A 262,783-nucleotide genomic window follows, 5' to 3' on the forward strand; every position below is an offset into this window, starting at 1 on the left:
CAATAGTGTTGAATCTCAACCTTTAACCCCAGCTCTGCAGCATAGCCAACCCAATCCTTGTCCGTTTGATCATGATGATATATTAAATCAGATTCTAAACATAAGTCATCAGCCTGAAAACTCGGCGAATCACATTAGCGATGATAACATTTCACAAAACTACCAAGCCTTGATTGACGAGATAAAAGCTTTGTCAGGCTCATTTGTTCCTGCGACAGCTCAGAGACCTGCCACACAAACCGAGCCTCCTTTAGTCGAACTTGACGAAACAATAAATCAAATACTAAATATTTCTAGACAGATTCAGAACAATGCAACAGACCTGAGTAACGCTCCTGAAAATTTAGGGAACCATCCACCCCCCACAGCAAACAGGAGGAGGAGTCAATGCTTCAACAAACTCCGGTAAACAACTTTCAGCAAGTAGTTGTATTCCTCAAGCCTCAGGGGTTTCTAATCCGGGTCCATCCACCACTTGTAGTCAGCCTTCAACCAGCAGGTGTACCCAGCCTACCACGTAGCGTAGTGACAAAGCGAACCCTGAAGATGGCGCTCATGACCGTCCAATTCAAAATAGTTGTGATGAGGGGGGTGGTAGCAGCCTTAGGCGGCCTCAGTTCAATAATATTGAGATTAGACGGCCATTAAACCTCCGGCGTAGCGGCAGTGCGGGTGATTTTGTAGCGGCGTATGTTCACATTATGGACGCTGTCCATCAGTTGGTTGATGAAATCCAGGCCCATGCCTCCGGTAATGACGATGTTATTCAGCTGGAGTTACGCGGTGATTTATTGCAAAACAGCGCCGCAGCCGTTGTATCAACGGATGACGGTATTGATCTGAGTTTATTTCAAGAGGTGCTCGATCACATCGCTCAATCCAATCAGTCTGTTTTGAGTGATGATAGTTTAGAAATAGTCGGTCAGCTTGTACGTAATGAGAGAGGCGGGGGTAAAAGGAGGGCTGACAAAACTCTGAACTGTGAGATTCTAAGCAAGAAGCGCAAGTGTTTGTACATAGTGAATAATCTAACCAATCAGCTCTGCTTTGCCATCAATCTAGCGCATCTCCTCAACCCTGGGTGTAGTGATGACGATGCTGTGAAATTTGGTAGAATTATTCAGGAGCAAAGCGGTCTAACAGATCAGACCCCTGTCTCCTTTTCACACATTGATAAATTTGAAACGGTTGTGCAGAGTAAAATAGTTGTGTTTTACAGAAACCAAGGAAGTGGGCCTATGTCGAAATTTGAAACACAGACCCCTCGGAGTGCAAAAACTCTATTTTTATTCTTATTCCAGGGTCACTATTAGGGGATCAAAGATGTCGAGATGTTTCTTGGTGTGAAGTACTTTTGCACATTTTGTCATACGGGTTGCGCCTCTGAGTCCTATCACCTCTGCCCCGGCCACTGTGGGGTATGTCTTGACCAAGCCTGCAACACAAAGCCGAAGCATCTCACCCGCTGTGAGGATTGCGGACGTATGTGTCAATCGCTCTACTGTATGGAGAAACACAGAAAGAAAAAATGGCGACCTAAAGCTGGGAAATATGCGAGTCAATGCGATATACATAAATATTGCCCTGATTGTAGTCTCCCCTATTACACTGCGGTATCGCACCAGCTTCAAAGACATAGATGCCCGGCGTTTCATTGTCTTATTTGTGGAAAAGAATATGCTGAGAAAGAGACATATGAAACTCATAAATGTTACATTCAACCTCTAGAGGTGTTTGAGAAAAAGAAAAAGAAAAACAATAAAAGTAATAAAAAGCAAAAGTCTACACCCAATGTCAAAAGTAACACGAAGCCAAAACCAGTAAAGGTTAGTGATGATGATGATGATGATGACTATGATGATGTAGATAGTGATGATGATGAGGAAAAGTTAAGAGTTATCTACTATGATTTTGAGACATTTCCCACAGCCACCGGCGTCCACGTACCGTTTTATGTCTCGGCTATAAGCAATCATGGTGCTGAGTGGTGTTTTGAAGGAGTTGAATGCTCCAAAGAATTTATCTTGTTTTTCAGGAGACCAGAGTTCAGTAAAATGGTTTTTGTGGCTCATAATTCTCGGGGGTTTGACGGCTACATCATTATCAGAGCTCTGGTTGAATTAGGTATCGACCCAGATGTAGTGATGCAAGGTGCCAAAATTGTATTAATCTGTGAAAATCACTATGATCAGAGATTCATAGATTCAGCCTCCTTCCTTCCCTTTCCTCTGGCGCAGCTGCCCAAATGTTTGGGCTTTGAGGACGAGGAGAAAGGCCATTTCCCTCATCGTTTCAGCTCGGCTGAAAACCTGAATTATGTGGGGCCCTATCCAGCGCCGGAATTTTACGGGGTAGATCAGATGACTCCAAAAAAGAGGGAAGAGTTTCTCTGTTGGTATAATTCGGTCTGTCACGGTACATTTGACTTTCAGAAAGAGGCCCGACTCTATTGTCGGAATGACACAGCCATTCTTAGGAAGGCGTGTCGCTTATTTCGAGATAGCTATATAAGCGAAACGACTGTGGATCCGTTTTTCTCCGCTACGATCGCTGCAGCTTGCATGAATGTTTTCCGCAAAAATCATCTTCCGGCGGATACTGTCGCTATTCCGTGCCCTGAAAATTACCGTCGACAATGCAAACGATATTCCGACGCTGCCATCCAGTGGCTGGAATACACAAGGCTTCAGAAAAACATTTTCATTCAGCATGCCCTGAATCGAGGCGAGAAGCAGTTTGGGCGGTTCTATGTTGACGGCTACGCCGTGGTTGATGGTGTTGAGACTGTTTTTGAGTTTCTAGGATGTTTTTACCACGGGTGTGCGCAGTGTTTCAAGCCCACAGACAGAAATCCTCTGACAGGGGAGAGCTTTGAATGTGCATACAGACGTACTGAGGAACGTCTCAGGTTGTTGGAGAGTGAGTTTGGTGTAAAACTTGTTGTTATCTGGGAGCATCAATGGAGCAGGATGAAAAAAACTGACGTGGGTGTGTGTAACTTTCTCAAAGAATACCACGCCCCCCAACCCCTGATACCACGTGACGCCCTGTACGGCGGCCGTACGTGTCCAACGTGCCTGCGCTATTCTGTCGGTGACGACGAGAAGTGTTTTTACGTGGATTTTACTTCGTTGTACCCTGATGTTCTTTGCAGGTTTCCGATATCCGATCGGCCATCCCGAAATTATCGTTAGAGACTTTCAGGACCCGAGTCACTATTTTGGACTCATTCAAGCTAAAGTCTACACGCCGAGAGGGTTGTTTCACCCTGTGTTACCGTACAGGACATCTCGCGGGAAGTTGGTCTTCACGCTCTGCCGCACATGCGCGGAGGAGAATTATCAGGCCGGGTCTTGTAGCCATAGCGACGAAGAGCGAGCTCTGATTGGTGTGTGGGTTTCCCCGGAAATAAACAAGGCTGTTGCTAAGGGATACCGCGTTGAATTGAAAGAGGTTTGGCACTTCCCTAAAGTAAGCGATACCTTATTCACAGGGTATATTAAAGGTTTCCTTAAAGGGAAACAGGAGGCTAGCGGTTATCCGCCTGAGGCTGTTGATGCAGCAAGCAGAAAGAGGTATGTAAAGGATTATGCCAAGAGACAAGGAATCAAATTAGATCCAGCTAAAATCGCCCTCAATCCGGCTAAAAGACAGGTTGCAAAACTCTGCCTTAACAGCCTGTGGGGTAAGTTTGCCCAGCGTAGCAACATGACACAGACTGAGATAATAAATAACCCTCAAGACTTCCTCACAGCCATGTTCTCAGGGGAATACAGGATAAAATACTTTACCTTTGTCAGCGATAAAGTGGCTATAGTTCAGAAATGTTACAGTGATAAATGTGTAGCACCGCCTAATAGGACTGATAACATCTTTATAGCTGCATTCACAACAGGATATGCCCGTCTCAGGCTGTATGAATATCTGGATGAGCTACAGGACCGAGCCCTTTATTACGATACAGACAGCATAATTTACGTAAGTAAACCAGGTGAGAATGTTCTCCCCTTAGGTAATCTGCTCGGGGAGCTCACGGATGAACTGTCAGGTGACACGATTAAAGAGTACGCGGTGGCGGGACCAAAGAGCTATACCTATCAGACAAGAAGCGGTAAAGTGTGTCTGCGTGTGAAAGGGATCACTCAGACATATGAGTGCTGCGAGTCAATTAATTTTGACAGTGTCAAGGATCTGGTTGAAGGGTACATAGCTGACTCGTCAGAGGAGCGTTTCCTTAAAGCGCCACAGCACAAGATTCTGCGTGACAAGAGCAGATTTCAGCTGAAAAACTCCTCGATTGAAAAAAAGTTTCGAGTGGTTTTTGATAAACGCCGTCTGCTGCCTGGTGGTAAGAGCGTTCCATTCGGATACTAAAAGACAAACTATTATGGAGGAAACAGATTCAGATTTCAGACTGAAAGCTCCATTCTCTTGCCTGATTGTAGGTCCAAGCGGTTCGGGTAAAACTGTTTTTGTAAAAAATGTATTGGAGAACTGTAATTATGTAATGGATGCTGTACCTGACAATATTGTATGGATTTACACGTGTTTTCAACCTCTGTATTGTGAATTGCAAAAAATGTGTATAAAAGTCAAGTTTGTGGAAGGTCTGCCTGCTTCTTTTGAAGATGAAAAACTTTTCCCTCCTGGTGAAAAACATTTGGTTATTTTAGACGATGTAATATGTGAAGCCAATGATAATCCAGAAGTGGTAAAAATTTTCACACAATATAGACATCATAAAAATATGTCTGTAATGTTTCTCACGCAAAATATCTTTCATAAGGGAAAATATAGTCGTACTCTCAACTTGAATTGTACGCACCTTATACTTTTCAAAAACCCACGTGACAAACTACAAATGTCTATCTTGGCGCAACAAATATTTCCTAGAAAAAAATCATACTTTTTAGAAAGTTATGAAGATGCCACAAAAAAACCCCACAGTTATTTATTGGTCGACCTCACGCCATCCTGCCCAGACGACTTCAGACTGAGAGCGGGTCTGCTGCCTTCCGAGCTCCCATGCGTCTACCTGCCTGGAAAAAAGTAAATAAATAATAATAATAATGTCGACCCGTATGAAAAGAAACATGCCTCTGCTGACGGCGTTATTGAACAGCACACCGCGCCTGCGTAAAGCTATACTGTCAAACTGCTCCTCAGATCTGATTCAGGCGGTGTGTGAACTAGCTTTAAACCTCTTAAAGGGCTTGATCCCCGTCACAGATACACAATATAAAAAACTCAGACGGGAAAAGAATCACCTTAGACTGATTGCTGACAAAAGGACGAGTCTATCCAAGAAACGTAAAACTCTACAAACAGGTGGATTTCTGCTCCCATTACTCAGCGTCGCTCTGCCATTCCTCGGTCAGCTGATATCAAACGCTGCTTCAAGATAATCGATGTAAGATATGGCATCACGAAAAATGTACCTGCTATCCCCCGACCAGCTAAAACGTCTAAACGATAGAGTTAACCAGCCTGAAAATATTCGAGATCGGGTTGAAACTGATTTAGATGAAAAGATGCGAGAGATCCTGGAAGAAAAAGGTCTGATGCCCGATGAGAAAATAAAAAAATACAACGCTTTGCTGCAGCGATATTTGAATCTTCAGAGAACAAAACAAGCTGAGACCCGTGAAATTGTACTGAGTGTATCGAAGGAGGAGGCTCAAAAAGACACTCCACAGCATAAAGACAATGAAGACAGTGTCGTCAAAGAGGTTCTTGCAAACATTAACCCTCGTTTTCAAAAGAATGCTCAATACATTTTACAGAAGATATCTGACGCTGATGGTTTAGCCCGATGGAACCATGAGGGGGAATTTATCTACAATGAAAAAACTATACGCGGATCGCACATATTGGATTTAATGAAACATTTGGCGGTCACACATCAATCGAAGCAGCAACCTCCCAGGTGGTCTGAATTCTTACACGCCTTGGCAGACTTGAACATACCTCTGTCCACGATTCCTAATAATAGAACCCGTTTGGAAATACGTCAAATCAAAGACAACCCCCCTCTAACATATTCTACTCCCCCTCAAATGAGAAGTTATGATTCGTATGAGGCACCTGTTACGCGTGCTTTTACATCCAAACGTAAGAGGAAGAAAAAGAAAAACATCACTCTATCACCCCGTTGGCTCACTTTGTCATGATTTTGTATGCATTGTTTTGTTTCATAATAATAATAAAGAAGCTTTTAAAAAAGTAATTAGGGTTTACTCGTCGTCTTTATTTTCATTATACATTACAAGTTATGACATTGTAGAAACATTTCCATTGAACATACCATATGATTATAGTAATCTATGTTAGGATTAGCTACACAATTTTGATATTTTTCCACAAATTCAGAAACCATAGAATCATTTAGATCCCAGTCAGCGTCATAGAGCGAGAGAACGTTTTGATACGATAAACCGCATGCGCGATGACACAGATAGTAGATACAGTGCTGACCGCAAGCAGTAGATAAGGGGCTCTGTAAGGTCATGTTGTGATATTTAATCCTCTTCGTTCCTACCTGGTTTTTTCCAGAAACTGCAGAATGGTCTGCGGGTAATAAATAAAATCAGGCGGAAAACCGTAAGAATCAAAGAACGTAGCGTCGCCATTTTGTTCCAGAGTGAGGGCCAACCAGTGTTGGCCGGGTCGGTCACGTGGATCTGTATTTACCACAAAGTAGGCCGGTCTCTCCATTTTGTTTTGCAGCAGCTGTAGCTCGTCAGAGGCCAAAACTCCGCAGAAAACATCCCCCAGTAAATGATGTAAAAGGTTTTGAATCTGCTGATTGTTCATTATGAGCGGCTCAGTAATAATCGACCAGGATGTTTCTTTTTGAATCAATTTCAAGAATTGAATTATAACACGCGTAGACAATAAGCGTAGTTGTTTGGGGTAGTGGCTGTCTAAACCTCATTTCTAATCTAAGGGTACCCGTGGTTACTGGAGCCAGTGCATCTATGTCATCATCCCCGCTCAGATTGAAGACAAACAAGGCGTAACCTTCTGAAAAATCATTTCTGTCAATGCATAGAGGTAAATCTTTTAGATGTCTGCCTGTCGCTGTGTACAGGGAATAGAACTCACGCACGGCTTGATTCTCGGGGAAGTTAGGTTGGAAGGCCTTAGCAGGGATTTGTTTTCCGTTTTGACACAGAGCCAAGTATTCTATATCATTATGCATAAAGTTGAATGGGGATAGGTTTGATCGGCCTGTAAACGCTTCGTGGTTCACCAAACCGATCGCTAGATAGCGAGGCATATTACCTAGAAACAGGTTTTCTTGTGTGCACACACGGGAATTCTCAGGAATAGAATATGTCTTTACATTAATGCGCGAGAGTGGGTATAAAGCATTCCCTCTCATTAATGCGGCCGAATGTCCGAGGCGCACCGCCGGTGAAACTGTCACTTTCTTCACATACATAGATGCACCCAGTACGTTTAACCTATAATCGGCATTTGCTGCATGCATTAAGCAGAACGCGTTACTCGCTCTGGTCAGCTTAATTCTCAAATCCACAGAGTTCAAAAGGAGCCTCTCGCAGAAAAAAATGTCTGCATGCAGAGGACCAATCACGTGGAACTCTGCAGATTGCTCACTGAATGTTGCTCTCTTCACTAAACCTCTGTTCGGTCCGTTATTAACGACGAAGGAATCCATGGCCCTGGCTGTATCTTTATAAAAAAGACCTGCGCTGAACTGAGACTTTAGGGTGTCCTCAGAGAAATTGAGTAACGTTTCAATTATTGCTCTGTATGGATGAGTCGCACTCGATTGGGAGATGAGACGATCCCCCAGCGTCACATCGCATTGGGAGAAGATAGTATTTATAGGATAATTAATAACTGAAACTGCAGCGTCTTGAGCTAGATTAGATCCGTCAGCGTTTGTAATTTTTAACCGTAAAAATAACAAGGTGTCGTTTAAATCCAGATATTTTTCACCATCTCCAGGGATAAAAAACTCGATCTGTCCTTGATCGGTGATTGCAGATATTGGTCTGATTTCACAATATTGCTTATCTTCTACACTCAGCTGTGAGAGGGGACAGCTGAACAAATCCAGCTCCGACATGGTGCATTCAGACGATTTCTCATGTAAAAGAGCCATGTTAATTCTAAAAAAATATCACTCTTACTCCAATCAGACTTCCTTCTTTTTGAGCTGCTGGGCTCAACTGACTTTATTTTGGAGGAGCGCTTCTCCTTTTTACTCTACCGTCTCACGCGCTCACCGGGGGGGTGTTTTCTAGGTCTCCTGGAAAGAACCATGATTCCTGAGCCCTCCTGGCGGTTGTCCCCATTATTGGTTCCGATTCGCTGTACTGCGTTAGTTAACAAATCAGACGCAATGTTTTTTGCCGCAGAAGTGAGATGTGGTTTAACGACGGAAACACCTTTCTTTAAGAACGGTACAACAAAACGGAACAATTTAGAAAAAATTGATCCAATTCCTCGTCCGTACATCACAGGCGCCCCGTGAAATCCAGCTAGACCTCCGCCGACCTGATTTTCATAATAACTCACAAAGCGTTGGGGGTCGGGCTGGTAACTTACTGGAGCCATGTTGTTTTATTCGGCCTGAAATGTAGCTTAACTATCGTCTTGCCGTATTTGAAGTTTACCGGAATATTCTGATCCGTTTTAATTTCTATATGAATGTTTTCTATATGGTTTTTAGCCACAGGAATGTACTGCGGTGGATTAAATGAGTGACTGATGATTTCACCATACTTGCTGTCTATTTTAAACGACCGTAGTAGGGGGGCGTAGGCGTCTCCCACAATCTGATGCTTCACGATGTCGCTGTAAAAGTACATATGATCGAACCCTGCTTTGATATCCCCCGGGTAGGGGGACAGGAGCGGCCCCGGCCCAACCTGAAACATCTCACCCTCTTTTAAGCCGAGCACATAACACAATGGTGGAAAGAAACACACGGCGTAACGCCCGCTCCCCACCCACTTAAATTTTCTTTTGATTTCATCATAAGACAATCGAATATCCGTGGCTTGTGCTTTAAAGCGATCATTTAATTGTTGTAGAATCGTAAATTTATCCTCGTACACGCCATCTTGAAAAGTCACAGTGGTTTGTTTTAAATTTGCATACACGGTTAGGGGTTTATTCACCCCCACTGCTGGGGCACCGTTTTGCCACGAGTCGACATAGTGGAAAAATGCCTGTTCCTTATTCACAGTGTACCAACTATGAGGGTAAGTGATATCAGTGACGGCCACCTCCCACGCTCCTTCCAGGTCGATGTGATGTGCTAAATCCACTCGGAAATTTGAACTCGTGTTGTTTTTAAAAATATCACAGCTGGCATTGGACGGCAGTGTGATGTAAAACCCTTCAGCCATGGCGAGGGCGAAACTGGAGGCTGCTGGGAGTTGTAGTACTTTCTTATACATCCACAACAGTGCTGGCTCGGACGTAGGAGTTAAACTTTTCTGGCCAGTTTTTCCATTTGACCAGATACTGTTTGACCCCTCTAATTTTACGCTCACCCAATGTTTTCTCTATGTGGAAGACTTTATCTCCTGTTACATTAACTTTCTGTATCTCAGCTTCGTAAAAACTCCCCTCAATCGGCTCCCTTTGATAATCCTTCAGCTTGTAAACCGGTGGAATGCGTGGAATGCATGCGTCTACAATAAAAAGCTCATTCGTGAAACTTTGTGTATATTTCTTCTCAAACACACCGCGTAGTTTAGAGATTCGGACGACATCACCCTTACGAAAGTTCATTTTAAATTTGTCTTTATAACGTATGGGGAATGATCCGTAAAGGTTTTGAAATACTTGTAACGTATTCTCAGGCGTCACATCCACGGGCTTCATTTTTATACTGCTATGATGAGCGTTGTTGTAGCTTGAAACCACATCCTGAATGACGTCAACGTACCTCAGACTGTTTTCGGCAGTAAAATACCTATAGAGTCTCGTTTTCAGCGTTCGATTGAACCTTTCTACTACGCAAGCTTTCGTATCGCTGGCTGTGCTAAATAAGCTGATATTGTGTTTTTCCAAAAGTGATTTAAAAGTCTTATTGTGGAACTCTCTCCCCTTATCCGTTTGCAGAAAACGCGGAAGCCCGCTGTCTTTCAAAATGGAGGCAAAAGCCTTTGTCACATCAGCCGCCGTTTTTCTCTTTAAAGGACGTACATAGGCCTTTTTGGAAAACACGTCGATAACCGTCAGTAGATAATTATAGCCGTCATTGTAAGATGAAACTGCTTGCATATCACAAAGGTCTGCTTGAAATTGTACGAGGGGTCCTGAGACAAACACCCTGTTTCTTGGGAAACTTATTCTAGCTGGCTTGTGTAATGTATACGTGTCTTCAGAAGAGAGGAAATCTCTGATTACAGCGATGTTTACTTTTTTACCAGTTTCTTCTTCTACCGCTTTCTGTAGTCGTCTCACTCCACCGAAACTCGCTGGATGCCGTGGGTCCAGATATATTTTTCTCATTAAGGATTTGAGTTTACGAGACATCTTTACACTTACGTTTTAATTTTACAAACTAAAGCTAAAGTGAGACTTTCATGGTTTATAATTCATAAAAAAAAAAACAAAAAAAAAAAAAACAGAAGACTCATGTTAGTATAAGCATAAAGTTTTTATTGTGTATCATGATACAAGCATAATGGTTCACATGACATCATGGTATTTGATCACTTTCAAAGCATGAGTAAGCACACCACAACCGTTCTTACATAAGATGCTGGAATGCAGTTTTTTCAACTCAAGCAACACATCAAGTATGCATATTTTTTACAAGGCAAGTCATTGTGTCAACAAATAAGGCGTATAGGGTAAACAGATGAAACAAAGTGATTTCATTCTCAGGAAATTCATCCACAACTTTACAAAATGCAAGTCCAGCGTTTTCACCAGCTGACTCAACTAGGTTATTCCAAGGCTGGTTTTTAGAACTTTCTCTCACTAGGTCCATTACTTTTTCAAACACACATACTTCATTCTCACACACTGTACTACTACTTTTATACAGGGCTACATCAGCAACACGTCTTTCAATAACATTATCCAACAAATTTGATAGCTCAGCGACAACTATGTACTCGCCGACAACCACAAATAATTTTCTAAAACAATTCCCCATTTTTTAACCTTGCCAGATAGCCACAGCTTCATCAATTCTGGTTTGTTTCTCCAGATCGTCACCCACTAACCCTTCATTTATTTCAGCGATCTCATTGATTATATTCGGTTTTTGTTTCCACTCATACAAGAAAGTTTCAATCACCCCTTGAATTTTACTCTCTGACGCATGTAGGCCGTAGGAATCCAGAAGTCGGAGCACAGCGGGGATTAATTTCACGTTCCAGAGCCTTTTCTTCACCTCGTCAAAGTGGGTCCAAAGGAAATGTTCCGGGATCCCCCAGAGACACTCGTGTTGAGTCTGACTCGGGTGGTCTATGACACAGCCGTAGCAGATATCTTTCTGGTGTGTGTATAGAGTTATTTGCAGCAAACGACTGACCAATGCCTTTACGACGTCCAGCAATAAACTCGATAATAATCCATCTGTGACGTCAGAGCCACTCTCCTCAGCCGGCGTGGCCTCGGGTGGGGGCGGGGAATGCTGGGCTGATTCAGGCGCATCTGAAGGAGCAGGAAATAACGTTGAGTTAAGTAACTCTTTGTAGGTACCGCAGTGTCTGCAGTGTGTGGAAGTACAGGCGGTCCAATCCACGGGCCATGAATTCGGGTAGTAGCTGACATTCGCCGGCAGCTCCGGTAAGGGGGCGCACCCGGTACACTCCCCACAATCACACACCGGGGACGGTAGTGGTGACGGCGTTGCTGACGACGTAGGTGACAAACTCACAGTTGAGGGGTCCTCATCTTCTATCTCAAAGACTTGAGTTGGCTCTATGGGTGAGTAGTTGAACAATGTTGGCATGCTTTCTTCCCAGGTCATGTTTTTTTCTTTGGGGGAAAATAACACAATAGGGATACAACAACTCAGCCCTCAACGTTAAAATCACATCTCTACAAGCAGTTTTGTTAAGTTTTAATAAATAATTACAATTTAGCTTAAGTTTTATACAACAAATTAGCTTTATTTTAGCACAAAGTAAAGAAACTTACCGTTTTTCAGAGTCAACGCTGTCTTAAAATGGCGATACTTGCTGAGGCACGACCGGTCTGTAATGGCGATGGCGGCCTCTCGAACACTGTGCAACTTAAATGCTAGTTTTTCCGCGGGGTGGGTGGTGACATTTTCTGATTGGCTAAGAGGGTGGTTGTACCGCCCCTCGTGTGATCAGATCCACCAATTGCGAGACCCAGTGGGCGTAACGCTTGATGCAAATGTGTGTGTGTGTGGCACCGTTCTCACGGATTACCAGACAATCTTGAACTTCTAAGTTATTCCTTTGTATATTATCCCTGTCTTAGACGGGTCTGACGGCTGTCTGGAAGTCAATAAAAGGTCATCTAGACGTAGTGAAAGGTCATCTAGACGCCATTACAGCGACATCATCATACCCTTATTGGAAAGGGGGGTCCGTGGGAAAGCAAGTTCACAGTGACCTTTGACCTTAAGATCATCAATCATAATTAAACAATTAATCCTGACAGGAAGTGGTCATGAGTATCTCTTGTGTAAATCATAACTTGCCTCGCCATACATTACTCCGACTGCCATGGTTAGAGGGGGGATAAAAAGGATGCTCCTCATTGTTGTCTTTACAACTCAGTGCGTCAAAACCATAATCAAAATTGGTACCTGACATTTCTCTCTTGTCCTGTCTGGTTGCCATCAGTCATATGCGAGTACATGTGAGATTCTTTATGAAGAAACTGCACTTTGCTGACCCTTGAAAGTAACACTGCTGAGCTCAACAATAGTAAATTCAAGAGAAAGCAGAAGTGGAAGGATTATTAATAACACCCTGGATGTAGCATTGAGTTTCCGGAACTTGCTCCGAAGGCTTATGCTTCGTCATCTTAAATAATTCAGAGCAAGCACATGATGACAGAATTGAAACAGATTACTCTTTTCAAAACCTTTGTTATTTTAACTCACATGATGGATAATCCTAAATTATATTCTGTTACAGCTAAAAGAACTCACATTATAAAGTGAATGACTTCTAGTAAACTATGTTTAGGTTTTACTTCATCCAACTTACAAAGCATCATGTGACTATACTTGCTAACTCTCTCTCATATCGCTAGAGAAAAGACATGTATGAATCCATCGAAATCCCACACATGACTTTATCACAGCATCTGCATTTACACGGACCCTTATATTTCACCAATAGGTGGAATTCTGAAGATAAGTCTTATCTGATCTTATCTTCAGAATAAAAACTCATCACATGACCATCTCTATCTGTAAAAACCTCAGAGAGGAAATCAGAATGAGAGTGGCGGCGGAAACTTTTGATGAACTGTTAAATGGAAAAAATGAGGATGTGGCGGTAACATGAAGTAATGAGAACTCTCCCCCTACATAAAAAAGTACTCAAACAATAAACCACACAAATAGTATTTCTATGACACAATGTGAGTTGATCCTATTTCCTTTTTCTACTGAATGAAATAAATCTGGCTTATTCTTATTCTGACTCATATATTAAGTTTTTTAACACCTCTAATTGGAATCAACGTTATCATAGTCTTCATCATTCATGGAGCCATGTACGGCAGTATATTGAGTTAATCAATGTGAATGTGAACCTGCAGTTCTGAGTAATAAATTGTCTCCAATCTGATTAACTAACACAGTTTTTGCGTCTGTGTATGAAACCTCACTGAGTGTTTTACTGCCAAAGTGTTTTTGCTCTCCTGTAGAATAACAGGCAGCAGTGTGTTCAGAAGTTTCATTTTATTTCATTCAGATGTCTTATAGATAACTTTCAGTAATTATGTATTGAGGTGCAGTTGATTTTGAAAAATGCCCCAAAAGACAACACACTTTTCAAAGGGATTTTATTTCAGACATTTATCACACACATGCTGGAGTTTTCTGCTTTGTAGTGGTCGTGCTTCAAGGGGTTATCTTGAATCCATTTTACACACCCAGTGATAAGGATAATTACACGGCCCATCGAACATGGTCTTCCAGGGACTAATGGAGCTATAAAGTATAACTCCGCAATCCTCTCCACGTCCGTAGTTGTTTGGTTCTCTGTCCATCCAGTACCTTAGAGAAATTCAAAAAACACATTAAGTTCTGTTTCTCTGCTAATGTTAGTGTGATATCTCTTATTTTTCCAAAGTAATGCAACGAGTCTCACCTTCGATCCAACCCAGTGACATTATTAATCCAGGTCCATGTCCCCTCTGATTGCATGTCAGTGATACCAATCCAGAATCCATTATCCCAGATCTTAGTGCTAGTCTTCATATTTTGAATGGAGTCACTCACAAATTTCTGCATAAGCAAACAGATGTATATGTATATGTAATATACATTTAATTCATTATTATTGAGATATATCTGGTCCCTAACGATAGCCCACCTGCTCCTCCGGGGTATCGATCACTACCAGGTCGGCTCCGCGTCTGACACAGTCAGCTCTGCTGTCTGCCCAGTTCTTTTTGACAGTGGACGACTCCAAGTAAGAAAAGAAGTAGCAGGAGGAGTTGAGAAGGTTCCATCCGGGAAGACATTTGCCACAAGTTCCCTCTGTGAGAAACAAAATATTTCTTGTGAAGCTAGTTGTTTTCCGCTATTTTCACTTAATAGAATAAATTAAATCTGGAGCTATGAACTCTAATAAAACCCTGTCTCACCCAGAGCTGATATGTTAGCCTGCAGATTGGTCTTCTCTGTTCGCAGTGTCTCGACCTGTCTCTGATTCTCGTCGTTGATGCTCTTCTTCTGTTCAATTTGCTCCTTTAGTAGTGTATGGTTTTTGATGGCTGTCTCTAAGGTCTTCTTGAGCTTCTCTCCAGCTTCGATCACATCGCTGTGGTTGTCGTGAAGATGTTTCAGCTCATTAATGAGCTGTGTTGCAGATGAGTGGGTAACATGGATGGAGCTCTCTTTGACTTTAGCACCTGAAGTGGTGAAACACACAGAGTGTCAGTAATGTTCGAAGTGGTTTATTCAAAGAACAATTTGTGTTGTAATGGATCATTAAGTTGCAAAGTGCAAAAATGTAAAGGGTTTTGATTTATACTGATGTTGCATCATCTGTACATAGCTCACTTGTGAGCTATGTACAGATGATGCATTTCTGCTGCTCTGTTGAAGCCGCCAGCCTAATCTCTGTTCTCCAAAGATTGCATCGTGGAGCAGAGGGTGCACTATTTTTACTAGCAACATTAATGATTCCTGCAAAAATAAATACTGCCCTTTCACAACAACGTTTTCACTTGACTTTAACAAAAGTAAGTAACCAAACGTATTTATGGTTCCTGGCATGTCCCTGTTTCTTCATCCAGCCTTAGGTAGAATTCTCTAGAGGTACATCTCCTTGTCCATTAAAAGAAGAAGTGTTACTCAATTTAGTGTTACACAACATTTCCTCATTTTTGTACACCCACCCAGCCACCCACACACACACACACACACACACACACAGTGACACCCCCACACATGTTATTTACAACAGAAATGTTTTTTATTGTTAAAATTGAAGATACTCGCAAACTGAAGGTTCCTGGTAAATTAGAATTTAAAAATGTATGTCGCAGAATGAAGACCCTGTCTGCTCTATGTGTTACATACAGTGACATTGTACAAATGAGAGAAGAGGAAATTTCACATTGAACTCACATTTAACTCCAAGAGAAACAGCAGCTATCAGCAGAACAACGTTCAGCAGTCCCAGACAGAGTAAAACGCATCGGTTAGATCCATAAACATCTGTAATATTGGAATTCATCAGGGTTAAAGAATCAGTTACACAAAATCACAAAAGATATGTTTTCCTTTTGGTCTTAAGCTATTTACTGGTTAGTAAATGACATTAATGACATTTTTGGCTGATTATTACTTCAAGGGCACAGTAATTCACCAATTAATCAACTGCAGTAATTAAGCATATCTGAAAGTTTGTTTTCAACAGTACTCTTCATTCAATAACTTCTAAATAGGAGATTAATTAGAATCACTGCTTAATTTAGCCTAAAAAAGGAGAAATGAAAGAAAGTACAGTGAAAATGTAAAAAAAAATGTCACTTTTAGAATCATACCTTTTCCAAAGATTTTATACCGTGACTGGGAATGTCCAGCACGGTTGAAGAAAACTTGAGGAGCATTTCTCATAAATGATACTTTCTCCATTGCGGTGCTGCAGTTACTGCCCACTGGTTGGTTTGCCTCCTCTTGTACTTTCCCACTGAAGCTGGTCACCAGATTGAAAATCCAACCCTAATTCATTTTCACGTTGAGTGCAGTAATGCAGCGTAAAAAGGAACTGTGTGAAACCATTTTCTCTTCTTAACTTGATTTAATTACTGTTTGTAGTTTTACTTCATTTTAATTCAGCTTTGAGTGTTTTCAAGGCAGCAGGGGAACCTACAGTACAATTTAAATGTAATTTTATTTTATTTATATAGCACCAAATCACAACAGAAGGCATCTCAAGGCACTTTACAGTGTTTAAGGTTTAAAACCTTTCTAGATATTACTGATTATATAGAAAAGCCAACAACCCCATTTGAGCAGCACTAAGCAACAGTGGAGAGGACAAACTCCCTTTAGAGGAAGAAACCTCCAGCAGAACCAGGCTCGAGGTGGTAGCAGCACCTGTAGCAGCAACTAGTTTTTCATCACCACTTTGAGACAGGATGCTCCTAATTTTAGCAATACTCCTCAGATGGAAGAAGGTAGAAGTAGAAAATGTATTTTATATATGAAGTAAAGGATACTCTGCTCAATTTGCACCTTTAGTTGTTTATGTCTTTTGATCGCTGTCTCTAAGTCCTTTTTGAGCTCCTCTCCAGCTTCAGTCACATTGCTGTAGTTGCTGCGAAGATACTTTAGCTCAGTGACGATCTGTGTTGCAGATGAGTGGGAAACACTGAGGGAACCCTCTTTGATTTTGACACCTGAAAAAGGTGAAACACAGTCGAGGACAATGAAAAGAATGACTGAACATATGAATGAATGTTCACATTTTTGTGATGGTCAAAGACAAAGAGGATAAACAGAATGAATCAGACCAGAAATATTTGCTCATCAGTCGTGACACTGAGTGCATAAGAGATGTGTCTTAAGAGAATCAAGTGAGAGGATCAGAACAGGGTGCAGTGCAGTGATTTATTAGCCCCATATAAAGCCTTTTAATTTTGCACACGTGTTTCCTGCTTGGATCTAACAAGGCCAACATTAATATTCTGGTTTTGATTGTGTGTAAGAGTTGCACCCACATGCCTGTGTTTCAGCTTGAGCATCATTTCTTGAATCTTCTTCTTCTCTTTTGGCTTTTGCCACCAGGGGTCGCCACAGCGAATCATCCTTTTCCACCTCACTCTATCATGAGCATCTTCTACCCTAACACTAGCCAACCTCATGTCCTCTGTTAACACATTCATATATCTCCTCTTTGGTCGTCCTCTTGCCCTCCTGCCTGGCAGCTCCATCTCCAACATCCTTCTACCAATATAATCACTATCCCTCCTCTGCACATGTCCAAACCATCTCAGTCTGGCCTCTCTGACCTTGTCGCTAACACAGGCAACGTGAGCCGTCCCTCTGATGTACTCGTTCCTTATTCTGTCTAACCTGGTCACTCCTAAGGAGAACCTCAACATCTTCATCTCTGCTACCTCCATCTCAGCCTCTTGTCTCTTTCTCACTGCTACCGTCTCTAACCCATAGAGCAGAGCTGGTCTCACCACTGTCTTGTACACCTTTCCTTTGAGTCTTGCTGACACTCTTCTGTCACACAACACTCCTGACACTTTCCTCCACCTGCTCCAACCTGCTTGCACTCGCCTCTTCACCTCTTTTCCACACTCCCCATCACACTGAACTGTTGACCCCAAGTACTTAAACTCCTGCACCTTCTTCACCTCAGCCCCCTGTAACCTAACGCTTCTACCTTGATCCCTCTTGTTTAGACACATGTATTCTGTCTTACTACGACTGACCTTCATGCCTCTTCTTTCCAGAGCAAACCTCCACCTCTCTAGCTGTTCCTCTACCTGCTCTCTACTCTCATTGCAAATCACAATGTCATCCGCAAACATCATTGTCCAGGGTGATTCCTGTCTGACCTCATCTGTCAGCCTGTCCATCAGCATAGCAAACAAGAAGGGACTCAAAGCTGATCCTTGGTGTAGTCCCACCTCCACCTTGAACTCCTCTGTCTGACCTACAGCACATCTCACCACCGTCATACTTCTCTCATACATGTCCTGAACTAGTCTGACCACTCCCGACGACCTCATACAGCACGACAGCTCCTCCCTCGGCACCCTGTCATACGCCTTCTCTAAATCTACAAAGACACAATGCAGCTCCTTCTGACCATCTCTGAACTTTTCCATCATGCTCTTACGGGGCATGAAACCATACTGCTGCTCACAAATCTCCACCTTCTTTCTAAGCCTGGCTTCCACTACTCTTTCCCACAGCTTCATTGTGTGGCTCATCAACTTTATTCCTCTATAGTTGCTGCAGTTCTGCGTGTCACCCTTGTTCTTAAAGATCAGAACCAGAACGCTTCTCCTCCATTCCTCAGGCATCTTCTCACTCTCTAGAATCCTATTGAACAAACTGGTTAGAAACTCCACTGCTGTCTCTCCTAAGCACTTCCACACCTCCACAGGTACGTCATCAGGACCAACAGCCTTTCCACTCTTCATCCTTTTCAGAGCCTTCCTAACCTCATCCTTTCCAATCTCTGCTATTTCCTGCTCCACAACATCCACATCTTCCTCCCTTCTTTCCCTGTCATTTTCCTCGTTCAGCTCCTCAAAATACTCTTTCCATCTTTGCTGCACCCTCTCCTGGGTTGTTAGCACCTTTCCATCTCTGTCCTTAATCACCCTTATCTGTTGCACATCCTTCCCATCTCTATCTCTCTGTCTGGCTAGCCTGTACAAGTCCTTCTCTCCTTCCTTTGTGTCTAACCTGTCACACAGCTCATCGTAAGCTTTCTGTTTGGCCTTTGTCACCTCCCTCTTCAATCTACGCTGCGCTTCCTTGTACTCCTGTCTACTTTCCTCAGTCCTTTCTACATCCCACTTCCTTCTAGCTAACCTCTTCCTCTGGACGCATTCCTGTACTTCCTCATTCCACCACCAAGTGTCTTTACCTTCTTTCCTCTTTCCAGATGACACACCTAACACCTTCCTACCTGTTTCCCTGATAACCTCTGCTGTAGTTTCCCAGTCATCTGGAAGCTCATCCTGACCACCCAGAACCTGTCTCAACTACGGCCTGAATTTTCTTCATTCTTTTGCTTCCACCACTTGGTCTTGTTCTCTGTTTTCCCTCTCTTCTTCTTCCTGACCTCCAGAGTCATCTTACACACCACCATGCGGTGCTGTCTGCATACACTCTCTCCTACCACCACTTTGCAGTCGTAGTCCACCTGCGTACTACTACCTCCACTTCTGTATGTCACTCTGTGTTCCTCTCTCTTCTGGAAGTAAGTGTTGACTACAACCATTTCCATCCTCCTAGCAAAGTCCACCACCATCTGTCCTTCCAGATTCCTTTCCTTCGCACCAAACCTGCCCATCACCTCCTCACCACCTCTGTTGCCCTCACCAAAATGCCCATTGAAGTCTGCTCTAACAACAACTCTCTCTCCTCTGGGGATACTCTCTATGACCTCATCAAACTCACTCCAGAATCTCTCCTTCTCTTCAGTCATGAAAGCGATAAAAAGCAGCGCAGTTCCCGCTCTGAGGTCCCGAACGGTTTGGCTGTCCATGTCTCCAGTACCTAGGATAATTCAAAATCATTCAGAGAAAAACTTAGTTCCACTGTACAATTAAAATTTAGACAGCAGCAATCAATAGTTAAACGACAGTCTGTGTGATGCTTACATAGTTTCTGTTTCTGTGACATTGTTAACCCAAATCCATGTTCCCTCTGTCACAACATCAGTGAGGCCAATCCAGAATCCATTATTCCACCATGCACTGCTGCCACTTTGACTTGGAAAGTTGTCACATATAAGTTGCTGTAGAGAATCACAAACATGAACTCATGACCTTATTATACTGATAAATCAAATAGACGTATATAAACAGGTAGATTTCCAAACAGCAGCAGCAATCAGGTGAACAGCATTCATAAGGGCCAGACCACCACCTTTTGTAAACAGACCTAAAAAATGTTACAGAGTTGAGGTCAGAATAATTTATATCATCACAGAGAAACTGTTTCCAACACATGTACATTCTGAGTCTCATTCTGCGACTTACATTTCATATGTGTGTAAACACTCACATCCTCAGAGTAAAGGAAGTAATGAGTACAATGAATCAGAGAATAGGTCAAAGGATTTTAATAAAGGTAGTTTTACCTTGTCCAAGTGTTTGAGAGCGAGAGTGTGAACGGCCATCTCCCCGGATATTTCGAGAAATCTCATTTCTTCAAATGACATTTCGTCGTCGGGTTCTGACCGGGACTGTGAATCCTCCATCATGCTGGTGCGAGTGGTGCCTATTGATTTGTTTGTGCTCTGCTCATACTGGTGATAAGATACATGTGGTTTTGGACCCTGATCTGGACATTTTTGTGTTGTGTGGGTAGTCACACAGATATCCTCATAGTTTAAACTAGAACTAGCATGTTCAGTCGGAGATTAATCACACAATTATGACATTTGTCTCATACAAACATAATACTGAAGTGAAACAGCTCTGTTTTTCTTCTGTGGTTGAAATGTGATTCCCCATTTGCTCACTTCCACTTGCTCTGTTGTTTATCTGCTTTCTCGGCTGTGACTTTCCAATCTTTTTTCCCCTGCATGCATATAGTCATGTTATTTTCCCTGTCTGCCAACTTCAACCAACACCATATCCCTTTTTATCTGGCCACATCTGCAATAAAACGAACACATTTAGAAAGCATTTATAAATGATTTTACTAATAATCACAGCCATCATCATCTGTGCACACACCAGTCATCACAATGTGGAAAGCTTGGCACAATAGGCAGTTAATTAAATGGTAATCACAGAGATTTATGTAGTAAATACAGTATGTGTGTACTCAAACACTGCTTGGGTAAAGATGATATTGTTCATTACAGAAAATTCCAGTTTGAACAGAGTTAACAGAGTTGTATGTTTGTACATAAACATTCATTTTTAACTTGTGGACGTCGGTGCTTTTTCACAAATCCACTTCATCGTGGCTCCACATCTGACATCGTTCCAGGCCTTGAAGAAGTTTTCTCTGGCATACACCGCTGCACAGTCCTCATCGTTGACATCATTGGGTTCTCCATCATTCCAGTACCTGCAAATAATGGTTTTACGGACAGAGACACAGTTTTTGCTTTGGCTCGCTCAGACTGTTCCATTCAAAGCATGCTTATTTTAATGTACAATAAAAGTGAATGAATGCTCAAAAATAAAAAGCAATGAGTGATAAAGCTGCATCAAGTCATACCCTTCGACCAGGACTGTTCCATCCAACCATTTCCAAGTCCCTTCCTCGTGAAAATCTCTCAGTCCAATCCAGAAGCCATTCAAGGGTTTTGATAAATCTTCATTATTCAGCAAGATCTTTACTGTGGCATTCTAACAAATAGGAGTATAGAATATTTTAAAAGATTCATCACTTGTCATTTAAAAAAGGTTGCAAACACTGTAAACTAACCTCTTTGTCTTTGCTGTCAATGACTGCAAGGTCACCTCCATGCATCTTGCAGAAGTCTCTGGCTTTTTTCCAGGTTTTAAACCCAGCACTTTCCGAGAAAGAGAAGTAATAGCACACTGAGTTCATCAAAATCCATCCCGGTGGACAGTGTCTGCAGCCGCCAACTGTTGCCAAAGAAAGTGACAGTGAAAACACGAACAAATTAAGCTAACCCCCAATATGATATGACATTGACTGCAAAGATACTGAAAGAGGTCTCACCAATCATCGGTAAGTGTGTCCTCATTGATGCAATGTCCTTTTTCATTTTATCAATCTGCACTTTGTAATCAGTTTGTCTTTTGTTCTGATGCTCAAGCTCCCAGTTTGTTTCTTTCTGACTGCTCATCTCACTGTCCAGCTGCTTCTGGGCTTCCTGCATGGTGGTCGTTACATTCTTGGAAGAATCCTCGAGAAAGGTCGGCTCACTTCTGATCTGTTCTACATCTTCTGCTGTGAGGTGTGTATCTGTGAGGTTATTGTCTGTGAATGGTGAAGACAAACTGTTACTGTGGCTGGTTATGTTTCTCAATTTCGATTTCTTTATTTCCTGCTTTCTCTTGTCTGACATTGACGCTTGTATCTTGCAGCAACATTTTCCAGATCAAGCAATAAATCAATGAAGTGCGAAAAAAGGATGACTTACAGTGGGCCCCCAGGCTAATATCAACTATTAGGAGAACAACAGCAAGTACTGCCAGGACCACTGCAGACAGGTTTCCACGTGCCACATTGAGCATGGACACTAGACAGAGAGATAATGAATATCATACATTCAGAAAGTGACAATGCATTAACCATCCTCACATTATCTGGTCCTTTATCAGGATTTTATTGCTGATATTTACATTTGTAGTTTAAAAAGAGTCTGCCTCAGGCTCGATCTATGAACATATCAGAGTTAACACTTAATAGTAACCTGTGTAAATCATAACTTACCTCGCCATACATTACTCCGACTGCCATGGTTAGAGGGGGGGTAAGGAGGATGCTCCTCATTGTCGTCTTCACAAGTCAGTATGTCAAAACCACCATCAAAGTTAGGACCTGACATTTCTCTCTTGTCCTGTCTTGTAGCTAACAGTCATATGCGAGTACCTGTGAGATTCTTTGTCAAGCAACTGCACTTTGCTGACACTTGAAAGTAACACTGCTGAGCTCAACAATAGTAAATTCAAGAGAAAGCAGAAGTGGAAGGATTATTAATAACATCCTGGATGTAGCATTGATTGTCCTGGATTGAGTTTCCACGACTTGCTCCAAGTGCTTATACTCTTAAATCTTAAATAATTCAGAACAAGCACCCAGGTAGAGGCCTAGTACAGTTATTATATATAATACTGGAATATGTTTTAATAAGGACATGGCACATGATGACAGATTTAACACATATTCCTCTATCAAAACCTCTTTTTAAGACCTTTGTTGTTTCAACTTATATGATGGATAATCCTAAATTATTTTCTGTTGCATCTAAAAGAACTCACATTTTAAAGTGAATGACTGCTAGTAAACAATGTCTTAGTTTCACATGTAAAACTTAATATAAAGCATGATGTGACTATACCTGCTAACTCTCTCTCATATCCCTTTGAGAGAGAAGGGCCGTGTAAATTCATTGAAATCCCACACATGACTTTATCACAGCATCTACATTTACATGGACCCCTATATTTCACCAATAGTTGGAATAATAACCCATTCAGAATAAAAACTCATCACATGACCACCTGTATCGGTAAAAACCTCAGAGAGGAAATCAGAATGAGGGTGGCGGCGGAAACTTTTGATAAACTGCTAAACAGAAAAAATTAGCATGTGTGCATGTGGCGGTAACAAATAGTGTAATGCAAATAGTATTTCTATGACACAATGTGAGTTGATTTTATTTATTTTTTCTACTGAATGAAATAAATCTTCTAAAAGTTGGAAAAACTGGCTTATTCTTAATACATTAATATAATACTATAATATTAATATTATTTAACACCTCTAATTGGAATCAACATTATCATGGTCTTTATCATTCACTTGTTACTGTTAGGTGGAGCCATGTACGGCAGTATATTGAGTTAATCAATGTGAATGTGAACCTGCAGTTCTGAGTAATAAATTGTCTCCAATCTGACTCACTAACACAGTGTTGTGAAACCTCACTGAGTGTTTTACTGCCGAAGTGTTTTTGCAGCTCAGTTTTTGCTCTCCTGCAGAATAGCAGGCAGCAGTGTATTCAGAAGTTTCATTTTATTTCATTCAGATGTCTTATAGATAACTTTCAGTAATCATGTATTGAGGTGCAGTTGATTTTGAAAAATGCCCCAAAAGACAACAAACTTTTCAAAGTGATTTTATTTCAGACATTTATCACACATGCTGGAGTTTTCTGCTTTGTAGTGGTCGTGCTTCGAGGGGTTATCTTGATTCCATTTTACATACCCAGTATATGGGATTGTGACACGGCCCATCGTACATGGTCTTCCAGGGACTAATGGAGCTATAAACTATAACTCCACAATCCTCTTTTTGTCCATGGTTGTTTGGTTCTCCATCCATCCAGTACCTTAGAGAAATTCATTCAAAAAACACATTAAGTTCTGTTTCTCTGATAATGGTGGTGTGATAGCTCTTATGTTTCCAAATTAATACAACATTAACTATTAAATGTTATAAAGTCTCACCTTGGATTCAGCCCAGTGACATTATTAATCCAGGTCCATGTCCCCTCTGAATGCACATCAGTGATACCAATCCAGAATCCATTTTCCCACAACCTATTACTGGTTTTCATATTTTGAATGGAGTCACTCACATATTTCTGCATAAGCAAACAGATGTATATGTATCTGTAATATACATTTAATTCATTATTATTTAGATATTTCTGGTCCCTAACGATAGCCCACCTGCTCCTCCGGGGTATCGATCACTACCAGGTCGGCTCCACGTCTGACACAGTCTGCTCTGCTGTCTGCCCAGTTCTTTTTGACAGCAGACGACTCCAAGTAGGAAAAGAAGTAGCAGGAGGAGTTGAGAATGTTCCATCCGGGAAGACATTTGCCACAAGTTCCCTCTGTGAGAAACAAAATATTTCTTGTAAAGCTAGTTGCTTTCCACTATTTTTACTTAATAATTCTAATAAAACCCTGTCTCACCCAGAGCTGATATGTTAGCCTGCAGATTGGTCTTCTCTGTTCGCAGTGTCTCGACCTGTCTCTGATTCTCGTCGTTGATGCTCTTCTTCTGTTCAATTTGCTCCTTTAGTAGTGTATGGTTTTTGATGGCTGTCTCTAAGGTCTTCTTGAGCTTCTCTCCAGCTTCGATCACATCGCTGTGGTTGTCGTGAAGGTACTCACTGGTGGGCTGTGTTGCAGATGAGTGGGTAACGTTGATGGAGCTCTCTTTGACTTTAGCACCTGAAGTGGTGAAACACACAGAGTGTCAGTAATGTTCGAAGTGGTTTATTCAAAGAACAGTTTGTGTTGTAATGGATCATTAAGTTGCAAAGTGCAAAAATGTAAAGGGTTTTGATTTATACTGATGTTGTTACATAGCTCACATTAAAGTGGCAAACAGACTAGGGTGAGATGATTTGATGGTCCTCCCAGCTCTGTTTCCACATGCACATGCAGGGCCTGATTTTACAAATGGTGCAAATAACAATTGCTATTTCTAAATAGCTTCTAATAATTGCTAATAATCTTTGGCAGCTAAGCAAGCGTTCATGTCTGAGTTCAGACCAAATGGTGAGCTTGCGCCTCTGGAACTGCCTCAGTCACACGTAAGCTCTGACTTCAACTACAGGTTACTGGTTCAAGCTGCTCTGTTCAAGCCGCCTGCACTATTTCATTAGCAACATTAATGATTCCTGCAGAAATAAATGCTGCAGACTTTGTTGGTGCTAATTTTTCAGTTTCACAACAAGAATGTTTTCACTTGACTTTATTTTTAGTTTCTGGCATGTCCCTGTTTCTTCATCCAGCCATAAGTAGAATTCTCTGGAGGTACTTCTCCTTGTCCATTAAAAGAAGAAGTGCTACTCAATTTAGTGTTACTTAGCATTTCCTCATTTTTATTTACTACACAAACTGTACACCCACACACATGTTTGCCTTTGCATAAGATTTATAATAAAGCCCTAAATAATCTGAGTTTGTGTGTTTTCAAAGCATCAGTGGTTCTTAATCACACAAGAACTTTGAAATAATGGCCATACAGGACAACACACAATGTTATAGACAGCTAATATTCTTAATATCAACATTAGTTAACACTATCAGTCAGTTAGATGATTGTTTATAAACTATTATTTAAAATGCTCACATGCCATGTTAGAATTTATAAATGTATGTTGTAGAATGAAGACCCAGTCAGCTTTATGTGTTACATACAGTGAAATTGTACAAATGAGAGAAGAGGAAATGTCACATTGAACTCACAATTAATTCCAAGAGAAACAGCAGCTATCAGCAGAACAACGTTCAGCAGTCCCAGACAGAGTACAACCCATCGGTTAGATCCATAAACATCTGTAATATTGGAATTCATCAGGGTTAAAGAATCAGTTACACAAAATCACAAAAGATATGTTTTCCTTTTGGTCTTGAGCTATTTACTGGTTAGTAAATGACATTAATGACATTTTTGGCTGATTAATACTTCAAGGGCACAGTAATTCACCAATTAATCAACTGCAGTAATTAAGCATATCTGAAAGTTTGTTTTCAACAGTGCTCTTCATTCAATAACTTCTGAATAGGAGATTAATTAGAATCACTGCTTAATTTAGCCTAAAAAAGGAGAAATGAAAGAAAGTACAGTGAAAATGTAAAAAAAAAATGTCACTTTTAGAATCATACCTTTTCCAAAGGTTTTATACCGAGACTGGAAATATCCAGCACGGTTGAAGAAAACTTGAGAAACATTTCTCACAAATGATACTTTCTCCATTGCGGTGCTGCGGTTACTGCCCACTGGTTGGTTTGCCTCCTCTTGTACTTTCCCACTGAAGCTGGTCATCAGATTGAAAATCCAACCCTAATTCATTTTCAGGTTGAGCCACACGTTAGAAAATAATCTTTACAGTGTTTAATTTGTTCCAATTAAAATTAGCAGAAAGAGGATTTTTCAAATGTCTGATTTCTCCATCGACTGGAAAGAAATTACTAGCTGAAAAAGAGATACAATTCACAAACAATAAAAAAAAACAAAAAACAAAACCCCCATTATACTTAATGTAATTTGAGTCATGTTGTGCATTACACATAATTTGACACATTAAGTAAAGTATGCTGACATGATACATTTTACACAAGTTCTTGAAAAGCTTATGTCAGATATGTGAAATACCTCAGAAAAGGGAAATGAAACTTACTGTTAACTGTCACATTTTAATTGAATCCATCAAAATCCCACACATGACTTTATCACAGCATCTACATTTACATGGACCCTTATATTTCACCAATAGTTGGAATAATAACCCATTCAGAATAAAAACTCAACACATAACCACCTCTATCGGTAAAAACCTCAGAGACGAAATCAGAATGAGGGTGGCGGCGGAAACTTTTGACAAACTGCTAAACAGAAAAAATGAGCATGTGTGCATGTGGCGGTAACAAATAGTGCAATGCAAATAGTATTTCTATGACACAATGTGAGTTGATTCTATTTCTTTTTTACTCTTTTACTCTGAGTTTTTAACTGAATTCTCAGACTTTCTATCTGATTTAGTTCTTAGTGCAGATAAAGTCATCATAGTGGTTGACTATATCCATGTAGATGTTGATGATAACTGCCTCAACACTGCATTTAAGTCACTATTAGAGTCCATTGATTTTACCCAAAATGTAAATAAACCCACTCACTGTTTTAATCTCACCCTTGATCTTATTCTGACATACGGTGTTGAAATTGATCATTTAATAGTTTTTCCCCAAAACCCTCTTTTTTTTCTGACCATTTTTTAATAACATTTGAATTTACAGTACCAAACTTTACTACAGATTACTAAAGATTAACTACAGTAGATGTTTATGTGAAAATACTGTCGACAAATTTAAGGAACTGATTCCATCTTTTATTTCAGAGCCATGTACCAAGACAGAGGAGAGCAGTCCTCCTAACATTACTCCAGCACAAGGGAGCTATCTTGTTGATAGTCATGGTGCTTCACTCGGAACAATACTTAATACTGTTGCTCCTCTTAAAAAGAAGCTAGTGAATCATAGGAAGTTAGCTCCATGGTACAATTCACAAATCCGTTGCTTAAAGCAGAAGTCACGTAAGCTGGAAAGGAGGTGGCGTCCCACAAATTTAGATGAATATTGCCTAGCCTGGAAAGATAGTTTAATAATATATAAAAAAGCCCTCCGTAAAGCTAGAACCTCATATTACTCCTCATTAATAGAGTCAAATAAGAACAACCCCAGGTTTCTTTTCAGCACTGTAGCCAGGCTGACAACGTGTCGTAGCTCTGTTGAGCCTAGTATTCCCTAAACTCTAAGCATCATTGATTTAATGAATTTCTTTCCAAATAAAATCATAACTATTAGAGAAAAAATTGATCACATCCTCCCCGAATACGGCATTGATGGTCTCATTTGTACAACAACTCTAGATTCATTAGTAAAACAACGCTTGTACTTAGACTGCTTCCTCCCTGTAGATCATTCTGAATTAATTTCAGTAATTAATTCCTCTAAACCATCAACATGTCTCTTAGACCCCATCCCGACTAGACTCCTCAAAGATGTCTTTCCTTTGATCAGCATGTCCATACTAGATCAGATTAATCTATTCTTACAAATAGGCTACATACCACAGGCTTTTAAGGTTGCTGTAGTCAAGCCCCTACTCAAAAAGCCTACTCTGGACTTAGGGGTTTTAGTGACATGTAGACCAATATCCAATCTACCCTTTGTCTCTAAAATTCTGGAAGAGGTAGTTTTTAAGCAATTATGTGACCACCTGCACAGTAATAACTTGTTTGAAGATTTCCAATCAGGATTTAGAGTGCATCATAGTACAGAAACAGCACTGATAAAGGTCACTAATGATCGTTTTATTAGCATCAGACAATGGACTACTCTCTATACTCATCTTGTTAGATCTTAGTACTGCATTTGATACTATAGATCACAACATTTTATTACACAAACTGGAACATGTCATTGGGATCAAAGGAACAGCACTAGAGTGGTTTAAATTGTATCTATCAGATAGATTTCAGTTTGTGCATGTTAATGATGAGTCTTCGATGCACAGTAAAGTCAGCTACGGAGTTCCACATGGTTCTGTGCTTGGACCGATGCTTTTTACTTTATATATATATGTCCCCCTTAGGCAATGTTATTAGGAAGCCCTCTATAAATTCCCATTGTTATGCAGTTAATACCCAGCTATACCTATCTATGAAACCAGGAGAAACTTATCAATTAGTCAAACTTCAAGCATGCTTAAAAGACATAAAGGCCTTGATGTCCTCCAATTTCCTTCTCCTAAATCCAAACAAGACAGAGGTTATTTTATTTGGACCTAAAAATCTCAGAGACACTATGTCTAATCACAATCTCACCCTTGATGACTCAGTATTGTCCTCAAGTAATGCTGTATCTTTGACCAGGATATCGCCTTCACTTCATACATCAAAGAAATCTTCAGAACTGCCTTTCTTCACTTGAGAAACATTGCTAAAATTAGGAGCATCCTGTCCCAAAGTGATGCTGAAACACTAGTCCATGCATTTGTTACTTCCAGACTGGACTATTGTAATTCATTATTAATAGGATGTCCCAATAACTCATTAAAGAGCCTCCAGTTAATCCAAAATGCTGCAGCCAGAGTTCTGACTGGACTTAGTAAGAGAGATCATATTTCTCCAGCGTTAGCTTCTCTCCATTGGCTCCCTGTAAAATCCAGAATTTAATTTAAAATTCTTCTCCTCACTTATAAATCACTTAATAATCAGGCTCCATCTTATCTCAAAGAACTCATTATTCCATATTTTCCCAGCAGAACTCTCCGTTCACAGACTGCAGGTTTACTCATGGTTCCTAGAGTTTCCAAATGTAGAATGGGAGGCCAGAGTTCAGGTTCGGGAGGCAGACACCCTCTCTACATTTAAGACTAAACTTAAAACTTTCCTTTTTTTATAAAGCTTGTAGTTAGAAATGGATCAAGTGACTCTGAACCATCTCTTAGTTATGCTGATATAGGTTAGTCTGCTGGGGTACCTCTAATGATAAACTGAGCTCCTCTCCTCTCTCCTTTCTCCTATATCAATGCAAATGCCACCATTGCATGTCATTAACTTTGTGTCTTCTCTCTCCTGTAGTTGTGTTTCCTCCTCTCTGTCTCCCTCTCTCTGTACTTTTCTGCAGGTATCCTCGGCCTGGAACTGTACATCTCCAGAATCCAGTTGACCTGCCTAATGTTCTTGCTGCTTGTTGTTGTTTTTGTGCCTGCTGTTCTTTTCTCTCTTCTCTATCCACTCACCCCAACCGGTTGAGGCAGATGGCCGCCCACTATGAGCCTGGTTCTGCTGGAGGTTTCTTCCTCTAAAGGGAGTTTTTCCTCTCCGCTTTTGCCTAAGCTTGCTCAAATGGGATTGTTGTGTTTTCCATCTCATTTTTTGTATAATCTCAAGTGCCTTGAGATAACTTCTGTTGTGAATTGGCACCATACAAATAAAACTGAATTGAATTGAATGAAAATAATTGGAGTCAACATTATCATGGTCTTCATCATTCACTTGTTACTGTTAGGTGGAGCCATGTACGGCAGTATATTGAGTTAATCAATGTGAATGTGAACCTGCAGTTCTGAGTAATAAATTGTCTCCAATCTGATTAACTAACACAGTTTTTTGCGTCTGTGTATGAAACCTCACTGAGTGTTTTACTGCCAAAGTGTTTTTGCAGCTCAGCTTTTGCTCTCCTGCAGAATAACAGGCAGCAGTGTATTCAGAAGTTTCATTTTATTTCATTCAGATGTCTTATAGATAACTGTCAGTAATTATGTGTTGAGGTGCAGTTGATTTTGACAACACACTTTTCAAAGAGATTTTATTTCAGACATTTTCACACACATGCTGGAGTTTTCTGCTTTGTAGTGGTCGTGCTTGGAGGGGTTATCTTGATTTCATTTCACATACCCAGTGATATGGGATTGTGACACGGCCCATCGAACATGGTCTTCCAGGGACTAATGGAGCTATAAACTATAACTCCACAATCCTCTCCTTGTCCGTGGTTGTTTGGTTCTCCATCCATCCAGTACCTTAGAGAAATTCATTCAAAAAACACATTAAGTTCTGTTTATCTGATCATGGTGGTGTGATAGCTCTTATGTTTTAACATTAACTGTTAAATGTTATAAACAAGTCTCACCTTCGATCCAACCCAGTGACATTATTAATCCAGGTCCATGTCCCCTCTGATTGCATGTCAGTGATACCAATCCAGAATCCATTATCCCAGATGTTATTGCTAGTTTTCATATTTTGAATGGAGTCACTCACATATTTCTGCATAAGCAAACAGATGTATATGTATATATAATATACATTTAATTCATTATTATTGAGATATTTCTGGTCCCTAACGATAGCCCACCTGCTCCTCCTGGTTATCGATCACTACCAGGTCGGCTCCACGTCTGACACAGTCTGCTCTGCTGTCTGCCCAGTTGTTTTTGACAGCAGACGACTCCAAGTAGGAAAAGAAGTAGCAGGAGGAGTTGAGAATGTTCCATATGGGAAGGCATTTGCCACAAGTTCCCTCTGTGAGAAACAAAATATTTCTTGTAAAGCTAGTTGTTTTCCACAATTTTAACTTAATAGATTAAATAAAAACTGATATAAACTCTAATAAAACCCTGTCTCACCCAGAGCTGATATGTTAGCCTGCAGATTGGTCTTCTCTGTTCGCAGTGTCTCGACCTGTCTCTGATTCTCGTCGTTGATGCTCTTCTTTTGTTCAATTTGCTCCTTTAGTAGTGTATGGTTTTTGATGGCTGTCTCTAAGGTCTTCTTGAGATTCTCTCCAGCTTCGATCACATTGCTGTGGTTGTCGTGAAGGTACTCACTGGTGGGCTGGGTTGCAGATGAGTGGGTAACATGGATGGAGCTCTCTTTGACTTTAGCACCTGAAGTGGTGAAACACACAGAGTGTCAGTAATGTTCGAAGTGGTTTAGTCAAAGAACAGTTTGTGTTGTAATGGATCATTAAGTTGCAAAGTGCAAAAATGTAAAGGGTTTTGATTTATACTGATGTTGTTACATAGCTCACATTAAAGTGGCAAACAGACTAGGGTGAGATGATTTGATGGTCCTCCCAGCTCTGTTTCCACGTGCACATGCAGGGCCTGATTTTACAGATTATGCAAATAACAATTGCTATTTCTAAATAGCTTCTAATAATTGCTTAAAAGCTTTGGCAACTAAGGAAGCGTTCATGTCTGAGTTCAGACCAAATGGTGAGCTGACACCTCTGGAATTGCCTCAGTCACACGTAAGCTCTGACTTCAACTACAGGTTACTGGTTCAAGCTGCTCTGTTCAAGCCGCCTGCACTATTTCATTAGCAACATTAATGATTCCTGCAGAAATAAATGCTGCAGACTTTGTTGGTGCTAATTTTTCAGTTTCACAACAAGAATGTTTTCACTTGACTTTATTTTTAGTTTCTGGCATGTCCCTGTTTCTTCATCCAGCCATAAGTAGAATTCTCTGGAGGTACTTCTCCTTGTCCATTAAAAGAAGAAGTGCTACTCAATTTAATGTTACTTAGCATTTCCTCATTTTTATTTACTACACAAACAGTACACACGCGTTATTCACAACAGAATGTTTTTCTTGTTAAAATATGAGATATTCTCAAACTGAAGGTTCCTGGTAAACATAGTGTTATGAGCCAACTGACTGTACCACCGCCTTTATATAAGATTTCTAATAAAGCCCTAAATAATCTGAGTTTGTATGTTTTCAAAGCATCAGTGGTTCTTAATCACACAAGAACTTTGAAATAATGGCCATACAGGACAACACACAATGTTATAGACAGCTAATATTCTTAATATCAACATTAGTTAACACTATCAGTCAGTTAGATGATTGTTTATAAACTATTATTTAAAATGCTCACGTGCCATGTTAGAATTTATAAATGTATGTTGTAGAATGAAGACCCAGTCAGCTTTATGTGTTACATACAGTGAAATTGTACAAATGAGAGAAGAGGAAATGTCACATTGAACTCACATTTAATTCCAAGAGAAACAGCAACTATCAGCAGAACAACGTTCAGCAGTCCCAGACAGAGTAAAACCCATCGGTTAGATCCATAAACAGCTGTAATATTGGAATTCATCAGGGTTAAAGAATCAGTTACACAAAATCACAAAAGATATGTTTTCCTTTTGGTCTTGAGCTATTTACTGGTTAGTAAATGACATTAATGACATTTTTGGCTGATTATTACTTCAAGGGCACAGTAATTCACCAATTAACCAACTGCAGTAATTAAGCATATCTGAAAGTTTGTTTTCAACAGTACTCTTCATACAATAACGTCTGAATAGGAGATTAATTAGAATCACTACTTAATTTAGCCTAAAAAAGGAGAAATGAAAGAAAGTACAGTGAAAATGTAAAAAAAATGTCACTTTTAGAATCATACCTTTTCCAAAGGTTTTATATCGAGACTTGAAATATCCAGCACTGTTGAAGAAAACTTGAGGAGCATTTCTCACAAATGATACTTTCTCCATTGCGGCGCTGCAGTTACTGCCCACTGGTTGGTTTGCCTCCTCTTGTACTTTCCCACTGAAGCTGGTCACCAGATTGAAAATCCAACCCTAATTCATTTTCACGTTGAGTGCAGTAATGCAGCGTAAAAAGGAACTGTGTGAAACCATCTTTTTTTCTTGTTAACTTGATTTAATTACTGTTTGTAGAGTTTGTTCATTTTAATTCAGCTTTGAGTGTTTTCAAGGCAGCAGGGGAACCTACAGTACAATTTTAATTTTATTAAATTTTATTTATATAGCACCAAATCACAACAGAAGGCATCTCAAGGCACTTTACAGTGTTTAAGGTTAAAAACCTTTCTAGATATTACTGTTTATATAGAAAAGCCAACAACCCCATTTGAGCAGCACTAGGCAACAGTGGAGAGGACAAACTCCCTTTAGAGGAAGAAACCTCCAGCAGAACCAGGCTCGAGGTGGTAGCAGCACCTGTAGCAGCAACTTGTTTTTTATCACCACTTTGAGACAGGATGCTCCTAATTTTAGCAATACTCCTCAGATGGAAGAAGGTAGAAGTAGAAAATGTATTTTTTATATGAAGTAAAGGATACTCTGCTCAATTTGCACCTTTAGTTGTTTATGTCTTTTGATCGCTGTCTCTAAGTCCTTTTTGAGCTCCTCTCCAGCTTCTGTCACATTGCTGTAGTTGCTGCGAAGATACTTTAGCTCAGTGACGATCTGTGTTGCAGATGAGTGGGAAACACTGAGGGAACCCTCTTTGATTTTGACACCTGAAAAAGGTGAAACACAGTCGAAGACAATGAAAAGAATGACTGAACATAGGAATGAATGTTCACAATTTTGTGATGGTCAAAGACAAAGAGGATAAACAGAATGAATCAGACCAGAAATATTTGCTCATCAGTCGTGACACTGAGTGCGTAAGAGATGTTTCTTAAGAGAATCAAGTGAGAGGATCAGAACAGGGTGCAGTGCAGTGATTTATTAGCCCCATATAAAGCCTTTTAATTTTGCACATGTGTTTTCTCATTGGATCTAACAAGGCCAACATTAGTATTCTGGTTTTAATTGTGTGTAAGAGTTGCACCCATATGCCTGTGTGTCAGCTTGAGCATCATTTCTTAAATCTACTTGATGGTATTTCACACATCCACGTTGGCAACTGGGGTGATAACTGGAGACTAGACATAACATGACACATTATGTAAAGCATAGTGAAAAAAATATTTTTTCACAAGCTCTTGAAGTTTTTTTTTGTGAAAAGTGTCTGTTCAGCAATCAGATACTGCAGAAGAGGGAAATGAAACTTACTTGTGTTTTTTGTGCATTTTTTTTTTTTTTATTTTTGTGCAATTCAATCAGTAAAGTGATTGAGTAAAGTGAGTGAAGTGATTTTTATGTGGTCTATTTAGATTGCACTTGGTTCTGTTTTACATTTTCCACTGTGGGAAGCGTTTGAATTTCTGAACACATCTGTGACAGAGGCATTATACGCTTACAGCATGTGCACCCTTGTGGTTGCTGGTGGTTGTTTCTGATTCTACTTGGTTTAATTAACTGTTTCTGTATATCCACACAGGGTGCTTTCAAATCTGTACTAAGCAGTATTTTTAACTTCTCAAATGCGCCAAAGGTCTGCAGCTCCACAAATCAAACATTGTCCTAACCCTATCTGCCTTTATCTTGCCCTAACCACAGAGACTCTGACATGATTTCTGTAGCCTGTGTCACACTGACACTTTGTGGAGACTTTTCAAAAAACGAATGGTGTACATGAAAATATTAAAATATACATCTACTGATGCTTTCTCGACTAGACATTCTCCTCCTAGTTATAAAACACACCTAATAATTATGAAGACAGTTTGAAGACAAAAGCCTGCCTTTGCTTTTTATGTGCATGTGTATGGTGTGCGTATGGGTGTGAAGGCTTGCATTCCCACCAACTGTCTCTTTCTCTCTGTCGTGTAAAAATGTCTCCTGGTAATTTATATCACTCTGTTAATTCAGGTTGTGGAATTTTATGAGGACAGATTCATGACAATATTATACTTTTGTGTAATGTGTGTTTCAGTCTAATCCAGTGGTTTCCCAATGTGTCACATTAAATTTAGTGGATCAGACACAAACACTCCTTTTAATCAACGGCAGAAGAAATACAAAATACCTGATGTTAGTCTCTGTGTATAATGATGTAAGATTATACTGTGACAGGATTTGACCAACTTTGTGTCCAGTATATGTAGAGTTGGTGTCTTACTGCGTGGCATTAGTGATCATAATTTGGTATGAGATGAACTAAAACAAACAAATAGATGTGGACACCTTTGATATTTGTGACTTTTGTAAGCGTCCTTTTTGTTATGTAGCCTCCAGTTTCCGGGTTTGATCGCACGGAAAGGATGGACTTACTTGTAATGGTTAGTCAAGTTAAACAATACCGGAAATACTCTCTCCAGACTTTCATCGTAAAATACGCCGCGACGCGCCACAGGATAGGTAGTTTTATTGTGAAAATCCCCAAAAGTTGTCCGACCGTCGTCATTTTTGTTTCGTCATGCTTGACACTGGTGCAACTACTGTAGTTGCACGCAGTTTGCTACGTTGTATTTTTATACATGGTGTATTTTAAGTCGCTCCGAGGTGTCCGGATGTACTCGTACTTTGACAGCTCGATTTAGAGGCCGACACGCGTAACATGGTGGACGTGTGCGCGGTTTTGTAGTCTTTCACAAAGAGCCGTCGTTGGGCCTGTTCGCGTTATTTCCATCACTGCCGCTGGCTAATGTTCAGAAATGTCACTGGAGGACTATGAAAGACACTTCGACTCGCTGAACTCCGAGCTGGGCGGCGGGTCCGTGGTCAGTGAGCGATCAGCGTCGGGCACATTTAATGGCGAAGAAGAGAAGTTGCACTACATTCCTATCCGGATCCTCGGGAGGGGGGCGTTTGGTGAAGCGACTCTGTACAGAAGAACGGAGGTACGTGTGCTGTCAGTCCCTGCACAGTTTCTGACTGTAAAACCCGAGCACCAGTCTCACTGAAGACTCGTTTGGAGAGCAGCTTAGGGAAAACAGGACTTATTCAAGTTGAGCTCCTGGACAGACTTTCATTGCATTGATAAATGAAGACAATCCTGATCACATACATCAGCATTAATAGTGCTATTGAGGCTAACAGTGCATCTTGTTTTGCAGCCTAAGTGCATTAGGCTGTTGGTTTCCTGCACATGTGTCTGCACAACTCAATTGCTCACTGTTCCTCTGTTTCCATACCCCTGTGAGAAATTCTTGAGGGAGATGAAGATAAATGACTTTCCCATGCCTTGCTTGTTCGTTGTGGGATATAACTGTCTGCACATAAAGCAGTATATGGTTTTCAGACTGAAAAGCATCTTTGAACTGCTCATATAAGCTGTCATTGCTTATTCAACATATCAGAAAACCTCCTTCCTCTGTTTATATAGTATGTAGCTAGATATAGCAGAGAAACATAATTTGGTCAGCTCGAGACATATTTGGGACCCTGTTTTGGAGCAGTACTAATATAAATGTCCCCTGGCTTCCCTAGGACAACTCTCTGGTGGTATGGAAGGAGGTGGACCTGAACTCGCTCTCGGAAAAGGAGCGCAGAGATGTCATGAACGAAATAAGCATCCTCTCCATTCTGGAGCACAACAACATCATAGCCTACTTCAATCACTTCATGGATAAAAACACGCTGCTCATTGAGTTGGAGTACTGCAATGGTAAGGAAAGACGGTGTTTGATCTGAAGATTGGGTTGACATTAGTTTGAATGCTGTGGAGTTGTGGCAGAATGCTTAATGGCCTTGTCATCACAGGAGGAAATCTGTATGATAAAATCAACCAACAAAGGGGGAAACTTTTCACTGAAGAGGTATGAGTGCAACAACTCCGACTGTTCAACTTACACAGTACAGTCTGTTATAGTATGTTTATGTGTAACATGTCTCTGTAGGTGGTCATATGGTACCTCTACCAAATTGCCTCAGCAGTGGCTCACATTCATAAGGCTGGGATATTACACAGGTTAGATGTTCAGCCCATTTTCTCACCTTTCTTAAACGCATCTGGAAGATCACATTACTGTATTATTTGTAACATTTCGTAATCATTTTTTCCTGCAGAGACATCAAAACGCTGAATATTTTCCTCACAAAGACTGACCTCATTAAGTTGGGTGACTATGGACTCGCCAAGAAACTTGACTCTGAGTTTTCAATGGCAGAGACGGTAAGTTGTCATCATTTAACCCTGAAGACCATGATAGTAAATATTAAATGAATGGTACACCTGGTGAAATGCTCTCTCCACTCTTTTGATTCAGTAGCTGTGATGGTAATGTGGGTCCTGAGTTTTTGGATGTTCTATTTTTTGGTGTTGCCCTGTTATTTGACACTTAGTAAATGGGATGTAGGTATCTTTTAGTTCATCACAGCAAAGACAGTGAGGTGAAAACACTGTAACCGTGACTGTTCAGTTAATTCTGTCAGTCACTGCAGATGTTTGATGAAAATCCAGTTGGCAGAGTTGATCTGACTGCTGCTTGAAATACTTTTAATAATAAATTTAAATTTATTTCTGTTTCCATGATTTCTTCCTCTGTCAATCCAGTGTGTGGGAACTCCATACTACATGTCACCTGAATTGTGCCAGGGATCGAAGTACAACTTCAAATCAGACATCTGGGCCATGGGTTGTGTACTATTTGAAGTCTTGACTCTCACAAGAACATTTGATGCAACGGTACACCTGCTAGAAATTACTTGAAGAATTAGCAATAATCAGGAAATTATACTATTTTTCTCCCTTAATGAATTAATTTTGTTTGTCTCCACACAGAACCCACTGAATCTCTGTGTAAAAATAGTCCAGGGAAATTGGACAATGGAAGTGAACTCAGATGTCTATTCGTCTGAATTGATAAAAATGGTGTATGAGTGCCTCGATCAAGTGAGTGAGGGGAATAATCTGACGAGGATGCTGTTTCTTATCATTGTAAAGCAAAAGATTTGATGCTAGAAAGCGATAGGCTGTGAGGGTCAACAATATTAATGTGTTGTTTTTGTGATGCAGGATCCTGCAAAGAGGCCTACAGCTGATCAGTTGCTGGACCGGCCATGTATATCCTGCTATCGACAGTAAGAAAAAAAATAGGTTTACAAAAGGTGTTAATGTGAAGAATAGTTTAGAGAGGTGAGAAATGACAACTCTGTTCTCTGTTAGGGAGCTTGAAGAGCGAGTTGCCCTGCTGAACTCTGCAATGAAGAGACCAAAGTACGTATTCACCACGTAATTTGTATTGGGAATTTTAAAAGTGTAAAAGTTTATAAGTGTTTTGTTGTCCTGGCTGTTGCATAGATTAAGTACAGTGACTGAGACCCCTGTTGCTGTGGTGACCACACGCTCAAGAGAGGTGTACTTCTGGGGGGGAGGGAAGTTCACCCCCCAGAAACTGGACACATTCAAAGGAGGCAGCAGTGCCCAACATGTGTGTGCAGGAGAGAGCCACTTTGCGGTTGTTACAGTGGAGAAAGAGCTTTACACTTGGGCTGTGAGTATTTCATCCTCTGTCACACACATTCAAGCTGTTCTTGTGCTTCGCTGAAGCTGGCTCAACTCTCCATTCAGAATGTTCAAGGTGGAGCCAAGATGGTGGGCCAGCTGGGGCATGGCGACCAGGCCTCGTACCGGCAGCCAAAGAAGGTGGAGAAGCTTCAGGGGAAGGCAATCCGACAGGTGGCATGTGGGGCTGACTTCACTGCCTGTGTCAGCGGTGAGTGAAGAAAGCTTCCTGTGAAAACAGGAACTTAAGAGTAAGAAGCTCTGCAAAGGCACCGCTTTTTAATTAAACCTCCTACTGCTGCTTTTTCAGATGAGGACCTGATGTACATGTTTGGTTCAGACTATTATGGCTGCATAGGAGTGGAGGGCGAGTTTGGCATGGAGATTTTGGAGCCCGTCCTTCTAGAGTTTTTTGAAGAAAGGCCTGTTCGTCAGGTTTCGTGTGGCGACAACCATGTGGTGGTCCTGACTCAGAGTGGGGAGATCTTTTCCTGGGGCTGTGGAGAGTATGGTACATAGAGATATTGTGTTTCTGTCTTAGCCTCCTATGTGTTTTGCTGTACAACGGTCGCCAGTAGGTGGAGACAGTCGACTTTTGTAATACACTGCCATAATAGGTGTTAGGAGTCAATATTGCTCTATTTTCGTACTGCAGGGCGCCTTGGCCTGGAATGTGAGGATGACTTCTCTTCTCCTATGCAAGTAAGATTGTGTTCCTTGTTCTGCTGTGTCCTTTACTGTCCTAAAACCATAAAGGAGCCAATTATATAAAAAAGTGTTGTATGATAAAATCCTCTTATATTTTTTACTATTTAGCCCTGTTTTAACTGTTTTCCATTTTTTTTCCAGGTGGAGATCCCTAAAGGTGCCACCATCTCCTCAGTTACATGTGGCAGCGATGGAACCTTCTTTTTAACAGACACTGGCAAAGTCTTGGCGTGTGGAAATAATGAATTCAACAAGCTGGGTCTGAACCAGGGAATCTCTGGACTCAAAAACCACACAGGAGAGGTACTAGATTATACTGAAAGGGCTGTAATAAGAGAGACGTTACATAATGCAGCTATGTTAGTTCTTTTTGCTATACACCACACCAGGGTTACCAGGGGATCCCATACATCACCACATTGACCTTGGTAAAGCAGCTGTCCCGGTTCAAGATCCAGGTCATAGCTCCAGGGAAGACGCACACAGCTGCAATTGATGGTATTGCAAAAAGAGGCTTCTGTTTCTCTTGTGAGTGAATTTTGTCAAAGAAACATTATTTCATATGATCTTTGGTTTTGCAGAACGCGGCCGTCTGATCACCTTTGGCTGCAACAAGTATGGACAGCTCGGTGTGAAGGACTTCAAGAAGCACCAAGGTGTCCAAGTCCTTGTTGGACCTTTTGGAGGGAAGATAGTGACCAAAGTCTCTTGTGGAGATGACTTCACCATTGCAGCCACAGAGGGTAGGAACATGTGCACAGTACTGTGGTTCATACATGGAAATGATATATATGCTTGTGTGATTTTATACCAAGCATTGCAGCAGTTTTATTGTGCGCTTTTTTATTTTGTAGATAATCAGATCTTCGCATGGGGAAATGCAGGAAATGGGAGACTTGGGATGCCTGCTGATAAGGGTTTTGGCTCTGAGGTTTGCCCTGCCATGCCAAGGCCCATCTTTGGTTCCCTTCACCATGTACCGGACCTCTCTTGCCGAGGCTGGCACACCATTATCATAATGGGTTAGCAATGGTTACCATACATTTCGGCAGTATTCTAGTCCAAGAAGCTGGATGTCAAATAAACAAAATTTCTTCTCTGCAGAAAAGGTACTCAACTCTAAGACTATCCGCTCTAACAGCAGTGGAGTATCAGTTGGTAGTGGTAAGTATTTTACTTTGGTCATTGATACTTTGTAAGATGATTAATTGTCTTTGAGTCAAGAACAAATCTAGTGTTGTATTGTTTGTATCGCTGTCTATGTGTGTGTATATGTATGTAATTATAGGACTGGGCCAAGAGGCATCCACATCTACCGTGGATATGGACATAGGGCCTGGTTCTGAGACGGAGTGTCGTGATAGAGGTCTTGGGGGTACATTGGAGGTTAATACAGAGGACTGCTTCATGGAGACCCCAATGATGTCAATGGCAAATCAGACTGGGGACAGCTCCTGCCCTTTCTGGCTCAGAAAGGTCAGTTTAAAAGAAAGCACTAAGCAAAAAAACTTTGTTTGAATTCTGGAAACCTCTGAAACATTATTCTAATATAGGAAGGTTCTCATTCAACAGGAGCTTGAGGATGCAGAGTTCATCCCAATGCCACCAAACTCGGAGCCACTGACTCCCGATCAGCTGTCTTCTTACTCCGACAGCGTGACTCTACCTTATGAGGAGCTGAAAGAACTGAAGGCTGCAGCAGAAGCAGTCAGCACTGAGAAAGGCCTATCGGTATGCTAACATCAGTGTTGTTTATACTGATCAAAAATTAAATGCTCCAAATAATCACATTTCGGTACTTGACTTCTCTGTTTGGCTCCATAGACTAAAAGAATGAGTTGTGATACTTTTAATGGGCTGGAGCAGACTGGCATCTACAAAAAAGGAGAATCGGAAGTATGCTGTAGTGCAAGTAGCGAGGTCGCACAGGTATCAAATCTACATGGTGCAACTTGTAAACTAATGAGACCATCACATTTTCATAGTTTTAACCTAATTGTTTATTTTCTAGCTGCAAGAGACTGTCACTCGTCAAGAGATGAGAATCCAGATGCTCGAGAAGCAGGTGAGGCATTTTTCCATCCGGCTGCCTTCAAACCAGCTTTGCTCTTTGTACACATCACAGTTTGTATTCTTGTCATTCTTAGGTCATTGAACAGCAGAAGGAGAATGAGAGACTCTGGGCAGCAATTAATCGATCTGCACTACAGAAAGCAGGGTGTGACAATAACAGAAACTCTGATTGTATGTCCGGGGATGGTGGAGGAAGAAGTGGGGGATTCACAAACCATGGGAGCAGATCTGCAGGGGCAAGTGTGTGAGCCTCAGCTTGCAGAGTTATGGGAAAAGTGTCACAAGTCACACCACATATTGAATTCAAAAAGCTGGTTAGGTGGGAAGTGGAATCTCGGTTAGAGTGGAGGTGAGGGAGGTGCAGTAAAGAGAGCATCCTCATGCTGACAATGGTTAACCATGGTTACGTTACATTATACATGTTTTACAGAGTTTGTCTTTGACTTAAGTTGCATGAGGACATTTTACTGCCTATATAATACTGAAAAATAACTTGCACACCATAAACATGCTTGTGTTCACCTGGGTGGGGTAGCTAGTTTCTCCACAGATGGAAATGTTGGCTGGATTCAACATGAAGCATTGGACCTTGACACCTTCAAGAGACAGTCTGCTCATTGTCCTACTCTGCGATGTGAATGTCCATGTGTTGGTGGTAATATTCAGACGCTGTGGTGATGTTAGCAGTGAGGCTCCTGTCCTTAGTGCTTCAGATACAAGTATTTATCACATAAGAGGCAACACCAGCTTATGCAAACAGGAAACAGTTTGCTAAAGCATCCAGAGTTCATTTTCTTTTCTGTTGAGAGGTGAAAATCAGCAGTCAGTATGTAATCCATACTCATTTTGGTATCATTATCCCAACGTGAAAACTTAGCTTTATTATGTTTTATTTAGAAATATTTTCCTCTCATCTGATATTCTTACAAAAGTTAAATGCCAAAGAAGTGTCATATACAATAAAGCCCCTAAAAGCTTTTTTTTTAACTATAATTTATTAGATATGTTGCCTGTTATAAACGTACTCTAGTTAATTAATGCAAATATATACTTTGAAATGTGCATGTTGTATTGTCACATGAAAGTATTTCAGTGAAACACAAAACTACTGATTCATTTTTTTAACAAGTGGGTTACTTTATCTTATTGCATTCTTCTTGGTTCTGGTTGGTTTAGCACATGTGTTGTGGTGTATGAACCACAGTAGTTTTTTAGTGTTGAGAGTGGAGAATATGGTCTTTAAAGAATTTATATTATAGCTGATCTTGCAGCTATAATGTTAATATTGTTTTGCTGCATTTTCTAAACAATTGTAACTCTTATTGGTACTTTCTTAAAAGTTATACCATAACATAAATTGTTAACTTGTTGTTAATTGCTAGTGTTACACTGGCAGTATTTTTCCTGCAGTAAAATGAAACAAACACAGTCAAAGTGCCTTAACATGATATGGAAACCAAAAAAAAATGCAAATAGGACAATGCCAAAGATTATTTTTTTATACAGTATGTTGATAGGATTTAACCTACATTTCTCAGAGGTTTACCAAATATTTACGGGATGTAATATAATATGAACAAATGCTTCTCTCAGTCACACTTTTGCTTCCTTCTTTGTGTAAGAGCCATAAATAAAACAAGCATCTGCCTTTTGTCATGTATGCATATTCACTGTTTCCTACAATGCAAGCTATCTTGTCAATATTGATATAAACCGTGCTTGAAAAGAGCCAAAACATTATTCAAATGTTTTAATCTAATAGACAATATACTTAAATTATGTGGAGAAATACTCTAGCAAAGTTTTAATGAGATGACCACTAACTTTTGAGAGACTAAAGGCAATGGTGACTTGATATGCTGACACCTGAGGATCTGTTGACAGCTGTGGATCCATTGGCCTCACTCACTTGGAGGTGGCAGCTGGAAGTCGACCCGGATTCTTTGTGTAGGCATTGTGGTTTAGTCGTTGGTTCTTTTTCTCTAAAACCTGAATAAAAAGGCATCAAAGCACTATGTCAAACAGAAAAGACTTAAAGTAATAAGAAGTATTACTTAAGTAATAAGTAAAAGACCAAAACATTTAGAGTTTAGTTACTGTTGGAGCTGGAGCTAGTGACATCACTACCCATGGCAGTGATGACATTTAAGTTATATATATTAACAGTGATAAGTCTAGTATTAGTTGAGTCTGAGTGTCACTCCCTCCATAAAGGATTACTCAGTAAAGGTTAAAAAAAAAAAAAAAAAGGTATTTGGGACCCAACAACAACAAACACTACTCAGTGTGGTACCTATCACATAAAACTGCTAACATAGTCCTTTAAATTAAATTAAAGTTTCTGTCATACCTCTGGAGTTTTGTTTCTGCCGTGGTTTCTCTGGAATTCCTCTATGACAGACCCCTTTGTCCTATTAATGTAGGAGTTGAAGACTTTACGATGAGACCGGTTCACCTTTTTACAAATCTGGAGATGCTTCTCCAATCTTCCACTTGCAAATTTTCTGTTGCAGATGCGGCAGGGAAGAAGGTGGAAGCTGGGGTCTGTGCTCTCTGTGACTCCCACCTCCTCCTGCATCGGTCTGCTTGAATGAGAAGAATTCGAAACTGGTGGGAAAGATGATTCTTCAAATATTGTACATTCTGCACCTCTGGGATTTTCTGTTGCCAGTCTATGAGCGGTTTTGTGTTGACCCATTCGAGGCATGTCTTGTTCATTATCTGAACCGTACATCTCTTTAAATGTTCTTTCCCTGTATTTGTTTTCTCTTGTCCGACCTGTATTTCTCATAGGTGCCTTATGTAAGTCTCTTTCATTTGGTTTCTCTATTTTTTTCTGTGACCTTACACCTGCTTCTCCACCATCGCAATGATCTTTTTCATACCATTGTATTTTTGTATGCTCTTTCACATTCTGCTGTCTCAATTTGTCCAGCTCTCCACCTACTTTTTGCTTATTTAATGTGATGTCATTACCTTTTACTTTTGACTGAGGAATCCCTACAAATTCCATTTCCCTATTTTTCCACCTGGCCCTCTCTTCTTCACATGTTTTCCTCATTCTGTCTTCATCCCTATGACTTTGCTTTTTTCTTAGTTCTTTAACGTCCTCCTGTATTCTTTCCTGCATCAGATCTTCTCTGCTTTTCACAGGCTCTCTCCAGTGATGCTCAGACAGCCTGGTTTGTGTATGAGCTTTTTCCCTCACTGGTGGTCTCCTGTTGTAGCTGTCCTCAGTTTTTCGTTCATCACCTGCAGCAATGTCAACACCCCTTTGGATCTTGTGTCTTATTTTTTCCTCAACCCTCCATAGTTTTTCTTGTAGCATTAGCTCTTTTGCATGAATTGCTCTGGCCATCTGCATTTCTCCCCTGGGCGGCTTAGGTGAGTGTTGTCTCAGATGATGGGATCCAGGAATGTCTGTGACTCCATTTGAATGAGGTTCTGGTGACTCAGGGCCTCGGATATGTTTTGAAATAGTGATTTTTTCAAAATCATACAGCTGAAGTGAGTCTCGTGCCCTGGGGTCGTGAGGTCTTCTGTGGCTAACAGGCTTGCTTGGAAACGGCCAATCTGCTCCATCTACTCTTATGCCAGGTGTATCAACATGTTTTGTTCTTTTTGTGTATATATTCATGACTTCATCTGTTATTCAAGGTTATGTCTTACAGGTAGTAGTCACAAATGATGTCCGATCCCTCTGCAACGGTTTTTGACAGTTTTTCCTGTGTAATTAAATTAAAATAAAGCAAGATTAAAATGGAAAGAGGTGTAGCATAGTGGTAAATGAGTGTAATCTAACGACTTTGGTGGCATCAATTAGGAGCCCAAGTGGGACCAAATCCATTTTGCTTCAGTCTAAAATTATACAAGCAAGTCAAAGTCTATTTAATCAGCCTACATCCATAAAAACACATTACACTACACAGCTCATTTGTCTGACGAGGTTTGAGAGATGAAGCTTGGTCATGTGATAACATGTAGTCAGCAGCGGTGTATGTTGTTTAAAAGTCTAAAAATGTTTCTTTCAAAAAACAAACAAATAAACAAGAAATACAGCAAACGAATGATTAATTAATAACTATTCAATACTATAGCTAATCTAACAAAACGGACTTGGTATTTCCGTATAATATTTGTTAGCCAAATGAAAAAGTCAGTGTCCCAAAACGTAGCATGCTGATGCCTATTTACTGTGTAATTGTAAGTAAGAAATCTGCCTAATATTGCATTTAAATATTCACTTACTGGCTCTTTTTTCTACATAAATGTACAAACTCGCAGTAGCTGTAACAGCATCTCCTCCACCCAACGTTGACACTTGTTGCCTAGAAACCAAGTGTTCTCTGATTGGTCCGTTAAAACCTCACTTCCTGTGTCAGAGCCCCGTATGTTTTAAACCGAGATCCTCAGGAGCCGGATGGTTGTTTTGACGCTTCCTAATAATATTAAGGTGAATTATAATGCTGACAGTGAGTTTCTGTGTATTCATTATGTCTGAATATGACACTAAATCTGCTATTATTGCAACTTGCGCTGATTGAGTGGTGCAGTTTGTGTTAGCATAGCTTGTAGCTGAATCGCAGCATGTCCTACCCATAACGCCTAATAAACAAAACACAGCTGCCCTAAGTACCTTATGTCTTATTTGTCCTTTTTTTAGGTCCACTATGTCAAACGAAGACCTACTTTCAGTGGACTATGAAATTTTTGGCAGAGTGCAAGGTGTATTCTTTCGGAAATACACTCAAGTAAGTTTGACATTGATGATGCATCCCTTGAAGGAAACACAGTCTGATAATTTAGACATGAACAAATAAATACATATATTTTAAGATCCCCTTAATTAGTTTTCGTCTGCGAATTACGCATTGGAGTTAGTTAATTTGTGATCAATGACAAAAAGCTCCGTCAGTCAATTAGGAAACCTTTAATTGCTGAAGAACAAAAGGTTTTAATGTAATGGATTATTGCTTAGCTATAGCATAATAGCATTATAATGTAACTAAAAGGGGCTACTTCTTAATAGTTTGATAACCCCTCAGTGACTATAAACATGCATTTCTAGAGCCTTTGTAATGTTAATAATAACAAATAACAAATGGTTATTGTGTCTACTCATAGCAGGAGATAATACAGCATGAAAAGCGTTTTCATGTGCTCTATTAGATAATCTAACATAAAATCAATATGTTTTTCAACTACTTTCAGTACTTAAAACAATCTCTAGTTTAGGGCGTATCCATACTTTGAGGGAGGATACACCTATACCTATTGGAACAACAATGAGCAGTGTTTAGTGCTTCAGAGCTGACTCTCCAAATATCTATCCCAGTCCAGACATATTCCCCATCATAACAATCTGTTTAATTTTCTAGGCAGAAGGGAAGAAGCTCGGCCTTGTTGGTTGGGTCCAAAATACAGGGGCAGGAACTGTTCGAGGGCAGCTACAGGGCCCACGCATCAAGGTGAAAGAAATGCAAGAATGGCTGAAATCCACTGGGAGTCCCAAGTCGCACATCACCAAGGCGGAGTTCAAGAACGAGAAAACAGTTGACAGCCTAGAACACTCTTCTTTTAACATAGTAAAATAAACTCATGCACTTTACCTGTAATATTAACTTTGAAGCAAATGTTTTATTTATTGGTTGGAATGCAACTCATTCAATGCATTTTAAATGTGAATATGATAGGGTGCCTTGACATCCAAAGCATGGACAAATAAATGAAAAATGACACATACCAGGCCTTGTTTTCAGTAGTTACCAAAGTGAGCATATATTTGATATGTTTAATTATCAAAAGGTGAACTTTTTCAGTTAGAGTACAAAAAAAGCTGGGTACAAGGAAATTACTTGGAAACAAGAGTGATCATATTATTTACCAAACTGCAAATCTATTAGAAGGGAACATTTTGTACCAAGCATTATACTTCGGAAATCAAAAAATGGTAAATCTACCACAACTCTCTTTACTAGCCTCCATCAAAAACTGATTGGAGGAGTCTGAATGGAATAATATTCATCAGAATACTGTTGACCTGCTTTGGCCAAGACTGAAGTCTGCAATAACATAAATGGTAGAATCAGTTTGTCCTTAATTTTATTGATTTGATCAATTAGGGAAAGGACTAGGTATCCTGAATTTAAAAAGCTCTATTAGTCCTAATAGGTCTTCACTTCGGGTTGAGCATTTAATTATCCAATTAAAATGCAAAGACAACCATTTTTTTTATAGATTAACCATTTTATCACATGATGGTTTAGTCTCATTTATATCACTAGACTTATAAAAGCTAAGTTACACTGGAACTGAGAAACTATTTCCCTCTGGGATTAATAAAGTGTTTGAATAGAGGTGTATTTGTTGTTATATCCAAGCATTTGTGTTCATTTGTAACTATTATAAGTAGTTACAAATAAACACCTGCCCAAAGACTTTTTGACATGTACAGTAACGATAGTAGTAATAAAAACAATGATCCCGGTCTTTAGCTGGGTTCGGTTCAATGTCCCAGTGTTGTGTCTGCTGTCAGTAAGGAGTAACACCTGTTCTCTGAGGTTATGGGGCACATTTAATGTAAACATGTCATTGAAATGTAGGTATTTGACTTTGTAGTTGTAGGAAAGGAAAATGATGCCTATTTACCAAAGGAAGGGCCGTGAACTGATTCAGAAGACATGAAGGGATACACTCTGTGCTGTAGGTGGCGCTGTGCGCATTAAAGGCTGCTTGCTAGCTGTTGGTCCTTCACACCACAAGATGGCACCGTTAGCTTCGCCTGCTAACAGCTAAGTTCTCCTCTTTAAATCACGTTGACTGTAAACAGCAGCTCAGTTTGTTTCAGCATAGGTTCGTATTGTGTGGATGATCTATTTAATTCAAAAACATGTGAAGCCCTGTTTTTTAATGCATTGTGGTGGAAAAGTTGTCTTTGGAGTTTACCGAGTTAGCCAAAATTAACTGGTTAGCGTTAAGCTAATGTTACCAGGCAACAGTGGCTAACGTTACACCTCAGTTGGTCTGGAAAGGTAAGAGACGAACTAGATATACCAAGAAAACTCAACACCATGATTAAGTGTTTGCCAAAAGAGGTCCAGGGGAAGCTTCGCTCCGGTGTTTCCATCCCCTCGCTTCAACAGTGCGTAGAGGAGCTCATCCTGAACAGCATCGACGCCGGGGCGACCTGCGTGGGAGTCAGGATGGACATGGAGGCATTGAAAGTTCAGGTGATCGACAACGGTGCCGGGATGAGCGCTGACGACATGAAGTGCGTGGGAAACAGGTACTGCACAAGCAAGTGCAGCGCTGTGGACGACCTGGACAACCTGAAGTGGTACGGCTTCAGAGGAGAAGCCTTGGCGAGTATTGTGTCTCTGGCCACACTTGTTGAAATCTCATCCCGAACCCGATCATCAGTGAAAACGCATGTTAAAATCTTCAAGGATGGCAAGGCCTTGGAGACGTTTGAAGGAGATGATGCTCGACCGTCTGCAGGGACAACTGTAGTCATTTGCAACTTCTTCCACAACATGCCAGTCCGGAGGAAGAGGGTGGACACTGTTTTGGAAGGTGAGAGGATCAGACATCGAGTGGAGGCAATTTCTCTGATGCATCCCTCTGTTTCTTTCACCTTGAAGAATGACTGTACAGGAGCCATGATGGTGCAGCTTCCTAAAGCCAGAAACACCTACCACAGGTTTGTGCAGATTCACAGCCTCGGACGAGCACAGAAATTAGGAGAGATCAGCTACTCACACGGACAGTTTGAAGTGAGTGGTTACATTGGTAAAGAGGGCCACTACAACAGCAGCTTACAGTTCCTGTATGTGAATGACAGACTGCTGCTGAAAACACGGATACACAAGCTGCTGAACCTTCTCCTACGCAGACTGAGCAATTCATATCAGAGAAATGAAAGTCCAGATGGGCAGTCTGCCATCAGGAGTCCAAAGCACAAACGAAGCCAAGAGCTTCATGGAGTGTTCGTCATCAATATCAAATGCTCCTACTCAGAGTACGACATTTGTCTTGAGCCTGCCAAAACCCTAATAGAATTCAAAGATTGGGATGGCATTTTGCTCTGCATAGAAGAGGCAGTGAAAGCATTTCTGAGCAGGGAGAACCTGGTAGCAATGCTTTCTCTTGATGACTTGGACTATGCATCTCCAAAATTGTTTGGCACTGACAGTGCAGGACAAGAGGGGGGCATATGTGACAAAGCAGATTGCAGTGCTTCTACACAAGATTGCAGTGTTAGAATAAAACTGGCGTCGGAATCTGTCCATCGTAAGCGCAAAGGTGACTGCGTATCTGAGAGCAGCGTTTGTCCAGAGTCAGATCTGATGGAGTACGACAAAGAATCAACTCAACAACTAGAGCCAAAAAAATTAACTGCAATTCAGGTGGAAAAGATAAAAAGTGAAGGACACATAAACAAAGGAGGTAAAGATGAGCAACACTGTGGTCTGACACAACCTGCAACTGATAATAACATTACTGAAGAAGAGAAGTCAACAGAGAGTGAAGCTGGGGAAGGCCATATGTCAAGTTCAGTCAGACAAATAGAAAGTGAAAAACTGGAACTTTCAAAAGAAACAGAGACGCAATCAACCAGTATTAGACCAGCTAGCATCACTCAACACATTCAGTCTGATTTAAACAATACTGAGCAAACATTACCTGAATGTGCAGGTACAGGAGGACATGGACAGACTTTAGTAAATAATAGAAAGATCAGCCTGCCAGATCCATACTTTCATGAATGTCTAGAAACTAGGGAATTTAAATCAGCCTTTCATCAGAAAAATTCAATACAGAAATGTGAGAAGATAACATTGGCTTCGAAACGCAAAATCTCACTGGAAGCAGGCCATGAGAGCCCTTTTCAGAAGAAGTGCAATAACTTTGCTTCTAATATTCCCAGAATTGTATCTTGTCAAAAGCTGTCTCTATGTAATGAGTCTGGATCTCTTGACAAGTTTAGAAGAGCATTTGGTAAACCGAACGAAGTGAAATCGGGTAGCTTTAATTTGAATCCCCAGAATATGTCACTTTGCCAGAAAGATCAGCAAGATAGTGAAATTACTAAGACACATACCATCCTCCAAAGTCCAACATCTCTCTCTGCTTTCACCAGGCTACAACAAATTTCAGGTCAGACTAGATGCAAAAAATCTTTGGCAGCTAAACTTTGTCATTTGAAACAAGACAGAACAGAGGATTCAACTGTGTTACCACATCTGTCCAGGACTATGTTAAAGGACAGTACTTGCCTGAGTACTACTAATCATGGGATCCAGGACAGTAATAACAACGAGAATCCTCGAGACACAGCACTGCTCCCTGAGCCAGTCTCAGGTTGCAGTACAAATAGTGAGCTGGTTGATGTGGGACAGGACACAGAATCAGGTGACTGGCTTCATTACTATGATACATCTGTGGGAAAGACGGTTTACATCAACAAAGTGACAGGACTCAGCAGCTATGAAGACCCACCTGCTGAAGACACACAAGTGCACTGTATATCTGATGTCACCAACATGGCAGTTAGTGTTGTCACCGAAATGGGTGAGTTCTTAGACGTAATAATAAATAACTGGAACATATCTCAATAATAAGCACTAATACCGTACCTTCATTGTCATTGAGTTCTCCACCCAGAAAATGAATCTACAGTTTGTTCTCTTTTGGATCAAGTGTTATCTCATAGTTATTTCGATGTTCCTGTTCCTTGAACTGCAGGAATGGAACACAGGTGTTACCCATTTCAGGTGGATCTAGTGTTGCCATTCCTGTCTAAATCCAGGACAGAAAGAGTGATTAGTTCAGGGCCTGATGATAGAGGTATCTAACAGACAGATCAGATTGTAGAACGTAAGGGCTTAACTATTCTTATAAAAAATGATTAACTTTTTGTTTTGATGTGTAATCTTGCACAGACAATAGTGACGAGAGCGCCAACTCACTTTCCTCTTTGTACTCAAAATGGAATAATCCAGTGTTTGTCCGACCTCCCACGGTAAACAAACCTTATTTATGACTTTGGGACGTTAAACCTTGGTTAGAAATAATCTCAGATTGATTTAATTTTGCTTTTCTGTTTTAAATGCTTACAAATTCAATATAAATTTCAGTTATGTCTGTGCTTTTTAATGATTATGATTTTTGATGATAACGTGAACACTACTATGCCTACAGGTTGGTGTGGACATATCAAGTGGGCAAGGTGATGGACTGTCTGTAGAAATCCACAACATCCTGTTTCCATATCGCTTTTCTAAGGCCATGATTCACTCAATGAAGGTATTTCTCATTTGATTTTCATCATTTCTCTTTATATCACTGCTACTAAATGTTCTTTGTAATTCTTTAACAGTTTTACTATTGCTGCTCAATTATCATAGGTTATTCATCAAGTGGATAAGAAGTTTCTTGCATGTCTTATAAATACCAGAGATGACAAAACTGGGGCACACACTGAAACAGAAGGTATGGGTAAAGACAGTAATGTATTTTCATTTTTTGTTTTCCTGGATTCTTGTGTTTTTCAATCTTGTGCGTTTATTTTTATTGAAATGTCAGGAAACCTTCTAGTTTTGGTGGATCAACATGCTGCACATGAGAGAGTTCGACTTGAAAATCTAGTTGCAGGTAAAACAACAACAAAGATCCAATCAATAGTATTAATGGTAAAAAAAACGTAATGTAAAATAAAAAATGCTCTTGTTGGTGTTAGGACCATGTTGTGGTAGTTCAGTTGTAACTGTGTGTGCTGTTACAGATTCCTATGAGGAAGACCCAGATGCACCAGGAGAGAGACGTTTGTGTTCATCAACCATTTTACCACCTCTCGTCATCAGTGTAACGGAAGAGGAACTGAGGCTGCTTAGGTGTGTTTTTGCACACATACAGTACAACAAGCTAAAGGGACTAGATTTCACTCACAACGAACTGTACATTAGACTTGGTGATATGTTGTTTTGTGCATTTCATGTCCTCAAGCCCTCTTTGGTACATTTGACATAATGTCATTTCAGATTAACCAAATTATTTACTCCATAGCTTCTGTGTGTCTGTTGTTCAACATGCAGTGTAAAATCTGCAACACAGTGACACATGAATATTTTATGAACCAATGTATAGCTCTAAGTGAGTATCTTATGCTTAGTTGAGAATGCTGCCAGTGTCAGGAAAATATTCATTTATTTACAGTAAATCTACAGTAAAGATGACAAAACGGTTGGGTGCAAGTCTCATTTTAATTGCACAACTATGGCTTACAAGAAATCATTCAGTAGACTCAGTACACCAGTGTTCTTGTTATTGCAGCCTGTATTAACAGTGTAAGGCAGATTTCCTCTAAGACACTGTGTAAAAGGCCTTAGTTAAGTCTTTTCTCAGTTCTCAAGCACACAGATTGCTTTTATTGACTGTTCTATTACTCATTGTGTGGTCAAAAGATTCAAGTCAGCATCGTCTCTGGAAGGACACATGTAAGCACTTTTCCTGATTTGGAAAAGTGGTGGTTCCTTAACAGCTTCACTCTACCTTGTTTCCTTGAAAATGGTTACAGTAAAGATATCCTGGGGCTCTGAGGTGATAGTGTCTTCAATGATACAAAGCATCACAGATGTATTACACAGTTAATGAACTCAGAAATCTATTACATCCTCTAAACTAAACTACTCTCCAGTCAACAACTAAACTAACTAGTTAGACTTTTTCAACTAAACTAAATATATTTAACCACTTCTATGTGCTCTTGCCTTGTACTGTTGTGATGGGGAGATATTACTTCACCCCCAAACCTTTTTATTTTGTATCACAGACATTGTCATTAATATTGTCTTGCCTTGCTAATGGGCTATCATCCTAAAGATCTTGCCAGGGACATTTGAGGAGTTTGGGCCTGGAGGTGAACTTCTCACATACAGCAGATCCACAAATATTTGTTGGGAAAGTGCCACTGTGCTTCATGGAAAAAGAGAGCAATGAGCTCAGGCGAGGCAGACCATCTATAATCAAGTCTGTTGTTGAGGTAAGACTTATACAGAGCCTCGTTAATAAGACCATATATTGTATCACTCATTTAGCCAACTGATGGTTTTAAAATAGCTTATGTTTAACACTTTGCTATGTGTCACATTAGGAATATCTTCAAGAGCAGATTGAGGTAAGCTAAGTGTTTTCGTACCAAACCTCATACAAAAATACCTTTGCTGCTGTTCAATAAATGGGAAAATGAATAATCTTCTAATATTTGATTCAGTTACTCCGCTCAGCTGGTAGAGTGAGAGGAACTTTGCCTCTCACTGTGCTGAAAGTGCTAGCCTCCCTAGCATGTCATGGTAAGTTTCTTTTTGTGCAGTTATTTAATAAACGAGTTAAAATGAGTAGCAAAGTAATTTCCTGAAAAGGATCAATAAAGTATTATTCTATTTTGTTCTAGTTTGAAACTGAACAGAGTGTACTAATCACTTTATTCTATGTACCCATTAAACAGGTGCAATCAAATTCAATGACGACCTGAGCAGAAATGAATGCTTCAGCTTAGTAGCGTCTCTGTCTTCCTGCCAGCTGCCTTTTCAGTGTGCCCATGGCCGCCCTTCTATCGCTCCCCTAGTAGACATCCTCCATTTAGACAAAGACCAGAAGGTACCAGAAGCAGCACCCTGAACAAATTATAGCATTCAATGCATTCTACGACACAGCAGTCTGGTGGTGACTAAGCATTCTTGTGTCCACAGGAATTTCCGAAACCCAACCTCCAAAAGCTGAGAAGAATGTATAAAGCATGGCAACTATATGGAAATAGATAAGTGTGTGTGTACTTTATTTTAAGTGTGAAGTTTGTTGTGACCAAAGTTAATTGTAACTTATAAAATGTATTTTATTAAATGACACCAATAGTTAACCCCCCTCCCCAAAGTCCTGCAGCTGATATATTTTGTCATATACTAAGTCTACTGTAAATTCATAGCAAGATTTTGGGATTTATATAAATAATATGACATTAAGCCCAGTGCACAAAAAGTGGAATTACTAAAATATATGGATCAAATGTGAAATATAGTGAGAAAAATGTGGTGACCATTTGATGTGGCAAAATTTGGAGTCTACTTCTCGATTAAGTGATAGTTCAGTTTAAGCCAGTAAAGATCCATTTACCACGTGTCCTGCATCTATTCCCCTCATTTACTGGACGGTGAGGTGAGAGGTTCTGAAAATATCATAAATTCACATCAAGTTTGTCCATTTTATGCTTTGTTTTATTTCCTGATCTCAAAGGCTCTAAAACAAAGTGCTACTATAAAATAAAACGACTCAGTATTCTTAACATATGGTATTAGACTGTTCCTCCACTTTTTGGTGCATTACTTTTTTTTTTTTCTTACAGCATTCACCCATAGTATAAAATGAATAGATATTGCACACTCTACATAATAACAAGGGGTATTGCAGTATTATTGCAGTAATATCTTTTTATTTATTACAGTTATTGCCAGAATTCAACTTGATTTTTTTATTTTTTTTATTATTTTATTATATAGAAGCTTTCCAAGAAGGCAATCAAATACAGCCAAATCATGTTGATGATGCGTTCACTTACTTTCAAATGAGTTGTAGTTTTGGGCTGTTAGCGGACTCTGTCCTCGCATGTCTCCAGTATTTGTGGATGTGGACTTCTTGTAGATCTTTTGTGAAGCTGATCGGCAGATGGATTGTAAAAGAAAACACCAGGTCAAACAGGACAAACATTGGGAGGATGCCGCTCCTTTCAGAAGCCCCCCCTTCCTCACGTCACGTGTATTCTCTTCCCCCACCTGTTCACCCCCTCCTCTTCACCTCCTCCACCTCCTCCTCCTCCTCCTCCTCAAGTAAACAATTCAGCCTCGTTTCATTGGTGCCTTACAGGTCGCGGTTTGTTCCGGAAAACCGAGCTCTGTATCATTTGGACTGCAGACTTTTTGCACGTTCGCTCTTATTTTAGCAATAATTATAAAAAAATCACGTGATAATGCTCGACTGTCTTATAATCAGATTTTTACATTGTGCATTTATAAATATAAAAGCTCACGTTTCTCACGCACATTGAATATGTCCAATATTCAGAGAGAGGGAGAAAGGTGCAGCGATGGAGTCATAATCACTTCTACAAAAATGGTTCACATTAATGTGGAAGACAGGCAGCAGAGGATACATGTGAGAATAATGCTCTTTTACCTCAGACTGTGGGCCTGTGTGGTTGGCAGCCTGACCCCCCCCCTCCCCTCTCCGCGGATGGTACAGTCTTGGTTCATTCATAAAATTGTAGCACAGCATAAAAGGAGGGGCTTCATTCAAGTCGTCCAGTTACCAGGTATATACCTGGAGAAAAGAGCCGAGCCGCGCTGCCCAGCGGAAGGCCACAGTCAGATTTGTCATTGATAAGGACTTGTGTGTGTGTGTGTGTGTGTGTGTGTGTGTGTATGTGTGTTTTTTTTTCTTGTGATGTATCTCAACAACCTGACGCCTGACATGGATTCAGCCTCTTCCACCTGCCGGACAGAGTCTCCTGTCGGGACACTCTGCCAGAAGACGCCAGAAGAAGAGGCGAGCTCTCCAGCTTCCTCTTCAGAGAGCAGTGCAAAGGTATGAATGGCTTTGTTGATCACATATTCACCCCCCCCCCCCCCCCCCCCCCCCTGGGGCTGATTAAACAGCTCTTTTGATGTGATCCCAAGTGCCCTGATGCTTTTTTATTTTTTAATCTTGCGCGGTGGGGGGGGAGGGGGAGGTGGAACTGATTGATAAGATTTTAATTAACTGGAGTCTCTTATTATTTTAACACCACGTTTGACGTGTGCGACCAAAGATCAGTGCGGATGGAAATGTGATAATATACCACCGTGGCTTGGGTTGTTGTGGTTCCGACGTCCTGGGACCAAATGTGAGCGTGTCGATGCAGCGGTTCATTGAGAAAAATAAATCCATTCAGGAGACTCCACAGTATCTCTGCGTCAGTGTTGACGTCAGAAACAATGATAAAGTCAAATATTGATCTGAAGGAGGCTATTTCTGGTTGGATGCATTTCAAGAAAATATAATCAATGCAGGCAACCCTCTATTTTAGACTGATTTGTATTGTCATTAATTTGCTGTTTACTGTCATCACAGTGAGATTCCCCTAAAACCGTTATAGCAAGTAAATAAATCATTTTAAAAATCTCTATTGTTATCCTCATTGATGACTATTTCCATGTTTCAGGAGGTCTGCCAAGACATGAGCGTTCAAGAGGCTCCATTTGTTCCGACAGTCACTGCAATTTCCTCTACCCCAGATTTTCAGTGGATGGTCCAGCCTACAATTATTACATCTGTCTCCCCATCTCTGGGTAGCAAGCAAACCAATGAACCTCAAAGCTCTCACCAGGCAACACCCAAAGCGGGCGGGAATAAGGGAAAAAATGCTGCCAGGAAAGGGAAAACAGAACAGGTAGGTTAGCTCAGATGAAGTCTACCTGCTATTGGACAGAATAGTCAACAGTGTAAATTTACATATGCCAATCTGAATTCCTTGTGTGCAACGGTGCTATTGTGCATGCTTCTCTGGTGCCGTGTGCTGGCTGTGTGCCTTCCTTAGGCAGTGAATTTATATTCAGGTCACAGCTAGTCTGCAACAATGGCCTATTTTTAGACGCATTGCAGCGAAACATGCTTTCTCCAGCAGGTGAATTGACAACGGATGTAGTGGATTAGGACATAAAATGGCTGGCTTCCTCGAAGCATTAACTATATTATTTTTGTTACAACCCAGCTGTCTCCAGAGGAGGAGGAGAAGAAGAGGATAAGGAGGGAGAGGAATAAAATGGCTGCAGCAAAATGTCGCAACAGACGGAGGGAACTCACAGATACGCTGCAAGCTGTAAGTAAACAGTGATGCATTTACTCAGCTGTCATTTGCACCTGATGTGTGTTTTCCCATGTGGATGATTTTGGATGTCGATCTATCTGAAGGAGACGGACAAGCTGGAGGAGGAAAAAGCAGCCCTGGAGACGGAAATAGCCAACCTCCTCAAAGAGAAAGAGCGGCTAGAATTTATCCTTGCTACACATAAACCAGCATGCCAAATGTCAGAAGAGCTGGAGTCTATTTTCCAGGAGTCCACAGGGTCCCCAGAGCTACCACCCAGTCCAGATGAGGACCGACTTCCAGAGGATGGCATCCAGGAGGCTTCTTCGCTCCAGGACATGGACATCCCCAGTGATCCGTCCGAAGCCATCTCTGGGAACTCCAACATCTTGCTCTGTGCCAGCGCTGAAGTCAACATCTGCGATCTCGAGCCCACTCTGGACATTAAGGAGGGGCTGCTGGACAATATGTTGCCCAGTTTAGAGGAGAAAACCCCCATGGAGACCGCTCGATCCGTGCCAGACATCGATCTGAGCAGCTCTCTTGGGGTCTCGGACTGGGAGACCCTGTACAAATCTGTTTCCAGCGACATGGAGCCTCTCAGCACTCCTGTGGTGACCTCCACCCCAACCTGCAGCAGCTACCTGTCTGTGTTCACGTTTGCATGTCCCGAGATGGACTCTCTCACAGAGGGACTAGATGGCCATAAGGGCGGAGGAGGCAAAGCAGAATCTGTTGATATTCTCAACTCACCAACTCTCCTAGCCTTATAATGTACAGCGGGAAATCACCTGTCTTATGTCTCTGGGTTTCTGTTTGCAGGTTTCTGACTTTGAAACAACATATGCCACAGTACGCTGTAACACAGGAACACATTCACAAAACGTCTGGTGACTAAGCAGACATGTAGAATTCTTCAGATCTCCAGATACATAGCCAAAAGAGTGATGTAGCTAAAAGCATGGCTTTTACTTTAACACGAGGGACTAAAGTGAGTATTGACGCTAAAACGCATGCTGAGAAATTCCTAATAATTTTGAGCTCATATATATTTGATCTGTTACTAGATCTAAAAATTAATGTGGAATTCAATGTGACAGTATGGTTTAGTGTTTTGGTGTCAATAGTGTATTGATTGCAGTAAATGTTGTATTTACATATTCATCCATGTTAAGTACACACATATTAATACAATGTCATCAACTGTGGTTTGACCTCATTGTTAAAATGTTGAAGGTTTTCCATGAAAACATCCAGTGCTATATACTATATATATATATATATATATATAAATATATCTTATCAAGATGTAACTTATGGTTTATTTTTTTACCTTTCAGATTTTGACTTCTTTGTTAAAATTATAAGTAAGTTATCTATGCTGCTGAATAAGAACAATAAATCTACATTTGCAGTGGTGTTTGCAGTCTGTGTAGAATGAATGAAAATGCAAATGTTACTGTGTGAATCCGCTGATTAATGATGATCTATTAATTCACTGTACATGCAAAGCATGGACGTGTTTTTTAAAACCATCTTTCCATGGAGTCCCTTCCTTCAGCATGACTTCATTATTTCATTTAACCGAGTAGACCTGACCGAGCTGTTTGGCCTCAGCCTCGGCTTCACTGTGGAACAATAGGTGCACAGTGCTTCAGTGTCTCTGCAGCGGTTTGCAGCCTCGGTGTTTCTTTATGGGAGGAGCGGTGCGACTTCCCCACTTCTGCCCTCACTATGTACTTTTTTACATCCCTGCTTACGTTTGGCTGGCATAGCCTAATTTCCGCATTCCCAAATCCTCCCAGATTGGGATCACGTTTAAAATCGGGCTGATGCAACGATTCCCACTTTTTAAAATCTACTCTCGACCTTCGGCTGATCAGAAGAAAGGACATTTGTTGCACCTGGGATCAAAGTCAGGTCGGTATGCAGAACTTCACGAGTCTTTAGCTGACTACATTTTTACATGCTGACGAGCTCCTTGGCGCGTCGGTCACAGCGAGCGGAGTTAGTCAAGAGGCTGTAATGTTGTCGCATTTCAGCGCATACTCTGGACTTTTACGTGTGCTTTGGTGCTCACATGAACCCTGGCTTTGTTTGTTTTTTACTCAGCATGCTACACAAAGATGCTTTTCTTTTGTTTGCATGCTCCTCTTCCAGCGAACCGCGGCGTGCACAGTTCAGAACAAACTGTCCTTATTGTGTCGAGTCTGGCTGATCGCCTTAATGCTGCGAGGTGGTTCCGACAAAAAAAAAAAAAAAAAAGCACACGATCTACACAGAAATCCGCTATGAACAACATAGCTGTACGATTTTTATCAGGCAGCTCTCTGATGGAAAGACAAAGTTACGTAAGATAAATGCCGCACTGATGAAAAACTTCCGCTTTCAAGTTGACCAGTGGCTCCAGTGTGCATGCTGCAACACAGATGACTACACATTTAGAAACCAGCCACTGAGAATTCATATTAATCTACGTGTCTGGGCTGCTGTAGAGGTGCAAAGAGTTTAAGCCTATTCTAATATTCCTTGCAGCTTCAAGGATGTAGGTCTGGTGCATGGAGAGAGGATAATCCAAATGCTCTCATGGGTCCATGTTGTGTAAGGGAGTCATCTTTATGGAGAGTGTTAAAATACATATGGTGACAACATGGTTTAGTCTTTCAAACTAACATTGACATGAGTGTGTATATTTAAAATAAACTGCTTGTTGTGAACCCGTGTTGCTTATGGTCATCATGTTGCAACACCAGTTCCACTTTGTCTCGTTTGACCTGCCATTTGGTGGAAGTGTAAAAAATGGAAAAAGTTATTCCCTGAGCTGTCTTCGCGCGTGATGAATACCCAGGTGGTGGCTTTATATGGTGATATTTGTGTCAGATAGTGTGTTTATTCCTGTAATGTGGCCAAAAGGAGTCTGAGTAATTGACCTTAGATAGCAGTTCTGGCTGCATCATGTGGCTTTGGAAATCCGCTGAGCTGTTGTGGTCATTTCCTGTTTCTTTGCCTCGCTTTTGTCACACACCTCTAGATTTTATTTTTGGCTAAACAAAAAGTTAAACTTTGCTTAAAATTTTTACCATGTTGTGCTTCATTTTGGCAACTGTGGTCCCCCTCCCATAACTTTAGTCTCACAAGCAAGAAACCACACGCACATGGCATTTGTCTTCCATGTCTAGCTTGAAATAGCCCCCAAATAAAGGGGGGTTTGTCTGGGTCTCCTTTGTACACTGTTCATCTCTCTTTTGGCCTCTGGAGATTAAATTAAGTAAATTCTTGCCAAGATCACTGTAAATGGTGGTTTATTCAGATGAAGAAGCACAATAATAGAATAGCGTAATGAGAGCAGACTCAGCATCCAGCTCCTATAACAGACCAGCAATTCATCACCATAAGGCGAGTGTGGCTGCTAGAAAGGAGCAGTGCACCTTGGGCAGTTGTCTTTGTTTTTCTATAGTTTTACAAAAGCTCTTTTCTACCCTCATACTATAAATATGCCCAGTAGGTTCAGAACCAGCGAAGTGGAGTTTTTCTGTGCTTTTCATTGATCTGCTTTACTCGCCGTCTTGAGTATCTCTCCCGTTTTTCTCCCTCTGGCCCCTAGCTGTGGTCACGACCGAGTCTGACACGATGCCAGGACAAATCCCAGATCCCTCTGTGACAGCAGGCTCCCTGCCCAGTCTGGGCCCACTGGCTGGGATCTCGGCCACAACGCTGACTGACAAGCTCAAATTTGGCGACCTCCAGGAGTTTGGGACAATGCTGTCACCTCTGCACCTCCTGGACAGCTTGGGGAAAAGACCCCTAGTCATCAAAACAGAGGTGTAGGACACTTTTACATCTTTATACACGTGTTAAAGATGTTAGTTTTTACTCATCATGCTTTTAGAATAATGTGTGTGTTGTTTTTATAGACTGTAAACCAGTTTGCTTGTAGCAAAAGTGTTCACAACATGGTGTCATAGCTTCATCAAGAGGACCACCTAGTGGACATAGTTGGTCATGCTGTTCTTCTCCAATGTAGCATAAAAGTACCACGAGTGTCCAGAAAAACCAAACAAACAACAACAAAAACAATGTTAGAAAGTCTATTTATGTGTATTTTGATCATGATATTAAAGAAAGTTCTGAATAAATGAAATAAAGTAGTATTAACCAAGTGAGAAATGCTTTTCCTAAACTCACAATGTGCAATAGATCCATACAGTAACCCTTAAAACTTTTCTTGTGCTGTTCTTTAGAGAGATGAAGAAGAAGAGAGGAGGAAACGAAGGCGAGAGAAAAACAAAGTGGCTGCAGCTCGGTGTCGAAACAAAAAGAAAGAGAGAACAGATTATCTACAAAAGGTGAGACATGCTTTTGTTGCTCTAACGCACTCACACAGGTTTATCTTGTGGTTTAATCAACATTTTATCTCAGTCTTTGGCAATCTCTTATTACTTCCTGTTCCCGTCACTCTCTCACAGGAATCGGAGAGACTAGAGATGTTAAACTCTGACCTCAAGGCCCAGATTGAGGAGCTGAAGCTCGAACGGCAACAGCTGATCCTCATGCTTAACCGCCATCGCCCCACATGTATCGTCAGGACGGACAGTGTCAAAACCCCGGAGAGCGAGGCGAACCCTCTGCTTCAGCAGTTGGAGGCCAAGTGAAGGTGTGAGTTTCTGTAGTTTACAGGTGAGAAGAAGCAGACAACTAGCAGCACTTAGCTTTGGGCCTCAGACATGCAGGAGAACCAGCCCAGCCCTTAAGTCACAGAGTGTTACGCCACAGAAATGTGGATCTAATAGGACTGAACACTGTTTGGATTATCAGATTCCTCTACGTTGCTTTTCCCACTTCACTCTGGTCATCAGAATTTCAGCGACTGTCAGGACGAATTTATAGGACAACTTTAGTCGTTGCCATCGTGGCATCACTTCACCGCAGCAGCTAAAATGACGTTAGGTTGCAGAAACATTCTCCACTATTGAAAGCATTAATGCTTAATATTCATTTGGTGATTTCCAAATGAACGATTTAACATTTCATTTAGGTTTTTTAAAGTCCAAGCTAAAACTCGGCTATATTTGATTATACAAAGTTTTATACATTTCGACATCATTTAAATTCATGTTTTGAAATACTTTTCCTTCTGTATTTGCCAAAATGACTTTTGCTTGTCTGTGAAAATCAATTCTGTGAATCATGTGAGTTGTAACTGAAATAACTCTAGAAGAGGGCATGTACAGTGGGGAGGATGAATAGATATATTGTGTAAAATGAATAACTACTGGAATGCATTAAGCATCACATACTGATGGTATGTGTTTGTTTTCATTTTCTCACTGAGTTAAAAATTCCCTATTTTTATGAAGCAAGTAGTTACAATTCCAGGCACAGAGGCATTTTTACTACACAAATACATTCATTACATTGATTTTCATTTTTTTCCTTCATATATTTGTTACAGTCGGTGCAGAGCGATTGTTTTTTTTCTTTAATCCTATGTTTTGGCGCAGGCGTCATGTATGCACACACACACACACACACACACACACACATATATATATGGACTGTTTACATTGTACTTTATTTTCTATTACCATATTGTTACTACCAATTATGTTTTTATACTTTTGTATATGATGTTATATAAGAATATAAGCTATCACAAAATCCCTTTTTGTATTCCCTTAAGAAATAAATGTGTAGTTTCTTTCTTTATTGCAATTTATTGTCCTCCAGGATTGAAAACCTTTCAGTGTGATGTTGCGTTTTTGTGGTTAATGGTGCCATCTGGTGATCATAAGGAGGAAAACCTGATTAACCCTCTATACAAAGGCAAAAACAAGTCTTTATATGCTATCTATGGATTAACCCTGTGCACACATTTAGATCTGCACATCTGTTGTAGTTTTATACAGAGGCTAGTTTTCTTTACTATCATCCATCCCAGCATATTTACCATTAACGGCAGCACACGTACCTCACTTCCTCCTCACAAGAAGTGAGGAAACCTTTTATGTGTGAGATTTTCAGCAGGTATTAAAGAGGGTGAAGACAAGGCAGTCTTTGTTCCTGCAGCAGGGGTTTAACTTGGTAATGAACAAGGCAGTGACTGGAGAAAGCAAAGTCTGGTAGAGAAGTCCTAACAACTTTATCATAAATGAAAAGAAAATGATTGAGCACAGAAAAGTCTTTTTGGCACAGTGTTGTAATTTGGGAGGTGAAGACGAACCAGACCACCATAAGGACAAACTGAAGTCTCACTTTGTGTACACTGTGCTCTGCCTGCATTGACTAACCGGCTTCTTTCCAAACACACTATAGCTTCCAGATAAGTCAGGTTCACTTCTTATCTCAGCAGCTGGGTGGAGTAAAACTCGGGTCTGCTGCTCTGCGCCCTGGTGTCTGCAATAAAAGGAGATTTCTCACACAGCTCAAGTATTGAATGAACTTGTAAAGAGCAAGTCTGCATTAGATAAGTCTGACGTTATCTCAGTCCAGGTGGATGGGCTTTATTTCCTCTGCATGGATAAAGCACAGTGATAGAGATCATTCATTCATTTTTTTTTTGGACATTTGAACTTTTGAATCTTCCGAGTGCGCTCGTTTTGATTGAAGCGCAACATGGGAGATAACGCTCGGGTCTCACAGGACACGAGAGCAGGGGACACGGAGGAGAAGGGTCCACATTTGAGAGAGAAGAGTCCAGATGGCACGGAGCAAATAGAGTGCAGCAGCAGCAGCAGCAGCATCCCAAACGGAGGCAGCGACTCCGCGCTCCCTACGCGTCTGTACAAGAGACGCTGGCTGATTGTGTTTCTGTTCAGCTCCTACTCCCTGAGCAACGCGTACCAATGGATCCAGTACGGCATCATCAGCAACATCATTATGAAGTTCTACAACGTGGACGGCTTCGCTGTAGATTGGCTCTCCATGGTCTTCATGCTCACCTACATCCCCTTCATCTTCCCAGTCACCTGGCTCCTGGACAAGAAGGGACTGAGACTCACGGCGCTTGTGGCCAATGCGCTCAACTGCGCCGGGACATGGATAAAGGTGGCCAGCGCCAAACCCGACCTGTTCGCCGTGACCATGCTGGGACAGTTTGCAAGCTCCCTGGCCCAGGTCTTTATCCTCGGGATGCCCTCCCGCCTGGCTTCTGTCTGGTTCGGAGCGGATGAGGTTTCCACCGCCTGCTCCATTGGAGTTTTTGGAAATCAGGTGAGTTGATCACTGGAATAGAATAAAGTTAAAATAAAATAAAGTGGCAAATAATGAAATCCTCAACCCACATTAACCTGGGGCCTTGAGGGTTAATGTGAATGTGTGGAACTGTATTTATTTACCTGTTGGCAGTCAGTCCAGTCTTTTATGCTTCAGCTGAGTGAACAAATATTTGGGACTTTATTTTTATAATTTAAACTGAAATGATCACTGGAGGTTTCCTGGATGTCACTTTGAGAACCAAAACTCTTCAATAAAAAAAAATCACCAACCAATCATCATCAATAATAGTCGAAACTGATATTTGCTACATGAGCATAATTGCTGTCTAAAGTTTTTATTTATGTAATTCAAGTCCAGCCTAACTGCTCCTAACACCACAAACAGAGCTAAGAATCATCCTGACAATTTCATTACCAGTAGCCCAGGATAAAACATTCACAGGAAGTGTGTGGTAAAGTTTATCTGCATGAAGTGATTATGGATTTTTCTTATTTGATAATTTGAACCTTATGGAGTATCAGTTCATTTTAAAGGCAAACCTAGACTCAGGTATTTTTGTCAATGGGATGATAATCAGGTGTGAGTCTTGGAGGGGCTGCATTACTGATAGAACAGAAATCTGGGACTTCACTATCAATCTGATCTTGACAACACAGAAGTGTGTCATGGCCCAAACAAAGGAGATTTGTTGAACTGACACTCAACAGAATGTGGATCATGCAGCGAGGCAGCACTCCTAAGCACACAAGTCTCTTCTGCCAACGAGTGGTTAAAAAATAAAACATGTTGAATGTCTTTGAGTGGCCGGGTCAAAGTTCTGACCTTCATCCTATACAATGCTGCGGAGGGAACAGAAGCAGGCAGTTCACCAACATCCCTGAGGTGAAGCTGTTTGAAACGAGGAATGAACTAATAAAGTGCACGGCTCATTAATAGTTAGCGGAAACGTTTAGTATTGCTGCAAATGTGGGTCACAGCAGCTACTGAATGCACAGGTTCACATACCACACATACATATTTAAGAGTGAGGGATTTTCTAAAATAAATGTGTCTCTTTTGTTTCATATCTCTCTTTATTTAGTTTTAGAACCTGTGTGAAAACCACATCCTAATCAGATTTTAGGTGCACAGATAGAGAAAGCACCACAGAATCTAGAACAAGTCAGTGATTAACAATGACTGAGGAAATTATTTAGAGACTGAGTTAATACATGACCAGAAAATGACTTTTTGAGTACTTTTGAAACTGTGTCAGCGTGTGTGTGGAGACACACACAGCATTTTTATTTCATTATTAAAGCTGGATTAAAAAATGAACTCCCATCCTGGGTTCATATAGTTTATACAGAGAGGCATGGTGGTAAACTGCTGACATGATCCCGTCTTGAACAGCTTGAATAAACATCAACAGCTTTTATAAGCATCAAGAGCATTTTGGGTAGTAGTTTGAGAGTTTTGATTCTCCTTTTCACTCGTGCCTTTCATTCATGCCCACACAAGAAGACACACACAATAGTGTAGTTTCAGGCTTGAAGCCTGGATGTCACAGTACTGACACTGGACGTCGAAGTTTGTTCAAGCTGCTAAAGACACAACCGACTGTTAATTATCACAAGAAGAATAAACAATACTGGGACTACAAATCATGTAGCATCTCTCATTTTGAGGATTGGAGGCCTTTGAATTACGTTATTATAGATTAAATGGCATCATAGTGATCATATCAGTATCTTTATATGTAAAAGTTAACATAGTTAAACAGTTAATCAACTAGTTATTGCACCTCTAATGCCCATGCAAATGTAGCTGTGGTGTGATCATCTCTGAGACACAGACACGTCACACCCTTAGGCAAAATTAAATAAATAAGTAGATCAATTGGGATGCCACCTGAAAAGGCCAAATCATTAATTACACAGCCCGACCGTCCCTCCTGATCTTTTCTGGATCTAACCAAGTCATATTTCACAGTGACAATATGATGTATTTTTAATACTACAACAAGTTCAGGTGATTACAAGTGTGGGTAATCTGCATTGTGAGGATACCACATGGATTTCATGCTGAAGAGGCACATCATTCCCTCTGGTTTGGGATTCACCTCAATAATAACACTTGGAAAAGCAACTTCAATTTGACTGGTGTAAATAGTGTTCAAGTTAAAGCTAAAACTCAGCATTTTTACTTTATTTAATATCCAATGATATGCAAGCAAGTACAACAAAATGTAGCCCTGTGTTTACAACCAACCTATTCAATCAAACAGCTTCAGTGTGATAATGCCCAAGAAAAAATATATAATAAAAACTGATCAAGTTATAATCACCTTTTGTTTGTCATGTAAAACATGTTTAATGAATGTATTACAGAATGGAATTACAGGAATTAAAGACTGATAATCTTATTTCCCATGTGTTGGTGGGACAGCATTTTAAATGTATTCTTGTCACTACAGGTTTAGCTTTAGGTTTTTTAGGTGTCTGCAACCAACATTTGAAGCAGTAGTGTCATGTTTCAGAAATAACTAAACAGATCTATTACCCTTGACCTCTCTGCACTTATTAGTCAATTTTCTGATGAACTTGCAGCCTCTGTTTAGCACCATGCTCGGTGGACTTTAGTTGTTATGTACATGTGTATATTATATGTCTATATGTAACTTTAGCAATAAAACTGAGTTCTCCTGGACCCTATAGTGCTTACTGGGGCTATAAGAAACAGGAAGGAGGAGTCTGAAATGAAAGGTTAAGCTTAAAAAACAGTGATCACATGACCTAACACCGGCACAGTCAGGCAAACCTTGACACTGACACAGTCTGTCAGGTATGTAAATGTCCGCAGGGGATTTCCAACACCACTTCTTCTATTTAAGCTAGAGGTTTACCTGTGCTAAATCAGCTGCACTAATACTCCACTTTAGTCACAGCACATGAACTTGTTTATGATCAGAATGCAGGAAATACCTGCTGAATGGGAGGAGCGGGTCAGGTGATCTGCCATCGTGTTCCTCTTCCCCATCAGCTGTTGAATTCTGCACAGACTCAAAGGAAACAGAGAAGATTTCACTGGAGGCAACATGAGCGCTCAGGATTATTTCTGTCACGGGAGTATGGATGGCATTTGGAAGGCCGGGGACAATGGTGTCTGTCCAGCAGAAGACGAGAAAGCCAGTTTGCTTGAAAACAACCACCACCTTCCTCTGGGTGAGAGCAGCGACACCTTGTTGCCTTCAGCTGTGGACACAGCACCCCTCATCCCATTCATGGAGACAAAGTTATACAAGCGACGGTGGGTCATGCTGTTCATATTCAGTGCCTACTCCATGAGCAATGGGTTCATGTGGCTACAGTATGGCATCATCAGCAACATCTTCACACGCTTCTACAATACTGACACCGTGGCCATTGACTGGCTCTCCATGATCTATTTCCTCACCTACATCCCTCTCATTCTTCCTGTCATGTGGGTGTTGGACAAACGGGGTATGAGGGACGTTGTAGTGGTGGGATCGGCCTTAAACTGCATCGGAGCATGGATCAAAACGAGCACGGCAAACCCCAGTATGTTCTCCATGGCCTTGTTGGGCCAATTTGTGTGTTCAGTGGCCACGGTTTATATCCTGAGCATCCCATCCAAGCTGGCATCTTTGTGGTTTGGACTGCAGGAGGTGTCCACCGCCTGTTCCATAGGTGTTCTGGGTAATCAGGTGTGTCTTTTCTCACGTTGGAAATTGATTTAATTTCTAATCTGGACATTGAAGTACCTGGAAATATTTCCCAAAAACGTCATAATCCAATTTAGCTTAGATTTTTTCTTTCTGTACAGTCAGTTCTAATTTATTAGATTACATGAGGACACCTTGTGATCTCACCATGCTCCTTATGCTATAAGTAAATGTAGACCATCAAAAGATGTCTGACTCCTCTCATGCTCTTTAACCTCGGAAGCCAACCTGTTTTTCTTTTTTTTTTTTTGTCTATTTGTCTATTTATGTCCTCTATGTGTCCTTCCTCTGTGTTAGACCAAACACTGCATACCAGTCATTGTCATGCATGTTCTTGTTTTGTGCTTGAGCCCCGCTCCCCACTGCTGAATATAAAAGGACACATTGTTTTTCGTGTTGACTTTCTCACCACGACTTTATTTGTTGGCATAGGTCCCTAAACCTGAGGCTTCCATGTGTTCAGGCTGAAGTAGTTTACATATCCCCTTGGATGGTTAGAAATAGTTCACATTAACAAATAAGTAGGTAGGATTTCCTCAAAGGCCACGATGCTTTGAAGATCAAACAGATCAAGTTTGTGTGCCAAAAGTAATTTCATAAGTCAGGTCAACCTTCATTTGGAGCAACTATGAATGAACCTATTTTAATTATTTACACAGCTGTACTCATCAAAAATGCCCAAAAAGTAGGAATACTTTTTTTTCTGTGGATACCTGCCAGTGGTTTACCAAAAATGGCCTCTTTTAGGGATCTTTTAGGGCCTTGTGTGTCCTACAAAGCTTTCCCTATCAAAACCTTATTTACTCAAGCAGTAGTGATGGTCTGGGTAAGTCTCTGGATGTTAACAAGTCAGTATTATGTCCTCTGTATGTAGTTATCAGCTGAAGTTGCAGAGTCATTTATTTACTATTGCCTCTCACCTACAGATGGGTATTGCCATTGGGTTCCTCATTCCGCCCATCCTTGTGCCTAATGTGGACGATATCAATGAGCTGGCTTACCACATCAGGATCATGTTCTACATCAGCGCTGGCGTTGCCACCCTCATATTCATCCTTGTCATCATTGGTAAGTCTTAAAGGGAAGCTGATGGTTTCCATCCAGAGGCTCATAGTGTGGATAAGAGCTATTACGCATTGGGGCAATAAGAGCCCACTGCAGGTTTGTTACAATGCCATGAAACACCTAGTTAGTGTTTTCTGGTGGTAGAGACTGACAAAGCTGTTGTCTCACCTCATCTCTCTTTTCCCTTACAGTTAAATGCCAATGGGATTTAATGATTTTAGTTGACAGTGTAATTATATCTTTTAGATTAGGACAGCAACAACTCTGTGGACGGATTCAAGTTTGACATACACTTTTATTCTTTTTGGTGTTGAGGCTCTTTATCTGCTTGTTGGGCTCTTAAGGCTGCTGGAAAGCTGAGTCTCCCTGAGATGTGCTTTCTACCGAAAACTCAGCAGCGTCACAGTCCACTGGATGAGCAGCTGCAGTAATTGCTGTAATTGTCTACCATTTGAGATGAGATGTGTCTGGACATGGTGACATAGAAGTGTTTTATGAAATCATCTTCCCCCTCAGCTCCATTAAATTCCAGTTTTACCTCCACAGAGGACTTGCTTAAAGTCAGAGAAACATGGTGTAGCATCTCTGTGTAATTCTGGAAGATACTAAGTGGCTCAGAAAAAAAGGTCCTTGTTTCACAATTGCAAATTTACAGTGTTTGTGGTTGAACTTTGGTGAGTTCAGGTCCCGTTAACGGATATTATGTTATTAATATTCATGTAATATAGCCTATATATAAGACCAAATACTATACGTGGGTAGATGACAGTATATCAGTGCAGGTTATCTGCCTCTACGTTTATGTAAAGAATCAAAAGAGAAGTAATAATAGTTTGTTCTTGATCCAGTCTGGGGCAGTCTGGCCTCACTGACGGGGTATTGATATTATTGAGAACCAAGGGTATGATTAAAATAATATGAGCCAATATAAGGACAAGTATAAAAACTAATGTGTACTGTGTGGTAATAATCTGTTCAGTTGTCATGCAACAGATAACAAAAAACTAGTCATCACCTATAATAACCGTAAAGAGGCTGATCCTTGTCAGTATGATCTCCAGGAACCTTAACCCTCATCAATAACTGCACTGACACCTTAAGTCATAAACTCTCAACTAACCTGCTGAAACACTGTTTGTTTCCAGTGTTCCAGGAAAAACCAGAGCTTCCTCCCACCCAAGCCCAGGCCCAGGCCAGGGACATCCCCCCCGAACAGTACTCCTACACGGCTTCTATCTTAAGGCTGCTGTGCAACAAGCCCTTTATGCTCCTGGTGGTCAGCTATGGTGAGTCTCCATAAATATAAACATAGTTATTATAGCATTGTCAAAAGAACAAATCTAACGGTTTCAAAACACTTTTGCACAGTACTGTAGGTTCATAGAAAAGTCCTTTGAGAGGATGCCATACTGATGTCAGACCTGCGGTATTATCACATCGTTATGATATGAAGGTCACAAACTTACGTCACACTATCTGGGATAAGATGATGTGGGAATATTGAAGTGAAAGGTAACCAACATGTAAACACCACCAAATAAACGTGCAGTTGATGCTGTCATAAGCATATTTGTGTAAACTCATAGGCTTAATCAGCCGGTGTGCAAACACGAGGATGTGTCATCACACGTGGACTTCCAGTAAACTGCCTATGTGTAGCATTGATCTAAAGGTCTGTTGAGGTGTTTTTGCTCAAAGGTCATTATTTATTAATATCAGTATTGATGATTGACTGTTTGAACAAATTTAAAGTTTGGAAAGCTGTAAAAATATTGATTTCATTTGTATTTTAATTAAAAATTAATTTGTTTTTGTATTTTGTTTTTGTAATAAGTATTTTTTTGTTGTTGTAATTTTACTAAGAGACACTTACGTTTTTTTGGGAATGTCCTGATCGCATTAACACAGTTTAGACCAGTGACCTGCTAATTCACCTGTCCCAACAACCAGAATCAGTCCATCAGGTGACAATCTCACCTCCCTAACCATTAGGCCACCGCTGTCTCTGTAAATGTAAAACCTGAACATGTCTCAATGTCCCATCTGCAACTTCTGCAGATCAGTTTAGAATAAACAGCCTGTTTTCTGTTTGATGTCTGCAGGGCTGAACGTCGGCTGCTTCTATGCTGTATCTACACTGTTGAACCGGATGATCATTGAACACTATCCTGTAAGTGCCAACGTGTGCCACCCAAAGCATGCTCCTGCCTTATGTGCTTCCAAACGTTTTTGTTTCTAATTGTCTTTCTGTGCATCTTCCTTCTTAACAATCAGCGACTGATTGTTAACGCCTACAGTTACTAGGGCGAGATAACTGCAGGGTGCAGAATGCTGCAGATATCTCATGATGTGTGGAATCAGAAATCTGAGTGTTTTCTTTTCAGGGTGAAGAGGTGAATGCTGGGAGGATTGGTTTAACAATTGTCATTGCTGGCATGGTGGGCTCCCTGATATGTGGCATTTGGCTGGACAAAACCAAAACCTACAAGTAAGCTTCTTTTATCAACACTTGACAGGGACCAACACTCAGTCCAAGTGTCCCAGTAGTTTTTCTTATATGATTTAGTCTCTTGATAAGGAGATAGGGCTCCTATCTTGCTATTGCACTTTTCAGTCAAATAAAATCGATTGACTCCTCACGGATGCAAAGGTTATCTGAACATAGTTGTTTTTATTTCTTTTTACCAGTGTAGTAGACCAGCTTAATTTAAACAGAACCATTTAGATAATGGTCCAATGCCAACGTCATCATATCAGGTTTAGCAGGTACAATATTTTTCATGTTGACCATGTTAATTTATTCTGTTAGCTTTACTTCTAGCACTATTAACACTAAACATGAATAAATGAAAACTATCCAGTTATACTTTCACATTTTCAGTCTTCAGCTTGCTCATCTTAGTTCTACGCACAGACTCTTTGCTTGAATGTCTTTGAAATCATCCATTCACAGGGAAATGTCCAAGTGAATTAACGCTTTTGTTCCTAAGTGGACATGAATGAGAATTCAGTTGTATATGTGCTCTTCCCCTCTGCTTATCTAAAGTGACAGGCTATACTCTGTTGGTCCTCCCAAGTCGTTTGCTGCTGTATCTAAGGTGGAAAACAGCAGCAATAAACCTTAAAATAAAAATGAAACTGTACCTCCGAGCCGTGTAGAACAGAGAGAGGCAGACAGAGGAGAGGAAGCGCAACTAGTTTTATGCACGCACAGCAAATGACACATGTTAAATAACAAGGAGAGTCACTACTGTAGCTCATCTGGGGCCACTGAGTGTACATGAAAAACCTCTTGTTAAACCATGCAAGTGGATTTGTCTGCTCTGATCAGCTTTAACAGGCATGTCGCAAACGTGTCACAAGGTTCAGATTGTTAACATTAATGTTAATGTCAAATCCGATTGAAACTGGACTTCATCTTTAGAGTTCAAACAGTCTATACCTACAGACTTACAAAGAGTGTGCTGCGTATTATGTATGCTGTGTGTAATTGATTGTATTCTTCCTCAGACAGACCACCCTGGTGGTGTATCTGCTGTCTCTGATTGGGATGCTGGTCTACGCCTTCACTCTCAACCTGGGTCATCTGTGGGTGGTATTTATCACAGGTGGAATCTTAGGGTAGGTAATCATAAAACAATGGCGACCACCATGGTCATAAACATCACAGGCAGGGCTTGAAATTAACATTAACTGACAAATGTGGGTAGGAATTTACTATGGCAGGCAATGTTTTCAGGTGGCACGTGCCCCTCCTTACAATTATTGCTATTTATGATAAGCTGATTATGGCCATAACTGGTTTCCATAGCAATTTCTTTTGTCTGCTTTTTTTTCTGAGATCGAGACAGAGTATTATACAGCATTATACCCTTGCCCTACTTATTTCTAAAGTACACCACACGCTGTAGATCTACTCTATAGTCTGACCTTTCATCTATGTCTGTCTGCAGTTTTTTCATGACAGGATATCTGCCTCTGGGCTTTGAATATGCCGTTGAGCTCACTTATCCAGAGTCAGAGGGGACATCATCTGGACTGCTCAACTGTTCAGCACAGGTCAATAAAGGAGACACTGGACAAACATATTAGACAGAATGTAAATGTGTCATGTTGGTTTCAGTCTACAATCATCGAATTTCATTTCAGATCTTTGGAATCATCTTCACCATCGCCCAAGGAAAGATTATAGATGCATGGGGGACTTTAGCGGGAAACATCTTTCTCAGTGTCTTTCTGTTAATAGGAACAATAATGACAGGTAAGGTACTAAACTCTCCTCTACTTCCTTAGAATACCTCTCCTGGAAAACGTTCACTGTTTGCAACACAAAAAAAAAAACAAAAAACATTTGAAAGTCACAGAGAACATTAAACTTGTGAGAACTATTTTGGACAAGCACGCACGTGACATTAAAGGGAACATTAACACACTTTTTGTTGTAGTGGTATAGCATGACTGATTCTAATCGAAACCACCTGGACTTATATGTTTCAAAGGATAATGTGGGCCTCTAGTGGATGAATGAATAATCACATTCACATCACATTAAAAACAAACAGTTTAATTCAAATTTCTGACATTTCTTGTTGTGTATTTAATTTAGTAACTTTTAAATTATTTTTGTTTTTATATATTTCATTAAAATTCATATGAATATCAAAATGTTCAAATATTCTGAGACATAAAACTGCACGAGTTAATATGTTTTAACTTTCCGTCCTGTGCTACATGCTAAGGCCATAACTCCCATGGTCTAAACCTTTCTCTCTCCTCTGTGTTCATCACAGGGTTCATCAAGTCTGAGCTCCGACGACAGAAGGCCAACCTACAGGCTGAGGTGCAGACACAGAGTGTAAGTACTTCTGTGTGCGCTACATGGAGTCAGAGGTGGGATCTTCAAAACAATGTAAAGAGGGAGTGCGTTAGGTCCCGGCCTGAGTTTCCTTCCTGTTTGCTTCTCTGCAATTCTCACTACTCTGCTGCAGGCATATGAGTGAAAGCAGGAACTGCACAGCTGCACTGGTGGAAACTTAGTCCCCAAACTCACTAAAAACATCCTTTGCACTCAAATACAGGAAGAAAAAGAAAAACTCTGCCTTTGTCTCTCCAACATTATTTGTTTAGCTTTCACTGATATAAAATATAATGCCAAACTATTTTAAAATAACTAAATTGATTTACTACAAATATGAATTTACCTCAGTAAAGGCTGTGCTGGTTCACTGTTGAGCTAGAACACAGGGAAGAGGTGTCTTTAATACTGAGTGTGCAGAGGTTTGGTGGAGGCAGAGTGGTGGTGATGCTTTAGAGGTGATCGTGGATCATGTGGTGGCCCCTCAGAGGTGTGACACCTAAGCTATCATTGCAGCCGAGCCCTGCGTCGCCAGTGCACAGCTACGGGGCCACAGCGTGCAGTGGCCCCATTCAACAGGAGTCTTGAAATTCACACCACACTAAATCCAAAACACACACCTGTCAAGGTAGGAGCACACACTTTGAAACACACACACAAATACTCAGGACAATAATAGCATTTAAAAGCAAAGAAAAAGTTGTTATGAAGATTAAATTAATATTTCTGTATGATGTGTTTTTGTCTTGAACATTTTTTGCTTTAATCAAACCGATCAAAATCTAAACGTGAAGTGATCATTTCACCTTTGTGATCCACTGGTACTAAATTGATAATTAGTGGCAGATTTTGTAGTTTTTGCTGAAGTATGTCACAGTTGTGTTCACTTCTCTTCATTTGTTGTATGAGTGAATTGTTTCGCGTTCTTGTGTTTGCATTTGCAGAAGGCAACAGCTGACCTGGAGCAAGGCGAACCTGAAATCCTTAAAGTGGGAAAGTTGTAAAGAGGTTAACGTTCCTTCTGCCGCAGACACTATACATGGATTAAAAACAAACGTTGACTCATTGACATGCACAAACATGCACGCGTGGCCACAGAGTGAGACAGCCGCTGTGAAGAGTGAACACATAGAGACTGACGCACACTGAGCAGCCCAGCTCTTTGTCAGCCATTTATGGACTAAGAACCTGCAGAACTGCTGTACTACACGATGCACAGGTTCATGGTATGCAGAGTGCAACTTAGAGTATCCCAATACAAAGCACAAGTCAACCATGTACACAAGGAACATACTTGAAACCATAAAAGCTTTTATAACCCTATAAAAAAACACATTTTATTTTATCCGGCATTGTCTTGTCAGTGCAATCCTTCTGCCACTTTAGTTACTCCAACATTACTACACTGAAAATGCTCCTTCCTGCTTGATTAATGTACTGTTCCGTGTTTCCTAATATTGTGTGTAACTGAACTCAGTCTTCACTTTGCTGTAAGTATTAATTCTGTTTTTTGAAAATGCAAGTTAAATGCAGACTAGGGGCTGTGAAGCGTTTTCCTGTCATGGCAGTCAGGTTACCAGTTGCCTCAACAAGTCACTCATATCATCTCTGCCTGCCATTCAGGATCACATGGAAGTATTACTTCTGAATACTGCTAATTACTGTATAACTATGACTGATGCTGTGCATCTGAGTACACTTTGGAAAGTCAGTTTTGACCTTGTTTTTCCTGAAAGTGATCTCGACATTTGGTGATGCATATCTGGCTCAACATCCAAGAGCATCTGGAACATTAGGAATGTCAGCATAGCACAAACATGAAGGAAGAATAAATTTGTCTATTGCCCTTTTCATTTTGCACACAATGTATTATATTCTTACCATGTGCATTTGTTACTGAGAAATGTAGTTCACACTGTGTAATGAGTATTTGTATTAATATGTTGTACTCTGGGAATTGACCTATTTTTTGATTGTTATGTGAGGTGCTGGTTATTAATTCAGTGACATTTTAAGGACATTTCACAGTGCTGTGAAGCGTTTCTACACATGTAGAATTTGTTGTCTCTGCAAATGAATTAATTTTAATACAATCTATTGGATTTTCTTAGAGTGAGTACAAAGTGTAGTGTTTTCATTATAATAATTATAAGATTATAATAAAATAAGTAAACTAAGTAAAAGTCAGTATATTGAAAACAAGAATCTGTGTGCTGTAGTGAAACATCTCGTTTGTTTACCTTTTAATTTAATGAGGAGAATCTGAAGAACCAGACACACCACCTATGACACCCTACATCACAGTACAAAAGTCACTTAAGTGTCACTTAAGCCCACATATAAAATCGGAGCAGCACAGGATATTAAAAGTTTATCAAAATTATGCATAAAACAAAATCATATGCATGCTTTTTACAACTTATTTTTCATCTGTCATTTTAAAAAACACACACACTATATGTATATATTATTACTATATATATTATTAGAAAACTTTAAACTCCAAATGATGCAATTTCTGAAGACAATCAAATCTAAATTTATGGGTATACAAACTTTTCTCAGCACAGAACAAACACTAAGAATAATTGCTGGTAGCTGTTAACAGTTCTATATGATGCTGTATATTCTGTAGCCATCTGATTTCTTTGGTAAATTACACATAAAAAATGATTAGGAATGGGTTGTCTGGAGAAATAGAGTAATTCTAGTTTGAAAAGTCGTACATTTATGGACATCTGGATGAATGTCATTCAGCACTGACGATCTGACATTTCGCTGTGATCACTGTTATAAAATGAACAAAACCATCGATTGCTCACTTGATCTCAACGTAATTACAGATCAGCATGTACTAGTTGTTGTAGTGTGGTGACTGTCAAACCTTTAAATGTCCACATTAGAAACACTAAAATACATCAGCATGCATACGTGAGTGCATAGATACATGTGAAGACATGCATCTTTAGAAAGTTTCACAAATAGGAACCATTGCACATCCAGATCTTATGTTCTTCTTGGCAAGAAGGAGCACGCTTGGACCTGTCCACGACTTCAGTTGCGTTTCTTCTGCCGCGCGCCAACTTCTTCTTGCGTCTCTGGAAAACACTGGAAGCCGATGAGCATTCCTATGACAGAGAAACCTAGAAAACACAGAGAGATGCAAACAGGATTCTCCAAGTACACGCTGAGTCACTTTTACTGAGACACTAGAAGTGAGATACTACTTACTTGCAACAATCAGTGGTGCCATTACTCCAATAGTCAGAGGCGCAGTTTTGTATATGAAGGCCTCAGACAGAAAGTGGCCCAACGCCAGCACAAATGTCCATAAAGTGATGTGATACAGTCTGCGGGAGCAGCAATAACACACTGTAACAACATAATATGCACAGTATACTGCCAACACAAACGAGATGCAGGAAGTGAACAACCGGCCTCACGTTCTGTTGTGGATATCAATGGCACAGGCACAGCGAATGATTGATGACAGCAATGTCCAAATACCAAATGTTCGAGCTTGGAGACCGTTCACTGTGGAAATGGCAAGAAAATCAGAAATGAGAGTAGAAATATTAAAGGTTGCCTATAATATCATATTATTTGTACATTAAATGTTATTTACAAGATTTTGGTGGAAGCCTGATCAATAAATGAACTACATATAAATGTATCTCTATGGATCCAGTCTGTCAGCTGAAAGGCAGCGAAACTCCCCATTCATCAAGGCCGGTTAGCTCAGTTGGTTAGAGCGTGGTGCTAATAACGCCAAGGTCGCGGGTTCGATCCCCGTACGGGCCATTGACTGTTTTTTGTGGCCTACAAATCAGTGGACCCAGTTAACTGATGTTGTTTTTTTACATAAATATAATATAGTAAGTTTCTATATAATATATATGTAATTAATCAATAATAACATTAGATATTTGGTGAAACATCATGTGATCAATAGCATGCCCAGTTAAATTAAATCTATGGTGACATGATATTTGGTTTTGTCAGTAAAAACTACGGTTTGCTCACCAAACTCTGGCGTCCCCGTGTAGAGCTTCTCTGACAGGAAGCTGTGATCTCTGAAACTCTGCACCGTGTTTCCCATCGCGATGACCGACACCATCACCAACCAGCTCCGCAGGACGTTCAGAAAGCGACTCATCGCTGCTCGGAGAAGTCTGCCTGTCCCGCCAGAGAAGAACAACCTCATAAATAAAGCTTTAACTAGTTCTTAAATTATGTGCAACTGGCTGGGAGCTACAGTAACACATCACAGCAAGCCGGGGAGCATGCAGACGATGACGTTATACTTCAGTAAGGAGCGTTGATGTGACATAGCAGGCTAGTGCTGCTACAACCTGGTAACTACAATTAGAAACCCTGTTATATTCAAGAGAGTGTGGCTGCTGTGTGTATTTACCTGGCTCTCCTACCAAACTAATTTCAACATGTTAAATAAAGAAGGCCTATGTGTAAAACAAAAAACTGGGGCTGAAGCCAAATGAATAATAATCATTGTGTTGTGTTCTTTATGGTAAGTCGGTCAACCTTGGCTTGTGGGGTCAACCAATACCAGAGCTCAAAAATGGCTCCATCTAATCGTACCACTAATATGATTGGCCCTTGTAGGCTTTAAGGTTCTGCCCACTTTTTTCGTCAACCAATAGTAATCACCAATCCGCCACCCGCGCTAGGCTGCACGGAAACAAAGAGTAGATGCGGAACAAGAGAAAGCTCTGTAATAGCTTGTGTTTTCGTTAAAAAGGGGTTCGTGAAAACGAGTAGATTTAAGTCTTTCAAGTAATACAGCGACATTGAGTGATATGTGTATTCTTACATTGCTTTACTTTAGTAATTACACTTTATAATGAATTCAATAACTGATCTTCTGTTGCTGCTTAAACACTCACACTCTCTGAGCTGTCGACAACCACACATATACAGCAATGGCAGATGTAACGCATTAACAGGTAATATTAGCGAGTCAAGATATTAAACTGGTAAATTCATTAATTAGTTATAGGCCCAAATTTAACGTTATGTCCACGTTCGAGCTTGTCTTCCACCTGAATATGCTGTTTATTAAGTTTTCTATTTAAAAAATGTCTTTGATGCTGTGAGTTATTTGGTAAAGTGGACAAACATCCATGGCGATTGCGCATGCTCCGTGCTCTGTTGCTAGTCAGTTGTTGTAGTTACCAGGAGATTAACCGCGCTGATCAACGGGCTCTGGTGACACCAGCTAGCTAGCTAGCTGTTAGCAGGCTCCATGTAAATAAAAGGCAAGTTTATGGGGCTCCGTATTTGTATGGCTTTGTGAAAAGCGCACTAAAGCGGCGTAAAACTGTGTTTACCTTGTTAGCTTCTGAAACAAAAGTAGTATGTAACGTTAGCTAGCTAACGGTTGGACTGTCTGGTTGGGTTTACTCTTGACGTCTTCTGTTAACGTTAATATAGATAATTGCACTAACACTGTGTGTAGCTACAGCTAGAAAGCAGCCATTGTTTACTAACTGTGTGCTAATTAAAACGCACGACTAATAGGTAGTGTCACGGCGTTTGTAACAGTTAATGTGTGTGTTATAGCGTTAGTATCTGATATGAATGGACTGTCGTTACTTCCAGCTGAGGTGAGCAGTGCCTCCTGCTTTTGCAGGTGCAGGTGGTAGATGCCATGATTAAATCTACACCCTTGATGGCAGGAGGATTTCACCGGACAGCTCGTCGCCTTTTGCTGTGAAGATGCCAGCTGTGATCCGGGATAAAGAGGACTCTGAATCCTCCTCCGATGACGAGCAAGAGTACGTACCAGTTGTTCACCTCCAGAAAGTGCCTGTCGAAACACAGTAGTTTAAACAGTTACTCTGCATAACTCACAAGATTTACATCTAAATATAGTATTGATGGTACACTATGCTGATGAAAAGCATTTTTCATATCTCCCTCTATTACTTAGGCATTTGTCATTACAACTTACTATTGTTTATTATACGTGTAATGTAATATATGCAGGATTACAGATAGTGCATTGAACCCTGTTTAATAATTTATGTTAAGATGCACAAAAAGAAAGCTCCAGGTATCTTTCATTTTGCATAATTAATGTTCAACTGCATGAGAGAGAACAGCATCTAGCTGTAGACGATATTTGCAACAGTTGGTCTTTGTCTTCTTATCAATACTAACTAATTCCCACTTAAGCTATACTTAGTCAAACCTTACTGAGAGACGCTGTTCCTCCTATCAAGCTAATTTCCATCTCCTTAATTAGTGTCCTAATGTCCACTGCTTCTACTGACGAGGTTATTATACTTTCAAAGAGTATTAATGTATCTGCTCATTATACTAAATATTTCTAGCCTAAAAAATTTTTCTCAAATTGCGCATGCCCCGTGCTCTGTTGCTCATTTTGTTTAAGTTAGTGTCTGAATAACTGTAATGTGAGTTTATGTTAAAATTGATCTGCTATTCTCCATCACACTCTGCCCAGTGCCTCAGGTAGTTGTCATTATGAAATTACAATAAATGAGAGTGCTTCAGAAGTTACTAATTAAGCAGAAATAATTGAAATTCTCTCTCAGATTATAATTGCAACCCTTGCTCCAAAACAATTAGAAGCAAATATTTCTTTACAAGTAGTACTGTTCAATCATTCTGAATCACAGAAGCCTTTTAATAGCAGCACTTCATATTAAGATAGTAAAAATATTCAATAATGTTACATAGTGTACTATTAAATGCTATTAAAATACCTTGTTTAATGCTGTGCAACAAAGCCATCCCAGCAGAAAAGATGTCTGCGGTATTGTCTAACATAGTTAAGCTATGCCCCTTATCAAGACCATCCATGCCCTGATTTAAGTTCCACTCTATCATCACGGTACTTATCTTATTTTTACCCACTGATAAGCAGACTGTGTCTGGTATTATCAGATAGTCTGCAGTTTTACAAGGATGTTTGTTAGTACAGTACACAGTTTTGTTATTGTCCAGCACCTCCTGAAACTGTGTGTGGTTCTGTCTCTATCTGGCTGACTGAAATAAACACCATGGTAGGTTACATTCCCTCAGCATTAGGTAAGCTACCCGTACAGTTCACATTATCAGGTAATGAAGACCAGAGATTCTGTGCAGTGAAATTAACCCTAGAGTGCATCTCCATGACAGTGTTAATTGTGGGGTTCTTTGTGAATGTGTTTATTTCTACAGATAACTTTAAAATTCTATTATGGTGTTTGGAAGGTCTCTGCTTTGAAAACATTTAGGAAAACCATTATGACATTATTACTCTGTGTCTCATCTAATTATTTATTCACTAGAGACCATCCATGCATCACCTGGAGCGGCCTTAGCAAGACAATCCCAATTCTCTTGTTTGTCCCTGAAGCCGCTGTTTCAAAAGATGGGACTATCTGCTGTGTTGGAGGTACACACGGCTTGTTGAAGCTACAAAATGTCTGACTATGAATATGATTTTCAATAAAGAATATATATTTTGGAGCTTTTAATCAATTAGACAAACAATATTGTATTTTTCTGTATGTCTCATTTACTTAGAGCGATACAGTCTGGCCTTCAAGATTGTGCGCACAGAGAGCCGCCTGGTACGAAGAATACTCACCAATCATGGATTCCATGAGGTAATGTTCTCCAGTAGAAGTTTATCTGAAATCATGAAAGTTTGAATTGTTTTTTTTATACACACAGTATTTATGCACATGCTCTGCTGTATGGGATAAGGACAGAAAGGCTGCTTTTTTTCTTTCTTTTGACTAATAATGCAGATGTCAAAGCCGGGGACTGCACACTAGAAAAAAATAATTAAAAAAACAGCTTTAACCCTGTTTCATGAGGGCGCAGACCCCTATTATTACTCTTTTCAAGCAGTTACAATTAATTCCCTTTTTTATTTTATTTCACTACTTTGACTCCCGCTTACCCATCATCAAAGGCAGACAAGTGTCTACTACAGAGCCAAACTTTAATAAGCTTTTATTGCTAACATCTGCCTCTCCATTAGACACCGAAAGATTGGTCATGCAAATTCTGCCTTGTGACGAATTGTTGGACTACAACGAAACAAAACAAATATAATTATATGATGTTGATCAAAATCTTTTAGTTGGCCTTGTTTTTAGATAAGTTCTAAAAAAAAATCCGACTGAAGTTCACAAGGTCAGTGTCAGTTTCTTCTAAGATTTAATCAGACTGAAATGTCATGTGTAATAGACATCAGAACATGATGCTGTTGTTGCTGACTGGAACCTGAACAGAGCTCAATTAGTATGAACAACAGTTGTTATACTTGGTTTACACTTATATAATATCTACTGTAGATTTTCTAGGTTTTGTAAATGATCACTTGATAAAGACTATTTCTGTTCTGTCAGTCTTCCATTTAAGAAATGCATCTGTCTTTCAGGTTCACCCAAACAGTAATGACTTTAACCTTATGTGGACAGGATCTCACCTCAAGCCTTACATACTACGCAGCCTTCAAGACTTCCAGAAGGTGAACCACTTTCCCAGGTACAGTATAGTAGTAATAGAGTGCTTCAGTATATGAGCGTATTGCCACGGTTTTCTGTGTTATAAATATCACACCCAAGCTGTTCTAAGCCCTTCGGAGCTGGCAGTGTGTTTGCTGGCATGCGCTGCAAAGCCCATTTTGTTCTCTGAAACATGAAATGAATCACACTGTCAGGCAGAGGGCGTTCTGTAACTGTTATGTATTCATATGTTTTTAAAAGTGGAGTTTGTGCTCATTTCCAGGTCATATGAACTGACGCGCAAAGACCGTCTCTATAAAAATATCCAGCGGATGCAACAAACTCATGGCTTCAAAAACTTCCATATTGTTCCTCAGACCTTTGTGCTTCCCTCTGAGTACCAGGAATTCTGCAGTAAGATACCTCTCATCTAATTTTGTTGGCCTCAGCAGAGCTTTGTTTATGTTATGTTTTCAGAAGTTGCCTGTTTAAAATATACACCATAAATCTTTTCTTATCTCAACATTTCTTTCTGCCTCTATCTTAAGATTGTTTTGCCAAGGACAAGGGTCCATGGATTATTAAACCAGTAGCATCTTCAAGAGGACGCGGCATCTACCTGGTCAGCAATGTGAGTGATTTTTACCCACTGGACTTTTCTCTCCGTAATACAGTGGTTTTATCTTTTTTTGGCTTTTGATTCCTTAAAATGAAGCAATGTCTGCCTGTGACCCTTGTCACTAGTTGTCATGTCCTCAGTAAAACAAACTTTGTGGATGATGACACATTAGTGGAAGCTTAAACCACATTCTGCTGCTATTTTGCATGTGAAATCTGTTTGAGTACCGCTGTGTATTAGTTTTGGGAACTAAACTTATTTGCAGTTTTGCCAAAAATGACTTTGGATGATCGATACCGGCCACATGTCTGTAGGATAACTATGAAGCTACAGCCAGCAGATAGTTATCTTAAGTTAGCAGACTGGAAACAGGATACAGCTACTCCTTACACTAAGCTAAGCTAGTCAAACATTACAGACAGTGTCAATCATCTTTCCCGTTTGTGTGTGAAAGATTGCTTCTAATTCACATGTAAGCATAGATTCACATTAATAACAAAGCTGGGGGGAGTTACCTCTAAGCACTTTTGCTTGAAAAATACACTGTGAACAGACAGTCAGTTGGCCAGATGTATGTGTGGGAGTGTACAGATACAGCTGTCTTCGAAATAAGTATCAACCAGTGTTTCAGGCATTAATAAGCTTTATGGAGTAAATCACACACTTTCAAGGTTCTCACTCTTGGAAAACATATGCACAATTCTTCTTCTTCTCCGGCATTTTTATGAAACAGTGGAAAGAATGTAAGAGCGATATTTGGAGAGAAGAAAGAAATACGTTCATTTTTTTTGGTTTGGGTTTCTCTGAACTGCAGCCAGCACTGAGGTTACACCACCCCCTGTTCCCTGCTCCTCTCAACTTCACCACCTGCAACACATTTCAACCTCATAAATGACCCATCTCCCACCACCAGATTATGTTTTTATAGGCTGTTATTGAAGGTTGACCTGCTATGACCAGTATCTTTGTAGTCTCTAACATTTCTTGATCTGATTATTCTTTGATGTTTATTGGTAACTGCAGCGTCACGTCAGCTCTAAAGTATTCACTAATGCTGTTTTACATGAATTAACATGTAGCATTGTATCTTTAAACTTGCTAAGATGATTATGATAAAGCACTTTCTGCAACTTTTTCTTTGTTTATTTTTTTATCTTTTCTCTTTCTGTCATCTACAGCCAAATCAGATTTCAATGGATGAAAACATATTAGTGTCTCGCTACATTAATAACCCACTACTAATTGATGGTGAGTTTTCCTTGATTGATTTAAGAGATGACCTGTGAAGGATTGAACTGAAAAATTTGCGTGACTTATCTTAATATGTTTTGTTAACAGAGTTCAAGTTTGATGTGCGGTTGTATGTGTTGGTGACATCATATGATCCACTCCTCATCTATGTGTATGAGGAGGGCCTGGCTAGGTGAGTATATACTAATGTACTTACTAGTCAAAGGAGTATTTGATGACAGTGGTCACTGATCTTCTTAGTGACTGAAACTCAAAAATGTACAAATTTAATTACAGATTACTTCTATCTATTACAAGTCCTAAAGCATTTTTTGTATCAACCCCTGACAAAGTACAACTGAAATGCTGTTATTTAAATTTAATATTTTTGTTTTATTCCGTGTTCTGAATGTGTTCTATATTTTTAATGTATTTAAGCAACTTCATAAACAGTGTGCAGCAGAGCTTGTTTCTTAATGGAAAGTTGGATGTAGGTATTGGAGATATTGTGTTATTCTCTAAGTGCCCAGAAGAGGGCAGCCTTAATGCTGTATGGAGCATGTACTGTAGTGGTGCTGGAAAAAAAAGGACTTTTTGTTACAAACAAGAGATTTTCACCACAAGGGGACCCAATCAAGCAGGACACAAAGAGGTTAAACAAAAAAAGGTTTTTATAAAATGAAAAAAGCAACAAAAGATGTGGCAGAAGACAAGGTAACAACCAAAACCAGAGATGCAAAACCCAGAACAAAGATACAACCAAAAACGCAGTGGAAACCAGGGCGAAGTAACAATATAAAATCACTGCTTTAGTGCAGGCACAAAACTAACAAGAAAAACGCATGGGCGCAAAGGTCCATGGTCTAAGGGGAAAACAAGTTTCAAAAATATGAGGGCAAGTCCAGGAACAAACGAGGTTAGGCAAACGGTTACAAATGAGCAGGAAGAGAAAAAAACAACAAACTAGCAACCGATGTAGTGAGAAGGAGACTTATAAAAGGAGGCTGGTAAACAGATGAAACTGAATTGGTGATTAAAGGTAAGTGAACAGAGGAAGAACGCAGGTAAAACTAATGAGGTGAAAATGAGAGGGAGGCAGACAGAGAGAGCAGGGACAAAAAAATAAACGAACAAGGCAGGGATCGTAACAGTAGTCGACTTCAGTAGACTTCAGTTGTAGTCTGAAGTCTGTTTAACCAGTGTAAAAACTGTACTTATTGCTCTTATTACAATCACTGCAATAACAAAACTAATCTACACAGAAAGATAAAATGTAATATTTAAGAATCCAGTTCCTTGAAATCGTGTTAATAATTTTTATTGAATTATGATTTAGGGACTAATTCCTTAGTCAGGCTTGAAACTGAAAAAATATCTTGCATGCAGTGTTGGTTACTTTTCTGTTCGACTGTTTCCAACTTGTTCTGATGTTATGCAGATACAGGCAATGGTATCATCAGGAAATCAAGGCAGCTAATGAGCTGACTGGTTTAAATTACTGGGTTAGCAACGTGACATTTGAAAGAAATTTTTTTTTTTTGTAGATATAATACAATAAGACATTCAGCTTATATGACAGATGATGTTAGTTGTCTGTCTGCAGAAAATCTAGGATTGTTCTTACAGCATAATACTGATTTAATTCTTACAATACTAAGCTATATAAAAAAAAACTTAAATAGGATGGACAGTTTAGCATCTTCCATCCTTCCATGTTAAGTTATGGTGAGACGTAGCATAGCAGGGTAGGTGTTTAGATCAAGTTTAGGAATATTGTTAGCTTCAGGCTCAGGTAAAGGGAAACACAGACATACTAGGAAACAGACTTTTAACACAACACCAGTTATCAGAACTCATCCCTACATCAGAGTCAGCAAGTTGAGAGAGGGTGGATGATTTATAGCATGACTGGCCCTTCGCTTTACTCTGATAGAGGTACGTGCTGGATTCAGAGTGTCACCACCCTCTTGTTTTCTGGCTTCATTATCAACTGAGATTGAAATAAATCATGGCCAAAGTCAGAATCCCACTTTTATCTCCTGACATTCCTTTGGGTTATGTTGGTATTCAGGTGCTGGGAGCGTGCCAAGGAATTCTCATTACTGCACATGTGGCATCCACTCCTCTCAAACGTTGCCTGAAACTATTCTCTGCCCATATTACCCTTATTATTTAGTCAAGTGTCAGTCTTATCCTTATCAATGTGGTCATTGTGGAAGATAAATACATAGTGAAATTGTTGGGTGATTTTTTTTTTCTCTTGTTCAAATAAACACTGCCTGTCCACAGATTTGCTACAGTCAAGTATGATCGGACATCAAAGAACATTAAGAACACATTCATGCACCTCACCAACTACAGTGTGAACAAAAAGAGCAGCGATTATGTCAGGTAAAGTCTCATCTGTCATCCACATACACTGCATGTGGAGCTGTTATGCCCAGTCGACTAATCTATTTATTAGAACTTGACCATTTGAAGTGCATTTCTTCTTTTTCAGTTGCGATGACCCTGAAGTTGAGGATTATGGGAACAAGTGGAGCATGAGTGCATTATTGAGGTATTTGAAGCAGGAGGGGAAGGACACCACAAGTGAGTCAAACATTCACCTTTCACCTTTGATTTTAATATACATGCTAAGATGTTAGAAGTAAAATTTTGACAGTTTGCAGTTCACTTCTTAATTTATCAGTCATAGTCTAATAAAACTGTCATTAATCAAAAGATTAAAATTCTATCAAGACAGTACTGCACGACATCAAAGGCCCACTCATATTTATTTGTGTGTTTCAGTGTTAATGAGACAGGTGGAGGACCTCATCATCAAAACTCTCTTGAGTGCTGAGCTCCAAATAGCCGCTGCCTGCAAGATGTTTGTTCCCCACAAGACAAATTGCTTTGGTGATCATTTCATATTCTTCTTAAAAGGTTTTTTACAATAACAAAACAAATCTATTAAAAGCAGAGTAGCAGTAAGTATAAGCCAGCTTTGGTTATGGAAAACATGCAATGTAGGAAAACAAAGTACAACTTAGCGATTGCAGCTTCATCTGACCTCTGTACAAGTCAACATTTTTTTCCTCAAAGCGCAGATACACTGAGACACACATGGACACTACTACACGCATCATATCCCCTAATTTCAGATTCATTGTCCAGCAGTTCCTCCATACTATTTCTCCGCCGAGCCATGCTGAGGTGGCAGACAGGCATTCCTCAGTGTGGAGCCTTCCTGCCTGTTGCTGCCCTCTGCCTGACTGCTGGGTTGTGGAGGGTCTGTTGACTGAGACAAGAATTCACTTCCTCCAATCTGTTGCCATTCAGATCTGCCTGATTTAGGCTGACTGTTTTCTTGGCTGCTCCTGCCTAGCAGCCGGCTTGTGTGAACTCCATTTTGGAGCCATTACCCATGTTAGTGTTGGCACTAATTGTCTGTGCTCTTTCTCTGTGTCTGGCAGTCTCTCTGAGATTTGGGGTTTGAAAGCGAGCACGTTGGCCGAGCCTCCATCAGCACCGCTGTCTCTTTTTTGCTCTCTTTTTCCTTTTCTCTCACTGTTTCTGTTTGTTCTTCTCCTGCGTACACTCTCTTTCACCTCTGAGATGTTAGGAAAATACAGGGCTGTGCAGTTGTGACAAGCTTCTGTAGACATAATACCCCCCGGTTGTTGGCTGCTTGGGCTTTATTGGCATGTAGCAGCACTCACACCATCAGACAGTACCTGCATAAAGATGCTATCTGCACCCTGAGCATCACTGCTATGTTGAAAAACCACTTTAACGCAGGGTGTGAATGTTGACCATACAGGTATTGACAGGAAAATGTGGCTTACCACGTCTCAATGTGCATCTCATAGAACATGTGAGACATGAATAAACAACCAGAAGACATGTCTTGTGTGAGAGTGAAAAACAGGAATGGATAAACAAGTTTGCTGCTATTCAAATTAATCCTCTCACTTATTTATTTGAATACAGTATATACAGTACATGGAAATATACACATTGTATCGCACCATACTTAGGATAATTTTTTTTGCCTTAGCATATGTCAACATGTCTCAGCTTTTGTATAAACAAAATCATGTTATAGCCCTTCAAGATTGCTAATGACAATATACTACTGCCTAAATCTTTTTATGTTGTACATGCAATGTAAGCCAACATTGTGCAGATATGTAGGCAGCATCAATGTGTATGACACAATGACTGAGTCATGAAATATTACTTACTATTATATACTTTGTCATTGAAATTAAATCAAAATATCTAAATATTTACATGCAGCCTGAAGCGTTCTTACACCTGTTTTTAGTGACAAGTGAAGAAGTTAAAATCCTTTTTACATGTAAACCTACACAGACCTATAAAGACTTACAGCAATGCATAGTAAAAATCAATTAGGGCCTACATCTTTTGCTAAGATACATAATACTATGTTGTCTGCTGTGAGCATGCACATTAACTTACTTCAACCATATCAGTTTACTGTTGAATTTAGTGTAATTTTGTTGTCTTCATATGGCCTCAAGCAAGTTAATTACAGCATTCACAATCTGTCTACAGGATTAAGTTTCCAAAGACAGACTGATGCAGAGGACTAACCTTATCCTCTCTGTTGATGATGTCCCTGTGTGTGTGTTTGTGTGCGTGCGTGTGTGGACAGTGTGAGTGCAGAGACATGTAGGAACCAGTGTAAAGCATGACTATGAGTAACACACAGGACTGCTTTAAGGAGTCCAATGTAATATGATCTTTTTCTTGTCTTAAATGAAATCCACCCAAACCACCAAGGAGTCACATTCACTCAGCTGCTGTACTGTCTTGCACTTATCGTACCTTATTACTTTTCCACTCGTTCTGCACCCTACAATACTCCCAGCATTCAGTTTAGGCCTTAACAGCTTCCTGTAATAGTAAACAGGTAGCGAGTCAGAGAGCATGGCAGCAAACACATGTGCGTTAGAGCAGCGAATGTGTCGATAAAAGCAGCCATTGTTTTGAGTTTTTACACAGTCTCTAGCTTGTCTGGAAGGAAGCCATACAAGACCATAAAGCACATTATAATCTTAATTTACTGCAAATTGTTCCCTGCAATTTTAATGTCTATTAATGGCTTTAATACAATGTTTATTGTTTTCAAATGGGATTTCTTCCCTTTGCTCAAATTGGGCTGCATATCTAAATGGGCATACTGCAGCAAAATCTTTTTATAGCTCTGTAATGTCTCATGTGGAAAGGAATAGAAACAGGTTTTTTTATTTTACATTGGGAAGAAGTCTGTGTGTGTGTATGTCTATGGAGAGAAAATGCCACCCATGCAGCTCCTTACCGCTGCTGTGTGATTAATGGACAGGCTTTTTGCTGAGGGATGCTGATTACGAGATGTTTTGACTAAGATCTGATTAGCCAAGCCAAAGGCCTATTTTATTACACACAAAACATTCCACTTACTGGTCCTGTGTTCCACTGAATGTCCCTCATTAAGTGCTGAGTGTGGTTGGATCCCCTGTCTGTGAACCACTCTCCCTGTTTCACATTTGTCAGATACTCCCACATTTCACTGCAGCACAATGTTTGTTCCCTATGATGACAGTGTGGCTGCTGTATAATTGAGTCTTTTTAAGAATGATTAATGGGTTGGGTCCCGCTATCATAATAAAGCTTTTGAGTGTTAACTGTATTCATTTAATTTGTTGTCTTCTGAGTGTTTTTGTGATTGTGGCTCCAAGCTGCTTCACTGTCCTCCCTGGAACGAAAGAGAAATTCAGCAGCAATAATTTATCTTAGATTGATGCAAGAGTTATTCAATTCTCCTTGCCTATGAAGAAAACACACATGATGGAAATACTTTACGTTGCTGTTATTGTGGGCCAACAGGCTGCACGGTCAGGGTGGGGAGATTATTGTGTTTGGGCGTTTGTCTCTTGTGGTGAAGTTTCCAGCAGCGCCCATCCAGTAATAAAAAAACAAAACAAATGTTCTTCATCATCCCCCTTTTCTGTCTCATGTTTTCTCTCCTTTCCCCTTTGATGGGTGTGATGTTGATGTTCACTGCCTCTCCTCTCCTTGTCTGTGATGCTTGTTGTGGGTTCTCTGTGGGCGCATTTACCAGCGCTCCCCCGGCAGTGGTCGAGCCACAGAACAAACGTGTCTAGTAGTGAGCAGCTCAGCAAGCTTGTAGGGCAAGAGTGGCGTCTGCTCCTAATTGGAGGAAAATGCGCTGCACATGGAGTCTGCTTGTCGGGTGCTGGTGAGGTGGTGTAACATCTCCCCATTTTCCCCCTGTTGTTGTGGTGCCACTGATGAGGCAATGCCAGTTCAAACCAGCACCGTAATGCACGATGTTTCATGACACACACACACACACACACACACACACACACACACACAAGTAGATTGAATAGGATAAGCCTGCAAGTGGAAAATAAAATCCTAGTGCTCTGCTTAAGCAAGCAATGTTTTAACAGTGGGGGTCCAGCCCATCTTCAGGAGTTGAATAAGTTAGAAATGGGACTGGCAGCTCATGTTGCAGGTTTTGGCTCAGGCATGTGTGTCAAAGTTTGTTCAATTCCACGGTGAAAATTTTCATTTGCAGCACTTTAGACCTCATGACACCTTGAAAGCCATGAGGTTGAACTCCCAACCTGATGTATGTAACATACAGTAGCCTAATGAACTATGCTAAAAAATCGAGTGTTAAGTTTTACCAAGATTTCCTAGTGGTAGGTAAATAATGTTTACAATATGACTATGAAATCATCAAATATTAATTTCTTACTTTTTCATCTATGTAGTCAAAAGAAGTAAATACAGTATAATATATAAGCATACGTTACAAGATTTAGTAAATGTGGCATGCACAAATGTCTAGGCTACTACTTAGTAGGCAAAGTACTAAGTCAGTACTTTACCCCCCCTTTTGGCAGATTTCACAGCTTACTTATGCTTTTTGTAGCCAGCTGAGAGACCACACTTTTGCTTGCAACTATAAATTCCAATAAATATATCCTTGTAACATCTTATACCGCTGTCACCTGAAGTGATGCATGAAAACTGTGGTTAATGTGCTTCATAGTCTGCCGAGATATTTGGACAAGACATAATGCTTAAATCAAGTCTATTAACTTAAATGAAAAAACAGAAATAGTATAACCCACCTTGTTTAAACGAAACAAACACAGTAGGGATTGAAACACACTGCTTTTATTCAAACAGTAATAGAGCAGGCAGCCTTTTACTCATAGTCTCATGGTGCAAAAGAGAACATACATTTGGTTATATTACTTTTTTTCCCCAGTATTAATATAAGCTGCAAGGATCATATTACACCCTGTTACCGTTAACTTACAGGGAGAATAATATGGTCATACATACAATCATAAAACAGTTTTATTAATGACTTTTATTCTTAGATGAATAGAAAAAAAAAACTCAAATATTGAAAACATAAAGACCTGAATATCCATTACAGCTTAACAACGTTAACTCTGTTAAACTAGCACTGCTCAACGTTATTCAGCCAAGTGCAATCTAAAACCATTGCTCGCTGTCACGGTGGATTTTGTATGTTTAACACTGGCATTGACCTGAGATGCTAGAACAAACAGTCCTGCTTACGGCAGCTTTGAAACCTCCAACCCCCTGGACTATTCTCAACACAGTCTGCTCTTTTGAAGTGCTATTAGAAGGAATTTTCCTCTGGCTCTATGACGGGGCTTTGTTCTAACTCTATAAAATACTGTGGTTTCCCTGCACGCTGCTGCTGAGGCCAGCGGCTCTTTGGCTTATAGGGTGACACTCCCCAGAGCAGTGTGAAGGCTTTCATGGGGCACATGGGCTGACTCTAGCACAGGGTGTCAATGAAATAAGAGGAAAAGTGGGAGAGAATGGATGAATTCTTACTGAGAGAACTTTCTGATCTATTTGTAAAAAAAAAACGTACCAAACTGCCACTCAGCGCTAAGGTATCACTGGAGCAAATATATGCAACATATACCATGAAGTATTTTAGACCTCCAGGCTTCTGCCACATGTGGCACCCCATCACACTTCCAGCTCTGCACTCCTGGAGTTCATATTTAATTGCCCCAGTTGGACAAGCCACTGTCGTTATGATGGGGGTGAAGCTTTTCCTGGCAGACATTAGAGCACCATCCATCCTGTTAATGTAATTTGACAAAATGTACATAGCTTAACCTTCCCCATCATGAGAAAATTATTGACTGTATGTATGAAAATATTCACAGCCACAGTTTGTTTTTGATCTACCGTCTGCCATAAGGGACTTCAAAACAGATGAAATGTGCTTGTACTTAGTTGATATAATTGAGCCAATCCCTCAGCAGTAGGCTTTGGTGTTTTTCTCTTGAGTGATTATGTATATAACATGCATGTAATCAGTAGCAGAAATAGATAAGGAATGTTGCCAAATGCACCATAACGCGGTCATGATACAACTCTGGAAACACTTGTGACTTTAAAAGGCCATTCCTTTATTTTCGATGAGCAGATTAGTGAGATTTCTGATTCTGCATTATTGTGCTGACATCTCAGTCTGTGGTGAAAACCTTTTGATTTGTTGTGTGTTTCTCTCTGTAGAACTCTATGGTTTTGACGTGCTCATTGACTCCAACCTAAAACCCTGGTTGTTAGAGGTGAATCTTTCTCCCTCCCTGGCATGGTGAGTGATCCTTTCACTCATTTTTGAAGAATCTCTTACTGAAAATATTTCTTTCACTCTACAAACTTTTTTACCAAAGAGAAGGTTAAGAAAATAGGTGCTGCATTAAAAAAAAATATGGCAGTCACACTTGTGTTGTGAGAACATATCCTTACACCACAATTGTAGCCAACATGTTTTTCCTACAGAGGTGTTTAGTCATTTTAGCAGTTTAGTCAGGGTCGGACAACACGTGTATTTGCATACAGTAAGACAGTAGACTGTAATGTTTTTTCTACCCTGCGTGTTTTTGTGTTGTATTTTTCTATTTGTTTCATTGTTTAACATCCCCTTATTTGCAGTGATGCACCCCTTGATCTGAAGATAAAGGCCAGCATGATTGCAGACATGTTTTCACTTGTGGGTGAGTGCATGCTGAAACAATGACAAAATAAAACTCTTATTTAATTCTACATTTTTTTACAAGGGATAGCATCTCAAAGAGTTTTTGTATAAATTCACTGCTTACCGCCTGATGATTAAATTCACTAAGCTAGTAAATTATATGGTGGCGAAATTCTGATAAAGATGTTAATTAAGGAGAGGCTAATATATGAAAAGTGCTGTAATTATGCCATATTTTCCTTACTCCAAAGGCATTGACGCTAGTTGTCCGCTCTTGAAACCAGCAGGTTTCAAGCTGATAGAGACAGTCATCTATTGTTTAACACTGAATGTTTTCCTGCATTCCACAAGTTGCCAAACTGCCAAAAATAGCTGTATGGCTTCATAATGGGTGCTTCAGTGTTGAGAGAATAAACCGCAGCCTTCATTAATTAACATTAAATGACTTGCGGACAAAATTGTCAAAAGAAGCCTTAGTTGTTTTGTAGTCATTAAGCTTTCTTGAGAAACTGGATCCTACATGTCAAACTGAAGCACTCTTTATCATGAAGAAAAAAATGCCTGGCCCAAGGCAGATAAACACTGTTTACACTATGGTGTTTGCAGCAGGCAATGAGATATGTGTCTGTTGTGTCCTTTCTTCTTAATTATTGAAATACGATTAAAGATCCTAAAATATTAAAATCTCATGCCCCGAACACTACAACATACACAAGTGCAGTAGTCTTTCTCCTTGTTAGTATACATGTAGCAACAAATAGACATATACTAATCAAACTTGAACATCTCTTGATTATTTAACTTAGTTCTCTGCTTGATCCTTATTACCATTACGATTCACAGCATACACGGAGCCCATTGATTAACTGGCATCCATCTAAACTGGCACACCATTATCTGTGATTTCAGCCTAATGATATTAGAAGAATGGCTATTGTATGCACACGTGTATGTCTTAGCCAAGGTCATGCTGTTGCTTGATATCCTCCAGCTCATTAAATGAAAGCATAGAATCATAAATTGCCAGTTATCTTTGGTGTGAGACGTTACTGTGGGTCTGGAGAAAATGAGCAGTGGCATGTAAAACACAGCACATCTATTATGTACCAAACAAACAAAGTCGCTGTTGGCTGATAACACTTGGGCTGCATCCCAGACCTGTAAATAATCACAGCATTCCATTTGCATTCATTTTCCGTCTCTGTGTAGCTGTCAGCTTCATGTCGCCCATGTTTGTATAATTGCTGTGTTTAGGCAAGAACATGGCAGGGGCCTGGTTGTTACCTGGCTGACGGCTGAGATGAGGTAGAACAAATAGCCTCAAGCTCCAATCTGCCAATAGACTTAATTTAGCTCAAGTATGACTGCAAGATACAACATAAATATATTGTATTTTCCATTTTGCTAGTGTGAGTGTGGAAATAAATAAACAGAGATTATAGATTTAAATCATATTGACACTGTGGGAACATCCAAGTAAGAAATTCCTCACCCTTCTCAACTATCTCAGGGATGCACTTTAATGTAAATGTTTGGAGCATTATAAAGCTAGAGCAGCGTGTCACTATAATAAAACATACAATACCTTCCCTCTCTCTCTCTCTCTCTCTCTCTTTTCTCTCTCTCTCTAAAGGTAAAGGAATAGTTTATCATTTTAGAAAATATGTTTATTCTCTTTGTGACTAAAACTCTTTGCGACAAGTTTGGCACAGCACTTGCCTCTGTACAATTTATTTTAGGTTATAGTCAGTCTTTATGCTAAGGTAAAACAAAAGCATGTATAAGCATGATATTTGTAAAGCTATATCTAATGTATTGCCTTTTTGCTTATGTGCCTACTTTGGTTTCTTGCACAAACATTGAAGAGCTGATGCAATATACTGTATGAAGGTCATGGGAATGAGAAACATATTAAGACCTGATGTTACTGATAACACTTTAATGGACCTTTGGTGTCCCCACAGGCTTTGTGTGTCAGGACCCCCTATCAAGACAGCCACGCTCTGACCGAGTCACCCTGGATTCTAGCCTCAAGCACCCAGCAACCCAAAGAACACAGGTAGTGCACACTCTCTCAGGCACACACATGCACACAAACAAAACATACATCATAGAGTCAAGCCAAGTGTTGCACTCATTCACCCTTTCTTGTGAAACATTCCCATTTTTGTCTTCATCTCTCTGTTGGTTCCAGTACATTCCTGCCACTGCCATTGAGCTCTTCTCTTGCCCTCATGGAAAATTCACTGTAATGCAAAACAACTGCTAATGTAATTACACTCTTTGAGTGACATCAGTTTGTAAGTGCTACTCTCTGTGGCTTATTGTTTTATCATTTCTAATCAAGTGACTAATGCTCTCTCTAGGCCTTGTTGAGTAATGATGCCACAACAGCTAATGCACTTGGCTCCCTCCACTCGACTACTGCACCCAGATTTGGCGTAGGATCGACTGGAGGGAGATTACTAAATCAGACTGATTTCTGCTCCACCTTAAATTGTGTAAACAGCCTGTTTGGACATATACTAACAATGTTTCATTGTTGCATGTTGATCCACTTTGTATGTGTTCTGTATATGGCTTTATAAAGGTTAAATGGTAATGCTGGTGCTCAGCCACAACTCACTGTGTTTAACCATCGCTTCTTAGAAACCCTTTTCTGCACCGACAGCCACTGCAAAGAGCAGAATGGTAAGTTTTCTTTTGACTCAGACATATTAATCTTCTTTTGCCTTGTCTTTTTGCAATTCCCTGATGCCTGTTACATTACCGGTAAGAAATTGCTTAGTGCTTTTTGCTTATTTGATTAAGTAGCTTCACTATTTTTCTTAATGACAGATGGATGGTTTATATTGATCCCCAAAGCTGTATTTTCATAGAATACTCATTACATTAGCAGAATGGCCTCTGCAAGCAAGTGCTTCAGATGCTGCAATGCACCACTTGACTAAAAGAATTAGAAACTTTGCTGTACAGAGTCTGAGTTACTTAGGCATACCTAAAACAAGCCCACTACTAAACCAGGGATGTCACAGAGGCTATTGAAGAACTGCTGAATCAGAAAACCTGTCCTCTTCTTTTACTCTGATTAGGGGCAACAGTTGGGTCTTTTTCTGAGGGATTAGGCCTTGTCACTTTTTGGCAGGCTTTGCATCCCCCCAGCCACGTCATACAAATTAAATGTAATCCCTCTGTCATTTAGATGACAAATTTTGTATGTGATCTTGTAGAGTTGTGCCCTGCTGTCTGACCCAAGTTTCAGCTTTCATGCCAAAGCTGTCAATCACAGCTTTGTACTACATATAGGAATACCAGTGCAAAAATGCTCCATCTTAAACAACAAGATGTTTCAGAAAGTTACTGTTTGTCTGTAACATATAACTTATACCCAAAAGATCGTAATAATTTACACCATAATAAAATTATGTTCATTTAGTGTATGAAACACCAAACCAGCACCCTAAAAATGTGGGAAAGATGAGTGACTCTGGATTATATCACTAGCCTATAACATGATTTTGTCTCTACTCTTGTTCCCTGCAGCAAAAGAGGCCTGCATCAGCCAGTAACCCAGAAATAGAGGGGTCAAAAGACAAACAAGGAGCTAAACAAAGCCAAGGAGACAGCACTCTGACCCTGACTACTGAGGAGGTATATTGCAGGTGATGACTTGACTTTTCAAAGTCTGTGTAACAGCATGTTCTTCAGAAATTCTGTTTTGTTTTCTGTCACTACTATAGATTAAAGCGTTGAGGAGAATAAAGGAGGAATATGAGAGAAGAGGAGGCTTCATCAGGATCTTTCCCACCGCGGAAACATGGGAACTCTATGGGTAAACTGAGCAAGAATAGACACAAATGTCCCTTTGGCATTATCCATAATGTTTCTCATTAATAAAACTTTAGATTACAGGAAGGCTAAATTATTGCAATCTATGTCCAAAGTCAGACCTTATGACTCCTCTTGCCCCTTAATACCCAGGACACCAAAATAAGGTGTATCTGCAGAGTTGGTATTTGTTAAACTCCATGTACTATGTTCAAAGAAAGGCTTACAGTTTATTCCACAGTGACTATACTGTATCTTGAATGCACTGAAACCCCTTTTAGAGAAGTAATTTGTTTTTGTGCTTACAGTTGATATTCCTATATGACTATTTGTTACTTGATTAGGTTCATGGCTCTTACTTGTAGGGATTTCATGGCATTTTTAAAAGCATATTACTGAGTGGTCTGGGAAAATATTGGTGCATTCAAAAGCGTCTGCTTCCAGAGTAGCTATATTACAGAAGCCGCATTTTAACACATTTCCCACAAAATATGGAGGTCGAGGCTCACTGGGGACCCTGCCTTTATGATTATTGTAATTTGCTTATTATCTTCTTCTCTCAGTGGATATCTGGAGTCCAAGACATCAATGAACTACATGCTGGCAAACCGACTTTTCCATGGAAGGTAAGCATTTCCATTGTGGTCGGGATTGGGGAATAAATCTCTCCATCAGTTTGTGGAAACGGTTGGATTCTAACATGGTGTTTGTTTGGTCCTTCAGTTGGATAGGTGAGAGGAACAGCTGAAAAGATGAAACAGTCAGTTTTTCCAGTGCGTGCCCTGTGTCTATGTGGCATTTTTGGGGGCAAAAGGGGAAAGACAGTTGTACCTGAACTGTGCATATTTATTAAGCCAATAATTTTGTTATTGTAATTCATCATACATTTAGTTATTTGAGTCAGTAAGGACTTTCAGATTTCAACCACAGCTTTGACTATTGCACAGTATTGTCTGAAAATTTGGCCCTCACCTCAGCTCATCTGAGATTTTTTCCATATTTGTTAGATAGCCAGATTAAAGATTTGTTGCTGCAAGCCCTCAGTTGTTGTTCATATCTGTCATGTAGCCTCTCTCCTTTGGACCATTGCTGTCTGTCACGTCAACTTCTGGACAAGCTACTCAACACACTCATTTTTCTCAGAATCTGGCTTCAATCAAAATGTACTACTTTTTAATTGTTAGATGAGATCTGTATAAATCATTATTGTTGTTATTACTGTTTTGTTAACAAGTCTTGTTCTGCCTCCCAGAAATGTGAATGTGCAGCTGCAGGTGGACGTTGTCCATGACTGTCATGTTGTCCAGTATGAGAGGAAGCTGCTGTCTCTGGAGGAACGTAAGAGCAGACAACGCCACCTGACTCATCGCTCGGCTGCAAGGAAGAGAAAAATGGGTAGGGCTAATGTTTTCAGCCTCAGTTCAAGAAAACTGCTTTCTTCTAAAACTGAAAAGAGTGTAGCTAAATGGGACGACATCACACGCTAATGTACTTTTGGTTCCAATAAATAACTCCCCTGTGTCATGGTAAGGTTGGCCAAATATGACTCTGAATGAGTTCATTTCATTGCAGCAACAATAAAAAGCCTATTTTGACTGTGTATTTTATCCAAAATAACAGTGATGCAACTAACATTTGTCTTTCCTTGCAATGCTGCATACCTCAGGGAGGGAATCCAAGGCCTCCCCAACTGAGAGCAACAGTCAGGAGGGAGAAGAGTGTGCTCAGGAGGGAAGAGAGGAGGTGAAGCAAGTTCTCGAGCCAGTCTCACACAAGTCTTTGGTAGCAGAGCAAAGAAAAGAAGTGGCCACACCACTGGAGAGCTGCCACAGCGGGGCTCTGTCCTCAGAAGCTGCCACGCACAATGCCAGACCCACAGTCAACCTGCTCAACATCCTTCAGCAGGGTTGGGACCTCAGGTCAGTCTGTGTTCTGGGCTGCAGCTCCGGCTGGCTGCTGCTTTCATCTTCCTGCCTTACTGTATTTTCTTCTCCCTCATTTTACCATACCTCTTCTAAGAAGGAGAAAGAGATGAGAAGATACATAGGTCTTGTTTGTGTGTATGTCAAAGCAAGGTTAGGGACATATTATCAAGATAGCAAACTGATTTTAATTAATTCTAACCAAGTAGTACTATAAATGGCCAGCACCTGTTAAAATTATAGTGCTCAAAATAATAGTCTTGTTGAGGCCAATTCTTGACTGTTAACTGAGTGACTAAGGGAACTTAACTTAAGATAATATAAAAACATAAATACTGCTTTGCAAATTAGCTGCGGATAAGAACATTTTAACACCTCATGCATGCATTAATTTAAATAAAGAGTACTATACACTCACTCACAAACATGCAATATGCTGCAACATAGCTACACTTACATGCAACAAAGTCTAAAAATTATAATTTGAGGAGGAATCACAATAACAAGTCTGAGTTTGTAGAAATTCCTCACTGCTTGCCAGGACTGTGCATGAAGCTGGCAAATTACAGTACAGCATATCATTGTTTGTGTTTGACAACTTTTTCAAAAACATTTTTTTTCAGTTACATTGTTCTGACAGTACTCTTTCCAGGTTCATCCAGGACACAAAGTCAGTTTATCATTTTCATACTGGTGCAGAACAAGATACATTGTGTTTCAACAGCTTTTGGCTTGAAGTCAAACATACCTGTTTTTGTTTTCTCACTTTTTTCTAGATGATAGTCAGCAAAATGGTATCAGTACAACAGATTGTTCTTTCCGCTGTAAAAGATGTATCACAGATAGCACGCTACCAATAGTCTGTACTGTCAGTTTCAGGCAAACTGGCAGGCAGATCCATTAGACTGTGTTTCCCTACAGTGCTTTACCAGTGCAGTTCGAGTTAGATGATTTCCCTTGCTCATTTCTGCTTTTGCCCTCTTTCCAGTAAGGTGCAGGCTCGGTTGGCCTTTTCTTCTTACCTAAAGCGAGTCCAGCAAAGGCTGTTAGCAGAGAGCAGAGCCAACACCATCCCAGCTTGGCCGGACAAGGACAACGACCAGATGGTACAATGATAACCAAGTTTTAATCTCCTTTTCCTAATAAATTTACAGTGGTAGAATGCTCTGGAGCATTGTTTCCTTTGTATGTATACACAGTATATGCCAGATTTCCCCTCATTATTATTTTCTTACTCATCCTGGCTGTAGCTGAAATGTGTTTGAGGCATTTGTGGCCACACAGAAGGAAAACGTGGTCTCCGTAAGAGTTAGCCTGATTGGAAAGTCTGCGTTATAATGGCATGCATCATCATCACTGACCTCAAACCTTTGGGGAAAATCAGTGTGAACTCAAGCCGATCTTAAAGCCATTAAATTCAAAGGCCGCAGTGTTTTAAATGGCGTTGAACTTTGACTGAATAACATACACAGAGGTAGTTTTAATAAGCATTGCATAATGAATAAGTGATTAATGGCTGTGATAAAAGATTTCTCTGTGTTTTGCCTGCGCAGGAGCTTGTGATTCGCTTCCTAAAAAGAGCAGCCAGTAACCTTCAAGAAGACATAAGGGTGGTCTTGCCCAGTCGCCAGTTACCACTCCAAGACCGCAGACGTATCCTGTCCCACCAGTTAGGGGAGTTTATCCACTGTTACAACAAGGTACCCATTTTGCGACACTAGTTTTTATGAAAGAGTAGAATTCTTGAAGGTGAGGAGACATTATGCTGTTTTCTACAAACCACAGATTATATGATAAGTTGTCTTCTTGTCTTTTCAGGAAACTGAACATATGAAAAATCAGGATAATAGCAAAGAGGAGAACTGTGTTAACACTAGTGTATTTCAGGAGTACATCTGTGCAGCAAGGTTAGTGAATTGGCAAGCCCAGCTGCCATTGTTCAGGGCTTGGCTCTTTACTGTTCCAGTCATATACTGTATGCTACTGAATAAAGAGTGATCTCAGTCTGCTATACACATTTTTCTTCTTTCTTTTTATTATTAACAGTGAAAATGATCTGGAGGAAGTACTGACGTTCTACACACAGAAGAATAAATCAGCCACTGTCTTCCTAGGAACAAAAGTCAGGAGTGTTAAGAAAGACGTTCATGAAATAAATGCCTCAGGAGATTCAGGCAACTGTGAGAGTTCCAGAAGTGAGTTCCTCCCATGTGTTCTTTACCCCATATTCTTGTACTGTAGGTCTGGTTTATGTTTAATATTTTATCATTCAAGCACGGTAAACAGGAATTGCTTAGATTTGTAAACCCAAAAAAAGTAAAGGGAAAAAGATTGAGTCATTTGGGGTGAAGAAAAGGTCAGCTTCATATGATTAGCAGTCATTGGGAGAAAACAAATGTGTGTCAGAGCAGAGGAATGGCTAACTGATGATAAAGGAGCTCTGGCTTCTTTCCTCCTTTGAACAGCTATGCCTGTGGCCAAAGAGGATTCCAGCACTTCAGAGTCCTCACTCTCCACAGGAATAGTCAGCAGTGATCCAGACATCAAGGCCACTGAGAGTCAGCCTTCTGTCCGTATGTTGTCTAAAGACCCTCAGGCAGTGATCAGAACTGGTAAAACCCAGCCACATATCCAGTCGTCTCAGCACTGCTCCGGCTTTCCTGTGACTTTAGACTGCACACATATTCATCTGCAGCATGGCTCGTCTGCTTCAACATCCGTTCCTCTTCACTGTCCACCGCCGCCGCCACCTCCTCAGCCACCCTCCTATGTACAGTCCTTATTGAAGTCTCAGTTCTGCCATTCTGAGACTCTTTCTGACCCTCCTGCATACACCTCTGGCCCTGTGGTCACACAGCCTCCAAGAGTGATGTGGACTGTTTCCTCTGGCTTTAACACAATCTCAAGTGGGCAACCGGCTCAAATGCTCAGGAGGGTTCAGTCATTTACCTCAACCACATCCGCCTCTGGTGCACCCTCCTCCATCCCAAGTGCCACGCACATCTATAGCCAGAAGCTCTCTAGACCTACATCTGCAGGCCAAGGTAAACTTATTGCTCCCTGCTGCTCAACCCTTGCAGGACTGACTCTCTTGTTATCTTATTCATTCCTATGTTCTCACATTTGTCTTATGATTTCCTTTTTCAGTTAATAGGAGGAGCAGTTCCAGTAAGCTGAAGTCAAACTCAGCAGGAACCTTTAAGGAGTTAAACTCCCTATCTGCACAGGCTCAGTCTAACCAGCAAACCTTCATTTCAGCCCTACAAAAGCTGGCTGACAAGCAGGTTGCCCGCCACTCTGCCAGCTCTAGTCACATCAACCTGCTGACACAACACGTGAGTTTGTTGTAATTTTAACCCCTGTCAATGCCTACTCCCACCGAGAGCAGGAACGTTCATGGTGTTCAAATAAGAGACTAATTTGAATTATTAAGCAACTGTAAACCGATCTGTTTCATATACGGAAGAAGAATATGGCCTCTCTGCAGTAGTCTCTCACTGTGAGGTCTCTTAATATTTCCCTTTGTTGATGCGTAAACCTGGCTCTGACCTCTTGCTGATTGGCTGCATCTAGCTGCTCATTCATTCTGCAGACCTTTTGGAGCCAGAGGGTCTGCTGCCTTGTACCGCGCACCTTCCTCCTTCAGCTCGCCTGCTGTCTGTGGGCTGGAGTTGGTGTGGGGGTGGGTCTGGAACTGGGGTTTGAAGCTGGCTGGTTTAAATAGTGGTGAGCTGCATCAACCCTCAACTCTGTGTGAGGTCTCATTATCAGATGCACCATGGAGGAGTGATTTCTGTTGATACTTCACAACCAGCCACTTTTTTTGTGGTAATTGATGCTTATAAATAAAAGAATGTGGCAAATTGGCACTGAGCCGGGGAATGGCAGCTTCACTGGCTCCATCACCATCTTCTTCTATATTCCCCAAAGGTTTTCATTCTGCGTGGGGAGCCCTACAGTCTCTCCCTCTCTTCTTCCTCCTCCTCCTACTATTCCTCAGACTCATTGGAGTTTTTTGTGATGGCACCAGACCACACAGACAGTAGTTTTTATAGCCTCCTCCTGACATTATTCTGTCTATCTGAAAGGTGTTTGCTGTATTTCTTGTGAATAGTTAATCCTGAGCATGGCAGCAATTTATTTTTCACAGTGAAACAGCCCAGTGTTTTGCACTTAAAGGCTCAGAGTACATTCTGGTTTTTTGTAGGGCAGATTTGAAGTCAATAAATCACTTGACGAACTAAATGGAGAACTTTGTAAACATGAACAACACCCCGTTGCACTAGTTGACCTCTAAGGTTTTAGCAATTATTTGCTCTGAAGCTAGACAACATATATACAAAACAGAAACTGAGTGAAGCCAGACACAGTCACCTTCAATAAAATGAATATATCCCTGCACTGTGATGCATAAATTTGGTCGTGAATTCTTGCCATATGTTTGACTGTGTGTATTTAATGTGAAATAAATGTATCTAGTGTGAGACTTATATTGCATATTTACATATACAGTATATGACATTCTTGTAACAATTGTTCTACCTATACAATTTTCCTATTGGATATTGACACTGACGGAAGTAAAGTTAAAAAAAAAACAAGCAAAAAAAAAAAACTAGGTAGCACAGAGTGGTATAGAGCTGCTGTTGCTACAGCAGAGCTGATGTGGTTTTAAATAGATTGGGCCTGACAAGTCATAATAGCTGTTTCTTTTAGGCATATAGGAGTGGGAGGGGACCACCTGTATTTAGTACTGAGGAGAGACTAGCTCTGCCATGTGCTTTGTGTACATTTCAGACAGCTCCCAGATAAAGGAGATGGAGGTGGTCGATGTAGGGAGGAACACAACATGAGCACTTCCATTTCAATCACTTTTGACAGCTTGAACTAGCAAGTGGCAAGTGATAAGGAGGAACTTTGACTTAACATTGATTTCTGCATCCTGCTGACATATTAAAACTAATAAAAGTTATAATAAAATTGGTGACATTGACTCATCTGTTGAACTCTTCTCTTCTTCTCACAGTTGACCAATCTGAACCTGGCCAACAGAATGCTGAACAGAGAGAGCTTCACACTGAACCCTAAGGTACGGCAAAGTGCTGTGGTGACCCAAGGCCCAGTGAAAGCTGTTCACTCTGGAAAGGATCTATTAAGCAGCAGTGGGTGAGTCCAAAGAAATTATGTATATAGGAAGCCTTGATGTAAAAAATAAAATAAAATTGTTTTTTTAGTAAAGTTCACGAAAACAGAATATGACAAATGTTACAGTAGATACAGACGCATCTTATTTCTGTAGATATTTTCACAATTCCTCCTCTACCTTTAGCTAGAGCTCTTTTGGTCAAATTTCACTGTCGTATTCTCATGTACTACATTTTAAAATGTGCTCTCCATTGAGGCAGCAGAGTGTTAATGTTGTGGTAAAGTCACAATGGGGTCCACTGCCAAGGTACACAGCTTGTGTGATGCTATACTAAGGTACACACAAAGCCATTATTTTTTTCAATTCACAGGGCACACAGATAATTAAAATAATGTATTTGAGTGTCATTTTAGAGATAATGTTTTGCATTTTTACTACAAAGAGAGATTGGTGTGTTAAGGTCTAAAGTATTATTCACTGTAGCCAAATCACTGTCCTGAGACACAGACAATTATATTGCTGTAACCTATTTAGACACACTCAAAAGAATCTATTTCTATTTGGATGTTTTTTTAATGGTCTGTGACGCATTTTTAGATTGAAGATTGTTAGTCGTTGGAAAAAGATCGCTGAACACCTCCCTGGGCAAGATCATTCAATACGTGGCTGGTAATAGTCATTTTGTTCCCTTCTTAATTGTGCTTTGTGGAGCTGAGTAGCAGTAGAATTGTCTGCTGAGGTCTGGGAGTGTGTGACGCGCACTGGTTGGGTTGGAGGGACTGTGGAGGCTGTGGTGAGGGGTTGAAATGTCAACACCCACATAGTCTGTCTGCTCCAGACTCTTGCTTCTGCAACCATTGAAATTTCCCCTTCCTCACCCCATGCCTCTCTCACTGCTCTGCAAAGAGGAGGAAGGAAACAGAAGGACAGAATATGTAGTCATCTAGTCATGGTCTGTGGTACCAGACCATGATAATAAACCTTAGGCCATAGAAGGTGTCATTTATTGAGTGGTACTTAACTCTCAATGGTCACGCCTCTTCTATTTTTGTTGTGACATGTGAGTGATGATCTTTCACAGCTTGGCCCTGATCGTGGCCTTTTTTCCAGTCTAGCCCTTCCTTGTGTATTGAACTGTCAGGGAATTTAAGGAATGTCTGCTCTTTTCCCTTTTTTAAAAAATGTTTTTATTTCCACAAACCAAGTAAGACAGTTTTACCGAAATGTAACAAAATGTATTTAACTTTACAGATCGCCTCACCCAGCTTTTCTATATGGTACAAATGAAACAGAAATCACCCTTTTATCTCCCATTTACCTTTAGAGCTGTGGTGCTTTGATAGATCATACATTTCTTCTCTGAATTTAAGGTTAATAATTCACAGGAGATGAAATACATAGAAGTTTTTATTAGGAAAACGACCTTTGTTATCCCATTTGTCAGTGGCTTGTAATACAAAAAGCTCTCTCGTATCCCAGTACTCCCCTGGTTTGGTGTTTATCTCTTTAATGTAATAATAATAATAATAATAATGATAAGATATTAGAATGAACTGCGTTGATTTCACCTCAGCACTGTTTCTTATAACAGAGAATTTCCTGCATCCCTCCCCCCTTACACTGGACTGATGGTTTGTGCCAAACATACTGAAACTGTTAAGCACACTGGCTGTTTAAGCAACCACAGGGGTGAAGTATGATGAGTTTCAAAGAGTAGAATGGCTCTTTGAAGTGCTGCTGCCAGGATCTACCAGGTATGCTGTATCAGCACTCAGAAAGCTGTTTCCTCACTCTACTGCTGACAACCAAGGGGCTGTGAACCATACTGCATGTCTTCAAACACCCACAATTACTGTAACTCAGTGATCCTTCCTAGTGTTAGACCTGCTGTACCATTTATGATGATTTCCTCCAGTGTTCCTATGAATTCAGGTTGAAATACATCCAGACAGTCAAGGTGACAAGCTCAAGTAGAACGACCTTTTCCTATTCAAGTTATTAAAAAAGAAACACTGCTGGAACCAGTTAGGTTTTGAGTTAGTGGGGGAGATCCAAGTTTGCCTTGTATTAAGTCAGCAGGTCATCTCTACTTGTATTAGTCACATAAACCCTCATTATGTGTTTTAAATGTGAATGAGTTTCGGTATCACCTTCCCAAATGTACACCTAGGACAAGAATAGACTAAAGAATGGGAAACAAACATACAAAAAGGTAGGCAGGATATTATGTTCACAATTTGAAAAACTTAAAATACAAATTACGAACAATTTACAAGGACGGAGACAGTATGGTAAGCTGATGACACGACACCATAACACCTTTATCTCAGTGTGTTTTTTACTGTGAACTGCAGAAATACTACAATCCTGATTATGCATGGTACTTTCTGTTCAATACTTCAGATTGTTGTTTGACTTGGTTGGGTAAAGACACACTATTCCTAAAGATTTTACAACAACCCATTTGTTGGAGCAACAATCCAACTAATAGGAACATTTAAAATGTAAAAAAGAATTGGTGTAATGTTTGTCTACCTTTGAATTTAGAAGAGGGAAGATTTTATTCACATTGATAGGAGCCAGATGTTGTAATAGGACAGAGGAGAGACCTTAAGGTAAGAACTAGTGAAATTCTATTGAATGAAATTAGGTTTTCAGTGTAGTATTACATGCATGTTCTCTCTTTTACAGAGTTGTTCATTATGAACAAACTGTGACTAACACAGAACTCCAACAATGAAACCCCACTCAGATCAGGGAGGCTGTTCCTCCCAATCATGCCCCTCCAAGTATCACTGTTGTTAACACTGTGGGTGTTGTAATCCTCCAGCAGAACGATGGTGTCCCTAGACAAGGCGCCTTCCAGTACCCCTTCCAGAGACCCCAAGAAAGCCAGGGTACTGTACGCTGCTGTTTGGCCCATAGGCACAAACAACAGTAAGAGATCTATCCCCTACCTAAAGGTGCTGAGACTCTCGCAGCTCCTTCGGGCTGGGTCTGGCCTGGTCCTGTGGGCAAGAGCCCGGCCACAAGGTGCTTGTCCATGTGCCCTGTGCCCCATGTCATGCGTTTGACTTTTTACCAAAAAAACATGTATTTAACAAACCAATAGCAGCAAATGATATACTGTGTGGAAGCTATGAAATAAAAAAAAAAAAGAAAATGCTAATCTGATGTTTTCTCACATTTTGACATATTCTAATATTACTAAAAATGTTGAACTTAGCCGCTGACCGATGAACTGCAGAGTTTCTAGGATTTTTTACAAAAAGACAGAGAAATATTGTCCATGGCTCGACTAACCCTAACCTTAACCCATTCATATACAAGAAAACAGCTTTGGAATAGCTGTCCACGGTAGTGACCACTATGCATGAAAGGGTTAATAAAGCAACGGCATCTCCAGCTATACTGCTCCCACAACAAATCTGCAGATATTAGTCATTTTTATACAGTATATTTTAAGAACAGTTGTACTTAGTGTCATGTTGTTGCAATAAAACATGATAAACAAACATTGATTAACGACTGGAAATACCCTCACACTCCTAAAGCGCCTGATGTTTACACTGACCAGGCAGGGCTTTGAGATACTGGTGCATGATGTCATCTGGACTCAGACCATCCATTTTCCCACATTCACACTGCGTTAGATTGATGCTGCACATGTGCTGAACTCACACTGCCGTGTTGTTCTACAGCACGTTAAATCAGCATATTAAAGGATGGCGAGCACAGTAGGGAGTAAGCTGACACCCACGAGCAGCAGAGAGGGAAGTCCCAGATAGCTGAAGCTCCTCACATGTACTGCACTAGTGATGAGAAATTCAGATGTAAAACTGTTCTTCTCTCTCATTTTTTTCCCTTTTTCATTGGTTACTGTGTTGAAATTCTGGTTCCTCGTGGTTTTAAATTCAAGTTTGATGTGTAGTATTTTTTATGTACTGTTGTGCTGAGGTCTGCCTGAGGAGGTTTTTCCATAGGGTCCTACGGCGCTGTTGCAATCAAGGCAGGCATATTCTCTTGACCTGAGAAATAGCTGTATTAGACCATGTGCTAATAAAATGGTAGCACTGAAGGTCCCTGTGGTCCAGTTTGGAAACTGCAGCCAAGTTAAAGGAAATGACTGCTGTAAACAAAGAACGAGTTCTTGTTTTGTCTGCTGGCGTTGTAGAATCTCTTGCAAGGTTCACAGACAAGCCTTTGTTTTCCAGAAACTAAAAAAACAAATTTGGCCCATGGTCACACCAGTTGTTTTTGCAATGTATGTGCCATGATGTGAACTGAGAAGTGCATGGGCGGACTGAATGTTCACATGAGTCTAAGATCCCTCGTGCCTTTGTTTGGCCACACAGGACAGGAATATTTTTTTCACTTGAGCAACACAAGATTATTATCCAACAGTGTGCATTGTTGTTCAGGACTAATTGAATTCTAATTTTAGAGCTTATCAAAGTTTGGTTCTGAAAATATCAAAGCTATTGTGATTTTAAGTCTACACTGTTTTCTTTTACGCTAGACCAAATGTTATTGTATATAATGGGAGCAATTTCGAAAACCTTTTTTGTCTTTAGGACCCCCACAAATTCCACCTCTTTAACTGTGCTTGTATCTCCCTGTTATTTTTTCTTTCTCTGTATTTTTCCTTGCGTTTCCCAATCGTACTCTTTATGGAATTATTTTTGGCTGACATTGTACATATAGTACACAGCAGCCCACCAGACTCATGTACACTTAATTCAAGTTTGTCTGAGCAGAGGCTGGTCACCTCATTGCTTTTGCAGGGGCTGAAATAGCTGAAACAGGCTTAGTTTTAATGACAGATAATCCAGTTACAAACTCGTGGAGCTCGTCAAAAGGTTTGTTTTCCAGGTTGTGGCTTTGTGATGTGAATGGAACGTGAAACTCAGGGAGCACTGAGGCAAAGAGGAAAGGTTTTAGTGCAGGCTATATTTGCCACAGGGTTACCTTCTACTTCAACTCTGATTTGCGCACTTTGACTTGATGCTTCTTTGGGCCCAAAAGCCGCTGATTGGGATGCTGTGCACAGTCTTGTCTTTTTTACTTATTGCAAGTGGTGTTGGAACTCAACGTGTAACGGGCAGAGGTGGAGCTAATTAACTGCTGCCACGTCTTTAGCCTGGTTCAATTATAAATATAAAATAATAATTAGAAAACAACCGATATATACTCAACAGTGTATATATATATATATATACACTGTGCTCTTAGTGAGTACATCTGCGGAAACCCTAAGCTGTGTTTTTGTTTCTGTTCATTTTTAACTAATTTTTGATTGTGTTGTCCAAGTAACAGGCCAATGAAGAATGAGGCGGATCTTTGGGAAAGACAGATGCAGACTGCCTACAGCTTGGTTACAGGGGTGAACCCCCAGCAGCGCTATCAGCCCACCCATGGAAGTTACCAACTTCAGTTCGCTATCCAGCAACTACAGCAGCAGAAACTGCAGTCTCGACAATTTGTGGACCAGAGCCAAAGCAGACATCAGGTACATAAGAGATATTTAGTTCTGTTTCCCCATTATTTCATGGTAGCCTAAAGGGAAATTCCCAGGGTGTCCTGTACCCAGAGCACAGCTGGTAGAGGTAATTTATTGCCTCACAATATCTAAGAAACTGCTGTGATACACATTGGTTTGAACTTGGGTCCCCTGGTGGGTTTCTCTGATCTTTATTGCAAAGGGCATTTAGTAATCACATAATAGTTGTAGGTACTACTGTATAATTATTTTTATTCATTCCATTTTGTTTCCTGTAACAAGACCTAACTTCTTTGTTTTTTTCACATTAGGATTAGGTAAAAGGGTTAAAAAGATGTGTTTGGCAGCTTCTTTTGTTTTTGTTTCACTTTAAAATCAGCATTGCATTACAAACGAGTGACATGCATGAGAACTATAGAGTTACAACTCAGGAAAACCCTCATTTGTGTCTGTACATAATATTCCCTTATCCATTTCCTTATAACATTTATAAAGCTTTTCTGAAAATCTCTATTCAAATCACTTAGCAAAAGTGTTGAGAGTGGTGAGAACATCTCTCCTCACAGATGCTCATTCCTCGAGAGCCAAGCATTACTCCTCACACCAAGATTTCATTGTTTGGTTGAGTGATTAGAGTATCTTTATGTTAGGAGTTGAGTAATCAAGGAATGCAGCCCTTGAGGGCATTAGAGAGACCCTGGTACAGAGGCCATTATGAGTTCAAGTCTTACCATTACACTCACATCAAATTCGAGCTCCCTTTTGCGCCCACTACACAAATAAAATGTTGGGATGTAATTTCTCAGTAGTAGTAATGTAGCAACGAAAAACCTTTTTGCCATGACACATGTGATTTTGCTGTTTTTAGAAGGAGATTAGAAAGGTAGAAGGGTCTTGGTCATTTTGCGCAGCATTGTTCTAATGTTTAGTGAAAGAAGATAGGCTCTCAGTGTTTCTGTGCAGTTGCTTTGAAAGAGGATCTGCACAGGAAGCGTGTGTTCGTTTTCCAAAGGATTTTGTGGAGTCATGGACGGAGAGAATCAAAGACAGGAGAATGCCATGGGACAACTTACAGGGTGGATGTACCTGCTTTTTAACTCATCTGTCTTGAGTTATGCAGTTGCTCTTATGTCATTGTTTGTTCATCCTTTTGGTCGGGCCTTAATTGATGCAGTTGAGGTGATATTTCTCTTGGCTTTGTTGGCTTTAGAAAAACAACTATTTCCTCTGTTCCCTTCCTCTCATAGTTTGAAAACAGTTGGCAAGTTTCTTCTAGTAAAATTATGTGACTTAATATTCATATAATCTGAAATAGTTTGTGGCATAGTGGCTGAGTGGGAACCATCTTGTTGTTCAACATGCAACTGAAAGTCATAATTTCAACATCAGATCAGAGAGACATTTCCAAAAATATTTGCCATATTTTTCCTGCTTCACTCAACTGAGCTGGGCTTCCCTGGCTACATCTACCACTGTGTGTATCACTTAGCTATTAGACACTATTATTTATAGACACTATTATAGACATTATTTGTGATATGTCTAAATGATAAGGAAGGATTTTTGATACAAATGCTCTTTATTTCCCAGAACTCACCTTGCTGTTTTTTCTTACCTCATGGGAATAGTAATTGAGGATTTTGGATTAGCTAAAAAAAAAAACTTTATAAAGTGCAAAAGCTCCTGTACATATATTCATGTGAGTGTGTACTTGTGCGGATGGGAGAAAGAGACAATTGGTTGTTCCGGTGCTTCAGTCCACGTTCCAGTTACTGAATGCAGACAGCATGGCTCCTCGTCAGGCTTGGACCAGGGCCACTTGGCAGCCAAACAAAGGTACCCCTCCTGGCCCTGCTCAAACTGAATTGTGGCCATAGGCCTTGCAACCTGGAAACACAGCTTCTGATTTATCAACATAGAAATTACATCAGATATCCCCTGTCACACTGCTGGCCCTTTGAAAGGCTGCAGTGTGAGGCTGGAAAACCATTAGTTTGTTAGATAGCCGTATAAAGCTGTAGCAAAAAATAGCATAGACGTGAGATGTGAATGGAATGTATGCAAAGCATTCCTCAGCACTGCAAGGACAGGGTGAAATGTAGCTCTTAAATATTATGTCAGAAAGAAAACAGTATTTTCTCCCTTCCCAAGCCTTTGAAGAGACCTTATTTAAACAAATAAATAATGTGAAGAATTTGCTTTACAGTGCAGCCAATTTTAAGAAATGTTGAGCTTGTTTTGATACTGGATGGCATTTCATTAATATCTACACTAATTCACATCAAGCACTTTGATATTTCACCTTAACCAGAGGCCACATTTTTTTCCATGACTAACCCATACAAAATGTTATGGCACTTCCTCGTTCTACTTTTGGAATTTGGTTTGATCCTGTTCAAAACATGTATGACATATACAAAAGGGAAAAATTGAGTACAGTAAACTGAAATGAACATTACTCACTGATGGACATTGACTACCAGAAATATACTATTACTATAGCTTCATTAAAGACTGTTGTAGTGCAAACTAAGTTTCATAGAGTATATAACAGTTGTCTTTCTTGTCTCTTAGGCTCAATTTCCAGACCAGGCAAGTGCTCCACACACTGAAGCGCCCACAAACTCATCCAGCTGCCCTCCATCCACCTATCATGTTCGACCCAGTCACAGCCATGGCCGCAGCCACATCCAGACCTGTGTTAGTCCTGTTCTCACCCCAAAGCCACCCAGCAGTGCTCGAGAGGGAAAGCTCGGGAAAACAGCCACAAAGCGCCTCATTAAGTAAGTCCTTTAAGGTGAATCAATGCAATATACCGGAAAATGTTAAAAGATTCATAGCACATTAAGTGACTCCACAGGCCCCTGCTTGTAGGAGACAAGGTTCGTGGGAGCAGGAAGTTCAACAGGCCATGGCTAATGCTAATGAGAGTTAGAATATGTGTGTAGTGGAGTGCTCCCAATCTTTTGGCCGCAGGGTGTATCTGCCTTTTCAGTAAACAACCTCATCACAGACCTGATTTCTGCCTGAACCATAAACAGAATGTGGTTCAATGGAAGGGCCCAGGATCGGAGCGCTGCTTAAATCCTGTTTGGTTTGGAGATAAGCTGAAGAGCACAGAAGGGAAAATAAAAGGGAAGGGGTGAAACTGGGCTGAACTGCCAGCTGTTTCCCTCACTTATTTTATGACTTTATTGCTGCAACATCTGGCCAAATTACACAACAACAAACCTTTGTGATCAAGGGTGATGGTTTAAAGCATGCTGTTGCAGCAGTGACCTGGTGCTTCACACTTGTTTAATGCATAAGATGAAAGGACACAATTGGTTTGGAAAAATTCGTATACAGTATTTTACCCATACACTGTCTGGGTTGTCTACTTCACTGTATGACTTAATCCACTACAGTCTACTATGCAGGGCTGCTGAGACTCCAAGCACTTGAGATTTAATGTGGTGGAGAGTAGTAGGTAGCACTGAACAAATACCTTGCTTTGCTGACGTGTTACATTCACTCATCTAACTGGACTGGACAAACTATGCCTGGCAAGTAAAGAGTCAAGAGGGCAGAGGTGCGGTGTTGGGGTTGTAGATTAGGATAGGACAGCCGGGTAGGTGCCGTGTTTGTTTGTGTGTGTGTGTGTGTGTGTGTGTGTGTGTGTGTGTGTGTGTGTGTGTGTGTGTGTGTGTGTGTGTGTGTGTGTCTTCCTGGCAGTTGCTGTGTTTACCCTCTGCATGTGGAATTCCAGAGCCCCCTCACACTCTCCTCGATCCTGCATTTTTGTGGTCGACCAGTGTGACAGAGGAGAGTGTGGGAAAAACGGAAGCTTCAGGACCAAAAATGCACCGTAGGAAACAATGAAAAGAAAGAATAAAGAGAGGGGAAAAGAACAGATGACAGAGAAAGGCACACTGTCTAGTAGAAAGGAGGTTGTTTGCAGAAAATGGTGGAATAATAAATTGCTTCCCTTCTCTGCATTCATTGCAGGGTAAACTCAAAATACTTGTTACTGGGGCACATCTGAAATGCATCTCAGTGTAAACCTAAGCTCTACTTACAATAGAATAACTGTGCCATGGTTGTATTTAAATAGTTTGAGGTTATTCAGCAAACACCATCCCATAGCCAGATGTTTGAGAAATTTACATGCACTGATCTTGTCTGCTTCTCCCATAGTATTAATTCATTGATGTTCTTTGACAGTCATCTTTTAGCAAAAAATGTTGACTCGTGTCCAGTTGTTGAACTGAGTGACCAGTCAGCATTCTGTTTTAATCGCAGATGAAAAGTTGAATAGATGTTGGCAGTGTGTTTGGGTGACGGTCCTTTTCATTTTTGAGCTCAGCACGCATGCAGTACACTTGCTTAAAGCAAATATGTTTCATGTTGGTATCACAATCAGCAGGGCAGGGCCCTCTGGTCTATCAACATACCACAGCTGCCAACTTGAGGGGCTGCAACGACTCAAAGTGGTATGACTTCAGTAAAGGCTTTGAAAGGAGCAATTTGTAACACAAATAAATGAGCCTGTTTGGTATTTTGTTTGCAAGGTTTGGCCGGTTGCAGCTGTAACTACGGAAACCCAGGCTGTCGTGTGGCATTACTAATAGGGTGACAATTACAGCAGCACCATTAATGTCAGCCTTGCTGCTGCTTTCACTCCCTATTAATCAGCCACAACAGTAGTTATTTTCACAGGGTATTGTATACACCCAGAAGCTGCCAAAAGCGTGTTTATGGTTAAACTTTATCCCCTTTGGTCAGCCCGAGTAACATTAAGACATAGTAGCCATGATACTTGAATGCACAAAAAGTAAAGCTGCATGTCAGTTATGTTTACTTAAGAACTCTAGCTTTCTGTGAGTAGTGTGACATTTGCAAATTTTAGTATATATATCATCTGTACACCTTCAGTGTTTCTCTGCTGCCTGGCTCTTGAGGTGAAAGAATGAGAGACTGTTGACAAAGAAAGTGATGTGAAGAACCCCAAGGTCAAGTCTTTTTTTCCCCCCTCTTAATATGAAAGCAGTTACTTCCTGTCAAGGTATGCCACGCTTCAAGTGGGCCAGTTCTATTTGTGGTTGTGTAATGGTATGAAAGAACAACTGTGCAGCCCCTTACAAGGAGGCAGTGTGTACCCTCATTACCTTCTTAATGCTCCTTTGGCAAGCTGCTGTTATGGGGCGAGAGGTTAATGCCAACTAAGCTTTATTTATTGTTCCCACTAACAAAATGCTTAACAGATTTAATGTATAAGGTTACAGACGTGTCTGCTCCTGCTCTACATTACAGCAGTACTTAACGTTTTTATCTGTGAAAACACTGCATTTGCTGACTGACTATGTGAAAAGGGCTATGGAATTTGTTGTCCGTGATCACTAAACGTCTGTATGGAGCCATGCAAGGTAGATACACTAATACTTATTCTGCTGTATTTACCAATTCACCCTTTGTGAACTGTATACAGTGCATCCAGAAAGTGTTCATGGCGCTTAACTTTTTCCACATTTTGCTATGTTACGGCTTCATTTTAAAACTGATTAAATTCATTAGTTTAATTCATTTTTGTTACAAATGTATTAAAAATAAAAAATGAAATAGATCACATTTACATAAGTATTCAAAGCCTTTGCTCAATACTTTGTTGAAGCACCTTTAGCACCAATTACAATCTTTTTGAGTATGATGCTACAAGCTTGGCACACCTATTTTTGACCAGTTTCTACTATTCTTCACCTCTTGGTCACCTCACTGACTAAGGCCCTTCTCTCTCGATTGCTGCGAATACTTTCTGGATGCACTCTATTCCTGCAGTTCCACATAGTTAGTAATCACCACAATAATCTTGCCAATGTGAAAATTACATCACCCAGGGCAAGGAGCAGGAATTTGCCCCCTTCTTGTCACAGTAGCTCATGAGAAGTACTCAGTAAATACTTAGTAAAAACCCCCACTAGTCTCCTCTGACTGCACCCACACAGCAACTATTTGAATTGATCCAAGTGGCCCATGCACATGCAAGCACAAATAATCACTTGTCCAATATAACTATCTTTATGCATTGGTTTAGATATTTGACTATTTGTAGAAGAGTGAGATAAGTCTAGTGAAGTGTGGAGATAAACGTGGTCAAATACAGTTTCCTAAGGATTTTTTGGATCTCTCTTTATGCTAATCTTGTGTTTCGTTAACAGGCAGACATCCTCAGAGAGTTCAGCAAGTGGAACCATGTCCAATGGCCAACATATGGTCTACGAAGCCATCTGTGGTAAAACAGGTGGGTATGCCAAGTAAATTATCATACTGTAACTGGGCTTGTTGGTGCTGTAGACCACAGGGGAGATGTTTCACCCAGCCTAGCCAATGTCAGTGATTACAGCCAGGCATAGTGGACATTCCCATGAAGGACTGATAAACACCACTGGATATTTTTACCCAGGCCATACTTGCTCAGTGGTGAGCAGTAAGTCTTTAAAGTCTTTTGCACGCTATAAAAAGGGCACCTGGCAAATTAGGCCTTGGAATTAGCTGCATTTATGTGTAAATGTGTTTTAAAATATGGTCAATTGTCATGTGACTTACACTAATGACCAAACACCACCTATTGTAACTAATATCACATAAATTATTTTGTTGTTCTTATCCATATTGAATACATCATTCAAGAATTCACAGTGTAGATTAAAAAAATATGTGAACCCATGACATTAACCAAAACTAACTGGAGTCAAGAGTTTGCAAACCTGGAGTCCAATCAGTCAAGACGGGAGATGTGGGTTAGAGCTACTTTTTAAAAAAGAAACATCTGCTGTTGTAAACCATTCCTCTCAAAAAAGAAATCTCAGACTTATGACCTCTGAGAATCAACAATCAAGATTTGTTGATTTGCATAAATTGGAAATTAGTTACAAGGACTTTAGATACTGATCAAGCCGCAGTTAGATAAATTGCCTGTAACTGGAGATGATTTCAGACCGCCAATATTCACCAGCTAAGATGACTCCAGAGACACAATACCAAATGTTAAATGAGAAAAAGCTTTCCAAGAAGCACCTTGACACAGCACTAAAGGGAACGCATTTTGTTGACTCATGAATAATGAAAAGTTGAAATGTTTGAGAAGAACAAACAAACAGCACTACATGTGGTTCAGAAAGGGCAGTGATGTGAGCATTGTGATTTAGGGTGGAATGACCTCAGCAATCACTTCACAAGCATATGGCTGAGTTAAAGCTGTTCTGTGAGAAAGGTGGTCCAGACTTCCTCCTGGACAGAGGAGATAACATTTTACCTTTTCTTCTGAATGTGTAGTTACATTTTCTATAAATTGTCTCTATTTTGAAGTGTCCAAGTGAGACTTTATTGGTTATTCTAATCAGGCTAGCACCTCAGTTAGTAGAGTTGCAGTAGCCAATAATAAATGGGTATACACAAACGTTTCCAGCGCAGTAATATACTGTGTGATTATATTATCTATGTGTGTCCAAGACTAAACGATAGATTACTGCTGAAGGATAAAGAGGAATACCCGTGATGACATCTCTCTTTTGTAATGAGATCGGTGATGGGAAGAGTCTGGGCATTCCCATCTGTTGGCCATTCCTACAGATTTAATTACTGTCCATTCGCCAAAAGTTCCCTCAGAACTGCCCAGAAATCACACCAACAGAATAAAAATGAAGCCCACTTCGCTGAGTTTATTGCTTTGTATGCAATTGTGGGTGCATTCGCTCACATGTGCCCTGTCATCCTGCCCTCTTTCCACAACTCTTTCCATCCTGAGCAAAGTGTCGAGCTTATTGCAGTAACAGTGATATTAAGCAGTTTTCACTTACGCACACATCTGCTGGTCTGATCAAGAGCTTTTTCCATAGAGCCACAATACATTAGCATTAGCAAATGATACCATTCATCATTTTATGTGAGCGTCACAGTCAAGCTGAACCAGATATCAGCTTGTTGGAAAAGTACTGTATGTGTATCTGTTTGTTCATGTATGTGTTTATGTCTATGACCAGAACATCACTTTTCATCCCCCACCCCACCCCCCAAACTATGAAGCTGGCTTAGTTAACAAACATCTTATAAACTCATCAATTACTGTAACTGGATCTGTTGGGAGCAGCTTCTGAATTTCGTGAATGCGTTTTTTTCGTCGTTCAGGGCACAAGGGGTGGGGGGAGAGGCCTTAAAAAAATCCAAGAAAGAAAAAAAAGAATCCTACCACCAAATCAGGGCAGGTTTAACCAAGCATTGCGAATGTAACTGGGAGTTGAACAGAGTCTTTCTGGAGTTTTGAGAGGGGGAAGGGTGTTATTAGAAGGGGCACAGCTTTTGTGAAGTTTAGAAGTACGCCAGGTCGCTTTGGCTGCCCAGTGTACCTTTGGAGCGAGATGACTGAGCTCCCCTGATCGACTCTGACAGGGAGTTAGAGCGAATCCAAATGGAGAGCATTCTCTATGATCAGCTGTCAACCATCATTAATCACACTCTCCCTTTATCTCTCTCGTGCTGCTCTTAATCCTTCCTCGCTTTGCTCATACAACTCTTTATCCACTGAAAACTTTTCCTCCTTACTCACCCTAAGCCCCTGTGTTAATTTTTGAATTGAAATAAGGGGAAGAGTTTTGATGAGGAACTATCAGAGCTTACAAACCAAGATTATATCAACCACATGTGTTTTACAGCCTTTCCCTTGAAGTTTTTCTTGATGTTCCCAGGGCTTCAGAGTAAGTTAGATAGACTACAGGGAGATTTATTGCTTTCAGTTTGAGAAGGAAATGAATGCTGCACCATTTTAATGGGAGTCTGGTCATGTCAGGATGGATAGCTCATGCCTCCTCCTATCAAAATAAGACTGTGTGTTGCCTTGCTGGGAAAGGTAGGTAATTATTGGCTGTCATTTCCGTTTCAGAAGTATTTGTAAGTTATTAGGTGTTTAATTCTAGGCAGTTGTTGAATAACAGACCTTTCTTCAAATAATGCCTTTTATTTGTTTTTTTACCGGTAGATACTAATTACAGGGCATGACTTCGTATGTATTTAAGTGTAAGCTCCTGTATAAAGGTACACACTGTTGATAATTTTATTCAATAAAATTAGTCTTTACACTTGCTTAGCCTTTGGGGTTAACTTGCCATGGATCAACCTTGATTCCATTAATAACTTTGCTGCTTTTAGCTCTAATGCCATTTGGTGTGGGGTATGTTAGAGAGAATATTGCACCTTTATCTTTCTAGTGCTGAGCTAGAGGAAGCTGCTTCCAGCAGTCATGTCATCGGATTGGAAGTCGGGGGAGATGTTTTCGTTTCCAGCTCAGTCAGGCCCCACAGTGTAAAAGAGCACCAAAATAAACAGGGTGTGCGGAGAGGAATGAAAGGGAATACTGTTTAGGAGCACAAACACAGCAGCGCTAACTGTCCTTGGAATTCCTTTTCTACTGGATTTCTGGCTGCGTTCCAGACGATTGGAAGAGGGCTGAGCGGCTGAGAGTGAGGGGACAGCCAGACAAAAGGCTTAGCACTGTGCTGACTGGACAAATCTCCTGGTAAACACCTTGACCATGAATAATAAAAAAAAGATCAGCCAAATCTTAACCAGGAGGGTGTAACATCACCACCTCCATGTGGGAGACTGGGGTTCAAATCCCAGCCGTGGCCTACTACCAGTAGGGGTCCTTAGGCAAGACCTCCTCATGCTTACCCTGTCTATCCTTGTACCCTACTTGTAAGTGGCTTTGGATAAAAGCGTCTGCTAAATGTAAATGTTTAGTTTTCAGTCAGTTTTTATTAGTTAGTTTATTTATGTATGTTATTTTTGTCTCTTGTAGGGTCTTCAAAAAAAAGTGCCTAAAGAAGAACTTTGAGCCAGCTCAAGATTCAGATGGTAGGAAAATAACTTAAGGAGCTCTTTAAGGTTAAATTATATATATTTGTGTATAAGTTTTTGTTATGTTCTTTTGTTGTAGAAGGACCAGAATTTTGGCTGAGGTGACCAGCAGAGATGATTAAAGAAACAGAGATAACAGGTAATGCAATAATGGACAAAATGTTGGTACCGCTCTGTTACTTGGAAAAAAAGCTCACAAAGGTCACTGAAATAACTTAAACTGACAAAAATAATAATAAATCAAGATTTACCAAAAATTAATTAATGAAAATCAGACATAGATTTGAGCAGTGGTTCAAGTTTACGTTTAACAAAGACAAAACAAAAAACTAATGAAACTGGCCTGGACAACAATGGTGGTATCCTGTACCTCAGTTGTTTGTGATTAGAGAGAAAACGTAGACAAACGTGCTGTAAAACTATCTCCAAGCAGCTTGATGTTCTGTGACTACAGTTTATTATTTATTTATTATTTAGAAGTTTAAGGTCCATGGGACTATAGCCAACCCATAGGACGTGCCATAAGAGGAAAATTGATGACAAATTAAATAGACAGGAAGTAAAATGGTAAAGAACCCAGAACAACTTCCAAGGTCAGGATAATCGGAGTCAGATAACACCATCAGTAACTGATTAAGCCACAGTGGACATAATACAAGAAAACCGAGGAGGACCATTGTGGGTTTTTCCTTAATTAACCGAGGTTACCAACAATTTTTTCCATGTGTGTAGGCAGTATTCAGAGTCTGAATGACTATGAATTACAGTTGCTGTGAATTAGTAGTTTAATACTTTGGGAATACAGGTAGCAGCTGTATTTCAAGATGACTTAAAACATTACATATGTATCAATAATATAAGGGGGGAGCTGATCAGATTTCAGTACAAAATTACCATATTTTGTCCAATATGGGACAAAATCTGTAGATATCTGAAGATACATTGAGAAGAGGGAAGTATAATCTGGCCTTACATCAGACAACTTTTTAGACTCTCAGGTATAGGGGTCCTGCATGTGCAGGTGCCGTCATTCTCCGAACAGATTTGTTAGTTCTCACATTCTATATGTATATGGATGCTTCATTCATTCACAATTATCTTGCATTATTATATAGCCTAGCAGCTCAATGTTCCTACAAGACAAATTTGCAGTTGTAGTTTGGTTGCACAGGAAAATTGCAGGTAAGGTATCTATCTTCTGTTGGATGCAAATTGCAAAGCAGCTGAAAATATTGCTTAGCAAAATTAAATGTAAATGCTTTGGATCAATGTGGTAAATAACTGTCTATATGTATTTATTCATGGATTGTCCAAAAAATCTTATGATGGCATACAGAAACAAATATAGTATTGGCTCTAACTGTAAAGTTAGATAATCTTTGTCACATTTGTGATTTCGTTTTAGCTGTGGAGCTACAACCCTCAACCTCTCAAGACAAAACGGATGTCATCGCAGACCTTGAAGTTCAGCAGAAAAGCAGCAGTTGGCAACAGCTGGGGCAGTATATCACTCACATCACAAAGAGATGTTGGTAAAGAGTTGTCTCAGAGCACACTACTTCACAGTCACAGTTGGAAAGATGCACCAATACACCAAAGATACACCAAGTAGTTGTTACATGTTGGTTTTGTTTTTTTGAAATACTTGTTGGAGTAACCATAATTAGTAGTTAGTTTGTGGATTAGTGGACTTGTTAAGGATTGTTTAGACTTGTGTTGTGTCAGCAGCCTGGTGAGCCTGAAACGGAGCATTGCAGATCAGATTAAGCATAACTGGTGAACTACATGCCATGTTACCTAAAACAATATGGACTACGTGGAATTGTTCAAGATCAGTTTTGTAATTAAGCGGATTAATGTGTTGTTAAAATAAAGTCATTTTGGAATAAGAAATATCATCAAGACTTGATATTTAAAAAGACATGGTTGCATTGTTGGCTCCTCCTGTCATATCTCTAAGTGACAGTGGGCAAGAGACTTTAAATAGGACTAAATGGAAAAGAACGTTTGTCACCTAATCTGCCTAGCAACAAGGGCTGGTCCACACAACGCACAAGAAAAAGATTTTTTTACTTTGAGTTTTCTTACATTTGAAGTGACTTTCTAGCTCTTTACTCCCCCCTAGTGATAGCTTTGAATGGCCCACCATTGTAGCTATAGTGGAAGTGGTGGCCCTCACAAAGAACTTAAGGATCGTGGCCTCACAGAGAAGTAAAAACATGTATGTGTGTTGGTGTGTGTGTGTGTGGTGTGTGTGGTGTGTGTGTGGGTGTGGTGTGTCTTCCGGGCAGTTGCTGTGTTTACCCCTGCATGTGGAATTCCAGAGCCCCCTCACACTCTCCTCGATCCTGCATTTTTGTGGTCGACCATGGGACAGAGGAGAGTGTGGGAAAAACGGAAGCTTCAGGACCAAAAATGCACCGTAGGAAACAATGAAAAGAAAGAATAAAGAGAGGGGAAAAGAACAGATGACAGAGAAAGGCACACTGTCTAGTAGAAAGGAGGTTGTTTGCAGAAAATGGTGAATTAAATTGCTTCCCTTCTCTGCATTCATTGCAGGGTAAACTCAAAATACTTGTTACTGGGGCACATCTGAAATCCATCTCAGTGTAAGCCAAGCCTACTTACAATAGAATAACTTGGCCATGGTTGTATTTAAATAGTTTGAGGTTATTCAGCAAACACCATCCCCTAGCCAGATGTTTGAGAAATTTACATGCACTGATCTGTCTGCTTCTCCCATAGTATTAATTCATTGATGTTCTTTGACAGTCATCTTTTAGCAAAAAATGTTGACTCGTGTCCAGTTGTTGAACTGAGTGACCAGTCAGCATTCTGTTTTAATCGCAGATGAAAAGTTGAATAGGTGGCAGGGGTTTTGGGTGACGGTGCTTTCATTTTTGACGCTCAGCACGCATGCAGTACACTTGCTTAAAGCAAATATTTTTCATGTTGGTATCACAATCAGCAGGGCAGGGCCCCTGGTCTATCAACATACCACAGCTGCCAACTTGAGGGGCTGCAACGACTCAAAGTGTATGACTTCAGTAAAGGCTTTGAAAGGAGCAATTTGTAACACAAATAAATGACCTGTTTTGGTATTTTGTTTGCAAGGTTTGGCCGGTTGCAGCTGTAACTACGGAAACCCAGGCTGTCGTGTGGCATACTAATAGGGTGACAATACATACAGCGCACCATTAAGGTCAGCCTTGCTGCTGCTTTCACTCCCTATTAATCACCACAACAGTAGTTATTTTCACAGGGTATGTATACACCCAGAAGCTGCCAAAAGCTGTGTTTATGTTAAACTTTATCCCCTTTGGTCAGCCCGAGTAACATTAAGACATAGTAGCCATGATACTGAGAATGCACAAAAAGTAAAGCTGCATGTCAGTTATGTTTACTTAAGAACTCTAGCTTTCTGTGAGTAGTGTGACATTTGCAATTTTTAGTATATATATCATCTGTACACTTCAGTGTTTCTCTGCTGCCTGGCTCTTGAGGTGAAAGAATGAGAGACTGTTGACAAAGAAAGTGATGTGAAGAACCCCAGGTCAAGTCTTTTTTCCCCCCTCTTAATAGAAAGCAGTTACTTCCTGTCAAGGTATGCCACGCTTCAAGTGGGCCAGTTCTATTTGTGGTTGTGTAATGGATGAAAGAACAACTGTGCAGCCCCTAAAAGGAGGCAGGTGTACCCTCATTACCCTTAATGCCCTTTGGCAAGCTGCTGTATGGGGCGAGAGGTTAATGCCAACTAAGCTTTATTATTGTTCCCACTAACAAAATGCTTAACAGATTTAATGTATAAGGTTACAGACGTGTCTGCTCCGGCTCTACATTACAGCAGTACTTAAACGTTTTTATCTGTGAAAACACTGCATTTGCTGACTGACTATGTGAAAAGGCTATGGAATTTGTTGTCCGTGATCACTAAACGTCTGTATGGAGCCATGCAAGGTAGATACACAAATATTATTCTGCTGTATTTACCAATTCACCCTTTGTGAACTGTATACAGTGCATCCAGAAAGTGTTCATGCGTTAACTTTTTCCACATTTTGCTATGTTACGGCTCATTTTAAAACTGATAAATTCATTAGTTTAATTTTCATTTTGTTACAATGTATTAAAAATAAAAAATGAAATAGATAACATTTACATAAGTATCAAAGCCTTTGCTCAATACTTTGTTGAAGCACCTTTAGCACCAATTACAATCTTTTGAGTATGATGCACAAGCTTGGCACACCTATTTTTGACCAGTTTCTACTATTCTTCACCTCTTGGTCACCTCATAACTAAGGCCCTTCTCTCTCGATGCTGCGAATATTTCTGGATGCACTCTATTCCTGCAGTTCCACATAGTTAGTAATCACCACAATAATCTTGCCAATGTGAAAATTACATCACCCAGGGCAAGGAGCAGGAATTTGCCCCCTTCTTGTCACAGTAGCTCATGAGAAGTACTCGTAAATACTTAGTAAAACCCCCCACTAGTCCTCCCTGACTGCACCCACACAGCAACTATTTGAATTGATCCAAGTGGCCCATGCACATGCAAGCACAAATAATCACTTGTCCAATATAACTATCTTTATGCATTGGTTTAGATATTTGACATTTGTAGAAGAGTGAGATAAGCTAGTGGTGTGGAGATAAACATGTCAAATACAGTTTCCTAAGGATTTTTTGGATCTCTCTTTATGCTAATCTTGTGTTTCGTTAACAGGCAGACATCCTCAGAGAGTTCAGCAAGTGGAACCATGTCCAATGGCCAACATATGGTCTACGAAGCCATCTGTGGTAAAACAGGTGGGTATGCCAAGTATTATCATACTGTAACTGGGCTTGTTGGTGCTGTAGACCACAGGGGAGATGTTTCCACCCAGCCTATGCCAATGTCAGTGATTACAGCCAGGCATAGTGACATTCCCCATGAAGGATGATAAACACCACTGGATATTTTACCCAGGCCATACTTGCTCAGTGGTGAGCAGTAAGTTCTTTAAGTCTTTGCACGCTATAAAAAGGGCACCTGGCAAATTAGGCCCTTGGAATTAGCTGCATTTATGTGTAAATGTGTTTTAAAAATGGTCAATTGTCATGTGACTACACTAAAACAAACACCACTATTGTAACTAATATCACATAAATTATTTGTTGTTCTTATCCATATGAATACATCATTCAGAATTCACAGTGTAGATTAAAAAAATATGTGAACCCATGACATTAACCAAAACTAATGGAGTCAAGAGTTTGCAAACCTGGAGTCCAATCAGTCAGACGGGAGATGTGGGAGAGCTACTTTTTAAAAAAGAAACATCTGCTGTTGTAAACCATTCCTCTCAAAAAAATCTCAGACTTATGACCTCTGAGAAATCAACAATCAAGATTTGTTGATTTGCATAAAATTGGAAATAGTTACAAGGACTTTAGATACTGATCAAGCCGCAGTTAGATAAATTGCCTGTAACTGGAGATGATTTCAGACCGCCAATACACCAGCTAAGATGACTCCAGAGACACAATACCAAATGTTAATGAGAAAAAGCTTTCCAAGAAGCACCTTGACACGAACTAAAGGGAACGCATTTTGTTGACTCATGAATAATGAAAAGTTGATAAATCCTGTATTATGTAAATGTCAGTCCCACATGAAGAGGGCACATCTTGTGGACATTTCAACATTTACAGGGCTTTAGATGAGATATTCACCTTGTCTTTACTGACCCTGCTGAACAAAATAAATGTCCAGAATCACCTGATCCATCTCTAACTATAAGCTTTACATAAAAGGAAAGTTTTAGGTCTAGTCTTAAATGTAGAGAGGGTGTCTGCCTCCAGAACCTGAACTGGGAGCTGGTTCCGCAGGAGGGGCGCTTGATAGCTAAAGGCTCTGCCTCCCATTTTACATTTTGGAAACTCTAGGAACCAAGTAAACCTGCACACTGAGAACAAAGTGTTTTGATTGGAAAATATGGAATTATGAGGTCTTGAAGATGTGACAGGGCTTGATTATTAAGTGCGTTAAATGTGACGAGAATAATATCTTCTATTTTTAATCTGCTTTAAATAATAATGGGCTACAATAGAAAGTTAACATAGGTCGGAGTGACCTGCTTTGGGGGTTGTAATATTATAAAAAGAAATTGTGTAGAAGCTTGTTGTATCCAAGACGAGGATACTCTCTCTTCACATGTGACGTCAACATAAGTAATTTAATAACTCTACTAATCCTATGCTGTCTTACTGTTACATATACTGCCAACGAACGTTGTCTTATGGTCCCTTCCCTTCACCTTAAAAGATCCAAGGCTAAGTTTTTCACCTCAGTGGTTCAATGATCGTGGAATGACCTACTCACCTTTGCACTCTCAGGAGCCTTAGTCCCAATTTTCAAAAATCTGAAACTCGTCTAAAACTTTCTCTGCTCTTAAATCTTTAAATCTTAAAATATAATAACAATTTAAGTGGTTTTCGAAAAAATAACTTTAAATAATTTAATGTATCATAACACCAGTGTTTTGTTATAATGGTTTAATATAGAAAAACACTAAAAACAACATCAGTGGACAGGTTTGATAACTGGAACTCAGTGTGCTGGTATAAAAGTTCTAAAAACTACTCCTTCAACAGCATCCACAACGCTCTTTAACAGATTTTTATTTGTAAAGCTTCGTTCATTAACAAAATTACTTACATCTTAATAAAATCCAACAATTACATGTTTCGTAGTCATAGTAGAATGAACTAGTACAAAACAGGTTTAATCCCAACTACCAGAAGACTCACAGAAACAGAAGAGGCAATTATTTCAGGGACTTACAGTACTGGATTATTGAGGTTTAAAAGATGTTTAACTGTGTTTTGGTATCATACAGTAGTTGTATCATAATAAATATGTTGAGAATTCATAAGCCAACTAGACTTTACTGTATGTGTATTTACACATTATACCTTTAAATATAACCTGTTTTTTCTCATGGGTTAATGCCTGGTGTTTTTATTCTCTTCTCTTCTCTTCTAGGGTCTTCCAAAGAAAAGATACCAAAGAGAGTTTTGAAGTCTCCTAAAGATTCAGATGGTATGAATATAGCTACAGGGTTATCATAGGAGAACTGCAAGAATTACCACAATATATGTCAGTATACTCTGAGCTCTAGAATGCAGACACATATAAAAAGTGAACATTATATCTTATAAATGTGAAAAGTTAATGATGGAGTTCCTAGCTATGTGTCTCAGTTTTTAAAGTGCATTATATCTGTTTTTGACAAGGTAAAAGAGATTAGTATAATCCAAAACATGCTGCTGCCTCTTTTCTCTGCTTGTCTTTGCTTGGTGTCTGATAAAGGGTGGGGCTCCACTATTCTACACTAAGAGTGGACAACAGTCGGCAGAGAAAAACATTAGATTGCATAAAAAAAAAGTAAAACCTATTACTTGTTACTAGTGTATTTGTGTTCACAACTATGTTACAGTAAATGAAAGAAAATGTTGTGAGCGAAAACCTAATAAGAGTAATTAGTCATAGTTTGAGTGAGTTAAACAAGCATAAACACAGAGAAAAACAATATTTTAAGCCTCTCATCTGCCACTTGTATGGTGGTAGTTGCTGTGATATGAACGTGCTAAATCAAAAGCTGACTGTAGGACTGTGTAGCCAAGATCTTCAGTTAGACTCAAACTACGGACAGTGGGTTATGTGGTTTTTGCTGTGACCATTTGGTTACCAAGGACTTCATCTTTATTTTGTAATTTGGTAACCTCATATATTGTAACATATCCTGATAATGATATTGTCTGTTGTTGGTTTTCTTCTCCTCCACAGGAAAGAGGTCAAAAGAGCCAGCTCAAGATTCAGATGGTATGAGTAGTTTTCTTAGTTTATAGAGACATTGTGAGATTAAATATTAAAGCATCTGTCTGTATATGCTAAGATTACATTGTCTTTTGCTGTAGAAGAAGCAGACATTTTGAGTCAGAGAACCTCAACTCCACGATCAACCAAGAAGCTAAAAAAGATGGAGAAAACAAGTAAGTTTCTTTTCTGTCCGCTTGCTTCTAGTTCCTCTTGCTCCTATGCATTACAGCAAATGTAATGTGGCTTGTTAGTGTAGTGGTAACATCACCACCTCCCATGTGGGAGACTGGGGTTCAAATCCCAGCCGTGGCCTACTACCAGTAGGGGTCCTTAGGCAAGACCTCCTCATGCTTACCCTGTCTATCCTTGTACCCTACTTGTAAGTGGCTTTGGATAAAAGCGTCTGCTAAATGTAAATGTTTAGTTTTCAGTCAAGCTTTTTATTAAGGTGTATGTTATTTTTGTCTCTTGTAGGGTCTTTCAAAAAAAAGTGCCTAAAGAAGAACTTTGAGCCAGCTCAAGATTCAGATGGTAGGAAAATAACTTAAGGAGCTCTTTAAGGTTAAATATTATTATAATTTGTGTATAAGTTTTTGTTATGTTCTTTTGTTGTAGAAGGACCAGAAGTTTTGGCTGAGGTGACCAGCAGAGATGATTAAAGAAACAGAGATAACAGGTAATGCAATAATGGACAAAAATGTTGGTACCGCTCTGTTACTGGAAAAAAAGCTCACAAAGGTCACTGAAATAACTTAAAACTGACAAAAATAATAATAAATCAAGATTTACCAAAAATTAATTAATGAAAATCAGACATAGATTTTGAGCAGTGGTTCAAGTTTACGTTTAACAAAGACAAAACAAAAAACTAATGAAACTGGCCTGGACAACAATTGTGGTATTCCTGTACCTCAGTTGTTTGTGATTAGAGAGAAAAACGTAGACAAACGTGCTGTAAAACTATCTCCAAGCAGCTTGATGTTCCTGTGACTACAGTTTATTATTAATTTTATTATTTAGAAGTTTAAGGTCCATGGGACTATAGCCAACCTCATAGGACGTGGCCATAAGAGGAAAATTGATGACAAATTAAATAGACAGGAAGTATAAATGGTAAAGAACCCAGAACAACTTCCAAGGTCAGGATACATCGGAGTCAGATCACACCATCAGTAACTGATTAAGCCACAGTGGACATAATACAAGAAAACCGAGGAGGACCATTGTGGGTTTTTCCTTTATTAACCGAGGGTTACCAACAATTTTTTCCATGTGTGTAGGCAGTATTCAGAGTCTGAATGACTATGAATTACAGTTGCTGTGAATTAGTAGTTTAATACTTTGGGAATACAGGTGATCAGCTGTATTTCAAGATGACTTAAAACATTACATTATGTATCAATTAATAAGTAGGGGGGAGCTGATCAGATTTTCAGTACTAAAATATCCATATTTTGTCCAATATTGGACAAAATCTGTAGATATCTGAAGATACATTGAGAAGAGGGAAGTATAATCTGGTCCATTACATCAGACAACTTTTTAGACTCTCAGGTATAGGGGTCCTGCATGTGCAGGTGCCGTCATTCTCCGAACAGATTTGTTAGTTCTCACATTCTATATGTATATGTAGTGCTTCATTCATTCACAAATTATCTTGCATTATTATATAGCCTAGCAGTCTCATATGTTTCCTACAAGACAAATTTGCAGTTGTAGTTTGGTTGCACAGGAAAATTGCAGGTACAGGTATCTTATCTTCTGTTGGATGCAATATTGCAAAGCAGCTGAAAATATTGCTTAGCAAAATTAAAATGTATATGCTTTTGGATCAATGTGGTAAATAACTGTCTATATGTATTTATTCATGGTATTGGCCAAAAAATTCTTATGATTGGCATACAGAAACAAATATAGTATTGGCTCTAACTGTAAAGTTAGATAATCTTTGTCACATTTGTGATTTCTGTTTTAGCTGTGGAGCTACAACCTCTCAACCTCTCAAGACAAAACGGATGTCATCGCAGACCTTGAAGTTCAGCAGAAAAAGCAGCAGTTTGGCAACAGCTGGGGCAGTATATCACTCACATCACAAAGAGATGTTGGTAAAGAGTTGTCTCAGAGCACACTACTTCACAGTCACAGTTGGAAAGATGCACCAATTACACCAAAGATACACCAAGTAGTTGTTACATGTTGGTTTTGTTTGTTTTTGAAATACTTGTTGGAGTAACCATAATTAGTATGTTAGAATTTGTGGATTAGTGGACTTTGTTAAGGATTGTTTAGACTTAGTGTTGTGTCAGCAGGACTGGTGAGCCTGAAACGGAGCATTGCATGATCAGATTAAGCATAACTGGTGAACTTACATGCCATGTTACCTAAAACAATATGGACTACAGTGGAAAATTGTTCAAAGATCAGTTTTGTAATTAAGCTGATTAATGTGTTGTTAAAATAAAGTCATTTTGGAATAAGAAATATCATCAAGACTTGATATTTAAAAAGACATGGTTGCATTGTTGGCTCCTCCTGTCATATCTCTAAGTGACAGTGGGCAAGAGACTTTTAAATAGGACTAAATGGAAAAGAACGTTTGTCACCTAATCTGCCTAGCAACAAGGGCTGGTCCACACAACTGCACAAGAAAAAGATTTTTTTTACTTTGAGTTTTCTTACATTTGAAGTGACTTTCTAGCTCTTTACTCCCCCCTAGTGATAGCTTTGAATGGCCCACCATTGTAGCTATAGTGGAAGTGGTGGCCCTCACAAAGAACTTAAGGATCGTGGTCCTCACAGAGAAGTAAAAACATGTATGTGTGTGTGTGTGTGTGTGTGTGTGTGTGTGTGTGTGTGTGTGTGTGTGTGTCTTCCTGGCAGTTGCTGTGTTTACCCTCTGCATGTGGAATTCCAGAGCCCCCTCACACTCTCCTCGATCCTGCATTTTTGTGGTCGACCAGTGTGACAGAGGAGAGTGTGGGAAAAACGGAAGCTTCAGGACCAAAAATGCACCGTAGGAAACAATGAAAAGAAAGAATAAAGAGAGGGGAAAAGAACAGATGACAGAGAAAGGCACACTGTCTAGTAGAAAGGAGGTTGTTTGCAGAAAATGGTGGAATAATAAATTGCTTCCCTTCTCTGCATTCATTGCAGGGTAAACTCAAAATACTTGTTACTGGGGCACATCTGAAATGCATCTCAGTGTAAGCCTAAGCTCTACTTACAATAGAATAACTGTGCCATGGTTGTATTTAAATAGTTTGAGGTTATTCAGCAAACACCATCCCCTAGCCAGATGTTTGAGAAATTTACATGCACTGATCTTGTCTGCTTCTCCCATAGTATTAATTCATTGATGTTCTTTGACAGTCATCTTTTAGCAAAAAATGTTGACTCGTGTCCAGTTGTTGAACTGAGTGACCAGTCAGCATTCTGTTTTAATCGCAGATGAAAAGTTGAATAGATGTTGGCAGTGTGTTTGGGTGACGGTGCTTTTCATTTTTGAGCTCAGCACGCATGCAGTACACTTGCTTAAAGCAAATATGTTTCATGTTGGTATCACAATCAGCAGGGCAGGGCCCTCTGGTCTATCAACATACCACAGCTGCCAACTTGAGGGGCTGCAACGACTCAAAGTGGTATGACTTCAGTAAAGGCTTTGAAAGGAGCAATTTGTAACACAAATAAATGAGCCTGTTTGGTATTTTGTTTGCAAGGTTTGGCCGGTTGCAGCTGTAACTACGGAAACCCAGGCTGTCGTGTGGCATTACTAATAGGGTGACAATTACAGCAGCACCATTAATGTCAGCCTTGCTGCTGCTTTCACTCCCTATTAATCAGCCACAACAGTAGTTATTTTCACAGGGTATTGTATACACCCAGAAGCTGCCAAAAGCGTGTTTATGGTTAAACTTTATCCCCTTTGGTCAGCCCGAGTAACATTAAGACATAGTAGCCATGATACTTGAATGCACAAAAAGTAAAGCTGCATGTCAGTTATGTTTACTTAAGAACTCTAGCTTTCTGTGAGTAGTGTGACATTTGCAAATTTTAGTATATATATCATCTGTACACCTTCAGTGTTTCTCTGCTGCCTGGCTCTTGAGGTGAAAGAATGAGAGACTGTTGACAAAGAAAGTGATGTGAAGAACCCCAAGGTCAAGTCTTTTTTTCCCCCCTCTTAATATGAAAGCAGTTACTTCCTGTCAAGGTATGCCACGCTTCAAGTGGGCCAGTTCTATTTGTGGTTGTGTAATGGTATGAAAGAACAACTGTGCAGCCCCTTACAAGGAGGCAGTGTGTACCCTCATTACCTTCTTAATGCTCCTTTGGCAAGCTGCTGTTATGGGGCGAGAGGTTAATGCCAACTAAGCTTTATTTATTGTTCCCACTAACAAAATGCTTAACAGATTTAATGTATAAGGTTACAGACGTGTCTGCTCCTGCTCTACATTACAGCAGTACTTAAACGTTTTTATCTGTGAAAACACTGCATTTGCTGACTGACTATGTGAAAAGGGCTATGGAATTTGTTGTCCGTGATCACTAAACGTCTGTATGGAGCCATGCAAGGTAGATACACTAAATACTTATTCTGCTGTATTTACCAATTCACCCTTTGTGAACTGTATACAGTGCATCCAGAAAGTGTTCATGGCGCTTAACTTTTTCCACATTTTGCTATGTTACGGCTTCATTTTAAAACTGATTAAATTCATTAGTTTAATTCATTTTTGTTACAAATGTATTAAAAATAAAAAATGAAATAGATCACATTTACATAAGTATTCAAAGCCTTTGCTCAATACTTTGTTGAAGCACCTTTAGCACCAATTACAATCTTTTTGAGTATGATGCTACAAGCTTGGCACACCTATTTTTGACCAGTTTCTACTATTCTTCACCTCTTGGTCACCTCACTGACTAAGGCCCTTCTCTCTCGATTGCTGCGAATACTTTCTGGATGCACTCTATTCCTGCAGTTCCACATAGTTAGTAATCACCACAATAATCTTGCCAATGTGAAAATTACATCACCCAGGGCAAGGAGCAGGAATTTGCCCCCTTCTTGTCACAGTAGCTCATGAGAAGTACTCAGTAAATACTTAGTAAAAACCCCCACTAGTCTCCTCTGACTGCACCCACACAGCAACTATTTGAATTGATCCAAGTGGCCCATGCACATGCAAGCACAAATAATCACTTGTCCAATATAACTATCTTTATGCATTGGTTTAGATATTTGACTATTTGTAGAAGAGTGAGATAAGTCTAGTGAAGTGTGGAGATAAACGTGGTCAAATACAGTTTCCTAAGGATTTTTTGGATCTCTCTTTATGCTAATCTTGTGTTTCGTTAACAGGCAGACATCCTCAGAGAGTTCAGCAAGTGGAACCATGTCCAATGGCCAACATATGGTCTACGAAGCCATCTGTGGTAAAACAGGTGGGTATGCCAAGTAAATTATCATACTGTAACTGGGCTTGTTGGTGCTGTAGACCACAGGGGAGATGTTTCACCCAGCCTATGCCAATGTCAGTGATTACAGCCAGGCATAGTGGACATTCCCCATGAAGGACTGATAAACACCACTGGATATTTTTACCCAGGCCATACTTGCTCAGTGGTGAGCAGTAAGTCTTTAAGTCTTTTGCACGCTATAAAAAGGGCACCTGGCAAATTAGGCCCTTGGAATTAGCTGCATTTATGTGTAAATGTGTTTTAAAATATGGTCAATTGTCATGTGACTTACACTAATGAACAAACACCACCTATTGTAACTAATATCACATAAATTATTTTGTTGTTCTTATCCATATTGAATACATCATTCAAGAATTCACAGTGTAGATTAAAAAAATATGTGAACCCATGACATTAACCAAAACTAACTGGAGTCAAGAGTTTGCAAACCTGGAGTCCAATCAGTCAAGACGGGAGATGTGGGTTAGAGCTACTTTTTAAAAAAGAAACATCTGCTGTTGTAAACCATTCCTCTCAAAAAAGAAATCTCAGACTTATGACCTCTGAGAAATCAACAATCAAGATTTGTTGATTTGCATAAAATTGGAAATAGTTACAAGGACTTTAGATACTGATCAAGCCGCAGTTAGATAAATTGCCTGTAACTGGAGATGATTTCAGACCGCCAATATTCACCAGCTAAGATGACTCCAGAGACACAATACCAAATGTTAAATGAGAAAAAGCTTTCCAAGAAGCACCTTGACACAGCACTAAAGGGAACGCATTTTGTTGACTCATGAATAATGAAAAGTTGAAATGTTTGAGAAGAACAAACAAACAGCACTACATGTGGTTCAGAAAGGGCAGTGATGTGAGCATTGTGATTTAGGGTGGAATGACCTCAGCAATCACTTCACAAGCATATGGCTGAGTTAAAGCTGTTCTGTGAGAAAGGTGGTCCAGACTTCCTCCTGGACAGAGGAGATAACATTTTACCTTTTCTTCTGAATGTGTAGTTACATTTTCTATAAATTGTCTCTATTTTGAAGTGTCCAAGTGAGACTTTATTCTTTGGTTATTCTAATCAGGCTAGCACCTCAGTTAGTAGAGTTGCAGTAGCCAATAATAAATGGGTATACACAAACGTTTCCAGCGCAGTAATATACTGTGTGATTATATTATCTATGTGTGTCCAAGACTAAACGATAGATTACTGCTGAAGGATAAAGAGGAATAACCGTGATGACATCTCTCTTTTGTAATGAGATCCGGTGATGGGAAGAGTCTGGGCATTCCCATCTGTTGGCCATTCCTACAGATTTGTAATTACTGTCCATTCGCCAAAAGTTCCCTCCAGAACTGCCCAGAAATCACACCAACAGAATAAAAATGAAGCCCACTTCGCTGAGTTTATTGCTTTGTATGCAATTGTGGGTGCATTCGCTCACATGTGCCCTGTCATCCTGCCCTCTTTCCACAACTCTTTCCATCCTGAGCAAAGTGTCGAGCTTATTGCAGTAACAGTGATATTAAGCAGTTTTCACTTACGCACACATCTGCTGGTCTGATCAAGAGCTTTTTCCATAGAGCCACAATACATTAGCATTAGCAAATGATACCATTCATCATTTTATGTGAGCGTCACAGTCAAGCTGAACCAGATATCAGCTTGTTGGAAAAGTACTGTATGTGTATCTGTTTGTTCATGTATGTGTTTATGTCTATGACCAGAACATCACTTTTCATCCCCCACCCCACCCCCCAAACTATGAAGGCTGGCTTAAGTTAACAAACATCTTATAAACTCATCAATTACTGTAACTGGATCTGTTGGGAGCAGCTTCTGAATTTCGTGAATGCGTTTTTTCCGTCGTTCAGGGCACAAGGGGTGGGGGGAGAGGCCTTAAAAAAATCCAAGAAAGAAAAAAAAGAATCCTACCACCAAATCAGGGCAGGTTTAACCAAGCATTGCGAATGTAACTGGGAGTTGAACAGAGTCTTTCTGGAGTTTTGAGAGGGGGAAGGGTGTTATTAGAAGGGGCACAGCTTTTGTGAAGTTTAGAAGTACGCCAGGTCGCTTTGGCTGCCCAGTGTACCTTTGGAGCGAGATGACTGAGCTCCCCTGATCGACTCTGACAGGGAGTTAGAGCGAATCCAAATGGAGAGCATTCTCTATGATCAGCTGTCAACCATCATTAATCACACTCTCCCTTTATCTCTCTCGTGCTGCTCTTAATCTCTTCCTCGCTTTGCTCATACAACTCTTTATCCACTGAAAACTTTTCCTCCTTACTCACCCTAAGCCCCTGTGTTAATTTTTGAATTGAAATAAGGGGGAAGAGTTTTGATGAGGAACTATCAGAGCTTACAAACCAAGATTATATCAACCACATGTGTTTTACAGCCTTTCCCTTGAAGTTTTTCTTGATGTTCCCAGGGCTTCAGAGTAAGTTAGATAGACTACAGGGAGATTTATTGCTTTCAGTTTGAGAAGGAAATGAATGCTGCACCATTTTAATGGGAGTCTGGTCATGTCAGGATGGATAGCTCATGCCTCCTCCTATCAAAATAAGACTGTGTGTTGCCTTGCTGGGAAAGGTAGGTAATTATTGGCTGTCATTTCCGTTTCAGAAGTATTTTGTAAGTTATTAGGTGTTTAATTCTAGGCAGTTGTTGAATAACAGACCTTTCTTCAAATAATGCCTTTTATTTGTTTTTTTACCGGTAGATACTAATTACAGGGCATGACTTCGTATGTATTTAAGTGTAAGCTCCTGTATAAAGGTACACACTGTTGATAATTTTATTCAATAAAATTAGTCTTTACACTTGCTTAGCCTTTGGGGTTAACTTGCCATGGATCAACCTTGATTCCATTAATAACTTTGCTGCTTTTAGCTCTAATGCCATTTGGTGTGGGGTATGTTAGAGAGAATATTGCCCCTTTATCTTTCTAGTGCTGAGCTAGAGGAAGCTGCTTCCAGCAGTCATGTCATCGGATTGGAAGTCGGGGGAGATGTTTTCGTTTTCCAGCTCAGTCAGGCCCCACAGTGTAAAAGAGCACCAAAATAAACAGGGTGTGCGGAGAGGGAATGAAAGGGAATACTGTTTAGGAGCACAAACACAGCAGCGCTAACTGTCCTTGGAATTCCTTTTCTACTGGATTTCTGGCTGCGTTCCAGACGATTGGAAGAGGGCTGAGCGGCTGAGAGTGAGGGGACAGCCAGACAAAAGGCTTAGCACTGTGCTGACTGGACAAATCTCCTGGTAAACACCTTGACCATGAATAATAAAAAAAAGATCAGCCAAATCTTAACCAGGAGGGTTTTAGTGAACTTACCACTAAAGAAAAACTCTTTCAGATTTGACATAAACAGTTCTCTGTGTACTAAGATCTGAGACTGCCTTTCTACCTCTAAAAAAATGTTCTTTCATCTGTTGCTCTCCAGGTCTTTCTGTGTACCGCAAGCTGTTCCAGGGCCAGGAGCCCAGTCACAGATGACATGAAGGCAACCAGAGACATGTCCTGCCCCTCTGTCGGCCTGACAGGTGTCTCTGCATGTAACTACATCCTCACAGAGGTGTATTCTGGGAAAGGACAACAGCAACAGATGAAAGCATGCCAGACATCAAACAGGGTCCTATTAATTTCTCTCTGATACAGCCCTAGATATGTGAGCCAGGAATGCCCAGCTTTTACGCAGGTTGGGATCTTGTTGCGCAGCTCTACATTAGATGGCCTTTTCAGCTGAAACCCTCTTCCCCTCACCCCCCTTGGCAACATTAAGTCTATATCCCAGCAGTTCACTCCCCTCATTATCTCCACGCTATTGATGCCACAGAATGATGCCACTGACAGATAATCTTTAGCAGGTGGTTTTTCGGGACCCATTGGTATTTTAACAACAGGATGTAATGTGTTATTTTTTGCTCATGCAGTGGCATGTTCACTGCCTGTCATTCATGTCCTTCTTTATCTTCCTAGAAACTCTTTACAAATATTTGAGATGGAGGTTTTGGTAATGAAATGTTTTTGACAGATATTGGTGACATTGCCAGCTTCTCATCTTGCTGCCATGAATGGTGAGCATGCAAAGAGGCTCCTGTCATGTGTAGCATCTGGCATTAAACACTCCAACTCACGGTGCTTGTTGGAAGCCAAGTTGCCAAATTAGACTCATGGGTATTGCCTCAGGATGTGTTAACATATAGCATTGCTTGCTTGTAGGCTTGAAAGGGAAAGTCTGAATTATAGAGCAGTAATGCGGTTGGTTGCTGCCTTGTTCCCTGTTTGCAGGCATAATGTAACACCGCTGCAGGGATGCTTTTAATCAAGAATATAATTTGCTTGTGATTGTTTCTGTAAACTGCGGAGACTCTGCTTTCTTTGGATGGACCAAAATTTATATTTTATATTTTTAGTTAAATAAGTAAATTATTGTGTCATTGCATTAGTATTTATTTATTGTACATTCTACCAAAAGGCCATTTTGGTCATTTCTGTAGCTTGAAGCATAACATAATGAGGAATAACTGTTATGCACAGCCTTGCCTACAATGAAGGCTCATGCTGCAGACTAATATCCTTGTGTATATTCTGTTGCTTGGGACCACATAGCGAGTTCACTCAGGGCATGTTAATAGAATAAAACATCTGTGGTATACAGTATGTCAGTAGATGCAGCATATGTTGATGAAGACTGTCAGAAATACTTGAATTTCATGCATGTATTCGTCATATCAACTGATTATCATTAATCTTTAACAAAGTGATTTTGCACAAATATTGTAGTTTTCAATGCAGTACAACAGAACTGGTTTTATTACACTTGATGGCATTGGATTTTTATGTGGTGATCGATGTTGAACTTCATGTTGTGGATTTACTACTGTGCATGCTGTATTACATGAATCCAACTGTAGAATCCAAATCAGTTTGTATAATCTACTGTGGTGATGCGACATTGTTTACAGTAATTTAATCTCTTTTCGTCCGTGTTTGTTTACAACACACATGCATGGGAATGTAATGTTTTTTGGATTAAACAGTTTGTAGCAAACAGCATTGACATGAAAATGTAGAAAACATGCTGATCATGTCAGTAAATGTATTGTTCACCACACACTGTACACTGGAAGTTGTCAGTCAATTTGGTCATCTACATTTATCCTATTACCCTTTAAAATAAAGTGCACTAAAATATTTAACCAAAACAAAAACGCAACAACAAATAAAATAGAACAATTCTATCTTACCATATGTCAATTTTTTTAATAAAAAAAAAGTGTTTCCAAGAGTAATAAGAAAAACATTTACAGTTTGTGATAGAGTTAAGTGTTCACTTAGTGACATACATCATCTCATACAACAGAAAGGCTTCACTTTAAATGAAACAATCCCTGGGATCACCATCCTGTTGCATTACAGAGGTAAACATAACCATGGAAATACTACTTTGAAATAAAGGTTGTTTTTCCAGCATGTTTCTTTTTTCCTAGCATCATTTTTATTTAACAGCATTTTATCCTAAATAAACAGTGTAGGGAGCCGTGGTTTGTGCAGCGTCAGTTTCCAGCTCAGACGTTAGAAGGTGTCCTGTGGGTCAGGGGCAACAGATTAGTTTGCTCTCATTTTTATTATACGCTTTTAAATGTATCTCTGTCATGCATTCCCAGCCTTTTTTTTTTTCTCTCTTAGCTGCAATTACTTTATGTCCTTGAGAACGCAGTGGTCATTTCAAGACAGTTGTTCTGATCTGATTGAAACAGCCTGTGATTACCGATGTCATGTAACACTCAGGTACAGGCTGTTCAAAATGCTGGAATAGGAAAAAAAACATGATAAAAGATGATTGCTGCAAGTCAACAAGAGGTCTGATGGGCTTGAGAGCACTGTTAGTGAAGGGGTGGTGGACGAATCTTCGAAAAAAAATGCTGCCAATGATTGTGAGCAGAATGGTGGACTGAAATGTTGTTTTTCCTTAGCTCAGGCAAGGCTGAAGCAGAGGGAAGAGGTACTCATGGAGGACAGACTGTAGCACGCCCCCTCTGACCACTAATACCCGCTCCTGAGTAGTGCTGGGAGCCGTCACATCCCGTATCTCTTGAGGTTTAGCTGCACTTGCAGGACTTGACAACCATATTGGAGAGCTGCTCGACTTTCGGGGAGCGACCCACATAGTAAAGGATGGTGAGGGGCTCCAAGTCCTGAGGAACACAGCAGGGCGAGGCGGACGCTTCGGGGTTCAAGGTGTTGTAGAGGCTCAGCAGCTATAAGAAAGAGAGAGAGTTCAGCAACTACATCTGTCAAACAGATCGATGATTTCATTGTGACGCTGTAATTTGTCTCACTGAGCTGTGGGTTGTGTCTGCGCTGCGGAGGTAAGGACAGGGACCGGAGCAGAAGTTGGCATAGTAACCCTCAGGCTGATGTATCCACCTCCAGCCCAAATCCTGACGGAAATTAATATATAGTGGTCGCACACAACAGTTCTCCTCATAATTGCTGCAGAAAACAGGACAGAGAGGAAAACACTCTTAATTTCTCACAGAACACATAATTTCAGGAGATGTATACAATTTCCTGATAGTAGGAGATGTTCAGAAATTCCACTCTTAGGTGTGCCCTTATTTTTTTTCCCCTGCTGGAATCAGCCCAGGTGTCTTTGGTGCTGCCTGTCAGCTTGACAGGAAATTCAAACCGACGTAGATGGTGTGTTAATAGGAGGTAACATTTGCTAGTACTGGGACAGATCCTGACTTGTATCGGCTAGTACCTCTGTCTGGGTGATTAACAAGCTAATTCTATGTCTCCTGTGCCCATGTACTCTTCTTCTCAGTCTCTTAGAGACCTGACAGCTGATATTTTAATTTCATATTGCCTTTGCTATTGTCTATTGCACAAGGGTCAGTCAGAGAAATTATTTTAGAAAGTTACAGGCAATAATAATTACAGCAATGCAAAAAAAATGTATATAAATAAAAAAATAAAAAAAAACAAATACTGCTTACTTGAAGCAGTAATTAGTGTCAAGTGCCCGCTTGCGTCTGCGTGAAGAGGACTGGGCATCCAGCCTGTGGGGAGGGAGCATCATCAGGATGAGGTGGGGGTAGAGCTGCTCCTTTTGTTTTTTCACACGGCTCGGATCTTCAAAGTCCATTTCCATACCTGCAGGAGTATGTCAGTTAGTCCAGAAGATACCAAGAAAGAAATGCTGCAGAGGTTTCTTCTAGAAGAATCCCAGCGAAACGCAGATTAATGTAGCTGTAACTTTTTATGAAGGATAATCTCCGTATAAGGGTCCATTCACTTCTTTCTTCTTTATTAACAAGCCTTGGTCTACTTCCTGCCTTCCTTCGTTCTCCCCTCTGGGCCTGTGTCTGCTCATCCAATCTAGCCCTGATAGCTATAGCAGTGAATATCTTAGGAGAGATGCTGCTGGTGGATATGTACGCCCCTCTTTAATTTGGGGCCAAACGTCTGAGCACCGTGGCAGCACATTCCTTGTGGCCAAGCCAGTCGGGAGTGTTCCCAGGACTGAGGGCCTGGGGGCCCTCGTGCTAAGTGAGATTCCAGATCAAATGTATTCCCATGCTCTGTGTCTCTCTATTCCTCTTAAAACGGAAATCATTATCTTAACAAAAGACCTCAAAGAGTATTCCTTCTAGAGAAACATGCTGATGACAGGATTGAAGTTTTTTTTAGAGCAGCCTTAAAAAAATGAGAGTATTGCGAGCGTCGTTGTTGTACAACTAGATTCTCATTCGTTTTAGACACACCCAGCATAGTGACTAAGTGGTGCTCAAAATCAGTGCCTCAGGTAACTTTAACCTGGCACTAAATGCAATGAAACAAAAGGTCTGTTGATACTCTTGAATAACAGAAAACCAAGAAAATATGACCTGACAACCGATCCACTGCTGTTTGTGAAACCCATGCTGCCAATCTGACTACACTAAATGAGGCATCTCATAAAGGCCCGTATAAAGACTTTTGTAGGACCATATAAAACATCCAATGACCAAAGAACATATGCCAGTAATCACAGATGGCTAATAATCAAAATTATGAAATAGCATGGAGACATCTAAAACAGGCATTTGAAACTAAACAGGCCTCTTACATTAGCTGGCTCCCAGGCCCAGTAATGCAAATCATCCTAAAACCTCCACTGCACTAATGGCACTAATTAGAATAAAAATAGAAAAATGTCCCCACAAACCCGAGATGCCTTTTTAGACAAATTGTTTTCTCGTTCTTGACAAAGACCAATCGTGACCAAACAGACTGTGAAACCACAGTCACAAAAACACGAGCATGTTTCCTGGAATCTCAAAGATTTATTATCTATCAGAAGTGATTATTGTGGAAAGCATACTCAAGAAGGAGATCTGAAAGCTATTTTAGGGACGAGTTAGTAAGAAATACCAGCGTTGAATATGAAATAACAGCCAGCAGCTATTTAGCTATGCTCATTTTTCACATTACTGAGTAATCAAAGGCAACCTCACCTTTGAACTTGACCTCTAGCACCTCGTTGGCATTCTCGATAATGTCCCCATTAGGCCTGAAAGTGTGGCAGGGGCAGTGCACGCTGATCTCCAGGCCAAGGTTGGTTTCTGAGGGGAAACAAGAGCAGAGGAATGTCAGGAACTGGGATTTTCCTTCAGGCCATTACTCTTCATTTCAAATAAACTACTCCTCTTTTGGAAGGATATGCAATAAGGTGTGATGCAAGAGAAATGTGAGGTGTCCCACTCACGTCGGTACATCAGCCACTCCCGCACTGTCTCTGTGACATCAAAGGAGACCCACTCGGGCGTTCCCTTGGTCAGGACATTCTTGCCCCCAATGTAGCGCTGTTTGGCTTTGGGGTCGTCTTTCTGGAGGATCTGAGGAAAGATGAAAATGTGACCCAGCTGCACAAACTCTCCTCTCTTTCTTTTACACACATACATACATGGAACCAGAGCTGTCTGTCTGAGCCAGACTCTCCAGAATGCCTTGGGCCAAATGTCTACTCTTCTTGGAAAAAGTGACTCCCTGTGTTGATATCCCCATTTTGCAAGTTAATGCCTGCGTGTTACCCTCCTGCCAATGAGAACCTGGCTGTCCTTCACATCAGCAGTTCAAGCTGGGCTCCAAAATGCAGTGTCACATAATTTACAAAGCAGGATTGCAGGTTTCATTGCGAGCGTTCATGTCCTAACTGCGTTATCGAATGAACAAAACTGACAATGGAGAAAAATGCAACAGTGTACTTCAGAAATTCCTATCTCCACTGGCAAGGTGTTTATCTGCAGTGAGAACTGTGTGTGTGTTTGGGTGGTGGGTATGAGCACTCAGCCCCACAGCAGTGCTATCAATAACCAGGTTCCTGAACACTGTCAGCGACTAATCTGCCTTCCTGTGGGAACGAGGGGCCTGAGGACTGCCAGCGTCAGCCCTTTGCCAATCAGCTCCAGCCTGAAAAGTGTGGGGGCGAGTAAGCAGCTCCATTTACTCCCCCGATGGGTGACCCTGCCTCTATCTCCTCCTCGGCCCCTGGAAACAATCTAAAGCCCTGACAGTCTGCATTCAGTGCCGGCCAGAACCTTGCCTCAGAGGTGGTATGCAGTCCGGAGACGTTTGTCTCCCTGGCAGGAAATGTTGGAACCTGATCATTACTCCTAGTCTCTCACAGGAGATTAATGAGGAAACTGAACAAAAAAAAAAAAAAAATCCATCAATGCCACCCCACATACACAGACATCTGAGGAAGATCTTTAGTCCCCCCCCCCCCCCCCACCTCGTTGCAAGCACAATACTTTACTTGATCTAAAACAACAGCTTTGAGATTGACAGCTAAGAGAGAAGAAACTGCCCAATGGTAATTTCGGGTTTCTTAAAGATGGCTGTGCGAGCTCTGAAATTCCTTATGTAGAATCCATTTGAACTGTGCGCACATGGAATAATGATCAGTGCACCAAAAGAGGAGAAAGGGAGTCGAACACCCTAATATAAATGTTTTCATCTTTCTCGCTGACCTTACACTGGTCTTCTGAGAGGAACGGCGCGCCATGACCCCCCTGCGCTCTGCTAACAGTGGAAATGAACGGTCAGTTCACACACCTGGTAGAGCTCAATCCTCTGCTCGTTTTTCTTGGCACTGGGGTTGGGGATCCGCAGGGCGCGAAACTCAGCCCGGAACAGGTTGGTGGAGTTCTTCTCCATGGTGGACACATTGAAGCGGAACACCTTGGAGGTGATACCCTTTGGGCAGTAGGAGAGGTCATCTGCAGGTAAAGTGGAAATAATGACTCAACGGTGGCTGTAAAAGCATTATTGAATGGTTTTCTTTTTAAAATCTGATTTGAACTCCCATTGTTTTTGCTATAAGAAATTTCATTGTGTGAAATCAAAGCCAAATGTTCCTCTGTTAACTTCACAGGTGCATTTTCCCTTCTGGCCTCTGATCAACTTGTTGCAGAGGATTCCCCTCTACACGTTCAGATAGCTTACAGATCAAAACACTTTTATTTCTTATAACTATTTCTATTCCATTCCAGGGAGCCATTACCACAAACCATCTGCTTATGCTTTGTGCGGTCCGAGTTAGCAACAAGTTGAAGTCATAAAATGAAAACCAAATGTCTCATGTGGTAGTGGAGCAGGCTGCAGTGGGACAGCAGTGTGCTCCCCCCCACCCCGCCAGCTCTGGAGCCCAACAGGTGCTCCGAGGGCTCGGACAGAAGCCAACTATTCCCTGGCTTTAGTGAGGAACATGTGGGCTCACGTGCTGGAGCAAACAATACCTCAGAAACCGCCGAGGAGAGAGAGACTCCATCGTGACAGTTATCCCTCCGAGTGCATGTCTGACCATCAGCAACTTGCCGTATCCAGAATTTGGTATGTGAATGTGATTGCCCGCTGGCCTTTACTCAAATCAACTAAATAAACTGTCACATTGTGATTCTATCTGAAAAGCTTCCTGTTGTACTGAAGTCTTTCCCCTTTTTATACCATAACACCATTCAACAGTTTATTATTTTAACAGACCAGGCACATGCAGTGTTGAGCAAAACAAGCACATAGCAAACTTTTTATGAGTCAAGTGGAAACAGTCATTTACAGCCAAGCCATAGCTAATTTATTACCCAAGCTTTAAGCTGTATTACCAAGCCTCAGATTTGCTGGTGGTTGAAAAGGGCATTGCACCTCTTGCTAATTTGCTCTTCACGCTGTTTTGGGACAAATGGAAACTCAGAAGTTCAGTTGTTTCTGTGTCACGCGAAAGGAACTTGCACATCTCCAAGTATCTGTACTTCATTTGACCCATAATCCTATTTCAGTGTCCTCCCAGTCATTATGTGATATTTCCACCAAGTTTTTTTTCAACTTTTCCTATTTATAGGTGACCTTTTCAGCATTCATCCCCAGCCAGATATCTGTCCAGTGTTTCCACATAATCTATAAGGAGGAAACCTCAGTAGCCTTTTCCTCCCCCTCACTCACTGCTTCATCTCCCCCCCCACCTCTGACTACCCCACAGTAGGTGGAAAGCCCCACTTTGAGGGGAGATTTGAAATTCTAATCAAGTCTTTGGTTTCCTTTTGGATGACCTCATTTTTTCCCATTGCAATGGTTTTAGGTGGATTTCACATTATGGCTTATTTTTGCCAAGGGTCTAAAAGGTAATTTCTTCCATGTTGGTGAGTGGAGGGGATTGTTAGTATAATTAAAATGAAATACATTCGCTAATTTGCTGACCCACACCAGTACTAGACGTTCGTTATTAAAACAGTGTGTTGGGATGCTGACACACGTTTGACAGGTCATTAAGCTTTTTACTTATTTAATTCCTACTTATAAATTTTTTAAAAATTATCAGAGAAATGAGAGATTTTGTGTTTTCTGTGTTAAATGTTGGATTTTAAAAATTGGATATTTAAGTTGTTATGGAGAAATTAGATCGACTGTCATAACCGCTGATTTAGTTACACTGCTAATAATACTGATTCTAATTGGGGAATTCAGTTTTATAGTGGGACCTTCTCATAAAAAGCCTTGTAAAAGTGTATTTAAAGTACATAAAAATAAAAACCTGGTCATTTGATCTAATTTGTCTTATTATCACTGACTCACTTAAATGAGAAATCACGTGGTTAAGTTATAGATGCTACCGTAAGGCTTCACATAACTGGTCACAAACTGACACACACTTCCTGTGTGTCTAGGTCCTGCTGTCCTGTTGAAACCCCACAGGAATAACCTCTTCTTGCCCCTTTGCACAGTGGATTGTCTGTGATGTCAGTCTCTCCAGAGCTTGTGGAGGTAAACAAAGGAAATAGGAAGGCAGCAGGTGTTAGCCAGCTGCCGAGGTGTCTAGGTCTCACGAAGAGCAGCAGAAATTTGTCTATTAGTTTGAATGCTCCTTAAACAGCAGAACCTGAGATTTGAACTTTATGAAAGTTTAATTTTCTCTCACCACTTACACTAACGCTTAATTTACAGAATTTAAACGCTGCTTTGTATCATCTCTACTTCCTTTCTCAAACTGTGGACGTAGCTGTGGCAGGCCACCACATGAGGCAACTGTTTTCCACTTGATTACGGATGAGGAAGCAAAATGGTGAAGTCGTACGAGAGCCGTTTCTTTGGGAGCAGACCAAAGACCACTGTCTCTGTTTTTTCAGATGACATCATTTTTCTACAATCCCGTATATCAGATACCCTGCTGTCCTCAGCGCAAACCCTCATTTTACATTGACCCAGCAGTGAGTAAATGATTGCTCACTGAGTGAAATTTCACTGAAACTGAACATGCTTCAGTTTGCAAGACAAGACCTTTCTATTTTTATCATACTAACGTCAGTGGATTTTTACAATGTTATTAAGTCTACCCTGGAAAAGGAGCATCTGTGTAGACTGTCGTGTTTCAATTCTGCCTCATCTAGTTGTAAATGGCAAATGTCTTGAATTGCTTAGTGTCCAAAAAAGTATTCTGGAGCAAGTATGAGAGAAAAGTTTAACTTTTTTTTTTAACTGGGCATTAAAGAAATTTGACTATATTCCCAAACAGCCCCACCATCCAAAAACAGTGAATGTAAAACTCATTATATCCAACAGGAATAAAAATGAACTACACATTAACAAATGATCAAGGTGGCAGACATTATGTTCCTACATCATCATGCAGCTATGCCATGCTCTTTGTAAATGACATAATGGAGAAGGAGAGATGCTGCTACTGTAATTAATGTACTGTATGTTGGCACCCCCTGTTGTTTTCACTTACATCCTCCTTGGATCATCAGTTTGGGACAATCAGTGTGGCCAGCACTAAGTTAAGTTTATGTCTTGTATTATCACCTGCAGTATGGCCCACTGTGCGAGACCAGCATGATGTGTCCTGGGCACCTGGCCATTACTGATCCCACTCCTTAGACCTCTGTTTGTTTTGGGAGCCCCGGCTACCTCTGACCAGTGGATAAACCCCGTGCTGTGTATTTTGAATGTCAGAAGCACTTTGTGGGACTTGTGAAATGGATTTGATTCAGGACTTACGCTCGAAAACGGCGGAGGCTCTGCTCAGCGTCACAGAACAGTACAAACACCTGTTGATGTCAGGATAGTAAAACGAAGCATTAACCGGCCTCTGACCGTGAAAAGACACAAATCCAACTCAGTCACATGAATATTGGCGTTCCCCGAAGAATCGGCTGCTCAGAGAGCTTCTGTTTCTGATTTCTGGCTCAACTAATGCATCATTGGCAGGAAATATAAATATGGATGAAGAAGGGAATTAGATCATAACACTGAGCCCCTCGTTATAAGAAGGAAATAGTGGAAGCAGAAGTGAGAGAGTCGATGTAAAATATTGGGAAACTCACGTCCAGAAGATGGAAAAGAGGTATTGGAGTTGGCAATAAATATTAGACTTAACTGCCTGAGAATTTTCCCCGCTTAGGAATGTGTCAGACTTAGGCTGGAGTTCCCATGGCTTTGGTGTGAGGTATGTACGTTTGAGGAATGGTGCTTATTCCAATTAGACTGTTTACTTTGCCCTCCTCTCCTTTGCGCGCCGCTCCAGTGCTCACAGGCGCGTCTGTGCGTAAAAACGGCACAGACACGAGAGGACTTTAGGTCAGCTGGAAAAAATGGATCTCTATTTTTAACACTGTCACCTACTATAATTTTGTATCGTGGCAAAAGAAAAAAAAAAAAAGAAATGGTCCTAAATAGTTACGCTGTAGTGAGTTTACACAAATTCAAACACTGAACTTTGACCATCCGCCTCTAAAGAGGTTGGCTGTACTTAAATATATACATTTGTAATCACCACTCTCGTTAATAACAGTTAAACATGCTCCATGACAATGAACTTACTGTTTTCTGGTGAACCATTGATCATGTTGAACTTGTAAATCTCTTTGGCATAGTACTCAGTCTCCGTGTTATCCTGTCCACAACTCTGCTGCCTGTCTCTCCCCAGCTCCTCAATGAGTTCCTTGGTGCTGTTATAAAGGGCCAGAACCTGATACGGTACTTGACTTGGACCTGTTGTTTGAGGTGGACTGGTCATCCGGAGTTTACTGAGGATCTGTCCCCGGACCGCCTCTACTCTCTTCTTCTTTATGTGGTCGATGTCCACAGTGGTGCAAGTGGATAGCGACAAAGTCATTGTCACACAATTTAAAAGGAGGAAAAACAGAAATGCTTTGCCCAGATTCATATTTCACTCTGCTTTCACTCACAACGGAGGCTTGACAAGTAAAATAAGAGAAAAACAAAACAAAATTCCGATTTGTGCAGACTCCCTTTCTCTTTTCATTCAGGTCGTGAGTGAGTTCTGATCCTGGAGAAATCCCATTTTCTCAAGTGCTATGTCATCTTTACAAAATGCGCATTTGCCCGAGAGCAAATTTGTGCCATTTTGGAAAATAACCTCAACTCTTCATCAAAACAGCTTATCCTACTCTTCATCCCCCCTACTCTCATGCAAACATTTCTTCTCTCCTTCTTTAGTTCACAGGGCACCAAAGTTTCTCCACTGCATGGGGCTCTTTCCATCCACTTGCGCGTCGGGGAGTCAGTGCGTCTCTCTGCTCTCTCCCTGCAGTGCAGCCTCCAACACACAGACGCTCTCGTCTCTCACTCATACTTTATAGCCACAAGCTGTGACGTTTTTTTTTTTTTGAGGGAGGGGCTGCAAGTTGCAGCCTGTGCTCGGACAATGAAAGCTCTAGTATGACTTGCGTTTATTAAGGCTTTTACACACTGTGTTGTCAAACTTTTAAAAAGAGGAACATGTTATTTCGCAAAGGGCACATAGTAACCACAGTTTAATAATTATATTAATTTATTAATTGATTTTTTGCTTTTTGTCCTGGAGAGAAAGTTGAACTGTGCTGCAAAAAGTTAAGCAATGCTTCAGTGAGCTGGCTACATATGCAGACTTCTTTATTTCCATCAATTAAACACAGTTTGATCAGACTTTTATCAATTAAGTTTTATCATTAAGTCTTTGGACATTACTGACAACATCATCTAAAGCAAAGTTAACAAAAGACATCTTGAGGGTGCACAACCAGACCGAGCCTGAGCCTGTGCTGCGCTTCATGCTGCAGCTTCTCTCCTGTAAACCATACACGACAGGGACATCTAGCGGACATCTGGGGCCCTCTACATCCTATTTTTTCCGTCCTCTCTCAGACTGTGGACATTATTGTGGCAGGCCACTGCTGTGGATGAGATAATGAGGATGATGGAGCTCTGCTCCGAAGAAAAACATTTTCCTTTTGCACGGAGGAAGCAAAAAAAAAAAAAAAAAAAAAATGGCAAAGACGTGGGAGTTGTGGGAAAGATGTTGTTTGTTTGTTAAAAAGCAGACTCTGCGTCTGACTGTTTAAATGACATCATCTTCCTACTATCCCATCAGATACCCTGCTGTCATCTGCACTGGTCAACACTTTTTAAAGCTGACCCAACACTGAGTCAGTGACCAACCTGGTGTTTCACTGCTCCATCAGCCTCCTGTGTTTCTGTGTGTGTGTGTAATGGTAAAGAAGGTCATTCTTGAGTTCAAATATCTCTTTAGAGGAGACAATAAAAAGACGTATGGGTAAAGGATGCAATAGTTTCAAATGCGTTAATAATCATCTTCACTCCATCTTATCACTACACACAGCAACAACGGGAACAACAGCGTAGCTAATCTGCCATTAGTATGCTAGCTAACTCCAGTGTATCCGCAGACATTTGTTTATTATTTGTATTATTTACTTACTTTGTTTACCGACTCAACTCCACAGCGACCGCTTTCCTCCTGGCCGGCGTTACCATGGAGAGCGTTGCTACGTGACGCTTGTTGATATCCGGAAGACGCCGGCCAGGCCTAGCTGCAGTGAGGGGGAGAGAAATGGATGATAACTTTCCGCTCGGAGACACCGGGGCTTTAAAAAATGTGAGTGATTAGTTTAAATCGCAGAGAATGCAGTAAGAAAATAACACTGGGGCATGGGGATATTTATTTTGAGTACTAAACGTGTTTGAGACAACTATCGGCGCAGCGAGGCTTTTGCTAGCTACTTTACGTTAGCTACTAAGCTAACTTTAAAGTCAGTATTAGCTAGCTAGTGGATGAGATAGCTGTTTAACCCACCTGTCATCAGCGAAAGCATGTTACTTTATTATGTATCGACTTGAGTAACGGCAGCACAAAACGTCTGTCTCTGAGAATTTGCCCACCGCTAACCCTATTCAGCAAGTGGTTAGCCATGCTAGCTGAAATAGCCCGAAATGCACAACTCAGTATTGGCTCACTGTTTGTAACGAAAACATGTCTTTGGTGCCATGGATTCCCTTTCTCTGATCTGAAGTAAAAATAACAAAAAAACGTACACCCAGTTAAATGTAACCTCTACCCAGTCAGCATTCCTACTAGTTTTCTTTCCCTCAGCAACATAAAATGTATTTTTTTGAGCCCATGCAAGCTGACATATGCACCAAGGTTAACCAAATTAACCACAATGATAAATTAATGTTCAGTCTGAAATGGCTTATAAAAGTAGTTATACCTATTCACAAAATGTACTTTGAATGTATTGAAAAAATGCAGTCTAAACACAATACCCCATAACAACAAAGTGAAAGCTTATTTCTAGATGCTACTGGCAGAAAATACAGCTTTGAGTCTCTAAGGGTGAGTCTCTGCAATCTTCTCATACCAGAATTTCTACAGTTTATCCCATTCTTCCTGGTAGATGTTCTCAAGCTCCATCAGATTGGATGAAAAGCATCTGTGAACTGGTCTCTCCAAGAATGTTCTGTAGAGTTTAATCTGTGTTTTTTCTGGGCAGTCAAAGGTTTGTCACAAAGCCCCCCGGCAATGTCTTGGACGTGTGCTTCATGTCATTGTCGTGCTAAAAGGTGATCCAATACCCAGACTTGGGTCACATGCATTCTAGAGTAGGTTATCTTCAAAGAGTTTTCCTGGGAACACTTTATTCTTTAGAATTCGCTTTATACCCTTGCTTGTATTTACACATCACCACAAAATGTTATTTTGGAGGTCTACACAGAGTTTCTCGATTATGTCTTGGTTTTCCTCCTGACATGCAGTGTAAATAGTGGGACTTTATATAAACAGGTGCGTGCCTTGCGAAAGTATGTCCAATGAATTTAATTTGTCACATGTGGACTCCAATATCAATATCCTGACTCATCCCAAGAAAGATGCAGAAATTTGAGATTTGAGTTTTTCCATTTCTAATACATCAGCAAACAAATCTAAAAAAGCAAAAACTGCAGTTACGGTATGTCTCTAGACATTGTTTTTTTAAAAACAAACTTTTTCACATTTTGATGTTACTGCTTTGTTTGATCTGTCAGAATAGGAGGTTGTATAGAATTACAGAGAAAAATCATACTAAATTCCAAACTTGATTGATTTTTGTGAAGTGAAGTGAAGTAACCCTCAGACAAAATGGCATAGTCCATTATTTTGGAGCCAGATTCTTGCTTTCTAAACATGAAATTCATTTTCCATGTTCAAATTCTGTGCTTTTCCCAGGTTGCAAAGTCTGGACGAAGAGCTCGCCTTCCTGCAGACCAGACTTCATTTGAGGATTCTCGTTATGTAAGAAAATCCTCCACTTCTGCTGCAGTGGGAGAAGTATGTGATCATGTAATTGTTTACAAATAGTTGCATGTTACAGTTTCACCTCAAAAACAGCTTTATCAGTCTACATTTTGATTTTGTTTCATACATGAATCAAAGGAAGATGACAAGGTAGGTAGCATGACAAAGGAGTGACTTTGCATGGCTTTTCTTGCTAAAGCTCTAGACATTAACTTAAAGGTTTGCATTGAATAACTGAGATACCTATCGAGGCATCTCACATTACGGCATAGACACTTACACATGCTTAACACACATGGTATAAAGTTCTAATGGAGTGCCTATTTATGCAGAGATGTCGAGTTGCCATTTCCCTACTTCAGCAGGTTTCAGACAGTATTCCAATAGCTGCTCTTCATTTATTCTTTGGTGTGTATTGTATTGCATATATTTGCGTTAAGTGTTGTCAAGTGTTATTTTATACTCTCTTTAAACCTCTTAAACCACAGAGTCATGAAACATTGCATGGTGCTCTTGTAGCTTGTCTAATTTAAAAACAAGCAGGTTACATCATAAAATTCCTAATGACTTCACCACTGGTTTTGTTATTACTCTTAAGTGGCACTTTACAGAACACTTTAAGTCATGGAAGACATGCCACTGGAAAATTTTCTCAGTGATTTCTGCCCTTCAAATGTGTCGGATGGATTTATGCAAAATTTAGACTAAATATAGGGCAAAGATATGTGAGAAAAATCTAATCACTCAAGTGACAGTTAAGTACAAGCAAAACAAATAACCTCATGTCACTACTGTTGGCATTTATGGAATCAGTCATGTCTCCTGGATTGGCAAACTGTAAACCGGCCAACATTCGCAAAGCAAAAAATTTCAGCAATGCTCTTGCTTTAGGCTAATCTTCCCAAATTAGGCCAAGTTCCCTAATGTATGAACCAGTATTCTCGCGCCCTCCCTGACCTGCTCTGCACATGCAATACATTTTTCCGAGTGTTGTGCGACCGGGTGGGTTTATTTGCAGTCTTCGTTTTTCAACCCTGTCCTCTTCTGCCTAAAATACCCAAATTATTGGTCACATTCCTGACATCCTTTTAAACAAAGACTTAGTTGCTTTTATGGGCACATAAGGTTTGGCCACCACAAGCTCCTTGCCCTTGAGACCATCACAGAATCCTAAATTAGAAACCACGAGGACTAAGCTAATTGCCCTAACAGCCCTAACTATTTCACTACAACTGTGAGGTTCATATTTGGTCATGAAGAATTGGAAACACAGCTTTGTTTAGTTTCTCAGGACACTTGTGGTCTTCTTCATTTTTGTTGAGTGAAATAACTGTCAGAGGATTAATTCATTACACTCAAAAACACTTGACCTTATTTTAATGTATGTCATTGTTCATTGTCAGAGAAAACAACATCAGGGAGATTTCATATCACTAGAAAGATTTTTGAAAACATTTCTTCCAATTGCCATTATTTTAATCGTTTTTGTTCTTAATAAAAATAGGGTTACTAATTTCACAATGTTATGGGAGATTGTTCAGTCTGTGGATTAATGTTAATATACTGTGGAGCAGAGTGAGCTCCCCCTCCCTCTGCCCTGCTTAATGATGACATTCAGATTTATAAATGTCTTCAGTGAAGGGGCCAACCATGAAAGATTATTTCCTCTTTCATCATAAATGAAAGAAATTCTTCATGAGCACTTTGTCCTCTGCAGACCTAATTTAGTAATGAGAAATGTTGTGCCTTTTTTTCTAATTCATTTGTCTGGTGCCCACTCGTGTGTGCTCTGAGGAATTCATTCATTCAAGTGCTGCTCTCAAGGTCCCGCTCTCAGCATCAAGATCCGTACTCAGTTTACTATTTTCAGAATCAAAGAATGGGAGAGAGAGAGAGAGGGTCATTTTTTCCTGTGAATCTATTTTAGAGTCACATTTACAGGCCGTGGATGTTCCCACGATCTGCTCCATATGTTGTGGTGGTAGAAGTGGAGGGCATTGAAAACTTTAATAAGCAAAACAGTAGAGTGCATAAAGATGAATCTGTTGTCCAAGATGAGATGGGAACTTTGGTTTAAATGGCCTCCTTTCTATTAGCACGACAGTTTAACTTTTTAAAAAATCTTTTACGTTTATTCTAAGCTCTGGGATGTGCGTTCCATGTTCCCATCTTGAGTTGTAGATAAGAGGGCCCTCTACTGGCACATGCAAACTTTAAAAACCCCATTGAGAAATGTATGATCTAAAACTCAGCAACTACGTTCTCTCTGGTACTAAACACATCATCACATTACTCTAATACTTAACTTATCTCACTGGCTTCCTGTTCAATACACAGTTCACCCTAAAGTGCTCATTTTTGTTTTCAAAGCACTACATGCTCCAGCTCCCCAATATATGTTGGACCCTCTTGCCAACTAGAACCCTATTAGGCCTCTCAGGTTCTCAGAAAATGGATTTCTTATTATTCCTAGAATAAGATCAGGAAGTGATAAGTGCATTTAGTTCATGTGAACCCTCCCACTAGAATGCTTTGTGTGGTGAACTAAGATCTGTAGAAACTGCACTTATGTTTAAATCTAGGCTTGAAACCTTTCTGTTTTCACAGATGTATAGTGGCAGTGTGTGTGTTTATGTTTCGAGAATGTTTAGCCACTCTAGCGTGTGTGTATGTGTCTACACATGGGCATGTGTAAGATGCAGTATGTCCAGTAGATGTACCCATTTAATTTTTTATTTGATGTTTGTATTCAATTTTTATTGGAAAGCACAAATAAGTTTGGCTTGCCTTTACATATCTTTTGTTTAAAGAAATTTTTACTTTTACAAAGTGGTTTATACACATTTATATGAAATGTTTCTTTCAGGGTCCCCCTCTGAAACCAGCCCGGCGACAGGGTGGCTGGGCAGAAGAAGCTCTGGGTCTGGTTCTGCCAAGTACGTATCTCTAGCTTTTCCTCCGTCTCCTGTGGCTGCACTGAAGGCAAGGACTGTGAGCTCTGGTCTTGCGTTATGTGTTATTAATGAACTCTCATGCTGTTGAATGAGCTTATTTATCAGTGCATATTTGGCACTCAGGCTGTGAATCAACAAGGTTAGAGGGAGCCTGTCGGAGAAGGCAACTCTCCATTCGTCTTCATCTGTGAGCAAGGTGGTAATTGACATGGTTAATGCATCAGCCACAGGAGGGCACTGTTAGTCAGCTAGCCACTTCATCACAAGGGTTCAATCCACTTAATCACCCCATACCACTGCAGTCTGCTCTTCACACAAGGAGTACAACATAAAGAATTCATTAAATATTTGGGATAGATTGAAAAAAACATTTCTATAACTAACTAAATAAATCTAAATACTGTCCACAACTAAACATGACATTTGATATACTGTAGAACTACCCCTCCAGTTTTCTCTTCCACATGCCACAGTGCTTCTTTTTCTTCAGTCTCAGTGGTGGTGAGAGCCCAAGAGATACATTGAAATGAACAGGCTGAGTCAATTGTGCTTATTTGTGTGTTACTGCACCGTTAGTGCAAACAGGGAAAACAGCAAACTCAATAGATCTTTCCTTTCTCAAAGAAGGTCAGCGTGTCACTTCTCTGCTTTTGCGTAACAACAACTTGATTCCCAGTCTCAAAGTGATTGAAATACAGGAGGTGTAAAAGGGGTTTGCACGTGCATTGATCCTCTCTGAAACAAAGTAAGTAATGGTCCCCCCTGGAACCGGCAAGGACTTTTCCCTTCAATGTCACCCCTCATGCTCAATCACCACCGCCCTCCTCCCACTAATCCCAGCGCAGAAATCCCAGGATTGTCGATCTATCACTTCTAATTGACACTAAATGATCTGTCAGTTTATTGATGAACCTTTGAAACCAGGTTGTCACAATATATTTTATCCCTAACAACTTTTTCCAGACAGTTTTACCATGTCTATCGCTTTGCCTTACATGAGTCTTAATCATGTAAGTGTCGCCAACCCCGCCCCCCAGACAGGACACAGTCCAAGGGCAGGCAGGTAGGCTCCCTCAGCTCCTCTCTGCCCTGCCTGGTTGGACTCTTGTACCTTCAGTGCTGTTGCTGTTAGACAGACAAGCAGAGTATGACTGGCTGAAAATTGGTTTGTCAGAAGTGTAGCCAATCATTCTCCTCTGTTGTTTTGTGTCTGGCTTAAAAAGGTGAATTTAGTTCAACTTTCTTTATGAAGCGAAACATCACTAATTACACGTGTTCCTTATTTGCACATTATACAAAAATCGCAAGTCAACTACAGAGTGTGATGGGTTGAGTACGCACTGGCTAGTGGAACGGGGCTGTGTGGACCGCAATCTTACGACACACAAAAAAATGTTGCCAAGAGCTGTGAGCCGACTATGGTGGACTGAAATGTTGTTTTTACCTTCAGCTCCTGGCCATTGGCTGTACAGCAGAGGGAAGCGGTACTCATTGGAGGACCAGCCCTGTAGCCCATCGTTCCCTTCCGTTCTCCCTGACCACTGAATCCCCCGGCTCCTCTTGCAGTCTGCTGGGCGCCGTCACATCCCGTATTCCTTGAGTTAGCTGCACTTGAGGACTTGAAACCATATTGGACCTGAGAGCGCTGACCTTCCTTCTTTCGGGGAGCGACCCACATAGTAAATGGATGGTGAGGGGCCCCAAGTCCGAGGCGACCACCACGCCAGGCCGATCGTGCGGACGCTCTCGGGGCTTCATAGGTTGTAGACGGCTTCAGAAGCTATAAGAACGAGAGGCGTTCCGCAAACTCTAACATATGTCAACTAGATCGAGATTTCATGTGCGCTGAATTTGTCTCACTTGAGCTGTGGATTCCTGCTGTCTGCGCTGCGGAGGTAAGGACAGGACCGGAGCAGACGTTCGCAAGTTACCCTCAGGCTGATGTATCCCCTCCAGCCATAATCGCTGACGGAACTTAATATAAGTGGGTCGCACACAACTAGTTTCCTCATACATTGCTGCATGAAAACAGGATCAGAGAGGAAAAACCACTCTTAATTTCCCACAGAACACATAGCAATTTTAGGACGATGTATACAATTTCCTGATAGTAGGAGATGTTCAGCAATTCAATGTTAGGTGTGCCCCTTAATTTTTTTCCCCTGCTGGAATCAGCCCTACCGGTCTCTTTGGCTGCTGCCCTGTCAGCTTGACAGGAAAACTAAACCGACCCGTAGATGGTGTGTTAATAGACAGGTAAAAATTTGCTCGTTACGGGGGACAGAGCCGACTTGTATCGGATAGTTACCTCTGTCGCGTTGTATTAAGACCGCTAAATTCTATGTATCCCTGTGCCATGTATCTCTTTCCAGTCTCTTAGAGTACCTGACCAGGATACTTCCTTAATTCATATTGCCTTTGCTATTGTCTATTGCACAAGGGTCACGTCAGAGAAATATTATTTTAGAAAAGTTACTCCGGCATAATAATTACAGCATGCAAAAAAAATGTATATAAATAAAAAAATAAAAAAATCAAACAAATACTGCTATTGTAAGCCGTAATATAGTGTCAAGTGCTTCCCGCTGGTCTGCTGTTGAAGAGGGACTCGGGCAATCCAGCTGTGGGTAGGGCAGATCATAGGATGCGGTTGGTGGTAGTTAGAGCTGCTCCTTTTGGTTTTTTCACACGGCTCCGGCATCTTCAAAGTCCATTCTCATACCTGCAGGCGTATGTCCGGTAGGTCCAGTAAGCGTACAAGAAAGAAATGCTTGCAGAGTTTCTTCTCGAAGAATCCCAGCGAACGCAGATTACTGTCCAGCCTTACTGTTTATGAAGGATACATCACGTTTATGTATATAGGCCAATTTCACTTCGTTTCTTCTTTATTAACACGCTTGGTCTACTTCATGGCCTGTACTTCGATTTTCTCCCTTCAGGGCTGTGATTGCTCATCAATCTAGCCCTGATCGCTATAGGCAGTTTGGACTATCTTAGGAGAGATGATGTGTTGGATATGTTACGCCCTCTTTAATTTGGGGCCAACACGGTCTCTGAGCACCGTGGTCAGCACATTTCCTTGTGGCCAAGCCCAGTTCGGGAGTGTCTCAGGACTGGAGGGCCTGGGGGCCCTCGTGCTAAGGGATTCCAGCCATCAAAATGTATTCCATTCTCTGTGTCTCCTATTCCTCTCAATAACGGAAATACAATATCTACACAAAAGACTCAAAGAGTACTTCCTTCCTAGCGAAACATTGCGTGATGAAAGGATTTGAGTTTTTTTTTGAGCAGCCTTTAAACTGAGAGTATGTGCAAAACCTAAAAAACAAAAAAAAGCTCCCTTTCGTCTTGACAACATGATTCTCAGTTCGTTTTTAGGCACACACCCAGCTATTGACTAAGTGCCCGTGCGTCAAAATCAGTCGCCTCACGGTAACTTTAACATGGGCACTAAATGCAATGAAACAACAGGTCCTGGTTAGATTACGCTCCTTGAATACAGAAAACTCCAGAAACTATGAACTGACAACCCGATCACCACTGCTGTTGTTGAATCCCATGCTGCCATCTGACTACACTAACTGAGGCATCTCATAAAGGCCGTATAAAGACTTTTGTAGACCATCTACAAACATCCAACTGACCAAAGAACACTTGCCAGTAATCATCAGCTGGCTAATAATCAAAATTATGAAATAGTCATGGAGACATCTAAACACAGCACATGAAAACTAAACACAGGCCGTCTACATTTAGATGGCTCCCAGGCCTAGTAATTGCAAATCATCCTAAAATTAACCCTCCACACAGCACTAATGGAACTAATTAGAATAAAAATATAAAAAATGGTCCCACCACAAACCCGAGCTGCCTTTTTAGACCCAAATTGTTTTTCGTTCTTGACAAAGACCAATCGTGACTAAACCGACTGTGACAACCACCAGTTACACAAACACGGCATGTTTCTGGGAAATGCTCCTAAAGATTTATTATCTACAGAAGTGTATTGTGGAAAGCATACCAAGAGGAAGATCCTCGAAAGCTATTTTAGGGACGAGTAGTAGACCTAATATCCAGCGTTAATATGAAATAACAGCCATCAGGCTATTTAGCTACTGCTCATTCTCACATTACTGAGTAATCAAAGCAAGCCTCACCCTTTTGACTTGACCCTCCGCACCATTCGTTGGATCTCGAAATTCCCCCTTACGCCATGAACGTGTGCAGGCGGCATGTGAACGCTGATCTCCCAGGCCCAAGGTTTGTTTCTGAGCGGGAAACTAAGAGAAGAGGCAATGTACCATGAACTGGGATCTTTTAATTCAGGACCTCTTACTCTTGTCATTCAAAACAACTACTCCTCTGTTGCGACAACGATGATTGCCATATAATGTCTGTGATGCAAGACGAAATGTGACGGCATGTCCACTCACGCTTGGCTCATTCTAGCCACTCCCCGCACTGTCTCTGTGACATCACAATGTCTAGACTCCTCCGGGCTGTTCCCTTGGTCCAGGAAATTCTTGCCCCCAATGTAGCGCCTGCTTTGGCTTTGGGGTCGCTCTTTCTGGAGGATCTGGGGAAGAGGATGATATAATGTGACTCCCAGCCTGCACAAACTCTCACCCTTCTATTTTTTATCACACCATACATACATGGACCAGAGCTGTCTGGTCTGAGCCCGGACTCTCCACAGAATGCCTCTTGGGCTCCCAAATGTCTACTCTTCTTGACTAAAAAGAGTGATACTGTGTGTCTCATTCCCCATTTTGCTAAGTTAATTGCCTGCGTGTTTTACCCTCCTCCGATGAGGAACCTGGTCGTCCTTTCACCTCAGCGTGTCCAAAGCCTGGGCCTCCAAAATGCCCAGTTTTCACATTAACTTTACAAAGCCAGGTTGCAGGTTTCCATTCGAGCGTCATGTCCTAACCGCTGTTATCGACCTTCCATGAACAAAACGACAATGGCACGTAAAAATGCAACAGGTGTCCAGCGACGCGACAATTCCTATCTCCACTGGCAGGCCTGCTTTCTACTGCCAGTCGAGAACTGTGTGTGTGTTTTGGGCGTTGGGTCATGAGCCCTCCAGCCCCCCACAGCAGTGTATCAATAACCTATGTGCTGACACACTGTCACAGCGACTCATCTGCCCCTGTGCGGAACGAGGGGTCTGAGGATGCCAGCGTCAGACCCTTGCACAATCAGCTCCAGCCGCAAAGCTCCCGGCCCCCTTGTTGGGGTGCGGTACCGCAGCCTCCATTACTCCCCGTGTGTTGACCCTGCCTCTATCTCTCCTCGGGCCCCTGGATTAAACAACTAAGCCTGATCGTCTGCACCATCAGTGCCGGCAGCTAACCTTGCCTCAAGGATTGTTATGCACGTCGGAGACGTTTGTTCTCCATCGGCAGGAAATGTTGGAACTTATCATTCTCCTAGTCTTCTCCCATGAGATTATGAGGGAAACCTGTTGTTCAACAAAAAACAAAAAACAATCCATCAATTGCCAACCCACATACCCGACATCTGCGGAAAGATCGTTCGTCTCCCCCCCCCCCCCCCCCCTCACCCCCACCTCGTTGCAACGCCACAATATTTCCCTTGATTCTTAAACAACCGCCTTGAGATTGACAGCTAAGAGGAAGAGCAAACTGCCCCAATGGTAATTTGGGCGTTTCTTTAAAGCTCGCTGTGCGAGCATGAAACTCCCTTATGTAGAAATCCATTGAACTGTGCGCACATGGAATCATGATCAGTGCACCAAAAGAGGAGCAACGAAGTGGAGTCGCAACACCATAATATTAAATGTTTTCATCTTCTCGCCTGCACCATTACACTGGTCTTCTGAGAGGCAACGATCGCGCCATGACCCCCGTGCGCCTCTGCTAAACAGCTGGAAAATGATTACGGTCACAGCCTTCACACCAACCTGCGTAGAGCTCAATCCTTCTGTATAGCTTTTTATTGCCTGGGGTTGGGGTACCTCGCAGGGCGCGAAAAACTTCAGCACGGAACAGGTTGGTGGTAGTTAGTTCTTCTCCATGGTGCGGACACCTTGCGCCGGAACCACCCCTCGGACGGTGATATCATTTGGGCAGAGCTAGGAGCAGGCTCATTGGAAGGTCAAAGTGGAAACTAATGATCCAACGTTGGCTGTATAAAGCATTTTTATTGAATGGTTCTTCTTTTAAACTTCCGCTGAAACTCCATTGTTTTTTTCCTTATAAGACATTTCATCTGTGTGAAATCAAAGCCAAACTGTTACCTCTGTTTAAGTTCACAGGTCGATTTTCCCTTCTGGCCTCGGATCAACCTTCGTTGCAGAGGATTCCCCTCTACAGTCTCAGATAGCTTCAGTATCAAAACACTTTGATTCTTTATACACTATTTATATTTCCATTCCAGGGAGCCCTTCACCACAAACCGATGCGGCTTTATGCTTTGTGACGGTCCGACGTTCTGCTACAAAGGTTGAAAGTCACTAAAACTGACAGACCAATAGTCTCATGTGGTAGTGGATGGCAGGCTGCAGCCAGTGGGACAGCAGTGTGCTCCCCCCCACCCCGCCAGCTATGGATGCCCACACAGTGCTCCGCATGGCCTCGGATCCAGAAGCCCACCTATTCCTTTCTTTAGTGCGGCAAACATGGCGGGCTGATCCGTGGTGCTGGAGGCATTTAACAATTTTTTTCACACCTCAGAATACCGCCCGAGGATTGAGAGATGAACCCCCCGTTCACCCCCCCCCACCCTGACAGTTTCTTCCTCTCACCATTGACTGTCTCTGACCATCAGCACACTTGCCGCTATCCTGACACTTTGTTAGTGAATGTGATTGACCGCTGGCCTTTCACTCAAAATCACTTTCTTTTAAATAAAACGTCACATGTTATTCTATCGAAAAGCTTCCTGTTGTATCTGAAGTTCTTCCCTTTTTATCCACCATAACACCATAAACACGTGTAGTTATTTCACAGACCAGCACCATGCAGTGTTGAGCAAAACAGCACCATAGCACAACTTTTATGACGTTTCAAGTGGAAAACTCACCGCTTACAGCCAAAACTCATCTAGCTTCATTTATCACCCAAGCTTAACGCGTAATACCAGGCTCGCATTTGCTGGTGGTTGTTGTGTGGAAAAGGCGCGATTGCACCTCTCTAATTGGCTCTTCACGCCTGTTTTTCGGACAAATGGAAACTCAGGAAGTTCAGTTGTCCTTTGTTGTCACGCGAAAGGAACTTGCACACTCTCCAAGTATCTGTACTTATTTGACCATAACACATAATCCTATTTATAGTGTTTCCTCCCAGTCATTATGGTTATATTTCCACCAAGGTTTTTTTCGTTCAACTTTTCCTTTTATAGGCGACCTTTTTCCTGCATTCATCCCCAGACCAGATATTTGTCACCGTGTTCCAATAATCTACTAGCAGGAGGAAACTCAGTAGCCTTTCGTCCTCTCCCCTCACTCCCTGCTTCACTCCCCCACCTCTGACACCCCCCATTAGGTGCGTCAAGCCCCACTTTTGAGGGGCGATTGAATTCTACTCACAGTCTTTGGTTCATTTTTGGCTGGACCCTCCATTTTTTCCCCCCTGTGCCACATGGTTCTAGTTGGATTTCACATTATGCTTATTTTTCCAAGGGTCTAAATAGGTATTTCTTTCCATGTGGTGAGTGGAGGGATTGTTAGTCTAAGTAAAATGAAATTTTACCTCGCTATTTGCTGACCACACCATATATAGCTTTCGTTATTTAAAAACAGTGTGTGTTGGGATGCGGACACACGTTTGACAGGTCATTAAGCTTTTTACTATTACATTTCCTACTTTATAAATTTTTTAAAACAATTATCCGAGAAACTGAGAGATCTTGTGTTTTCTGTGTTAAGAATGTTGGATTTTAAAAATTGGAGATTTAAGTTTGTCTGGAGAAAGAAATTAGATCGACTGTCTAAACGCTATTTAGTGTACACTGCTATAATACTGATTTATGCGGGGAATTCAGTTTTATAGTTGGGCCCTCTATCAAAAAGGCCTTGTAAAAGTGATATTTCAAAGTAATATGAAAATAAAACATACCCTGGTAATTTGATTAATTGTCTTATTATCACTGACTCAATCAAATGAGAAATCACGTAGGTACGTTATAGATGCTACATCAGGCTTCACCATAACTGGTCCAAAAATGACACACACTTCTGTGTGTCTAGGTCCGCTGTCCTGGAAAACCCCACCAGGCATAACCTCTTCTTGCCGCCTTTGCACAGTGGATTGTCTGTGACTGTCCGTCTTCAAGCTGTGGCCCTCGGTAAACAAAGGAAATAGGAGCAGAGCGTGTTAGCCAGCTGCGATGGTTGTCTAGGTTTCTCCCAGAAGAGCAGCAGCATAGGAAAATTGTCTATTAGCTTGAATGCTCCTTAAACAGCAGACACCTGAGATTTGACTTTATCGAAAGTTTACTTTTCTTCAACACTTACAACTAACGCTTAATTTACGAATAAAAGCTGCTTTGTATCATCTCTACTTCCTTTCTCAAACCTGGGACGAGCTGTGGCAGGGCCACCACATGAGGCAACTTGTTTCCACTGATTCCGGAGGAGGAAGCAAACGGTGAAGTGTACGAGAGCCGTTTCTTTTGGGAGCTAGACCAAACGACCACTGTCTCTGTTTTTTCAGATGGACCACCTTTTTCTACAATCCCTTATAATCAGAACCTGCTGTCTATAGCGCAAACCTCATTTACTTTGACTCGCCAGCCGTGAGAATTGCTTGCTCACTGATGTGACACATTTCACTGAAACTGAACATGCTGCAGCTTTTGCAATACAAGAACCTTTCTATTTTTATCTCATACTCAAGTCAGGGATTTTTCCATGTTATTCGTCCCCTGGAAAAGGAGCATTGTTTAGACTGTCGTGTTCATTTCCTGCCTCATCTAGTGGTCTAAATGGCAACTGTCTTGAATTGCTTCGTGTCCAAAAAGTCTTCGAGCATAGTATGAGTAGAAAAGTTTACCTTTTTTTTTCACTGGGATTAAAGAAATTGGACTCTACACCAAACAGCTCCCACCATCAAAAACCGTGAATTGTAAAACTTCCTTCTACTCCAACAGGAATAAAATGAATACACATAACAAATGATCAATGGGGGCAAACCTTCTTGTTCTACATCATCATGAGCATGACACATGCTCTTGTAAATGACATAATGGAGACAGGAGAGTATGCTGCTACTGTAATTCCTGGTACTGTTATGTTGGCACCCCCTGTTGTTCTCCTCGTAATCTCTTGGATCATCAGCTCTTGGGACTACTAAGTTGTGGCCAGCACTAGTAGTTTCTGTCTTGTATTCTCCACCTGCCCAGTATGGCCCACTGTGGAGACCGCATGATGTGTCCTGGGGCACCCTGGACATTACTGATCCACTCCTTAGACCTCGTGTTTGGATATGAGCCCCGGTCTCCCTCTGCCCAGTGATAAACCCCGTGCAGTGTATTGCATTTCCAGATAGCACTTTGTGGCACTTGTGAACTGGATTGATTCAGGAATTACGCTCGGAAATACGGCGGCACGCGGCCTCTGCTCAGCGTCACGAACAGTACAAAAACCGTTTGATGTCCCCGGATAGTTAAAACACGACGCATTAACACCCTGCCTCTGACCGTGGAATTGAAAAGACACACATCCAACTCAGTCACATGAATTTGGCGTTCCCCGAAGAATCGGTGCTCAGAAGAGCTTTGTTTCTGATTTCTGGTCAACTAATGCACTTCATTGCAGGAAATTATAAACCTATGGATGAAGATAGGGCACTTTAGATCAACACTGAGCCCCCTCGTTATAGAAGGAACCTAGTGGGAAGCTAGAGTGAGAGAGTCGCTGTTATCAAATATGGGATCAATCTCCCGTCCAGAAGATTGGAAAAGAGGTATCTGGGTTGGCAATAACTATTCGATTAAAATGCCTGAGAATTTTCCCCGCTCGCACGTGTCGACTTAGGCTGGCGTTCCCATGGTCTTTTGTGTGACGGTAGTACGTTGAGGAATGGGCTTATTCCCATTATCCTCTGTTTACTTTGCCCTCCTCTCTTTGCGCGCCCCGCTTCCACAGTGCCACAGGCGCGGTTCTGTGCGTAAAAAAAAAAAGGCACAGCACACGAGTTGCGCCACGAGCGGACTTTAGGTCAGCTGGAAACAAAAATGGGATCCTCTATTTTTAACCACTGTCACCACTATTCATTTTTGTTTATCGTGGCCCAAAAGAAAAAAAAAAAAAGAAATGGTCCTCTACAAAGTTTACGCGTAGCTGAGTTTACAAAAATCAAACACTGAAACTTTGACCATCCGCTATAAAGAGGTTGGCTGTTACTTAAATCCTATTACATTTGTAATCACCCATCTCTCGTACTAAACAGTTTCTTAAACATGCTCCATGACAATGAACTTACTGTTTTCTTGGTTGAACAATGATCATGTTGTAACTTGTAAATCTCTTTGCGCCTAGTACTCCGTCTTCCGGTTATCCTGTCCACAACTTCTGCTGCCTGTCTCTCCACCACGGCTCCTCAATGCGTTCCTTCGGTGCTGTATTATAAGGCGAAACCTGCATACGTTACTTGACTGGACTGTTGTTTGCAGGGACTTGTATACGGAGTTTTATGAGGATATGTCCTCGGACCCGCCTCTACTCTCTTCTCTTTTATGTGGTCGATGTCCACTAGTGGTGCAAGTGGATAGCGACAAAGTCCTTGTACACAATTTAAACGGAGGGAAAAACCGGAAATGCTTTTGCCCCAGATTCACTATTTCACTCTGCTTTCACTCCAAAACGGAGGCTCGACAAGTAAATAAGAGAAAAAACAAAACCAAATTCCGAGTTGTGCAGATTCTCCCTTTCTCTTTTCCACTCTTTCCGGTCGTGAGCGAGTTTGATCTGGATAAATCCATCATTTCCTCAAGTGCTTATGTCATCTTGACAAAAATGCGATTGCCTCGAGCAGTCAACTAATTTCGTGCCATTTTGGAAAAACTTAACCTCAACTCTTCATCAAAACATGTGCTTACCTACTCTTCACCCCCCTACCTCATGCAAACATTTATTCTCTCCTTCTTTAGTCATCAGTGCACCAAAGTTTCTCTCACTGCATGGTGCTCTTCTCCATCACTTGCGCTGTCTGGAGTCCGTGTCTGTCTCTCTGCTCCTCTCCCTGCAGTGCTAGCCTCCAACACCAGACGCTCTCGTCTCTACTCATACCTTTATAGCCACACAGCTGTTACCGTTTTTTTTTTGAGGGTACGGGGCTGCAAGTTTGCAGCCTGTGCAGGGACAATGAAAGCTCTAGTTATGACTTGCGTTATTCAGGCTTCTACACACCTTGGTGTCATAACTTTACCACGAGTTGACACTGGTATTCGCAAAGGGCCACAATAGTAACCACGTTTCATAATTCATATTAATTTTTCATAATGATTTTTTGATCTTGTTTTCTGGATCGAGAAATGTTGAAACTGTGCTGCAACAAAGTTATAAGCACGCTGTCAGTGAGCTGGCACATATGCGGACTTTCTTTAGTTTCATTCAATTAATAACCAGTTTGATCAGACTTTATCAATTAAGTTGTATCATTACGTCTTTGGACCCTTTACTGACAACCATCACTCTAAAAGCCCAAAGTTAACAAACGCCATCTTAGGTGCACAAACCATGCCGAGCCCGAGCCTGTGCCTTGCGCCTCATTGCTGCGCTTCTCTCCTGTAAACCATACAAGACCAGGACATCAAGCGGACACTTCTGGGGCCCTCCTACACCCTATCATTTTCCAGTCCCTCTCTCAGACCTGTGGATATATTGTGGGCAGGCCACTGATGTTGATGCCGTACGATATCATGCGGCATGACTGGAGCTCTGCTCCGAAGAAAAACATTTTCCCTTTTGCATACGGAGGGGGACAGGATAGCAAAAAAAAAAAAAAAAAAAAAAATAAAATGGCCAATAGACGTTGGGAGCTCTGTTTGAACCGATGTTGTTAGTTTGTTTAACAAGCCGGACTCTGAGTCCTGACCTCGTTTTAAATGAACATAATCTTCCTACTATCCCATTTACACTCTACCCCCTTGCTGTTCATCTCCAATGGTCACACTTTTTAAGCCTGAACCACACGAGTCCGTGAACAACATGGTGTTTCACTGCTCCATCAGCTCCCTGTTTGCTTCTGTGGTGTGTGTAATGGTACAAGAACGGTCCTTCTTGAGTTCAAATATCTCTTTTAGAGGATGACAATAACAAAGACGGTAGGGTAAATGGATGCAATAGTTTCTCCCAGCGTTCATAATCATCTTTCACCTCCATTTATCACTACACACAGCAACAAGGGAACAACGACGTAGCTAATCTGCTAATTGTATGCTCGCTATCAAGTGTATCCGCAGAATTTGTTTATTAGTTGTTGTTATTACTTACTTTGTTTACCGAATCAACTCCCACAGCGACCGCTTTCCTCCTCTGGCCGGCGTTACCATGGAGAAGCCGTTGCTACGTGGACGCTTTGATATCGGAAGACGCCGGCCAGGCCTGCCTTCGCCGCTGAGTGGGGAGAGAAATGGATGATAAAACCTTCCGCTCGAGCCACCGGTGCTTAAAAATACCGGTGAGTGATTCGTTAAATCGCAGAGAATGCCCGTACATGAAACTAAACACTTGGGTCATGGGGGTATTATTTTATTTTGATGTACTATAAACGTGTTTGAGACAAAAATACTCGGCGCGCGATTGCTTTTGCTAGCTACTCTTACGTTCGCTACTACGCTAACTCTTACATTCGTGTCAGTTATACGCTGCTAGTTGGATGAGATACGCTGTTTTTATACACCCAACCCCTGTCAATCAGCGTAACCAGCACATTTACCTTTATTATTTATGACTTGCTTGAGTATACGGCAGCACAAACGTCTGTCCCTCTGCGAGAATTTGCCCCCCATCCACGCTAACCTATTCAGAGTGGTTCAGCCATGCGCAGCTGAAATAGCTCCGAAAATGCACCAATCCAGTATTGGCTCCACTGTTTGTAACGAACATTGTCTTTGCGTGCCATGATTCCCTTCTCTGATCTCGAAGTAAAAAATAAAAACAAACGTACACCCCGTAAATGTCACCTCTACCCAGTCGCGACATCCCTATCGTTCTTCCCTCAGAACATAAAATGTATTTTTTTGAGCCATGCAAAGCTGAATAGCACCAAGGTTCAACCAATTAACCACATCAATGATAAATACTTTTCAGTCCTGAACATGGGCTTATAACATCAGTTATACCTATTCACAAAATGTACTTTGAACGTTCTTTTGAAAAAATGCAAGTCTCAATTACACAATAACCCCATAACACACAAAGTGAAAGCTTACTTTCTAGATGCTACTGGCCAGAAACACAGCTTGTGAGTCTCTAGTGTGAGTCTCTGCAATTTTCTCATTACCAGGCATTTCTACATTTATCACCATTCTTCTGGTAGAGCTTCTCAAGCTTCAATCCAGATTGGATGAAACCAGCATCTGTGAATGTACTTCAAGAATGTTCTCGTAGACGTTTACATCTCTGTTTTTTCTGGGCCCGTCCCACGGGTGTCACCAAAGCCCCCTGGCCACATGTCTTGGCACGTGTTGGGCTCTCTCTGTTCATGCGTACTAAAAGGTGACTCCCAATACCCAGACTTGGGTACAGCATTCTAGAGAGTAGGTTCGGTTATCTCAAAGAGTTTTCGTGCTGGAACACTTTATTCTTTAGAATTCGCTTCTTTACCGCTTGCGTCGACTTAACCCCTCACCAAAAAATGTTATTGTGGAGGTCTACACATCCGTTTTTCTGATATGTCTGGTTTTCCTCCATGAATGCAGTGTAAATAGTGGGACCTTTATATATAATTCAGGTGAATGCCCCTTGCGAAAGTCTGTCCAATGGATTTAATTTGTTCACTGGGAAATCCATACCATATTTCCTGACTCATCCCAAGAAAGATGCACGAAATTTGACGCTTTTATTTTTTACCATTTCTTAATACTATCAGGCAAACAAATCTAAAAAACGTAAAAACTGCAGTTACATGGTTTTGTCTCTAGACATTGTGTTTTTTTAACAAAAACTTTTTCACATTTTGATGTTACTGCTTTGTTTGATCTGTACGAAAGGAGGTTGTATAGAATTACAGAGAAAAAAATCATACTAAATTCCAAACTTGATTGATTTTTGTGAAGTGAGTGACGTAAAACCCTCAGGACAAAACTGGCATAGTCCATTCATTCTTGGAGGCCAGATTCTTTGCTTCCTGTAAAACATGAACATTCATTCTTCAGTTGATCCCCTCTGGCGGCTTTTCCCAGTTTTGCAAATCTGGACGAAGATGTCGCCTTCTGTCCGGACCAGCTTCATTTGCGATTCTCGTTATGTACAGACTAATCCCCACTTCTGCTGCAGGGGAGAAGTATGTGACTCATGTAATTGTTTACACACTACGTGCACTGTTACAGTTTCCCCTCCAAAATCCGTCTTTTATCAGTCTACACTTTGATTTTGTTTCATACATGCATACCTCAAACAGGACAGAGAAATGGTACTGGTCTAGCATGACAAAGGGAGTGACTTTGCCTTGGCTTCTTTGGTAAAGCTCTACAATTAACTCTAAAGGTTTGCATGAATACCTCGACGATACCTCTATCGCCCGGCATCTCACATCTACGGCACACATAGACACTTACACGTATGCTTAAAACACACATGGTATAAATTTTCTAACTTGGCTGTGCCTCAGTTATGCGCAGATAGCTGGTCGATTCGTTGCCATTTCTCCATACTTTCAGAGGTTTCCAGACAGTTCCAATTGCTGCTCTTCTATTATTCACTTTGTTGTTTATTGTATTGCACTTATATGTTTTGCGGTTAATCGTGTTGTCATAGCGGTTATTTTATACTCTCACTCTTAAACTCCTCTTTCTAAACCACAGAGTCATGAAACATTGCAGGTTCTCTTGTAGATTTGCTCTATTTCACAAACACGCGGTTAAATATAAACTTCCTAATGACTTCACACTGGATTTTTGTTCATTACTCTAAGTGGCAACTTTCAGACACACTTTAAGTCATGGAAGGACATGCCACTGGAAAATGTTTTCTCAGTTGATTCTTGCCCTTCAAATGTTTCCCCGTTCGGAGGATTTATGCATCAATTTAGACTAAATATAGGCCGCAAAGCTTGTCGCGGAAAGAATATAATCACTCATTAGTGACAAGCTTACTTACAAGCACAACCAAATAACTCATGTCACTACTGTTGGCATTTAGGCATCATCATGTTCCTGGATTGGCCAACTGTTAAACCGGCCAAACATTCGCCAAAGCAAAAAATTTCAGCCAATGCTCTTGCTTCTAGGCATAATTCTTCCCAAATTAGTCCACTAGTCCCTACAGTAGACCAGTTATTCTCCGCGCCCTCCCTGACCTGCTCTGCACATGCCAATACATTTTCCGTAGTGTTGTGCGACCCCGGGGGGTTTATTTGCAGTTTAGTTTTTCAACCCGTCCTTTCTTCTGCACTAAAATACCCACCCACTATTGGTTCACATCCTGAACCAGCCGGGAAACTAAAAGACTTAGTTGGCTCTTTTTCATGGCCCATAAGGTTGGCCACCACAAGCTCCTTGCCTTGGACCACTTCACAGAATTCCCCCTAATTAGACCACCACGAGGATAAGCTAACTTCTCCCTAACAGCCTAACTATTTGTCACTACAACTGTTAGTGTTCATATTTGGTCATGAAGACTTGGAAATCACAGCTTTGTTAGTTTCTCAGGAATTGTGGTCTTCTATTTTTTGAGTGAAATAAATGTCAGCGGAATTAATCATTACACTCAAAAACAAACTCTTCCCTTCTTTTAATGTTATGTCATTTGTTCATTGTCAGAGACAACCAAACATTCAGGGAGAGTTCATATCACTAAAGAAAGCTTTTTTAAAAATCACATTTCTTCCAATGCCATTATTTAATCGTTTTGTTCTATAAAAATAGGGTTATAATTTCACCATGTTATTGGAGAGTGTTCAGTCTGTGGTTTATGTTAATTATACTGTTCGAGCAGCGCTGAGCTCCCCCTCCCTCTGCACCTGCTTAATGATGACATTCCAGATTTATAAAATGTCTTCAGTGAATGGGGCCAACCATGAAAGATTATTTCCTCTTTAATAATAATAAAGAAAATCTCTCATGATGCACTTTGTCCTCTGCCGACCTCACTTTAGTATGGACTGTGTGTGCCTTTTTTTCTCTTTAGTGAACTTACCCTAAAGAAAAACTCTTTCAGATTTGACATAAACAGTTCTCTGGTACTAAGATCTGAGACTGCCTTTCTATCTAAAAAAATGTTCTTTCATCTGTGCTCTCCAGGTCTTTCTGTGTACCGCAAGCTGTTCCAGGGCAGGACCAGTCACAGATGAATGAAGGCAACCAGACATGTCCTGCCCCTCTGTCGGCCTGACAGGTGTCTCTGCATGTAACTACATCCTCACAGAGGTGTATTCTGGGAAAGGACAACAGCAACAGATGAAAGCATGCCAGACATCAAACAGGGGTCCTAAATTGTCTCTCTGATACAGCCCTAGATATGTGAGCCAGGAATGCCCGCTTTTACGCAGGTTGGGAATCTTGTTGCGCAGCTCTACATTAGATGGCCTTTTCAGCTGAAACCCTCTTCCCCCTCACCCCCTTGGTAACATTAAGTCTATATCCCAGCAGTTCACTCCCCTCATTATCTCCACGCTATTGATGCCACCAGAATGATGCCACTGACAGATAATCTTTAGCAGGTTTGTTCGGGACCCATTGGTATTTTAACAACAGGATGTAATGTGTATTTTTTGCTCATGCAGTGGCATGTTCACTGCCTGTCATTCATGTCCTTCTTTATCTTCCTAGAAAACTCTTTACAGATATTGAGATGGAGGTTTTGGTAATGAAATGTTTTTGACAGATATTGGTGACATTGCCAGCTTCTCATCTTGCTGCCATGAATGGTGAGCATGCAAAGAGGCTCCTGTCATGTGTAGCATCTGGCATTAAACACTCCAACTCACGGTGCTTGTTGGAAGCCAAGTTGCCAAATTAGACTCATGGGTATGCCTCAGGATGTTAACATATGCATTGCTTGCTTGAAAGGGAAAGTCTGAATTATAGAGCAGTAATGCGGTTGGTTGCTGCCTTGTTCCCTGTTTGCAGGCATAATGTAACACCGCTGCAGGGATGCTTTTAATCAAGAATATAATTTGCTTGTGATTGTTTCTGTAAACTGCGGAGACTCTTTGGATGGACCAAAATTTATATTTTATATTTTTAGTTAAATAAGTAAATTATTGTGTCCATTGCATTAGTATTTATTTATTGTACATTCTACCAAAAGGCCATTTTGGTCATTTCTGTAGCTTGAAGCATAACATAATGAGGAATAACTGTTATGCACAGCCTTGCCTACAATGAAGGCTCATGCTGCAGACTAATATCCTTGTGTATATTCTGTTGCTTGGGACCACATAGCGAGTTCACTCAGGGCATGTTAATAGAATAAAACATCTGTGGTATACAGTATGTCAGTAGATGCAGCATATGTTGATGAAGACTGTCAGAAATACTTGAATTCATGCATGTATTCGTCATATCAACTGATTATCATTAATCTTTAACAAAGTGTATTTTGCACAAATATTGTAGTTTTCAATGCAGTACAACAGAACTGGTTTTATTACACTTGATGGCATTGGATTTTTATGTGGTGATCGATGTTGAACTTCATGTTGTGGATTTACTACTGTGCATGCTGTATTACATGAATCCAACTGTAGAATCCAAATCAGTTTGTATAATCTACTGTGGTGATGCGACATTGTTTACAGTAATTTAATCTCTTTTCGTCCGTGTTTGTTTACAACACAACATGCATGGGAATGTAATGTTTTTTGGATTAAACAGTTTGTAGCAAACAGCATTGACATGAAAATGTAGAAAACATGCTGATCATGTCAGTAAATGTATTGTTCACCACACACTGTACACTGGAAGTTGTCAGTCAATTTGGTCATCTACATTTATCCTATTACCCTTTAAAATAAAGTGCACTAAAATATTTAACCAAAACAAAAACGCAACAACAAATAAAATAGAACAATTCTATCTTACCATATGTCAATTTTTTAATAAAAAAAAAGTGTTTCCAAGAGTAATAAGAAAAACATTTACAGTTTGTGATAGAGTTAAGTGTTCACTTAGTGACATACATCATCTCATACAACAGAAAGGCTTCACTTTAAATGAAACAATCCCTGGGATCACCATCCTGTTGCATTACAGAGGTAAACATAACCATGGAAATACTACTTTGAAATAAAGGTTGTTTTTCCAGCATGTTTCTTTTTTCCTAGCATCATTTTATTTAACAGCATTTTATCCTAAATAAACAGTGTAGGGAGCCGTGGTTTGTGCAGCGTCAGTTTCCAGCTCAGACGTTAGAAGGTGTCCTGTGGGTCAGGGCAACAGATTAGTTTGCTCTCATTTTTATTATACGCTTTTAAATGTATCTCTGTCATGCATTCCCAGCCTTTTTTTTTTTCTCTCTTAGCTTGCAATTACTTTATGTCCTTGAGAACGCAGTGGTCATTTCAAGACAGTTGTTCTGATCTGATTGAAACAGCCTGTGATTACCGATGTCATGTAACACTCAGGTACAGGCTGTTCAAAATGCTGGAATAGGAAAAAAAACATGATAAAAGATGATTGCTGCAAGTCAACAAGAGGTCTGATGGGCTTGAGAGCACTGTTAGTGAAGGGGTGGTGGACGAATCTTCGAAAAAAATGCTGCCAATGATTGTGAGCAGAATGGTGGACTGAAATGTTGTTTTTCCTTAGCTCAGGCAAGGCTGAAGCAGAGGGAAGAGGTACTCATGGAGGACAGACTGTAGCACGCCCCCTCTGACCACTAATACCCGCTCCTGAGTAGTGCTGGGAGCCGTCACATCCCGTATCTCTTGAGGTTTAGCTGCACTTGCAGGACTTGACAACCATATTGGAGAGCTGCTCGACTTTCGGGGAGCGACCCACATAGTAAAGGATGGTGAGGGGCTCCAAGTCCTGAGGAACACAGCAGGGCGAGGCGGACGCTTCGGGGTTCAAGGTGTTGTAGAGGCTCAGCAACTATAAGAAAGAGAGAGAGTTCAGCAACTACATCTGTCAAACAGATCGATGATTTCATTGTGACGCTGTAATATGTCTCACTGAGCTGTGGGTTGTGTCTGCGCTGCGGAGGTAAGGACAGGGACCGGAGCAGAAGTTGGCATAGTAACCCTCAGGCTGATGTATCCACCTCCAGCCCAAATCCTGACGGAAATTAATATATAGTGGTCGCACACAACAGTTCTCCTCATAATTGCTGCAGAAAACAGGACAGAGAGGAAAACACTCTTAATTTCTTACAGAACACATCATTTCAGGAGATGTATACAATTTCCTGATAGTAGGAGATGTTCAGAAATTCCACTCTTAGGTGTGCCCTTATTTTTTTTTCCCCTGCTGGAATCAGCCCAGGTGTCTTTGGTGCTGCCTGTCAGCTTGACAGGAAATTCAAACCGACGTAGATGGTGTGTTAATAGGAGGTAACATTTGCTAGTACTGGGACAGATCCTGACTTGTATCGGCTAGTACCTCTGTCTGGGTGATTAACAAGCTAATTCTATGTCTCCTGTGCCCCTGTTCTCTTCTTCTCAGCCGTCTCTTAGAGACCTGACAGCTGATATTTTAATTTCATATTGCCTTTGCTATTGTCTATTGCACAAGGGTCAGTCAGAGAAATTATTTTAGAAAGTTACAGGCAATAATAATTACAGCAATGCAAAAAAATGTATATAAATAAAAAAATAAAAAAAACAAATACTGCTTACTTGAAGCAGTAATTAGTGTCAAGTGCCCGCTTGCGTCTGCGTGAAGAGGACTGGGCATCCAGCCTGTGGGGAGGGAGCATCATCAGGATGAGGTGGGGGTAGAGCTGCTCCTTTTGTTTTTTCACACGGCTCGGATCTTCAAAGTCCATTTCCATACCTGCAGGAGTATGTCAGTTAGTCCAGAAGATACCAAGAAAGAAATGCTGCAGAGGTTTCTTCTAGAAGAATCCCAGCGAAACGCAGATTAATGTAGCTGTAACTTTTTATGAAGGATAATCTCCGTATAAGGGTCCATTCACTTCTTTCTTCTTTATTAACAAGCCTTGGTCTACTTCCTGCCTTCCTTCGTTCTCCCCTCTGGGCCTGTGTCTGCTCATCCAATCTAGCCCTGATAGCTATAGCAGTGAATATCTTAGGAGAGATGCTGCTGGTGGATATGTACGCCCCTCTTTAATTTGGGGCCAAACGTCTGAGCACCGTGGCAGCACATTCCTTGTGGCCAAGCCAGTCGGGAGTGTTCCCAGGACTGAGGGCCTGGGGGCCCTCGTGCTAAGTGAGATTCCAGATCAAATGTATCCCATGCTCTGTGTCTCTCTATTCCTCTTAAAACGGAAATCATTATCTTAACAAAAGACCTCAAAGAGTATTCCTTCTAGAGAAACATGCTGATGACAGGATTGAAGTTTTTTTTAGAGCAGCCTTAAAAAAATGAGAGTATTGCGAGCGTCGTTGTTGTACAACTAGATTCTCATTCGTTTTAGACACACCCAGCATAGTGACTAAGTGGTGCTCAAAATCAGTGCCTCAGGTAACTTTAACCTGGCACTAAATGCAATGAAACAAAAGGTCTGTTGATACTCTTGAATAACAGAAAACCAAGAAAATATGACCTGACAACCGATCCACTGCTGTTTGTGAAACCCATGCTGCCAATCTGACTACACTAAATGAGGCATCTCATAAAGGCCCGTATAAAGACTTTTGTAGGACCATATAAAACATCAAATGACCAAAGAACATATGCCAGTAATCACAGATGGCTAATAATCAAAATTATGAAATAGCATGGAGACATCTAAAACAGGCATTTGAAACTAAACAGGCCTCTTACATTAGCTGGCTCCCAGGCCCAGTAATGCAAATCATCCTAAAACCTCCACTGCACTAATGGCACTAATTAGAATAAAAATAGAAAAATGTCCCCACAAACCCGAGATGCCTTTTTAGACAAATTGTTTTCTCGTTCTTGACAAAGACCAATCGTGACCAAACAGACTGTGAAACCACAGTCACAAAAACACGAGCATGTTTCATAGGAATCTCAAAGATTTATTATCTATCAGAAGTGATTATTGTGGAAAGCATACTCAAGAAGGAGATCTGAAAGCTATTTTAGGGACGAGTTAGTAAGAAATACCAGCGTTGAATATGAAATAACAGCCAGCAGCTATTTAGCTATGCTCATTTTTCACATTACTGAGTAATCAAAGGCAACCTCACCTTTGAACTTGACCTCTAGCACCTCGTTGGCATTCTCGATAATGTCCCCATTAGGCCTGAAAGTGTGGCAGGGGCAGTGCACGCTGATCTCCAGGCCAAGGTTGGTTTCTGAGGGGAAACAAGAGCAGAGGAATGTCAGGAACTGGGATTTTCCTTCAGGCCATTACTCTTCATTTCAAATAAACTACTCCTCTTTTGGAAGGATGTGCAGTAAGGTGTGATGCAAGAGAAATGTGAGGTGTCCCACTCACGTCGGTACATCAGCCACTCCCGCACTGTCTCTGTGACATCAAAGGAGACCCACTCGGGCGTTCCCTTGGTCAGGACATTCTTGCCCCCAATGTAGCGCTGTTTGGCTTTGGGGTCGTCTTTCTGGAGGATCTGAGGAAAGATGAAAATGTGACCCAGCTGCACAAACTCTCCTCTCTTTCTTTTACACACATACATACATGGAACCAGAGCTGTCTGTCTGAGCCAGACTCTCCAGAATGCCTTGGGCCAAATGTCTACTCTTCTTGGAAAAAGTGACTCCCTGTGTTGATATCCCCATTTTGCAAGTTAATGCCTGCGTGTTACCCTCCTGCCAATGAGAACCTGGCTGTCCTTCACATCAGCAGTTCAAGCTGGGCTCCAAAATGCAGTGTCACATAATTTACAAAGCAGGATTGCAGGTTTCATTGCGAGCGTTCATGTCCTAACTGCGTTATCGAATGAACAAAACTGACAATGGAGAAAAATGCAACAGTGTACTTCAGAAATTCCTATCTCCACTGGCAAGGTGTTTATCTGCAGTGAGAACTGTGTGTGTGTTTGGGTGGTGGGTATGAGCACTCAGCCCCACAGCAGTGCTATCAATAACCAGGTTCCTGAACACTGTCAGCGACTAATCTGCCTTCCTGTGGGAACGAGGGGCCTGAGGACTGCCAGCGTCAGCCCTTTGCCAATCAGCTCCAGCCTGAAAAGTGTGGGGGCGAGTAAGCAGCTCCATTTACTCCCCCGATGGGTGACCCTGCCTCTATCTCCTCCTCGGCCCCTGGAAACAATCTAAAGCCCTGACAGTCTGCATTCAGTGCCGGCCAGAACCTTGCCTCAGAGGTGGTATGCAGTCCGGAGACGTTTGTCTCCCTGGCAGGAAATGTTGGAACCTGATCATTACTCCTAGTCTCTCACAGGAGATTAATGAGGAAACTGAACAAAAAAAAAAAAAAATCCATCAATGCCACCCCACATACACAGACATCTGAGGAAGATCTTTAGTCCCCCCCCCCCCCCACCTCGTTGCAAGCACAATACTTTACTTGATCTAAAACAACAGCTTTGAGATTGACAGCTAAGAGAGAAGAAACTGCCCAATGGTAATTTCGGGTTTCTTAAAGATGGCTGTGCGAGCTCTGAAATTCCTTATGTAGAATCCATTTGAACTGTGCGCACATGGAATAATGATCAGTGCACCAAAAGAGGAGAAAGGGAGTCGAACACCCTAATATAAATGTTTTCATCTTTCTCGCTGACCTTACACTGGTCTTCTGAGAGGAACGGCGCGCCATGACCCCCCTGCGCTCTGCTAACAGTGGAAATGAACGGTCAGTTCACACACCTGGTAGAGCTCAATCCTCTGCTCGTTTTTCTTGGCACTGGGGTTGGGGATCCGCAGGGCGCGAAACTCAGCCCGGAACAGGTTGGTGGAGTTCTTCTCCATGGTGGACACATTGAAGCGGAAGACCTTGGAGGTGATACCCTTTGGGCAGTAGGAGAGGTCATCTGCAGGTAAAGTGGAAATAATGACTCAACGGTGGCTGTAAAAGCATTATTGAATGGTTTTCTTTTTAAAATCTGATTTGAACTCCCATTGTTTTTGCTATAAGAAATTTCATTGTGTGAAATCAAAGCCAAATGTTCCTCTGTTAACTTCACAGGTGCATTTTCCCTTCTGGCCTCTGATCAACTTGTTGCAGAGGATTCCCCTCTACACGTTCAGATAGCTTACAGATCAAAACACTTTTATTTCTTATAACTATTTCTATTCCATTCCAGGGAGCCATTACCACAAACCATCTGCTTATGCTTTGTGCGGTCCGAGTTAGCAACAAGTTGAAGTCATAAAATGAAAACCAAATGTCTCATGTGGTAGTGGAGCAGGCTGCAGTGGGACAGCAGTGTGCTCCCCCCCACCCCGCCAGCTCTGGAGCCCAACAGGTGCTCCGAGGGCTCGGACAGAAGCCAACTATTCCCTGGCTTTAGTGAGGAACATGTGGGCTCACGTGCTGGAGCAAACAATACCTCAGAAACCGCCGAGGAGAGAGAGACTCCATCGTGACAGTTATCCCTCCGAGTGCATGTCTGACCATCAGCAACTTGCCGTATCCAGAATTTGGTATGTGAATGTGATTGCCCGCTGGCCTTTACTCAAATCAACTAAATAAACTGTCACAATGTGATTCTATCTGAAAAGCTTCCTGTTGTACTGAAGTCTTTCCCCTTTTTATACCATAACACCATTCAACAGTTTATTATTTTAACAGACCAGGCACATGCAGTGTTGAGCAAAACAAGCACATAGCAAACTTTTTATGAGTCAAGTGGAAACAGTCATTTACAGCCAAGCCATAGCTAATTTATTACCCAAGCTTTAAGCTGTATTACCAAGCCTCAGATTTGCTGGTGGTTGAAAAGGGCATTGCACCTCTTGCTAATTTGCTCTTCACGCTGTTTCGGGACAAATGGAAACTCAGAAGTTCAGTTGTTTCTGTGTCACGCGAAAGGAACTTGCACATCTCCAAGTATCTGTACTTCATTTGACCCATAATCCTATTTCAGTGTCCTCCCAGTCATTATGTGATATTTCCACCAAGTTTTTTTTCAACTTTTCCTATTTATAGGTGACCTTTTCAGCATTCATCCCCAGCCAGATATCTGTCCAGTGTTTCCACATAATCTATAAGGAGGAAACCTCAGTAGCCTTTTCCTCCCCCTCACTCACTGCTTCATCTCCCCCCCCACCTCTGACTACCCCACAGTAGGTGGAAAGCCCCACTTTGAGGGGAGATTTGAAATTCTAATCAAGTCTTTGGTTTCCTTTTGGATGACCTCATTTTTTCCCATTGCAATGGTTTTAGGTGGATTTCACATTATGGCTTATTTTTGCCAAGGGTCTAAAAGGTAATTTCTTCCATGTTGGTGAGTGGAGGGGATTGTTAGTATAATTAAAATGAAATACATTCGCTAATTTGCTGACCCACACCAGTACTAGACGTTCGTTATTAAAACAGTGTGTTGGGATGCTGACACACGTTTGACAGGTCATTAAGCTTTTTACTTATTTAATTCCTACTTATAAATTTTTTTAAAATTATCAGAGAAATGAGAGATTTTGTGTTTTCTGTGTTAAATGTTGGATTTTAAAAATTGGATATTTAAGTTGTTATGGAGAAATTAGATCGACTGTCATAACCGCTGATTTAGTTACACTGCTAATAATACTGATTCTAATTGGGGAATTCAGTTTTATAGTGGGACCTTCTCATAAAAAGCCTTGTAAAAGTGTATTTAAAGTACATAAAAATAAAAACCTGGTCATTTGATCTAATTTGTCTTATTATCACTGACTCACTTAAATGAGAAATCACGTGGTTAAGTTATAGATGCTACCGTAAGGCTTCACATAACTGGTCACAAACTGACACACACTTCCTGTGTGTCTAGGTCCTGCTGTCCTGTTGAAACCCCACAGGAATAACCTCTTCTTGCCCCTTTGCACAGTGGATTGTCTGTGATGTCAGTCTCTCCAGAGCTTGTGGAGGTAAACAAAGGAAATAGGAAGGCAGCAGGTGTTAGCCAGCTGCCGAGGTGTCTAGGTCTCACGAAGAGCAGCAGAAATTTGTCTATTAGTTTGAATGCTCCTTAAACAGCAGAACCTGAGATTTGAACTTTATGAAAGTTTAATTTTCTCTCACCACTTACACTAACGCTTAATTTACAGAATTTAAACGCTGCTTTGTATCATCTCTACTTCCTTTCTCAAACTGTGGACGTAGCTGTGGCAGGCCACCACATGAGGCAACTGTTTTCCACTTGATTACGGATGAGGAAGCAAAATGGTGAAGTCGTACGAGAGCCGTTTCTTTGGGAGCAGACCAAAGACCACTGTCTCTGTTTTTTCAGATGACATCATTTTCTACAATCCCGTATATCAGATACCCTGCTGTCCTCAGCGCAAACCCTCATTTTACATTGACCCAGCAGTGAGTAAATGATTGCTCACTGAGTGAAATTTCACTGAAACTGAACATGCTTCAGTTTGCAAGACAAGACCTTTCTATTTTTATCATACTAACGTCAGTGGATTTTTACAATGTTATTAAGTCTACCCTGGAAAAGGAGCATCTGTGTAGACTGTCGTGTTTCAATTCTGCCTCATCTAGTTGTAAATGGCAAATGTCTTGAATTGCTTAGTGTCCAAAAAAGTATTCTGGAGCAAGTATGAGAGAAAAGTTTAACTTTTTTTTTAACTGGGCATTAAAGAAATTTGACTATATTCCCAAACAGCCCCACCATCCAAAAACAGTGAATGTAAAACTCATTATATCCAACAGGAATAAAAATGAACTACACATTAACAAATGATCAAGGTGGCAGACATTATGTTCCTACATCATCATGCAGCTATGCCATGCTCTTTGTAAATGACATAATGGAGAAGGAGAGATGCTGCTACTGTAATTAATGTACTGTATGTTGGCACCCCCTGTTGTTTTCACTTACATCCTCCTTGGATCATCAGTTTGGGACAATCAGTGTGGCCAGCACTAAGTTAAGTTTATGTCTTGTATTATCACCTGCAGTATGGCCCACTGTGCGAGACCAGCATGATGTGTCCTGGGCACCTGGCCATTACTGATCCCACTCCTTAGACCTCTGTTTGTTTTGGGAGCCCCGGCTACCTCTGACCAGTGGATAAACCCCGTGCTGTGTATTTTGAATGTCAGAAGCACTTTGTGGGACTTGTGAAATGGATTTGATTCAGGACTTACGCTCGAAAACGGCGGAGGCTCTGCTCAGCGTCACAGAACAGTACAAACACCTGTTGATGTCAGGATAGTAAAACGAAGCATTAACCGGCCTCTGACCGTGAAAAGACACAAATCCAACTCAGTCACATGAATATTGGCGTTCCCCGAAGAATCGGCTGCTCAGAGAGCTTCTGTTTCTGATTTCTGGCTCAACTAATGCATCATTGGCAGGAAATATAAATATGGATGAAGAAGGGAATTAGATCATAACACTGAGCCCCTCGTTATAAGAAGGAAATAGTGGAAGCAGAAGTGAGAGAGTCGATGTAAAATATTGGGAAACTCACGTCCAGAAGATGGAAAAGAGGTATTGGAGTTGGCAATAAATATTAGACTTAACTGCCTGAGAATTTTCCCCGCTTAGGAATGTGTCAGACTTAGGCTGGAGTTCCCATGGCTTTGGTGTGAGGTATGTACGTTTGAGGAATGGTGCTTATTCCAATTAGACTGTTTACTTTGCCCTCCTCTCCTTTGCGCGCCGCTCCAGTGCTCACAGGCGCGTCTGTGCGTAAAAACGGCACAGACACGAGAGGACTTTAGGTCAGCTGGAAAAAATGGATCTCTATTTTTAACACTGTCACCTACTATAATTTTGTATCGTGGCAAAAGAAAAAAAAAATGAAATGGTCCTAAATAGTGAGTTTACACAAATTCAAACACTGAACTTTGACCATCCGCCTCTAAAGAGGTTGGCTGTACTTAAATATATACATTTGTAATCACCACTCTCGTTAATAACAGTTAAACATGCTCCATGACAATGAACTTACTGTTTTCTGGTGAACCATTGATCATGTTGAACTTGTAAATCTCTTTGGCATAGTACTCAGTCTCCGTGTTATCCTGTCCACAACTCTGCTGCCTGTCTCTCCCCAGCTCCTCAATGAGTTCCTTGGTGCTGTTATAAAGGGCCAGAACCTGATACGGTACTTGACTTGGACCTGTTGTTTGAGGTGGACTGGTCATCCGGAGTTTACTGAGGATCTGTCCCCGGACCGCCTCTACTCTCTTCTTCTTTATGTGGTCGATGTCCACAGTGGTGCAAGTGGATAGCGACAAAGTCATTGTCACACAATTTAAAAGGAGGAAAAACAGAAATGCTTTGCCCAGATTCATATTTCACTCTGCTTTCACTCACAACGGAGGCTTGACAAGTAAAATAAGAGAAAAACAAAACAAAATTCCGATTTGTGCAGACTCCCTTTCTCTTTTCATTCAGGTCGTGAGTGAGTTCTGATCCTGGAGAAATCCCATTTTCTCAAGTGCTATGTCATCTTTACAAAATGCGCATTTGCCCGAGAGCAAATTTGTGCCATTTTGGAAAATAACCTCAACTCTTCATCAAAACAGCTTATCCTACTCTTCATCCCCCCTACTCTCATGCAAACATTTCTTCTCTCCTTCTTTAGTTCACAGGGCACCAAAGTTTCTCCACTGCATGGGGCTCTTTCCATCCACTTGCGCGTCGGGGAGTCAGTGCGTCTCTCTGCTCTCTCCCTGCAGTGCAGCCTCCAACACACAGACGCTCTCGTCTCTCACTCATACTTTATAGCCACAAGCTGTGACGTTTTTTTTTTTTGAGGGAGGGGCTGCAAGTTGCAGCCTGTGCTCGGACAATGAAAGCTCTAGTATGACTTGCGTTTATTAAGGCTTTTACACACTGTGTTGTCAAACTTTTAAAAAGAGGAACATGTTATTTCGCAAAGGGCACATAGTAACCACAGTTTATTAATTATATTAATTTATTAATTGATTTTTTGCTTTTTGTCCTGGAGAGAAAGTTGAACTGTGCTGCAAAAAGTTAAGCAATGCTTCAGTGAGCTGGCAACATATGCAGACTTCTTTATTTCCATCAATTAAACACAGTTTGATCAGACTTTTATCAATTAAGCTTTATCATTAAGTCTTTGGACATTACTGACAACATCATCTAAAGCAAAGTTAACAAAAGACATCTTGAGGGTGCACAACCAGACCGAGCCTGAGCCTGTGCTGCGCTTCATGCTGCAGCTTCTCTTCTGTAAACCATACACGACAGGGACATCTAGCGGACATCTGGGGCCCTGTACATCCTATTTTTTCCGTCCTCTCTCAGACTGTGGACATTATTGTGGCAGGCCACTGCTGTGGATGAGATAATGAGGATGATGGAGCTCTGCTCCGAAGAAAAACATTTTCCTTTTGCACGGGGGAAGCAAAAAAAATGGCAAAGACGTGGGAGTTGTGGGAAAGATGTTGTTTGTTTGTTAAAAAGCAGACTCTGCGTCTGACTGTTTAAATGACATCATCTTCCTACTATCCCATCAGATACCCTGCTGTCATCTGCACTGGTCAACACTTTTTAAAGCTGACCCAACACTGAGTCAGTGACCAACCTGGTGTTTCACTGCTCCATCAGCCTCCTGTGTTTCTGTGTGTGTGTGTGTAATGGTAAAGAAGGTCATTCTTGAGTTCAAATATCTCTTTAGAGGAGACAATAAAAAGACGTATGGGTAAAGGATGCAATAGTTTCAAATGCGTTAATAATCATATTCACTCCATCTTATCACTACACACAGCAACAACGGGAACAACAGCTAATCTGCCATTAGTATGCTAGCTAACTCCAGTGTATCCGCAGACATTTGTTTATTATTTGTATTATTTACTTACTTTGTTTACCGACTCAACTCCACAGCGACCGCTTTCCTCCTGGTCGGCGTTACCATGGAGAGCGTTGCTACGTGACGCTTGTTGATATCCGGAAGACGCCGGCCGGGCCTAGCTGCAGTGAGGGGGAGAGAAATGGATGATAACTTTCCGCTCGGAGACACCGGGGCTTTAAAAAATGTGAGTGATTAGTTTAAATCGCAGAGAATGCAGTAAGAAAATAACACTGGGGCATGGGGACATTTATTTTGAGTACTAAACGTGTTTGAGACAACTATCGGCGCAGCGAGGCTTTTGCTAGCTACTTTACGTTAGCTACTAAGCTAACTTTAAAGTCAGTATTAGCTAGCTAGTGGATGAGATAGCTGTTTAACCCACCTGTCATCAGCGAAAGCATGTTACTTTATTATGTATCGACTTGAGTAACGGCAGCACAAAACGTCTGTCTCTGAGAATTTGCCCACCGCTAACCCTATTCAGCAAGTGGTTAGCCATGCTAGCTGAAATAGCCCGAAATGCACAACTCAGTATTGGCTCACTGTTTGTAACGAAAACATGTCTTTGGTGCCATGGATTCCCTTTCTCTGATCTGAAGTAAAAAATAACAAAAAAACGTACACCCAGTTAAATGTAACCTCTACCCAGTCAGCATTCCTACTAGTTTTCTTTCCCTCAGCAACATAAAATGTATTTTTTTGAGCCCATGCAAGCTGACATATGCACCAAGGTTAACCAAATTAACCACAATGATAAATTAATGTTCAGTCTGAAATGGCTTATAAAAGTAGTTATACCTATTCACAAAATGTACTTTGAATGTATTGAAAAAATGCAGTCTAAACACAATACCCCATAACAACAAAGTGAAAGCTTATTTCTAGATGCTACTGGCAGAAAATACAGCTTTGAGTCTCTTAGGGTGAGTCTCTGCAATCTTCTCATACCAGAATTTCTACAGTTTATCCCATTCTTCCTGGTAGATGTTCTCAAGCTCCATCAGATTGGATGAAAAGCATCTGTGAACTGGTCTCTCCAAGAATGTTCTGTAGAGTTTAATCTGTGTTTTTTCTGGGCAGTCAAAGGTTTGTCACAAAGCCCCCCGGCAATGTCTTGGACGTGTGCTTCATGTCATTGTCCTGCTAAAAGGTGATCCAATACCCAGACTTGGGTCACATGCGTTCTAGAGTAGGTTATCTTCAAAGAGTTTTCCTGGGAACACTTTATTCTTTAGAATTCGCTTTATACCCTTGCTTGTATTTACACATCACCACAAAATGTTATTTTGGAGGTCTACACAGAGTTTCTCGATTATGTCTTGGTTTTCCTCCTGACATGCAGTGTAAATAGTGGGACTTTATATAAACAGGTGCGTGCCTTGCGAAAGTATGTCCAATGAATATAATTTGTCACATGTGGACTCCAATATCAATATCCTGACTCATCCCAAGAAAGATGCAGAAATTTGAGATTTGAGTTTTTCCATTTCTAATACATCAGCAAACAAATCTAAAAAAGCAAAAACTGCAGTTACGCTATGTCTCTAGACATTATTTGTTTTTTTAAAAACAAACTTTTTTTTCACATTTTGATGTTACTGCTTTGTTTGATCTGTCAGAATAGGAGGTTGTATAGAATTACAAAGAAAAATCATACTAAATTCCAAACTTGATTGATTTTTGTGAAGTGAAGTGAAGTGAAGTGAAGTAACCCTCAGACAAAATGGCATAGTCCATTATTTTGGAGCCAGATTCTTGCTTTCTAAACATGAAATTCATTTTTCATGTTCAAATTCTGTGCTTTTCCAAGGTTGCAAAGTCTGGACGAAGAGCTCGCCTTCCTGCAGACCAGACTTCATTTGAGGATTCTCGTTATGTAAGAAAATCCTCCACTTCTGCTGCAGTGGGAGAAGTATGTGATCATGTAATTGTTTACAAATAGTTGCATGTTACAGTTTCACCTCACAAACAGCTTTATCAGTCTACATTTTGATTTTGTTTCATACATGTATCAAAGGAAGATGACAAGGTAGGTAGCATGACAAAGGAGTGACTTTGCATGGCTTTTCTTGCTAAAGCTCTAGACATTAACTTAAAGGTTTGCATTGAATAACTGAGATACCTATCGAGGCATCTCACATTACGGCATAGACACTTACACATGCTTAACACACATGGTATAAAGTTCTAATGGAGTGCCTATTTATGCAGAGATGTCGAGTTGCCATTTCCCTACGTCAGCAGGTTTTAGACAGTGTTCCAATAGCTGCTCTTCATTTATTCTTTGGTGTGTATTGTATTGCATAGATTTGCGTTAAGTGTTGTCAAGTGTTATTTTATACTCTCTTTAAACCTCTTAAACCACAGAGTCATGAAACATTGCATGGTGCTCTTGTAGCTTGTCTAATTTAAAAACAAGCAGGTTACATCATAAAATTCCTAATGACTTCACCACTGGTTTTGTTATTACTCTTAAGTGGCACTTTACAGAACACTTTAAGTCATGGAAGACATGCCACTGGAAAATTTTCTCAGTGATTTCTGCCCTTCAAATGTGTCGGATGTATTTATGCAAAATTTAGACTAAATATAGGGCAAAGATATGTGAGAAAAATCTAATCACTCAAGTGACAGTTAAGTACAAGCAAAACAAATAACCTCATGTCACTACTGTTGGCATTTATGGAATCAGTCATGTCTCCTGGATTGGCAAACTGTAAACCGGCCAACATTCGCAAAGCAAAAAAATTTCAGCAATGCTCTTGCTTTAGGCTAATCTTCCCAAATTAGGCCAAGTTCCCTAATGTATGAACCAGTATTCTCGCGCCCTCCCTGACCTGCTCTGCACATGCAATACATTTTTCCGAGTGTTGTGCGACCGGGTGGGTTTATTTGCAGTCTTCGTTTTTCAACCCTGTCCTCTTCTGCCTAAAATACCCAAATTATTGGTCACATTCCTGACATCCTTTTAAACAAAGACTTAGTTGCTTTTATGGGCACATAAGGTTTGGCCACCACAAGCTCCTTGCCCTTGAGACCATCACAGAATCCTAAATTAGAAACCACGAGGACTAAGCTAATTGCCCTAACAGCCCTAACTATTTCACTACAACTGTGAGGTTCATATTTGGTCATGAAGAATTGGAAACACAGCTTTGTTTAGTTTCTCAGGACACTTGTGGTCTTCTTCATTTTTGTTGAGTGAAATAACTGTCAGAGGATTAATTCATTACACTCAAAAACACTTGACCTTATTTTAATGTATGTCATTGTTCATTGTCAGAGAAAACAACATCAGGGAGATTTCATATCACTAGAAAGATTTTTAAAACATTTCTTCCAATTGCCATTATTTTAATCGTTTTTGTTCTTAATAAAAATAGGGTTACTAATTTCACAATGTTATGGGAGATTGTTCAGTCTGTGGATTAATGTTAATATACTGTGGAGCAGAGTGAGCTCCCCCTCCCTCTGCCCTGCTTAATGATGACATTCAGATTTATAAATGTCTTCAGTGAAGGGGCCAACCATGAAAGATTATTTCCTCTTTCATCATAAATGAAAGAAATTCTTCATGAGCACTTTGTCCTCTGCAGACCTAATTTAGTAATGAGAAATGTTGTGCCTTTTTTTCTAATTCATTTGTCTGGTGCCCACTCGTGTGTGCTCTGAGGAATTCATTCATTCAAGTGCTGCTCTCAAGGTCCCGCTCTCAGCATCAAGATCCGTACTCAGTTTACTATTTTCAGAATCAAAGAATGGGAGAGAGAGAGAGAGGGTCATTTTTTCCTGTGAATCTATTTTAGAGTCACATTTACAGGCCGTGGATGTTCCCACGATCTGCTCCATATGTTGTGGTGGTAGAAGTGGAGGGCATTGAAAACTTTAATAAGCAAAACAGTAGAGTGCATAAAGATGAATCTGTTGTCCAAGATGAGATGGGAACTTTAGTTTAAATGGCCTCCTTTCTATTAGCACGACAGTTTAACTTTTTAAAAAATCTTTTACTTTTATTCTAAGCTCTGGGATGTGCGTTCCATGTTCCCATCTTGAGTTGTAGATAAGAGGGCCCTCTACTGGCACATGCAAACTTTAAAAACCCCATTGAGAAATGTATGATCTAAAACTCAGCAACTACGTTCTCTCTGGTACTAAACACATCATCACATTACTCTAATACTTAACTTATCTCACTGGCTTCCTGTTCAATACACAGTTCACCCTAAAGTGCTCATTTTTGTTTTCAAAGCACTACATGCTCCAGCTCCCCAATATATGTTGGACCCTCTTGCCAACTAGAACCCTATTAGGCCTCTCAGGTTCTCAGTAAATGGATTTCTTATTATTCCTAGAATAAGATCAGGAAGTGATAAGTGCATTTAGTTCATGTGAACCCTCCCACTAGAATGCTTTGTGTGGTGAACTAAGATCTGTAGAAACTGCACCTATGTTTAAATCTAGGCTTGAAACCTTTCTGTTTTCACAGATGTATAGTGGCAGTGTGTGTGTTTATGTTTCGAGAATGTGTAGCCACTCTAGCGTGTGTGTATGTGTCTACACATGGGCATGTGTAAGATGCAGTATGTCCAGTAGATGTACCCATTTTATTTTTTATTTGATGTTTGTATTCAATTTTTATTGGAAAGCACAAATAAGTTTGGCTTGCCTTTACATATCTTTTGTTTAAAGAAATTTTTACTTTTACAAAGTGGTTTATACACATTTATATGAAATGTTTCTTTCAGGGTCCCCCTCTGAAACCAGCCCGGCGACAGGGTGGCTGGGCAGAAGAAAGCTCTGGGTCTGGTTCTGCCAAGTACGTATCTCTAGCTTTTCCTCCGTCTCCTGTGGCTGCACTGAAGGCAAGGACTGTGAGCTCTGGTCTTGCGTTATGTGTTATTAATGAACTCTCATGCTGTTGAATGAGCTTATTTATCAGTGCATATTTGGCACTCAGGCTGTGAATCAACAAGGTTAGAGGGAGCCTGTCGGAGAAGGCAACTCTCCATTCGTCTTCATCTGTGAGCAAGGTGGTAATTGACATGGTTAATGCATCAGCCACAGGAGGGCACTGTTAGTCAGCTAGCCACTTCATCACAAGGGTTCAATCCACTTAATCACCCCATACCACTGCAGTCTGCTCTTCACACAAGGAGTACAACATAAAGAATTCATTAAATATTTGGGATAGATTGAATAAAAACATTTCTATAACTAACTAAATAAATCTAAATACTGTCCACAACTAAACATGACATTTTGATATACTGTAGAACTACCCCTCCAGTTTTCTCTTCCACATGCCACAGTGCTTCTTTTTCTTCAGTCTCAGTGGTGGTGAGAGCCCAAGAGATGCATTGAAATGAACAGGCTGAGTCAATTGTGCTTATTTGTGTAGTTTACTGCACCGTTAGTGCAAACAGGGAAAACAGCAAACTCAATAGATCTTTCCTTTCTCAAAGAAGGTCAGCGTGTCACTTCTCTGCTTTTGCGTAACAACAACTTGATTCCCAGTCTCAAAGTGATTGAAATACAGGAGGTGTAAAAGGGGTTTGCACGTGCATTGATCCTCTCTGAAACAAAGTAAGTAATGGTCCCCCCTGGAACCGGCAAGGACTTTTCCCTTCAATGTCACCCCTCATGCTCAATCACCACCGCCCTCCTCCCACTAATCCCAGCGCAGAAATCCCAGGATTTGTCGATCTATCACTTCTAATTGACACTAAATGATCTGTCAGTTTATTGATGAACCTTTGAAACCAGGTTGTCACAATATATTTTATCCCTAACAACTTTTTCCAGACAGTTTTACCATGTCTATCGCTTTGCCTTACATGAGTCTTAATCATGTAAGTGTCGCCAACCCCGCCCCCCAGACAGGACACAGTCCAAGGGCAGGCAGGTAGGCTCCCTCAGCTCCTCTCTGCCCTGCCTGGTTGGACTCTTGTACCTTCAGTGCTGTTGCTGTTAGACAGACAAAGCAAGAGTATGACTGGCTGAAAATTGGTTTGTCAGAAGTGTAGCCAATCATTCTCCTCTGTTGTTTTGTGTCTGGCTTAAAAAGGTGAATTTAGTTCAACTTTCTTTATGAAGCGAAACATCACTAATTACACGTGTTCCTTATTTGCACATTATACAAAACTCTGTAAGACTGTCAGTTGTGATGTGGAATAACTCCCCTTAAGTGGCTCTTCCACTGCATTAAAAAGGAAGTAACACCAGGAAAAGCAGCATAAGAGATCTCTCTTAAAATAAAAGCATGGATTACTTCTTGTTCAGTAGCTTTTACACACATGCTTTAATTTATTTTCAATGCATGGCCAACCAGTGGCATGTCTATTATTTAATTATATTATATATTATGTTATACAATTACAAAAGTTATTAGTATGCTGATAATCCCCACATTGGGAATAGTTGATTTTAAAATGCAGCACTCACACGTATACCTGCTACAGATAAATACATATTGATGCATTAATTTAGCTTTTCTTTAGTTCTTTTGATTTTTGATATTGTGAAAGTATAAAAATAACATCATGTAAAATGCTATTGAGGGTCTCAAAATATTACTTTTGAAACCAGTTGGGGGCACTACTCAACCAGTAAGTGAGTATGATGCATCATGAAAACTCATTTACAACTTTTACATTTTCACCTTACTCTCAGCTAATTAAAACAAACTAGAACTTACTCTACTTTCTGATATCATGTGATGACTGATACAGGGAAGATGTTAATGGTTATATGTTTATCCCTTTTATATTAAATGTGATTGCTGCCTTTCTTAAAAGAGGCAATGTATTCTAAAAATGCTGTAAAGAAGTGTTAAATTATTATATTTTGGTGGCTGACATGCTCTGCTACAGCTGAACTGTGTAAATCTGTGAAAATAATTGCATATCCATCAGGAGATGAGGCTGAGAACAGATGGAGAAAGCACAACTGTTGTAGACAACACTGTGTCTGATATAGCCACATTACAATCATTGTGTGAAAATGATGAATACGTACCTGTCAGGAAGTTTGCATTTACTGTTATATTGAAGAAAGGAACATTTCTCGTGTTATTTAATTTGTCTAATGTTATTTTTTTTTCCTGCTGGTGCACAGAGCTTCAAGAAGACCTGCAGCTGAGGACCTGGAAGAGTAAGTGGACTGATCCATATTCCATGTCACTCTTGGTGCCGTTGATTGATTTTAGTGAGAGTTACATTTTTGTATTAAAAATAGACCAGTTTAAATATTCTGTTTGCAGTGAAGTGGAAACGGTGCTGTACTTTTAAATTGTCCTTGGTTGCAATTAATCCCTGCCTTCCAAGAACAATCACTTAACATGATTGAAAAACAGCGTTAAAGAGTTGTCATCACTTTTATTGTTTCTAGGAGCCAAGTATTCTTGTTATTCAAGTTTTTTTTCTCTCTCCCTCATCATATCATTCTGTGACTAGAATAGACATGACCATGAGGAGAGACAGGTAGAGGACGTAGTCGTGTATGTTTTACTCATCATTGCAGTCCGGTGCCTGAACGACTGTCGTAAGACAGGGGCTTTGTGTCAAAGTAAAGATGTTAGCCTGCAGAATAATCCCTCATGTTGTGCTTCTGTCTAAATTGCCTGGTCTTTGTAAGACTTATTTAGACTGCTGCTCCAATAGAGTTTGCACAACAGTGCTCATAGCGACATCTATGCCTTTTGGCAGAGGAGAGAGAAAGCCGAGACAAAAAACAAAATCTCATCATCAAAGCATCTTCAAAGATGCCAATTTTCTAACTCCCTGTGATGACCTCACTGTTGAGCTGTATTTGAAAGTACTAAATAATTCATACTCTCACACTTCCTGTTTCTACAGTCGCCGCCTGCGACCACAAACTCCCCAGGGGTCAGATGATGAAGGAGGTAAGAGCACCCTGGCATTCCCCTACTCTATGTCTCTCCTTACAGGCAAAGAGGAGCCCTCCAGTGCCTTCCCAGCACATTTATCCTCTGGAAGTAGAGCAGATAAGCAGGTAGTCTCTGATTCTCACACCATATTTCTCCTCAGATCCACCATATCTCTCTCTGATCTGTTCGACCGCAGAGTGTGTGACACTGTATAAAATCACTTCTGAATATTCTGATTAAATAAGCTTAGATAAATTGTTAATGGAGAAATTTGGGACTGGGCTGAGGTGACCCACCCGCACACACACACAGACAGGTACGATTTAGCAGCAGGACAAAGAGGTAAAACTCAGTAATACTGTACAGAAGCACTTATATACATTGGTACCTCAGGCTGTTGTGTAGAATGTATAGAAATTCATATCATTTTATGTATAACACAAGCAGAAGAGCAAAATCATGTATTCAAGTGAAAACAAAGCTAGATAAATGTGATGCTATTTTAAAAGATATTGTTGTTGTTCCTTTAAGTTTAAATAACTTTTAGTACATTATTGAAATATTCAGTGTTTTATTATGTGTCATCATCATGTTCTCATGAGATCAGAGATCTATCAGATTTATAGAGATGAGAGTTAAACCGCAATATTTAATTATCACTCTGTCCTAATTTTTTACACACACACACACACACACACACACACACACACACACACACACACACACACACACACACACACACACATACATTGTTATAGATTATTACTAATGTGTTGCAAAACTTGAAATGATAAGTACAGCACTGGAAGTTTTTACACTTTTGTACGTATCTATTACGCATACAGTATTGTCAGCATAGTGGCTGAAATGACCAGCTGAAGGGGGAGTCCAGAGCTGTGGTTCTCTTACAGCTAATGCCGACGGAAAGATTATTACTCTGTGGAGGGAGACCCTTTAATACACAGCCGGAGGCAGGGGCATTGGAAATTACAGTGCTGAGGGTTAGTGAGATAGCCCCTGCAATCTTGATTATGTCCCCTTCCCTTATCCCTTATGTCCACTGGCTACAAGCACAGAGAGAGAGGCTAGCCCAGGACCCTGTCCCCACAGCATCCTGCTGGTCACTTAAAATCTTTCCAGTATCACCAACACCCTCATCTGTTTCATGTGTCACTGTCCAGTGTTGTTTTTAGTATCGTCCCATAAGCCTCTCAAATGGATTCTGTGGCTAGGTGATCATTACAAAGGACCCCTGTGTAGATTATAGGAGACCAAGCGATGTGGAAAGACGTCCTGTTCTCCAAAGTCACTGACTCGAGTATGCCTGCTGGGAGTATGTCTACATTCATGGCAAATGATCCCTTTTTGATATTTACATGCTTCAGCGAGAAAGCCGGACACGACTGTGTAATAAAGATACATGCGCCCCGCTTGCTGTAGGACAAAAGCCACCTTGATGCATGTCCAGCTGAGGGAAAGAAGTCAGTGTAGGTAATGTGTGTTGCACTTAGAAGAGACAGCTCCTCCTGATGGAGTTGCCTTTTGTGGCTTGTTTGCAGCTGTTTTGATGCCCTGCTTGACCTCCCGTAATAAGCTGCATTTGAAGCTCATTTAAAGTTACTTTTCCACTTAATAATAGATAGCATATGTCTCTTAGCTGAACTCTTGCAGAGTGTGTTAATAGTACATTACAATCTGAAATGAAAAAGGTTGTGTGTGTGTGTGTAGACAGATAGACAACCCAGGAAGCTGTTTGCAAAGAACTGGACAGCAAGGCTTTTTGATGTCATTGCACTAGGACCATTAAATTTGATTGGGGGTCCAGGGGGGACAGATTCTGCTGAACGCTGTGCTTTGTAAATGAGAGGACAAAGTGTCACTGGGGCCTCATGAATATGAAATACCCGCGCCTGCATTTATTTGGATATCAGAAACACAGATGAATCTTGTCAGCAGCTAAACGAGCATGGCATTTTTAATTTGGTTTAATTAAAAAAGAGAAAGAAATAAGTTATCAACAGAGGGTGAGGTTTTATTATCTGCAGAAAGTTGATGGGTTAGATTTCAACCAAGTTGTCTTCAGAATGTTTCCTCCATCCGAGAAATATGTTCAAAATACTTTCTCTTCAGCTCAACAGTCCGTAACTTTTATGGAGTGAAATTTAGTGTACCGTCACCGATCAATGTTTCTGTAACTTCACCTTATTTTCAGGAGTATTTTGAAGGAATGGTGACATAGATGCCAAGATATTTCCTCACATCAGAGGCAGACTTCCATCTCTTCACCTCTATTTAGCTCCTCTATTGACTTTCCCCTCAGGGTGCAGAACTGTGGTTAGAGATTACTGACAACCCTCTTCATACAGTCCAGCTCTCTTTTTCTTCCACTATCTGTCTGTTCCTCTCTCTTGTTTCCTTTTTCTCCCTCTCTCTCCGTCTCCGTTATTGTCAGCACTCAGCTGTAGAGCTAATTAGGCTGTGCTGTTTGCTGCCATCCCCCAAAACAAATTTATTGTAGTTAAATTTGTACAGGCCTGTGAAGTCTGTAAAGTTTGGCAGCTGTCCGCACTAAACACCATTGTATTATCTTGGCGTAATAAAACTGTCAGTGCTGCCGTTTCTCTAGCTATTCTGTAATCTTTGGAGAAAAAAAGCACACAGTAAGTTACTTACTGATTATGTAACCTCTTTGAACACATTTCTTTCTTTTTGTTCATTAATAACTATTTAGCTAATCTCCATCCCTTATTATTCCTCTCTTATTTCTAAGCTCCAGCAAATGTCCATCTGAGAAATGCTGTGAAAGTTTGCCCTGTCCTTCTTGGGAGTGGAGCCATCCTCTGTCCTGTTGCGTTTTGCCAATTAAAGCGGGTTCCCACTGTTTGAGCAGCGGGCTGGCGGTTCCTGGCACTACAGCCCCTGCCAGGCCGCACTGTGACTTCCGACCCCACACAGATGGGCTCGCAAGCAAATACTCTTGCACATGGCTGGATACCGCTCCAGTCGGAGTGGCAGAGTGGACATGGAGGTCGGCCTACCGGCCACTGCGGGTCCTGGGGGTGGGCTGCGCTGACAGAGCCCAAATGCTAAGATAGCAGGGGGTGCTTTCTGGGGAGCCCCTAGCCAGAGCCCCTCTCACAGCAGGAAGAGCTGCTGCCTCGCCTCCTGAATATTCATGGCCGCATGGCTATTGTGACAGGGCAGCTCTTATGAGGATGTAGGTAAAGAGACAGAGGGGAGGAATTGCCACACAGACATGGTCAAACATAAACAAACACCAATCTATGAACATCGAGATGCTACTCACAGGGGATATGCTTTTTGTTTTTTTATCATATATGATTCTCTCTCTTTCTCTCGCTCTCTTTTCTCCCTAAAGTTGTCACATTTCAAAAAGAATTCATATAGTCTGTAAAAAGTTGTGTTGTCTGTTTTTGTTTTTAAGATATTCCGGTTATTCCAGACCTAGAAGAAGTACAGGAAGAAGACCTCACCATGCAAGTTGCAGCCCCACCAAGGTAGTGAACACTATAAACTCTGAGAAGTTCATTTTTATCGGTTAGGATTCATAAACACGCAGCTTATCCCCCAGACCCATGTATGAGTTAACCTTTGTCCATGCACAGGACGTTAGGTCAGTAGCCTGCCTTGGTGACTTTGATGGTTACCTGTCCTCCATTCCTGCCAGCGTCTCCCTTTATCAAGCTGAAATGGAGAAATAACAGTTGGGTGTGATTTATGTAACTCTGTTACCAGGGTTCTTACTAACCGGGCCCTTTGATTTACAGGGCAGTGAGAGACACGCCGACATGTGTCGAATATGTAGCAAGGCTATGACAGCAGTGGAGGTTATTAGGCTGGGGCTTGCTCTCTGTGCGAGATAATATCCACATTGAACTCATTGTGGGGGCAATGTAGCGTGTAATGTGCAGTAAGTAGGACTGGCGTGCACTGCTAGGCCCCGGCCACTTTGAGAGCCCCCCTACTTAATTCCAACCCACAGATAAGCAGCTGGGTTTCAATTTGAAGCGTTTACCACTTGGCAACCATCTCTTGCTCTCTGTGGTCTTTGCTTAAAATCTTGGAGCCTCATTGTTCACAAACTTCAAACTTCCCCAAAGCAGCTTCTCGCTCTTGGTTTGTGGCTCCACAGTCAGGATGGTTCCTGTTTTCTGTGATGTACTGCCCTGATGTAAATACAAGTCTTTTATTGTATCAGAGCTCTTATTCTGACTTTCTGTCACCCTTCAGCATTCAGGTGAACCGGGTAATGACCTACAGAGATCTGGACAATGATCTGAAGTATTACTCTGCCTTCCAGACCTTAGTGAGTCAAGGACCTTCATTTTTATATCTCTTTGATATTCATGTGTCTTTTCTCATAGAGGTGGTCCATTTAATTTTGCAACCAACATCACTACTGTTTGTGCAAGCTAAGGGCATTTTACTGCACTCTTTCTTCAGGATGGAGAGATTGACTTGAAGCTCCTCACCAAGGTTTTAGCACCAGAGCAGGAGGTGAAAGAGGTGAGTGAGTTTTCAGTAAATATAGCTTGTGAGCTCCCAGCAAAGGCCTGTCCAGCTGTTTCTAGAGCACCAGGAGAGTTTGCCGCTCTGTCTCCCAGGTAATCAAGATTTATGATGTGGACATTAACACCCTCTGCTCTCCTTCGCCTTTCTCCTCTCTTTGCTCCCTCTGTTCCTCATGCTCTCTTTCTTGTTATGTTTTCCTCTGTCTCTCTAATTCCTCTTTTCTCCCTGTGTTTTGTCTTTCTTTTGCTCGGCAGGATGATGTGAGCTGGGACTGGGATCATCTGTTTACAGAGGTGTCCTCAGAGCTGCTGATTGAATGGGATCAAGGAGACAGTGAGGAGCAGGCTGCAACATAACGAGACGTTCTGGCCTGAGATGTGAAATAGGTGAATGTCCATTACCCAAACGTACAGTGACTTTGGTTCCTTAACTTTAATTACTGTTTGTTATACAGATTCATATTTTGTAAAGTGTATATACAGCATTTCATATATTTTCTAAATAAAAGTCATTGTGAAATGAACAGCACTATGTTGTCTTACCATTTTTTTTTTACCTCTGTAGAGGTTTTTGGAACCCTTTCACCCTTTTTTTTTGTTAGTTTTTAACTTAAATAGCCAAAAGGCAAACTAATCTAGTTGGAAAAGCCTCTCTGAACATAGCTGTCACAGATAAAAATGCCCTTCCTATACTGTCAGCATTATCAACACCCTTATACAAGTCCAAGGTTGATAATCAGCTAAGCTGAAATCCACTTGATTATGTTCAAATTAACATTCCTCATTAAAGCCTACAACCTTATTGTTATTGACTGTGCCATTGACTTTATCTTCCAGCTCTTCGATAGGAGCAACCCCTTCTTCACTATTATCTCAAATGCATTGAACCTGAGTTCCTATTGACACCTGGGGGATTAGCATACATAACAGCTTTTACTGGATACATAGGAATGGATGTAAGTCTGGAACAAGACTGCTACTCATGTCAGGTGTGTACTAAGTATAAGAACAAAGAAACTCCTCACATAATAGGACAAATCAGAATATAGAAGGAACAACACATATAACTGGACATATATAACAGTGTTCCTGACACATTTCCACTAAATATGATATATTTGATGATATACTGTATGTTGTGTACTTCGTATTCAGTTTCTACTGATCATTTGTATCAGCATTCAGTTTTGTCTTTGGTTCATGTGTGTGAATATAAATGCAGGCCTCCAAAGTCAGGCCAGGTCTATTAGGGAAACAGCTGTAACATTTACAGATTGTGATTAGGTTTATTTCTGAGGCAGGGAGCAGTCTCACGACATTTGGAGATGCACAGCAAAATCCTCAAGGACACGCAATCTATGCATCTAACAGCTCAATCACTGCCCATCACAAATAGTTCCAGATTTTTTTCATTTGGTCGGCCTTGAATCAACTTCATCAAGTGTAATACCTCAGGACAAAGCAATCACATGGGATATTTGTGCTCAGAATATTTGTGTAGCAGAATATTTGAGCTCAGCACTCAAATTCAGTGAGGGATCTTGGTTTGTTTCTCTATTAGACATACAAACGCACAGTTTTTTACCGCCTCCACAATTGGCTTATTTAGCCAGACTTAATGAATTCTGCCCATATGCCCCGAGCAGCTGCTATGTTGCCCCTTCCTCTCGCCCCCGCCGAGCTGTGAAGTGCCCATCCATGTAGAGACAACCTCTAGCTGTCTCTCTGGAGAAGACTAAGCCTGCCACTCCTCTGCTGGCAGCCGGCCGGTGCTGTCAGAGGTGGACTGCGGATGGGCCGAGGACTCAGATTAGGGCCCAGTGATCACGGGTTGTGGCCGGCCCCAAATGATTGGCCCAAGCATTGGTGGATCAGAGAGGGGATTAGAGAAAGAGAGAGAGATCCAGAGACGCTGTTTGGCATGTGCTTGCATCCAGCTTCTCAAAGTGACCTCTCTCTACTACTTCATGCTGCTGCTCTCTTCCTTTATTCCCTCCATGTCTCTCAGTGTGTAAAGTATATCCTAAAGCTGCAGCAGGGCTCAGGAATGACCTCTCACTTTCTCAGTGCAATGAATGCAATTACGTCAAAAGAGCTACTATATATTCATTATTTGTAGTGAGGAAGATGCATGTGGTCTTAGAGAGCTTTGTGGTTATGATGGTAGCTTTCAGATGAGCATGGTGTCACTGGGAGGTGAACTGAGTCCGATACCGTGTTGATGCTGTGTATATCACATCAGACGACACGGGCCACACATGGGTTTAGGGTGTAATTTGTTTTTTCTTGACATTTTTCTATTAAAATAATGGAGCCATTACTGCTGTAAAAATCCACATCGCTCCCATGCGTGCTTCTGCAATCTAATATGTCATTCAAAAATGCTCCTCCAGTGACACAATGTTTAAAATCCTATGATTTGCTGGGACATATGCAACATCATGGCACGCCAAATCTCTTCTTTTAGTAGTAAAAGAAGTTTTTTTTTTCGTGTGACTGTGTACTGATTATTTTTAAAGTGGTACTTTGTTGCCGAAGACCCACTGTAAAACCTTGAGGCCAGTGCAGACCAGCTGAGCACAGGGAGTTCTCAGGCTGTTGGGTTCAAATGGGTAATTTATCTATGTTTTTACTGGGTCCCGTGGTGGCAATGACTTTTCATTTTGTGACAATGAAAACAAACATATGTAAGTAATATATTTTTAATAATAAAAACACAAAAAAAGCAGGGGCCCCATTTATGTAATGTTTTCCCTTTGCCTTGTCGTTTAATGTATTTTGATATTGGGTGCTAATTGGAAGGCTAGAATAGAGATAATATCCTTCCAGCTCCAACCAATATGCTGTGGTGTTGACAGAAGTTTATGCATCTTATCTGGTCTCAATATCTGCCTTCCATATGGCCCAAAAGCAATATGCTGGGTTGTAATTAAAGAAAATGGGTAGATGTGGAGATAGCTGAGGCCAGATGCCGGGGCCCCTCAGACACAGAGTGAGGGGTGAGGACAGACACGCTAAAGCACGAGGAGTATTAGGACCGGTTCATTCCACCAGGGGCCGCGTGCCTGTCACAGGTTCCCTGTCGCTGACCCAGCCAGCACTGCAGACATGTGCTATGAGCCATCCACAAGAGGATGATTATCAGTTTAAAAAAGTAGCAACATAAAGGCACCCATCTTTTTTTAAACCAGGGTGAGATCATGTATTACACATTAATTTATAACATAAATATATGCAAGGTCAATTAGAGTTCTGATGGCAAAAATAATAAATGCAAATGTAACCATATTCAAATGGGTCTCGTGCCCTTTGAAATGAGCCTCAAAAAGCAGCTGCAGTATTGATTTGCCACAAAGACTCCATGATATTTCAAGTTTAAAGGAGAAATCCTCGCCACACAACTAAGGCAGTCAGATCAATATCATTTTTTGATCAAAAGGGGATTTGCCTTTGAAACAGCTAGATTAAACAGATGTTTTATTTTTCATTAGATATACTGCACCTTTAAAAGCCTGCAGGGGGTTTTGGGGGAGAGGAGGGGGAGTTAGTCCACAAAAGAGGCAATGAAAGTGGGATTTTTTAAGACCTGAAGTTTGATGAGTTAAAAAGTATTTTCAGTTTTGGCAGTGCCATTTCGCTCCTCTCTTCTTTAGTTAATATTCTATCGCTTTAAGTCCTTTTTTGTTTACCCCAGGTGGGCTCGGACATGAAATGCCTGGGACGCTGGCAGCTTGGAATGCCCTGGGCATCTTATGGCCATCATGTTGTCAAAGGACCCAGGGGAGAGGGTGAGAGAGGGCCAGGAGGTTTTTTTCAAGTATAAACCATGAGACAGGGAAAAAAGGCTCGTGTTCTTTTTGCAACAGTGATTTTAGCTTAATTCACTGTTGTTATTTCCCACTTTCACCTTGTATGTTTTTAGTGTGTGCAAGAGTTGGAAGGCAAGACAGGGGTTGAACATGAAATACAGGCAACCCCCACATTTGTCATGTATTTTATTATTTCCCTTTTTCACCTCTCAGTCCTGTACGCGAGGTCCTTCATTTTTCACATGACTGGTTTTCTTATCATTGTGGGTGCTCTCTGCTGCCCTATGAGTGACTTAAAGGCAATAAAACACAAAACATTCTGTAAAACACGGATGCCTCTCAGGTAGTGGAGGCCCCGCAATGTCTCCCCGGGAAATTATGATAATAACTCAGTGGCAGATGAAGTGGCCAGGTCACTGGTGGGGGGGGGGGCTGGGGGCAATGGGTAAAGGTCCTGCGAGCAGGGACGGGTCAAGGTGGCCTGTTGGGCCTTGCCACACACCTCGGTTATAAACTCTCTCCATCCTGTGGGATGCTGGCTCCAGCCAGGTATACAGCAAGACCTGTTTGTCTTGTAGCTGTTGGCGATAAAGCAAGGGCTGATGGGAGAGTGGTTGTGTTGGCCCTCTGGCTGTGGCGAGGTCACGCAAAGAGCTTATCGTAGCCAGCGGAGGAAAACGCCTGAGTCGGCATAACTCCGCTGTTTGCCCTCATAGGGTCAGAGACACACACATCTGCTGCTGTACTTTGAAATGTATATTTTTGCTCCTTTTGAGAGGGAGACACGAGGCAACAAGAGAACCGCATGTGGAGATTTTTGGTGTTTGAATTTATTGTTGGGTGGAGGAAGGGGCCCCACAACACCTCTCAACTGTGTGAATGAGAAGGAGCGAGGACAGGAAGAGAGCACGGGCTCCACCACTGAGGTGCTGACAGAGGGGATTGAGGGGCTGAGATTGCACCTGTTCCGGTCCAGCACCCTCCCAGCAGGGTCGCGCCAGAGTCTCAGCCTTCTCCTGGCATCTGTGATGGGGGCCGGGGCCAGTCCCACCTCCAGCGGTCGCTCCACGTCTTCTTCGCTCGTGGAAGAGAGATGGGAAACGCTGGAGGCTCCATCTGCCGAGGGCTCGCGGTGCTCTCTGCGGCCCGCCCGGGGAAGGGGGTTGCTGGGCCTCCACGACTCTGCCATGGGGGTCTCACAGTGGTAGACCACAGCACGGCACATCACACGTCACACGCCAGCTGGCCAGGCTCTCTCCACTGTAAACAGAGACTAATGACCACTCAACACACACACACACACACACACACGCACACACCAAATTCATAGCCCTTGGCAGAGTGGAGGAGGGAGGGGGCTAGAATAGGGGGAAAAGCTGAGTTTGGTTTGGATGAAGGAGAGCAACATCCTGAGGTCACTTCACTGGATCTACTGCCCAAGGAAAAGCTGTTTGAACCTGGGGATGGAGCTCACCGTCACAGTAGGACGTTGGTAAAGCTACTCTCTTGTTATGACTCTGACTTCACCACATCACAGTCTGCTGGTTTCATCACATCACAGGCCTCCCAGTATCCTGCAAGTCCCTGGGCTCAAACTAGTTCATCCACTGAGTCTGCATGTATCTCATCTTAGGGAGGAATCCTGCACCGGACCCTGCTGAGATTTGAATAAAATGTATTAATTCATGTAGAAATTGCATCCTGATTGTAGACATGCCCTACCTTTACTTAAACCTCAGTGCCTCCTAGCTGAAGAACATTCATGTCTTCATTTTTGCTGTCCCTATAAGATCTCCTTGTCCGTGTCTCATAAGCTCTGTTTTCCTCGAGAATCCCCCACTTTCAATCAAATTGCAATTATTTTTAGCCTCCCCCAACCAGACAATTTCATATATGTCCTTCTCTCTCATGTGCCCCGATGTCCCCAACATATGCATTTAAAGATATAAATGGATATAAATAAATATATCAAATACAGGAAAAGAATAGTGTGACATTGAGTGTTATTCCCCAGTTAGGCAGGAAGAGGTAGAGAGGTCACTCAACGACACTGGGACACTGGCAGCCCAGGCCCCGCTGGTCCACTGGAGTGACTTGGCTTCATCTACAAACTTGCAATAAATATCTGGCCATCATTTATTTTAATTCACTCCTTTCTTGCTCAGATGGAATGGATTCTTAACCTTGTAGGACAAGGACACCCGCATGCTGCCTGCCTTTCCTTAGCTGCTAAATTATTCTTCATTCTTCAGGGGAAATAAAAAAAAAAAAAGTAGTCCAGCGTTGCTCAAACTGTCAGCTCCAATGAAAAGCAAGCCTGAAAACATTGTCACTGAACCTCTGGACAAGGAAAGGAAGGGGAGTGGGCAGTGAAAGACAGAGTGAGAGAAGTGGGGGAGAGACAAATAGGGGAAGTGAGGGGAGTCAGCAGCCTCCAGAGTGATTTATTTGCCAAATCAGGACACAATGAGTCGATTATGAGTCCTCTAATAAGAGAGAGTGTTTGGGGACCCACTAATTGGGCATGATTGAGTTGCAGTCTGGGAGCCGGGAGAAAAGGGAACCTGGTCGGCGGCTGTCATGCAATCATCAGCTAATCAGAGCTTTGAAATTAAAACTGCGTGTTTAGGGTAGAGGACGGGATAATGGCAGGGACCTGCCTAAGCTCTGAGGCTGCGTGAGGAGGCTGCGGCAGCGTGTGTAGGTTTGTCTGTCCGTTGGCTTGTGCACATGTATGTGTTTGTAAGTAAGTAAAGATTTATTTCAGACAGTATAACAGTACCGTCTGATGCTCTGCACCTCGACTCCTGAACCCCTGCTTAAAAAAAAAAGATAATACAAACGGCAAAAACATGAGTAAAATACAAGAATGCAAATGAGTCTTTTTGTAAATGTTAATTGCATTGGATGATCTAATAGTCAAAGATAAAGAATTACAAAGTTTAGGCGCCATGACAGCAAATGCACAGCCTTCTTTAATTTTAAGTTGGGTCCTAGGAACATTAAAAAGGCGTCGGTCCAATTGGTACATGTGTATGTGCAGTGGATTGGACAGATTTTTACATGCACTGTGTCTGTGTTTGTTTGGGGCCTCTCGTCTCAGTCTGTGGTCTGTGCCGGCCTTGATGAGGACAGTGAAGGAGGTGTAATCAGCCAAGTCCTTGTACTAACACGTGTGCATATGAAGATGTGTCTCTCTCCGGGTTCATGATACAACCAGAGGAGGACAGAAGCAACATCATTTTTACAAAGTTGATCACGATTTCACCAAAATAAACATTTTATTGTATCAAGGTATAAAAAAATACAGTTTTTTTTTTCCTGCAAAGCTTCTTTCAAATGTAAAACTGAACAATAATTTGTGTGGATAATCTGTGAATGTGAAACTAAATCACAAATGATCATTATGATAGATTTAATACACACTAAAAAGTGTTTTTCCACTGTTCCCCTATGCATAATGGAGTCACACACCTCTGTAAGACTTAAATAAACCAGGACCCTACAACACAAGCGACTGCTCCTGTGCGTCCTGAACAATGTTGGGATGAGAGCTCAGCCTGTGAACTGTCGTGTTGACGTGTCGTCACTAGGGGGCAGTGTTTATCTGCACTGCATCGTGAGAGTAAACACACGGGGCTAATTGATGTCAGGTGCTACCTCTGGCTGAGTGCTTGAAACAGTTGCAAAGCAGAAAATGACTTCACAAAAGCATCACAGCCAGAGGTAAGACGGGAATATTGCTTTTAAAAATCATATGCATTTTTTTTTGCAGCTTCTTTCAAGGTATTTTGACGTAACTCTTGCAGTTTTTGGTTCTTGAAAAAAAAAAAAATATATATATATGTTAAACTGCCAAAATAAAAACATCCTTGGATGTATTTGTGATAGCTCAACATTTATTTAAATGATTTATTTTGCTGACATGACACTGAAGCCCAACTCCCACAGATAAAGTAAATGTCAGACATATAAAACAAAATAAACTTTTGGTTTCTCTATAAGCAATGAGTTAATTGTGGATTAGCTCTTTCCCCTAATCTAATTAGGACTTTAAACATATTTAAAAATTTGTAGGCCTAACTCTATCACTCCAAAACACACTGTAGTATTAATTTGTGAAGGATATTTTATATATATTTTTTGTGCTGCAGAGTGCTTGGATGAATACTGCATTGGATTTGACAACAGTGAGCACAGTCAGTGTCTGTAATATGTTCCATGACTTTATTGGTAATATGAGTAGCAGAAGCTTGTAATTAATAATGAAAGTTAAAAGTATTTTTATAATGAATTAAAAAAGAAAATCCTCATGTAAAGTATTTGCTGCAGTAGATTCACGTATTCAGCAGAAATTATTATTTCAGATTCTCAGTAACTTAGAAAAAAAATTATTTGTCTTATAATTATTACAGCTAAACATCTGCTCAATGTCATTCATGCTGTAATATTAAAATGAATAAAGCATCTAAAACTGACACTGACACTGTGACATTTGTGTCTCAAATGTGTCTCGATGACATTTGATTTTTGAGAAAAAAATTTCAGGTTTTTTCAATTTCAGCATTTCTTTTTTTTTCTCTCTCTCTGAGTTCTGTCATTTACAAATAACCTACCAAACAAACCAACGCACACAGTATTTCTTTCAATCCTCTGAAGGCCTTGTCTAATTGTAAATTCGCCTTACATCTAAAGAGGGCCTCACTATAAAAATCTGAAGTGGTTTTAGGCATAAATGGGATTAATTCCCAAAGAATGTCCTTTGCTCTTCCTCCCATAATTTCATTTGCAGGGTCCACAGGATGAATAGCCAAGCAGGCAGTGATGTGGAACTGGAGGACAGGCCTTGCGGGGCCTGTGCTACTACACCGCAGCCTTCAGGTTATGTTACCTTGATAATGTCACAGCTGCAGGAACCACACCGCCCACCGTACTGGACACAGGAAATCCAATTATCTGCCTTCTAATGTGCAGGAATTTTACGCTCTCATTTCTTAGACTTTGGCTCCAGCTCTGCCTGAGGGCAAACGTACCTGAGAAACATTCTTGGGATTGTTAGTTATTTATTTACCAGGAAAAAATGTCCACTGGCTTTTTTGACCAAAACCAAGATTATAAGAAAGTTGTAGTGCAGAAAGAAAAGAAAATATTTAACTTACCTAAAACAGGTTGATTAAAAAAAACAGAATTTGTGGCTGTCATTTCAAACTCATTTGAATTTCACACACACAGTAACTTGACAGCATTAACAGCACGCAGCTGAACACAGAAAGGCAAAAAGGTGCAACTCCGAGTCGCCCTGGAGTCAACCAGGTCTTTGTGATTGCTGTATATGGGAACAGGTCCCCCACCTGCCTGGACCCCCAACTGTTTTTTGATTTAATTAAAAGGAAGAGGGTGCATCAATTTCAGCCGTGTGGCGCGGAGATGACAGTACACAAATTGAAAGTAAGCATCTCAGTGGAGCAGGGAGGGGGCTGGTCCATCATTAACATGGGAGACTATTCGGTGTGCAATGTAACAAGATTAGAAACATTATTATCACTCTACAGCTCGACGTAAAACCCCGCTTCAGAAAGGGAAACAAATCTCAGGAAGGCTCTTTGCTCAGGGCAGGGCGAGGTTGGCTTGAAAAAACAAAAAGCACCGGGGTAGTCTTCACCATATTGAACTGAATCTCATACCTGCATAGGAAATTGTTTTTATGCTGAGGAAATATCTAGCTCATCCCCTAGGGGGGTTTCATATTTTCTGATACTTTACCCCACACAGCAGTGATTATGTATCTCAGAAGTGATTATATGTCCACCCCCCCACCCCCCCCATCCTGCACAGATCCAGTGTTTCAGTGATAGGGTTTGCTTTCGGGCCGATTCGAAGGAATGTGAATAGGCTCTGAGCTGCAGGAGGAGCCCTATTAATGAACAGTAAAGACAGATGAGTCGCTTTCATGCCAAGCAGGTTGCCTCAATTGGATTAGTGAAGCCGAGACTGGAATGGATAGCTGTCTATGTGCCAAGTGGCCATTAGCTCGCCAATAGGACCGTACACAAAACAGGCTCAGGATTCCCCTTAGCGATCTCAACACTCGAAGGAGAGTCAGCAGCTGAGGGTTTTGAAAGCATTAAAACTGTATCAACACACTAATGAGCAATAAACATTTATCTGCTGTGATAATATGAGGGTTAAACAGTTACAATAGCTGGAGTCACCTGGGCTACTGTAGTTTCCTGCATTGCTTCTATTGTTCAGGAAAGGCTGCAGGTGATCTGTAGATGACTGTCACACTGTACAATCTGAATAGAAAGCTGCCCTTACCTGGCTCGTACCTGTGTTTCTGAGGTGGGATTTCATGTTCTCTGCAAGGTGATGATGGCCACTGTAGATGTCAGTGGACACCAGGGGCCCTTCTCCAACCAACTATACAAATGGGCGCGAGTGTGAAGAGCTGGAGAGATGTTATCAATCACCCTGCATCCCAGTGGAGAGCCGCTGGTGTTTGTGTAGAGTCCCACTCATACTGATCCATATAAAAGGCTGTGTGATGTATTAGAGCAGATGAGCGAGGGGCCGGCTCTGACACATGACTGACAGCTCATTTGACAGCCCCGGGAAAGTGTGCAGGGAAGTTTCAATCTAATCTAATGCTGCTGAAGGGATGGAATCGTGGTGCGAGATTATGTTTTCGTGTTATATCCCCTCTAAGACAACGTAAGCTGAATGGGATAAATATGCTGAGGATGAGCCCCTGGTTGAGACGGGCCAGGTACCTATGGAGTCAGATGCCACAGCTGACTCTCAGTCAAGACCTCCTGACCTGTGACTCTCCCCTCCGTTCACTTCGTTCACAGCGAATCAGGTTTCTGCAGGAAAAACAAGTAACTGAAACCTGACACAAAGCCATATCTGTGAGTAAACAAAAACATTTTTGTGTCAGGCATTATCAATCAGCTGTCTCGCGGGGCGCTCTAAACAGGTAATCTTTGTCATTCAATCGCTCCACCGCAGGAGCTGGGTCCTCCTGAAACGGGATACCCACAAAACAGACATTAATATTAAGTAAAACAAGATCAGCTTCGCTTTGCACTGCTCTCCCTTCTCCTTTTTTTCATAAGAGGAGAATATTTCCATAAGCCACCTGCATTTAGAAATCACTATTCCTTATTCTATCTGTCTGTCTTCTTTATATATTCATGCTTTCAACGTCACATTTATTAGCATGATCTCAAATGAGCCAAAGCTGACTTGTAAAAATATTTCCACATGCCACATCCAAAAGTCAGAGAGGTCGCAGAACATTTCTTAATGATACTAGAAATGTAAAATTATTTTACCAGAAAACTATTAAAACCCAGGAGACTTAAACCTCCCAATGCGTGTTCCCTCAATGATCAATCATAGAGGGCTAATTAGCCATTTTACAGCTATTAAAGAAAAAGACACTCAGCCCTTTTCATTATGCCCCATCTATTTTCCCACATTATGGTCTTTTATTTTTCTTCATACTTTTCAAAGTTATTACAAACTTCTGCTGCTCTGATGACCAAAGCATCAACTTTCCATTTTTGACTGACCAGGTTTTATTTGTAGAATAAGGTCAGCAGTTGGCCCACGTGCTTTGAGTGTCAGCTGCTGTTTTTCCATTGAAACAGACTACACTCGGGTGTTTAGTCCTGTGACAGGCCTGACGTTGGCCTCCTAGCAGCCCAGTGACCACAAAACCTGATCCCATACAATCAAGCAGCTGCATCTGCCCAGTCCACACTCACCTTTCCCAAACATGTCACACACATCTCTCCTTGTTTTTCTCCCTGTGGCGCGCCTCTCGTCTCCCTGTTCCACACTTGTGCTTTTCCGTGCGATGGCATCTGCGGCATATTTCTCTCTTAATTCCATGGAAGCCTTGCGAACGTTCATATTGTCTAAGTGACCATTAAAATTTATGGCAAGCTGACTTCATCCAGCTTGCTGTGCCGCGCTGGCATAAGTCATAATTATGTGATGACACTGTAAGACGGAGTGTCGACGCGGGCCCTCTCGTCCAGGCCAGTTAAATGATATAATTAGCCCAGCAAGAGGTGAACGCTCTAGATTGGATAAGTTATTAAATGTTTGGATGAACCTGAGCACCATTTCCCTAACTATCGCTGTCTTCCTCTCGCTCCCTCCTTCCTCCATTAACCCATTAGCAGTTATGTGATACTATATGCTGATGGGGCAGTGGATAGAGAAAGGAAGGTAAATTAAGCCTGATTGTGTTATGGACTGCTCTTACTATGAGGTACCACTGAAGGACAGTACAGCACTCAAGACAGCGGCGCATTAGTGAGCGACATGCAACTACCACAGACCTGATGTTAGAGTAGTGGGAGGTCAGCTGAGTTTGTAACAGATGTCACTCTGACCTTTGTTGTGATCCTAAACAATACTTTATGTTGACTGCATTCATTAAGAACTCACATGTGTGTCGTAGCTCGCCCCATGCAACTGAAGAAAGAAGTACTCTACAGTAAAGACAGGTCAGACCGGCAAACATGTCAAATTTAACCCATCAGCTTGCTCAATTTGCCCCCGGTTAAGCTGTAATGGAAGGGAGAGCACTGAGGTTGACAGCGTGCCTACCGCTGGGCCCTTGAGCCTCGGTGTGTGCGTCACTGTGTGCGAGTGTGTGTGCTGCGATCTAGCAGAGGGTCCCACCAAGCGTGACTGCGTGTTATTCACACTGACGAGTTCCACTGTTCACTGTCACCTCTCATTGTGAGGGGAAATAACCCTGTGGAGAGAGCTGTGGCCAGGGGAGGGTGGAGGCTGCAGGGAGCCCCTCTGTACAACCACAGTCCAAGGACTAGCTTCTCTTCCAAGGAGAGCTGACCTCCTGCCTACCTCCTGGATCCCCCTAAATATCAGTCCACTCATGGCCAAACACTTGGAGAGCGAGTAGCAGCGGATATTTACAAGCAGCATGCTTTAAAAAGTCCGGTTGTGTTTTCTGATGCGTTCTTCCAGACAGTAGAGCTGTGTGTGTGCGTGTGGCCACAATTCGGGAGGGGTGGGTGTTATGGTGTTTGATTTGTTGTGAAGACTCGAGCAGCAGGACTCAGCAGAGTCCAGGTTGGCCCAGCAGGCCCGCCGAGAGTGACACTTCCTCTTTCTGTCTCATCCTGCAGAGAGCCTTGACAACAGGGACCTGGTGCTGAGCTGCGTCCCCCGTTCATCATCACCAGAACCAACCACCCACAGCGGGCAGGGAGGGGGGACTCGGTTATCTGTGTCACCCCACTGTCCCTCCGACCCCTCCTCCTTCCCTCTCCTCCTCCTCCCTCCTGCTCTGTCTTTGGCCCTTCTCCAGAGAGACCAAAAAGCCAGTCTCTCCCGGCTCCCTGATTGTTTTTGTTCCTGCGAGCAGACAAATAGAGTTTGGCCTCTTACAAAAGAAAATGCCGGAGCTCATCTGATCTTACTGCCCTAAGGAGTGGCCTGGCCTGAAGGGCTAGTGATTGGAAAATTACAGTGCTGCTGCAGCCATATTGTCAGAGAGTCTCTGCCAGACTCTTTTCTCTTTGTGTGAAAGGCCATCAGCTGAATGGCCAATCATTTACTTTTAGAACACATCCATCAATACTGTGGAGTGATTGGCTGCTGTCGGAGCTAAATCAAATCTAAACCATTTATGTGGTAATCCTAATTTGAGATGTTGTGTGTCTTTATATGTAAAAACAGAGCAAATTATACTTTGACATATTTGCATTAACATTTTAAATTGTGCTAATTTCTTTGTATGTTTCTTAAGAAAACACATAAAATATATCAGTCAAACAGCAGCAAACAGAGACTTGGACTTCTGGTTAAATACCTGTTGCGGCTACAGAGTGACGTTGAAGCCGCTCGTCCCTGATGCACAAGTGGCTCTCCAATAAGTGATTACAACTGGGGTGGAAAGGAGGAGCAAAACAAGAGCCTTGTTAGCTGACCCTCCAGATTTGAGGTCAATTTCGCTCCCTGATTGCACATATTTGTGTGTGTGTGTGTGTGTGTGTGTGTGTGTGTGTGTGTGTGTTTCTGTGAGGGAGGTAGAGACAGCAAGAGCTTACTGTTGCCTCATTGAAGCCGTCGTCATCATCAAAAAGCTGAACCCTCAGTAGCCCCCCTACCTATCAGCTTTATCCTCTTGTTTTCCCCCTTCCTTTATTCGTCCATGCCTCTCCTCTCCTCTCCTCTCCTCTCCCCTTCCCTCCTTCCTTCCTCTATCCACTTCCCTCTGCTCCTCTTCTCCTCCCTGGCCCTGCTCCTCTGCCTGCTCTTTCGCTCACCCCCCGTGTTCGCAAATCACTTCTTCCCGTGTCAGCAGGTAAATTGTTTTGTCCTCCCATTCCCTGCTTTCATTACCTTGTGTAAATTAAGCGATATGTCGTCCACCGGTGCGCGCCAGAGCACTCACCGTGCCAACGCCAAAATCATGAGATTTGGCATAATAAATGAAGACAAACTGGCAGTAGCAGTGCTCCTCTCCATGCGGGCTCGCCTTCATTATTCGCTTAACTTGCCGGAGAAAATGACTTAACCCTGACCCGTGTATTACGTCCCATATTCACTCCAGATAAAAGCCTTTTTACAGCGCACAACAATTTATATTCCAGCAAAGAGGCTGCTTTTCTCTGTCAGTTTTCCAATCTCAGCTCCTGAACACACATCATTAAACTTGTCTTGCCTTCCTGTATTTGTCCATCAGTCCTTCTTTTTACATAAAATCTGGCAGCATTATTCTGGGATTTGATGGCACCCACTCATTTTTTCCCCTTGGAATGTTTGATTGGAAGAAATATAGCCAGGCCAGGGTTATCTCTTCTCTTCTGTGGAATCATGCACTTGATGAAATAGTGTCCCCCCAGCAAGAATAATAAAAACAGACTTGTGCATTACAGGGGTCTCTCAATCTGCCAGCTGAGCTGAGTTGAAGGGAAAAAACCCACCCTGTCTCCTGACAGATTTTTATAGTTATCCCAGCTGATAAATGGACACTGGTGACCAGCCTGGGGAAGGCCACACTGAAACCGAGTGTGGGGCTGCAGAGCTGGATCAAAGCATGACGTATGGAGTCAACCTGATGCCGGATGCTGCTACCTTTTCCTATTGTATAGTGAGAAACCTGAGATACGTTCTTGCTGGTGGTAAAAGCAGAACATACAAGTAGTACGAAGATAAGACCAACATCAGGTGTAGTTTGTGTCCAAAGCTTCCATAACTGTAGTAGTGATTCAATAGAAGTAAAATGGCGTGTGGCGTGAATTGTAGAATATGAAAAGGGTGGTTGCAGCTGTATCCAGGGTGATAGGTATTCACTTTCCAATTAGGACATGTCAACGTTGCCATAATATCGAGCTCGGTTGAATGTAAAAGATGAAAGACATTTTGCGTAAAGCATTTTATTCACTGTTAGTGGAGCAGAGCTCACAGTTTAGTTCTTGACTTTTGAGATAGATGTTGATCTTGCTTGACTTGTATAGAACTGATTAAGGAAAAGCTCTTTAAATAGCATTAATGCTGCAGTCAAAGGCTACTTCCTAATTTATTAGAATCAAGTGCTTTACAGAAAAATGAGATGCTGAAGAGAACAAAAACACTGTATATTTGAGTGAATATTTTTATTATTTTTATTTACCCTTACATTGCAGCGCATTTCAATAAAATGTGTCTTACGTGTGCTAAATGTTATAGTTACTCTTGCCTTTTCAGATGCTTCGAATTTGAGATATTTTTACTTAAAAAAACAAACATTTCTATTTGTCTTTGTAACTAATTTGAAGCCACTTAAACCACTTAAAATTGGGGAATGTTAATAGAGTTGCCTCTCTGAGGATTTCAGGCTATACTTTTGTGTCATGACATAAGTTTATCTAGTAAAATGTTTTCTTCTTTCAAATTAAATGTACAAGAGGAGAAAGAGAGTCCGCTTCTCTTGTGTACTTTGCTGGAATAAAGAGAGCTAGAGACAGAAATTAGCGTGTTTAAATAGAGTTTTTAAAGTTCCACTGTGGATTGTAGCTTCAGATTTTGCCTTGTGGGAACATAATCAGCCATAAATGGTGCTCGTTTCCACCTAACAGGCCCTGATTAATCAGCCAAACTGAGCAGGCCAATCAATCTGCCTCTAGTGCTTTCCATGCCGGGCTGGAGAGCTTCGTGTACTCTGCGTCCCCCTCCTCCTCTGTACAGCAGTAGTAGAAAGCAGTACTGTTGTGAGGGATGAATACAAAATACACATGGCCATAATTTCCTAATTGGTGACATGTTTGAGGATGCTTTCTCTGCACAATGCCACACATGAGTCTTGGCTACATTTGTGATGTTTTTGCATTGTATTTGTTTGATCTCTTTCATATCTTATGATGTGAGACAGACCTAAATAAACAGATCATTGAAAGAGAGGAATTAAAGATCACAGCAAGCAAAGTATAATACATTCAGTACTGGGTTCACGGTCACACTGTCGTGGCTTCTTGTGATAGTTGAGTAGAGCTGAGCAGTTGTTAAAGTTAGTAGTAACGTGTGCTTCTCTTGCTGCACTTTAGTGAGCCTAATGTTTGCTGTGAAAAAGGTTTTGATTCGAAGGAAAAGCACGTGTGTAATTAATAATGTTAATGATTGCTACATTCCTCTTTACTGAGTCACTGACATTGCGTACGGAGACACACGTGGAAAATAACATTAAGTTTATTAGTTATTGTTAATGACTTTCCTGTTATGAAATGTCCAAATAAATAATCACTAGCCTAAAGTATGGTTTTGTAGCCAGTCACATGAGAGGAGATACTGTAAAGAATCACAGTAACCAGCACCATTTCAACCCATAACGTAGTAAATTGACTTGTGAAGTCTGCCTTTGTTGAGCAGGTTGACTACTCGTGGCAGTGATGCATCTGAAACTAGTGTCCCTATACACAGGACAACAAACAAACTCCACTTACTGTCTGATTTGCTCGACAACTAAACAATGCTCCTGAGCTTTATGAGCCAGCATTTCAGATCATTTTGTTAATAGCTTATGCCACCTGGGGACAAAAAAGTGGAGCATTTGAATCCTAATGAGACACACCAGGGTTTGATTGTTAACAGTCAGCAGGTATTACCGTGACTTTAATGGTTATAGTTAAACTAACGTAATATAAAGGTACAGTTCAGTCACTCAGCTTTTTCACTGGGGCTCACCCCACTAACCAACCAGAGAATTTCAATTATGTCTGCTTGATTAGAAAGTTTTGTAGCATTTTTATTCACTCTATTTTACTAATAAATGACCTAAAGCACTGGGTAGAGTGTAGTGGAGCACAACATAATGTAGCAGCGCAGTAATGGGGAGGGCTGGGCCAATGATGGCGCCAGCTTAAGTTGTACAATGCAGCTCTACGCTAACACATTCATAATAATACAATAATATATGACATATGTATTTTCTACATGAAATAATATATGTCCTGAAGCAAAGGTCAAGAGTTCAAGCTTACAACATCACAAAGAATCTAAAATATTACTATGTACTGATTCAAATGCTAAATTACACTTTCTAATTCTAATACCAGATATCCAAAAAGCAATAATTTAAAATGCAAAAGGCCCCTGTTGTTTGAGAATGTAGTGTATGTCAGTGTAGACACTTTTCTGCTCTAATAGGACGGGGAAAAGAATGATGCAAACAAAGAAAAAAAAAAGCTTAAGAATCCAACTCATTTTTTACTGTATGAAAGTTTCACAAGGTCGTTTGGAGAGTCATGTTAACACAATACCTGAATACAGATTTGTTTCCTTGTTCTACAAGTCACGGAGCCCTGAGTCTTTAAGCGATCATTATTACCATACAAATAGACAGATCTATTTAACAACCCTCTTTTTATCGCATAACACTTATTCTTTAGTGTTGCTCCCTGAAAGGCACTGAAATGCGTCTCCCCCCTCTTTTTTTTTTTTTTGCAGGGAAATCGTCTCCGGGTTGATAAAGGCTCAGAGCAATAGAAGAAGCAAGGCTGACATCTTCTTAAGAGATGATAGGAGAGCCAAATCAAATAGGATGGAGCAGTCACTCTTTTCACAGATAGGTAGCTCATTTCTGGTGGCTGAGAGTTTGCATCCCTAGTGGCGCTCTGCCTGGGCAAGATAGCTCACTCGGACTCCATTCATTATTTCATTCCCTGCCTCCTCTTTTCACATCTTAGCTACTTCTTTTTCTCTCACCCCCTTTTTTTTTGTTGCTTTAATGAGTTGCCTATTTTTCTCAAGTGATGATGTGGATCTTGGAATTTAGATTTGGAGACAAAATGTTTAATCACAAGCGTTTTTCATTTGTGGAGAAAAGGCAAAAATCAATTATTTCTATTAGACAATGCTGATTGGAAATGAATGGAAGTGGTAGCATTTTGAAACAAAGGCTCCGTGGAGGCAAAGATAAGTGTCAGTCTTGCCCCCCTGAGGTATGATATGTGGTTTGGCTTAATAAGCAGTTTGCAAACATTTGCCATTAAATCCATTCAGAGGGTCCATTGTGCCAATACAAACCCAAGCAAAAAATTAACAATAGCAGCACCCCTCTACAGAAGTAGGCCTGCATCATGTACTATTTCAAAGAGAGCTGCAAATCTTGCGAACTTTTCAACAGGCTTTTGCATCAGAGTCAGTGCTGCTATATCTGGATATGATGTTATACTATATAAATTTGAATGTCCCTTGATATTTGGTCAACGTCGTCAATTGCAGTGGGTTTCTCTGCATTATACAGCAACTTACCAGGAAGTTGCAGGAACTTTTCACATGCACTATTTACAGCCGGACTTAATCAATCAAGCACTAGCTCCATATGATATTCAGCCTTGCACTTCCTGAAGAGCACTTTGCTATCACATCCCTCACATTCTTTTGCAAATCCCTTTGAAAATTATTTATAAAAATTAACTTCTCGTGCAGAAGGCTCATTGAAAAGAAGAATTACATGAAAGATAAAACACGTTATCGGCAGTGAAAGACTAGACAATGTGCGTTGAGAAATTGGGAAGATGACAGAAACAATGAATATTAAGTGCCTAAGAATCTAAAGCTGCTGACTAAATTGAAACTGTATATCCTGAGGGGGCAAGGTTTCCAAATTGCTAATTACTGCCTCTGAAAGGGGGATGTTTCCGATATGTTTGCTTGTGAAAGGCTGTCACTTAATGAAGCAGTGGCTCAAGTTTTTTTAATATCCCTACTCTCTGGCTTTCAGAGCTCTCTCCGGACTTTCCTCCCAGGCCAGAACAATGGCGGGCCCAGGAGCCCAGCTTCCCCACAGGCCTGTCGAGAGGAGGCCGGGGGCTGAGTACTGAGGGAGCCGCTCAGCATGCTGAAATATGGAGGCGACAGATAAGGTGGCAGCAGCACAGAGAGGCCCTCTCCCGTGGGCCCAAGGGGAAATTTGCAGTTATTAAGAGGAAGATGAGAGAGATTAAATGGCTTTTGTACTCATTTTCACAGACTTTTCTTTTTTTATTATTTGGGCTGCCTTCATCTGAGAGATGAAAGAAGTGGTAAATGACTTTTTCAGCAACACACAGGCTTTGAGAGGCAATTCTTCATTACTGAGAGTTGTCACTTATTAGGCCACTATTGTTTAAAAAGGTGTGGAGGTAATAGAATTAATGTAATCTTATGATCTACAGCTACAGTAATTATAAACTTAACATGGTTTGGGCTTCCATGTGAATAAATGTGCAAAATGTTACATACAGCACATATAGGCTCAAAACAATGGCTGCCTTTGCTTTAACCGTTTCAGCAACCAGGGCCATTATTTTCAGAAAATACATTACCCATTAAGGCTCAAGATAATTTTTATTCAATTTAAACTCAAGTTAATTCATCTTTTGGCTTCCTCGTATAGTAAACAGGGTGCCCTTTAGTACGACTGCACCACCACAACTTTGGATAGGATTAGATTGTACAGGTGTACCTAATGAAGTAGCCAGTGAGTATACATGTGAAAGAAACTGTGTATGAAATATAAAAATATACTGATCTTCATTATCAAATGGTTAATGCTGATGTTAATGTTAATCATTTGGTTGCAGTATAACCTTTCGAAGACTTTGTAGTTATGGAGATAGGGTATATGGACATATGTGGAAAACATGATGTATTTTATTTGCATTAAAGTCCATTATATTCAAGTGAAGAAAAAATGATTCTATGATCTCACAAAAACACAATTGGTGTGAATGGACCTGGAACATATACCAAAAAAGTTTTCCACTATTGCTAACCCTACAATAATTCATGCACACAGGACCATAGTAGGAATATTACACTAATTTCAGGTGATTCAATTGATTGTTTTAATTAATTGAAGTGTGGTGATCGGGGGTAGAGTGAAACGTCACAGCGTGGAGACACGTCACAGCGAGGCGCGCACCTGATTGGCTGGACGGCAGAGCGGAAGTGCGTCTGCTGCCCAGCTGTGCTGAAAACAAAACAAGACAAGCTCCGACTGGTGAGTGTTTAACCACAGTGGGCTCCTGCCTATTCCTTTAAACCGTCATAGCTGCCGTGTACACCGTCTGTATGACACGGTCCCAGTGTTAAACGCTGTTAAACGGTGTGTTTCGCTGATTGTCAACTAGAGAGGGAGGTGTGTAGCTGTTCTTGTCCTTGCGCTGAGCTCACATGTGGTGTTATGTAACTCAGTCTGCACCGAGCACGCCGACAGCCCAGCCTACCTCTGCTATTGTTGTGCTGCCTCACAGACGCTTTCTAAGCTAGTCGTGATGCCGTTATTATCACTGCTGCTGATGTGCAAACGCCCAGAGGAGCTGTAATTGCTTTTACGACATTGCAGTCAAAGTAACAGCTGGATTGTCTGTGTCGGTTTTTCTCCACAGCGACTAATAAGCCTGTAATACTCAAAAGGAAAAAGGCTAGCCTCGATCTACTGTGTATTTCTACTTGACTTGGGTGGTACTGTGTTTTGTCCCAGATGCTGAAAAATAATTCATCTCTAGCACTGACATGATCAATAATACATGTGTCATGTTGAAGTAGATTTTGGTCACAAGCTGTAAATCCATTAAATGAACACTGCTACAAACCATTGTGATTAATTAACTGCTACAATGTTGTGTATTGCAACAAATATCTGATGTTTAATACATTTCTGTCTTCTTACATTTACATACATACACTTACATACAGTGGCCAAATAACAAGACAGATCTTATAATATAATAAAAGGCCTCATGCAAAGACACATGCTACACCAAGAGAAAGTGATCTAGTGATGTACCATCATCCATAGTGTTTATCTCTTTATCACAATCCTTAAGTTTCCTCTATTGTGTCTTCAGCACCATGATGGATGAGCTGGTGCAGGACCTGGTGTCTGCACTGGAGCAGACCTCGGAGCAGAATAAGCTAGGTGAGCTGTGGGAGGAAATGGTCCTCAGTCCGCTACAGCAGCGTCGGCAAATCCGCCGCCGCAAAGACCGCAAGCGATACCGCGAAACCTCTCTCTGTCCACTGGAGCACAGACGTTGCTGGATTGACGCCTCAGAGTCCAGTTTGGACGAGGCTAAAGAATACAGGGAGAACTCTTCTTCAACCATTACTGCCTCTGTGGCCAACTGCAGTGACTCTGATGACTTGTCTTCAACCAACCAGTGGCACTCTGTCATTAGAGGCTCAGTCAGGACTAGGCAGCTTTCCTGGCCAGAGTCTGATTCTTTCACAGAGAATCATCCAGGACGGCAACTCAGGAGACGGAGGAAGGTCAAACGTATGACCTCAGATGTCACAGTCAGGTTGCAGCAGAAGTTAAGGGTTTCTGCCGTCGATGGGAAGCGCAGGCACAGGCCGTCCAGAATGCAGCATCTATCAGGCTCGAAAAAGAGGTCTGGTGGTTGGATGGGAGGAGACAGGAAGACTGAAGGAGCCAGGTTGATGGGAAAGGAGTGCTGGAAGAGAAAGATCAAGGAACACAGAGATGGTGCAGATGAGAACATGTCTGAGGGGTAATGTTTGATATCAGGAAGGATTTTTCCTCATATATTACATATAATATTAGAGCCAAAGCGAAACTTACAAGCATTATAATGTTGCACAGCTTGGTCCCTACTTGGCATCCCCTTATATTTATAAAGATAACGTTGAGATCCATTATTTGTAGAAAAAAAATTATTCCAGCTTTTGAAACCCTACATTTATTTTCCAATGTTGCACCAAACCAAATATTAATGCTGCTATTGTTCAAAGAGCCATGGTTAGAAAAAAAGCCCAAAACTTTAAAAGCCCTTTTTACCCTTTAAACGAAAAGTTACCAAGGCAGTTAAACCCATAACATAAAAATCATGAGCATAACTACTATCAGACAGGAGCAATTAAACAAGGCGACATTTAGGATGATCTATACTGCCTGTCTTCATTGAGCCAGTTGTCAATATTCAGTGTGTCCTCAACTAAACCAAAAAAATGTATCAAAATTGTGGCACTCCACTTTAAAGTATCGAGTTGACATTAAAAATGAATGATAGAGTCTCTTCATCCTCATCTCCTATAGTTGAAACGACACCAGGGAGGGATCTTTGATAGTTATGCCTCTGGCCGTCTGCCAGCTCATTATTTCCTTTCGAGAAATATTGTCACAAATAAATAAGTAACTTGGTTTGGTATTGATTTGTTTTGAAATGAATTCCTGTCTTGGGCTGGGTAATTAAAGCTGTGCCTGTCCCAGTGTCCCACAGTGCATTTGTGTGCAATTTAGTTAGCAAATCTAAATTTGGCTGTGGCTGGCAGCATAGAGGGACATTATATTATTACAGTGAAACGAATATATATCTATATATACATATATATTTATATATATACTTATATATATATACACATAGTGTATATATATATAAATATATATACCGGTATATACATATACACAATATGAGATATTACAATGATATAATACTAAATGAAAGGGGACGTATTTTTACGTTTGATACTTTAGGGACCTTTTGCTGTGACTACCTCAGTACATTTGGTAAATTATAGACGCAGGAACCTCATGAAACCTTAGGACAGGAATTGTTTTGTTTTACCTTTTTTAGGGATGATCATACTTATTATTTGTGTCAGTAATATTTTTTTTCTTGGCATTAATTTGCATGAGTGCAGTGGGTCGATAAATATCTGTTGGCCATTGCTACCCAGTTGCACAACATCATACTCTTCTTTTTTTCAAGCATTGGAGTTCCCCCGGTGCTTCTCCTAAGTATATTTCCTTTACTGATCTCATTATTTGTTGATGATATAAAAAATGTGAAATGAAAGTAACCAGTAATGGGAGCAACCAAAGGCTTTACATGTGCAGGTTTAATTTGTGCTGACCTCCCTAGCCTCTAAACGGTACTTGTTTTCTTACTTTATGGAAAAATCAATAGCCGTTCTGACAGAAAACAGCTCCAGAGAAGAAATAAATGGGAACACCATGGCATGCTGTCAATCATTTCTCACTTACACAACGCCAACACTCTTGATTGCTGCTCAGTAGACTGCCACGCTGTACTGCGGGCTGAACAATTTAGCCCTGGTGGCGGCAAAGGATATGAACAAATGGTGGTAGTGATGAGGGGCTGACAGTGGTACAACAGCAGTTTTTACACTCAGAGAGAGTATGATCCATTTCATGTTGAAATATCTTTTGAAGCACCGCATGTCTTTAGTCTCCATTCATTCCATTATCCTTTTTCATATGTGTCTGGTCTCTTAAAACATGCCTCTCTTCAAGGTCACTCCTCCTATGTGCATACCAAGCGGAGCTTTGCCTTCAGCCACCCAAGTGCAAGGGGAGCAGATGTTGGCAGCTCCAGTTGGGCTCCACATCCTTGATTAGACCTGGCCCAGCCTGCTGGCGGTGAGGCCACCTGGCACCCAGGATGGCCCGGCAAGCAGGCCTCACCTGTAGCTAGACGCTGTCCTGGGCTCAGTCTCCGTCTCCAGCTGGGTGCTGCTACTTGTGATGTTTACTTCAACCCTGCCACCAAGTACAAACAAAGCCACTGTTAGCTCTTTTTTGGCACGCAGATTTATTTTTTTTATAACTCTATGAGGAGTTTTGGGGAAAGTGGTGCACCATTTGCTGAAGTTAATTTTCATAAATCTCTGAGACTAATCCAATTACTGCAGCTCAGGGAGGGTGGGATAACCTTACAATCAGACACCCATGGAAGAGGGCATGGATTTGGGTTGGGGCGGCTTGTTTGAAGAGCCCAAAGATCCATTGTTAACAGCGCTTTTCCCCCCTCCGTCTCTGTCTCTTCTTTATTCCTCTGCAGAATGAGCCCAGGCTCAATAAATGGCGGCTAGCCTGTAATCTCTGTGCAAACTGATCTGCCTCTCCCAGGAGCTGAGGATTATATCCTAATGATTAGTGCTCATCTGGATACTGTGTTTTGCTTCACCTCTTTGGCTTATAGAGACAATAGGGGCCATGTGGGGAATTAAGTTCGGCCCTAAAACACTGGAATGCAGTGTTTCTTTTTGCCCTTTGTTTCACTGTGGACGTTGTAATTTATTTAATTAAAACCTATTTGTTTTCCTGGCACCCCATCTATATCACAATATCTTACATTTTTACTGGGTGCAGTGCTACTTAGTGCAAAACTTTGCTTATTGCACTTGGTGAGCTCTCATAAAAAATGACGTCTTGCACCTTTAACCGTCACACATTACAAAGTTTGCCTGAAATGTTTGTCAACTTTTCTTGACAAAGGTCACTGCTGAAGTGAGAGGAGGTGTTTCTTTTGGACCCAAGAAAAATGGTGGTCTCAATTATTCATGCCATTAATTAGGCAGTACTTAATGGAAACGGTCTCACATCGGCCCTGTGCTGCTCCAAGCGACATCACATTACACCTTTAATACGGATAAATACTTAATAGGAGTCTCTAATTAATTGTTTATACCTGTGATTCTTTTTCAAACTTTACACAAAATCCCTCCAATAAGGAACAAAGACATTTTTGGACTTAAAATACAAGAAAGATGTTCCACTGCCAGAAATAGTTAATCATCACTGGCTCTTAATTTCAAAGAAAAGTTGTGAAATGAAGCATTAGAAGAAATAAAATAGTTATTGCTTATTGTGGGGCTTGTGGCTGTGTCCTCTACTGATGTTAGAGAGTTTTTTTTTCCCAGATGCCAGCTGATGTGTCCAGAGGTGGGCTACAGCTCGGTGGAGGCCTGGGGAATCAGACTGGAGAGAGGGCTGAAGGAGTGTGATGGGGGTGGAGGGTCCGGACTGCTTGGCTAGGCCAAACATCTTCCAGATTCCCTAAAGATGATGCAGGGCCATCTGGCCAGAAAGACGCACAGGCTGGACGTTAATTTTTCTCATCCTGCCGTCATTGGCGGGCCTCTGCAATATGGCAAAGCACCGTATCAGCGCCAATCTGACCCTCCAGCTTTCTCCTATAAGCAAGGTCAGCGATGACAAACATGAAGCAAAATGCGACGTAGTCAGCGCATTAAGCCCCCTCTCTTTCATAAGGAGGGTTGAATGGCAATTAGCTTCATTTAAAGGGTAAGGCTGCTGTTATTGTGCATCTTTCTTACTCGCAGTGTATTTAAACTTTATTTAGCCTTTTTGTGGCTCCTATTGAGGATGAACATTTTTAAAACAGGTCACAAATGCATTTGCATTTTATTTTATTTATTTTATTTTAAAAAGACTTCAACTGGCATTTAAGGAAAAAAAAATATAAGTAGTCATTAAACTTATGTCCCTGTTATTTCTTTGTAGTGAGCAGTAACAGTGTGACAACTTGGTAGACTCACAAAGAAGAAAACCTGTGAGCTCTTGTTCTACTATCTTCAACGCTTCCAATGTTGGTGATGACCTTGGATTGTCTGGAGGTACCAATCCAAGGTTACTAAGGTGTGAGAAAGGCACAGAAACCCAGGATGGTTCTTCTGAGCAGTAGGGTCACAGAGGGTGGCGGGGGGGCGGGTAACAGGGGTTGCCCTGAGGAGTGGCAGCAGAGCAGCCTAGGCACTAAGGAGTGGCAGCCCACACAGCAGATGTTGGCCAGTTGTTGTGTGGAAGCGGTACGTCTGTGGGTCTCTGTGTGTGTGTGTGTGTGTGGGGCACACCCAGAGGGAGGGGTGGGCAGGGGAATGTGTTTCGCTCTCCTGTCATCCTCCACAACGCAGACCAGATTAGATTGGAGCTGACAGCGGAGGATATTCAATTAGATTGTGCATGTCACTCAGTGGCTTCGATCAGAGTCTCTCCTCATGCCTTTGTGTTTGCTATCGCAACAAGGGAGAACACAACATGCTGTGTCTTTTTGTGTCATTTCCATTTATGTTGACCTCCAGCTCCAGACTCCATCATTATTTTTTGATATTGAATGCCACATGCTAAATATTGACATTAGAGGGGCATGTAAATGTTTGATCTACATTGTTCATTTTTCAGATGCTATAACATTGTCTGACCTGAAGAAGCCATCAGCTCTCAGATCACAAATCAAAACAGAGTTCTTTATCCTCAGATGTCATTGATATTAAAGAAATAGGTCAGCAACAGTTATTCACATGTGATATTTTCCTTTTTTTCTTGGCAGTGAAACCAGCAGTACCTGCAGCAGTGACCCGGGCCTTTTTACCAATGATGAGGGGCGACAAGGTATTAAAACCTTATAACATACAGTGCAGCAGCTCCATTCATTACTCTAATTACAACTTGTAAGTAAACACATGATTGGATTTCAACTATGTGACACAAGTGATGCTTCCTGAATCATGTAAAAGATGTTGAGGAGTTGTCAGATTTGGAGTGTATCCCCCTTGACTGAGGCAATACTGGGGCAATAGAAAGAGCTTTCAGTACAATGGGCTGGCTGCTGGGCACCCAGGCGACTCTAATAAGACGTTGTCATGTCGTGTTAATGAGCGCTCAAGCCTTTGCTAATCTCATTAACTGTGGTGGGGCCAAGCAGACTCTGATTTAACAGTTGTCACTACACCTTGACTGTGAGAGGCATGGTTCCTGTATGTGCTTTGCTGACTGACAGGTCCTAAGAGAGCTGGCCGCCTGGGGACAAGACTCATGTTTTCTAGCTGTGGTGTGTATTTAAAGGGGTAGTTTACCCATAAAGGAAATTTCATTAGCATGGTTAGTGACACACCAGCGTTAGTCAAAACTCTACCAAGGTTTGTAAAACTATCTCTGCATTGCTAGTACCTCAGTAAATTATTATGTATTTGACGGTAGAGCTTAGAGAGAATTAGGTGTGGTGTGTGCATTAGGCAGTTACATGCTATCCAATGTGTCCATAGGTGACGACGAGCAGAGCGACTGGTTCTTTGAGGGGGACTGTGGAGTCGGGACAGGTGTGGCCAGCCTGCTGCCCAACTGGGATTCTGACAGCCAGCTTTCCCTCGAGGACAACCACCCATCTCCTGCCTTCCTGCTCCCTGCAAGGCCCTCTCAGAGAGGTTGTGGAGAGATTTGATCTTTTATACACTTAGCAAATTGTTTGGGTTTATAAGTTTTCAGTTTGTTTTCAAGAAAAATCATAGTGAATTTTCTCTTGTGTCTCACAGTCTACTCAGTAAATTATCTTCCTACCTTAAATCTTTTTCTTATTTTATTTGAAACATAAATGAACTTTTCTCGTCACTTGGCGTTTTATTCTGTTGCAGTATACCATTCACGTCTAACAGTACCTGGCTCTGCTGCCTGCTGCATCAGGAAGGATAGGAGGAGGATTCTCAGCAAGGTCAAAGCAAACTTGCAATTTCCTCTTCAGCAAACCTTCAGTTACTGAAAACAGATGTACAGTTTTTATAATAGTTTCTGACTGTGTGTGTTTGCCCGTGTTGTACAGGGCAACAGTAAACCAGTGTATGTAGAGAGACTGACACACTTCTCCCAAGATCCTTACCAGAGAGAGTATGTAGTATATGCTGCTTTAAACTCTTAAAACATTATGAAGAATTCTTATTCTTGTGTTGTTAAGTCTATTTCCATCATCATTGTGTGTTTTTGTAGCTTTTGGCTGCCTACCGTTGGAAAAAGAGACAGAAGCCAGGTACGTGTCAATACAGTTTTCTTTTCCCAAGCTTTATTATCATCTACACCACACTTTGTTCGGACTCCAGTGGTAAAAAGTCTAAATGTTACTGATCCTTTTAATTTCCAGTTGAAACCTTTGTGTCCCATTGACATGATGTCAGAGAGCTCCCACCTCAGATGTTCCTCCTCAATCTGCAGAAACAGGTAGTTCATGCCACATGTTAGTTATCTCCTCTTGATGGTCTGTTGAAGACGCCATTCAGTCTTTTAGATCAAAGCTCAATATATTGTTAAAGGAGTCTATGCCCAAGTCACTCACATGAATCAACTACAGAGCATAGGTCATTGTGTAAAAAGTACCTTAAACACCACATATTAAAATCAAAACAAAAGCAAACATACAGCAGACATAATGGATCATTTCAAAAACATGTCATCAGTACAAAATTTAAAAAAGTATATAACAAGAAAAGTTATGGAGTGTGTGTTTATTTAATAGTAATTCTGGCCCCAAGTTTAATGTGACGTGCAGTAACACTTCAAGTCACTAGTTTTCAAGGTCAGTGTTTCCAAATAGAAAACTACAACTATGTATTCACTTAGTTGTAATGCAGATTCAAATCCCTACATTTCTGGGACTGCACAAAAACATTATATATATAAAAATAAAAAGGTTTATCCAAAAGATGTTTGTCAAAGCATCACATCGCTTCCAGTCATCCCCGGAACTGTTGGATCTGCATGGGGGACTATTGAGGAGCCGAGCAGCCCCGTTGGCCTCAAGACTGTGGGACTCCTCATTGTATTGTTTCCACTCCTGCCTATTTATGGTGCATTCTTAATTTTGTTTCACACACACTCTTTTTCCTCCCTCTCTCTTGGGTTATTTCACAGAGTGCTCCAGCGCTCCTTGATGAGGGGCAAAAACACGACTGCTATGAAAAGCCCCCGACTTCTTAGGGCTTTCTTTTCTAAACTGGCCCTTTCTTCTCCACCTGAAAGGTTTCTTCAGATTTCAGTTTGAGGCATTGTGAATACTAATTTCTCTCTATTAAAAAGCCCTCATATCCCTGCCATGCTCTCATTTGAATGGCGGACTCAGGGGAGACCTCTTAATTCCTTTATAGTGGGATTCAAGACCCTTCACTTCAAAAAGTATAAATCATACTCCCAAATGAATGAGGGAGAGAGGGGGGATTGACGAGAGGGGCTTCTGATGTGTCCCGTTGGACAGCACGAGCTGAATCTCCTCCCCGAGCTGCTCAAATCCACTCTCCAGTGAGATGGCTGCTCTGTCCTTACGACCCAGCTCAACACACGTCATTTGAACTTTCTTCAAAATGCAAATACAAACACAACACTGGACTATTTGAGAAATAGTCTATGTATAACAGTTAGAAATATTAAAATTGCTCCACACTACTCTTAACTAACTTCACTTTATTGTGAAGTTTGAAATCTGTTCAAGAGCTCAGTTGGGTGAATGATTTCCAGTGTTGAGCTCCCATACATCTGACTTTTCTTTGTTTTCAGACACCCTTGAGAGAAAAGTGTTTTTTTTCTTCTATGGGCACAGTGTAGACATTAATCTTGTACTGTGGCCAGGTTGAAATGATACTGTATTAATAAAAGCTGTCATCTCCTGTTGACAGCAACAATCAGAGATTTGATATTAAGTGACAAAGGCTGTAGGAGGCTTCATGCTGTTTATCTAGGTATCAGCGTTTGAATAGGCGTGATGCTTTGTGGGATTTGACTGTAATGCTCAGGGCCGGCAGCTACGTTAAAATGCATAACTGCCTCCCACCTGAGCCAGGCAGCAGCAGCTTTTATCTATTGACTTATTTATTTCTAAATTACACTTGCACTGTGAGATAAATCATAGTCTTATGCCACTCCCTTCCCAGTTTTCATTTTAATTGTGAGATCTTGGTGTCAGCAGTTAGTATATTGGTGTGAGTGGCCTATTGATTATTGATTTGGAGCTATTGATTATGTCCCCTGCAGACCTTAATCCTTTCTGATTCATTTGAATACCTCTATTAATCTTGAGATCCTACTCACACCCGAAGCGCCATGTACCTTAATGAAAATAGATAGTCATTTTGTAACTGCAGCTCCACGCTCTTTTGATTTATTATTTTTAATTGATATATTTGCTTTTGAATGTGGCTGCCAAAATTACAATTGACCCTGTGTCAGTGCTGTTTTACTTTGTAGCCTAAGGGACTGCGCTGCATTTTAAAGCGTCTTGTATGACCTGAAAAATCTATCTTGAAGACTTCTCCCTCAGTGTCCTTGTCTCTCTCTGGTAGAATTTAGTTGTTGTTGGCCATTGTCATTACACACTACTTGTTTTTCCATTGTTCATTGCCTCAAAGTAAATCTTTGTTTTCCCGTCACAGTTTCAGTATACTTAGGGACAAAACAACTGGCCAACATCTGTCACACTGTTAAAACTGATGAAGTAACAGATGTTTAAAAAAAAACAAACAAAAACATTGTGTATTTTTTTTATCACAGTTTTACACTGAGCCTTGCAACATGCTTATAAAAACCCTTTGGGTTCTGCTCTGAGGTGAATGGTGGTGTTTTGCCTTGGTTAATGAGCCAGCTGATGGTATTCTCATTTTTCATTAGCATTGTGCTGTGTGCATCAGTGGGCTCCTGGCGGCCCCGCCACAGTGGCTCTGCCTCTCATTTCCCAGCAGCAGGGGAGGGCCCTCGTCTCCCTCCAGGCTGCAGGGGCCCAGAGTGCCTCAACATCAGTATCAGTGTAATGAGGAAAGAGATGGAGGGATGGCCCTCCACACATTAAGACCAAATGCATCAGGGTATTACTTTTAATACCTCAGCCGTGCCTCGTGAAATAATGCAACGTTTAAACGTTGGATCGATTTTGGAATTAAAAAGTTAGTTTGCAAAGATTTACTGTGAGGAGTTCAATGCCTGAGCTCTTTATCAGGAGCGCAAATGGCTGGTTATGTGCTGTCCGACAGAGGTACGATTGAGGGATCGATAGGTGCGTGATTTACTAACTGGAGAACAGGTAATCAATAAGTATAAAAGTAAATGAAATATGCATTACTGGGATTTTATTAGAGAGGGGTAGCAGGGAGAGAATAACGGTCAGGCCATTTATTTTTATATCTATTGATTATACAACATAGAGACTTCGTTCAAAGTGTGCCCTGCACAGCTCTCAACACCCTGTGCCTGCACACCCGTCAGTGATTTATGGGTGCTGAGGTCATGGAACATGCTGCCTGTTAAAAGGCTGCCCTGATGGGCCCTTATTGTAGCATGTGCCTGTGAGACTTGTGAGCTTTATGTAGCTTGCTATCCGTGATGAACCGTGCTAGTTAACAAGCAGCTTTCTTCTGTATGTATCTCTTTGTTTTGCAGTGCATTGTGAATTCCTTTTTTTTGAAGAATGCTGAATTGTAACTTGGTCTCTAATTGTGTTTTGTTATAGCTCACTAACACACTCCATCTCTCATCTCTCTCCTCCACTCAAACTGTCCCCTGTCTTCCATACACAGACATACATACTGCACCTACCACATCAGCCCCTCTGCCGAAGTGATGGAACAGGCCTTGACCTTACCTTTACATCTCAGAAGTCAGGGCTATTAAACTTGAGGGGGGGCTTTTCCTATTTCAGGGCTCTGACATATGACACAGGAGCATAGAGCAGGTGTAATTTGTTTATCTGAACTCTGCAATGACTCAGCCACATGCACCCTATCACCTCTCCTACTGAATATTCTCTATATAGAACACATGGATTAATGAAGAGAAAATCAAATGTGGAATATACACACCTTGAACTAATTCAAAGTGCTAATTGTAAATTGCAGTGTTTACAATTTGGAGGACTTGTATTAATTGATTTCTGAGAAACGGAAACATTTTGCATGTTTGTATTGTGGATGTGAGCTGCATCATCATATTATGAGTAACAGTTTTTTTCTCTGTGTGTCCCCAGGCAGACTAACATCACTCCAGGACTCTTTTACAGGGGGGACATCAGGAGGAGGAGGAGAACTGAAACTGTGTCCATCACAACATCAGGTAACACTCCTCACCCATATTGATGAAACCTACTGAAAGCATTTAAGGTAACACTCCATAGGGATGGTAATGTTGGTCTGTCAGTCCATCGCTTTCCTCCACACAACCACGCCTCACCATGAAAATTTTCTCACACATTGATGGTCACTTTTGTGGTTCCATGACTTTTCCTCATGCACCAGTATGAAGTGGAAGTATCTCAACAAAAAAAAAAAATTGGAAGGAAGACATTTGTGTCTTCCTTAGGATAAATAATTATCTGTTTATATTTCAATTTCGTGAAACTAAAACTCGAAATTCAGAAATCACAAAATTTTACAATCAAATAGATTCCCACCGTCCTTGACTTTACTTGTTTAATTCTAAACTAAGTAAATACCACACATGCTCAGCCACTACTTGTTTGCAACTTCACCAGAATTGCACATGAGATGGGAGTGTACGGTTAGTCTTGGTGCCTGCTGTTGTATTCAGAGGTAGAAGAGAAGAAAGGAAGAAGAGAATTGCAATATGTAGTTCCTACCGTATAGGTAGCATCAAGCAGTAGCCATTGTGTGTTTGGAACATTGGAGCTGCCTTTTTTCATTAGACTGATGGCTCGGGGCCTTGTGTCTTCGCCGGATTGAAATCTGAATTGGTTTGTCCACCTTTTCTTGTGCGTCCCTTTTCTGTGCTTCACTTCTGCAGCCTCTGTTTGTCATTTAAATAACAAATGCTGGTGCTTCCTTGATTTAGTGAGGGGTGCAGGCCTCTGATGTATATTAATATTGCTGCACGGCGCACTGTACCAGGGCCCATCATTCATTTGGATAAAAGAGGTGGAATTTAAAAACAGCCAATGCTTTACTTGGATACAGATTGCATCCATTTATTGCACTGACTGATGGAATGGCCGGCAACTCTGTCCTTCACCTCTCCATCGCTGAACCACTTCCCATAAAAGTAAAAAAGGATTCACCCCTGCCCCTTAAGGACCCCTCATATTCAATGTGCAGATAGAGGGGCATCCCTCAGTTTCTCGACAGTTAACAGATTCACGGTCTGTTGTAGAGGAACAGGGGGAATATATGATATTAAACTTCAGACAAACATGATACACGGCGTTTGTTTTTCACAAATCAGTCAATTTCATGTAGACAGCATGAAAAAAAAAAAAGCATATTGTGTGTGTTTTAGAGCAAGTTTTGTAAATTGCATAGGAAAGACTGTGATTGGCACATCCCAGCTCAGCTGTGTTCTCAGTGTTTTCCTGCTTCTTGAGTCTGGTGCCCCCTGTCCACCATGATTTATCATGCATTCCATGTCGTCCAATGTCAGTTTCTGCAGCTGCAACTGCTCTGTATAAATCTTTACCTTGGCAGCCTGCTGCACCATGTCTCCTTAGTAATCTCACCATCGCCAGGAGATGCACATTCACTCTGACAAGCTTTCACACTTCCTGTGTACAAATTTCGGTTTGTTTCCACTCCCACATACAATAAATGTGAGCAGAAACAAAATCAGATTCAGTGATTTGAATGGAGCTGTTTGCTGGTTAACATCTTGCCTGCATGGATAAACTGTTTTATTTAGTAGTAAAATAGCGTAGCTCCCTGTGTTTCTCTGACTAAACATGACAGTGGAGCCTTTGCTTGGGTTGGCCAGAGGAAGTCGATTGTTGTATGTTTTAGTGGTTGATTTGAAACTCTGTAATCAGGAGTGAAAATGGTTTGCGGCTCGAGGTGTCTTCCAGGGCTCCATTGGGAATTACTGAGGCGGTACCCAGCTGTTGCTTTGTCTTCTTTCTTTACCCTTTTAGCACTTCCACAACAGTGTTGAAGCTGGTTGTGAAAAAAAAAAAACACAACAACTTATCAAGCCAGGTATCTGTTTGGATTAGATGACCACTCCATTTCTCAGCCTTAAATTGGCCATTTTCTACTTTTCTCGCCACCATCAATCCAGAAATCCAACTCAATCCAACAAGTCTTCACTAGATATAGAACAATGCATGCCAGCTTCTCGCTACATGTTATACAATAATGAATATTGATATTAGATAAGAGCTTTATTGCTTATTAATTCAGGCTTCGTCCATAGTTAGCTAAATTTTTATTTTTTCTTATTTGTATTGTGATTGATTAGTGAATTATACATAATATTACATGTTGCCTGATGAATACATTCTAAACTTGCCATAATTTTGGGAGAATGAATCAGGCAGAGATGAATCATTAAGGGTAAGGATCCTGATGGATTTTAATAGCTTTGGCTGCTCTCACACACAGACTAATTAATTATTGCAGTTTTACTCCTCCCCTGCTGTCCCCTAAAATGCCCTTCATCTTTATCTCTATAAAGGGATGATGGTAATAAACCCAAACTTGAACTTCTTCATTGGTCTACATTGCAGGAAGAGTTACGAGTTTGGAGTAAATAGGTGAAATAAGGTGGAATCAGTTTGATTAACCCCGTCAGACACTGAGCGTGCTATCGCTCTGCGTTGGTAAAGTGCCACATGTGCGAGCCCATGTTGAGGCAAGTCCTTTGGTCAGCCCTGCCACCTTTCCTCTCCCCTCTGTCTTCATGTGTCTCCTTGCCCAAGCAAGACGGCTGCTTGACAGATCACCTGCGTCGGAGGCCCACCATGCTCCTGCCCGGCGGTCCGGCCCCCTCTCATTAATGCCCAGGCTGGTGCGAGGGCTGTATGGCAGCACAAGACAAATAACGCTACCACTCAGCCATCACTTCTGCTGACAGAAATGCAGCCCACCGCACAATTTCGCCCTCTCCGGCTCCACTCCACACCCTGCTCGTGTCCTTCAAAACCCCCCATCTCCTCTGCCTCCACCTGCACCTGCCTGGCTGCTCCACCAAACTTTGATGGTGGGCTTTTTGCCGTTGCTGGAGGCTGAGTTTAACACTGAAACCCACACAAGTTATAGTGCACTCATGAAACTGCTGACTTTGTAACCACTCTAATAATTTTTTTGATTCAGGTTCTTCTTTGTGGAGACAGATTTGTTTTGAGCAGCTTAGTGTGTCAGGTGCTTCTTTACTTGCTTGTGTGCAAACCCTCTCACCGGGAGGTCTGATTTGAATGTCCTGTTTTTTCAATTGTGAAAACAGCAGTGTGTGTGTGTGTGTGTGTGCGTATGGTAGGGAGAGAGAGCAGGAGAGAGAAACACAAAGGCTAATCATTAAAGAGCTATTCAGCCCTGTTCATTTAAGTGTTGGAATCAGCAGGCCCATTACTGTCAATGTGTAATTAGCTGATTAATAAACAGGGGGAAGGGGAGTGCTCCAGGAAGGCCTGTAATGATTGTTTTTAGAGAGCATCACATGAGAGCTTATTAAGATGGTTCCATTCAATCTCCCATTATCACCTACAATAAATGCATGTACTGTAATTCTGCCACTGACAGAAAACCGTTGCATTGTAATGTCTGTATTGACCTTGATGTATAACCAGTTGAATATAGGTGGAGGTATTCAGGATAATCAAACTATCTCTTATTTAGGCAATTGATCATTTTTAAATTGTACTGTACACATTAATATACAAAGCTAATTTAATGAGTTATATGTGGATGGTATTTTTTTTAACTAATCTTATTAAATACATTTTACAGTTTAAGATTGATCTGTTTGACTTAAGACTCCTTCTGTACAAACATTTTGTAATAGTTTCACTATGGACATGTTAAAGTCTTCATAAATGGTGACTTCCATTATTTTGCCATTAGAAAATACTAGAGCAAAATTGAGAAAATCAATTTGTGTCTTTCGTGCCCTATTAGTCATCTCATGACCCTTCAGATTTATTACTTATGACCCTGTGAAGGGGTCGCGAAACCACTAAAATTAACTACTGAACTTTTCATTAGGAACTTCCAACTAGTTCTACCTCAACCAGCAACACTAAAATGCTACATACTCTATGTAGTGATACATTAGTATTAACCATTCGATAATGTCATATGTACATATATATACATATATATATATATATATATATATATATATATATATATACATATATATATATATCAGTCACAGGGGCCATTGTTTTGCAATATGAACTTTTTCTAATTTTGGAAAAATGCACGTAGACTTGGTTGGTGTTGCTTCTACACCTTTACTGACTAATAATTGCACCTTTTTTATTTATCAGCGATGATTTTTATATTGTTGGATTTAAAATTTGAGTGCTTCCTCTGAACCATCCCGTAAACTAAACATGAGAAACTTGAATACCAGGGCAGTGACTTTCCTACAGTGACCTTGACCTAGGATAGAAGACAGTATCTGTTCTGCCCTGTGCACGTTAACACACTCACAAACTGAATGCTCTCACCCTTTTCCTTAAATCTGTCAAATATGAAAACTCCTGAATTTTGATCCAGGACTTTGACTATGTTTAACCCAGGTGTTTGGGTTGAACCTCAGCAATGGTTAGTCATCACTCCCTCAAGAAATATTAATCAATTATCTTGCCCGCCGGATCAGTTTGGGGAAGAAGTCATCTGGAAAGAGGCACAAGCAGATATAATGGGAATGAGCAAAAGCACATGCCAGTGAATGCTGTAATGCCTAATCCTCTGAGACAGCCCAGAGCCACAATGTCACTTCTAGTTCCCTTGTCCTCTGCTCTGGGACTGCCTCGTAAATGTCTTGTGTGACCGCCGCTAACTTTTTTTTTGGGGTGGGGGCGGGGGGATTTATTTATCAATGTGAAGTAGGAAAAGCAGCAAAGCATGTTAGGGAGCACAATTGTTTTAGAGTTCCTCTTCCCTCCGTGAAAATTGGCCCTGGTTCTCTTTCAGATATTTTCTTTCAGTCGCAGACACAAAAACCTTTAAAGGTGAGCGAGATCAAGAGAAAAGAGGATCCTTAAAAAGGAGGGGAGTCGGTGAAACGTGAACATGTGATGAATGGAGTTAAAAAACATACAGCTTCTTACACAGCATAACCAGAGGGGGGAAGTTAAGCCACAAGAGCAGGACAGATTGGCCTTTTAATAACCATGTCCACATGTCATATGGGGCCAAATTGGATTTGGCTCACTTGACCAAAACCTCATTAATATTTAACCTATTAGAAAAGGATTGCTTCAAACTCTTATTTCAATATACCTAAAACAGGGAGTCATCCATGAGTCATAGGCTAAATTAAAATTTTATTTGCGATGCTATCCATTGAAACAGGGAAGGAAATGTGATTCCTGGGAGTATCTTTTACTCTTTCCTTTTGTTGTGTTACATGTCCAGAATATGATATGTGCTTTCTTTTTCTCTGCAGCTAGCAACCCATTTCATAAGGATCACCAGAGAGAAGAGGCACAGGGAGCCAGTAACACCTCAACCCTAGAGGCACTCGGTTCACAGTCTTTTACTTCTGTGCAGCTTGAGAGTTTATCTCCCCACCACGAGGACCATGAGGTTACCTGAATGGGGATGGGCAAGCACAACTTAGACTGGAAGACAATGTAAGGAGGAAAAACTGTTTTGCCAGAAAAATAAAGACTGTACAAACTTTACGATGCGGGAAAAAAAAAAGGCAAAGCACATCATTACTTCTCAAATCAGCATGTTACTGCTACATTCAGTCTTTCCAGGTAGTATATTAAGCATGGTAAATGTTAATGCAATCAAGCCTTGTTAAGTACTCCGCCATCTCCTCGACGAAGAAGGCAGCTTCAAGAGGCCCCTCGTTTGACTTCAGACTCAGCGGCTCATCCTCTTTCCACACACAGTCTCCAGGCCACCTGCCACCACACAATCCAACAATTATGTCCCTTCTAGTAGCACTGCGTTTGTCAGCAGGAACAGTGGGAGGATGGTCAGGTGAGGCTGTGTGGCCAAGGGGGAGTCTGCACTACTTTACAACAGCCATGGGTAGTTGTGCAGCACTACGTAGCTAGCTCAGAGACAGTAGAGCATCACAATGTTTGGCCGCCACATGCTGCTACTGGGTTCAGAGAGGCGACCACCAGTAGAGAGCCACACAAAGTACAGGCCTCCTATTAGCATGGATTTGAAAAGCTACAGTTTGTACAAAGGTGCTCATTAGCACAACACAGAGGGAGTGTAGTCGTGGTCCTCGGAGGGCTGCCTCTTTTCTCTCCAGCTTACCTTCCATATTCAAATTTCTCTCAAATGTATTTAAGTTCAAGGCCAGTTGCAGATCTGTTTGAAAAGCCTGTTTTTCAGCTGTGGTGGACGAGTCGCTTTTGGACCTATGCAGAGAGTGGATGAGAGCCAGCACAGAGGAGTTGTAGGAGCTCATGGAAAGGAGAGTCATACACGTATTTTCACCTACCCTTGGGGTATACATTACCCCGGCTACCTTGGCATCAGATGCATTAAAAGATCAATGGCAGCATACAGTGAGATCAAACACAGCAGTTCTCACCAAGCTGGTGAACAAGCAGTGTTTTCATGAAAATGCATTCTTCTATAGGAGTCAAGTGATATAGATTCTGAACCTTACAGGTAACAAGTGTTGTAGCCTTTAAAACAAAAACCAAAACACCTGCACACAAACACTATATCTCTGCTGAAATGTGCTAATAAGGTGCTTTAGAATAGAAAAATCCAGTAGAGCAACTTTGGTTATGAGCAGAAATTTTCATATTTATTACAAATAAGCATATTTCAAACAGAATTGCATTTAGCAGAATGAGATTCGCCAATTAATGTGAGTTATACGTCGGCAATAATCTGTCTAAGAAGGCTTTATGTGTTCATGTCGGCCAGCGATGACATTTATAAATGCTGTGTGTGCACACGCTGTGTCTAAATGGATGCCTCACACTAGATATTCTGCCACACACGCACTCACACACACACTACTGCAGCTACTGCATGTTGACTAAAGAGTCCAGCAGTACTGTGGGCTCCTTCCACACCAGCAATATACACCTGATTGATTAGAAAAGCACAGGTTGAAAAAGAAGAATGCTTTGATAAATACATTGATGGCTTCTTTAAGATATGTGCCCCTAAACATGCTGACAAGTATTGACTGTTAAGTGTTTTAAGCAGTGTCTCGCTGTTGTCTTATCTGTCAGTCTGTTTTTTGTGGTGCCAAGACACTGACAGTTCAGATACAGAGAACATCACCAGCCTTTTTTTACCAATTAGCAGGCACTGTTATGGCATCATGGTCAGACCATATGCCCAAAAATGAATTTCCAGTGGCCAGGAAGTGGGGGAAATGGCTTCCACGGAGCCAGTCAATTGCCCTGTTACAGTTAAGGAATCCAGCAGGCTGGTACCACTCATATTTCATCCCAGGTAAAGATTACCTGTCAGGCCCATGGGAGATGTATTGATCTGTTTTCCTTTTTCCGCCAGCAATCACCTGACAAAGGCACCTAGGAGGCAAGTGAATGAGTGATGCCTGGTCTGTCTGCTCCAGTTTGGTGGCTTCTAGTGTCCACTGATGGGTGGAGAGGTGATGAGGAGGAGGAGAGATAATGCAGTCATAAACTCTGCTTGAACCTCCTCTGTATGCATGCGGGACAGCCCCTTTGTGCCCTGGGTCACAGGTCAGTGGGGGATTTGCTCGTTTTTTTTTTTTTTTTTTTTAGCTCATGTCAGTGACATTTATTCTTGCTGTGTAGCGTGTAGTGATGAGAGAAACACATGCAAAAGAGGCTTTTTAGTTCCTGCTGACAAACGCATGTTACCAGTCACTGGAGTTCAGTTCACTTTGAGTTGCAAAAGTGATCTGCTTTGATCTGGGCAGTCTCTCACAATGGAATCCAACCTTGTGTGGTCTTGGGGTTAGTGGGACTGTCAGTGTGGCAGTGATCGATAGACTTTACACCAATTCATGTTTTCTTGGCAGCTAAAAGTATTTATATATTTTCCTTGTTCAATGAAATGTCAGCGTCTGGATTAATCACTAAGCCACGTGTTTAGTAATTACACTGTATAAAATGTGTAGTATTTATGATGTGATGCATAATTACAGCTCCAATGATTTAAGATTTACGTCTGAAGACATCAAATGCATAAATTAAATTAAATGATAGATAGTACAGTAGATCGCTAGATTTTTTTTATTTCATTTGCAAGGATTTAAATATATCTCCCTGATATCAGGGCTCTTAGGCAGCTATCCACATTTGATACGAAGTACAAATAGCATCTTATCACACAAGCTGTTATCTTTATATGTAATAGCAGTGGAGGCATGCCTAATTGCTTTGCAAATGATCTAAAGAGGATTATTCCTCCCTTGGAAAGCCTGCACAGTGTCACTAGATGTTAGAGAGACACAGTGGTTAAAAATCTATCAACCTGCAATGCAGCATTGATGCTGTAGCTGGATCCTTTTTTTCAATGATCGTCACTACTACGTTAAAATAAGTGTCAGTAATGAGGTGGAAACTCTGTGTAAACATGATTATGGACTAACATTAAGAAGAAGCTGGTTTAAGACGTCGTACTTAGAGTTTGTTTGTATTATGTATATTTTTAAAATGATAGAAATGGGATTTTGGAGGATTACAATACGTAACGTCTTGCCTGTCATGTAGCTGATGTTGTAATACTTTTTTTTTTTGTCATGGGTATTTCTAGACTGTGTATTTCAGTTAATGAATTTGTGTGCAATAAATTCATTTTGGTGATGAAAGTTAAGTGTTAAAATTTGCATTGAGAGTTTTTGTGTGTGAATAGTTGCTAACTTATATGTACAGTAGTAAAAAAAAGGTTTTAAACCTTTTGGAATTTCATGGTTTTCTGCATTAATTTGTCATAAAACATGATCTGATCTTCATCTAAGCCAAAAGTATTAACAAATATAATGTGCCTAAAATAATAACACAAAAAACATTCTGATCTTTCATGTCTTTATAAAGGAACACCCATTGAAACCTCATACTGAGAGTGGAAAAAGTATGTGAACCCTTGGAATAATGGAGTCAGAGTACTGATAAAAACCACTCAAACTTTTTGAGTTTGCTCTGCAGAAGAATACTATTATGTGAGCCATGAGCTTTCAGATGTTTGATCAAAGTCCAATTAAAATCTGTGTCTAATAATAGGGCTAGGTGAAATTAAGGGGATTATCAATTACAGTTCGTGCTGTGAGGTATACTGCACCAAGTTTCATGACAATTTCAATATTCCCACTGTGGGTAAAATACTAACATAACTGTTAGTTGCAGCCACAGAATAGTTCTCATTGGACTGACATAGTTCCCACAAGATTTCACAGCGGTCTTGTTGAATACAAATGTTATTAGTGGCTGACAGAAAATTTGCCCTCGGCTGCTGCCGATTATCAGTAGATCTCCCACTGTTAGTCTTGCAGCTGGAAGCTGAAGATGGTGGTAGTCACTTTGCCATGTGTTGAGAGTCACAGCAATTCTCTCTGCTCACCGGTGGTCCACGGTTACAAATCACATCATCAGTTGTTGAGCACCCACAGCCACCTCTTCTCCACCAGATTGATGGTGAAATGGAGGAAAAATCAATGGCTTCCTCTCGTCAGAAACAGCCAGCTCTGTCATGTTGGGAGTTTGATGTAACCCTTCACTTACTCTTTCTCCACTATGGGAAAATTGAAAGCTGAGTTTGAACAAACTGGCAGAGTGGAGTCTCTCAAGTCGATATGGTGACCGATTTCAATGTGGTATTTTATTTGTGAGGAACCCGTTCCATCTTTAACAAAACATTGGAGCAGACCAGTGATCAAGTTGAGTTGGGTCAGTTTCTAGTAAAGGATGGTTGGTTTTCAAACAGAGGAACTTGTGTAGGTGACTCCCCTAGAAAACCCCTCACCTCACCTCCATTCGCTTTCACTTCATCCTTATCACCTCTATGACACGCTGCAACTGTGCAGCAAGGTTCCCCTTCAGTGCCTTGCGTGAAATGCACAAGCATCACAAAGCTTTCTCACTTCCACACATGTCCCTCCTGTAATAAGAAATTCAAATATCACATATCAGCTGAATGCAATATTCACTTAACAAGAGATAACACACTGCTTGATGTGTGTCATGTATCTGCTTCAGAATAGACACAGCTCGCTCTCTGACACCACATCTGACTGTGAAACCTGCCGTATAAATTGTGTCTGCAGCGTGTGCGCGGCCTGCTCGTTCACTTTGTGCTTTATTGGTTGCATGTGTTGGTCTGCTTGTGTATTTGAGCGAGAGCAGATTCCGGGGCATCTGTACTTGTCCTGCCGCTCGAGTCTCTACACCGGGACCATCCCTTTTCATTTCTGCTGGCATTCTAATCAGAGTGTTACGAGCTTCAGCGGGTGACGTACGCAGAAAGTTGTGTTTCTTGACAGCCAATAAAAACCTTATAATCTCCCTGATACAAGTGGTCTATTTAAAAAAATACTAACTAGTGCTATCACTCAGACCACCCCCTTCCTTTTTTCTTTAATGCCTTTTTGTATTTAATATATAGCCCATGAAAAATGAGAGACTCCCGCCTCACCGTGTAGATATTTTGTTGCTGATGATGCGAGACGAATTTCCATCACAGCTTTGTTTCCAGCGGGTGAGCGGATAATCTTTTACAGCACAGGGAGGGTGAGATGCCACTCCCATCAATCTCAAGGGCTTATAGCTGCCGCATGGTTGCCTTACCTGACCAGAGCGCCTGCCCAGCACCACAGTGGTGGCCCACACTGGTTCAGGGGCCACAAGGACACATGGCCTCACTGGAAGCTCACTTATGGAGCAGCCACCTCCAAAACCCTCCTATACCCGCAGAACACTTCTTCACTCCTGTTCCATTATTCCTGTCATTGTTATTATGTCATTTTTCTAACAGGGTAGTCACGTCTGAGAGAGCACTATTGCTTTCATGCTGACAGCCCAGTGAAACTATGTTTGCAGTGAGGTCCTCGGGTGCTCCTTTTGTCAACACAAAGCTGCTCCAGAGGTTTCACCCCTCTGCGCGTCTCAGCCATGTGCACTATGTGTAGGAAAGAAAAAGGTCTCAGTTATAGTGGTGGCACCCTGCCCGGGCAGCCTCTTGAGAGGAGCCCCTGGTGGCCTCATGCTGGTGTAGTGGCTGGCAAGCGTGCAGCATGCTGCTCGCCGCACCCCACTGCTCTGGCAATCGCCTGCTGCACAGCTCCTCCCGTGGAGACAACGCCACGCTGATTGACAATAATGGGAAGTGGCAGAATCGATGAGAGACAAGAGAGGAGTGTGTGTGTGAAATTCTCCCGGAGCTTCCAGTCACAGACCAGGGACTCTGGCACCACTCACCTGTCATCCCTGCAGCACCAGGATTAGGTCCTGTGACAGCAGGAGCAGCCTGTAGAGAAAGATTCTCGGGGCATCATCACCCCTGACAGACTGAGGATGGCGCCTCTACTGCACAGTACACTATGTCTCCTTACTGGACTGGACCCTAGAACTACATTGTTCCGTAATGTGGTTTTGACTTTGATCAGAGGCCAAAACAAGAACGTGAGATGTAAAATAACCTGAAAGCAGTGGATAGCACGGCTTTAATGAGCCAGTTAAGTGTGTGCTTTCAAAAGAGTATCTAATTTCAAGGATTAAAATAGCAGTTCACCTTGTGCTTGGGCATGGGATGTGTGTTTGTGAGCGTATGTGTAGCACACACATCTAGACAGCTGTGGATGGAGGGCAGGTGTCGTGACAGGAGGGGCACTCCATTCTCTAATTGATCGGCAAAAGATACACATGAAGAAGACGTTAAAGCAAAATGAAGTCATAACAGTGGATTGAGACATTTATTAAGTCAGACGAAAGGCCCTCAGAAACGTTGAGATTGTTTATTGATTTTTGCGTTTTGGCTGGCTGAGCAGGAGCGATCGCTCGTGCAGCTGCCGCGTACGCTACAGGGCCCGAGTGCAGGTTTGAATGTTCTGGTGGAGACGTCGACTTCCTCCTAAAGGAGGCAACTTTAACCAGGCGAACACAGCGTCTTCATTAAGACTGTAGTTGTTCCATCATTTATATGAGGGCCCTGACCTGATACGCAGTCAGTCAGTTAGCTGAGAATGCCAACCACTGTCACATGCTGTGAAATGATTGCTTACAGATAGGTTGGCTGGTGCTAATGTGCCTCTTTGTATGAGCAAACATCTGGATATATGTTTTATTATGAATTTATTATAAATGTACCTGAGTGGAAATAAATAATTTGTTTTGTCACATACCCTTTTGTATTATCTCAGTGCTGATTGGTCACTAATTTCTACAATCTAATAACATTTAGGTAATATACTAATAACAGTATTTTCATCAGTGTAAAGGAACTTGCTGTATTTGTTTCAATCAATAAGCAAATTGTTGTGGCTGTTTTTACTACTTTATGGCATTTTGTAGATTATTAATACATTAAAAAATGACTGACATGCATTGATAATAATGATAAAAATTATTTACAGCCCTTTATTATATATAAGCACATTACTAAACTACAGTTCCTGGGAAATAAAAAAGATTTTCCTTCTTCACAACTGTCCCACTGTGCACATACGCCTGTGTGTGTGCATGTGTGTGTGTAGAGGGGTGCTCCTGAGTGTTAGGTAGAGTTCAACCATACTGGTGACATCAATCTGCCTGTTCTTTATTAGATGGACCAGTGAGGTGTAACTGACTGTAGTGTCCACAGATGGACTGGGACCCATAGCACACGGGACCCTGGTCAGCCACCCTGACAATACAATCAATAACCACACAGTCATTATGGGAGCCCTGCCTGCCTTCTCCTGCCTTCCTGCCCTGCGGAGCCTCCCTCGATGCTTCACCCTATCCTTAACTCTTTCCTGTCTCTTTGAGCTCATTTGTCTTCCTCTTTGTTTCCCTTTTGAGGTTGTTTGACAATTTTTTTTTGCTTTTGAATTATATGAAAAGCTGACGGACTAAACAATAAGAAGATGTCCAAGCTCCTGATTCTGCGGTTGTTCCACTTGCTACGTCTTCAGTTGTCGGGTTGGACAGTAGTGGATGACAGTGATCCAGCATGGAGCCTGGGGCCTATAAATGGTAATGCCCTCCACTTGCCTTCCTCATAAAGCATAATAAGAGGAGGTTATAAATCCTACCAATTAGCTGCGTCCATCAGTCGCCTTAATTGGAGTGTCGTGACTGGCTAGGGGATGACCTTGTGTGCCAGAGAGCCAAGACAGACGATGGGGCCGGGGGGTGGAGGGTGGGGGGGGATCTATGTGGATGCAGAGTACTTTGGCTCCTTTAAATCAACTGTATCTAACAGGCCATAGAGTAGTTAAGGGTTGAGACACGTGGTAAGCGCTTATGCTGAGTGGCCATGCTGATGTTGTCGCTGCATAAGCATGTTTTTTTTTTTTTTTTTTTACATGAATATGCTTCAGGCCAACACTTTGTAGCTGAAACATAAAGGAACAGGACAAAATGTTAATCCAGGCAAATGTAATATGAATTGTTAATTGATGATCGTGTCTTCAAGTTTCCTCAACTTCTTTTAAGACATTATCTGTTCTGAAAGCATCTGACGTGAGGGCAAACTATTAACTTAAATTAACTTTTACTATAACTATTATTATGGACACAATATGGCTGCTGTCACACTGCACTCACATACACACACACACAGTGTCTTTGATCACTGCAACCAGGTGTTTGTATTCAGTGAGCTGCACTCATCCTGTAGCATAGCGCTTGTTATTTCTTCCCCTCAGCACAAGTTAAATTTACCCTTTGTCCTCCCATGGGCCTGGCCACCACACCTTTCCTCTCAACACCTCAGTCAAGTGCTCTCTGTGGCCACTCAAACCTGAGACCTCCGCTTCCGCTCTACCTACCAACTCTCACTATCTAATGACACCGCTTGCTCTGAGAGGAAACACTGAACCCGTTTGTCTGTGGAGAGCTGTGTGTGTGCAGGCGCTGATTTGTCCTTATACTGTGCTTTTTCTCTCTCTCCTCCCAACACTCCCATTCAGGAATAGGCATTAAAGACCAGTTAACTAACCAGCTGTCGGAGAAGAGTTCCTCTCTGGCTGCCGACAGTTGTTTCCTTTCTCCCTTACCGTCCAGAGATAATTCAGTCAACAGGCTTTGAACTGCAGATAAGAGAGGAAGAGAATCATCCAATGGGTGGATGTGCTGTGTATGGGGCAGGGACAAAGAGAAGAAGGACAGTACAGGGGGAAGGAAGCAAGTGGCAGGTGTATGGGAAATAGAGAGGGCCAAGTTAGAAAAGACCTGAGACAGATGCACCTGTGCAATTTATTCTGAACTCTCAGTATTTAGTGGATTTAAACCTGTGTAGATTGTTATAATCAAACAACTCCATTGCCAATAGTTTGTATTGTAATTTTTATTAAACGTACCTTTTCTTTTCTGTGCTGAAAAAAAATCATGATCTCAAGTCACAAAAACACTTAAAATACACCATCAGACAAATAAACATAAGATTCATATTTCACTTGCTGAAAGTTTCACTGTCTTTTGCCCGAATTAGAAAAAGGTTAATCATTGTTTAATATTAAATTCAATATGATTGCCCAGTGACTGGCCACGTCTGAGTGCTGCCCCAGATTATCCTGGTCTTTTCCGTCCTGTGTTTTATGAATGCAAAAAGGAAATTAATTTCCAATAAATGCTCGACAGAGTGGCTTTTGTTGTGTCTTGGGCACGTGGTTTTGTATACCTGCCAGGTGTTGTGCGGTGTAAACCCCTCTGAGCCCCATTCTTCGTGGCAAGGTGCACGATGAAAGGCCTTGGGTGGCCCATCAAAGAGCCCATTGAGATGCAGCCACGAGCAGGACAGAGGGCCACAGTGTGGACTGTGGAAATTTGACACCCTCTGACAGAAGCTCCACACAGCCCACTCAGAGCTCTGCTGACAGCCTTGCTCACAGGAGCTCACAGGAGATCTCTCATTCACTACTACTGACTCACTACCTGCTGACCCCGGCTAGAGAGACAGTCAGAAAAAGAGATGTTTACAGTCAGAGAGGCTGAGCTGTAAAGAACATGATGTTAAAATCTTATTCTGCTCTTGTTCCTGACCAACTACCACATCCCTGTTTCTTCCAGATTCTTTTTTAAACTGAGGTTTGCCACTAACGTGCTACATAATCTCTTCAAAGTTCCTTCAGTGATCTTATTAACTAAGCACCTCCTGAATGTCATTCCCACACAGATTAAATTAAAAAAAGAAGTGTGTTTTAATGAAGTGTAATATCATTTTAAATGTGAGTCTCTCAAATTAGCGGTGGCTGGGTCACGACTGGGCTGCTGCACTCAACGATGCCCTCAAATAAGCCTCACCTGTCGGGCAGTAAAAGAGCACACAGGGCCTTCAATCACCAGCTAGTGTGCAGTTAACAGCCCACAAGCACAGGTATTAATAGACACAGGCAAAGGCATGACAAACAGACGTCTAGTGTTTAACTAAAGCAGCCGCCCGCGTGTTTTACAAATGATGTAACTCGTTTTACACATATCAGTTATTTGATTTCTAATTCATCTCCGTCCGCATCAGGTGAATAAAACAAACAAATCCAATTCATCCAGCGCCCAGTTCTCAGTTCATAAAACATGTCGACAACGCCCGAACATCCGGCTTGATTGCACCAATTTAGTCATTCAAGCTCATCACCTTTAAGAGACACAGCCTTAAATAATAAGAGAAGTTGACACCCTGGCTGATTTGTTGCTAAGTAATATATTGCGTCGTCCAGAAGAGAGCGGTTGTCTGTGTGCTGCACCTGCACCAGCCTGAAGTCTATAAATCCCAGTCCGGCACAGAATCCCAGAGCTGAATGCTCCACGGCCCTCGTGCTCACGTGCTAGACCCTGATGCTGCTGTCACCTCACACCATGTGAACGCTCAGGTATGTTTTTGTTCTTTGCATATATGTTGCTTTGATTAGCAGGCCTTCCAACCATGATCCCCTCACCCATCTTCTTCTGTGCCACCCCAGCCCCCAACTCCTTGTCCCACCATGCATATACAAATCACTGCGGCCTTGTTAGCATAGTTTAGTGAAGATGTCAGTTTTACGAGGGCCTGGATGCTTGCTATGCGTGTCAGGGAGAGCAGGGGAGGGGCTGACCCACGAGGGAAGTATAGCGGGCACACAAGCCCTGCACTGTAAATTTAGGTCTGAGGTATGGGAGCTATGAAATAGCAGGCCCGGACCTCTGTGGAACAGCGTGATCCCACGCTGCACTGTGTGATTTAACGGGGACACAGCAGAGCAGACAGAATAGAAACTGAGAGAATGGGATTCCTGCACCAAATAAAAAAAGGTGCCTGTTTTCTGATATATTATAAATAATAATTTGATCATATATCATCAAAGACGCTTTTTGTTGTGCTCATAATCAAAGCAACGATAAATGGACATTTGCTTATAGTATTGTTTTGTGCGTATGTGTGCGGCGGGCGCTGGCATCATTACATTGTTAATCTCATTTCCCTTCTGAAGATTGAAAGTGGAGTGAGGCTCTGAGTTTATCAGGCAGATAAATAGACAGCACATCCTCTGAGAAGATCTAATCTGTCATGTGTCAAGGCTGGGGTTCACCTGCCGCTGGCTGGATAATAACCATGTCGGAGGGCACAGATGATTTAGAAGAGCATGGCTCTTTGTTTGCCTTCGCAAACACCTGATGGTTTTGGTAATTAACTAGCCACAATTAGCGGTCCACGTCATGCCAGGTAGACTTCTTCACGAGAAATATGAGATATTAAAAAGCAGGGAGGAACTCCATTAGAGCTGACCTTTTCTGTGAAATTACTGATATTTGAGATTTAATTCAGAATTCAATGAAAACTCCATTTTTATTCCTCTGGCTGAGGCCCTTTCCGTCTCCACTCTGAAATGGGGTCTCCTGCAGCCTGCAGGTCGTTAATTATGATCTTTATAAATTAAATTAAGAGGATGTCACAGCTTGGGGTTTTTTTTTTATCCTTCTGTCCTACAGGTTAAAGAGTAGATAAGATATTTATCACCTCTTGAATGATAGGAAAAATATGGGCTCTTACATATTAATTAAAATGCGCGCAGAATCCCCATTTCATGTTTCATGTTATATATATATTACCAAACTTTACTGTGAATATCGCTGCACGTTTATTTGCATAAATAGTCTTTTTTTTCCCCTCTGAGGCTAAAAACAATCTCACCTGATAGTCTAAGCAAAAATATTCAGCTGCTGGAGCTTTGACATATGATAGATATGGACCTTAGGACAGAAAAGACAATGTATTTCTGTGGTTACCCGTCCCGATAAAAATGCCTTTGGAAAGATGAAGTGCAGGCTATTGTTACACAGTAATGTTTGAGAATGTGTGATACTCCTGCTGATTTTATATTTGAAGGGGAAGTAGAACTGTACTAGTACTGATCTGTGTTTAGATGCAATACATTTCTATGTTTAAGTCTGTTTTCTCTCTCTCTCTCTCTCTGTGTTACATACTTTTTTAAATACACACAATAAAAACCCAGACCACCACCAGCACCCATCTCTCTGAGGTTCTCACTCCCATCTCGTACTTTGACTCAGGGCCACTGCAGCTGCCTGCTTTCATCTCATCTTATCGCTTCCTCTCTCTCTTTCTCTCTCTCACACACACACACGCAAACGCACACATCCACTGCAACCCACATGCATTTATTTATTCGTTATATTTCCTAATTCAGTTTGACGAATGAGTGACAGCTTGACACTTCATTCGGCAAGATTAATAGAACGACACAATATTTACGTGGCAGAGACAGCCAATTATCCCACCATCTATCATCCAGATTATCTTTCTGATTGAAAACTACTCGTCCATGTAATCGGAATTATTTGGAATTAGAAGGGAATTTATGGCTTCTTGTGTCACTTTTCCTGGACGGTGGTAAATTAGAAATATTAGATACATAAAGAGAGTATAGAATATGGGATAAATAGGGGCTTGGAATTAATGTCACACATTTCAGTTTTATTTTTCACCACTGTCTCTGCACCTGCATGAACCCTCAATGTTGAGTCTACATATGCCACATATTCAAATGATGACACTACTTTTTAAAGAAGACCATGTCCGCTTACAGCAGCATTTTGCAAATACAGTTTGTGGGATGTAGAAATATTTGACAGAGCAAAGTGTTATTTTAATCAGAGTGGAGAATTAAATGTGTTCAACTTTGAAGACAGTAATGGATAGATCTTATCTTCAGAGATAGCCTTGTGTGTATTGATCTCTAGCTATGTTTTTAAATGTCCATCTCACTCAAGGCAGAACCGACATTAGTTTACTCTTTCAACCTCTGTCCTTCAGCCTCTGTTGATTAATTCGCCCGACTCTTTCTATCTCACCCTACAATACTTTGTATTCAGTTTTCATACATCACCTTTTTGTACCATTCTCTTCTCAAACTTACACCAGTTGATTAATTTACCTAATCTCTCAGCTCTGCTTAATGTCGTTTGAGTATCTGTTTTTCATAGACAAACACGTGTTCCTTACACTTTTAATGATAACAAGAGGAGCTGAACAAATGAAGTGTGCAGGCTTACAGTACGATGCCAGAATCCAATACTCTCCACTTCAGCAGCATTTCAAACTTCTTCTTTAAACAGCTATAGCATAAATTAAAATAGACTTCTAATGTAATCTGTTGCCAAAGTGGTGAACCAAAAATAAATCTATCTAATATTTGTTATGGTACATGAATTGACTGAGCATTTTTCCCTGTAGGTCTTTAGTAATGAAATTTGGAGAGTGACGTTTCATCCATTTAGTAAATCCTGGCAGTCTAAAAGCCTAGCACTCTGTCATTTCTTGTTTTAGAAATGGTGAAAATTGCCACATATAACAATGTTTCTGGAGTTTCATTTTATTGGCCAGAGTGCGTTCAGACTTGTAAATGGGATTATGCCATCCCAATATAGTGATTCAACAACTCGCTTGTTTATTTTTATCCTCTTATTAGGGAAGTAGAATCCTCAAAGGGTGCCAAAATTATCCTGCAAATCGCTGACAGGGAAAAATGAAAGGTCTCTAACGGTTATTATAAGCAATCTGTCTGCATTGAAGCACAATGTGACTGCTGCGCTTGCGATACCAACGAGGTGACCTCAGTGAGATGAGCTGGAGAGACATGTTGAAAGTCAGACACACCGTCTGGATGGGACCACCAAGAATATACACACACCTCACACACCACATTCACCCTCAAAAGGACACTTTCCATGGCAGTAGCTGTCTTTACATACTGCATATACCTATCGTATTACATTCCCTGAATGTTTTACTGCTAAATCACATTATTACATGTGTAAAATTACATTACATGAAGATTCAGTTTAGCAAGGTGAATTCTGATGAAAAAAAAAAACATGTAATGCGTGACAGTAAAGGAAAGAAGGAGAAGATACTCATCAACAAAACACATCAGTCAAGTGAGTTCAGTGTTTGACTACTGAAATATGTATATTTTAAGTTTTAATATTAACACATATTTATAGGAAGTTGTTGCTCTCCCTCCACCGTCTGATACACGTCATAAAGTAGCTCTTCATCATCGATGTCTGTAGACTGTCGGAGGAGTAGGTATTTCAGATACATCTCATGAGTTAGTGCAGTCAGATCAATCTATTGGTTGACGTCTTGAACCCCAGGGAGCGAATTAACAGTATCCATCTCCTGGCTTCCCTGTAACCTTTCCCCATCCTGACTGACATTTGTGTTTTCCTTTTGCCTTGGGCCTGGGTGTATGGCTGCCTGTAAAAGATAATGTGTTAAATAACTGCCTGCACGCGTCTGTGTGCTGTTATGTCAGTGTGTGATGTGAGAACATGTAAATGTCTACATATATGTGTGTGTGTGTTGTGTGCCAGCCAGTCCAGCTGTTGTATGTGTACAAAAAACCCTGTACAAGAGGAGGCTGCTGCTGTAGGGTCGCGACCTCTGGCCACATCACAGAGTCACAGTGATTTAAATAGGATCAAGCGTGTCCAGTATATTGTTAAGTTCAGAAGTCTCATTATGGTCTTGTCACATTATGATTATGATGATTATGATGTTTCAGTACTGTGATAAACATCCTAAAGTTAGATTTGGTAGAACTCTGATCTTATCTTAGCTGTAGTTACTGGTAAATCTGAGGATTTAGCTGTTACATACCAAACATGGTCATTTTATAAAATTAAACAGTGTGCATGGTTTTCATTACATCACATCCATCAGCTTTACAAGTAAAATGATTTTTATAAGTATGTATATAAGTAAAAATGACCTAAGACGGGGGCCATCTGGTGCATACTTAGAGCTTTTACATTTAATAAGATATTTTTCTGAAAATACTTCAGAACCTCTTGGTGAGAAAAAGTTTAGTTTGTACTACTTTTACAATGTAGTTGGATGAGCCAAACATCAAGCAAACTACATCCAAAACACACAGTGTAAAGATGTACTGGATGAATTATCCACACTGAAACTTCTGAAGAGTGAGGTGGACACAGTGGGTTTTAGTTCCCAGGACAACGGTGTGGGAGAAGAGAGATGGAAATACAGTTGGGCATATGAACCTTACAGTGGAGCTGTCATGGTGCTAATAGAAGAAGTGGAGTAAAGGGTCAGGAGTCCTCAGCACCTGTGTGGAAGATTAATGACCACAGAGCCACAGGGGAGAAAGACAGACAAGAAAAGAAAGAAACTCTGAAACAGGCTCTGGCCTATCTGACTAACTCAGAGGTCAGAGTTGTTTAACCTTAGCTGGAGAGATACAGTATTAACTGTGTCTGTGCACTAGCGTCACTAGTATGTGATTGCATGTGTGTGTGTGTGTGTGTGTGTGTGTATACATAAAGTGAGTGTGGCTCTCAGCTGTGTGGCTTCCTTCGTGGTGTCCTGCTACAGTATATGTTTTACCTACTGTAGACTCTTGAACACAGATCTTAGCCAGTTCCAATGATGCCTTCAAATCTTTGGCTGTCACACAGAATTATTTCTTTACCTTATTAATGAGTGTTTGTTGTGCTCTCGGGGTCATTTTGACTGGGTGCCCACCTCTTGGTAGAGTAGTCACAGTCCCGAAGTGTCTCCATTTGTAGATTGTTTGTCTAACAGTCTTTAACATCACTTTGGGTTTACATACTTTTTCCACTGTCACTATGAGTTTTATTATGGTTGTTCTCAATAAAGACATGAAAGATCGGGATCATTTTTGTGTTATTACGTTAGGCACATTATAGTTGTCCTGCCACTTGTACACATATATATATAAACATAAAACCCAAACGTTCCTACATCACCTGAGATTGTCATTCTACATGTCGAATCTATGATAGTGACACAAAGAGATTCATATTCAGCACAAGCTGTTATCCCTTTACACCATAAAAGGTGCTCTCAGGCAGTGATGACAGTAGAGACCTTTATGATTACCTCAGTAACATGTAGCGCCGCAGAAAGAGATATCATCATTATCCCGACACAAAGGCGGCCCTCACATTGTTAAAACAATTTGCTGCTTGCTAATGCAGCCTGTCAGAGCGGTGCACAGGTCTAGTTCCAAGAGTTAAGTTGTAGGTTTTTTTTTTTTTTCCCTCTCTGCCTTCCTGCCTGGGGAATCGCGGCGGGTACGAGGCTCATTTCCTCATCAAACACAGGACGAGTGATTTGGAATATTTATGAGGCTCCCAATTTAAGTTAAACATTTAACAAAAAAACATCTGATTAAAATGAGACAGCAGAAAGGGTTAAAGCCCCCTTGGGCAGCCCAGGCTAAAAATTAAACACGGGATGATCGTGATGAATTAAAGTAGCCGGCCTGCGTCAGATTTCAGATTTCACCATTACTGTATAGAAGCGGTGGTTATGCTGAATATGTTGAAACAAGCGTGTCATCGACTGTGACTGGAATTCAAATTAGGTGTGAAGAGATAATGCTTTGATAAAGTGACTGCAAGATCATTTTGGAATAATTTGCATACTAATGTGAGAATTTAATATAGATATCACGTGAAATATATGAGAATAACACAACATTTAATGTCTACAATACATGTATTGGTCCATTTTAAAATGTATATAACCCACAATACCTCATTTGAGTTTCTTAACTGAAATTACAGTGTCAGATGATCTTATGTGATACGGTTCAGTGTTAAGCGAGTTAATAATTCTCAATCACTATAATCAGAACATTACTGAATGGGGAAAACCCGATAAGCATGTAACATCTAATTGTCAAATAGAGATAAATTGCGGCACTCGGTCCTCCCACACAGATATCACAATGAGGATGTCAGAGGTAGTAACCCTGCTTAGGTCAGAGGGCATGTGTAACACAATCCCCTATTGAAGTTATTGATAATCTATGGCTCCCTTTCATGCCTTCCCTCCTCTCTTCTAGTCTCTGTAGCATCAGATCAGTGAGCAGCTGAGAAAGAGGGGGGGTCAGCCAGCTCCTGGCGTGCTCACTGACTCTCACTACATCCTGTTTAATCACAGGTCCCTTAGGGATATTCTGCCATCCATCTATCACATCTAGAAAAAGTCCATGTGCTTAGAGATGAAGGTCTAAGGTCAGGCACAGCATATGTATGTGTATTTACAGCAAGTATCCACTGGTTTCTCTAGTGAATAACCTTTACTCACGTATTATTTCTATGTATAACTTTCACCCATGTAGTAAATCCTGCTAGTCTAGATGCTGAGCACCCAGTCATTCCCTGCTTTAAAAATGGTGATGGCACATCTCTGTGATGACACAAGACATTTAATGTTATCTTGACATCAGAATAAAACTTGACAGGCTCTGCTAGCACAAGGACGCACTTGTTTGTTTAATGTTTCCACATTAATTACACCCACTTAACTTTACAATCAATTATATGTTCACAATCCCTTGCAATGCTTCCAGCATCCCACCTCACAGTTTCATAATCACTTTATTTCTGTAAACAGTGTTACGTTACGTTAAATCAACTGTCATACCTGTTTTATTATTGTGAGCATCTTATATTGAATAAGTTTTCTTGAGTGCTCTCCTCCAGAGGAGAAGTGGTGTTTATTTATGTTTTCACTGGCAGCCCTGAGGGAAGTAACTGATGCCTCAGTCACAGAGACACTGCCTCGGGCCATCATATGTTGCCCTCCAAGGTTCCCTATTGCAATCTGCATCTGGCACTGTGCGTGTGTGTGTGTGTGTGTGTGTTCATAAAAAATTAACCCATCTACTTCTATATAGACATGACTATATTTTGAAAGTGGTCAAAATAGGCCCTTAGCTGTTCACTGTCATAAATACTATACACCCTCTAGAACTACGTTTAACTATATTAAGATGTCCTGGAAATCATACAAATAATGTGTACGTTTCTCTTGCTGTGTATATAGTGTAGCATGTGATAAAATACCTGAATTGAAAAAATGTGTATCTCTTGAGCAGCTGATAGTTGCTACTAATTTACAATTTTAACAGAACACAGAAGAGAGAATAATTTGTCAGTTAACACGTGTTAGTGACAAGCATTTAATAGCATTTATCTTGGTTTCTGATTTATTATAATGCCTCCTTGGTTGATGCAAATGGTTTTCCACTATTATCTTGTAGCCTGGAATGAAGGTCTTCCAAAGGCAGCCCCCCTATTGTGGCGGTGTGATCTCATTTTCTTAGCAGAGAGACAAACTGCTAGCCTTCCTCTGATTCACTTGGCAGGAGGGGAGTTTGGACTGAGACAAGTTGGCCAACCCACTGACCTCTGGGTAAAATCTCTCGCTGTGCTGGGCAGGCAGCCGGTGTGGGCCAACGATGGGGCACCAATGACTGAAGCAATAGGGCTGTGATTAGCTGACACCGCGGCTGGGTTTTGCAAGCTGTCTGATTCTCAGGCCTGGGTGGTAAAGGGGCAGAGCAGCTAAAATAGGAACAAATGTATTGATCCTGCTGCTGTTATGAGAATGGCACACATAAGCTATTTTTACAGGAGGGGGGGGGACACACTGCTGGCAAAGACAGTCTGTCTGTGACGTACATAAGCTCATAAAGGCTAAATGGACCAAGTTGGTGGGAGAAAAATGCAGGTGTCATTTAAAGGAATAGTTCAACATTTTGGAATATACACCTATTGTATTTGATATATTTCCAAGACTCGAAAGGAATCACCATAAATTCACTGTCTGTAATGTCTGTAAGGTAACTACATTATGGTGTTAGTTAACATAGCACAAACACTAGAAACAGGTTGGTACTTTAGCTTTAGGCTACAGTACCAGACTACAAGCATTGTAAAGCTTACTAATTATGATGTTATATGCCATTGTTTGCATTCATAAAACTGAAGTGTAAAACAACAGGTTGTGGTTTTATGAGGATGCAGATGTGTGTAGTGCCTTGATTTATGATGTCATTTTACTGTATTGATCATGTGCCAATAAAGTACTGATTTCCTACCTAGGAAAAGGAAAGGAAATGGACTAGTGTGTTCACAACCTTGTTCTTGTGGCATTTTAGGCTGTATTGTAATGTGTGAAGGGATCCATTCATGATGAGCACAATACCAGTGAACTAATGTAGTTTGTCTAATAATTATGGAGTAAAAGTATGATGTCTACATGGCCATATCACAACAAGAATCCCTGTCACTGTACTATGAATATCTCCCTCCCTCCTCCCTACCCTTTAGTGCCCTGGGGAAGTGAACTGGTCCTATTGGAATCCTGCCGCCTGTCAACAGCCAGAGTTCAGAAGAGGTTTATTCTCACTCACACCACTCAGTGAACTCCTCCACTCTTTTTGCATAAAGTAATTGCTGTCAGGGAGTGTGCACTGCTGAGAGTTGCATGGGCTCCACAAGCACGGACGGTGAGATTAGGGAATAAAAAAGCTAAGTCAGTGCTACTTAGGCACTCCCGGATCCTGTGCCTCTCATTGTGCTGCTATGGATGAGGGGTGACAGTGATGAATATTGGGCAAAAGTTGGTATTCCACATGATGATTTTCTCTAATGAGAATTGATGAATGCAGAAGGGAGAGACCCAGGATTGTGTGATGAGAGGAGGGACCACTCATTAGAAGCTAGTCATGGTAAGCTGAGCGGCTTTACGGCTGCTGGGCTGAGCTATGCCACTCCAGCAGTTATTCGGAAAACATCAGCTGATATTCACTGATCAATATGGCTTCACAAAGAGTGTCAACTGAGATGTATCTATAAGAAAAATCAATAAGGAAACAACTCTCCATATTTAGCACAACTGGAAAAACATAGCAGTGCATTAATTAGTTGTGTGTCAGCTCCCGCATAGTTAGAGATCTATAGCTATCTCTGTATCCATATGCATGAAACTGTGGTAAACACCTTGGATTGGGACAGTCTCAGGAAGCAACGTCAATCTGAGAATGGGAGCAGGGCCGCTGGTCTAGCAGATGGCAGTGCGGGCTTTGAAAAGCCATGGCCCTGAACGAGCCCCAGGCAGCCCCAGAGGCCAACGCTCAGCCAAAGCTCCACATGTGGTAAGCCAGGAAGGACATTTAGTGGCTAATAGTTAATAGTGAACCAGGCCATTTACTATCATATGCGTACTTTATGGAGCACAACTGCCACTCGTGTGTGCAGAAGGGGGCTTGGCTAAGCATAGGTTTAACTTTTAGATGCAGATAAAAGTGCTAAATGATCACGCAGAGCCATTTGCAGACTGTCACACTCTTGGATAAACATTGTGCAATACTTCAGGTGATTTAATAGCTTGTTGCTTGGTTGATGAAAAGCATATTAGTGGAAATGTTGTTCTTTCAGTCATATGACTGACCACAGAGTATGGCCTTGCTCACTTCAACATTTTCCACCCTAAATGCCCCCCTCCCCTCTTTTATAGGGCCCAGAGCCATGTGATGTGTCACTCCACTATGGTTAAGTGTAGATGAAGAGATAGCCTCTTTAATATCTAGGAGCTCATTTCACAGTGGCTGGCAAGTCACAGCTTGATGACAGCTAAACAAGCCAGTCTACAGGATGGAACATAAGCCACACTGAGCGCGCTGACCGAGACCTGCACTTTCCTGCAGTGCACAGTAGATATCAAATACACATGAGTTGTTGTTAAGACATAGTTAGGATTTAAATCATTTGTGCATTTGTGAATTGCTCTGGTACACTGTGCATGTTTTTTATATGTCTAAATTAACTTTTATTCAATTAAATAAACTACTGTAGCATTCTTCTTTAAAGTAAAAGTGGCCAAGGACAGTCTGTGCTTGTTTTGCCTTTCTCAGCCAGAGTGCCTTAGTCACTGGCAGATGCAAAGCAGGGATATCTAGGGACACATAATAGGATTGCCTTGTCTACATTGTATTTTTTCTCAAAAGTGAATTAAGATATCTCCTTTCGTCATAATATATCCAATAGGTACATTCAAAACCATTTAACCTCTCTGTGCTGTATTCATAATTGCATTTTAACAACAGGAGCCTTCAAACATTTCGCCATCACCATCTTCAATATTGGATTTTTCAAATACTTCTATTCATGAAGCCCTTTCTTTATTCCCTTTCTGTTGAAATGACATGGTTTTTAATCAGCCAATGCACAAAATGTCTGACGGCACTGGAGTCATTAAACCTGCCTGCCTCTACACAGACACATCCTACTGCCTGCATAACCTATTAGAGAGATGGAAGATTATGGTCTAAATGAAGCCATTAGTTACGCAAACCTAATGATCATCTTATTTGTATGTATAAATCTGATCCGTTTTCTTTGCTCAAGGCAAATATTTCTCCCCTGAAATGATTCAGAGGAACTGAGCATCAACAACAAAAACAACATCAGGACCAATAATGAAAAGAGCGGAGGCAAAGACACTCAGGTGATTGCATGCATTACCCCTCTCCACTATATGGGCCCCTTCTTAGGGATTACCCCTGGTTCCAGAGAGGTTGATTATTAGACGCTCGCAGAGGTTTCGTTTGAATCGCCCCAGTTAAACGAGAAATTGCAGGCTGAGGAGAGAGGCTAATAACAGTTATTAACCCCGTGCGGGCGGTGGTGTAAAAGAGCGCCACAATAACGAGGTGCACCACCAAGGTTTGAGGCGCAGCACAGCTAGCACACCCCCGAGGAGAAGCTAACTTATTAAAATAATGAATTAGCCGACCAGATTACTGCAGCCTGCGGCAAAGGCAATTATCCCCCTCCAAATCCCTGGACAGGGCTCCCTAGCGCCACCATAAAACAAGTGCTCAGAAAGCAGGAGCCCTCCGCTCCACACAAATGAATAGCCTGTTAATTAGGATCTCTCCCGCTGCGGGTAGCCTTCCCACTGCCATAACAGAAACCACTTCCACAACAAGGGAGAGGAGGAGGGGAGAAAGAGATGGAAAAAAAGGGGAATGGGAGGATGCTGAATGTGTGTGACGGTGAAAGATAGTGAGATATGCGAGAAGTGAGAGTAGCTGATGGAAAGTGAGAATGCAGATAGTTTAAGTAAGAAGAAATGTCAAGAATGGCAGTGCAGGAGCAGGATGGATTAATACATGGACTCGTTGGTGGCCCTACTCGCGAGCGCTGTGTGGGGCCTCTATGGGCCCAAACAGGGAGCACAGTGACCTGAGGATCAGGGCCTTCATTAGCAAAACCACTGTCTTAGGTTTCACACTTTAAACTTTAACTCTAGGGCCACGTTGTTCACTCAGAAATGTCCTTTAAGTTCCAAACTATTTTAAATAGCTGGAAAACCTAATGAAGATTGACTACAGTCGCCAGGTCTCCCTTGGAGTTGGGGTCATCAGTCCTAACATAAAGAAACAGTTAGACAAGGATGAAAGTGAAGTAGGCCAATGGCCACCCTGAAAAAGAGCCTGTGCTGTACTTCCTGACATATATACGGCCCCTAATGGTTATAAATACTAAAGCATCACATGGTTGACATCATGAACCAAATCTGGCCACCTTCTGCTATCACCTTCTAACTCAGCATCAGTAGAAATCACAAAGTTTTGAAGGCTGGACTCACCTTGTCCTGCATATCTATACTTAACAGAGCAGGGAGTTAACGGCCAAACTGGAAACTGTGCCATTCAGCTACACATTTAGATGTTCTATCATGTATTTCAGATACAAAGGATACTTGATGGAATCATTTATAAACTGGGTTTAGTCAGAAGTCATTCTTCAGTATACAGTACATCTGGTTTCCATTTGACTATTTCAGCTAGTTTTCTTCACAAATGAGCAGCTACAACGCCACTTATTTTAATTAACCTGATACATCTACATAACAGTGAGGGGACTTGTATTTTATCACCACTGTGCCGTGTTTTCTGTACTTATTCAGCCGTTTGAAAAATGAAACATTATGTATTAATCGTTTGTAAAGCATACTTTACCTTATAGTGTGATTTGCTCCCAAGAGGACGATTATACTAGTCACACAGATATGCAGGGCACGAAACAAGACATTATGCTAGTGTACTATATGAATATGCCTGCAAGGCTTGACATGAATGCATTTTCATGTAATTTGAATGCCTTTCATGAGGCAAGGACTCTTTTGAACTGTCTTAAAAAGCTCATCCACGATGGTAGCTGCCAGTGGCCCTGGGTATAGAGGAGTCATGTCGACAGGCCCAATTAATGATGGGGTGTCTGAGAGTGAATGAATGAGGAGCTTTGAGAGGATTCCTCCACCTTAAATCCCCCTGTGCTGCTGCTCCCAGACTGCCTGTGAAGAACAATCAAACGGCAGCAACCCCCTCCTATTTATCACTTTAAGACATTAGCCAGACATGGGCCTGAATATTAACCAGCTCCTTTTCCAGGAGAGTTCCACACCAAAGGCTGCGTGTGGCAACATACATTTTTAATCACAGGGGAAAATGAGGCCTCTCAATCGCTCCCAATTCTATTACTGTGTGCGTAACTCTCCACATTTTTTTCTCCAGGGTTTTCAAAACAGGAAATAAGCGATCAGCGATGTTCTCGTGGTTTTTTTTTTTTTTTTTTTTTTTTTTTTTTTTATGTTTAAGTTGTTTTTTTAGAGTCGCAACATTAACAGTTTCAGACTCAGTTTCATTTTGCGGTTTGTTGATGGATCACACTGAGTCCGTATCTGCTACAAATTGTTTATAAAGCACAATCGAACTCTCTCGGTGACTATCTTGACTGCGCTGACAGACTTAACTTTCCCTGGATTGACTGTGTGTCTTCCTGCCTAGGACAACTGGGCTGAGGCAGTGGAGCGTGAGCTGAGCTTCCACAGCTTAATTGGAGTCATGTTCTCCAGAGCCCGAAGCTGCTGCTCTACCCACATCAGCCTCTCTGGTGCTGGGCTTATGGTGGAAGCAGGAAGGGTAGGGCATGGGTACCAGGCGTGTGGGGAGATGATCTGTTCACCCCATCCCATCCCTCTGGGTGCCCCCACTGTGACACATGGCACCCTGGTAACAAGGTCATTCCACTGTTGTGGCTCCACAGGGGGAGCTGGCCTTATTATCAAGAGAGAAGACACTCTTAAAAATGAATCCAGAGGAGAATCTGATCTCCAATCACATTTCTTCACACAAGATGACAAGGTTTTCTATATCCAGGAGCTTTCCTTCTAAGTTTGTCAAGGGTAAAAAATGACTTTAAATACATTACATATGCATAGATATCTCAAGCTCAAATACATTTTACATCATTTTTACAAGTTATTACAGAAAAGAAAACAGATCATGCACATCAGTATGAAATGTGGCATTTAAAGTAAAAATCCAGTGGGCTTCATACTGCAGAGGTCTATGCACGACCATGTTAAAAGACGTATTGTCAAATGTATTCTGTCTTAAAAGTATTGCACTGCTTTGTGGTTAGGAACTTAAAAACTCTTTTTTGCAATGTTTATCCTATCTGTGCTCACAGAAATCAGTACAGCACGCATGGGCTGGCACTGCTCTGCCAGCATTTATCAATCTAAATCTCCCTCACCGTGTGAGTAAGTGAAACCTAAGGAAAGTCATTTTGCGCCCAATGAAAGTTTTCCTTTGCAAATTTCGCCTTCCATTAAGAATCAAATTATGCACTGGACCACTGCTTTTCAGGATGCCCCCACACCCTCGTAATGCACACACTTACGGCTTCTAATTTGTGATTTATTATGTTTTAGATGTGGAAGGAACATTGGTGAGCTGCTGAGTGAGGGGTGCTTTATCCGCTTAACAGTGGGTACAGTATGCACAGTGTTTGTGCGCAGAGGGGGGTGAAGCACAGTGTGCGGCCATCATTCACTGCTGTGGGTCAGCCCTCACACCTGACAGCAGATGACCAGTGTCAAACAGGAAAGGTCACGGGCCTGACCTCTGACAGTACTACTTTAGATGGCTTAGAAATCGTCCAGACAACTTTGCAAAACTGGACTCAACAGAGAGATTATCTTCTCATTTTCTCACATGTTAATTATGAGGTTTGGACCATGATGAGATGTTTGTAAGCTCACTTAACTGGATTCCTCTTTGCCTGCTGCAGTCTATCTCCCCTGCTCTGCTCTCTGACTGGTTCACTTTCTTCACTGTGCGTTTTTCCGCACAACTTAGACGGCACGTAGCCTTTCTTCCTGGCTCGTCTGTCTGCATGAACCTGATGACAGTGAAGTCTGGAGGCAGTGCTTTTGAACATCTTTCAACCAGGCTACTCTCTGTGGGAGCCCTGTGACTTAAAGGTTTGGCCTTATTTGTCTAATGCACATTTGATATTCACCTGCATGTGTGTGTATGTGTCTGTGTTTATCTGGACTTTCTTCTTGTGTTAACAGCCCCATTAGTTAAACAGATAAAATGCATTGTTTTTCCATCTCTGTATTGCATAAGGGGTGTTTTTCCTTGATTGACGGTAGGCTTTCACTCGTTAGTAGTACGCATGTTTCAGTTTCTTATTCTACACAGCAGATTTTACACAATGACATGCAACTGTTTTTGTTTTAAGAAAAAATATCGTAAGTATAGGTTTGCCGGTAAAACACTGGTTATTTTGGTTTTATTTTTCAAATAGGATAAAATCAGCTGGGTGAAGATTAGCTGTGGAGTTTTACATGGGAAACCTTTGTACCAGCCCCTCCATTGTGGGAAAGGGCATTGATAGGAAGGCAGATAGAGCTGATCAATAAGAAGTGCAGTTTTCTCCCCAGGCCTTCTTTCATATCTCTCCCTTGTTTGTGTTTTGAAGGGGTTGGGGGTAGGGTCTGGTAAAGTGGTGGCGTGGGCGGGCTTCTGCCCCTTTATCAATCAGGATTTTAATTACACACGTCTAGGGCGACAGCTAGATTAGAAACCAATCAACGCTATCGGCCACAAAATCTAATTACTGTTTATTGACAGATAAGGGCAGGCCCTCTTCACTTTTTCAAATAAGATAAACCTCCCCCCTCATACACAATGAAGAGCAGCTCATACTGTCCATGAAAGACTCTATGATAAGTAAACCCCTGCCTGAGAATTTCTCTGTGCTTATGCATTACATTGCCTCTATGGACTTCTCTCCTATAGATGACACAGGCTCAGTGTGAGTGAGCCAAATTACACCGGCCCTTATGACTGTAAAGTTTGTAACAGTAGATGCTTTTCATTAACAAAACATGTACGTGTGCTGAGCATTTTTTCTCTGCAACCGTTAACCCCACGTACCCCCTTCTCTTGCTAGTTACTCATAAATCACTGGGTTTTTAACGATGAGTAATGAGTGACCCTTAACCCTGAAGAGTGCACAGGTGAACTATCCCGTTTCCTGTAGACACACACGCCCTCCCAGAGGGCCGTCCATTCTCCCCCTCCATGATGTTCTCCTGTTTCTACGCCCCTACATACAATCCTCCACATCAGCCGTTTTACAGCCTCCATCGCTGCGCAATGCACTTTGCCTTTAAAGCCGAGAATCTGCCTCAGGTAAATATGGAGTAAATGATTGGATTATTGTTCTTTCATTTGGCTGTGTAGTAATGGCTGGATTATAAACATTGCAGAGTATAGATTTCCTGTCAGATCCTATGAATCAGACATCCTTATCTCATTTCCAGACTGCCGCTCCACCCAGTGCTGCCATCTCCCAGCCAGGGAGAGTATGGGGAAGTCACGGACGTGCATGTACACAAACATAAACAGACAGACAACCAGACAAGCACACACAGAAACACACACAAATATGGGCGAGAGGGGGAGAGAGAGATAGAGAGACAGAGATACTGTTGTCACCCAGCACTGCACAGGCACTCCAAAGTCCATTCGAAGATTTCAAAAACCACTTAGGCCCCCTGTCCATATTTGTTAAGCAAGTAAATCTAAGGGGTACAGCGCACTGAATTCAAAGAGAGAGGAGGGACAGCGATGTAGAGAGCAAGAGAGAGAGAGGGGGAAAGGGAGAAAGACGTCTCCTAAATGAAATTTAGGCAAGAGTGGGATGGAGGATGGCTGACAGCAGGTGCAGCAAGAGAGGCTTCAGACCATCTGATTTGGTTTGAATCCTGCAAAGACAAATGTTTGGGTTGGAATTATGCAGCATTTCTGACCAGGACTGGAGATTGATGCGTGATTCCTCTGATGTCCCGACATCATATCAGTTGTTGTGTCTGATATGTTTCATGTTTTTCTCTCTCTGACTCACCCCCTGGCTCTTCACTAAATTTCTTTTCAGTGGATTACCAACAGTGTAATTGGGTTAGGGAGCTGCGTGGACCTGCAACTACTGCACAAACATGCTCTTGCCAGTATCCATTGAAACTCGCGATGGTAACTACGGAAAGTCAAAAGCAACACATACAACACTAATCTTACAAGAATTGAGATGGCGGCTATAGATAACACACGCAATTCTACTTTTTTATTCAAAAGTGCTTGAGCTTGACATGCATCACGGATCCATTTCACTGTAATGGTCATTTAGCCACAACAACAGAATATGGGAGAGAAATAACAGGACACTTTAATGAAATAACCCTGATCACAATTTATTGTCATACACAATCTGAGAAATGGAAATTGGATTTTATTTAGCTTTACATTGATATGAGTCAAAGAAAAGCAGCAAATCCTCCCATTCAAAAGCTGGAACGAAGCTAATATTAAACAACTAAATAACACGGAAATTGCTGATTTACTTTAATTTGATCAACTAATTGATTGTTTGACCGCTTGTTTCAGCTCCAGTTTGAACTAAAGGTGTTAAAAGCTAAAACTAAGAACCATAAAATCACTTTTCTATTTATTAGCAATACTGGGAATTTCTCAGTGACGTTTCATATTAAACCACTAATTCTCCTAGCTCCCGTGTTTAAGAGAGGATTGTTTATGTTAGCCAATAAAAATTCTACGTGCGTTCTTAAATTGGGTGATATTCTTCTTTAGGTCACAGTCTGTATAATCATTCTGTGGATTGTTGGGAGCCGCTCGATGGTAGTTAACACACCGCACAGAGGGAACTGAACAGGGCTGCTGTTGTCATTCCTTAGTGCTAAAGCGCTGTGCCATTACATTTATAGATTTTCTCTTTGATGGGATAATTTGGTCTTTATATCTCTCACAAATGAAGTGATCCTCAGTGCTCCTTGTGCTGCTCAACGTGCAGGTCCCATTTTCAAATACAGTTAATTGCATTTGAAAAGAATCAATGATACTTTTGTGGTGACAGTATCATTCTTTTAATGTCGCTTAATTTCCTCAGTGAAATGATTACATCAATAGCCTGGAACCCATTTCTATCTTTCAGCATGAATTAATCTATTAAGGACAATAATTACACGTTTGTAATGGATAGACTTGTGTGCACAGAAGTAAATGCAGTTGAGTCTCCATTGTGTGCCTGGTTGTTGGTACTGTCCTGACTGTAATTCATTTAGTTTATGGATTACACTGTCACCCAGGGAAAAGAAATAAATAAAGAGACCTGTGCTGCGGCTCCTTCGTGGCCTTGTTGTGAGATAGCCCTCCCTCTAGTGGAGATGATAGAGTTGGTTACTGCTGTCAGCTGGCTTTATGCTCCGATCCACAACTGAGGCAGTCAGTCAGTGACTGGGAATCTGACCTGTGTGGAGGAAAAGCTGTCACAGCACAAGACGGAACAGAAACTGTGCGAGCACATTTACAATTTTCTTATCATGTTTACTGCATGAAACAAGTGTGTGGCCAGATCATTGACAGCGGGTCCTGAAGTGGGGCCACAGGGACACCAGAGGTCACGCAGGATGGTACATAGGCTCTACCAGCATATTGCAGCCTATATTACGCATGCATTGGTCAGTCATCATGCATCACCTTCACAAAACTGCACATCACACTGCACCCAGAACATATTTGCACAGCTGCTAAAATCAAATCTACTCGAGTCTCTTAAGTTTCTGAAGGTCTCGGTTATGTGATACAGCGACTGTGATCTGCAGCAGACGCGATACTGCTATTGTCCTGTTATTTATTCATCGACAGTGGAAACCAAGCGACTGTGCCGTGGTGCCGTTTTC

The 262,783-nt window shown here is 41.1% G+C and overlaps 17 protein-coding genes, 2 long non-coding RNA genes and 1 other non-coding gene across 33 annotated transcripts; 12 read left to right on the forward strand and 8 right to left on the reverse strand.

The window, feature by feature from the left end:
* Nucleotides 1-10,811: 10,811 nt before the first annotated feature.
* Nucleotides 10,812-12,542, reverse strand: LOC113159691. The gene is made up of 2 exons (XM_026356534.1): nt 12,142-12,542; nt 10,812-11,979 (listed from the first exon to the last, which is right to left on the reverse strand). The coding sequence occupies exon 2, from the start codon at nt 11,969-11,971 to the stop codon at nt 11,153-11,155; it is 819 nt and encodes a 272-aa protein (XP_026212319.1). The 5' UTR covers nt 11,972-11,979; nt 12,142-12,542; the 3' UTR covers nt 10,812-11,152.
* A 1,447-nt stretch (nt 12,543-13,989) lies between these two features.
* Nucleotides 13,990-20,936, reverse strand: LOC113159684 (asialoglycoprotein receptor 1-like). The gene is made up of 10 exons (XM_026356525.1): nt 20,499-20,936; nt 20,017-20,153; nt 19,814-19,912; nt 16,901-17,064; nt 16,207-16,384; nt 15,788-15,877; nt 14,800-15,066; nt 14,526-14,692; nt 14,301-14,437; nt 13,990-14,206 (listed from the first exon to the last, which is right to left on the reverse strand). Exons 2-10 carry the CDS (start codon nt 20,036-20,038, stop codon nt 14,059-14,061), a joined length of 1,272 nt encoding a protein of 423 aa, XP_026212310.1. The 5' UTR covers nt 20,039-20,153; nt 20,499-20,936; the 3' UTR covers nt 13,990-14,058.
* Nucleotides 20,937-21,045: 109 nt separating this feature from the next.
* LOC113159688 (CD209 antigen-like protein E) lies at nt 21,046-22,984 on the reverse strand. The gene is made up of 6 exons (XM_026356532.1): nt 22,781-22,984; nt 22,488-22,586; nt 22,064-22,324; nt 21,803-21,966; nt 21,593-21,723; nt 21,046-21,439 (listed from the first exon to the last, which is right to left on the reverse strand). Exons 1-6 carry the CDS (start codon nt 22,893-22,895, stop codon nt 21,289-21,291), a joined length of 921 nt encoding a protein of 306 aa, XP_026212317.1. The 5' UTR covers nt 22,896-22,984; the 3' UTR covers nt 21,046-21,288.
* A 1,181-nt stretch (nt 22,985-24,165) lies between these two features.
* Nucleotides 24,166-33,881, reverse strand: LOC113159686 (C-type lectin domain family 4 member M-like). Of its 4 annotated transcripts, none has more exons than XM_026356528.1 (6): nt 33,519-33,881; nt 26,278-26,367; nt 24,994-25,254; nt 24,745-24,911; nt 24,520-24,656; nt 24,166-24,401 (listed from the first exon to the last, which is right to left on the reverse strand). In XM_026356528.1, exons 1-6 carry the CDS (start codon nt 33,607-33,609, stop codon nt 24,254-24,256), a joined length of 894 nt encoding a protein of 297 aa, XP_026212313.1. In that variant the 5' UTR covers nt 33,610-33,881; the 3' UTR covers nt 24,166-24,253. The 4 variants fall into 4 exon arrangements, with proteins under 4 accessions (XP_026212313.1, XP_026212312.1, XP_026212315.1 ...); XM_026356527.1 differs by lacking the exon at nt 33,519-33,881 and adding an exon at nt 26,698-27,535; XM_026356529.1 differs by lacking the exons at nt 24,166-24,401; nt 24,520-24,656; nt 24,745-24,911; nt 24,994-25,254; nt 26,278-26,367 and adding exons at nt 30,890-31,120; nt 31,231-31,367; nt 31,456-31,622; nt 31,727-31,987; nt 33,101-33,190 and having other exon boundaries at nt 33,519-33,753.
* Nucleotides 33,882-36,159: 2,278 nt separating this feature from the next.
* LOC113159046 (serine/threonine-protein kinase Nek9) lies at nt 36,160-43,633 on the forward strand. The gene is made up of 23 exons (XM_026355518.1): nt 36,160-36,590; nt 37,180-37,357; nt 37,453-37,508; nt 37,590-37,660; nt 37,759-37,864; nt 38,246-38,377; nt 38,474-38,584; nt 38,708-38,772; nt 38,858-38,908; nt 38,993-39,185; nt 39,263-39,407; nt 39,507-39,707; nt 39,852-39,898; nt 40,046-40,207; nt 40,294-40,402; nt 40,486-40,647; nt 40,759-40,926; nt 41,009-41,068; nt 41,193-41,380; nt 41,477-41,635; nt 41,729-41,833; nt 41,916-41,969; nt 42,052-43,633. Exons 1-23 carry the CDS (start codon nt 36,405-36,407, stop codon nt 42,223-42,225), a joined length of 2,883 nt encoding a protein of 960 aa, XP_026211303.1. The 5' UTR covers nt 36,160-36,404; the 3' UTR covers nt 42,226-43,633.
* Nucleotides 43,634-43,782: 149 nt separating this feature from the next.
* On the reverse strand, nt 43,783-46,310 carry LOC113159047 (zinc finger C2HC domain-containing protein 1C). Its single transcript, XM_026355519.1, has 3 exons — nt 46,226-46,310; nt 44,328-45,702; nt 43,783-43,966 (listed from the first exon to the last, which is right to left on the reverse strand). Exons 2-3 carry the CDS (start codon nt 45,612-45,614, stop codon nt 43,883-43,885), a joined length of 1,371 nt encoding a protein of 456 aa, XP_026211304.1. The 5' UTR covers nt 45,615-45,702; nt 46,226-46,310; the 3' UTR covers nt 43,783-43,882.
* A 22-nt stretch (nt 46,311-46,332) lies between these two features.
* acyp1 (acylphosphatase 1, erythrocyte (common) type) lies at nt 46,333-47,999 on the forward strand. 2 transcript variants are annotated; one of them, XM_026355520.1, is made up of 3 exons: nt 46,333-46,430; nt 46,641-46,728; nt 47,356-47,996. In XM_026355520.1, the coding sequence occupies exons 2-3, from the start codon at nt 46,648-46,650 to the stop codon at nt 47,569-47,571; spliced, it is 297 nt and encodes a 98-aa protein (XP_026211305.1). In that variant the 5' UTR covers nt 46,333-46,430; nt 46,641-46,647; the 3' UTR covers nt 47,572-47,996. The 2 variants fall into 2 exon arrangements, with proteins under 2 accessions (XP_026211305.1, XP_026211306.1); XM_026355521.1 differs by lacking the exon at nt 46,333-46,430 and having other exon boundaries at nt 46,642-46,728; nt 47,356-47,999.
* A 732-nt stretch (nt 48,000-48,731) lies between these two features.
* Nucleotides 48,732-56,597, forward strand: mlh3 (mutL homolog 3 (E. coli)). Of its 3 annotated transcripts, XM_026356220.1 has the most exons (13): nt 48,732-51,547; nt 51,722-51,823; nt 51,919-51,998; nt 52,178-52,282; nt 52,384-52,468; nt 52,562-52,630; nt 52,761-52,869; nt 53,858-54,017; nt 54,129-54,152; nt 54,249-54,327; nt 54,483-54,634; nt 54,727-54,800; nt 56,508-56,597. In XM_026356220.1, exons 1-12 carry the CDS (start codon nt 49,048-49,050, stop codon nt 54,796-54,798), a joined length of 3,537 nt encoding a protein of 1,178 aa, XP_026212005.1. In that variant the 5' UTR covers nt 48,732-49,047; the 3' UTR covers nt 54,799-54,800; nt 56,508-56,597. The 3 variants fall into 3 exon arrangements, with proteins under 3 accessions (XP_026212005.1, XP_026212004.1, XP_026212007.1); XM_026356219.1 differs by lacking the exon at nt 56,508-56,597 and having other exon boundaries at nt 54,727-54,851; XM_026356222.1 differs by lacking the exons at nt 51,722-51,823; nt 56,508-56,597 and having other exon boundaries at nt 54,727-54,851.
* On the forward strand, nt 56,446-59,247 carry fosaa (v-fos FBJ murine osteosarcoma viral oncogene homolog Aa). Its single transcript, XM_026356223.1, has 4 exons — nt 56,446-56,611; nt 57,228-57,455; nt 57,777-57,884; nt 57,977-59,247. The coding sequence occupies exons 1-4, from the start codon at nt 56,471-56,473 to the stop codon at nt 58,643-58,645; spliced, it is 1,146 nt and encodes a 381-aa protein (XP_026212008.1). The 5' UTR covers nt 56,446-56,470; the 3' UTR covers nt 58,646-59,247.
* Nucleotides 59,248-59,598: 351 nt separating this feature from the next.
* On the forward strand, nt 59,599-63,584 carry jdp2a (Jun dimerization protein 2a). Its single transcript, XM_026356988.2, has 4 exons — nt 59,599-59,792; nt 61,477-61,694; nt 62,114-62,218; nt 62,339-63,584. The coding sequence occupies exons 1-4, from the start codon at nt 59,705-59,707 to the stop codon at nt 62,522-62,524; spliced, it is 597 nt and encodes a 198-aa protein (XP_026212773.1). The 5' UTR covers nt 59,599-59,704; the 3' UTR covers nt 62,525-63,584.
* Nucleotides 63,585-67,921: 4,337 nt separating this feature from the next.
* Nucleotides 67,922-76,841, forward strand: flvcr2a (FLVCR heme transporter 2a). 2 transcript variants are annotated; one of them, XM_026356608.1, is made up of 11 exons: nt 67,922-68,793; nt 69,738-69,879; nt 71,022-71,162; nt 71,979-72,046; nt 72,261-72,364; nt 73,387-73,497; nt 73,830-73,935; nt 74,026-74,137; nt 74,667-74,731; nt 75,248-75,359; nt 75,676-75,765. In XM_026356608.1, exons 1-10 carry the CDS (start codon nt 68,164-68,166, stop codon nt 75,317-75,319), a joined length of 1,551 nt encoding a protein of 516 aa, XP_026212393.1. In that variant the 5' UTR covers nt 67,922-68,163; the 3' UTR covers nt 75,320-75,359; nt 75,676-75,765. The 2 variants fall into 2 exon arrangements, with proteins under 2 accessions (XP_026212393.1, XP_026212394.1); XM_026356609.1 differs by lacking the exon at nt 75,248-75,359 and having other exon boundaries at nt 75,676-76,841.
* A 109-nt stretch (nt 76,842-76,950) lies between these two features.
* On the reverse strand, nt 76,951-79,258 carry erg28 (ergosterol biosynthesis 28 homolog). 2 transcript variants are annotated; one of them, XM_026356611.1, is made up of 5 exons: nt 79,146-79,258; nt 78,755-78,907; nt 78,175-78,265; nt 77,963-78,081; nt 76,951-77,874 (listed from the first exon to the last, which is right to left on the reverse strand). In XM_026356611.1, exons 2-5 carry the CDS (start codon nt 78,885-78,887, stop codon nt 77,786-77,788), a joined length of 432 nt encoding a protein of 143 aa, XP_026212396.1. In that variant the 5' UTR covers nt 78,888-78,907; nt 79,146-79,258; the 3' UTR covers nt 76,951-77,785. The 2 variants fall into 2 exon arrangements, with proteins under 2 accessions (XP_026212396.1, XP_026212395.1); XM_026356610.1 differs by lacking the exon at nt 79,146-79,258 and having other exon boundaries at nt 78,755-79,139.
* trnai-aau lies at nt 78,459-78,532 on the forward strand. Its single transcript has one exon. It is a non-coding gene; the product is annotated as a tRNA-Ile (tRNA).
* Nucleotides 79,259-79,909: 651 nt separating the features above from the next.
* On the forward strand, nt 79,910-116,868 carry ttll5 (tubulin tyrosine ligase-like family, member 5). Of its 3 annotated transcripts, none has more exons than XM_026355089.1 (31): nt 79,910-80,007; nt 80,382-80,526; nt 82,045-82,151; nt 82,283-82,365; nt 83,148-83,254; nt 83,498-83,628; nt 83,763-83,845; nt 85,012-85,081; nt 85,172-85,256; nt 87,353-87,454; nt 87,564-87,655; nt 87,857-87,964; nt 93,662-93,743; nt 94,085-94,146; nt 96,092-96,186; nt 96,777-96,818; nt 97,671-97,778; nt 97,868-97,959; nt 98,519-98,581; nt 99,208-99,350; nt 99,622-99,874; nt 100,866-100,983; nt 101,431-101,577; nt 101,696-101,784; nt 101,924-102,072; nt 102,343-102,921; nt 103,025-103,212; nt 104,904-105,043; nt 110,334-110,532; nt 113,098-113,306; nt 116,718-116,868. In XM_026355089.1, the coding sequence occupies exons 2-31, from the start codon at nt 80,468-80,470 to the stop codon at nt 116,815-116,817; spliced, it is 3,885 nt and encodes a 1,294-aa protein (XP_026210874.1). In that variant the 5' UTR covers nt 79,910-80,007; nt 80,382-80,467; the 3' UTR covers nt 116,818-116,868. The 3 variants fall into 3 exon arrangements, with proteins under 3 accessions (XP_026210874.1, XP_026210877.1, XP_026210875.1); XM_026355092.1 differs by having other exon boundaries at nt 113,116-113,306; XM_026355090.1 differs by having other exon boundaries at nt 110,340-110,532.
* A 16,523-nt stretch (nt 116,869-133,391) lies between these two features.
* LOC113158826 lies at nt 133,392-139,226 on the forward strand. The gene is made up of 2 exons (XR_003298588.1): nt 133,392-133,723; nt 137,194-139,226. It is a non-coding gene; the product is annotated as an uncharacterized LOC113158826 (long non-coding RNA).
* Nucleotides 138,997-148,852, reverse strand: LOC113158824 (transforming growth factor beta-3 proprotein-like). The gene is made up of 6 exons (XM_026355094.1): nt 148,113-148,852; nt 143,856-144,019; nt 142,507-142,636; nt 142,256-142,363; nt 140,756-140,912; nt 138,997-140,249 (listed from the first exon to the last, which is right to left on the reverse strand). The coding sequence occupies exons 1-6, from the start codon at nt 148,456-148,458 to the stop codon at nt 140,069-140,071; spliced, it is 1,086 nt and encodes a 361-aa protein (XP_026210879.1). The 5' UTR covers nt 148,459-148,852; the 3' UTR covers nt 138,997-140,068.
* A 1,240-nt stretch (nt 148,853-150,092) lies between these two features.
* On the forward strand, nt 150,093-154,778 carry LOC113158825. The gene is made up of 3 exons (XR_003298587.1): nt 150,093-150,189; nt 151,798-151,899; nt 154,733-154,778. It is a non-coding gene; the product is annotated as an uncharacterized LOC113158825 (long non-coding RNA).
* An 18,702-nt stretch (nt 154,779-173,480) lies between these two features.
* Nucleotides 173,481-182,866, reverse strand: tgfb3 (transforming growth factor, beta 3). Its single transcript, XM_026355093.1, has 7 exons — nt 182,127-182,866; nt 177,885-178,048; nt 176,539-176,668; nt 176,288-176,395; nt 174,788-174,944; nt 174,126-174,279; nt 173,481-174,044 (listed from the first exon to the last, which is right to left on the reverse strand). The coding sequence occupies exons 1-7, from the start codon at nt 182,470-182,472 to the stop codon at nt 173,886-173,888; spliced, it is 1,218 nt and encodes a 405-aa protein (XP_026210878.1). The 5' UTR covers nt 182,473-182,866; the 3' UTR covers nt 173,481-173,885.
* A 1,239-nt stretch (nt 182,867-184,105) lies between these two features.
* On the forward strand, nt 184,106-198,860 carry LOC113159808 (intraflagellar transport protein 43 homolog A). Of its 3 annotated transcripts, XM_026356731.1 has the most exons (10): nt 184,106-184,185; nt 185,812-185,913; nt 188,747-188,817; nt 191,115-191,150; nt 191,855-191,901; nt 195,332-195,404; nt 196,138-196,213; nt 196,351-196,413; nt 196,674-196,805; nt 197,256-198,860. In XM_026356731.1, the coding sequence occupies exons 1-9, from the start codon at nt 184,141-184,143 to the stop codon at nt 196,773-196,775; spliced, it is 615 nt and encodes a 204-aa protein (XP_026212516.1). In that variant the 5' UTR covers nt 184,106-184,140; the 3' UTR covers nt 196,776-196,805; nt 197,256-198,860. The 3 variants fall into 3 exon arrangements, with proteins under 3 accessions (XP_026212516.1, XP_026212515.1, XP_026212517.1); XM_026356730.1 differs by lacking the exon at nt 197,256-198,860 and having other exon boundaries at nt 196,674-196,937; XM_026356732.1 differs by lacking the exon at nt 197,256-198,860 and having other exon boundaries at nt 185,812-185,877; nt 196,674-196,937.
* Nucleotides 198,861-216,682: 17,822 nt separating this feature from the next.
* Nucleotides 216,683-237,007, forward strand: LOC113159003 (G patch domain-containing protein 2-like). 2 transcript variants are annotated; one of them, XM_026355451.1, is made up of 11 exons: nt 216,683-216,734; nt 217,585-218,247; nt 222,850-222,911; nt 223,565-223,723; nt 223,931-224,007; nt 224,116-224,180; nt 224,280-224,319; nt 224,431-224,507; nt 228,292-228,377; nt 233,658-233,844; nt 235,715-237,007. In XM_026355451.1, exons 2-10 carry the CDS (start codon nt 217,589-217,591, stop codon nt 233,804-233,806), a joined length of 1,374 nt encoding a protein of 457 aa, XP_026211236.1. In that variant the 5' UTR covers nt 216,683-216,734; nt 217,585-217,588; the 3' UTR covers nt 233,807-233,844; nt 235,715-237,007. The 2 variants fall into 2 exon arrangements, with proteins under 2 accessions (XP_026211236.1, XP_026211235.1); XM_026355450.1 differs by having other exon boundaries at nt 233,658-237,007.
* The last annotated feature ends 25,776 nt before the right edge of the window (nt 237,008-262,783 follow it).

The sequence above is a fragment of the Anabas testudineus genome, chromosome 12, assembly GCF_900324465.2.
Source record: "Anabas testudineus chromosome 12, fAnaTes1.2, whole genome shotgun sequence".
NCBI lineage: Eukaryota > Metazoa > Chordata > Actinopteri > Anabantiformes > Anabantidae > Anabas > Anabas testudineus.

Bases quoted from the DNA above. Each gene is read 5' to 3' on its own strand.
- ttll5 (XM_026355089.1), top strand. From the start codon at position 80,468: ATGCCAGCTGTGATCCGGGATAAAGAGGACTCTGAATCCTCCTCCGAT. The intron at 85,257-87,352 runs GTGAGTATATAC...GCCTGTCCACAG, and splicing joins TATGAGGAGGGCCTGGCTAG to ATTTGCTACAGTCAAGTATG. The intron at 87,455-87,563 runs GTAAAGTCTCAT...CTTCTTTTTCAG, and splicing joins AAGAGCAGCGATTATGTCAG to TTGCGATGACCCTGAAGTTG.
- LOC113159808 (XM_026356731.1), top strand. From the start codon at position 184,141: ATGGATGATAACTTTCCGCTCGGAGACACCGGGGCTTTAAAAAAT. The intron at 191,151-191,854 runs GTAAGTGGACTG...CTGTTTCTACAG, and splicing joins GCAGCTGAGGACCTGGAAGA to TCGCCGCCTGCGACCACAAA. The intron at 195,405-196,137 runs GTAGTGAACACT...GTCACCCTTCAG, and splicing joins CAAGTTGCAGCCCCACCAAG to CATTCAGGTGAACCGGGTAA.
- tgfb3 (XM_026355093.1), bottom strand. From the start codon at position 182,472: ATGAATCTGGGCAAAGCATTTCTGTTTTTCCTCCTTTTAAATTGTGTG. The intron at 176,396-176,538 runs GTGAGTGGGACA...GTTTCCCCTCAG, and splicing joins GGAGTGGCTGATGTACCGAC to AAACCAACCTTGGCCTGGAG. The intron at 174,045-174,125 runs GTGAGACATATT...TCTTTCTTATAG, and splicing joins CAGACACAACCCACAGCTCA to TTGCTGAGCCTCTACAACAC.
- jdp2a (XM_026356988.2), top strand. From the start codon at position 59,705: ATGCAACGATTCCCACTTTTTAAAATCTACTCTCGACCTTCGGCTGAT. The intron at 61,695-62,113 runs GTGTAGGACACT...GCTGTTCTTTAG, and splicing joins CCCTAGTCATCAAAACAGAG to AGAGATGAAGAAGAAGAGAG. The intron at 62,219-62,338 runs GTGAGACATGCT...ACTCTCTCACAG, and splicing joins GAACAGATTATCTACAAAAG to GAATCGGAGAGACTAGAGAT.
- LOC113159003 (XM_026355450.1), top strand. From the start codon at position 217,589: ATGATGGATGAGCTGGTGCAGGACCTGGTGTCTGCACTGGAGCAGACC. The intron at 224,320-224,430 runs GTACGTGTCAAT...TTTAATTTCCAG, and splicing joins GAAAAAGAGACAGAAGCCAG to TTGAAACCTTTGTGTCCCAT. The intron at 224,508-228,291 runs GTAGTTCATGCC...GTGTGTCCCCAG, and splicing joins TCCTCAATCTGCAGAAACAG to GCAGACTAACATCACTCCAG.
- fosaa (XM_026356223.1), top strand. From the start codon at position 56,471: ATGTATCTCAACAACCTGACGCCTGACATGGATTCAGCCTCTTCCACC. The intron at 57,456-57,776 runs GTAGGTTAGCTC...GTTACAACCCAG, and splicing joins GGAAAGGGAAAACAGAACAG to CTGTCTCCAGAGGAGGAGGA. The intron at 57,885-57,976 runs GTAAGTAAACAG...ATCTATCTGAAG, and splicing joins TCACAGATACGCTGCAAGCT to GAGACGGACAAGCTGGAGGA.
- LOC113159691 (XM_026356534.1), bottom strand. From the start codon at position 11,971: ATGACCTGGGAAGAAAGCATGCCAACATTGTTCAACTACTCACCCATA.
- LOC113159047 (XM_026355519.1), bottom strand. From the start codon at position 45,614: ATGAATATATACACAAAAAGAACAAAACATGTTGATACACCTGGCATA. The intron at 43,967-44,327 runs GTATGACAGAAA...CTTTTTATTCAG, and splicing joins GCAGAAACAAAACTCCAGAG to GTTTTAGAGAAAAAGAACCA.
- LOC113158824 (XM_026355094.1), bottom strand. From the start codon at position 148,458: ATGAATCTGGGCAAAGCATTTCTGTTTTTCCTCCTTTTAAATTGTGTG. The intron at 142,637-143,855 runs GTGTGTGAACTG...ATCTTTCCTCAG, and splicing joins AGAGGATTGAGCTCTACCAG to ATCCTCCAGAAAGACGACCC. The intron at 142,364-142,506 runs GTGAGTGGGACA...GTTTCCCCTCAG, and splicing joins GGAGTGGCTGATGTACCGAC to AAACCAACCTTGGCCTGGAG.
- LOC113159046 (XM_026355518.1), top strand. From the start codon at position 36,405: ATGTCACTGGAGGACTATGAAAGACACTTCGACTCGCTGAACTCCGAG. The intron at 38,585-38,707 runs GTGAGTGAGGGG...TTTGTGATGCAG, and splicing joins TGTATGAGTGCCTCGATCAA to GATCCTGCAAAGAGGCCTAC. The intron at 38,773-38,857 runs GTAAGAAAAAAA...GTTCTCTGTTAG, and splicing joins TGTATATCCTGCTATCGACA to GGAGCTTGAAGAGCGAGTTG.
- erg28 (XM_026356610.1), bottom strand. From the start codon at position 78,935: ATGAGGTTGTTCTTCTCTGGCGGGACAGGCAGACTTCTCCGAGCAGCG. The intron at 78,266-78,754 runs GTGAGCAAACCG...CCATTTCCACAG, and splicing joins CACGGGGACGCCAGAGTTTG to TGAACGGTCTCCAAGCTCGA. The intron at 77,875-77,962 runs GTAAGTAGTATC...TGTGTTTTCTAG, and splicing joins GGCACCACTGATTGTTGCAA to GTTTCTCTGTCATAGGAATG.
- LOC113159684 (XM_026356525.1), bottom strand. From the start codon at position 20,038: ATGTCACAGAAACAGAAACTAT. The intron at 16,385-16,900 runs GTGCAAATTGAG...AAAATGAATTAG, and splicing joins AAAGACATAAACAACTAAAG to GGTTGGATTTTCAATCTGGT. The intron at 14,693-14,799 runs GTGAGACAGGGT...TGTTTCTCACAG, and splicing joins GGCTAACATATCAGCTCTGG to AGGGAACTTGTGGCAAATGT.
- LOC113159686 (XM_026356527.1), bottom strand. From the start codon at position 26,857: ATGACCAGCTTCAGTGGGAAAGTACAAGAGGAGGCAAACCAACCAGTG. The intron at 26,368-26,697 runs GTATGATTCTAA...CCAATATTACAG, and splicing joins GTATAAAACCTTTGGAAAAG to ATGTTTATGGATCTAACCGA. The intron at 24,912-24,993 runs GTGAGACAGGGT...TGTTTCTCACAG, and splicing joins GGCTAACATATCAGCTCTGG to AGGGAACTTGTGGCAAATGT.
- LOC113159688 (XM_026356532.1), bottom strand. From the start codon at position 22,895: ATGTCAGGTCCTAACTTTGATGGTGGTTTTGACATACTGACTTGTGAA. The intron at 22,587-22,780 runs GTAAGTTATGAT...CTCTCTGTCTAG, and splicing joins TCGGAGTAATGTATGGCGAG to TGTCCATGCTCAATGTGGCA. The intron at 21,724-21,802 runs GTTAGTTTACAG...CCTATTTGTTAG, and splicing joins TTGACAGCAAAGACAAAGAG to AATGCCACAGTAAAGATCTT.
- flvcr2a (XM_026356608.1), top strand. From the start codon at position 68,164: ATGAGCGCTCAGGATTATTTCTGTCACGGGAGTATGGATGGCATTTGG. The intron at 72,047-72,260 runs GTAAGTGCCAAC...TTTTCTTTTCAG, and splicing joins TGATCATTGAACACTATCCT to GGTGAAGAGGTGAATGCTGG. The intron at 73,936-74,025 runs GTCAATAAAGGA...ATTTCATTTCAG, and splicing joins TGCTCAACTGTTCAGCACAG to ATCTTTGGAATCATCTTCAC.
- mlh3 (XM_026356220.1), top strand. From the start codon at position 49,048: ATGATTAAGTGTTTGCCAAAAGAGGTCCAGGGGAAGCTTCGCTCCGGT. The intron at 51,548-51,721 runs GTGAGTTCTTAG...CTTGAACTGCAG, and splicing joins TAGTGTTGTCACCGAAATGG to GAATGGAACACAGGTGTTAC. The intron at 52,283-52,383 runs GTATTTCTCATT...CAATTATCATAG, and splicing joins CCATGATTCACTCAATGAAG to GTTATTCATCAAGTGGATAA.
- acyp1 (XM_026355520.1), top strand. From the start codon at position 46,648: ATGTCAAACGAAGACCTACTTTCAGTGGACTATGAAATTTTTGGCAGA. The intron at 46,729-47,355 runs GTAAGTTTGACA...TTAATTTTCTAG, and splicing joins TCTTTCGGAAATACACTCAA to GCAGAAGGGAAGAAGCTCGG.